Source organism: Mangifera indica, chromosome 10, assembly GCF_011075055.1.
Source record: "Mangifera indica cultivar Alphonso chromosome 10, CATAS_Mindica_2.1, whole genome shotgun sequence".
Classification (NCBI taxonomy): domain Eukaryota; kingdom Viridiplantae; phylum Streptophyta; class Magnoliopsida; order Sapindales; family Anacardiaceae; genus Mangifera; species Mangifera indica.
Genome location: NC_058146.1, coordinates 17,361,774 through 17,650,131, shown reverse-complemented (window position 1 = coordinate 17,650,131; position 288,358 = coordinate 17,361,774). Strand labels below are relative to the sequence as shown.

The 288,358-nt window shown below is 33.2% G+C and overlaps 23 protein-coding genes, 3 long non-coding RNA genes, 1 other non-coding gene and 5 pseudogenes across 67 annotated transcripts in view; 15 read left to right on the top strand and 17 right to left on the bottom strand.

Moving 5' to 3' along the window:
• LOC123227990 overlaps window positions 1–7,435 on the top strand; it is a 9,798-nt gene extending 2,363 nt beyond the window's left edge. The window contains exons 1-12 of one of the 8 annotated variants that reach the window (XR_006504583.1): window positions 1–149; window positions 526–627; window positions 1,639–1,726; window positions 1,871–1,996; window positions 2,553–2,684; window positions 2,814–2,923; window positions 3,424–3,871; window positions 4,105–4,208; window positions 4,365–4,448; window positions 5,472–5,605; window positions 6,373–6,457; window positions 6,977–7,435. The exon at window positions 1–149 is cut by the window's left edge and continues 2,363 nt beyond it. This is a non-coding gene — a long non-coding RNA (uncharacterized LOC123227990). Of the gene's footprint in view, window positions 150–455; window positions 628–1,638; window positions 1,727–1,870; window positions 1,997–2,552; window positions 2,685–2,813; window positions 2,924–3,423; window positions 3,872–4,104; window positions 4,209–4,364; window positions 4,449–5,464; window positions 5,606–6,372; window positions 6,458–6,976 lie in introns of all 8 variants that reach the window. The other 7 variants (XR_006504588.1, XR_006504585.1, XR_006504587.1 and 4 more) reach the window with 7 other exon arrangements.
• Window positions 7,436–21,131: 13,696 nt separating this feature from the next.
• LOC123227312 (anaphase-promoting complex subunit 13) lies at window positions 21,132–22,658 on the top strand. Its single transcript, XM_044652058.1, has 4 exons — window positions 21,132–21,310; window positions 22,018–22,124; window positions 22,203–22,253; window positions 22,468–22,658. Exons 2-4 carry the CDS (start codon window positions 22,049–22,051, stop codon window positions 22,527–22,529), a joined length of 189 nt encoding a protein of 62 aa, XP_044507993.1. The 5' UTR covers window positions 21,132–21,310; window positions 22,018–22,048; the 3' UTR covers window positions 22,530–22,658.
• Window positions 22,659–34,089: 11,431 nt separating this feature from the next.
• On the top strand, window positions 34,090–36,672 carry LOC123227098 (DNA-directed RNA polymerases IV and V subunit 4-like). Its single transcript, XM_044651752.1, has 10 exons — window positions 34,090–34,216; window positions 34,626–34,697; window positions 34,858–34,926; window positions 35,019–35,117; window positions 35,368–35,479; window positions 35,552–35,629; window positions 35,711–35,744; window positions 35,813–35,881; window positions 36,195–36,290; window positions 36,371–36,672. The coding sequence occupies exons 1-9, from the start codon at window positions 34,177–34,179 to the stop codon at window positions 36,267–36,269; spliced, it is 648 nt and encodes a 215-aa protein (XP_044507687.1). The 5' UTR covers window positions 34,090–34,176; the 3' UTR covers window positions 36,270–36,290; window positions 36,371–36,672.
• A 6,335-nt stretch (window positions 36,673–43,007) lies between these two features.
• On the top strand, window positions 43,008–55,339 carry LOC123226882. 6 transcript variants are annotated; one of them, XR_006504404.1, is made up of 4 exons: window positions 43,008–43,124; window positions 43,397–43,664; window positions 51,168–51,469; window positions 51,569–54,621. XR_006504404.1 is itself a non-coding variant. In XM_044651429.1 (3 exons), exons 1-3 carry the CDS (start codon window positions 43,071–43,073, stop codon window positions 55,085–55,087), a joined length of 438 nt encoding a protein of 145 aa, XP_044507364.1. In that variant the 5' UTR covers window positions 43,008–43,070; the 3' UTR covers window positions 55,088–55,339. The 6 variants fall into 6 exon arrangements, 4 of the variants coding, with proteins under 4 accessions (XP_044507364.1, XP_044507365.1, XP_044507366.1 ...); XR_006504405.1 differs by adding an exon at window positions 45,166–45,294 and having other exon boundaries at window positions 51,168–54,621; XM_044651429.1 differs by lacking the exons at window positions 51,168–51,469; window positions 51,569–54,621 and adding an exon at window positions 54,972–55,339.
• A 2,587-nt stretch (window positions 55,340–57,926) lies between these two features.
• LOC123227620 (protein EXORDIUM-like 7) lies at window positions 57,927–59,069 on the top strand. The gene has a single exon (XM_044652688.1). It carries the CDS (start codon window positions 58,026–58,028, stop codon window positions 59,040–59,042), a length of 1,017 nt encoding a protein of 338 aa, XP_044508623.1. The 5' UTR covers window positions 57,927–58,025; the 3' UTR covers window positions 59,043–59,069.
• Window positions 59,070–59,130: 61 nt separating this feature from the next.
• LOC123227619 (uncharacterized protein At4g19900-like) lies at window positions 59,131–62,676 on the bottom strand. Of its 4 annotated transcripts, none has more exons than XM_044652684.1 (6): window positions 61,032–62,676; window positions 60,799–60,948; window positions 60,510–60,644; window positions 59,975–60,169; window positions 59,487–59,669; window positions 59,131–59,416 (listed from the first exon to the last, which is right to left on the bottom strand). In XM_044652684.1, the coding sequence occupies exons 1-6, from the start codon at window positions 62,342–62,344 to the stop codon at window positions 59,350–59,352; spliced, it is 2,043 nt and encodes a 680-aa protein (XP_044508619.1). In that variant the 5' UTR covers window positions 62,345–62,676; the 3' UTR covers window positions 59,131–59,349. The 4 variants fall into 4 exon arrangements, with proteins under 4 accessions (XP_044508619.1, XP_044508622.1, XP_044508620.1 ...); XM_044652687.1 differs by having other exon boundaries at window positions 59,534–59,669; XM_044652685.1 differs by having other exon boundaries at window positions 59,975–60,109.
• On the top strand, window positions 62,460–63,327 carry LOC123227622. Its single transcript, XR_006504551.1, has 3 exons — window positions 62,460–62,597; window positions 63,003–63,119; window positions 63,198–63,327. It is a non-coding gene; the product is annotated as an uncharacterized LOC123227622 (long non-coding RNA).
• LOC123227618 (pentatricopeptide repeat-containing protein At4g02750) lies at window positions 62,828–66,664 on the bottom strand. Its single transcript, XM_044652683.1, has 2 exons — window positions 64,647–66,664; window positions 62,828–64,396 (listed from the first exon to the last, which is right to left on the bottom strand). Exons 1-2 carry the CDS (start codon window positions 66,219–66,221, stop codon window positions 63,590–63,592), a joined length of 2,382 nt encoding a protein of 793 aa, XP_044508618.1. The 5' UTR covers window positions 66,222–66,664; the 3' UTR covers window positions 62,828–63,589.
• Window positions 66,665–66,794: 130 nt separating this feature from the next.
• On the bottom strand, window positions 66,795–67,537 carry LOC123227621 (kunitz type trypsin inhibitor 104-like). The gene has a single exon (XM_044652689.1). The coding sequence runs from the start codon at window positions 67,468–67,470 to the stop codon at window positions 66,880–66,882; it is 591 nt and encodes a 196-aa protein (XP_044508624.1). The 5' UTR covers window positions 67,471–67,537; the 3' UTR covers window positions 66,795–66,879.
• A 7,620-nt stretch (window positions 67,538–75,157) lies between these two features.
• LOC123227063 (glycine cleavage system H protein 2, mitochondrial-like) lies at window positions 75,158–78,309 on the bottom strand. Its single transcript, XM_044651691.1, has 3 exons — window positions 78,152–78,309; window positions 76,640–76,899; window positions 75,158–75,519 (listed from the first exon to the last, which is right to left on the bottom strand). The coding sequence occupies exons 1-3, from the start codon at window positions 78,231–78,233 to the stop codon at window positions 75,391–75,393; spliced, it is 471 nt and encodes a 156-aa protein (XP_044507626.1). The 5' UTR covers window positions 78,234–78,309; the 3' UTR covers window positions 75,158–75,390.
• A 23,058-nt stretch (window positions 78,310–101,367) lies between these two features.
• LOC123226997 (chaperonin 60 subunit alpha 2, chloroplastic) lies at window positions 101,368–106,141 on the top strand. Of its 2 annotated transcripts, XM_044651599.1 has the most exons (9): window positions 101,368–101,520; window positions 101,617–101,809; window positions 102,894–103,015; window positions 103,117–103,324; window positions 103,416–103,561; window positions 104,027–104,333; window positions 104,611–104,861; window positions 105,226–105,426; window positions 105,698–106,141. In XM_044651599.1, exons 1-9 carry the CDS (start codon window positions 101,467–101,469, stop codon window positions 105,983–105,985), a joined length of 1,770 nt encoding a protein of 589 aa, XP_044507534.1. In that variant the 5' UTR covers window positions 101,368–101,466; the 3' UTR covers window positions 105,986–106,141. The 2 variants fall into 2 exon arrangements, with proteins under 2 accessions (XP_044507534.1, XP_044507535.1); XM_044651600.1 differs by lacking the exons at window positions 101,368–101,520; window positions 101,617–101,809 and having other exon boundaries at window positions 102,893–103,025.
• A 321-nt stretch (window positions 106,142–106,462) lies between these two features.
• Window positions 106,463–111,578, top strand: LOC123226828 (annotated as a pseudogene).
• A 351-nt stretch (window positions 111,579–111,929) lies between these two features.
• Window positions 111,930–113,618, bottom strand: LOC123227181 (sulfiredoxin, chloroplastic/mitochondrial). Of its 2 annotated transcripts, XM_044651873.1 has the most exons (5): window positions 113,467–113,618; window positions 113,202–113,374; window positions 112,378–112,411; window positions 112,214–112,307; window positions 111,930–112,134 (listed from the first exon to the last, which is right to left on the bottom strand). In XM_044651873.1, the coding sequence occupies exons 1-5, from the start codon at window positions 113,531–113,533 to the stop codon at window positions 112,119–112,121; spliced, it is 384 nt and encodes a 127-aa protein (XP_044507808.1). In that variant the 5' UTR covers window positions 113,534–113,618; the 3' UTR covers window positions 111,930–112,118. The 2 variants fall into 2 exon arrangements, with proteins under 2 accessions (XP_044507808.1, XP_044507809.1); XM_044651874.1 differs by lacking the exon at window positions 112,378–112,411.
• Window positions 113,619–113,840: 222 nt separating this feature from the next.
• On the top strand, window positions 113,841–116,192 carry LOC123227180 (p21-activated protein kinase-interacting protein 1-like). Of its 3 annotated transcripts, XR_006504453.1 has the most exons (4): window positions 113,851–114,600; window positions 114,915–115,212; window positions 115,763–115,934; window positions 115,966–116,192. XR_006504453.1 is itself a non-coding variant. In XM_044651872.1 (3 exons), the coding sequence occupies exons 1-3, from the start codon at window positions 113,935–113,937 to the stop codon at window positions 115,498–115,500; spliced, it is 999 nt and encodes a 332-aa protein (XP_044507807.1). In that variant the 5' UTR covers window positions 113,841–113,934; the 3' UTR covers window positions 115,501–115,756. The 3 variants fall into 3 exon arrangements, 2 of the variants coding, with proteins under 2 accessions (XP_044507807.1, XP_044507806.1); XM_044651872.1 differs by lacking the exons at window positions 115,763–115,934; window positions 115,966–116,192 and adding an exon at window positions 115,466–115,756 and having other exon boundaries at window positions 113,841–114,600; XM_044651871.1 differs by having other exon boundaries at window positions 115,763–116,192.
• A 1,191-nt stretch (window positions 116,193–117,383) lies between these two features.
• On the bottom strand, window positions 117,384–119,468 carry LOC123227179 (glycine cleavage system H protein 2, mitochondrial-like). 2 transcript variants are annotated; one of them, XM_044651870.1, is made up of 3 exons: window positions 119,216–119,468; window positions 118,596–118,808; window positions 117,384–117,753 (listed from the first exon to the last, which is right to left on the bottom strand). In XM_044651870.1, the coding sequence occupies exons 1-3, from the start codon at window positions 119,259–119,261 to the stop codon at window positions 117,749–117,751; spliced, it is 264 nt and encodes an 87-aa protein (XP_044507805.1). In that variant the 5' UTR covers window positions 119,262–119,468; the 3' UTR covers window positions 117,384–117,748. The 2 variants fall into 2 exon arrangements, with proteins under 2 accessions (XP_044507805.1, XP_044507804.1); XM_044651869.1 differs by lacking the exon at window positions 117,384–117,753 and having other exon boundaries at window positions 118,387–118,808.
• A 1,070-nt stretch (window positions 119,469–120,538) lies between these two features.
• LOC123226827 lies at window positions 120,539–121,070 on the top strand (annotated as a pseudogene).
• A 6,579-nt stretch (window positions 121,071–127,649) lies between these two features.
• On the bottom strand, window positions 127,650–129,257 carry LOC123227178 (sulfiredoxin, chloroplastic/mitochondrial-like). The gene is made up of 5 exons (XM_044651867.1): window positions 129,101–129,257; window positions 128,836–129,008; window positions 128,065–128,098; window positions 127,901–127,994; window positions 127,650–127,821 (listed from the first exon to the last, which is right to left on the bottom strand). The coding sequence occupies exons 1-5, from the start codon at window positions 129,165–129,167 to the stop codon at window positions 127,806–127,808; spliced, it is 384 nt and encodes a 127-aa protein (XP_044507802.1). The 5' UTR covers window positions 129,168–129,257; the 3' UTR covers window positions 127,650–127,805.
• A 95-nt stretch (window positions 129,258–129,352) lies between these two features.
• LOC123227176 (14 kDa zinc-binding protein) lies at window positions 129,353–132,155 on the top strand. Of its 4 annotated transcripts, none has more exons than XM_044651864.1 (7): window positions 129,353–129,489; window positions 129,588–129,710; window positions 130,275–130,361; window positions 130,904–131,051; window positions 131,217–131,334; window positions 131,437–131,517; window positions 131,831–132,155. In XM_044651864.1, exons 1-6 carry the CDS (start codon window positions 129,461–129,463, stop codon window positions 131,502–131,504), a joined length of 573 nt encoding a protein of 190 aa, XP_044507799.1. In that variant the 5' UTR covers window positions 129,353–129,460; the 3' UTR covers window positions 131,505–131,517; window positions 131,831–132,155. The 4 variants fall into 4 exon arrangements, with proteins under 4 accessions (XP_044507799.1, XP_044507801.1, XP_044507800.1 ...); XM_044651866.1 differs by having other exon boundaries at window positions 131,771–132,155; XM_044651865.1 differs by having other exon boundaries at window positions 131,752–132,155.
• A 615-nt stretch (window positions 132,156–132,770) lies between these two features.
• LOC123228340 (probable arabinosyltransferase ARAD1) lies at window positions 132,771–136,009 on the bottom strand. The gene is made up of 3 exons (XM_044653695.1): window positions 135,029–136,009; window positions 133,869–134,234; window positions 132,771–133,303 (listed from the first exon to the last, which is right to left on the bottom strand). Exons 1-3 carry the CDS (start codon window positions 135,944–135,946, stop codon window positions 133,115–133,117), a joined length of 1,473 nt encoding a protein of 490 aa, XP_044509630.1. The 5' UTR covers window positions 135,947–136,009; the 3' UTR covers window positions 132,771–133,114.
• Window positions 136,010–137,204: 1,195 nt separating this feature from the next.
• LOC123227139 lies at window positions 137,205–139,476 on the bottom strand (annotated as a pseudogene).
• A 1,088-nt stretch (window positions 139,477–140,564) lies between these two features.
• LOC123226826 lies at window positions 140,565–150,510 on the bottom strand (annotated as a pseudogene).
• LOC123228483 lies at window positions 148,116–148,222 on the top strand. Its single transcript, XR_006504710.1, has one exon. It is a non-coding gene; the product is annotated as a small nucleolar RNA R71 (small nucleolar RNA).
• A 2,093-nt stretch (window positions 150,511–152,603) lies between the features above and the next one.
• LOC123227182 (ankyrin repeat-containing protein NPR4-like) lies at window positions 152,604–161,970 on the bottom strand. 3 transcript variants are annotated; one of them, XM_044651877.1, is made up of 7 exons: window positions 161,923–161,970; window positions 156,226–156,259; window positions 154,999–155,278; window positions 154,434–154,913; window positions 154,196–154,345; window positions 153,611–154,053; window positions 152,604–153,533 (listed from the first exon to the last, which is right to left on the bottom strand). In XM_044651877.1, exons 3-7 carry the CDS (start codon window positions 155,267–155,269, stop codon window positions 152,919–152,921), a joined length of 1,959 nt encoding a protein of 652 aa, XP_044507812.1. In that variant the 5' UTR covers window positions 155,270–155,278; window positions 156,226–156,259; window positions 161,923–161,970; the 3' UTR covers window positions 152,604–152,918. The 3 variants fall into 3 exon arrangements, with proteins under 3 accessions (XP_044507812.1, XP_044507810.1, XP_044507813.1); XM_044651875.1 differs by lacking the exon at window positions 161,923–161,970 and adding an exon at window positions 156,474–156,654; XM_044651878.1 differs by lacking the exons at window positions 156,226–156,259; window positions 161,923–161,970 and adding an exon at window positions 156,474–156,654.
• Window positions 161,971–163,044: 1,074 nt separating this feature from the next.
• LOC123226865 lies at window positions 163,045–191,611 on the bottom strand. 15 transcript variants are annotated; one of them, XM_044651395.1, is made up of 8 exons: window positions 191,502–191,611; window positions 167,621–167,701; window positions 165,913–165,984; window positions 165,454–165,501; window positions 165,034–165,387; window positions 164,515–164,658; window positions 163,897–164,324; window positions 163,045–163,799 (listed from the first exon to the last, which is right to left on the bottom strand). In XM_044651395.1, the coding sequence occupies exons 1-8, from the start codon at window positions 191,599–191,601 to the stop codon at window positions 163,161–163,163; spliced, it is 1,866 nt and encodes a 621-aa protein (XP_044507330.1). In that variant the 5' UTR covers window positions 191,602–191,611; the 3' UTR covers window positions 163,045–163,160. The 15 variants fall into 15 exon arrangements, with proteins under 15 accessions (XP_044507330.1, XP_044507325.1, XP_044507327.1 ...); XM_044651390.1 differs by lacking the exon at window positions 191,502–191,611 and adding exons at window positions 167,795–167,893; window positions 167,981–168,088 and having other exon boundaries at window positions 165,034–165,501; XM_044651392.1 differs by lacking the exon at window positions 191,502–191,611 and adding exons at window positions 167,795–167,893; window positions 167,981–168,088 and having other exon boundaries at window positions 165,034–165,501; window positions 167,621–167,692.
• Window positions 191,612–195,486: 3,875 nt separating this feature from the next.
• LOC123228377 lies at window positions 195,487–197,122 on the bottom strand. The gene is made up of 2 exons (XR_006504673.1): window positions 196,696–197,122; window positions 195,487–195,855 (listed from the first exon to the last, which is right to left on the bottom strand). It is a non-coding gene; the product is annotated as an uncharacterized LOC123228377 (long non-coding RNA).
• A 28-nt stretch (window positions 197,123–197,150) lies between these two features.
• On the top strand, window positions 197,151–201,628 carry LOC123226825 (annotated as a pseudogene).
• Window positions 201,629–205,844: 4,216 nt separating this feature from the next.
• LOC123227277 lies at window positions 205,845–209,800 on the bottom strand. The gene is made up of 5 exons (XM_044652013.1): window positions 209,748–209,800; window positions 208,232–208,714; window positions 207,681–207,866; window positions 206,733–207,148; window positions 205,845–206,661 (listed from the first exon to the last, which is right to left on the bottom strand). The coding sequence occupies exons 2-5, from the start codon at window positions 208,701–208,703 to the stop codon at window positions 205,957–205,959; spliced, it is 1,779 nt and encodes a 592-aa protein (XP_044507948.1). The 5' UTR covers window positions 208,704–208,714; window positions 209,748–209,800; the 3' UTR covers window positions 205,845–205,956.
• A 24,484-nt stretch (window positions 209,801–234,284) lies between these two features.
• Window positions 234,285–237,695, top strand: LOC123228025 (ankyrin repeat-containing protein NPR4-like). The gene is made up of 6 exons (XM_044653212.1): window positions 234,285–235,194; window positions 235,403–235,882; window positions 235,978–236,127; window positions 236,209–236,651; window positions 236,906–237,500; window positions 237,545–237,695. Exons 1-6 carry the CDS (start codon window positions 234,786–234,788, stop codon window positions 237,574–237,576), a joined length of 2,109 nt encoding a protein of 702 aa, XP_044509147.1. The 5' UTR covers window positions 234,285–234,785; the 3' UTR covers window positions 237,577–237,695.
• A 3,362-nt stretch (window positions 237,696–241,057) lies between these two features.
• LOC123228381 (phospholipase A1-IIgamma-like) lies at window positions 241,058–242,635 on the top strand. Its single transcript, XM_044653759.1, has 2 exons — window positions 241,058–241,569; window positions 241,678–242,635. Exons 1-2 carry the CDS (start codon window positions 241,078–241,080, stop codon window positions 242,368–242,370), a joined length of 1,185 nt encoding a protein of 394 aa, XP_044509694.1. The 5' UTR covers window positions 241,058–241,077; the 3' UTR covers window positions 242,371–242,635.
• A 12,360-nt stretch (window positions 242,636–254,995) lies between these two features.
• On the bottom strand, window positions 254,996–258,919 carry LOC123228355 (sodium transporter HKT1-like). Its single transcript, XM_044653724.1, has 3 exons — window positions 257,838–258,919; window positions 255,550–255,780; window positions 254,996–255,302 (listed from the first exon to the last, which is right to left on the bottom strand). The coding sequence occupies exons 1-3, from the start codon at window positions 258,902–258,904 to the stop codon at window positions 255,104–255,106; spliced, it is 1,497 nt and encodes a 498-aa protein (XP_044509659.1). The 5' UTR covers window positions 258,905–258,919; the 3' UTR covers window positions 254,996–255,103.
• Window positions 258,920–265,974: 7,055 nt separating this feature from the next.
• LOC123226824 (coatomer subunit delta-like) lies at window positions 265,975–269,272 on the bottom strand. Its single transcript, XM_044651339.1, has 7 exons — window positions 269,152–269,272; window positions 267,401–267,603; window positions 266,999–267,197; window positions 266,759–266,912; window positions 266,579–266,641; window positions 266,389–266,485; window positions 265,975–266,205 (listed from the first exon to the last, which is right to left on the bottom strand). Exons 1-7 carry the CDS (start codon window positions 269,270–269,272, stop codon window positions 266,116–266,118), a joined length of 927 nt encoding a protein of 308 aa, XP_044507274.1. The 3' UTR covers window positions 265,975–266,115.
• Window positions 269,273–278,439: 9,167 nt separating this feature from the next.
• Window positions 278,440–282,556, bottom strand: LOC123227371 (sodium transporter HKT1-like). 2 transcript variants are annotated; one of them, XM_044652145.1, is made up of 3 exons: window positions 281,288–282,551; window positions 279,240–279,470; window positions 278,441–278,992 (listed from the first exon to the last, which is right to left on the bottom strand). In XM_044652145.1, exons 1-3 carry the CDS (start codon window positions 282,352–282,354, stop codon window positions 278,794–278,796), a joined length of 1,497 nt encoding a protein of 498 aa, XP_044508080.1. In that variant the 5' UTR covers window positions 282,355–282,551; the 3' UTR covers window positions 278,441–278,793. The 2 variants fall into 2 exon arrangements, with proteins under 2 accessions (XP_044508081.1, XP_044508080.1); XM_044652146.1 differs by lacking the exon at window positions 279,240–279,470 and having other exon boundaries at window positions 278,440–278,992; window positions 281,288–282,556.
• Between the last annotated feature and the right edge of the window lie 5,802 nt (window positions 282,557–288,358).

The window sequence follows — 288,358 nt, the reverse complement described above, 5'->3', positions numbered from 1 at the left end:
TGCATAAGGAGTGTACTTTTCCGGAAACTTCAGCCCTTTCTCTCATTTCATCTTCACCAAAACACTTCATCAACCGTCCTTCTCCACCCCTGTGAGATCACACCATGCTGCCACCACTCTTAGACTTCGTCTTCTTGCACCATGGAAAGGTAAGCATTCCTTTTTGTTTTTTATTTCGATTTTGGTTCTAAAATAGTTTAGGGTTTCCGTATGCTTAATTTTTTTACTTAAATCAATTGATCTCATTCTAACACATATTTGTTAAATCATTTGAAGTCTAAAAATATCAAAACTTAACAATCAGAGAGTATGTTATGTCGCTTCATTTTTTTTTTTTTTGGGTGTGTGTTTTGGAGTACAAAATATCCTTATGCAATGTGCCAATTTTCACCTAATTTGACTTTTTAAATATTTCATTTCTGCCTTTATAATCTTCTGCAACCCCTTCTAATTAGAATTTGGAATTCAATTGCCACACTTCAATGATGGTTCCGAACATGAAGAGCAGTCATTCTTGAATTGCAGCAATCATTTTGTTAGGAACCTGGAGATTTCGCGGACGGCACTAGCAGCCTTCAGCCTCAATGAAGTATGCGGTTGGGGTTCCCAGAGAAACGAGGCTCACTGGTGGGCTGTTGTTTGTTTGCTTCCGATGTAACAGTGAATAAATGCAAAAAACAGAATGTAAATTGATATTCCAATTGTAATAATTTCGTTAAGAACAAGACAATCAGTTTTGCATTCCCCTGGCCTTGGGTTACAAAATCAAACAGCACACTCAAAAGACTCAGACTAATATTCTCCCTACAGACATTATAATTGAAGTTCCCAAACGGTTACAAGCAATCAAAAGAAATGCAACAACAACACAGCTAAAACTCTCACACAGCAACATGGCTAAACCCTCACTGATTACAATGACTCAAGGAATTCAAGAAAGTTCAGTGCCATCCAGCTTTTGAGAGGCTGGAGCTCTCCCTCACTTCCCTTCTACTTCTTCTCTTCCCTCCTCCCCCATTTTCTTCTCCAGGTCCCTATTTCTTAATTCCTCACAACTGCTCTCCCAATCCCTGCATGCCAGCTCAGCTTTCAATATCTTCATAATTTCTTTTTTTTCCAGCATGTCCCAAAACTTTTGCTGCCTGTCGGCTGCTTTTGCTGCTTCTGGAGTGCTGCCATCTGAAGCTCCCATAAAGTGCTTATTAGAGTCACCACCACTGCTGCCATCTGCATTAAAATTACAGCCCTCTGCCACCATGATTTGCTTTCCAGTGTCTTCCTCTGCTCGTGCCTTTCTTCTTGCCTTCCCTCCTCCTTTCTTCTTCTTCACATATACTTGGGCTCTAACACATTTGTAACTAAATTACCTGCTTAACAGCTTCTTAAGTTTATAGTAGTACTAAATTTTTTAAGTAGGGTGCTGGTGTAAGTCTTTTCTGTGGTCCATGAAAAATTAAGAAAAAATACAAAAGCATAAACTTTATACTTGTGCTAGAGTGTTCCAAGGCAGGATGACTTGGTTGCTCTCTTCCTGAATCTATGAATGATTGCTATTGTCTTCTCCAGTGATGAACTCTAGTTCCCTCAAAAGAGGACAAGTTGGAATGGGAATCTTGACTGAATTTTTTCTGCTTTCAGTAATGCTACTTGCTTTGGAGCTTGACTGGAATTTTTAACTTTGATGTTAATAGCTAGCTAGTCTTCATATACTGTGCAACTTGTGACGGTAAGTCTCTGATATTATATATATTTATTTTTTAGAATAAACTTCCTTAAAACAAAAAGATTATCTATTGCAGTTGACTGTTGAGGTCTATTATTTTTAAGGACATACTGTTTAATATGACTGTCCGATTGTTGTTTCTAATAGGCAAGATGCAAGAAGAGCAGAGGTGTTGGGAAATGCAGCTAGAACCATCCACAGGCAGATTCATACTTATATTGGAAGGAAGGAGTTTATTGAGATGCGCAAAGCTATTGTGTTGCAGTCTCATTGGTGGGGGATTCTCTCATCTACAAAACCATTCATGTTTAATTTTTTGTTTGAGTTGTATTGTCAGAAGCAATCGTGAAGTTTTCTGCAAATACACTGCCAAGAAATCTTACTTAACAGTGCGGTTGTTTGCAATCAGATTGCACACAGAATCAAGAGTAATGGGTGCTCACAACGAGTATAGATTCAAAAAGCAAACATAGGCTGCAATTAATGGGCAAAGAATTGTATTTCAATATTCACTGAAAATAGACTCACACTTCGCATTTTAAACCTGGATATATCATTCCTTTCTAAATGTTAAGCAATTACAAATTTCGTTGATTTACTTATTAGCTGCAATTGGTTTTTCTTTAATAGGCAGTTACAATATTTGTTGATTAACTAATATGGAGCCATTGACTCTTTCTTGTTTAGGCAATTACGAGTTTAGTTGATAACTAATATGCGACCTTTGGCATTATTCAATCCAGACTTCTGGAGGTTTTTTGTTTTAAACTTGGTTATGTTTCAAAAACCTTTTTATACTAACATGTGAGATGTGTTTGCGAAACTGCAGCTGCAACTTCTATTCTTGATGGACACCTTGAATTCAACAGAGCCTTACTATAGCAGATGTGTGAAGCCTAACAATGTCCTCAAGCCAGCAATTTTTGAGAATGCCAACATAATTCACCAATTATGATGTGGTGTGAGTACCATGTCTGTCCAGTGTATTGTTTGTTTGTTATCTGCTTTATGAATTGTCAGATTATAAAACTTGCTTCCGTACTTACAGTTCCAGAAGTCTAAGTAAGTTTTACTGTCTTTCTTTATTTAGGGTGTCCTTGAGGTAACTAGGATCAGTTTTGCTGGTTATCCTACGAGACGAACATTTTATGAGTTTCAACACCATTTTGGTGTTCTAGCTCCAGAAGTTCTAGAAGGAAAGTAAGTTGTACCTTATTTTCCTTTCTTGCAGTTTATATGATTATTATTATAATTACTGTTTGTTTCTACTTAATTATATTTCTTTTTTCTTCTTCTCAATAAATATTCATTGCCATGTCCATTATCATCTCCTCCTGTTTGTTGATCCATTTTTTCTTTTGGTGCATTGGGTAGAGACCAAAATCGAGTCAGAATAACAGTCACTATTACTTTTCTTAGATAAATAATGTTGATGGTTGTGCAAGCATTTAGATTGAACCGTTAAACTTGTCTTTTGCTGTTTATTGTGTTGAGGTTCTTATTTAATTTTTTTTTATTTTCTTGGGAGTTCTATATCTGAAACTACAGTTAAATTGTTTAAGTCATCTTTTCTTCTTTCTTTTTTTTCTTACTGTTGTGTTGTCTAATTTTTATCTTTTTTCTTGCTCAATATTTTTGTCATGTTGTATTGTTGCAATATGGGTTTATTACTTATTTTTAAATTTTATTTTGTTTTGTAGTTTGTGATTTATAAGCCTTTGGGTAAATGTTAAGGAGATGTGATGATGTTAGGGCTCGGGTCTATGTGAAAAGGAAGAGAAGAGGAAGAAGAGCGAACGTGAAGGAAGGCACCAGCAATATCAATAACAGAAAGCAGAGCATTGGAGCGGAAGGCAGCAGTCCAAAAGCTGTTGGTGATAGTGTTGGTATCAATATTAGTAAGCAGCCCAGGGGAGCTCCAGATGGCAGCATTTCAGTGGCGGAAAGGACAACAGACATGCAGCAAAAGTTTAGGAGTATGCTGGAGAAGATGGAGATTGTGAAAAGATGGGACACTGAGTTGGCATCTGAGGATTGGTCGGGTGACAGCAAGGAGGACAGAAGTAGGGAGCTGGGAGAGGGAAGTGGTCACTTTTTGGAAGCAAAGAAAGGAAGGGAGTAGGGAGAGTCCCAGCCTCTCGAATGCTAGTGGGTGTGTGGGTTTTATTTTGCTTGAATCATTGCGGTGAATTATCTTTTGATTGTTATGGTGCAGTTGGGAAATTTCTTGTTGATTAGTTATCGGAGAAGTTGATTGTTTGTGTTGATGGGAATAGCAAATATGCAATGTAATCAAACTCAACATTTGATATAATATTTCAGTTAGATTAATTGCTCTCTTGTTCTGTTTACTTGCACTATACACTGTTACATCCAAATAGAAAGCCAAAACAATCTTCAGTCGTCTTACAGCCTTAGCCAGGAATTCCGTTTTCACGACACCAGCAGAGGAGTAAGAACACTTGCGCACCGCTGCACCCTTCAGGTACCTATCAGATGATAACATTTTGTATCTGAGATAGTTGTGGATTGGATTCTCTATTTGTTCATGATTCTAGGACAGATTTATTAACTGAATTTATTCGTAAGTGTTACTTTTCTTAAAAAGATAAATTGGGTTTGTTTTCATTGTTGATTGTAGTGGAATCTTGCACGTGGTGCCAATGTGGACTCCTGCAATGAAAAAGCTAGTAAAGGATTTCATTGATTGGGTGATGTAAAATACGTAAGCCTTGATTTTTTTGTGTTTAAGTGTTTTTTTTTTTTTTTTTTGCCTACTCTTTTTGAAAGTAACTAGCAAGATGGTTGTTTTGGTTTGGTTATTGACCTGTTGTTGTTTTATTCTAGAGTGTTGAGAGCAGGAGGGTTGTTTTTTTTTTTCACCTCGCACTTTTGGTAATGCAAGCAGTAATCTAAGCATCCAGACTCCTAGTTGTTCTGGTGTAATCTTTTATTTGACAGGATATGATTATGTTCGAAAATGGTGGGTCTGAAGTGGGGTTTAAGTGATTGAATATGGGTTTACTTATTTATCCTCAGCAATGGTGGCATCAATTTTTATGGTTTAGGGTTGTTGTAGGCATTCTGATTTTATTTCAGAAATTGCTGTTGCTTATAGCGGCTTGAAATAATTAAAGTTGTCCTGATGTCTGTTCTGTCTTTACAAATTACGTGATTATGTGTGTTCTTATGTTGGTATCTGAATCCATGGTTGAGGGATGTTGCCATGCCATATACCCATTTGTTCTTGCAGATGGAGTAACATGACTTGGGTTTTAAATTTCTCTTAAATTTTAAAGCAAATTGCTATTATTATGACAAAGTTGTTAGATTGTGCATAGGTTTCCAATATAGTTTATGTTTTTTCATTTAAGTTTACTAAGTTTTTCTGGATTTTTGGATTAGATCTGTTTAGAGAACCAAAATATGTAAAAATTTCTCTTTAATCCAAACAAAAGAAAGCTAAGAAAAATTTCTTCCATTATTTGAGCTACATGGTATGATTTTTACACACAACATTGTCATGTTTTGCTTAAGTTTAATGATTTTTGGAGAGATGTCTGAACTGGATTTTTCTCATAGTTACATATTTGGAGAAGTAATTTGAAAGATGAATTTTGGGTTTTTCTTTCTGGATAATGGGGCAAATATGTGAACTGAATTTTTCTTAGGAGTTAATTATCTGATTTTTTTTATTTTAAGATGAATTCAGTTTGTTTTTAATGTTAACTGTAATGGAAGTTTGCAGGTGGTGCCAACACCAATGCCTGTAACAAAAAGGCTAATGAGAGATTTCAAGAGGTTACAAGAAGACCCGCCAGCCGGCATCATACGGGCAGCTCAATCGAACAGTATTAACCTATGGAATGTTGGGATATACAGGTTAGAGTGGAAAGAATGTGTACCAATCCATTTTAGTTTTGCCTATGATGTTTACCTTATTTCTTTCCATTTATCAGCATGTTAAATGGTTATTTCATTGTACTTTACAATGAAATACATGTGCTTATGAAGATTGGAAGAATTGGAAATTTCAAGGGGATTTTTTGTTTTGTTCTTGGTATTCTTTTATATGACTCTGTTTTTTAGGTTCTCAATTGGTGTCGCCATTTAACTATATGATGTTTTAGTTACTTTTTTCATGAAAAAAAACCTATAACTTATGCACAAAGGAACAAATGGTATTGCATTGAATGTTTAAATCGCCTTCACTATAATATTTAGGTTGCTTTTTACTCTATAAATGTCATCATTATTGTAATTTTAAGCATGATGCATGGTCTCACAGTTGCGCTTCTGCACTTGTGTGTCTCATACTTAGAATGAAAGGGTTGTCTCCTTCCTGTTCACTCTATGTAAAATCAGCTTCCTGTTGATTGTGTTCTTCGTTATTAATTGACATGAAATAATGCTGTTGTTTTTATATAGCTCTCTTAAGTATATTTCTCGGTTAATATCACCTAAAGCATTGTTTGTGACTGGATGGTAGTATGCTTCTTGGTGGATTGGCTACGTCAAAAATTTATGTTGCCTCGGTCTACTTTGTATTTCTCTGCATAAATTCTATTCAAATAATGCATAGCGAACACAATTATTGTTACTGATAATTTGCAAGGAAGCTAAGAAGTTTTTCTTTTTTATGTTACAAGGAGCGAAAGAAGGATTTGGAGAGAGCATCAACATGCTACTTCTGCATGCAACAATCTGATTGATCTTACTATTCAAACGCTTCAGGTATCATATTTTTATTTTTTGCCCTGATATAATAAAATAAAACTTAAATAGATGAAAATTCAACTCCAATTCTTGTTCTTGTTCTTATTCTACTTAGTATCTTTTCTCTATTAAGTTTTTCTTATCGTATTCCTGTTTATTCTGTTTTTGTTTAAGTCTATTATGTTCCTATTTTAGTTTCTATTCATGTTCTTCCTATTATTATTTTTTGTTAGCATGTACTGGTGAACTTATTATTGATAATCAAAATTGGCTACATCACCAAATGAGATTCTAAATCAATGAAGTTGTTGTTTCGATTAATGAAGATGTCCTATGTATAATAAAGTCTAATTATTATTCCACTTCCCCAAAATAAGAATAGTATCAAAGTAGGAATAGTAAATGATAATCGGAATTATATAAGGAATAGTTTTGAGAATAAGAATAAGAATAGCATCAAAAGTGTGAATAGTATTCATACCAGAAACTGGACTAGGAATATGATGGAAGCCTTATTTCCAAAGTTCATTTTCGTAGGCCCAAAACAAACATCTAGAAGGGTAGCCCACAATATGATCCAGTTGGAAGTATCATGAGATGCAGGGTTGATGCGGATATTCTAGGAAATTCAAATGAAATGCTAGAAGTGGAGAAGTACAACAAGTGGCTGAAAGTGTCCCTGGTCATTTGGAAGGAAATGGGCTAGTGGGAAAGAGGCCAACGTGTGCAGAAGATTGGGCATGCAATTAGGCAACCATGAGGAAAGAGGAAAGGAAATGTTGCCTATAAATACAGGTATGAAGAAAAGAAACGGAAGAGTTTATTAAATTATTAGGAGCTCTTTGTTAACTTAATTGCTTTAGTGTTCTGTTGTTGTGTCTTTTTATTTGTTGTTCTATTGTTCTGATTAATTGGATTGTTCTTGCATTGGTTGTTTCAATTTCTGTAATCAGATGTTGTGATTGCTAATGGAAGTGGTGCTATTATTTCCCTTCACATTAAGTATTGAATTACAATTGGTTTGTTGAATTTACATTCTAGAAGTCCTGGATCTTATTTTGACACTTTTCTTGTGAGAAATCTACTATCTTGAGTATTTTGGAAATTTATCTGAAGACATTCTTCTACTAGAATTCTCTGTTCTATAGGTTTGAATTTTTTATTCTACAGGTCTACAACTACTTTTCAAGCCCTGATGAATGAAATTTTCTAAGATCAATTAAGACATTTTATCTTTGTCTTTATTGATGATGAGGCAACGGCCTAGATATTCAAGACCAATTAAAATTGGAATGATGAAGCAACGGTCGCATTCGAAGCCCTCAAGAAAGCCATGACCACGATCCCTGTACATGCCATGCCAGATTTCACTTAGGCCTTTGTTGTTGAAATAGATGTCTCAACTAATGGAATTGGAGTTGTTCTTATGCAGGGTAGTCAACCAATATCCTTCATGAGTCATGCACTATCACAGCAGAATAAGGCAAAATCAATTTACGAAAAGGAGTTGATGGTCATTGTCATAGCCCTTCAAAAATGGCAACATTAGTTATTGGGAAGACATTTTATTGTCTGCATCGATCAAAAAAGCCTCAAACCCCTTACGGAATAGACAATTGTTAGTGGCGATCAACAGAGATAGGTTACGAAGTTATTGGGATATGATTTTGAAATTCAATACCACCCTGGGGTAGAAAACAAAGTTGTAGATGTTCTATCTAGGCTACCCTTGTAATTAATGTCACTGAACTCTCTCTCTGCAAGCCATGGGATAGACAATGCCATTATAGATGAAGAGGTTTGCCATGATGCTCACTACAAAGGTATGATACAGGATTTATTAAGGGATCCAACAAGTCACGCCAACTTTGAGTTGAAGCACGACACTTTGTTCTACAAAGAAGGATTGGTTATCACTCCTTAATCCGATATTCTTCCCGCAATCGTGAATAAGTTCCATTCTTCCCCATTCGGAGGTCATTCGAGATTTTTTCGAACTTATAAAAGGATTGTTGTAGTGTTCTATTGGCTCGGCATGAAAAAATTCTATTAAGGACTTTGTTGCAAGTTGTGAAACGTGCTAACGCAACAAATATGAGGCTATGAGTCTTGCAAGATTGTTGCAACCCTTGCCAGTGTCTGATAGAGTTTGGGGGGACATTTCAATAGATTTCATTGGCGGCTTATCTTAATCTAACAAATATGATAGTATTTTAGTGGTGGTGCACCGACTAACAAAGTATAGTCACTTCTTGCCTCTCTCTAACCCTTACATAGCAAAAGAAGTAGCTGTCATATTCGCCAAAGAGATTGTTCGTCTCCATGGTTACCCTCATTCAATTATGTCTGATCAAGACAACTTGATGATAACCGCTCTTCAAATCAATTTTAGAAAATACTCTTAAATCGGATAGTTAATCTAACATATCTTCTAGGCGAGGAATAGGAAGCGATATTTGATTGTAATTTTGTTAATTGCCCGTTTATCCACACACATCCTCCAAAAGCCATCTTTCTTGGGTGCAACTAAGGTCGAACAAGCACATAGGGTTCTGCTCTCTCGCACTAGCCCTTTCCTAAGCAACTCTTTCACTTGCTTTTGTATTTCAGCTCGTTGCATAAGAGGCATTCTATAGGCCGGTTGGTTTGGCGAAGGTGCTCTTGGAACCAAGTCGATAGCATGTTTGTATGCTCCTCATAGGTGGTAAACCATGCGGCAAGTCATGTCTAACCAATTCTACATATTCATTCAATATTAGCTTAACTTTATGAGGAAATTGAAATGACTTTTTACCCTTATCACTATTCACTATCTTGCTAACCAAAGCATACATAACCCTAAGTTCTTGGCTTTCAATTTCAAACTTCTCGGTAGACAAAGTACCTATTAACCTTTTTGTTCATTGGAGGAGCATTTGTTTCTTTAGCTTCTTACTTAAGAGGGTGCAAAGTATACCTTTTGTTGCCCTTATAGAAGGAGTAGGTATTAGGCTTGGTGCGATGTTCCATATCATGGTCACATAACCAAGGTTGACCCAAAAAGATGTGACCAACATCCATAAGAACAACATCACATAAAGCCTCTTCATCCAAACTAGAACCTATGTTAAATTTGGTCAAACACCTCATTATAACTAGAATCTCATTGCCCTTCTTCAACCACCTAACTTGGTATGGGTGCGGATACTTCTCTATAAGTAACTTCAATTATTGTACTGCCTCGATTGAAATAACATTCTCCATATTTCCTCCCTTTATAATTAAGTAACATACCTTACCACCACATAGAACACGAGTTTAGAATATGTTGCACTGCCTCCAATCTTCACCCTCTTCCTTAGTTGTTGCAGTCATCAATCTTCTAACTACTAAGGACTCCTCTTGAACTGGATGAATATCAACCTCACTCTCTTCATCAATATATTCATCATAAACAGGTTCAGCATTCTCAATAGCACTATCAAACTCCGCGAGGTTCATTGTTCGTCATGGACAAGAATAGAAATAATGTCCCTATTCTCCACATGTAAAACATGGAGATTGTGAATTGTTGCCTACCCTAAAAGCATCAGGACTAGAATTATTTTGAACCTTGTATTACACAACACTTTCCTTTTTTGCTTCTATCAACTTTACTCACACCTCTACCTCTTGCTTTAATGGATGTGACAGCCCCTCTGCTACTACGTTGAGTTGTTTGATCTCCCTGAAAAGTCTGATTAGTGTTAGGATTGTTTGTTGTTCTGCCAAACAAAGGTCTTCTTGCACCATACCGCAACACTTTCCTTTCGGCCATTAGAGCATACTGATGAACATCTTCAAGATTAAACAATTGAACCACACCCATCTCATCTCTAATAGATCTATTCAACCCTACAAGATAACGTGAAGTCATCTATTCATTTGTCTCGCTTAAACCAACGCGAATAGACAAATTGATGAACTTGAAAGTATACTCTTTGACTAACATGTTGTTTTGCTTCAAGGAATGGAATTTCTCATATAATTTCATAGCATAATCAGCTAGCAAAAAATTCTACCACAACTTTTTCTTTATGTGTTCCCAAGTGTTAATTTTTGCCTTGCCTTGCACTTTGCTCTTCAACTCATTTCCACCATTGAAGTGTAGTGCCTTTCAATTTGAGCTTAACAAACAACATCTTCCAATTTTCAACCATTGGTTTCCACTCAAAATATGTTTCCAAGCTAGCCTCCCAATCTAAATAGTCTTCGGCATGCATCTTCCCATAAAAATCAGTAACTTCCACCTTGACTCCACCATTCAAATCAAGAGCATGCAGTAACCAATCTTCCAATCCACCTCCCACCACATTATTTACGACTCCAACATCATCAAAGGGGTTTTCATTCTCTACATCAGCAAAATCATCCTCCAAACCACCTTTCAATATGTGAAAAGGGTCACGATAATCTTCAGGAGTCTCCATACAAGCTACCACAAGTTCTTGCCGCTGCAAAGCTTGTACAGCCCACGACAAATCTTCAATCATACTACGCATTCCAGCAAGCTTTGTTTGTTGTACCTGATTGCCTCTCCCATTATCTCTATCACGTCTAACCATTGTGAAGGAAACGAGCAGAAACCCTGAACGGCTAAGGATCTTGTTTGCCTTTGATACCAATTGATGTGGTAACGGGTTTGAATCAAGAAAAGGGATAGAAATCTGTTCTGAGATGGTTAGATTGAGACTAAACCATAAAGAAAATTTAGGGTTTAGAGAAAAAACCATAAACGATAGTTTTTATTGATCAAAAATAAGATAACCCTTGTAAAATGGTCTTAAGAGGCTATTTACACTAAGATTACATCACCCATTAAAATAAACCCTTACTTAAAAAAAAGTCACATGCTAGTCACATGACTGTTTTATTAAACAAATATTAGAATCATATTAAGTAAATAAATTCGGAAAGGAATTCTCTTGCATCACAAATCTTAGGGTTTATGACTTCTTGCAAAAATTTATCAATTTATTGAATTAGTGGTATGATTAATCTTAAGCATATTATTTGACATTTTAACATATTCTTTTTTGTAGTGGCAATTAGAGCATTTAATTTTTTTCCTTTTAGATGTCACTCCTGTACCAATTACACAAAGAACTCATCAATGTTATTTGAAAATTATATACATGTTTTTTTCTTTTGATTGTCAACTTTTTGTAGCCCTTCTAAGTGATTGGTTGGATATTGTAATTGTCTAGTTTTTAGTTGCATTTTAGTTGAAACTTTGTCATAGGAAAAATGGTTATGTTTACTTGAATATTATTGGGTTTTTAAGTAGACATCCATACTAGAGAAATTGCATTGTAGAGTCTTGCATCCAATGTCGTTGGCTTCTTTTGTATGAGATTAACTTGTTTATGATTTCTCAATTTCCTTAAGAATAATAGTCTACCTCTTTCAAATAAGTATCCATTTATTTTGCAATCAAAAGATCTGGGGTTCACTTGTTATCTATTTTTGTAAAATAGTGAATTAGTGCACTTTGAGTTAATAAGATTACAGAAGTTATAAAGTGTTAGGCGGCTTCCCTAAATTTTGATTTGTAAATGTAATTTTTCAAAGGTTTAGGGTTGTTCTCAATATTTTCCTAAATGTCATTATTTTGATGAGAGTCAATTTATTAGAAGCATGAGGGTGTTTTGGCTATTTTATCAAAATGATGTTGGGTTAACAAGAGTTAGTTTCTAGTAAGTGATAAAATGTCAATTTTTAAAGGTTTAAGGTGTATATGCAATTTTTCAAATTTTTGGATATGTTTTATATTTTCTAAAACAACAATAATTTTGATATGACTAAGTTTCTATCAAGGGTGAAAATGTCATTTTATTTTGTTTTGGCAATGTATATGTAATTTATTAAAACGTTTGGAGGTCTCTTAATAATTTCCATAATGAGGTTGGCTTGATAAGTATTAAATGTCATTTTTATAATTTTGGTTATGTCTATGAATTTTCAAAAGTTTGGTTTGTTGAAAATTTTTTTGACCTAATCTAGAATTTGCTTAACCTTTTTAATTGGAACAAAAATGGAGATATCATATAGTCTTAACAAAAGTTTGAAAACCAAAAAAAAAAGAAACTATTTTTCTCACTCAAAACAGCCCCACTAAGAGGGGAATTTGTAACTTTATTGATTAGTTATAGGACATATATCATTCACATCTATTGATACATGTCAAATTGTCATTTGTAGGCATTACAAAGGTCCAAACTCATGATTTGACAAGTATTGGATGACGTGGTAGATATATTTGAATTTTTTTAAATATTAGGGGTCTTTAAATATTCACTAGAAAGATATTATTTTGATATTTTGTCGTACCAAACAAGGGTTTTCCTATTGTAATAATAAAGATTCTCTTTGGTTTTCGATTACCATCAAGCCCTTGCAAAGTTCAAAGTCGGTGCAAACGCTTTTGTCTTTACGTTTGTGGAAAACGAATTGATGAGTTTACTACTTCAAACACATTCATGTCTTCACTTATTGGAAAAGCAAAAAGACGAATTTATCAATTTGTTTTGACAAGTTAATAAATGAGTTTTATTCAAATATTTCTATGAAGTTTATTAAATGTTTTGAACTAAATACATATTCAAAATAATCAATTCAGTGATATCTTCTTTTAAAGGGTAATAGTTCTGAAATGGGGTGTTACAGTAAAGTATGAAACTAAATTGCTTGAGGGAGCAATGGAAGCAACAAATGAGGAAGACTGCTTATTTTTTTTTATATTTGCGATATTTTTTATAATCTACACTAGTAAGAGTCAAGGATGATTAAGTGTGTCCTTCAAATGATTCAAAACAAAGATCTAGGTGATCATCATGAGCAACATTGGTAGCACGAGTAGGTCATCGATGTAATTTGTAGCATTTCTCCTTGGTATGCGCTCACCAATGATAATAATCACACTTGGGTCGACTTCTTTTGCCACCATGGTTTCATTACTCTCCTCTGGTAGTATTATGAGGCTTAAAAACTAGAATGAAACAGTCAACAATTAGAGATTCTATTAGGAAACATGAAGTAATTAAGCAAACACTTGATTGAGAGAAGGCATAGTAACATTAGCCAGAGTTTGATCTTGTACTGGAGTAAGATCAGAGCTAATAATGGTAAGGGTTAAAATCATGAAGAATTTATCTTCTTGTGTCAAATCTTTTACAAGAGACTTACCAACATGTTGTAATAAGTTAAATTATGTCTTAAGAAGGACCATTCTGCTAAAGAATTCTGACATACTCATACCATGTTGCTTTAGATTAAGCAATAAAATATTGTCGCTAAATATCATCAATATAAAGCAATTTAACCTAATTTCATATCTCAACACAAGTTTTATAAGTTTTATAAATAGAATGAAGTTGGGATTCAGTTATATGCCATAACAGACTACATAACAAAATATCAATCTTAACCCATGTAATTTTATCTGTTTTTACATCTTCAGCCTTAACAATCAAGTGATCCTTCATCTGTTGTCCCATACACCAGAATTCAATAGAGGCGATGCATGAGCTATAATTGACACTTCTTACTAATTTATCAATTGTGATTGTAGGAGGAGAAAAAAAAAAAGAAAATAACCTAATTTAGAGTTGGATCCTTCAAAAGACATGGTTAAGTCACGAGATTACACAAACTTTAGAAAATATGAATTGATAGGGACCTGACAAATCTAAAAGATGTTCTAGTTGATTCAGAAAAGACCAAAATCTAAGTAGGAAGGAAAATTTGATAAGATCAACTTTTCTGATGACGGTGAAGGTGCGTTTGACAACAGACAAAATGATGGGGCTCTAGGGTTTTACTCGCTAGCGTAGTCTAAGTTCATTGGTATTGGTGGTGAGGTGTCACGCCTTTAAGAGACAAAGATTGGTGAAGGAAGCTATGAGAAAATCAAGCGGTGCATGGAAGCACATATAATGGCGAATGGTGACGCACTTTTGGGTTTTGTCAGTGAGAGAGAGACAATTAAGTTGGCGTTATTGGATTTTTGATCCGATACTGAGAGGATGGTAGTTTAACCTTCATAAAAAAAGTCATAAGAAAATACACAATTAGGGTTTTTGATTTTCCAGCTTTGATACCATGTGAATATGAAATATAAAATATGAAATAAATTGTAATTCTTGTATATATTGATAGTAAGCAAAATACATTTATATGTACTATTACAATAAACTATAATTGGAAACATAATAAACTAATTTCTTATTTTACTGATCCTATCTTAATATAGTTTTGATTCTTATCTTAATATAATTTTATACAACATACGGTTAATGAGAGCAATACTCAACACATTATAAGCCCATTCCCAATTCCAACCTATTACCATTTCCATTCCTATTCCAATTCCAAGCTTATTCAAATTCCAACCCATTCCTATGCTCATGCTTCCCACCCCAAACCCATTCCAATCGAAGCCCCATTCCCACGCGTATTTCCATTTCCATTCGAAGCCCATTTTATTCCCATTCCCATTCCTATTCCTACTCCAATCCCAATCTATTCCTATCCTAAGTCCATTCTAATCCAAGCCTAAGCCTCATTCCCTATCTAATTCCCAGTTTTATTCTAACCCCATTCCTATTCCCACCCCAATACCACCGCCATTCCAAGTCCAAGTCTATTCCCATGCCCATTCTAACCCCATTATGATTCAAACCCCAAGCCCAAGGCCATTCCCATTTCCACTGTAAGCATGTTCCCATTCTAAGCCCATTCCCTATTCCCCTTTCTATTTCATTCATTTTCCAATCTCATTCTAAGCCCATTCTTATTCCATTCCAAGTCCATCCCCAATTCCATTCCAATCCAAAGCCTATTCCCACTAGGCTTGGGCTGGAATATAATGGCCTGATGTGAAAAGAATGGGCAGTGGGCTAGAATAATAATGAGTAGAAAGCGGTTGAAACACTAAAACCTAAACCCTACCATGCTTAATTTGATTATATATAAATCGTGTCTCAGAGTGTTCTTCTAAACCTTTAGAGATAATCCTCCAAAAATGCTCATATAACATGTTTAATTTGATTATAGCATTATGGCAATTGATGACTTTATTAAAACACAACAGAAGTTTAAATTTAGGAATTTCATTGATAAATACTCCTGTTGGGAATCCCTAAAATTTCCTATTCTCAGCCAATGTAATTAAAATAACCGATAATGAACTATAGGAAATAGTTGAAATTTATATTGATATTGATTTTGTTTATGAAAAACAAAGAGTATCTTGCAATGATATCACTTGTAAACAAAAAAGAGATAACAAAAAACCACTCCTAAGTTTGGTTTGCAAGAGGTTGAATTCTATTTCTAAAATTGTTTAGCTTTTGAGAGGCTAAACTCTCCCCTTCAATCAGTCTAAGCTGCCTAGAAAACTCAATATCAATATTCTCTTTTTCTTCTCCTATGTCTCTAGTAAGTACCTAGGTAACTCTTCTTCTAGCTTGAACTCTCCTCAACTTCCTCTGCAATTCAAGCACTTATCTACTATGCTTCTCTTCTCAACAGCTCAAGCAATTCACAGTTAATAGAACAATTTAGGGAGACAATTTCTGGAAATATATTCTTGTATTGAATTACTGTAATATGTGGCAAATTTACAATAAAACTTCAATACAAGTTTTTCTCTACTTCTTGGAACTACAATTGATCCCTATTAAATAAAATAAACTACTAATGTGTTAAGTAATTCAAGAAGTCTATAACTGTCTCTTAATCTCTCCCAAGTTCTTCTAAAAATGTTTGCCCTCTCTTAGCCCCCTCTCCAGACTTATAAGCTTTCTTTTCCAAATTGTCTATTTAATCTTTGTCTACCACTTTTGATAATAAATCTCCTTGTGGTCCAATACCCTCTTTTGTAAATCTTCATTTTGCAACCTGTTTATCTCCTTTTTTTTTTTTTTTTGGCTGGCTTGACAACTGTCACCTTCATCAATTTGCCACTTATGTCCATCATTCCTTCTCTTTCTTAGTTCTTTCTCAATCTTGTAGGAAATGTAAACATGGGTTCTAACTGTCTCGCTTTTTATTCCTTTTCTTTCATTAGGTATACCCACGTGGCCTTCTCCCTTAAGTAGTCCTACTCCTTTTGTACCCATAGGTCCATTGTGTTTATTACCCTTTTTTTTCTACCACTATAACGAGTAGTAGTCCTAATATTATATGCTCCTTTGAAATCCACCGTGTCTTGAAAGTGGGGGAGTTAGATTTTTTTCTTTTTTTATATCAAATGCAAAAGGATAACAAAAAGACATTAAAATATTAGTTTTATATTTTAAGTACCTCATCATGTGTCTGCCACTTCTAATTCCTTGTCTTCGGTATGTGCAAACTCCTTTTTCTTTTTCCTTGTCCTCTTCACAAGATAACATCACTCATAATTTCCAAAATTTGCAACGATGATTCAACCCAAACTTTTCATCACATCAGAAGCAGAGTCACATCACCCATGTCAAGTGATTTTTGATATCCAACAACCTTAAAAAATTCTCATCCTTCTATGCACTTGAAACCGACACATTGGAACTTGTAGGCTCCTTGTGCAAGTTAGGCGTAATTAGCTACTTTGTTTGTGTTTGAAGATAGGTGGGAAAAATTGGATTGTGTTTAGTTTAGGCTTGTAGCTTGATAAATGTATGGTTTTGAGTGGTGTATGTTTGGGTTCAGGGTTTTGAGTGGGATTAGGTGGGTTGTAACTCCTGGGCCATGTACGTAATAGTTTGGTTGGATTAAGTGAAAGTGTATGGGCTGGAAGCTATGTCTGTATCAAAACTGGAGTATAAGTGGACTAGGGTGGGTTGTTGTATGTTAAGGTTGTAGTGAATTGAAGTGTTTGGGCTAAGGTTGTTAGTATGATAAAAGACTCGCAATGGGTTATAGGCTTGGGTGTTTGGATTAAATGAAGTGTGTATGGATCCAAGTTGGGTGTCCATCACCTAGTTATTTTCTTCGACCTTTCATGTCATCTCCATTAGCTTTAACTTCATCCTTCAAATTCATTCAGAAATACTTTCAAGAAGATATCGTTAAAAACCTCTCTTAATGGTGTTGAGAGACTCAAATCAACAACGATACTCACTCACCAAATCATTCTTCCAGAAATATTAAAGCAAGCTCTGCTTCATATTGTTCCAATTAGCGATTGGTTGTCATGATTTGCACAATTGTAGTCAACTCAAAGCTACTTCTCCCATGCAAACAACAACCATTTTTTATTTTTCTTATGTTGTTAATTGATTAACCAAAAAGTAACAATCAATATAAAAGACCTATCCAATTAGGTTATAATCAATGAAAATTGGTAATTCAAGTTAACAATGGAGTGTATTTTATTGACTCTACCCTAGTTTTTGCCATTTGCCATTTCTCGACCCCTATCACCTTCTCCAATTATTGTCTCTTCATCCATCATTTGTTTGTTTCATCTCATCGATGGAAGTTGTTCCATCAACGCTATTCCTTAATCACCACCAAAGTACTCTTTATTTATCTTTAGTTCTTTTAACTCCCTAAGAATCCTTCATCGACTCTACAATATCCTCTAAATTCTCCATTCTCAAGTTCACATTTTGCAATTTCATATCTACTTCATCCATCCTTCTTCTCACAAATTTCACATCTTTTTATAGCCCAACTACCTTGGTCTTCATTCTTGTCAGGCGCTATTACGAAATTTTTAAGAAATCCCAACAATTTCCAATCCTCAAGCAATATAATTAAAGTAATGGATAGTGAATACAAGAAATAGTTGAAATTTATATTGATTGTTGGTTGTGTTTATGAAAAACAAGTAGTTTCTTGCAATGCTTCCCTTTTTATCCATTTTCTTCACTTAGCTATAGCCATGTGCCTTCCCCCTTAAGGGATTCTTCTCTTTCTTTTGGTGCTAGTAGATCTATTTTTCATCCCCCACTATAACATATAGTGGTCCTAATAACTCACAACCAAACAAGTAGAGGACCTATGGATAAAGAGAGTAAAAAATAATTCGTATTCAAACTAAATCTCCAATTTTAGTTTTCTATAGGGTAGGCATAAGCAATGAACATACTTAACATTGAAAACAAGGGCTTCTCAACCCGTCAAGTCTAGAGGTAGAAATTAAGCTTCATCTTTTTCCCTTATCATCCTATTCATGGTCTAAAATCGACAAAAGTAAGCAAAAGACCAGATAGCAAGAAAACTTATTACATTAATGGTTCACTTGATTCTTGAAATATAGAACTGGAAAATATATCAAAGAAAGTTAACATACACACTGTCTCCCTTGCAAGAGCTTCTAGATTTTCTAGACCCCTAGGTTGCTTATATAAATCAGGATCGTAACAATTTCCAAGAGCAGCACACAAATGCTTTAATCTGTCCAGGCATTGCAGCATGATCTTTTACAGATGTCAAAACACTCCATACCTGTATGCAAGGAAAAACTATTTTTTTAATTTGGGACATTCAGATTAAAAAAGACCATATATACTAGTAATAAATTGGAAAAAACATATAACCTCTTGCTTCACCAACAGACCCTAGCTTAATAGGGGGTGGTAGAGCATAAGGACATTCAAAAACAAATGTAACACTTGGATCAATCAATTCATTATCCGCCAAACTTGCAGCATACGATCCAGATTTTTCATACACAATATATCAACGCCACTTTTCATTGCAAGTCACGTCCAAAGATTCAAGTAAGAAATGTACTTCTCTATTATAGCTAAATTGCAAGATTAAATCAATTATACTTCTGAAAACTGTACAAAAAATCTTGAGGCAAACCTTCACACATGAGTCCATGAGATGTGTGAATATTTCGTTCGGCGATTAACAATGATCAGGCTGCAGTAACAATTGTTTAAATTTAATTAAATAAGCCATTCCTTAAACGGGTAAATGTATTTTGGATCATTTGAAGGGTGAAATTGAAACGACTACATGTGAACAGTTGGTTTGTCATCTCCCATCTAATGTCACCAACATATTCAATGCGCTCAGTCATTGCAAGGTATATCAGAATGAGAAAAGAAAATGAATACTGGAATCTTTTTCAACTTCAATTTTGAACCATGGATAATGCAAGAATCTGGTAACAGTTAGCTTATCCCATTTCCTAGTAACAGACAAACAAATTTATGGTAGTATACTCACGAAACAATTTCCACACACCACCAAATGTGTTAAACCTTGTCACTTGTCCTGACATAAACAAACACTGGTTAGTCCCAAGAATCCCAAATTTTTTTCATATTTCCTTGTTTCCCTAGCATACATATAAACAATTTAACAAATTTTACAGAACCAATATTACCTTAGATACATTCATGAACACACTTACAGCCAGAGTAACAAAAGTCATTAACCTCAAAATCCACATATAACATGTGTAAATTACTTTAATTGGTAAACCATGCTCACCAACTTGTTGATATGCATAATTAAACTCTTACCATTGAATTTACCCCTTCCTCCTCCCAAAACACTTTATGTATAACCTAATGGCTAAACCTTCAGAATCAGCATAACAATCTCCACAGCAAAAGGTTAGAATAATCGAGTAGCTCATGCAAACATTCAAGCGATTTTGCTTAATCATTTATAAAATTTAAAGCAGCATTTCTTTATTTGTTTGGTTTCTGGGTCTATAAATTACAAACCTCTGTCAAGTCATAGCCATACATCAATAACCATTAAAACCCCGGCTGCCTATACTGAATTCAGCAAGCTCGTACTTATAATTTGGCTAAACATGAAAAAAGGATGGGTAATTAAAAAGATTTAGATAACAGACACATAATTGAGCAAAGAGTCATGGTGCAATCACATACTTGGAAGAGGAAATGCAATAAATCTTGTCATACAACAAAAAGAAACGAAAATTAAAGCTATAAACACAAACTGGTAACAGGCATTGTAGGAGCCCATTATTGAAACAAAATTAAACCTAACAAATACATATGCTGACGCCAATGCCAGCAATTAAAACCAAATTGAGACTCTAACCGTGCAAATGAAAACAATAAGAAAGATAGATCTTTAAGCAAATATAGAGTACGTGTAGTAAAATTATGGGATCAGAAAAGGGCTGACCTATTAGAATAACTTGAGAGAAGAAAAAGGTCAGAGGAGGGCAAACAACAAGAAAAAGTCAAGATTTTCGTATATATCATAATATAAATAAAAAATGATATATATTATAGATGTATTGAATTAATATAATATAATAAATATATTTTATAATATAATATATATTATCGATATAAATAGATATATTTTTTAAGAAAAATAATAATATAATAGAAAATAATATGAAAAATTTTAAATTTTTTAAAATGTTTGTGATGTTTTTTAAAATAATAATATTTTTATTAAATTTTTTCATTTTTTATTATTATTTTATTTTTTAAAGTTACATCATACACTATGATATGGTATTTAATATAGGATATAAAAAAATAAATTTTTAATTTATAATATAATACACCATTTATTTATCATGATGTTAATACTCCTTTTTAACTGAAAAAAAATGAAAAGGTTAATTGCTATTATCAAGTTAAAGGGATTCCTTTTTGTCAAGCGAGTGAATTAAGTTTCGGAAATACCCTTAATAGTTTAAATTATTACGAATATGCCCTCTATATAACCAAACCTCCATTACTTATGTTCTATTCTCTTGCCGCCGCTGAAGCTGTCAAGCCCCATGGTTCTCCTCTTGCGACTGAAAGGTTGAAACCCTAGCTGAAAGTAATTTCTTGCTATTACTTCCTCCGACGTTCAGAGTTTCTGTCTTTTCTCTGTCGTCTGCGCCGATCGTTGCTGTCGGAGTGTTTGATCCAGGTTAGTGTCCGACTGTTTCTTGTGTGATTAGCAGATACGCAACAGATCTGTCAAGTATAAAGTAATAAAGTGAGTGTTTTAACCATTTTCTCATCAGTGATTGGTGATGATGGTGTATTCTCTCTGGCTCTTTTGTTCAAGTTAATGCTATAAATTTAAGTTGATATTTTAGAACAAGAACACAACTACCTTACATTAGACTAATGATTGATAATTGATGTTATAAATCCTAGCCAAAAATTGAAGTTAGAATTGCTTGACCTTTCTATTTTATTTTTTCAAAAATTGCAATGTTTATGTCATGCCCAGAAATTTGCTATCCCTACTACCCGTCCTTTAGATGTTTAAATTTGGGCATTGCACTGGCAAGTGTTGACAATTCTAAAATCCTTAACCCTGTCTCTCTTTGTTGTTTGTGATTAAATGAGTCTTAAACACTTCATCATATCTTGTAACTTTATTGTTTTTCATAATTTTCCATCACTAATTAAATTGATCTACATTCTACAATATACGAATTTTGCTATTTGTATTTCTTTCCATCTGTGTCATCTACAGGGATATTATGTGGGTTGCTATTTCCATTTAGGTTTACCCTTATTGTAAGGGTGATAGATTGTGTCAATTAGTTGCTACGAGTGATGCTGATGGTGAGATTGTAAGTGGTTTTAATCTTAGTGAACTAATGAGTCTGCTGTATATTGCAGTCAAGAATCTCTCTACTTGAAGAAGTAATTGATGGCAGAAATAAGTCAGGGTATACTTATTGATATTGTGGACGAGGATTGGATGAGAGACACTCTTCCTGATGATGGTAATATTTTTGGACCAAATGAAAAGATAAGAATCTCTTCATGGCTCATTTGTTCATATTCTATTTTTGTTAATGCAGAGCTGGAATTACCACCAGTGGTTGATCGGCCTGATGATGCTGAAGACTCAAGTATGCCCATCATTTGACTAATTCCAATTTTCATTTAGATAGAAAATTAATTTATATGTAAGGACAAAGGTTATATCTGTTTGTAGTTGATAATACTACAAAATTGAGGAATATGTTTATCAAAATTACTGTACACTAGTCACAATGTCACAATTACTTTATGTTGCTTTACCTGTAAATTTTGTAATGACATCTACTTATTTTCATTTTCCAGACCAGGAGACTCAGCAAAAGAATGAAGAGACATGGCATGATCTTGCTGTGATGTCTCAGTGAGACTATACGATGTTAAGTGTGATCTTGCATAGGACCCTTTTAAGGTTGTTAATGTTTGTTATGTTAGTTTATGTTCTGAGCTGTAACTAAGCACTGCTTTGTTGAAATGCAATTCACTCATTTGAGCCTTGTTTTCATCTTATATAAATGCCAGAGAAGTCCGCAAAATGCACATCCTCGTACAAAAGACAAGTAAACAGTTAACACCAAAAGCATAATGTCTTCCTTTGGCATAATATACACAAACAAAACATCTTATCACCATAAACATGGGCAATGGTAGAAATTCGTTTCTGATTCCACTCAATATTACACAACTTGCTATGTACGGAATGGGGATCGCAATAAATTGAAAGAATCAATATAAGAGTTTTTAGTTTTTACCAAAGTTTCAAAAACTTGGCTGGAATGGTTGATTTAATTGGTTGAACTTAAAACTAGTTCTAAGTTCGGTCTAATTTACATTAAAAATTGGTTTAGATTTTGACTTGGTCAAACTTAATAAATTAGATGAATTAGTTAAAATCAATACAATTATATTTGACTAAAATTTGATTATTTTTTAATAATTTGATTATTTTATATTAGATTAAATCAATTTATAAAAGTTTGTAAAGAAAATATTAGATCAAAAATAAAATTAAAAAAAAAGAAAAAATGACATCTCATATTTATTGAAATAACTGCTTTATAAAATGTGAAAGAACTTTGGTTTTACCTTTTCATAACATAATAGGCAAACTTTTAAAGTTTTAAAGCATCATGTGTAGGGGTGTTCAAAACCGATTAGCAAATTTTTTAAACTGAACTAAAAATACCAATTAAATTAACTAAATTTTTGGTTAACCAATTTTTGAACTGAATTTTAAAGAATTATTATTTTTTCTAATTTTTTTTGAAAATATGTTTAATATTTTATTAATTTTTTATTCAACTTTTTAAAAACCGATTCGGCTTAGTTAACCAGTTTAAAAAATTAATCAAACCAATAATTGAACTAAAAAATCAGTTTTTCTATATTCTTGAACTAATATTCGAACCAATTTTTTAAATAATTTATTTTTTTGTTCAATTTTTTGTTTAAAAATCTATTTAGTTTGATTATCAAATAATTATGAACACCTATAATCATGTGACAGTGGCATTAGATAATCTATAAAAGGGCATCTATGGCTTACAAAATTATTTCTTTTCTATATCCTAATTGATTTTTTTTTTTTTTTTTTGCAAATTTTTAGATAACAACTTTTCATTCTAATTCTTTTATCCAAGTGCAAAATCTATCATTCTGATATTATTTCTTAAAAAATCATTATAATTTAATAATAAGTTGAACCGGTTAAACCATAAACCAGTGAGACAATCAGTTCAATCACCAATCTAATTTTAAAAACATCAGTTTTTACTTTGTGCGATTAACAGTGTGCTTAGACTCGCTAATCAAATAAGTTGGGGTCGATCATTGGCATTGTTGCTGGAACCTGTTGTTTTCCCTGCATTTCTCATGCCTGTTGTTTTCCCTCAGAAACTGGGCCTGTGGTTGGCAACTGTTACTTTTCCTGAGCACCAGGCAATGCTGGGTTTTCCTGGAAAACTGGTACCAGTGACCACCAGTTTTATACTCGACGACTATATGCTTCTTCCCATTCTTTTCCGACGGAACCTCTGCTGGGATATAAATTAAATAAAGTAATGTCAACTTGAAGTAATATAATTAAAGAAAGCAACGAGAATTTTCACTGGTATATACTTTACTGTTTTCAGCTAAGTAGCACGGAAACGGAAACGTGGAAACGGCGAAACGCCGAAACGGAAACGTTGAAACGTCTTTATTAAAAAATATAGGAAACGGAAATATGGGGAAACGTGTAAATACGAAAAATATAAGGATTTTATTATAAATACAAAAAATTTATTAAAAAGGTATAACCTTTAAAAATATACAAATATTTTTATATAATATAAGAACAATTTATTTTTATTATTTTTTTCCTTTTATCTAGTGTGCAAACTTTTCATCTTTTAAATCATTTAAAAGTGTGCATAAAAAAATGTTCAATGAAACTAACTTTTACTGCTGTAAGCCTCTAAATATGAACTAGTTGGACCTATATGAACTAAAGTCTCCATGTAAGGGAACTGATAATTTGAAGGATGAAACAAATAGTTGGAAGGAGGCAACAACTAGTGGAAAGAAGGACAAAATGAAGGAGGAGAGAAGAGTTTCGCCGGAGAGGAGAGGAGGTTCAGATGTTGGAACATTGAGAAGACAAAACCAGTGTGAGAGGTGTGGTTTGAAATGTTTACAGAAGTGGAAATGCAACGAATTTCTACAAAGAAAGGCGTTTCAGGTACTGAAAATGCATTTTGCATCTTTCTAAAATTTACAAAACAGCCCCGAAACGTTTCGTACCAGTTTCGGAGAGTTTCGGAAACGGAAACGTTTCGGAATCGACGAAACGCACGCCTTGGAGCGTTTCCGTGCTTCCTTGGTTTTCAGCTCACCTTCATTGAAGTTATGCTTACTGTTTCACTGACATACAAAACCACACTGACAATCATCAGCTGGAACCTACCGAGAAGTTTTTATCCAAGTATGTTCAAAGATATTTCAGAATGACCGAGTATGTTTAAACTACTTTAATTTTTTTAATACGTGTCAGATGATGACTTAATACATTCTAATCGAGTAATATCAAATTCAACCACCTAACTTAAAGAAAAAGTCAGCTTCATTAAATGAAACTGGAGAATATAATTTTTACATTAGAAAAAGAAAAGATTCACTAGTTTCATCTATTGAATAGTTGCAAAGCTGGAGTAATATCAATGGCAACTCAAAAAGCTTCATTAGATGAAACTTGGCTGACAAGTTAATCGATGGCAACTGGAATATATGTTGCTCTGATTTTCCAATTTTAAATATTACCATACTTGGTATAAAGTTTACAGATTGTGGTTGGATGGTGACGATAAGGCCTTACACAGTCAGTAATAGACTTGCCGAACGGGCAGGTTGCAATAAATTAAAAAAGTGTATGGGCTTTAAAGTATAACGCAAGTACTGTCTTATATCTTCAGGATTGACTCCACTGATGTATTTTCTTGAATATTTTGCGGAAGCTGATACTAAACATGATGGGAAGATTGATAAGGTAGAGTGGCGTAACCTGGGTTTGCGACATCCATCTCTGACTCTTCAATATCTCAAGTGAGTGCTTTTTGAATCAAAGTATGATTAAATGGAATATAGTTACATATCTTTCCTATTTAGCTCAGAAGCATTGAGCTAATGAAGGTGATAATCTATGAAACACAATATATTAGGGACCAAGAATATAATTTCATGTATTAAAAATGCTGTGGGTTTGTTAACTTTTCCCCTCAGGATTACTTTTTTTCTTTTTTTTGCTATAATAATTTCAACCATATGAATAGTGTAATGTAATGTAACTAACATCTCATTCTGAATTGGGATATTCAACATTTTAGCCTCCTTTTAAACCATGTATGTATATATATATATCACATATCTCACATCTAAAATAAAAGTACTATAACAATAATCTTTTTCTCTAAAATGTCCCTATTAAAGCGATTCATGCGAAGAGATTCTCTCTCTTTTTCCATGTAAAGAGATTCTCTTTTTTTTTCCATGCAGAAAAATTTTCTCTTTTTCTCTACAACATTAAAATTTTGAAAGAAATTTTTGCATCTTTGAAGAATGTGGCTTAAAGTTGTTAAGGAGAATATAATCATTATGGAGTTTGTTATGGTCTGTAATGTAATTTGAAGCTAAAGGGTTATTTAGTCTTTATGCTGAAATGTAACCCTAAGTATATAAAGGGCATATTAAGGTTGAGCGCTTGACTGAATATGTGAGTCGGCTCCCTTTGCTCTGCTCTGCTCTTTGCGATTAGGGTTTTGTTCTTGTTCTTGTGATCTTAGTTGAACCAGGGAGAAATCTTCTGGTTTTCTCCGGTTGTGTAAGTGTTTTGAGTCTTGATGAAGATTTGGTAGGAGACATTGTTTCATGGTGTGTTATACTCGTGTGAGGCATAAATCAGAGGGTATTGTGTAAGCTGTAATTGCTTATGTTCTATAGTGGATTCAACTAAGAGACTTGTCTCTGCCTTGGATGTAGGGTTTCAAATCGAAACCTGAACCAAGTATTTCTTGTGTTTTTTCTTTGTTGATTTCTTGTGTTGTTTTATCTTATTTGACTGTTTGCTAATCTCTCAAATCTTGTATAAACATTCTTAACAAACCCAATTCAAATTAACAAGCTTGTATCAATGGAAGATAATTGAAATAGTTAAAAAGTTTGGAAAATAATTGATGAAACACGTGTGATCGAATAACATTCCCATGAAAAATAATTAAAGCAACAAGCCATTATAAGGATTTTGAGAGACTAAAAATTTGAAGCACCAAAGGAAGAGACACCTGTGAGCCATGACCATCGGCAACTTTCACCAATAGTCGGCGATAACAGATAATTACATGGCAAGACGATAGGTGATACTTTCCGATTCTAGTTGTTGGATATTGGATAAAACAAAAAGAAAGTTTTGGAAAAAAACAAATGAAGGCACTACTAGAACTACTTGGCATTAATGCCAAGCAGTTTTTTTATTTTTTTCAAATCATGCATTTGTGTATTTTTCTCAAATTATGTTTATATGTTAATTCAATAACCATTAGGCATTTCCAATAACCTAATCTTTGATCTTATATGGTAATTCCATAACCAATTGTAGTTGTTGGATATTAGATGAAAGGGATAAAGTTGTTAAAAAAAAAAAAGAATTGAAGAGGCATTGTGTAATACCCTCAGGTATGTTCCAGGGGTATTTATGTCTTTTGATTCTATTTAGAGATATTTCCCATTTTAAGTACATATATTTGTTTTACATGTATATGAGTGTTTATATATATATACCTAAAGAAAAAGAAAAAAAAAGAAAAGAAAAGGAAAAAGACAAAGAGAAAAAGATAAAGAGATAAGGCTTTATAGAGAAGACTTTTCATCATTTTCGTCCATATTCCAGCAGCCTCCAGCAGCCACCATTCTTCATGTTTTCCTTTGCTTTCTTGAAGAAAAAGGAAGGATTTGAAGGAGTTAGAAGATAAGAAAAGAAAAAAAAAAAAAAAAGAAGCACCTTGGAAGCTTTGGTAACCAAAGATCTCCTTCCTTTCCCTTTCATCTATGTTTATATGCATGTTATGTGAATGTGTTAGTGTGTTTTGGTATTGATTTAAAGTGATCTTGGTGATAAAGGAAACAAAACAAGGAGAAGGAAGCCAACTTACAAAGATTTGGCTTGAAACAAGGTAAGGGTTATCATCCTTGATATGTGACATGTTTTAAGCTTTTGGTTCCTTAGATCTAGGTTATAAATGTTGATTTTGATGTTGAGGAATATTGTTTTGTCATTTGGGATGTCTATGTATGTGATTTTGTTTATGGCAGAAAGTTGCATAATATTTACAGTTTTTGCCACTGCGTTCGTCCCATGTTTTGGCTGCCTTATCTGATGAATTATGAGTGCTATTATATCTTGTTGGAAAGATCTTTGAATCCTATTTCCAATGATATATAGCTTGTATGAATTAGAGATCATTTGGACTGTTAAAGATTGTATAAACCGAAAGGACTGTTTTACTAAATAAACAGAGGAGGCAGTTTTGTCACTGAGTTTATCTCACGTTTTGACTGCCTTATATATGGAATTATGAGTGCTATTATATCTCGTTGGAAAGCTATTTGAATCCTCTTTCCAATGATATATAGCTTGTATGAATTGGGGATCATGTGAATTGTTAAATATTGCATGAAACATAAGGACTGTTTTATCAAATAAACAGGGGAGGCAGTTTTTGCCACTGAATTTATCTGTTGGTTGGACTGCCTGATTGAATGAATTATGAGTGTTATTATAGCTTGTTAGAAAGCTATTTGAATCCTCTTTTCAACGATATATAGCTTGTATGAATTAGGAACCGTTTGGACTGTGAAATTGTATGAAAAAGAAGGCTGCCCTGTCAAATGAACAGGGCTGTAAACAGTATTTCACAAGTTGGAAAGGAAAAAAAGAAAGAAAAGAAAGAAAGGAAAGGAAAGGAAAGGAAAGGAAAGGAAAAAAAAAAGAAAGAAGAGAAAAAGGAAAGGAAAGGAAAAAAAAAAAGAAAGAAGAGAAAAAGAAAAGAAATAAAAGTAAGAAAAGGTTGGGACTCAAGATTCAAGGGTCGTCCCAAGAGTAATGTTTGGTGAGTTATGAATAAATTTAGATGGAAGCGAAATTAGTAAGATATAAGACTCGCATGCATGCTATAAACTATGAGGGGGCACTTTACACTACACCGCCCGTAGTAGGGCACGTCCGCAGTAGGACACGTCCGTAATAGGACATAGACCCCTAGTAGGGTCTGCTCGCAGTAGAGCATGCTCACAGCAAAGCTCAATTCAGATTCAGAAATAGTGTAGTGAAAGAAAAAAGAGTTTGAGCTTAGAAAAGTGTCAAATCCCTATAGTTAGCTTCCAGAAAGTATTAAATAGACACCAGATGGGACAAAGTATGACCCAAATAGTAAATAGTGAATTAAATTACCCCCTCAATCTCTTATAGAGGTTAGGATGTGAGGTTGAGTCCCAAAAGTGAGTTAGAACAGGAAAAAAAGGATAGTTTACTTAATTTTTCCCCTTACTGAGTGTTATTATCACTCACTCCCTTTTCTTTCCTGATTGCAGGTACAGGTGATCGAGGTAGCTGCGAGGCAGGGTCAGGTCAGAGTAGGTAGATCCGGTTGGAGCAGGTTATCTCTGGTTCCTATTACATGCATACAGTGGCATGTTCTTATCGACTTTTGACGTTGTGATATTATGGTACGGTTACATATGATTACTCCCTGTTTTCAGATACTTTATATGAGTATATACATCTTTTATTCACTTCCAGATTTTCAGTTTTCTTGAAATACTTCCTAAACACTTTTAATGATGCGTTTATTTTAAAGTATTTTTAAAAAGGAAAAAAATAGACGCTATGAATGTTAATTCGTAACATTTCTCCTTCGATGGGTAGTTCTTTTAGGGAGAGATGTTACACATTGCTAGAACTGCTTGGCATTAACACCAAGTAGTTTTTTTTTTTAATTATGCATTTGTATATTTTTTTCAAATTATGTTTATATGTTAATTCAATAACCTTTAATGTATTTTTCAAGCATTTGCAATAACCTAAATCTTTGATCTTATATAGTAATTCAATAACCGAGTTAGTGTTTTTTTTTTTTTTTGGGCATTTGCAGTCAACTACTAGGAAAGAGAATACAAATTCCACGATGTATTCATATACCGAATGCACATGTCACTTAAGATGAAGATGAGCACCATGATTGTCATTAGGAACAAGCTAACGCTAACTTGGAAAGTGTTGTTATGGACAACCTGTTTTGAGCATTTGTTGGATTTAGTGGAGTTAAGGTTTAGTGTTATTTGGATTCATGGGATGTTACTTCATATGATTAATCACAAAGACCTAGTAAGAGATATGTGGTTTAGATTAAATGGTCTTGAGTTTTGATTCAACTCTGTTGAGTTTGTGTTAGTTACTAGTCTGATCTACAATACATTATTTGATTTTCAATTGTTAAATAAAAAAACACATAATATAAAAGCTTGAATTAAAACTAACCTGAATTTACATAATTTTACTGTAAAACTTTGTAAAAAATGTGAATTCTCTAAAGAAATTTAGCAAGTTTTGTCTTTCTCTCCCTTATGTTTATATGAATCCTTCATAATAACTAGCGATTCCTTTTTTCAAATTTCTTTCACAGGTTTTATTGTTATCACAAGTGTTTGATTCAGTTATTTTCTAGGGTCAAAGAATCATCCTACTTCAATTTTTTTTTTTTATATTATAAAGATTTCTTCTCTTGTTGCAAGGCTAATAAAAAAGAGAAAGAATCTCTCTGTATGAATAGTATCAATAGGAGTATTTTGAGAAAATAGATTACTATTGTAATATTTTTGTTTATAATTTGACATAAGCGATATATATGTATATGCTGTTTAAAAGGAGGCTAAAAAGTTAAATATCCTTTCTTTGTTTCTCACATTTGATTACCACATTCTCATGTAATGTAACTAACATCTCATTCATTGTCCCTTTGCAGAGACATCACCACTACGTTTCCCAGTTTTTTGTTTCACCACAAGTTGATGATATATTAGATTCAGACCCATTATCATATGAAGTTGACTTGTTCTCTACTGGGAATGGAGTTGGGAAATATAGGTTTTTGTGTGCAGAGGTTCACGTTAGAGAAAATGATAAGACCTTAAGAGTTACTTGTAATACCCTCAGGTATCTTCCAGGGGTATTTATGTCTTTTGACTCTATTTAGAGATATTTCCCATTTTAAGTACATATATTTGTTTTACATATATATGTGTGTTTATATATATATATATATATATATATATATATATACCTAAAGAAAAAAAAAAAGAAAAGGAAAAAGACAAAGAGAAAAAGAGAAAGAGATAAGACTTTATATATAAAGAGAAAGAGAAGACTTTTCCATCATTTCCATCCATATTCCAGCAGCCACCATTCTTCATGTTTTTTCTTTGCTTTCTTGAAGAAAAAGGAAGGATTTGAAGGAGTTTGGAAGATAAGAAAGAAAAGAAAAGAAAATGAAACACTTGGAAGCTTTGATAACCAAAGATCTCCTTCCTTTCCCTTTCATCTATGTTTATATGCATGTTATGTGAATATGTTAGTTTGTTTTGGTATTGATTTAAAGTGGTTTTGGTGATAAAGGAAGCAAAACAAAGAGAAGGAAGCCAACTTGCAAAGATTTAGCTTGAAACAAGGTAAGGGATATCATCCTTGATATGTGGCATGTTTTAGGCTTTTGGTTCCTTGGATCTATGTTATAAATGATGATTTGATGTTGAGGAATATTGTTTTGCCATTTGGGATGTCGATGTATATGATTTTGTTCATGGTAGAAAGTTGTATAATATTTACAGTTTTTACCATTAAGTTTGTCCCATGTTTTGGCTGCCTTATTTGATGAATTATGAGTGCTATTACATCTTGTTGGAAAGTTCTTTGAATCCTCTTTCCAACGATATATAGCTTGTATGAATTAGAGATCATATGGACTGTTAAATATTGTATAAACCAAAAAGACTACTTTATCAAATAAACAGAGGAGGTAGTTTTGCCACTACTTTCATCTCACGTTTTGACTGTCTTATATAAGGATTTATGAGTACTATTATATCTTGTTGGAAAGCTATTTGAATTATCTTTTCAGTGATATATAGCTTGTATGAATTGAGGATCATTTGGATTGTTAAATATTGCATGAACAACAAGGACTGTTTTATCAAATAAACAGAGGAGACAGTTTTTGCCACTAACTTTATCTGCTGTTTTGACTGTCTGATTGAATGAATTATGAGTGCTATTATAACTTGTTGAAAAGCTCTTTGAATCCTCTTTTCAACGATATATAGCTTGTATGAATTAGGAACCATTTGGATTATGAAATTATATGAAAAAGAAGGCTGTTTTGTCAAATGAACAGGGTTGTAAACAGTATTTCACAGTTTGGAAAGGAAAAGAAAGAAAAGAAAGGAAAGGAAAGGAAAGGAAAGGAAAAAAAGAGAAGAGAAAAAGAAAAGAAAGAAAAGCAAGAAAAGGTTGGGACTCAAGATTCAAGGGTCATCCCAAGAGTAATGTGTGGTGAGTTATGAATAAATTTAGATGGAAGCAAAATTAGTAAGATATAAGACTCACATACATGCTATAAAATATGAGGGGGCATTTTACACTACACCGCTCGCAGTAGGGCACGTCTGCAGTAGGACACGTCCGTAGTAGGACATAGGCCCTCAGTAGGGTCCACTCGCGGTAGAGCTCAATTCAGATTCAGAAATGGTGTAGTGAAAGAAAGAAAGAGAGCTCGAGTTTAGAAAAGTGTCAAATCTCTATAGTTAGCTTCCAGAGAGTATCAAATAGACACCAGATGGGACAAAGTATGACCCAAATAGTAAAGAATGAACTAGATTACCCCCTTAATGTCTTATAGAGGTTAGGATGTGAGGTTGAGTCCCGAAAGTGAGTTAGGACAGGAAAAAAGATAATTTACTTGATTTTTTTCCCCTTACTGAGTGTTTTGATCACTCACTCTCTTTTCTTTCTTGATTGCAGGTACAGGTGATCGAGGTAGCTACGAGGCAGGGTCAGGTCAGCGTAGGTAGATCTGGCTGGAGCAGGTTATCTCTGGTTTATATTACATGCATACAATGACATGTTCTTGTCGACTTTTGACTTTTTGAGATTATGATACAGTTGCATATAAGTACTTCTTATTTTCAGATGCTTTCATATGAGTTTCCATATGAGTATATATATCTTTTGTTCGCTTCTAGAATTTCAGTTTTTTTGTAATACTTCCTAAATACTTTTAATGATGTGTTTATTTTAAAGTATTTTTAAAAAGAAAAAAAATAGACGCTTCGAATATTAATTCGTAACATTTCTTCTTCAGTGGGTAATACTTCTAGGGAGGGATATTACATTACTATAAAATTTGTATTTAATATTGGATAAATGGTTTACTTGTTATTTATTTAGGGTTTAAGGTTTAGGGTTAGTGTTAACTCCAGTTACAGCAAAGGTCGTTGTAAATTCAAAACAAATTTTCTTTGATCAAATTCCACTTGATCATGCCCTGAAATTTATTTTCGTAACACGATTTATGCAACAGAAATCTTGATATGTAAAAATGTAATTGTGCAACACTAAAATTATATTTCCTCGTTTTGAGTATATAAATAAATATATATTTATATGTGTTATTATATAATTAAAAATTTTTGAATTAAAAATAAAATAATATTTAATTATATGATAACACATATAAATGTGTATTCATTTGTGTACTTAATATAGATACATATAGAATTATTCAATTGTGCAATTACAAAATAACAAAACAAAAGTACAACACAATCTTTAAAAAGGGTTTTATTATGTGTACGTATTTTTTATACACAATTTAGGTATACAGATGATTTCTCATTATATGATTAATGTTATTTTATTTTTAATTCAAAATCATTCAATCATATTATGGTATAATATTTATATATCCAAATTATATATAAAAAGTTTGAGTAATACTATATATACTTATTTTGAACATATAATTGTGTATGCATTTATATTTGATATCATATAATTAAATATTATTTTGTCTTTAATTTAAAATTATCTAATTATATAATAATAAATAAATAAATATATATATATATATATATATATATATATATATATATATATATATATATATATATATATATATATATATTTACGTATTCAAACTACTCGAATAGATTTATTGAAAATCCTTTACCCCCAACTTTTATTGCTTCTAGAAATGGTTTACAATTATGGATTGGGTTTGTTTCAAGGTGGCTTTCTTCAGTTTCGGCCCGGTGTCCAAAAGACGGAAATATCCTCAACTCCACTTTTCATCATCTATTAATATAACATGATTAGTCCGGCCGTAAAGGGACGAACTGGCAAGAGCAAGCAAATCTTCTTGTAGCCTAGTATCAGCAATGGAGAAAGGAGGGAAAGGGGGTAAATCCTCTCTCAAATGTAAGAGCTTTTGCATTTTCTTTCTGATTGTTTATCTGTCCCGTCTCCTATTATTTTTAGGTTGAAACTCGGTTAGGGTTTTTCATTTAAAGCAACTTTTGTTTTTTTCCAACCCATATGCTACTGCTATATCATATCATGCGGATAAGCTCAGGCATGGAGTTCTTCTTCTGCTAGTCTTGACATTCGATATAAGTTACCATGGATTATAATTCCTCACTGCCCGTCCAGGAGTATGCGTCAATGTGGTAGCCATCACTTGATATTCTCTAGCTTCTAGGACAACTTTCAATCTCTGTTCTTGAAATTTGAGGAAGACTCTTTCTAAACGCTGCCTCATGCAAGCGTATTTTCTTCCTTCTTTCTGTGTTCTAAGTCATGATTGTTCTATTTTTGTGCTTTTTTGAAGCATCGCTAGGAGGAAAGGATGACGACTCAGCAAAGTCAAAGCGGGGAAGAAAAGTTCAGTTTGATACTGAAGGTTATGTCTTTCTTCATTTGTTTTAAATATTACTCGCAGGATCTGACTGATGGAAGTATTTTAATAATATCATAACATTGGTGAAGTTGATTTTATCATTGTATTGCTATAAATATTTATCACTCTCCACTCTTTATAAGTATTGGTAGTTGTCTTATAGGTTCACCTAATGGGGAATTTAACATCTTTTCAAAATCTGCTGGGAAGTTTGAAACCACTTTTGCTAAAGGTATTCTGGATCTAATTTATAGTTCATTATTTTTCATTTGGCTCATTATTTGTGTTGATTTTCTATGTCTACATGAATGATATTTTTCAAAGGTGGCTTGGAGAAAGGGGGAAAAGGAGTTTTGGCGGCAAATGGTGGGAAGGCTTCTTCAGCTAAGGAAGCACTACCACTTGAACTCAGAATTGAGCACGGTTTGCAATCTCTACTGATTCTTACACTATCCCATTTTATCCTTTTCTATTCGACGACATTTTGAAAATGCAATATGGTTCTGAAATTGGTCTCATTTTTATCTCTATGGTGTTGGGAAATAGCCTGTTATAACTTATGTAGACTGTGCATTGTTTTTTGGTTTTAAATTAAATATCTGAAGGATTATTGTATTTTGGGAAATAGCCTTAGGGCAACACAATGTTGATATCATGATTGCCAATATTTCAGAGCTTTCAAAGAATGCCAAATGCCTGATGGACTGTGAGGCTGCATATATTTTAGAGGGAATCCAGGACCAGATGGTTTTATTATCTGCAGATCCCGCCATTAAAATCCCTGTGTAAGTATCATTTCAAAAGTTATATTATTAATTAGGACTTTTTAAGGTGATTTAGTGTGTTTCTTTTTCCAGATCATTTGACAGGGGGCTGCAGTATGCCAAAAGCAGTAGCCATTACTCAGATCACCAAGCTGTCAGAAAGGTTCTTGAGTATCCTTGATTTTTATTTCTTTTTAGGACCTTCATTTAAATGCTTGTCACATGGTGTTGGACTATTAACTCAGTTATCAGCCCTCTAACGGAATATGGTGTCACTGATGGCGAGGTATTATTCTAAGCTGTTGTGTTATTCAAAGTTTTGGAGCTCTTTTGATTGTGAATGTTTGGCTGCAGATATGTGTGATTGCCAACATTTGTCCTGAAACTATTGAGGAAATATTTGCTCTTGTTCCATCCTTGAAGGTATGAGTTGTCTGAGATTGTAGTATCTTTTGTGTATGAAATTTTTTGCTGCACCTGGTGTCTTTGAAGAAACCAAGAAATAATCTTCTTATGAGTTGTATATTACGTTATCTTGGCAGTAAATTTTTCTTAAGAATTTTCGAGAATTTGGAATTGTAACCCATTGTTCATTTCCTTTCAGTTGGATTTTTGTTTGTGTTTTCCAGTTCTTTTGTCTTCATAAGTGCTTGTCTTCTAGCTACGTGTGGACAGTTTTCTTGATGGTATTGAGTATTGAGAATGGGTGATTTATGTAAGTTATGTATTCTTCTAGGCTAAGAGAAGCATACTCCGTGCCCCCCTCAAAGATGTATTAATTGAGCTATCTAAATTTAAGAAGTCAGAATGAAGGCCGAGGAAGAGATTTTAGGTAATAAATACGTCACTTAATTCACTTTTGGAGTTGGGATCTATGTCTTACTCTTTGGAACTATGGCGGTGCATATGTAGAATGCAGGTTACTCTCTTGTTTGTGAACTCACCTGGACCTGGTTGATGAAGATGCTACCATCGTTGATGAAGCTTTGGCCTGCTAGACAGGCAGCTACATCTGGCCTTAGAGGGTAGTTAAGAGTAAATGAAGTTAGGAGTTGTGTGTTCATATATTTTCTAAACATTCCTGCAAGAGCATGTAATGAGTTTTCTTTTGTTGAGCAAAACATTATATACTACATCTATTGCAGGACCTGGGAGTTTGCATAGAATAATATTGTTTAAGAGTTTTACTCACTAATGAAAAGCCGTTTTTATAAGATGTCAGGTCGGATCGTAATGATAGCAAATTCATCCAATAATGCCAAGCTAAAAGTTCTCCACCAAACATCTGTTTAGTCTCCAACATAACATTGAATTACTTGAGTTAAAATGTCATTGTCGTGTAGCATAGGGGTGTACAATAGAATAAATTAAGGCAATTATGTATTTAGTAATTGAGTTAAAATTACATTTATAATTTTCACTCACTGTTCTTTATGTGTATTAATTATAGGGAAATTAAATTAATTATCCAAATTTAATATGTCAAAAGCGAAAATGTCCAATTTCAAATTACTAAAACGAAAATATCACAAAGTCAAACTAATTAAGGAAAATATTCAACTAGTTAAAAAAAAAAAAAAAATTTCATGCAATCTATATAAACCTTCACCCTTTAGGTATTTTTTACACCATTCAAATTTTTAGTTTCCTTCAATATACAATATTGTGGATTCAATCGAAAGGAAAAAAGTTTGTGTTCCTGAGTTCGATTTGAAGAAAATTAATTAGTAATATCGAAGAATTTATACGAATTTGAACTTAAAACTTAATTTATCCGTTAATTCAAGTTCATGTGTTTAAAATACTTGTATAGAATTGTGCTATAAAATGAATTTTAAAAAAAATAAAATGAGACACTTTGATATTAGACAATATATGAGGGTATTATTCAATATTATACCATGCATGGTGGGGTTAAATGAATTTTCCAATATATATGGTGTTAAATGAAATTTGTCAATATAGGGGTTATTTCGATATTAGACAATGTATAAGGTTAAATGAAATTTATAAATGGTGTACATGGAAATATTTTTAATTTTGAGGGGTTGAACTGATATTTGCCCAAGTTAAGTGTTATGTATGAAATAACGGGTAAACTGATATTGATATTTAAAAATATGAGGGCAACATGATATTTTATGTTTTAAAAGTAAACTAATAATAAAATTCATGTCAAATTAATCATAATATATTACATTATAATTTCAAATAGATATTTTACCATGAAACTCCAAAACGCTTAAATCACGTAAATCATATAGAATTTTTACTCATAAAATAAAGTTGATTATATTGGTATAGATTAATATAAATTTTTTTGATAATTTTTTTAAATAAATATTAATCATTGTAGGATTACTTATTAAAATAACGAGTTATGTTATTGTTCATTACAAAGGAGAATGAATTTAAAGTAATAAGATGATAATAAAATATGTTGGAAATAAGAAAAAAGTGGTTAAAATTCCAGAGAAAACGACATTTGAGAGATTTATCTAATTGTTAAGTGAAAAGTGTCAAATCAATCAAACCTTAGACAATATTTAACTATGCAGGAAACCAAAATGCCTCTACCTAAAATGCCTTGTAAAAATTGAAAATGATGAAAATGTCAAGGGTCTTATTGACATGTCTAAATATTTCAAGGAATGTATTTAAGTTTTTGTTATATCTACCTTTATCGAAGCACAAGGAGAAGAAGAAAGAGTGGCAACGATGATGGTGAACCAAAACAAGAATCTAATAGGAAAGATTTTAAAGATTTTTGTAATAATGCATTGTATACTACTGAAGAAAGGGTTATGGAGACAAAGAGAGGATTCCAGATTAAGGTGACTCTGATGGAAACAAAATGGGTAATTTTCCTCTTGATAAGTCAAACTTCAAAGAGATGTCACTTGTTAACTATGATACAAGTAGTCTTTATCTTACAAATCCTTTTCAAGGTGACGACAATTATGATGGACCATTTATCAATAATGTCCTTATTGATTCATTTAAATGGTTACCCAATTTTCCTTTACAACGTTCAACATCAACATCAAGTGGTCTAAGATCGATGCAAGAAGGGAATTCTATAAAATTGGTAACGTATTTATCAATAAAAAATAGTGGAAAGATGCAATGGCTTAATTTACGTTGAGAATGGATCTTAATACAAAGTGTTCAAGTCAGACACAGGAAGATAAGAGCTTGTGTCTATTAATCTGCAATGCCCATGGCATGTAAAGGCAAAAAGAGTAAACTCAGTGACTTATTCGAAATCTATTATATGAATCTCACACACACATGTTTAAGAGATCAAATAAAGTCACATTACAAGCAAGTTGGGGCTAGAACTTTAGGCCAATTAGTAAAGTCGAAATTTATGTTGGTTGATCATATTTATTGGCCTAAGGAGATCATTATCGTCATCCCCGATATGTATAAAATTGATATATTTTATTCATAGGCTTGATAGATAAGAAATTTGACATTATAGGCATTGAGGGGCACACCTGAAAAGTCATTTATGTTTTTATCAAATTATCACTACAATTTAGAGCACACTAATCTGCGTACCATAATGCATATACAAACAGACAAACAAAAGTGCTTTAAATACATTTTCATGGCATTAGGTTATTGCATTAATGCATTTCAATGAAACATTCAACTAGGTATTTGCATTGATGTTACTTTCTTAAATGGTCAATATTTGGGACATTTATTTCTTATTTTGACATTAGATAGTAAAAATCAAATCTACTCAATAGTTTTCATTGTGGGTTGAAAGGAAGATCATCCAATCTAGTTTTGGTTTTTAACAAAACTAATAGATTGCATCAGTAAAGTACCACAGTCAACAATAATTTTAAATTGATATCACGTTATTTACTCTGCAATGGTTGAGGTCATTTTAGATGTACACAATGGATGTTGCTATCATTACCTCCTTTGTAACATACGATTGATGTACAAACATAACTCAAAAGTCTTGTGTTTGCATTAAAAAACAACGAAGGCCTATAGAAAGACAGATTTTGAGGTTATGATGGGAGCACTTGATGAGATGCACCTTACAACGAGGGATTACCTACGTAAAGTGGGGTATTATTAATGGAGCCAGATATATTTTCAAAGCCACAAGTATAACATAATTATTTAATTGACCATGCTTATTTCAACTTACGATTATTTACTAATGGATGTATTTATATTTTTTAAAATTGTAGATGATTGCACCCACTAAGTTACTCCATGGACAAAGGAAAAGTTTGCCTACCATGTGTTGACGGTTCATCATCATCACCAAGAGAAGGCTATAACAACATATACAATTATAATAGGTTTTACCTGTTTGCATGTTAAATTAATGTGACCAAAAAATTTTCATAACATTTTACTTACACAACTGTATCCCTATGGAGATGGGTCAGTATGTCTTTTAGATAACTTATCTTATCCTCTATACGAGTCATTCTAGTATCTAGATGATCCTCCATATGAGACATTCTATCTTTCAGACGATCTAAGATAAGATTGCCCTATCGACCTAATGCAACATCAAGGTAACACATTGAATATTGTTGTGTGTTAACATAGGGATCAACCAGAGTGGGCTCGATGATAAGGGACATACTGGGGGATATGGTTGATATGTACTTAGTGGTAGGGGGAATAACATAGGGCATCATCTACAATAAGCTCGGTGGTGGAAGGTTGAACATGAGCGTTGACAAGAACGGGATCAAGATCGAGATCAAGGCTTGGAGAAGCAACGTCAAAAGGAGCAAATGTTATTTCTCCTAATGAAAAGGATGTCTATGAAGAAGACTGCGCAGCCAACATTCCTATGAAGTGAATGATGTCGACATGCCAGTCTGTGGCTATCTTGTGTGGAAATTAACATTGTTTTGCTTAATAAATTAAACATCTCATTTAACCTTTGTCAAAGTAACCTTTTGTTACCTTATTAATATTTTTAGTGAATAGAATGCAATTGCTTACTGCATCTTCTATGAAAATAGTTTATCTATCATCTCGACTTGAGATGTCTCTTGTACGCCACTTTAAAATGCCTGGACATAAGCACAGTAGCATTAAATCTACCCATCAATATAGTGATTCCAACATCTCGTATTCAATTGTTTTTATTTTAATCAAACAAATTGTATTTCAAAAGTTAATAAATGATATAATTACCTAGAAAACAAACAAAAATCTCATGATACCATAGTATTTCAAAGACTTTGACTTATTGATTGGGCTGAACTCTAGACACATTTAGGTGATGTTATCACAAATGGAACGATGCACCATTTCCCACACTTATACTCCCTAGGGTACGCATTAAAATCATCAAATCACTCTCTAATAACCCATGGTGAAGATAATACAACAAGGCCACCTTTACTGTATCCTTATTGTCCTCCCATCAAAGCTTTTGCTAGAAAACACAACTCACGTCTGAACACTTAACTTTATCATTCCTTATGGAAATATGTGTATTAGATCCTTTGTTGTCATTCAATAAAATATACATGCCAATGTCCATCAATACATTGAATCAAAGTCTATTATAATGGTAAACTCGAATAGGCTAAACCTGCATTAACATCATTAACCCTAAACCATAACTCATCCCTTGAGTTCACCTTACTGACCTTTCTTAAAATGGAGTGTATTAACAATCCACTGAACTTGTTGTCCTTGAGGTCAAATAAGTCTTTGAAACATGTACTTTTTGAACATTTCTATATCTATCATACTTCTATTGTGACAGAGACTTTGTCAATAGGTCAACCAAATTATCATCGGTATCTACTTTTTCTATATGCACATTTCTATGTTGAATGATTTATCTAATCAAGTGGTATCTTCTAGATATGTGTTTGGATCGTTGGTAAGATCGTGACTTTTATGCTTACACTATTTCTCCATTGTTGTCACAATGGAGTTTCATAGAGTTTTCTATAAATGGAACCACGTCATGTTCGTTGACAAACCTTTTGATCCATATTACTTCTTTTGTCACATATCACAAAACACTGTACTTAAACTCAATTGTAAAATCGGTCACAGTGTTTTCCTTAAAGCTTTTTAAGCTAACTACATTATCATTTAGGCAAAATACAAATTCTGATTAAAATTTGAAGTTATCATGATCCATTTGGAAATTAACATCACTATATCTAGGCACAATGAGATTAGACTCTCCTCCATATACCAAGAACATATCTTTAATTCTTTTAAGATACTTTAGAATGTTCTTGACAACCACTCAATGATACTCTCCTGGATTTGATTGATATTTACTACAAATACTTAAAATGTATGAGATATCAATCCTTGTACATAACATAGTGTACATGATCGATCTTATCCTAAAAACATATAAGATCGGTTTCATCTTATCTCTCTCTTCTTATATTTTAAGACACATTTCACTGAAGAAATATATGTCATAACTCATCGAACGATATCCACTCTTGGATTCTTCCATGCTGAATCTTTTCAGCACTTTGTTAATGTACATGTTTTGACTTAGTCCAAACAACTTGCATGATATATCTTTGTAGAACTTTATTTCAAGGATATAGGCTACTTATCCTAAGTTTTTCATGAAGGAGCACTTGGATAAAGAAGTCTTTACTGATTTCAAGTTCAGTATATCATTCTCAATAATTAATATGTCATCGATATATAATATCATAAATACTATTTTGCTCACACAGATCTTTTTGTATACACGTGATTCATCTTCATTTTTTAGTAATCTAGATTCTCTTACAACTTCATCAAAATGAATGTTCCAACTCATAAAATCTTATTTGAGTCCATTACTAGATTTCTACAACTTGCATACCTTGTTCGCTTCTTCATTACTAACAAAATCATCGGATTGTGTCATATACATATGCTTTACTAAGTTTCTATTCAAAAAAGCAGTTATGACATTCATTTGCCAGATTTCATAATCATAATATGCAGTTATCATGAGTATAATCTGAATTGACTTCAACATTGCAATTGGTGAAAATGTTTTGTTATAGTCTTTGTCATGCTTTTTTGTGAACCCTTTTGCAACTAGTTGTTTCTTATAGATATACACGTTACCCTCTATGTTGGTCTTCATTTTGAAAACTCATTCTTTAATTGGATCTTCTAGAGTCTATACTTGGTTATAGTACATAAAATCTATTTCGAATTTATAACATCCTTCCCCCGAGTTAGATCATTATATAAATAAAATACACTAACTTAATTTAACAAATAAATTTAATTTTAGATTAAGATTTGTACCAATATCTTATTATCATGACCCTTTTTTTTTTATTTGAACTCAAAAGTATGAATTTTTTTTTTGAACCAACAAAGTATGTTAGATATTAAATGAAAAATAAAAATTTGAATGTTGTGAGGAATGTATAAGAGTGAAAATTTATATAAAAATAATGAAGGGTGATATTGACATTTTAAAAAAAAAAATTAGAATTTTTTTGCTTAAATCCTTAAAAAGAGGTCATTTTTACTCAGGATTTTGAAAAGGAGACCCCATGTTGGTGGGGTATTTAATTTAATCTCTCTTTTTTAATTTTCATCAATCCAATTATCTGTGGCAAGGTGAATGCGCATTACAGATGAAGGATATAATGGATTTGAAACGACTTTCGAGCACTATGTATTATGTTTAAAACCCAAAATTTTTTTTTTTTAAAAAATGTATTAACAATTTATTCATTATTTTCACCATGGGTGATAATTTGTGATTATTTGCTAAAAAAATTACCAGATATAATTTTACTTCTGAAGGATTCTTTTTTTTTTTAAATAGAAGTTTATGAAAAACAATGAAGAATCAAATCCGGTTTATATTATAATTTGATTCGAAATTGAATCAAGTTTCTTTATTTGTCAATTGATTGGATCGTTGATTTGAGGCCGTGGATGCAGGGAGAAGGCTGGATGAGCGGCTGCGAGAGGCTGCAGAAGGCGCTATGCGAGTGTCATAAGCGTGTTGGATCATCTTCTCGGACGCGAGAGTCGGCTTGTCGGCATCTGAACCGTGCGCTGGCTCAGTGCTTGGTAGCGGAAGTGTGCCCGGAGGAGTCGGAGGCGGTGCAAAGCTTGTGTGCCAGCGGTGGAACCGCACTCAAACGATCCCAGTGCCAACAAGCTCAGCTTTCTCTCTCTTTCTGCCTCTCTTCTCATACCTCCCCAAGTAATTCACCGTAATCTTAAATTCTAATTGTTTTAGTGTAATATTGATCATTTTTTGTGCTGTATTTTTCATATTCTCAACTGGGTTCACTCAATTTCTGCTATTTTATGCAGATTTCAGTGAAATAAATCTGAATTCATAGCAATAAATAAGGTTCACAAAATCCTTCAATTAGAGTAGTCAATGTTAGGGCCCGACTTCCAAAATATTGCCTCTAAGAATATGTTCCATGTTCACACATCCCTGGGATTTGGAAAATATCTTTGGTGTCATTTTAATATCTATGTGCAGCCACAAAAAGTGTTAACAAGCACATAGGACTAGTGATGTTCAATTGTAGACAGAAGAAACAAGAAACCTTAAATTACACCAGTCCAAATGAATGCAACAAACAGTGTATATTGTGCCCGTTTTTCATATTTCTGTTCGGAGTTTTTTGAGGATGCATAAGAAATAGTGTAAAAATACTGATGTACATAAGCTTTGGATAAAAATAGAACAAATTTCTGGAGTTCTCTACTTACATTCTGTGGAAGGAAATATAATTACAAGTTTACAATAATGAATATCTAGAGAAAATCTACCGTTAGAAATGTAAGCTACCTACACAAATATATGATGCAAACTTAACCGATATAAACTGGTCACAGGTATACATTTACAGATAAATTCTTTACCACTCCAAATATGCTTAATGTCTCAAATTTGGTGGATGTTTCAACAGCCAATTGGAAACAACAGTTAACTACGGCATGAATTTTTTACTAGTCATCACCTACTGTAAATTACCCACTTTGTGTATGGAAAAGGCTACTGCCTGGAGGAATATAAACAATTCGATTGCCTTTTAAGGTTCTATAACCCTCTTTTGGATCCTTTCTTGCGACCTGGAAAAATAATCAGGCTGTAATTACCTATTGTATCTTTCTGAATTCCTTGCCTGCACTCAAAACTTCTAGTTCATGCTTGTCCATTATGTTCAGAAGCTTTTTCCCGGTTTCCTTTGCTCTTCTCACGGATTGACATTGAATAAAGTTTTAAGAACCGGTGTCTTTGAGTAATTCTGTGCTCTCTGGGACTTGTATATGGCTAGAGTTTGTTTATCTCTAGGCCTGTTAAAGATATTGCCAGCTTGAATCATGGCAATGATGCTCACAATCTCATCTTTGCACCCAAGTACCACACTAGGGAGATACTAACAATGATTAAGAAAAATTATAACATCTTGATCTAACCGTCTGATCCACTGTTAAGATTTTATTTGTAAAATTCTATTTCAATAGTTTAGCTATTTTGGATATGCAGTTTATCACTTTAGATTACACAAGTTTTTTAATAAATTTTTTGTTATTATTCCTAAATGATATGAAATGTTTATATATACTCAGTATATTTCTCGTGCTTTGCCGATATGAGATTTGCCTAATATTATAGAAACTTTGCCATTTTTAGCCCAATTTGGTTAGTTGTGCTTTTCATCCAAAGCCTTTTGATTGTATAGATGTTCTATGGCACAAAGAAAAGCTTGGGGCTTGGGTGGATCCATAAAATTCAAAGGATACAAAGTCATTTATTCTGGTAGCTTGCAGTATAAGAGTAGTGGATATACGATTACTTCATTTGATTTCAGGTATGGAGGTTGGAGGCATTTCATTGTGGTATGCTTATTCTGTATAGAGGCAGTATTCTTCCAGATCCTTTACAACTAGCATGCCCAGCTCATTGCTTGTCGATGCTTGAGAAATGGGCATTACAACAAGAGATTTCATTCTTTACTCAGTTTGTACACATTTTGTTTAGCTTATCCTTTATCAGTGGTATATAATATTTCATCTATAGTCAAAGAGGCCTCAGCAATGTTAGTTGCCACAACGACTTTTCTCTTCCTAGGAGGGGTTGGTTCAAAAAATCTAGTTTGAGCTTCACTAAAAAAGCACTGTAAACAGGTTCTTGATCAAGCAGGAAGATCTTCACCAAATCATTTCATTTTTTCTTTAAGTGATTGGCATGTGAAATAAATCTCTTACTGACTAGTTTAGAACAGAAGAATATTACTTCAGGTTCTTTCAAATGTACCTGAAGAACAGTGAAGATAGCTTCATCTAGATAATCAATTAGACGTTGATTAGCATAAAAAAAATAAATAAAAAACAACTTCACAAGATAACATCTTCCAAAACTATAAAGATATTACAGTTGAAGAAATACCTGGAAAACTTTTCTGCATTGTCATCAATGATTATCGCAGAATATTGAGAAAGCTCCTGATCCATCAAGATTTCTCATAACAGCACCCTATCCGTCATTTATCATATCATTGTTTTGGGCCTAGTGAAATCCTGGTAGCATAATCCTGAGGGAGCCGAGTGGTTTTACCAGAACTGTCTCGCCATTCACATCAAGAACAAGATTATCATGGACAGCCTGAACCATCTCCTTTAAACTGAAAATAGAAAGCCTTTACTCTCTCCTGAACCTCACATATTCGAACAAACTGATGCCACCTTGGTAACCCTTTAGTGAGACTCTCATAAAATGTCTCAGCTCTCGTGAAATTCTATTGCAAGACTGTTGATTAGGAAGGTTATATTATTGATTTGATTCTGTTATATTAGGAAGGATATCAGAGCATATTAGGAGATAATATATTTAGGATTTGATTTGATTTGATTTATAGGGATTTGATTTGATTTAGTTAAGGATTTGATTGATTCATTTCCTATTATATCCTCTCTGTAAACTATATATATTGTACTGTTCGGTACTTTGAAATGATAAGAAAACAACATTCTCAATTCATATGGTATCAGAGCCTAGCATTTAAAATTTTTTCCAGCATTCTCAACTTAGTTTTCGACGAATCCAAGTCCTTTCTCCATTGTTTCTCCGATCACTGTGCTTCCGTTATTTTTCCGGTGATCGTGCCTATACCAGTGTGATCAGGATTCTCTCGCCGACACATCTGTCAAAGCAACATCATCGTTCGACGTTCCACGCGCCTACACGCGTCACTCAATCTCTCGGTATCTTCCTGCATCGATCTCCTGTTCCGACGATAGTGCACCGACACCGCCTCTTCTGTTGCACTCAGACGACGTCGACGAGTCCATCTGTGGTGAGTTCGCAGTCATCCGACGTCGGAATCTTCCACACAAGCCGCCGTTTTTTCGCTTGAAACATAAGCTCCGATCTACTGTTCCGGCGCACATGGAACTACACCGCCACCGCCAATCGACTCAGTAGACGCCGGTGGTTAGTTTTGTTGAAGACCCATCTCCACTGGTTGCTCCACGCGCCGCTGGTGACGTCACAGAATAGTTCACGCATTCCGAAGGCTTTGTTTTATGATTCAACAGTCTTCTGATCAGTTTGAGGGACTCGGTTTCTTCGGATCTTCACTTTTCTTGGTTCCAAAAAGCTTCTTCTATTCTTTGATTCGTGATTCACCATATCCATTGAAAACTCTAAACCAGGTGAGCGTAGTGGCCGTGAAAATCGACCAAAGTGCAATTATTGTCGCAAATGGGGTCACATCAGAGACAAGTGTCATAAGCTCTATGGTCGTCCTCTTCAAACTACAAATACTGTTCAGACTTATGATTCTCCTATTGACTCTTCTAGAGTGCAGTCTCCACTATCTTTGACACTCACAGGTGCTAATCGTGAATATTATCTCCGATATCAGAGCGCAAAACAATCTTCATCTTTTATTGCTTCGTATGCTCATCCGGGTAATTCAATTGTATGCCTCACTCACTTTTCTTCTTCTGAGTCATAGATTCTTGATTCTGGTGCCTCTAATCACATCTCTGGTAACCCCCGTCTACTTTCTCACTTTACTAAGACTATTTTTTTACCTACTGTAACATTAGCTAATGGATCTATCGTTACTGTCAAAGTAGTAGGTTGTGCTCATCCTCTTCCACTCATGCCTTTGGAGTCTGTCTTTTACCTCTCTGACTGTCCATTTAATCTTATTTCTGTTAGCAAACTTACTCGTTCCTTAGATTGTACAATTACATTTACTAATAACTCTGTTCTTATACAAGACCGCAGTACGGGTCAGATGATTGGCACAGGACGTGAGTCACAGGGCCTCTACCGACTAGATCCACTTGATTCTGTAGCATGTGCCATCACTGAGTCTCCAATGCTTCTTCACAATCGTTTGGGTCACCCTAGTTTATCAAAACTACAACAGATGGTCTCTGGTTTATCACATTTATCATCCTTTAATTGTGAGTCTTGTCAACTTGGAAAACATACTCGTATATCCTTTCCAAGAAGTGTCAATAATCGAGCTACATCACCTTTTGAATTAGTCCATTCTTATGTATGGGGTCCTAGTAGAGTCGTGTCTACTTTAGGTTTTCAATATTTTGTTACGTTTATTGATGATTATTCACGTTGCACTTGATTATTTTTAATAAAGAATAGATCTGAATTATTTTCTATTTTTCAATCTTTTTGTGCTAAAGTTGAAACACAATTTTCTACTACTATTCGTATACTTCGTAGTGATAATGCCAGCGAATATTTTTCTGCTCCCTTTACTAAATTTCTGACATCTAAAGGCATTTTACATCAATCTACTTGTGCTCATACTCCTCAGCAAAATGGAATTGTCGAACGTAAAAATAGACATCTTATTGAAACTGCCTGTACTTTACTCATACATAGTCATGTACCTTTTTGTTTTTGGGCTGATGATGTTCTTACTGCTTGTTTTTTTATTAATAGAATGTCTTCTTCAGTCTTGCAGGATCAGGTACCTCATTCTATTTTATATCCTGATCGGTCATTATTTCCTCTTCAACCTCGTGTCTTTGGATGTACATGCTTTGTTCACGACTTATCTCCTGGTCGAGATAAATTGTCTGCTTGTTCCATTAAATGTGTTTTCCTTGGATACTCGCGTCTTCAGAAAGGTTATCAATGTTATTCTCTTACTATACGTCGCTACTACCTTTCTGCAGATGTTACATTTTTTGAGTCTTTTCTTTATTTTTCGTCTTCTTCTCAACTAGACAAGTCTCCTATTACAGAAGTTCTTCCTGTGTCCTATATTGTTCCCCTAATAAATTCACAGTCTTCAACTAACCAATCTTCGACTAGTTCAGCTCTTACACCCACTAGTCATTCTACAGGTGATGGTCTTGCTTCTCCTTTAGGTGAGACAGTCTCTCAAGACCCGGTGCACTCGCTTCCTGCTCCAGAATCTTCTGTCTCTGCGGTCTTACCTCCTGATGATCAATTTCCCATCGCTATTCGCAAAGGTATGCACTCAACTCGTAATCCTCATCTCATCTATAATTTTCTAAGTTATCATCATTTATCTTCACCATACTATGTCTTTGTGTCCACTTTATCCTCTGTATCTACACCTGCTACTGTTCATGAGGCATTATCTGATCCTGGATGGCGACAAGCAATGGTGGATGAGATGTCTGCTCTACATTCTAATAATACTTAGGACCTCGTTCCTTTGCCTCCTAGTCACTCAACGGTTGGATGCAGGTGGATCTATACTGTTAAAGTTGGTCTTGGTGGTCAGGTTGATAAATTGAAAGTACGGTTGGTTGCTAAAGGATACACTCAGATATACGGTCTTGATTATTATGAGACTTTCTCTTCGGTTGCTAAAATATCTTTTGTTCGCCTATTTTTCTCTATGGCTGCCATTTGCCATTGGCCGTTGCATCAGTTAGATATCAAGAATGTTTTTCTTCATGGTGAACTGCAAGAAGAAATTTATATGGAGCAACCTCCTAGTTTTGTTGCTCATGGGGAGTCTAGATTGGTTTGTAAACTTCGTCGTTCTCTGTATGGCTTAAAACAATCTCCTCGCACTTGGTTTGGTTGGTTTAGTACTGTTATTCAAGAATTTGGCATGATACGAAGTGAATCTGATCATTCAGTATTCTATAGACATACTCCACACGGACAATGTATCTATCTAGTAGTCTATGTAGATGATATTGTTATTACAGAAAGTGATCAGGAGGGTATTGAGCAATTAAAGAGGCATTTATTTAGTCATTTTCAAACCAAAAATTTGGGCCCACTCAGATACTTTCTTATCATAGAAGTCGCCCAGTCTAAAACTGGAATTGTCATCTCTCAGAGAAAGTATGCATTGGATATTCTGAAGGAAACAGGGATGTTAGATTGCAAACCTTAAACTCTCCTATGGACCCTAATATTAAGCTCTTACCTGGAAAGGGGGAGCCACTTGCAGATCTTGGGAGATATCGAAGACTCGTTGGAAAACTTAATTATCTCACCATCACACGACCAGATATCTCTTTTGCTGTCAGCGTGGTAAGTCAATTCCTTCAGTCTCCATGTGATAGTTATTGGGATGCAGTTATTTGGATCTTGAGGTACATTAAGAGAATACCTGAAAAAGGATTGTTGTATGAGGATAAAGGGCATACTCAGATCGTTGGGTATTCAGATGCTGACTGGGCAGGTTCTCCATCTGACAGACGTTTTACTTCTGGGTATTGCGTATTAGTTGGAGGAAATCTAGTATCATAGAAAAGTAAAAAGCAAGATGTTGTTGTCAGATCTAGCGCAGAAGTAGAATATCGTGCTATGACCTTAGTCACTTGTGAGCTTTTCTGGTTAAAGCAGTTGATCCAAGAATTAAAGTTTACAGAAATATCACAAATGTTATTATTTTGTGATAATCAGGCTGCTTTTCACATTTCTTCGAATCCTATATTTCATGAAAGAACAAAACATATAGAAATCGATTGTCATTTTGTGAGAGAAAAGATTATGTCCGGGTGTATCTCTACAAGCCATGTCAGTTCAAAAGATCAGTTGGCAGATATACTTACTAAATCTCGTCGAGGGCCTCGAATTAATTTCATCTGTAACAAACTTGGTACATATGATTTATATGCTCCAGCTTAAGGGGGAGTGTTGATTAGGAAGGTTATATTATTGATTTGATTCTGTTATATTAGGAAGGATATCAGAGCATATTAGGAGATAATATATTTAGGATTTGATTTGATTTGATTTATAGGGATTTGATTTGATTTAGTTAAGGATTTGATTGATTCATTTTCTGTTATATCCTCTCTGTAAACTGTATATATTGTACTGTTCGATATTCTGAAATGATAAAAAAACAACATTCTCAATTCATAAAGACTTTGTGGAATAAATATCTCCATCTTTTTTCCAAGGCCATTTATATTGGAAATAATTCAAGTGAGGATTTCTTTTTTAACTGTTGCTGTGATTTTTAGTTTTGTGTTTGCTGGATGTTAATTCTATAATTAAGGTAGAATAAGTATACGTGGTGAGTTGTCCACTAAGTATTTTTTATACAAGTTAGGAAATCACAGACTCATGTTGTGTCAAACTCTTCTCAAAATGTTCTTGTCATTACTAGTTTTAACTACCAGTTCTAGCGTATCAAGATGAGGCCTTTGTTTATATCTTATTATTTATGGGAATTGGTTGAAAATGGTTTTGATGATCTTGCAGATGCAGAAAGACTAAGTGCAACTCAATGTACGAAGTTGAGAGAAAAGCGAAAGGGGATGCCAAAACACTATCTCTAATTTAGCAAGCACTAGATGAAGTAATTTTCCCACTAGTTATGATTACCACTACATCAAAGGAAACGAGGAAAGTATCAAGGCACTAGCAAAGTTGTTATAGTGATGCTGCAAACCATGCAAAAAACTGTTAATGAGCAAGGAGAATCAGTTCAAGTATTCTTTTCAGGAGCATACTCAGTTGTGAACCAAATTAGATCCTTTGGTGAAGAATTAATGGACTACAAGGTTGTTGAGAGAGCTTTGCGAAGCCTTCCCTCTAAATTTGATCATGTTGTTGCGACGATCGAAGAATCAAATGATCTAACCAAGTAGTCTCTTCAATAGTTGATGTGGTTACTTCAAATGCATGAACAATTGATGAACAGGACATCAGAAACTACTTTTCAACAAGCATTTCAATCAAAGTTTGAATTGAAAAATTTTTGATGATTCAAATCAAGGGAGCTCTAGTCGAGGATGTGGCTGATCATCTCATGGAAGAGGAAGAGGTACTATAATTCCGTTTCTTGCTCACATTGTGAAAGATCAAATCATGAAGGAAAAATTGTTGGTATATGGAGAAAAATGGTCAAAACAAAAATATTCCACAATGTTATTATTGTAAGAAGTATAACCACTTTGAGAAAAAAAAGTCTTAAAAAAGGTTGTTAAGCATGAAAACTCGCAAGAAGAAAGGGATGTTCATGAAGAAAATTTACTTTTTGCTTGCTTATTTAGTCGTGATGACAAGTTTAATGATGTTTGGTAATCATAAGAGTGGCAACAAATCACTTTTTCTGGAGCTTGATGAGTCGGTGAAAACCCAAGTAAGGATGGGAAACAATACTTGTGCTCTGGTATGTGGAAAGGATACAATTTCTATAATGACAAAATTAGGTGAGAAGTATTTGCATAATGTAATGCATGTTCTAGGTTAGCACAAAATTTGGTTAGTGTCGGTTAATTGATGAAGAAGGGGTATTATGCTGTGTTTGACTATAATGAGTCTATTATTTATGAAAAAAAGAACATAAGTTAATTTACACTATTTAGATGATAGAAGATAACATATTCCCACTTGTATTTTCGAAAGTTTCTATAAATGTCTTTAACGTAGTTAGCAATGTTTCCTTGCTTTGGCATCAAAGATTTGGTCACTTCAATTTTGATGGGCTAAATTTGTTGTGTAAAAGAATATGGTGGATGGGGATTCAATGGTCATAATAGAAAAACAATAATGTGAAGCTTGCATTTTTGGAAAGCATCACCAAGATTCCCTCAAGGTGGATCATGGAAAGCTTCAAAACCTTTGATGTTGGTGCATTATAATGTTTTCGAACCAATGCAAACACTCTTCTTAAGTGGAAGTAAGTACTTCATGATTTTTGTTGATGATTTTTCAAAGACAACTTGGTCTTTTTTTTTTAAGCAGAAATCCAAAGTCCTTGAATGTTTCAAGTAATTCAAGGTTACGGATGAGAAACAGAGTGGCTGCAAAATTTTGACACTTAACATTTTTGCGGTGGTGAATTTTCTTTCACAGAATTTAACAATTTTCACAACAACGATGACATCAAAAGGCAACTTACAACAAACTATACTCTCCAATAAAATGGAGTCACTCAACATAAAAGTAGAACGATGGTTGAAACAACCAAGAGTATGTTATAAGGTAAAGCTCTTCCAACGAAATTTTGGGCTAAAGTTATTAGAGTTATTGTTTATCTTCTCAATAGATTTCCAACTTAAAGTCGTTAAAACGATGACTCCTTGTAAAGCTTGGCATAGTTGTAAACCCAATGTTAGTCATTTAAAAACATTCGGCTGTATTGCCTATGCATCACATTATAGGCAATATATCACATGAATATATAAGAAAATAACCAAACATAGTTCAAAATGGTTATACCAACATTTGAACGCTCCACCAATCTTTACGTTGCAAAGATCACACTCATAATGGAGGGCAGAAAACGTTCACAATGGTCTGCTAGGACGTGTGAACAGGCGGGAATGTAAAAGGCACAAACATTCGTAATGTATTTTCGTTAAAGGGAATGAAGAAAAACTGTGATCATGCATCTCCTTTTATAGAATTTGCGATGATTGGTCATTCACCTGGAACAAACAGTTGTTCCACTTTTTATCTTATCTCATCCAAAATCTGCGAAATTCTAAAAATCATGTTGCACACATGAATAAGATTTCAAGTAAAATATCAAAAATCCGAGTAAGCAATAATCATCGTTCCTCCAAAAGGAATGGTTGTCAGTCCTCTTAATAAAAGGCCAATTGGGCTTTTCAATTCTAATAGACAAGCCTAATTCAATCACAATTTCTCCGCAACCCATAAATGTCAGGATTATTACATTTTGGTCTTTCAGACCTTCTAATACTCAAAACTCTCAATTTATATACAAACTAGATTTGTCTCAGGTAATCATATGCCTCATGAATTCAAAACAACTCCTTATATATGTGTGACCCATAAGTTATCTATTGAGCTGACATTATTCAGACTCAGACCAAATATGGACACAAACTAATATTGGTTTCTAGGAAAACATCATAATCACCTGATCAGTAGAGTGTTTAGAAACAACTCTAAAGCCTTACTAATTTCATGTTTACGTGCAATACGATCTTTTCATCAACTAATATCTCTCGAGGCTAAGACACAGATACATGTCCATCTCAATAAGCCTTCAATATGAACTAATATCCATCAATGATATGAATAATCTATCTCAGTAAGCTTTTGAGTGCCTTCCTCTATGGAAAATCTAATTTTATTTTATGTAAAAGGTCTAGTATACTATATTCATGAATTAAGAGAAAATAAGGTTTAACATAGCAAAACAACATATAAATAACACATAAATGTCAGAATACAATAAGAAAGAAGAGGAGACAAAAACACTGTCTTGGTTTTTTAATGCACGTCTGTGAAAGATTTTTTGTTTTCTCTCTATTTCACTATTGGATCGCTCTGATTTTTAGACTATTGGTAGAAAACTCATTTTTATTTATTCTGAATTATGGCAATTGTGTTTTGTTCCCCAAATAAACAGTTATTTGTGTTAAATTGTGACTAATTGTATGTTGCATTTTAATTTAAACAACTCTTATAAAAACATCTTTTTCTCTTTTGTATACCTTTGGATTGCTGTTAAACTTTGATAGTATTTTAGACACATCCAATGTTATATTTTGGACGGTAGAGATTTGTGTTTGATTTTTGTAACATAAGATATAAGCTTACGAGTTTGTTGTAATATTATTTAATTTTCTGCTATTGTGTTATTATTTTATTTTGTTGCTTTAGAGAGTTGTGTACCGATTTGTAGGATGAATAATGTGTACCATTATTTTGAATATAGTGAATTGGTTTATTTGGATGATGTCCTGTGATTTTACTTTTTATATCGAAAAGGTTTTTGCATTAAATTATGGTTTTTTTTTTTTTTGTTATACTTTTGATTGTTTAGTGTTATATAATCATATTTTGGTTGATTATTTGTTTTTACATATTTAATTAAAAAAGGGCCGAGTTTGATTTTGGTTTTGTTAGTTTTATTACTTTCTCCCCCACTAACTTCATCGCATGTAGCCTCTAATTTCGATGTCATTGTGTAGTTAATGGGTTTGAAGTACAATCAGAAATCACAAATTGGTTTCGATGATAATGGTATCGATATTTCATGAGTGAGCTAAATATTTTTTCTGATATGAGGCAAACACCTTGCAGGCTTTTCCAGCTGCTTGGTGACAATTCTATCGCCTTCTTCCATTACGTGTAGAAATAAGAGGACTGCGATGGCAATTCCCAAACGCGTTGTTGTATTGTCAAACCGCAAAAGATAAACTAAAACAACAGCAAAATCTTCTACTAAATCATTTCCTCCTCCTGATTTATGATTAATTGCTAAATTATTAATGTCTTGGGAACGACTTTTGTTTGTCTGACTTTGTAACCGAACTGTTCAACTGATCATTGACAGTGATGTCAACAATCTGCTAAATCTTGTTCATACGGGCAAAACAAAATAATTGTAATGTTGAATGGGAGAGTTATTGGGTAATTTATGAACATTTTGTATTCCTTTAAGGATTATATTTCTATTTGTCAAAAAGGATTATTTATTGTGAATTTTTATTTGTTTCGACAATGTCTTAAGATAGGGTTAGATTATTGGACCGAATGTTCCAATAATGAGTACACATTAAAACATAATTTTTTTTAAATTTGGCTTTACAATTTAACCATAAGAAGAATGAATTAATTTATGGATTCATTATTTCAAACAAATGAAAATGGAACATGAATGAGCGAGATTGATGATTGTGTCGTACTTATTTCCATATAATCTCTCTAATAATTAGAGAAAAAACATTAATAACCATTGCGACACTGTGGGATCCAGTAATAATTGTTACAGATTCCATAATGTTACCGAATCTCATATTAAACATTAATGTTATTTCTTTCGCCTTTGACTTAGCGCTTTCCCCTCCAATTTGCCCCATAATTAGGGCAACTCTTGGCACTTGAATTAATGTGACTTTTTAAGTTGGAAGATCCTTTCTTCAAAGCCCCTTTTTAAGATGGAAGATGCTTCTAACTCTCATATGTATCTTCTTTATATTACCGGTGTCACAGACTTTTTTTTTTTTTCAAATGAGTTTAAGGCTAGAATTACATGTCATAATCCAACACTATGCTATTCCCTTTTTTCTTTGTCAATGTTTATATACAAAGACAAATATAGGATTAATACTATACTATCAAATATAACTCTTGATAATTTTATAAATAATTGAATATTATAACTTAAAAACATATTGAATTCTTAACATTTTACATGAGAATTGATTATTGAATTCTTTAGAAAACCAACTTTATTAAATCTGTAAGAAGTAAAATAAAGTAAATGTTTTGTTTATTAATGCTGTTGAAAATCACATTGATGAGTACTACATTAAATTGTCGGCGTAATTTAGTGTAAGTAATTAAGAATATAGCATGCTGCTTAGAAGTTTATATCCACCTTTTATGTTACTGATACTTCTAAATAAATTTTAATAGAATTAAAGTATACATGTAAAATTTTTCATTTCTAAGCTTTTGTATCATCATTAATTCATTGGAAAAGAGAATGAGTTATATGTGTAACTATATTATTGAATACTAGAACCCTTCTACTATATATCTAGACGAATTCCATTGTCATGGAAAATGGGTGATCATGTTCTCCCCATTTTGGTAGGAAGTGGTCTTTATTCTATAACGATAGTAGACTAAAAATGTATGTTAAAGAGATTGTGAAAGAACAATTACAATTATTAAGAGTTATTATTTCTGCTCTCTGAACTAAAGGTCTTCTATCCACATTATGTCATATATTTGTCTATTGATAATGTCGTCAGCTATTACAAACAGTTCATATAATTATTTGTTATATAATAGTTGATCACCTCTTAAGTTTGACTAAAAGAGAGTTTGATCTCACAATTATTACCAAGATGAATATCATATTGTAAGATAAAAAATACTTATAGCATTGAATCAAGATACTCTAAAAAAACAATAGTTCCGACTATATACTGTCAAGATTTTAAATTAATAGTTGTTTTTAATTCAACATTAAAACTCATTTGATAAAATTTATAGGAAGAGCTAATATTCAACTGTGGTGCAAGTTACCTAATCTTGCACATGTTGGACCTTGGCTTGTGCCTTTAGCAAATTGCGTTAGACTATAAATGTCCATGGCGAGATTTGTGGGTAAAGAGACATTGATAGCCAAAGATATTGATAAGGATGCTATGTGTAGTGTAAAAGGGGGAAATTTTATAAAAGGTTTCAACCACACCAATCATTCATTTCTAACTTCCTTTGACTCTCTCTTCGTTTACTTTTTAATCTGTCTACTTTCTTCCAATTAATCACACCTTGTTCAATTCAATGCTTTATGGTGTAAATAGCAAATCATGTGGACCTATTATTTATACAAAAGGGAGGTCTGTATACCCAAAAGAAAACCAGAAAAAAAAAAAAAAAGGGTCTGTGTTACCTGTCATAATGATCCTTCACCTTTAATGTTGAATTCTGATCCAAATCAGAAAAAATTTAAAACAAATTTAGACATACAATTAACAATTTTATTAACTTCATGAATTACATGTCTTACAAACCTCACTTGCCAATTATTTATATAAGTATCTAAATAATAGGATGAAAATGATAGGTATATAATTGAACAAGAAATAGAATGGAATCAAGTGAAATATAAAAGGGGTGCAACATATATTGAGAGTGAATTTAAGTCAAATTGGCCCCAAACAATTATTAGTTTGAGCTTGGTTCAAATCTAAAAAATCTATCATTGAAAAGCTATTGAAAAAAATAATACAGGTTATCTAAAATTAAAAAAAAGAAAAAGAATTATCAAATCTATCATTATTGTTATAAAAACTCATTGAAAATTATGCATCTATCAACTATTTAATAAAATTAAGCTCACTTACCTAAAACTCGAGCTAAAGCTACCCAACTTTATTTTTTGGGCGAGTTCAAGATGAACATCTGACTGAAATATATCATTAAAAAGTAGGACAATGATGTGTAAACATATGCATGCTAGTGCCCACCACTTCTAAAATATTGGAATAATACTTTATAACAATTAATAAGAAGAATCTCCAACCTCCTTAAGTTAATTATTCAACCATAACATCTTCTTCTTCCTCACCTTCTCTTTATATATAAGAACTTTCTCTGTCTTTCATCCATCTTAACACAATGTACAAGCTTCAAGCTTTTTACTATTTTCTCTTGCTTCCTCTCTTTTCCGCTTCTTCTTTGGCCTTTTCATGGAGCCAAAACAAGAGATTGTTCAATCAGGCTAAGAATTATGAAGGTTCTTCTGACCTTGTCAATCTTGAATACCACATGGGACCTGTCCTTGCTTCTCCTATAAACCTGTATATAATCTGGTATGGCCATTGGAAACCAACCCACCAAGCCATTATCAGAGACTTTATCTATTCAATCTCTACCTCTTCAGTTTCTTATCCCTCTGTTGCTGATTGGTGGAAAACCGCCAGGCTCTACACTGACCAAACGGGCTCAAACATTACCCGAAATATTTTCCTCTCAGGGGAGTTTTATGATTGGAGATACTCCCATGGCGGTTATCTTAGTCGTTTAGATATGCAAAAGATTATCAAAAACGCTGTCACTTCACCTTCAACAGCATTACCTCTGAATCCCCACAATGGTCTCTACTTAATCCTCACCTCTTATGATGTTCAAGTTCAGGATTTTTGCAGAGCAGTCTGTGGCTTCCACTACTTCACATTTCCAACCATTGTTGGCGTCACCGTGCCCTACGCCTGGGTTGGTTACAGTGGGAGTCAGTGTCCAGGGATGTGTGCGTATCCGTTTGCATGGCCAAGCTACTCAGGGAAGCCACCACCAAGAACAAACGAAGACAGCAGCATGATGCATGCGCCGAATGGGGATGTGGGCACCGATGGGATGATTAGTGTGATTGCTCATGAGCTTGCAGAAGTGTCAAGCAACCCATTGGTGAATGCATGGTATGCAGGAGATGATCCGACAGCTCCAAATGAAATTGCAGATTTGTGTTTGGGTGTGTATGGTTCTGGTGCTGGAGGTGGGTATGTGGGTAAAGTTTACAAGGATTCATGGGGAAATGGTTTCAATGTAAATGGAGTGAACAGAAGGAAGTTCTTGGTTCAATGGATATGGAACCCCTTGAAAAGGAGATGTTATGGGCCTAATGCCATGGATTAGAAAGATAATAGACTTTGTTATTCTGCATAATTCTCCATTGACAATGGCCAGCAGTACGCAGCTTTAAAAAAAATTGCAATTGCCTCTATAAAACACCATGAGTAAATAAATTACAATTGCTTAACAAGAAAAACTGAAGCCAAATTATTCACACAAGCCTTCTCAGCAAGAAAAAAGCAAAATTGTTTGCCCAAATTTGGCACACAATTAATCTTCTGACATCAATGAAGAAACAACACATCTACTTTTTAATACAATCTCGTTTATTAACTATAAAACTGTACAACTGAATGCATGGACCTGCTTCTCATGTTTCCATAGATGATACTGAGACCTCCAATGCAGCTAAACCCAGTCTATCAAGAAGAAATGCTCTGAAAATGACATTGTTCATCCTATCTCAGACAGATTTCAGAAGAGATTGGAGAAATTAAGAAAACTCACATTGCATCTGAGCAATGGATACGGGAGTTATCAATGAGCCTGCTTACAAGGCTCTCTGACTCAGGAGTGATAGCTGAAGTCAAGCTGTTCCAAAAATGAAATGTCAAAGACTCGCTAAGAATCTTCTTTAGCAGATCATCTTGTTCAGCTCTTTCACTCTCTGTTGCCGGAGTGGTGAAGTATCTGTCCAGAGCACAGATGAAATTGTGTCAAAAATGGGGAAGCATGCAAGTGTTACTTGAATCAAAAGAAAGCAGGTATTGATTTGAGACTTAAAGGGATGCAGCAGTGAAGAAAAAATTTGAGTACAACAGAAACCATATACATAAAGTACATGCAGAACCACATTTCACAAAGTTTTTATTTGAAATTTTCAACATCAGTCATAGACAATTTGTCTTATAATTTATTCTCCATGCTCAATAAACTGAATTTTGAATCTGTGTTTATACAGGTTATAAGCAAGAGATAATAAAGAACTACATCACCTTGTGATATTCCATGAATTGACAGGGAAGAAAATGTAAGAGGGTTGTACTTTCAGTTCCAATCTTTTGAAGGATATATTATCTTTACCCCAAAACTTTCTTGCAACTCTAGTCAAAAGATCAGCTCCATTCCACCTTAAATGGTTATCATCGTATGTCATATAAAACTCATTCAAGCACTCCAATAGGAAGGGACTGAATACAAAAACAGAAGCAAATCTAAATATAGGTAGTGCAGCAAATGCAAAGAAAGATAAGGTTTTTATATGTAATTTCTCCTCAAGCAAGTTTAGACAGAACTAATACATTATACATCCCAACCATATGCCCAGGCACACAAGCAAATACGTAAAAGATTTCCAACACAATTTTCTCAGTTCAGAGAATTCCCATAATACTGATTATATAGAAGGCAGCAATAGATCCCATGTTCACAGAAGTCTATGTAAAAAGAATTCGTAACACATAATAAAAGTTCATAATAGCTATATAAAAAGAGACCAAACATTTTTCATTCAAGCAGTGAAATGAGTACCTGTGCTTCCTAAATGCCATCACCGCACCATTCAAAGGACTTTGGGCAAGTTGATCCTCCAGACCAACAGAGTTGTTAAGTTGAGACAATTTGTTCAGAACTATAATATCAGAATCAATGTAGATACCACCATATCTGCAAATTCCCACATACTACTTTGAACTCAGGGCATATTGATATTTAGAAGAAACGAACCAAATATTTCAGTAAATGACCAAAGGTAACATCAAAATTTCAAAACATGAACTAATAATCCATCAAAGATGCATCTGTAATTAAGAAAGCTTACTTGTAAAGAGCAGCAAGTCGAACAAGCTCACTATAGTGAGTACTGTAAAACTTTGTCTTTCTCCATTCAAACCAGACAGAAGCAAATATATGGGCAGGTGTATCCTTAAGTAACTCATCAAGATTTGGCATGACTACAGCAACTTTGTAACTGAAGAAAAAGTTCTTCAATCAACAACATATTACAAAGCAACAAATAAATATAATAATACAATGCACATTTTGAATTCTTACCTGTCCCTCACAAAGCTGTCTTTGAAAAAGTCAAGCTCAATTGTCTCAGAAAACACCACAACACATGCATCTCGATGATGGAAAAGCAAACTCTCAAGCCCTCTTTGGTGCCTGACACCATACATTAAAGGAGGTGAGTTCCACACCATAAAAACCCTCATATCACACTTCCCATTCCTAAAGAATGCATCCATAAAGCCTGAAAAGGACAGCTTAGGATGCAAACCAGGATAGCAACCCCATCTCATTCCATCAGCATATGCATGACTTGAGACCTCATCCTTCCTCTTATAACCTTCAGAACTGCTCCCTATCTTATCATTCTTATTACTCTCAGTTTTCAATTCCTCATAAGACTCATTTACCTTATTGCCATTACTCGCATTCACTAAATTCACATTTGCAATAAAGCTTAAATTCTCCTTTCCATCACCATCCACTCCCCTGCTCTGAGTTTGATAACTTGCATTATCCTCCAAAGTCCTTCGTTTCGCCCTCGTAATCTCACTCTTCCTACCTTGCCCAATGAGCCTCTTCCCCATAAATGGTACGCGCTTAAATTCATATAAAATCGCCTTCATTATAACTTTATCACCTCTAAGTAATCCACTAACACCACCAACCCCATCCGGATCCTGCAACAATGGATTATTCATGGCATTCAAAAACTCCATATGTGACTTAAACATTTTATCCCTCCTTAAAAATTCAATCTTCATATCAAACCACTCCCCCCATTTCTCTCTCAAAGGTGAAACCCTCCTCCCTACCTTCAACATTAAGGCATCTTCAATTCCAGTCACTTCAATCAACTTCCTCCTCACCTCATCATTCACCGGTACATCATCAGACCCAAACACAACCTTAAAACTATCCTCTAAACTCGACTCTACACTAAAGTCAATAAAACTATTAAAACTTACGTGATCAAAATCCCACTCATTAATTGATATTTTATTAAACGCACGCTTGATTGAACCAGTCACGTGATCGAAGTAATAGCCAGACGAAGAAATCTTACGCTGGTCCTGGTCGTGAACTTGACCTTGAATTTCGGCATCTACGACCTCGTTTTCTTGTCCTTCATCGACGTTGTCAAGTTCGTCGATCTTGTCCTCGGTGGAGGAACTAGGGCTGTCGGAACTGGCGACTTCATCGTTTCGCAGAGGCTTGGGACGGTCGAGAAGGTGTTGCGGTTGAGAAAGGCGCGTGTGGAGGAAAGAGACTGAGAGGAGGAGCAGGAGTACGATGATAATGGCGCACAAGTATGCGCTGCAACGGGGCGGCCGACGATATCTGAAAGCTGGAAGCATTTCCGCAGTTAAAGATGATTGATGGTGTGATTTTGCTGAGAGAGAAGATGAGGTGACATTTGGAGCTCGTCCTCTTCAGCTACAAAAATTTAACCAAGTGAAAGGCTTCCATTTCTGGCGGGGAACAACTCATGCTGAATTTTGTGGGCTGGAGATCCGAATCAAAGCCAGCCCAATAAAAGCTTCTTCTTCAACTAGAAAGTTAGAGTTTCTTCTTAAAATTTTCTCGAGAAAATCCTCTCACTGCTTTCAGGTTTAAAGAACCTCACTCACAACTCTCACATTTCATTTAATTCAATTGTATTTTTAGGACTTCATACATGTTTTGGCTTCATACATTTCTTCAATCATTGTTAACTTGAGACCTTTAACGAAAATAAACTTCAATTTGTTTGACAACGTCAAATATTTCAACTGGGAAATTGAACAAAGAAAGCCTAAGTTTTAGGAAACAATTTGTTCTATGCAATTCATGACACAGCCTTTGTTTTCAATGTATTCATTTGCAACGAGCAGAGAAATATCTGTTATTGATGATGAGAGTTACACTTGTTTAGCTGTAAATGAAACGGTAGAAGAGCATTTAAAAGACACTGTATTACAATCCAGCTACCTAATTTGCAATAATTTTAATGTATCTACTGTTCTTGCTTTGCAGTGCTTATTGTCTCTTCATTATGAACCAAATGAGGTATACAGTTTCTTGGTCTTCCTCTTTAGTGCATTCCATGCTTGTAGAATACATCTCATCTCCACCATGAACATTCTCTTTCAGGTAATAATGCTGTTCTCTGTATCTATCATTGAACAGATAAATAATTTGATAAATGAACTACGGTTGTTCTAATTTCAGAAAAGGAGAATATTGGCTGACGCTTTGGGAAATTTCTGCTTGTCCTCAACTACTCTATGTCGGAGAGTTCATCTTCTTTAGGATTCTTCAGTCTGCCAAGATAGATGTTGAACCCTAAACCCTTGCTGGCTTCTTTAATGTTTTTCACTTGGTGAAGACTATTTCTTTATCAGTCAAGAGGAAGCACGTTCCCAGATAATGGAATTTCTTCATCATATCCTTTGCAAGCTGTGGAACCTAAAATGTCTACCTTTTTTTCTGTACTCGTTAAAGTCAATGGAAATGCCAACCCACAAGAACGTATAACTCGTTGATCTGCATGGATTTAGCATATCCAGAGAGTATTCATAACAGAAATTCAGTGTTTTCCAATAATAATAATCTCTCTGCCCTCACCAGTAATCCCCACAAGAACATGAACCACCAGTAAAGTGGTGAAAGCGATTATTGTCCCTTAAGATTATCAACCTTCCCACAATCTTGGATATGTGCTTAATGGCATTGTGACAATCTTCACATACACGCAGATTTTTTATCACGCGTATTGGTCTCCCAGGTGGCACAGACAGAATCCCATATGCTACAGCTAATTTTTCGCTATGATACCTGAGCATATACTCCTTTTCTTCCTCACCAACATCATGTAATACCAATTTTGTGGAGTAAACATACCCATCAAGCTTCATTTTAAGTTCCAACTCTTCCAAGTAAGCGTATATTCTATCCCTATCTGGGTGCAAAGTATCACCAACTGAAAATGTATGAATCCTGTTTTGCACTTCAAGCCAGCTATAGCCAGTGACTTTCTTCACACCTCTATCTCTCATTTTCAATCTCATCTTACTAACATCGCCCCATCTACCTGAAGCAGCATATAGGTTTGATAGAAGAACATACATCCCTGAGTTTTCAGGCTCCATTTCAAAAATCACCTCTGCAGCTTTTTCACCTAATTCAGTGTTGCCATGTACTCTGCATGCACCGAGCAAAGCACCCCATGTTGCTGCATCAGGTTCAAAAGGCATTTTTCTCATTAAGTTCTGTGCCTCATCTAGGCGTCCAGCTCGACCGAGAAGATCAACCATACAAGTATAATGTTTTGAATTAGCTATTATTCCATAATCTCGATTCATGGAATAAAAATATTCTGTGCCCCTATCTACCAAGCCAGTGTGACTGCAAGCGGAAAGTACCCCAACCTGCAACACAAATGAAAAAACCAAATCAAGGGACCATTTCATGTAGAAAAGATCCATGTATAGAAAGATTAATATCATTGGAAGACAGTAAGAAGAATCTTCACTGAGTCAGAGGTACAATCAAGCAGTTAAAATGCTATAGTTACCATTCACATTAGCTGTAATGTTATTATTAGGAAAAAATAACAGGCCCAAAGTTTACAACAGAAGGCGTCAATATTATTATGAAGCATAATACATATATATTTACCATAGTGACGTCGTCTGGTTTGATACCCCTTGTCTTCATTGACTCAAACAGGACTAGAGCATCTTTTCCCTTTCCATGTCTAGCATAACCAGCAATCATTGTATTCCATGAGACAACATCCTTATCTGATATTTCTTCAAATGCATGATATGCTTCTTCTACACTTCCACACTTGCAATACATTACAAGGAGTGCATTCCCAACATAGCAACCAGCCTCAAATCCAACCTTAACCAGCTGACCATGCAACTGCTTTCCCAATTCCAGAGAAGCAATATTGGAACAGGTGCTCAAAGCACTAGTAAATGGAGACCTGTTCAATCTTTCACCATCCCTTTTCATTGCTACAAAAAGGCGCAAAGCCTCTTCACTATAGCCACTCTGAGCATAACCAGCAATCATAGCAGCCCATGAGATGGAATCTCGCCGAGGCATCCTATCAAACAAACTCCTAGCTTGAGTTATCTCACCACTTTGAGCATAACCAGTGATCATTGTATTCCAAGATGTAACATTTTTGTCAGGCATTGCCTCAAACATTTCCCTTGCCATAACCATTCTATTACTTTGCACATATCCAGCAATCATTGCATTCCACGTAACCACATTATTTTCAGGCATAGAATCAAAAACTCTCCTTGCCTCATCAACCATACCATTTTGCACATACCCTGATAGCATAGCCGTCCAAGTAAACACATCCTTCACTGGAGCCTCCTCAAACAATCTTTGTGCTTCTTCCAGCTCATTATTCTGAGCATAACCCGTAATCATAATATTCCATGAAACTTCATCTCTCTCCGGCATCCTATCAAAAAGCAACCTCGCTTCAACCAACTTCTTTTTCTTCATAAAACCTCCCATCAAACAATTCCAAGAAACCGCCTCCCAATCCACCTTCGACTCAAACAACAAACAAGCCTCCTCAATTCTCCCATTTTGTACATATGCAGCAAGCAACGCATTCCACGAAACCTCATTCTTCTCCGGCATCCAATCAAAAATCCGTCTTGCCTCATCAATATACCCATTCTGAGCATACCCCGACAACATAGAATTCCAGGAGACAACATCTCTTTTGGGCATTCTCTCAAACAAATCCCGTGCAGCACAAAGATTCTTATATCTCACACACCCACTAATCATCACATTCCAAGAAACCAAGTCTCTTTCAGGCATTTTCTCAAACAACTCTCTTGCAAGATCAAATCTATCATTTGACATATACCCACATATCATAGCATTATATGAAACTGAACTTCGACGCGGCATGGAGTTAAACACTCCAAGAGCCGATTCGCATCGGCCGGCACGCATGTGGTTAGTTATGGCCATGTTCCATTGCTTAATATCTGTGTCTCCAACAGGTTTTGGTTTGTTCTTGTTCTTGTTCTTTTGAGTCAAAAACTTCTTCGATGGGTATGGGTTTGTATTTATTGATGATTTTCGCTCATTGATGGCTTGAGCTTGGGGTGGGTTTGTATTTGTTGATGATTTTAACTCATTGATGGGTTTTGTTTGGCGTTGGAGTAGGCTATTGCCTCGTAACTGTCTCAAAAGGGTACTCCCAGGCATGGCCTCGCGCGTTTGAATCAGTACTTTAAAATTTATGCACAATGATAAAAATGTATTAGGAAGTGAAATGACTTGCGAGTGTAGAAAGAGAAGGAAGAATTAATCATAATTAGAGCGCGACGAGGCTTCTTAAATTTGTCAAATAGAGGATTCCTTGCTGAAGCATTTCTAGTATCTGCTTCGGTTTCAACATGGAATGTAACTGAAGAGGAGAATGGAGACAACCGACAAGTTATGCAGACAAAATGAACTCAGTCATATAGCCAGTTTTCACAGTTTTATAAATTAATTCTGATGCGATTCCGTCGTTTCTCGTGATCTGATACATGAGAGAAGGTTGTTAAATTTGTTCCACGTCTACTGAGAAAGATATGTTAAGAGTGTATGGGTGGGACGAGAGTGGCTTATAGCACCTAACAAACTTAAAATATAACTACCTTTAATTGCCGCAAAATTTGGAATCGTGCTTACCTTGAGAATTCTTTTCAGGGGTGTTAAATGTTAATATTAAGCGACTCAACCCAATTCCACTGTTCATAAACGACCTTGAACCGGAAAAAGGGATCTTCCATATACTAATAAAGATAAGTACATATTTTATTCAGCTTGGAGGGACACCCACTTATTTACTATTACAATATACCAACAATTGAATGAACTAAGCGGTGCCAGCCCTCCTGAACACAACAGGAACTGTAGGGCCATCCAGGGCCAGCAATCTCTTTTCATTCTCAATCAAAATTCCAGCAATTCCACACCTCGGCCTGCAATTTGGACAAGCCTCAGAAGGGCACCAAGCCAAGTTATATTCAGTTCCATTCCTGTCAATTCTGAAGAATCCCGCTTCTCCTCCGGTAACAATCAGTCTCCTCCCCGTCTCAGGATCTTCCTCGCCTACCCTCCAAGCTGTGGACTGTGCACAAATGGTGGATGCCAGGAACGCCACCGTGAAGTCGTGAGACTCCCTGATGAGAGTCTCTTCAGCCTGGAATGGTGTGAAGACTAAAGGCAAACCTTGTGTCACAGAACTGTCTTCTTGCCCAACGTACAAGGGACAGGAGTTGTTGCGATTGATTAATGTTAAACCGCTGGCGTTGTTTTCAGGAAGTATTAAGTACTCCAAATCTCTCTGGAGGGGCTGTCCATTAACATCAAGCACAGGAGGACTCGTGTCATTGTCAGATGGCTGAGCCATTGTTGATGTTATGGCTAAAACCAAAACCAGGCAAAACAAGCTCAATCTCGACATGGTTGATTTCTAATGTTTCTCTTTGAAAAAAAGAATAGGCTGTAGATGGATTGTTCTGGCCATGTGAGCTGCTATTTATAAGAGATTTCAGAGAATGTGAACATGCAAGATATTGATAAGCAGGCGAAATTGTTGAAGCTAAAAGTCTGAGTATCTGATCCATTAAAGCATTACTTGTACCGTAAGAGTGTAATTAATGGGTTAAAGGTCGTATCTGTACAGCGCTGGAGAGGATAATGTTCTTGAGAGTAACAGCATGAGCTCGTGTACTTTTCATTCATGGATTTGCAGTCAACAATATTGGGAGAGAGAACAATCTGTTCAAAGATTGGCCATATATATCAGCTTAGACATTTTTTTCTGAAATATATTGTCAAAATTTTGAATAGTTTAGCACTTAACCCTGTTGTCAAAACTTGAACCAAATCAGCATGAACGAATTCGCAAGTTCCATTTCCTCCTCCTTCGCCTCTTGTGTCCTTTGGATTTAGCTAGCCTAGCTCCTACCAAACGACTTCTACGAAAGAAGGTAATTACGGCTGGATTTGATATGACTTATTCAATCTGGAATTTAAGTTTAGATAAAATAAGTTGAATTTAAATTAAGCATTGAACATGTTTTTATAAAACAAATCGAATTTGAATTGATTTAAATGTTTGAATTTAAATTAGTTTGAACCAGATTTAAAATAAATTTATTTTTTAACCGAATTCAAATTTCAATTTGTCAAGGTTGAATTATCTCTTTTGAATTTGGCTAAACTCAGAATGAAACTTTATTCAATTTCAGTTCGAAAGGTACCTCTCTAGTTAATAGCCTATGCAAAGTCAATTGGGCCATACCTTGTCAGCCCCAACAATTAATTTTATGGACCTAAGTTGTCTAGGCCTCGACCAAGTTATCAGTTTGCCCAAAAAATGGTTTCAATTTTTGTGTCAAAATGAAATGAGTCTACTCATACTAATTGTCATGCTCCACCAATTTGTGTCCGCTCCTGAGTAAAGATGACAATTTGGGTTTGACTTTAGAGACTCCGACCCTCCCCGACCCTAATGGGGAGGGGATTCTCTGATAAAAACCAGAAAAGGGACGGGGACGAGGATGAAAAAAATCTCCACAATCGGGGATGGGGATACATGTGTCCCCTCCCCACCCCTATCCCCGTCCATTTATATTAATATATTTATTTAAAATACTAATATATTTTTATAGTTTTAAATTATTTATGTTTTTCAAATTTATTTAGGTTTTTGTTGTGCATATTAAAAGAGTTAATATATTATATTTATGATATTTGAAATAGTAGATTAATTTTAATTTTGCTTAATTTTGTTATTTAATATATTTATAGTGTATTTACAAGGTAAAAAGAATATATTTTTTTTACAGATACGGGGAGGAGATTTTTCTCCGCGAGGATGGGGAAGGGATTTTTCTTTGCAAGGAGGGGACGGGCAACCATTTTCATCTCTGTAGTAGGGACAGGTCAGAGACGGGGATTGATATCTCCTACAAGGACGGGGACGAGGACGGGGACGGGGATGGGGATTGAGATCCCCTCCCCGCCCCTCCCCGTTGCCATCCCTACTCCTGAGGGTTATTCTTAACATATAGCACACGCTCTCGAGTCCTTGGACAGAGTCCATTTTGTGGTGGCAATTGTCAACCCACATAGTGTAACAATGTAACAACCCATAAAAAAGTGTAATTTAGTAGCCCAGGATTTCCAGAGCTACAAATTTTCAAGAAACTTTTCAAGATTTTGGAGAAACCTAGAAGATATTTCTATTTTGAAGAATTATTTTAGTGTAATTATATAGACTCTTCTAGAGCCATTTGAACTTATATAATGTTAGTAGGTTATATTTAGTTTGGAGAAATTTTGGAAGAAAAATTTGAGAAGCTATGAATATATATATGATCTAATAATGACTCAACATTGGACATGATCTTACAAAACGTATATGCTTTTGACTCTCAAAAGTTATGTTGTTTCAATTTAAGCTAAAAATTGTGATTATTCAAAATTGGACATACCTAATCGAAAAATTATGTCTTTTTAATACATAACTTTTAAGAATAAAAGTCATGACTTTTGATGTCAATATACATGTTGTTTCATGTTTATAAATTAAGACTTTAATCAGATTTTTTAATTTATTTCAATTTCTTCATACAATCCTACTTTTTCTTTAGTTCAACATCATCACATCAATATTATTCATTTTTGGGTTTTTGGGAGAGTATTTACTAGTGTTGGTTATTACTCTAAAAGTTTTGTTGTATCTTGGAGATGATTTGTCATCTCTCTACAATACAATATAATTAGTAAGGACAAATATCACCTTAAAGAAAGCGATCTACACACCTCAAAGTCTTCCAACATTTCTTTATTCAAGCACCTTTCTCTAACAATTTTAAGGTGATATTTTTCTTCGATGGTCTCTACAAAATCAGATTTTGCTTGTAACAAATTCTTTAATTCAGAAGTCTACAAGTTAGAGCGTTTTGATGGTACAAACTTCACTCACTGGAAAAATAAAATTATCTTTCTCCTCACTGAATTAAGTGTCTATTATATGTTGGACTCGAATTTGACATATTTGCCTCAACCAAGTGATGAAGATAATGATGAGACTTGCAAACAAAGAGACAAAGATGAGGTTCGTTACAAAGTGTACATCTTAAACTCTCTCTTGAATCATTATATGATCTCTATAGGCTAATTCAATTTTCAAAGGAAATTTGAAGTGCACTTGAGGCGAAACATACTTTTGAAAAATAAGGTATAGACAGATTTACTTGCATGAAATATCTTGAATTTCAAATGGTTGACAATAAATCTGTCATGAATCAAGTAGATGAATTACAACTCTTGGTTTCAAAATTAAAAGATTTAAAAATAGAAGTTTTTGAACTATTGCAAGTTGTTGTTGTGATTGCAAAATTATCACCAACTTGAAATAGTTATAGAAAGAAATTATTGCATAGTACTGAGGAATTATCTCTAGATCAATTTCTAAAACATATTAGAATTGAAGAAGAGTCAAGAAACCGTGATAGAAACTTTGCTACAGAGTTTGGTTCTAATGTACATTATATTGATTCTAGAGTAAATGACAACACCAAGAAAAATATTAGTGGAAAAAGTAATCGCAAGAGAAAACTTGACTTTACCAATAATTTTTCCAACAACAAAAAGAAAAGTTGTTATTTCTGTGATAAACCAAGGTAAGGAAATACTACTAATAACAAAACCAATATGGTTGAAAAAGAATCATATGAAATTGTGGCCATGGTTGCTGAATTACACAACTTAACTTTACATCTCATAAGAAATTGATTCTCACAAATGAATTAAATGTACCTGATATTAAAAAGAATATAATTTATGTTAGTTTACTTTGTAAGAAGGGCATAAAAGCAGTTCTTGAGGCAAGAAAAAGTTGTACTATCCAAGAATGGTATATTTGTTGGAAAAGGTTATTTATGTGACAATATGTTTAAACTCAATATTATCAATATAATAATAAAACTTTTTTTTTTTTGCTTATATCATTGATTTTTCTATATCCTTGTGGCATGCTAGATTTGTAAATGTGAATTATAGATACTTAGAAGTTATGTTAAAACATTACCTAATTTCTTGTACATTCAAATATATATGAATTAAATAGTGTGTTAACTAGAAGAGGGAATAGATATTTCATAACTTTTATAGATGATGCATTTAGATATACACAAGTTTACTTAATGAAAACAAAAAATCAAGCCTTTGAGATGTTTCAGAAATATAAAACTTTAGTAGAAAATCAAAAAGAAAATAAAAGTAAAATTTTAAAAAGTGATAGAGAGGGTGAATACTTTCCTAATTAGTTCAATTGGTTTTGTGAATAACATGGCATGATACATCAAAGCAATGCAATATATACCCCACAACAAAACAATTTGGCAGAAAGGAAAAATCGTACATTAGTAGATATGGTTAATGTCATGCTACTTAATGCAAAGCTGCCAATGAATTTATAGGGTGAAGCTTTGCTTACTGCTTGTCATTTGCATTATAGAATACCCTCAAAGAAACCAAAAACTTCTCCATGTGAAGTATGGAAAGGTAGAGCTCATAGTTTAAATTATTTAAAGGTATGGGGATGTGTTGCTTAATATAGAGTACCAGACTCTACGAGAACTAAATTGGGAACAAGAGCTATTAAAAGTGTGTTTGTTGGATATGCTAAAAATTCAAAAACATATAGATTGTTGGATTTAGAATCCAATGTTATTGTAGAATCAAGGGACGTGGAATTCATTGAAAATACTTTTCTTAATGATTTCATAGTATATTTAAAAAATGATTCTACACAACAAGAAATAACACAAAACAACAATTCAATGTTATTGTAGAAGTTGTGTACTTAATAAAATACCTATCCTATTAACTTTAGAAGAATATCTGAAAACTTATAATTAAGCTATAACTTCAAGAGATTCTGCCTTTTGGAAAGAAGCTATATATGATGAAATGGATTCTTTGCTAGCTAATGGTACTTGGGTGTTGGTAGACTTACCTCTTGGTTCTAAACCTATAAATTGTAAATGGTTTTTTAGGATAAAATACAACACGGATGGTTTAATACAAACTTTTAAAGCTAGGTTAGTAGTTAAAGGATTCAAACAAAAAGAAGGCATTGATTATTTTAATACTTATACACCAATGACAAGGTTAATATCTATTACAGTAGTGTTTGCTTTAGTTTCGATTTATAATTTGTACATTTATCAAATGGATGTTAAAACGACCTTTTTAAATAGTGACATAGATGAAAAAGTTTATATAGAACAACTAGAAGGTTTTGTGTTGTCTGCAATAAAACAAAAGTTTGTAAATTAATTAAATCTTTCTATGACTTAAAGCAAACTCTTAAACAATGACATGAGAAATTTGATAATGTGATCTTATCACATGGTTTTTGGCATAATAATGCAAATAAATGCATACACTCGAAACTCACTAAAGAATACGGTGTCATAATATGCTTTTATGTGATAATAGAAACTAATTTACAAAAGATAAATGATACTAGAAAATATCTCAACTCACAATTTAAAATAAAAGATTTCGATGAGGTAGATACAATCTTAGGTATTAAAGTTAAAAAACATAGTGAGGGTTATGTTTTGTGTCAATCTCATTATATTAAAAAAATAATTACAAAGTTCAATCATTTAGGTTTTAAAAAAGTTAACACTCTACTAGATGTATCTTGCAAATTGACTGAAAAATCCTAAAAGGTCTATTAGTTAACTAGAATATGTCAATGTCATTGGAAGTTAAATGTATGTCATGCATTGCACTAGACCAGATATTGCTTTTGTAGTTTGTAAACTTTCAAGATATACATGTAATCCTAGCAAAAACATTGGAAAGTTATTGGTAAGATATTCAGTTATCTTAAACATACTAAAACATATGGTTTGTTTTTAATGGTTTTCCAACAGTGTTAGAAGGGCACATTGATGCAAGTTAGATTACAAGTATAGGTGACAATAAGTCAACGTCTGGTTGGATATTCACCCTAGGTGGGGAAGCTATTTCTTGGGCTTCTAAAAAACAAACGGTTATTACTCATTCTACAATAGAATATGAGTTCATAGCTTTAACAACTACGGGAAAAAAGGCTGAGTGGTTAAGAAATTTATTAATGGATATAGAGTTGTGGCCATAACCAATGCCAACTGTCTTTTTGGGCTATGATAGTCAAACAACTATGTCTAGGGCATTTGGGAAAATTTATAATGGAAAATCTAAACATATTGCTTTGAAACATGAGTACATAAGACAATTGATTTCAGATGGTGTTATTATAGTTGTTCATCTAAAGTCTAGCAATAATTTGGCTACCCATTGTCAAAAGCACTCGCAAGGGACACAGTTAAAAATAAAGCCATACAAATATGTTTAAAATTATTTTAGATAAATTGTTGCCAATAATGGGAACCCAACTTTTCTATGTTAAGAAAAAAAGTTTAATAGGTAATAACAAGTTATTGATTTGCAATTGGTACAAGTACTTGGACCAATAAAGAGCTTCATCTAAGTGAACATAAAAAGTGGTGCCACTCTTAGCAAAAGTGAGAATAACTTTTGTAAATATTCATGAGTACAAGATTGTAGCACAAGGCCATATAACGATGCTAAATTATTGATAACACATTATGAATAAAAAAGAGGTTCATGTGTGTAATATATTTGGTTTTGATACTATAAAATCTTAGTTTAAAGTAAATATTAAGTTGTTATAGATTTTGTCAAAATCTTGAAATATACTAATAGAAAGTTTAACTGTAAAAATAATTTTTTTGTACATAAATCAATGTGTTGATGTTGTTTAACAAATACAACTTAAGTAGGGGATTGTTAGTAGGTTGTATTTAATTTAGAGAAATTTTGGAAGGAAAATTTAAGAAACCATAAATATATATATGATCTAGTAATGACTCTTGATACTAGATATAATCCTACAAAAACAGACATGACTTTTGTTCTCAAAAGTTACGTTGTTTCAACTTAAACTAAAAGTTATGATAATTCAAGATTAGATATGTCTAATCAAAAAGCTATATCTTTGTAAAACATAACTTTTGGGAATAAAAATCATAAGTTTTGGTGTTAATAGACACATTGTTTATAAATTGAGGCTTGAATCAAATTTTTTAATTCATTTCAATTTTTCTATACAATCCTACTTTCTCTTTAGTTCAACATCATCACATCAATATTATTTATTTTTATGTTTTTAAAAAATTAGTTAATAGTATTGACTATTATTCTAAGGACTTTGTTGTATCCTAAAGGTGATTTGTCATAACCCTACAACACCATATAATTAGTGAGTGCAAATATCACTTTAAAATAAATTATCTACACGTCTCAAAGTCTTCTAACGTTTCTTTGTTCAAACACCTTTTTCTAACATATAAAACAGTAATTACAGAACAAAAGATCTCTTATGAAAAAGCTACTTTATTGTCCAACACTCTTTAATTTTGTGTTTTGTGTCCTTTTGATGCACATTTTCCCCTTTTATTTTACAGTCATTCTTTAACATTTTCACTAGCTTTCCTGGGATAAGAGGTTGACTTAGCTTGAATTCCAGTTAAAAGCCGCTCAGGTGCGCTCAGGTGCAAGCAGCCTGTGACGTAATTATGCTTCATTCACCATATCAAGATATCAGTTAAGATTAGCCCCAAATCAGCATCAAAGAATTAGCACACTCATTTAATTTTTACTGTGAATTTGAGCCAAGCCTGAAAAAGAACCAGCTTACACTTAACTCAAATAATTCAAGTTTAAATTGATTCGAATGATAAATGGTAATACCAAAAAAGGAAACAAGTCATTGAACAAGGAGTAGAGAATTAAATCACCAAGGAAGAATAAAGATTGTTGAAGAAAAAACCAAAAAAAAAAAATTACCAACGAAGAACTCTAGTAAAACCAGTGAACCCTTGAACTCGAGGTAAGCTACCTTGTTAAAACTTCAACTCATCAAGTTCAACTTATTCAAACCAAACATCAATTTGAGTTTGAGCTGGTTTAACTCAAATCTTCCACTGGTGTTTTCATTTCTTATTGATGACAGTTACCACAGATGGAACAAGTCCATTTCCCAAACCATTAGAGAATTTTATCAAAAGCTTTATCAATTTCAAATTTGCTGCAAGTGGCCAAATCGTTTGCCAACCTCAATTCATTGTCCATAGTCTAAAGAAAAAACTATTTGAACAAATTCCACCCCATCCAAAAGTAACACAGGCATGGAAATACATAGTTGGATGAAAAACATACAGATAAAAATGTATTTTCAGTTTTCCAGAAGCAAGATATCTCTATGCACGACATAACCAGGATTGTCCAATTAGTGCTTGGAGTCCTCTTCTTCACAGAACTTGGAGTACTGATCCGCATCCATCAAGGTCTTCAATTCACCAGCATCATCCATCTCCACCTTTATAATCCATCCATTTTCATATGGGCTTGAGTTAACCTAAATCGAACACAAGTCCTTAAATATTCAACATCTAAGAAACAATTTATTTCCAGTGCGTGTCATAATCCTGAAGCCCAGCCAAACTAATGTTAATATTACGAGTTAGGGCCAAAATTCAAGTACCATATTTGTTATTGTGCTTAACTAATTCCTAGCATTTATGCAAATAATAAAATTTTGTGCACTAACAATTGATACTTCTTTGTGTAATAACGATGACGTGTTATAATATGATTAAATTATTTTAAATTAAGAATAAAATAAGACTCAATTACATAGTGACACATCACCATTAGCACACAAATTAGTAGTCATTGTTGATATACAAAGTTTTGCTCGCAAACAATAAACATACCTAGATCACAAATTTCTTTTACATCTAATTTCATGTTCTGTCAAACATTGGACAAAAAAAAAAAAAACAATTTACAATAACATAAAATTGGGACGTGTCATATCTGGTAAGATCCACAAGAGAATGATAAGTATATCCCATCCAAAAACAAAAGTAAACAATTTGTATGACTGGTGCCACATCTAGGGTTGGACTTGAATCGAGTCCGTTCGAGCTCGAGCTCGACTGGAACGAGCCCCGAAACGAGCCAACTTTATGCAAGCTAGGTCAAGCTCGAGATGCTCGTCAAATTTTTCAATTAAAAAATTTGATACAAAACAACGTCGTTTTAACCAATATGTATTAAAACGACATCATTTTAATAACGAAAAACGAGCCGAACCGAGTTCGAGCTTAACTTCCACATCCTTGATGAGCTCGAACTCGAGCTCAGCGATATGTAAACTGAACCAAGCTCGGCTCAGCTTGAATCCAGCCCTTGCCATATCAGTAAGTTTATAAGTATCTCAATTTACCATACGAATACTTAATCAACACATACTTTTATCTTTGACAAAGAAAAAAAATGCTACCTTAAGACTCAATAGTCAATATTCCAAAACCTTAAATTAGCGGACAAACACCATGATGAATGACAAAACACAAATAAATCTGTGCAAAAGGCACACAACTCAAATTAATTCTACCAAATCCCAAAAAAAAAGGCTGAAGACTTGCTACTAATTGTGAGAGAGTAATATATCACTTTATAAGTAAACTCACCAGACCAGGGGAGCTGTTCAGCTCTTCATTCACTTCGACTACTTTACCAGAAACAGGAGAGTTAACATCACTAGTAGCCTTGACACTTTCAACCGCACCAAAACTGCCACCTTGTGATACACTGACCCCTACTTCTGGCAATTCAACATACACAACATCGCCTAAATGGTCTTGAGCATGATCTGTTATACCAATTGTGGCAGAATTACCATCAACCTTTAACCATTCATGAGAATCAGCATATTTTAGATCCTTTAAAACTGCAAGAAAATGGGAAAAGTGTCAGCATAGTTAGATCCTTCATAACTGCAGGAAAATTTCAGAAGTATAGGTTGAAGCAAAAGCAAGCCCAAGCTGCAACAAAGCAATACATCCAACAGATTACAGGTCTCCTGAATTGCACTAGAAATTAATATCAATAGAATAGTGTATCTTCTTTACTAAAGCAAACATATTTTATCAGAACAAAAATAGATATGGGCCAAAATAACATCACCCAAGAGAGGGGGGATACACAAAGCATTCTGAAGCAGAGAACAAAGAGAAAATAGCAATAATTTTTCATTAGAAAACATAGCTTTCTCATTTTTGTTTGTTAAGCATGGTAAAGTATTCAAAACTCCACTCCAGCCAAAAATAACTTTTAAAAAATATTTTTGGTTATCTACCAACATGCCATGGCAAGATTACCACCACCAAGCCAAGACATTGCATATCAACATCTCATGCCATTTCAACAGCACCAATACCACAATGCCTTCAAATTCTAGCCACCGCCATCCTCTCCACCAAAAGCAGACTAGTCGACCACCATTACCACCAGTCATTGCAATTTAGGTACCTACCAAACATTTCAACAACCGAAAAAGTAACTCCAAAAAGAAAGACTGTACCACCATACCGCCAATCATTTCCATTTAGCTGGAGACTAAACATTTTAACAACAAAAAACAATAAATCCTAGAAGAAAAACACAACCACCACACCACCAACCAGTGCCATTTAGCTGGCCACCAAACCTGTTAACAAACCAAAAAAAAAGAAAAAAGACTCCTTTCCTTTCATCAGGTACAAAAGATACAAACAGAAAATTGGCAGTAAACAAAAGATGAAATATCATGAATGACTCATACCATATTCCAACACCATCGAGAACCGCCCAAAAGATCAGACGCCATAAACAAACAAACAAACAAAGATTAAAAAACAACAGAATCCTAGCAGAGAAAATAAACAAACGAATGCACTAACTCAACCTCCTCTAAACAAACAGCATTCGACAAATACACAACTTGGAATGAATCACATCACAACGACGAAAACAAACAGAGCCCAGTTGCGAAAATCAAACTTCAGTCAAATAGAATCACAGATTAAATTTTTTAACAAAGAAATAACCAAGATCCAATTTGAACAACCATTTTTTTCACATTCACTCCATCATGATCAATGCATCACAAAATACAAAATAATAACAATAATAATAATAATAAAAGAGGTGTATGTATTTACTAGAGGAGAAGCCTCTGTGGAAGACCGAGATCCTGAGATAAGAAGCAGCCTTTGAAGCCCACAGCAGCCTTGAAGAAGCCATGCGTTTTACGGTGGGTTGTATTGTACTGCTTGTTCTTTCAATTAATTTCAAGACACACTGGAAATTCCTCTCTCTTGCCTTTTTATAATACTATTACTGTGTTCGAGCCAGGGTTGGTGGCATTTTTTTTGTTTCTTTGTTATTAAATTAATTTATTTACATAAATAAAATAAATAAATAATAATCTAACCAATTATATTATAGTTTTCGTTTGCCAAATATATTATAGTTAAGTATACTATAATTGAATTAAAATTATAATATGAAAAAATGAAATTAAATGGTAAATTTTATTTTATGCCAATTACACGTTTTCTTAAAGCTATATAAATCCATTGTTCCAACAACTATTTAAATAGATTTTGCCATATGAAGAAAGAGTTAGAATATTGATTAAACTGGATTTGATTTAAGTTATTCAAACTTAAATTTAAATCTAGATTCAATTATTTAAGTTTGACTAAAATGTTTTACTTATTTTTATAAACAAGTTAAATTTTAACATTTAGTTTTGAGTTGTTTTTATAAACCAAAATTTATCGATCTTAAGCTTAAAAGATGATTTTGATGATAAAAAATATGAAATTTCTCTAAGTGAAAGTTTAAATTCAAGACTCTCTTATGTTATATCAAAATCAGACCATTGGTTTAACTAATATTTATATTTTTGATTTAATTGGTACAATAATTATACATCTGTAAGTGAGGGCATGTAATACCCTCAGGTATATTCCAGGGGTAATTATGTCTTTTGACCATGTTTTGAGATTTTTCTTATTTTAAATATATATATGTAGGGGTGTGCTTTATATATATATATATATATATATATATATATATATATATATATATATATATATATATATATATATATATATATATATATATATATATATATATAAATGCAAAAAAGGGCAAAAAGGGAAAAGAGAAAAAGAGAAAGAGATAAAGCTTTAGATATAAAGAGAAAGAGAAGACTTTTCCATCATTTTACATCTTCTCCCGTAAGAAACTCCAGCAGCCACCATTTTTCATGATTTTCCTTTGCTTTCTTGAAGAAAAAGGAAGGATTTGAGGGAGTTGGAAGATAAGAAAAGAAAAGAAAAGAAAAGGAAGCACTTGGAAGCTTTGGTAACCAAAGATCTCCTTCCTTCTTCTTTTATCTATGTTTATATGCATGTTATGTGAATATGTTAGAATGTTTTGGTATTGATTTAAAGTGATTTTGGTGATAAAGGAAGCAAAACAAAGAGGAGGAAGCCAACTTTCAAAGATTTGGCTTAAAGCAAGGTAAGGGGTTTCCTCCTTGATATGTGATATGTTTTAGGGTTTTGGTTCCTTAGATCTATATTATATATGTTGATTTTGATGTTGAAGAATGTTGTTTTGCCATTTGGGATGTCTATGTATGTGATTTTGTTCATGGCAGAAAGTTACAGAATATTTACAGTTTTTGCCACTGAGTTCGTCCCATGTTTTGGCTGCCTTATTGAATGAATTATGAGTGCTATTATATCTTGTTGGAAAGCTCTTTGAATCCTCTTTCCAATGATATATAGCTTGTATGAATTAGAGATCATTTGGACTGTTAAAGATTGTATAAACCGAAAGGACTGTTTTACTAAAGAAAAACAGGGGAGGCAGTTTTTGCCACTGACTTTATCTGCTGTTTTGACTGCCTGATTGAATGAATTATGAGTGCTATTATAGGTCGTTGGAAAGATCTTTGAATCCTCTTTTCAACGATATATAGCTTGTATGAATTAGAAACCGTTTGGGATGTTAAATTGTATGAAAAAGAAGGTTGCCCTGTTAAATGACTGTTCTGTGAACAGTGTTTCGCAATTCTGGGCAAGAAAGGAAGAAAGAAAGAAAGAAAGAAAGAAAAGGAAGAAGAAAGGAAAGAAAGGAAAGGAAAGGAAAGAAAAGAAGGAAAGAAAAAGAAAGAAAAATAAGAAAAAGAATTTGGGACTTAAGATTTAGGGGTTGTCCCAAGAGTAATGTCTGGTGAGTTATGAATAAAATTAAATGGAAGCAAATTTAGTAAAATATAAGACCCGTATGTATGCTATAAACTATGAGGGGGCACTTTACACTACACCGCCCGCAGTAGGGCACGTCCGTAGTAGGACACGTCCATAGTAGGACATAGACCCCCAGTAGGGTCCGCTCGCAGTAGAGCATGCTCGCAGTAGAGCTTAATTCAGAGTCAGAAATAGTGTAGTGAAAGAAAAAGAGCTTGAGCTTAAAAAAAAAAAGTGCCAAATCCCTATAGTTAGCTTCCAGAAAGTATTAAATAGAAACCAGATGGGACAAAGTATAACCCAAATAGTAAAGAGTGAACTAAATTACCCTCACAATCTCTTATAGAGGTTAGGATGTGGGGTTGAGTCCCAAAAGTGAGTTTGAACAGGAAAAAAGGATAGTTTACTTAATTTTTCCCCTTACTGAGTGTTCTTATCACTCACTCCCTTTTCTTTCCTGACTACAGGTACAGGTGATCGAGGTAGCTGCGAGGCAGGGTCAGGTCAGCGTAGGTAGATCCAGCTGGAGCAAGTTATCTCTGGTTTTTATTACATGCATACAGTAGCATGATCTTATAGACTTTTGACTTTTGAGATTATGGTACAGTTACATATGATTACTCCCTATTTTCAGATACTTTCAGATGAGTCTTCATATGAGTATATACATCTTTTGTTCGCTTCTAGATTTTTAGTTTTCTTGGAATACTTCCTAAACACTTTTAATGATGCGTTTATTTTAAAGTATTTTTAAAAAGAAAAAAAAAATAGACGCTACGAATATTAATTCGTAACATTCCTCCTTCGGTGGGTAGTACTTCTAGGGAGGGATGTTACAGTTGGTATCAGAGCATGATTTTGGAACCCAAAAGATGTTTTCTAAAACAAAATGGAGTAATCAAAGTAACACAGAGATGAAATACCCTTCAGCCACGCTGACCACCCTCGCAGCCGATCACTGTAAGTTAAGTTTTCATTTATACCTGCTGAGTTTTATGAAACTAATATGTTCATTTTCAGGACCTATGAGTCAAACACCGGTAGATCCCTCTCAGAGGGGCCAAAATGAAGGAGCAACCCCTCAGGTACCCCAGGGGGCACTCAGTGCACATGATGTGCGAGAGATTTTCAGAGAAATGATGAGAGAGCACAAAGGTGCTCCTACACAGGGAAGTGAGACGGCTCATACACCGCCAATCCAGGGGCATGATATGAGGGAGGTTACTTCAGCATCTACAGCAGCCCCAGTGAGGACTCAATTACATCCTATTTTCAACCTCCCTAGTATGCACCAACCTCAAAAATTTGATGGTGCAAGGGACCCAATAGCAGCTGAAGAGTGGTTAGAATCAGTAGAGAGTGCCATGGCCTTGTTTGACATGACTGACCAAGAAAGAGTGAGATATGCCACTTATCTTTTCAAGTCAGGGGCAAGAATATGGTGGAACTTAGTCAGGGAGACGGTCAATGTCTCAGAAATGACATGGACAGAGTTTAGGCGTCGATTCGAGGCAGAGTACAGGGGCGCCGATGTTACTTGTATCAGGGCCCAGGAGTTTATCAGTCTAGTGCAAGGGACAGACTCTGTAAAAGAATATTCCACAAAGTTTAATCAATTGTCCCAGTATGCCCCTGAGATAGCTAGCACAGAAATGGGCCGTATGCAGAAGTTTGTGTACGAGCTGGATCCAAAGATAGCTCGAGACGTTATGACCGGGGCACAGCCACCCAGAACTTATACAGAGGCCCTTGATAGAGCTTTGAGGGCAGAGGTTTTTGTTAGGAGGAGGTTTGGTCAGACTACAGGGCAAACGGTTACACCTCCTACTACCATGCCAGCTCCCCTGGTGAGTAGTGATTCAGCTTCAGCACAAAGAGGCCCTCCGCCAGAGCGAGACAGGAAGGGTAAACGACCTCTCCAGTTCAAAGGCATGAAAAAGAACTGGAAGAGTGGAAAGAAACAAAGAGGACCTGAGATACCAGCTTGCCAGAAATGTGGGAAGCACCATAGAGGAGAGTGTTTGACAAATCAGGCAGTTTGTTTCAGATGTCGTCAGCCTGGACATATTGCTCGTTTCTGTACAGCTGCCCCAGTGAGAGTAGAGCAACAGCAGCCTATAGGAGGGGCCACAGCCAGAGTTTATACGATCACCCAAGGCCCAGCAGAGGCTAACCCATCAGCAGTCACGGGTCAGATTCTCTATCTTGATACTCCTATTTATGTTTTAATTGATTGTGGGGCTACTCATTGTTTTATAGCCAAAGGTTTGCTTGAGAGGTTAAAGTTGCAACCTGTTAGAATAGCCCAGAGGATTATGATTGAATTGCCTGATGGAGGGTCAGTCATTAGTGAGATGATGCTACTAGGACAGAGTATTATGATTCAGGGTTGACAGTTACTAGTGGACCTGATTGTGTTTGAAATGCCAGATTTTGACATGATTTTAGGGATGAACTTTTTGGGGAGATACGGAGCTGAAATTGATTGTAAAAAGAAGAAAGTGAGATTTAACCTAGACTCTGAAGATCAATTCGAGTTCGGTGAGGGTCATATCTGGAGTTTAATGATCAGTATGTTAAAAGCTAGTAAAATGTTGAAAAAATGGTGTATAGGATATTTGGCTCATATAGTGAGCAAGGTTGAGTCAAGCCCAACTATTGAGGAAACACCAGTGGTACGTGAGTTTCCAGATGTGTTTCCAAGTGAGCTACCGGGATTAGCTCCTGAGAGAGAGATTGAGTTTAGCATAGAGTTGGCACCTGGCACAGCACCTATTTCAAGAGCACCCTATCGAATGGCCCCTGCCGAGTTACAAGAATTGAAAAAGCAGCTTCAAGAGTTATTAGAACATGGTTTTATCAGACCGAGCCATTCTCCTTGGGGAGCTCCCATCCTATTTGTGAAAAAGAAAGACGGGTCTATGAGAATGTGCATTGATTACAGAGAGCTAAATAAGGCCACAGTTAAGAACAAGTACCCGTTACCCAAGATTGATGATTTATTTGATCAGTTGAAGGGATCCGTGGTCTTCTCCAAGATAGATTTGAGATCTGGTTATCACCAAGTGAGAGTGACAGAGAAGGATATACCCAAGACAACTTTCCGAACGAGGTATGGCCACTTTGAGTTTGTAGTGATGCCATTCGGATTGACAAATGCCCCTGCAGTATTTATGGATTTGATGAATAGGGTATTTTATGACTGCCTGGATAAATTTATTGTGGTATTCATTGATGATATCTTAGTATATTCTTGCAGTCGAGAGGAGCATGAACAACACTTGAGGTTTACCCTCCAGAGATTGAGAGAAAAACAACTGTATGCCAAATTCTCGAAATGTGAATTTTGGCTAGATAGAGTTACCTTTTTAGGGCATGTGATTTCAGCAGAGGGTATATCAGTGGATCCCAGTAAGATTGAGGCAATAGTTGAATGGCAGAGACCAAAGACAGTCAAAGAGGTTCGTAGTTTCCTAGGTTTGGCAGGGTATTATCGAAGGTTTGTGGAAGGATTTGCCAAATTAGCTAGACCTCTTACAACCCTCACGAAGAAAGCAATGCCATTTCAGTGGTCAGATGCCTGTGAGACAAGCTTCCAAGAATTGAAAAGAAGATTGACTACTGCTCCTGTGTTAGCACTTCCAGAGGAGGGAGTTGAGTATGATTTATACACGGATGCCTCACACGGTGGCTTAGGAGCAGTGTTGATGCAGCGAGGCAAGGTGATAGCATATGCCTCAAGACAATTGAAAGAATTTGAAACTCGATACCCCACTCATGATTTGGAGTTAGCAGCGGTGGTTTTTGCTTTAAAAATCTGGAGACACTATTTGTATGGGGTAAAATGTAATATTTATACTGACCATAAGAGTCTCAGATATTTCTTCACTCAGAAGGAGTTAAATATGAGACAGAGGCGATGGCTCGAGTTAGTAAAAGACTATGACTGTGATATTAAGTACCATCCAGGCAAGGCTAATGTAGTTGCAGATGCCCTCAGTAGAAATGTAATGATATCACAATTGACGGTCCAGAGAGAAATTCAGAGAGAGATGGACCGAGAGCAGATTGAGCTTGTGATTGGGGCCCTCGCCAAGTTAGAGATTCAACCCACTCTCCTAGATGAGATTCGAGAGGCTCAGACACAAGATGAATGGTGTCAACAGAAACTTCAAAAGGTTCAAGAGGGTCTTGAGACAGATTTTCAAGTATCGAATAAAATTCTCAAATTCAGAGATCGAGTATATATTCCCCAGATAACTGATTTGAGACAGAAAATTCTTACAGAGGCTCATAGTTCTCTTTACACTGCCCACCCTGGGGGTGTAAAGATGTATCAAGATTTAAAAAGACATTTTTGGTGGTCAGGCATGAAAAAGGATATAGGTGAGTTTGTTACTAGATGTCTCACCTATCAGCAAATTAAGGCCGAACACCAGAGACCTGCAGGGTTACTTCAGCCTCTACCTATTCCAGAATGGAAATGGGAGCATATCTCCATGGACTTCATTAGTGGACTCCCTAGAGCTCAGAATGGATGTAATGCTATTTGGGTGATTGTTGATAGATTAACCAAGTCAGCTCATTTCCTGTCCATCAAAGATACTACTACCACAGATCAGTTGGGGAGATTATATGTTAGGGAGATTATTAGATTACATGGTGTACCCAGGACCATAGTATCTGATCGTGATACAAGATTTGTATCAGCTTTCTGGAAGAGTCTCCAAAGATCCTTGGGTACTAATTTGGCATTTAGTACAGCCTATCATCCTCAGACAGATGGTCAGACGGAGAGGGTTAATCAGATTTTGGAAGACATGTTGAGAGCTTGTTGCCTAGATCATAAAGCCACGTGGGTAGAAATGTTGCCCTTGGTGGAGTTTGCTTACAATAATAGCTACCAGACAACTATTCAGATGGCACCTTATGAGGCATTATATGGTAGGAGGTGTCGTTCTCCTCTTCACTGGGATGAGATAGGAGAGAGAGATGTGTTATCCCGATCCCTTGGGCCCGAATTGACCCAGAAAATGATTGATGATGTCCAACTGATCAGGCAGAGAATAAAACAGGCTCAAGATCGACAGAAAAGCTATGCAGATCATCGACGCCGAGACTTGGAATTCAATGTAGGTGAATTTGTATTTGTAAAGGTTGTTCCATTCAAGCATTTGATGAGATTTGGAAAGAAGGGAAAGCTAGCTCCCAGATTTATTGGTCCATATGAGATACTTGATAGAGTTGGTAAAGTGGCTTACAGATTAGCCTTACCAGCGAGTATGGACCGGATTCATGATGTATTTCATGTCTCATCGTTAAGAAAATGTCTTGGTGATCATTCCCAGGTTGTGAATACAGAAGATATTAAGTTATCAGAAGACCTTAGTTATGAAGAAAAACCGATTCAGATACTTGACAGAAGAATTAAACAACTAAGGAACTGACAGATTCCTTTAGTAAAAGTCTTATGGACAAACCAGAAGACAGAGGAGGCTACCTGGGAAATGGAGCAAACCATGAAGGAGAAGTATCCAGAGTTGTTTTTGTGAATTCCGAGGACGGAATTTTTGTGAGGAGGGAAGAGTTGTAATACCCTCAGGTATATTCCAGGGGTAATTATGTCTTTTGACCATGTTTTGAGATTTTTCTTATTTTAAATATATATATGTAGGGGTGTGCTTTATATATATATATATATATATATATATATATAAATGCAAAAAAGGGCAAAAAGGGAAAAGAGAAAAAGAGAAAGAGATAAAGCTTTAGATATAAAGAGAAAGAGAAGACTTTTCCATCATTTTACATCTTCTCCCGTAAGAAACTCCAGCAGCCACCATTTTTCATGATTTTCCTTTGCTTTCTTGAAGAAAAAGGAAGGATTTGAGGGAGTTGGAAGATAAGAAAAGAAAAGAAAAGAAAAGGAAGCACTTGGAAGCTTTGGTAACCAAAGATCTCCTTCCTTCTTCTTTTATCTATGTTTATATGCATGTTATGTGAATATGTTAGAATGTTTTGGTATTGATTTAAAGTGATTTTGGTGATAAAGGAAGCAAAACAAAGAGGAGGAAGCCAACTTTCAAAGATTTGGCTTAAAGCAAGGTAAGGGGTTTCCTCCTTGATATGTGATATGTTTTAGGGTTTTGGTTCCTTAGATCTATATTATATATGTTGATTTTGATGTTGAAGAATGTTGTTTTGCCATTTGGGATGTCTATGTATGTGATTTTGTTCATGGCAGAAAGTTACAGAATATTTACAGTTTTTGCCACTGAGTTCGTCCCATGTTTTGGCTGCCTTATTGAATGAATTATGAGTGCTATTATATCTTGTTGGAAAGCTCTTTGAATCCTCTTTCCAATGATATATAGCTTGTATGAATTAGAGATCATTTGGACTGTTAAAGATTGTATAAACCGAAAGGACTGTTTTACTAAAGAAAAACAGGGGAGGCAGTTTTTGCCACTGACTTTATCTGCTGTTTTGACTGCCTGATTGAATGAATTATGAGTGCTATTATAGGTCGTTGGAAAGATCTTTGAATCCTCTTTTCAACGATATATAGCTTGTATGAATTAGAAACCGTTTGGGATGTTAAATTGTATGAAAAAGAAGGTTGCCCTGTTAAATGACTGTTCTGTGAACAGTGTTTCGCAATTCTGGGCAAGAAAGGAAGAAAGAAAGAAAGAAAGAAAGAAAAGGAAGAAGAAAGGAAAGAAAGGAAAGGAAAGGAAAGAAAAGAAGGAAAGAAAAAGAAAGAAAAATAAGAAAAAGAATTTGGGACTTAAGATTTAGGGGTTGTCCCAAGAGTAATGTCTGGTGAGTTATGAATAAAATTAAATGGAAGCAAATTTAGTAAAATATAAGACCCGTATGTATGCTATAAACTATGAGGGGGCACTTTACACTACACCGCCCGCAGTAGGGCACGTCCGTAGTAGGACACGTCCATAGTAGGACATAGACCCCCAGTAGGGTCCGCTCGCAGTAGAGCATGCTCGCAGTAGAGCTTAATTCAGAGTCAGAAATAGTGTAGTGAAAGAAAAAGAGCTTGAGCTTAAAAAAAAAAAAGTGCCAAATCCCTATAGTTAGCTTCCAGAAAGTATTAAATAGAAACCAGATGGGACAAAATATAACCCAAATAGTAAAGAGTGAACTAAATTACCCTCACAATCTCTTATAGAGGTTAGGATGTGGGGTTGAGTCCCAAAAGTGAGTTTGAACAGGAAAAAAGGATAGTTTACTTAATTTTTCCCCTTACTGAGTGTTCTTATCACTCACTCCCTTTTCTTTCCTGACTACAGGTACAGGTGATCGAGGTAGCTGCGAGGCAGGGTCAGGTCAGCGTAGGTAGATCCAGCTGGAGCAAGTTATCTCTGGTTTTTATTACATGCATACAGTAGCATGATCTTATAGACTTTTGACTTTTGAGATTATGGTACAGTTACATATGATTACTCCCTATTTTCAGATACTTTCAGATGAGTCTTCATATGAGTATATACATCTTTTGTTCGCTTCTAGATTTTTAGTTTTCTTGGAATACTTCCTAAACACTTTTAATGATGCGTTTATTTTAAAGTATTTTTAAAAAGAAAAAAAAAATAGACGCTACGAATATTAATTCGTAACATTCCTCCTTCGGTGGGTAGTACTTCTAGGGAGGGATGTTACAGGGCACTGCTAGAGGGACAATTTCTTATGGCACGCGAAGCTACATAAATACAAAATCTTTATATTTGTAACATAACATGAAATTTAAGTTGAAAATTATGTCACATATTAGGAAAACTAATAATAATATTTAAATTTTATTGGGAATAATTATAATTTAATATTAAAATGGTAGTGAGTCAACGTGTCACCAAATCCACTCAACACAAAAGTTGGTGAGTGCTGACTCATGTTGGCCAACTTCATGTTCTTCACAAGGTGAACCATGGTTGTACACAATCTCTGTTATACCTCTCTCTTCGTTCGACACGTGGTAGATGATAATTTATCCAAGTGCCCCCTTATTTAATTTCGTAAGAAATGAAAATTTGTCTTTGTGTTCAAAACGAGATTATTTTTGGGGAAATTAAATTAAATACCCATTATACCCTTTTATTAAGGAAAAATATTTATTTTCTTTATTCTTAAGTAAAAATGTCTATTTTCCTATTTTTACGTAAAAATGTCTTAAATAATTTTTAAAATACTAAAACTACCCTTCATTATATTTATATAAATTCTCTCACTCTTATTCTCATTATATACACTTCTTATATCACTCAAATACTTACTTCTACTCTTATTTTTACTTAATGTTAATTATTATAGATTCGTTTGAAAAGAAAAAATTCGTATTTCTAAATTTAAATCAAGAAAAATTAATTCATGAAAAAAATGTATTTATACGAATTGTAACTCAAAATTTAATTTTATTTATTAAATTTAGTTCATATGTCATGCAAAAGGAGCATTTAAATATTTGATAATAATTTAGGAGTTAAATAAAATATTAGAAAAATATGGGTTATTTTGATATTATACAATATACGAAGGATTTAAATAACGTGTTAATAATAAATAGATGCATTTTGAAACAAGAAAACATACAAGGGTGTTAAATGTAATATTATATAATTATAGAGGGTAAATGAAATGTTAGAAAAATATGAGAGATATTTTGATATTAAACATTGTAACAACGTTTTAAATGAAATGTTATGAATAGATAGATACATTTTGATACAAAAAATGTTAGATAGCAATAGGAGGTTAACTAAATTTTTAAAAAAATATGAGAGGTTTTTTTATATTAAATATTGTAAAACAGTTTTAAATGATATGTTATGAGTATATAGATGTATTTTCATATAAGACAATATGTGAGAGTGTTATATGATATATTAAATAATTATAGGGGGTTAAATAAAATATTGAAAAAATATGGAAGGTATTTTGATATTAAATATTGTAAGACGATTTTAAATGAAATGTTAAGAGTTGATAGATGTATTTTCATATAAAACAACATGTGAAGGAGTTATATGAAATGTCACATGATTATGGAGGTAAATGAAATGTTAAAAAAATATGGGGGTGTTTTGATATTAAACATTGTAAAAATGTTTTAAATTAAATGTGAAGAGTAGATAAATGTGTTTTGATATAAGAAAACATATAAAGATGTTAAATGAAATGTTAGATAATTATAGAGGGTTAAAGAAATGTTAAGAAAATATGAGGGTTTTTTTATATTAAACATTGTAAACTGGTTTTAAATGATATGTTATGAGTAGATAGATGCATTTTCATACAAGATAATATGTAAGGGTATTATATGAAATGTTAGATAATTATATAGGGTTAATTGGAATGCTGAAAAAATTTGAAGGTATTTTGATATTAAACATTCTAAGACGGTTTTAAATGATATGTTATGAGTAGGTTGAGACATTTTGGTAAATTACAGGTGGCACATATATCAATTGAATGGTTATTGTGGAATTTTTTCTTCTAAATATTTAATTTTTTCCAAAAATTTGTCATTATAGGATTCATAATTAAAATAACTGATTATGCGTTAGTTCATTTCTAAGGAGAATGGATTCAACGTAATGACAACACAATGAAATATATTGGAGGATATAAATAATTGATTAAAATTCCATTTGGAAAAATATTTGAGGGATTTATTCAACTTTTAGAGGAGCATTGTGGTTTTGATCTAATCAAAAACTACTTTCAACTATCTATGAAACTAAGAAAAATTGAGCTTGATTGCCCTGTACAGATCCAAAATGATGAAGATGTCCAAGCTCTTATTGATATGTCTTAATATTTCTAGGAATGTATTTCTGTTTTTGTTACATATACCCCGATTGAAGGACAAGAAAAAGAAAAAAAAATTAATGGAGTGAAAAAAGAATATGATTTGGAAGATAAGGTTCCCTATTGGGGTGACTTTGAAGGAAACAATATAACTGGTATTCTTCCTGATGAGGTAAAGCTCGAACATATGTCACCTGTTATTGAAGGTATAAATAGTTTGCAGTTTAAAGATCTTATTTCAGGTAGTGAAAATTATTTTGTGCCATTTTTTGACAATAACTATTCTAATCCGTTTAATTGGCTTTCTGATTTTTTTCCACAGCCATCAACATCATCAGGTGGTATAGGATCAATCTGAGAGGGAATGTTGTAAAGCTTGGTAATATTTTTTATAACAAACAACACTTGAATCATTTATGCATGATGGGCAAGAAATTGAGCTTTAAATTCACTGAGGGGCTCATCGGAAAGAATCATTTATGCTTTTACCAGAGTATTGCTATAATTTACAGCGTACTAATTTGAGAACCGTGACTGCTATTGAAACGGATGATAATCATTGATTTAAGTTTTTTTTTCATGACATTAAGATGTTTCGTCCGTGTATTTAGACAATATCTTTGATTTGTTATTTGCATTAATGCTGCTTTCCTTAAAGGCCGATATTTAGTTCATTTATTCCTTGTGGTGGGTCTCGATGGTAATAACCGGATATACCTCATTGGTTTTGGTGTTGGTAAAAGAGAAGATCACGACATATGGTGTTGGTTTCTCAGGAAGGTTAAAGAATGCATTCATGATGTCACTGAGTTGGCGATAATCTCGGATCGATATCATGTTATATACTTTGCAATGACTGAAGTCTTTCCAAATGTCCACTATGAGTGTTGTTGCCATTACCTTCTGTGCAACATGCAAACAAAGTACAAACTCAACTCAAAGGTAATGTGTTTAAACATGTATAAAAGTTTTTTTCTGTTTAACATTTAATAAATTTTGATCATAAAGTTCTCATATTATTTATTACATTATAGGTTGCGAGTGCATATTGAAAAGCTGAAAAATCATATACAGAAGCATATTTTGAGGATATGATGCGATCTCTTAATGCAATGATCCTCAAGCTGAAGCTTATTTACGTGAGGTCGAATTTCAACGATGGAGTAAGGCACATTTTCTAACGTATCGGTACAACATAATGACAACAGATATTGCAGAGTCATTTAATGTCTTTGCCAGACATGCACAGGGTTCGCCTATCACGATGCTTGCCGAGTTCATTTAGGACACATTACAACGATGGTTTTACAAGAAGAGAAACCATACAAGTATGTACCTAGTTATTAATAATTATCTATTTGAGCATGTATTTCTTCTTTTATGTTGGTTATTAACATATACGTTGTTGTTTTTTCTAAATTGCAGATGAATGCCCCAACTATGTTACCCTATGGATGGAGGAGAAGATCAACCATCATGTGTCAAAGTTTGCACATTTGAAAGTTTGACCATTTACACCTTTTCGGTTTCAAGTTGTTGGTTTTGGTAGATATATGGGCATTGTGAACTTCAATGAAATGTTTTGTATATACAGAAAGTTTCAGTTTTCACATATTCCGTGCAAAAATGTTGTTGTTGTTACAGGACACATGAAGGTGACAAATGTCAATGCATAGGTTCATTCATTCCTCTGCACTGAGTTCTACCATGCAATATATGTAGAACTTATCAACCCTTTCAGAAACCAATCAGAATGGTTGTATGCACCAGAAGGAAAAGTTATCCTGGCCCTTGTTCTCGATCGTCATCGATCAAGTCACCCTTTCAACAGAAATTGACATATTTCACAAGGAGAAAATGTTACACCTAAGTTTTGTAATCGTTGTAAGCAACCAAGGCATGTTCGAACCCAATGTAAAAGTCGATCACTAGTTCGAAGTTCCATCCCACAGGGTCATTTAAAAAAGGTAAAAGATTGCTATCTTGACAAGCTTTAATTTAGTTTTATTAATTATGTGATTTATGACTATTGTTCAAATGATATGTAATTAATGTATTTTGATTAATGTTTCAAATAAGTAATTGTGTTCATATGTGATGTAATAAATTTATTGTGAATATTTTCTTCATTTCATATTTGTTAGAATGAACATTATTATTATAATTATTAGAATTAACTTTTTTTAATTTGATTAATGTATGTTTTACTTGTGTATGAAGCTTAACTTGTACAAATGAATAAATTATGTCATTGAACCTGAACTATATTCAAAAGATGACTTATAGCATCATACATTAACTTATTAAATTCTATATGTTCAAATACTCTATAATGTCAACAATAGAGAAATCACTCGAAAATCTGAAAAATATTAGTCTACATATCCTAAAATGGAAAAAGTCAAAAAAATAAAATAGAAATTTGAATTCTATATGTTGAAATACCTTAAAATGTCAACAATAAAAAATTTACTCGAATATCTTAAAAGTATGAATTGATACTTTTCAAAAATGACAAAAATCTGTAAAATAGAACTGAAATTCGAATTCTATACGTTGAAATACTCTAGAATATGAACAATAAAAAAATCACTCGAAAATTTAAAAAATAAGAATCAATATATTATAAAATGGTAAGAATCGAAAAAAAAAAGGACCAAAAATTCAAATTTTATATGTTAAAATATCTTATAATATCAATAATAAAAAAATCACTCAAAAATTTGAAAAGTAGGAGTAGATACTTTTCAGAAATGACAAAAATCCGAAAAACAAAACTGAAATTCGAATTCTATACATTGAAATACCCTAGAATGTTAACCATAGAAAAATCATTTGGAAATCTAGAAAATACGAGTCGATATATCCTAAAATAACAAAAAAAAAAATAGAAATTCGAATTTTATATGTTGAAATACTCTACAATATCAATAACAAAAAGTCGCTCAAAAATCTGAAAAAACATATTTAAATTTTGAAAACTACATCGTGATTACATCGTAAAGTTGGCCTAAAAAGCACAAAAAATCAAAAAACGGATATCAAATTCGAAAACTACATATTGAAAAACCGTAAAAATGGAAAAACATATAAGAAATTAGAAAACTACATATTGAAAAATCCTAGGTGTGAAAAATATCAATATACCCCCTTACAAAATTTCAATTCTCAAATAGGTCCAATATTTTTTCTTTGCCCCCTTATCAATTTTCTAATCTCTTACTGACCCTACAGTTTTAAAAAAGTCAAGTTCCCTTTAACCCACGATTTTCACGAACCAACATATAGTATTCTATAAAATATCACACAAACCCCTGTGGATTTTCCCTTCATCTCTCGGGTCCTAATATTTTGAAAAAGCTAAATTTCCCCCCATCCCACAGGCAGTTATTCTTGCCGGTGGGAGATATCATTCGGTCTGCGGGATCCACTATTCCCAAGGATCCTATCGTCAACATTTCTATCCAATTTTCTGACCAAAAACCATTATTTCAGTCTCAAATTTCAACACAAATCAAATTTATACATTCTATTACACAAAAGCTCTCGAGAATTTTAACCAAACAACCAAGAATCAAAATATTTTATGCATGGTTCAAAATCGAAACCCTAATAATTCAAACTTCAAAATCTCTCTCAAATCTAAATAATCTTAACAATAAATTGATTCAAACAAGAGTAGAGATGACATACTAACCTTATTTACTATTTTCATTCGTCAAAAAACACAAAAAGTCGACAAAAATTCTTCGTCTGTGGAAAATCCATAGAAGATGTGTTTTTTTTTTTTTTATTTCAACAGTGAATCCATGGGAAATTTGGGGGAATTGTGTAAAATTCCTGATTTATATATACGGGGAGGTTCGTCATTTCACAAAAATAGGGTATTTCTGCTTAATCATAATATTTTTGGGAAATTCCATTTAAACCCCCTTAGTGTTAGGGGTTTAATTTAATTTCCCTTTTTTTTTGGAAATTATATTAAATGACCAAAATTAAGAGGGTTTAAGCGAAATTACCAAAACAATCAGGGTTAAGCAAAAATGGCCTATTTTTGTAAAATAACCAAACTATCCGTATATATAAACAATGAAAATTTTCTTATTTCTCATGCTATTCTTCCACGGTTCCACTGTGTAAATAAAAAGAAAATTTTCGCTCCACAGTCATCCCATGGGCAAAGAGATTTCAGACAATTTTCGTGTTTTTCGACTACCGAAAATGGCAAAAAAGGTTAGTATATCCTCCCTAATCTTGTTTGAATCATGTTATTGTTCATATTATTGAGATTTTGTAGTTTGAAATTTTAGAGTTTTGATTTTAAACAATGCTTAAAATGTTTTGATTCTTGGTTGTTTTCGTTAAATTTCTTGAGGGATTTTGTATTATAGCCTATGTAGATTTGATTTGCATTCAAAGAGATCGACAGTCCAACTATGGAAACAGTGTATCCCACGGTCAAGATGAATTCTCCTACGGTCAGGAGCGATTGACTGTGGGTTAGGGGGTTAAATTGCGTTTTCAAAATATTAGGGAGTCGACGAGAGCGGTTAGTCCACGGGGGGTGTTTCTAAAATTTGCCAAGTGATAGTAGGCTAACACCGTGAATATCATGGGTTAGGGGAAAAATGTACTTTTTTGAAACTGCAGGGGGGCTAAAAGATTAGAAAATTGCTGAGGGGGCAAGAGATAAATATTGGACCTGTTTGTAGTAGAAATTTTCTCAGAGGGTAAATTGATATTTTTCATATACTAGGGTTTCAATTTCGTTTTTTCGAATTTCGCCATTTTATGATATATTGACTCGTATTTTTCAGATTTCTGAATGATTTTTTGATTGATGACATTTTTACATATCTTAACCATTAGAGTTCAAATTTTAATTCCGTTTTTTCGATTTTCGCCGTTTTAGGATACATCAACTCTTTTTTTCAGATTTTTTAACTATTTTTCGATTGTTCACATTCTATGACATTTCAACGTATATAATTCTAATTTCATTTTCTTTTTTTCGAATTTTACCATTTTATGATATATCAACTCGTATTCCCCAGATTTTCAAATAATTTTTTTATTGTTGACATTCTAGGGTATTTTAATATTTAGAATTCGAATTTCAGTTTTGTTTTTTCGAATTCACAGTTTTAAGATTTATTGACTCATATTTTGAAGATTTTCAAATGATTTTTTGATTATTGACATTTTAGGGTATTTCAAAGTATAGAATTTGAATTTGAATTCTGTTTTTTTGATTTTCACCCTTTCAAGATATATCGACCGTATTTTCAGATTTTGGATTGATTTTTCGATTGATAACATTCCAGGGTATTTTAATGTATAGAATTCGAATTTTATTTTTGTTTTTTCGAATTTTACCATTTTACGATATATCGACTCATATTTTTTAGATTTTCGAACGATTTTTTAATTGTTAACATTATAGGGTATTTCAACATGTAGAATTCGAATTTCAGTTTTGTTTTTTTGATTTATGCTCTTTTAGGATATATCGACTCGTATTTTCTAGATTTTTGATCAATTTTTTAATTATTGACCTTGTAGGGTATTTCAATATTTAGAATTCGAATTTCAGTTTTGTTTTTTTGAATTTCATCGTTTTATGATATATCGACTCGTATTTTGAGGATTTTAGAACGATTTTTTTATTATTGACTTTCTAGGAAATTTTAACATATAGAATTCAAATTTCAATTCTGTTTTTTTTATTTTCACAGTTTTAGAATATATCAACTTATATTTTTTTTAGATTTCTGAATAATTTTTTGATTGTTAATATTCTAGGGTATTTCAACATAGAGATTCGAATTTCAGTTCCATTTTAAGATAATGAAATCTTATTTTTTAAATTTTGTCATTTCTTTTTTGATTGTTTTCTTTTTTTCATCTTTAAATGTTTTTTTCATTACTATATTTGTTTACATATTTGTTTTTTATGAATGTCTTACGAATTTTTAAAATTTTTGGAGGATATTTCTCGTAAAAAAAAATATGTTGAAGGCAAGCTGCGAATCGCTGATGAGTCTAGACACTTCCAGGCAGAAGTTATATATCGTGCACAGTGCACTGTGTTATCCAAGATTACATCTACACTGACCCCATAATAGCTCCGACTGTTTGAGAGGACATGTTTCGGGCATCTCCTTTGTCTATCTGAAACCAAATTTTTTGGGATATTGTCTCATGCATTTCTCTTACGACAACTACATCGGTCCTCCATTAGAGACAAGTTATGGTTTGGGGTTAGCAGATTTGATGTGAGATTCAGCTCGTTTGAGTTTGTTTTGGTAACAGGGCTTTCATTTAGTCGATGATCTTCTATTTCATTATATATTCCCCACTCTTCCAAACATAGGATCAGAAATACATATTTTCGGAGTTATCCGAAGGTGTAGTATCATGACATTGAGTGTGTTTTTTTGGCTAGGCCATGGGGGGATAACGATATTGACATCATCAAGATGACCTTGTTGTACTGTCTCTATATGGTGCTGTTAGGGAATGATCAACAAAAGAAAGTATTTGCGGAGTACTTACAGTTGGTTGATCATCTGGATGGGTTTAATTCCTACCCTTAGGGCGTTACCGTGTGGCAGATAACGTACGAGTCTATGTCATAATCGAGTGATAGAGTTTGCTCTGGACGGATGCCTAAAATGTGTAAATATGATCTCTACGGATTTCCTTTCGCATTTAAGGTAAGTTTTAGTTTATTGATTATATAAATTAATTGGCAAAAATATGAATTAATTTATTTTAATCGTTAATGGTTATATTGCAGTATTGGATATATGAGACACTGAGCACCTTATATGATTGATATCCATGCGTCTCCATGAATGTTTAGGTGGCGTACACAGGACGTCCTTAGGTAGAGTCATATGAGAACTATTTTTACTGGTGATTCGGTATGTAATCGTTAATTAATTAGTCAATTGATTTATTGAATATTATAATTATTTTGAGTTATATATCTTCATGATTAGGATGATGTCACATTCCCGCTTCGTCTGTCACTGATTGAGGAGGGTCAAGCTTGGCATGCGGACATCTGCGAGTAGACTGGTTTGTCAGATGTTGACTCGTCCTCATCATCTTCGATGTTTCTTGCGACAAGAGACGAGACTTTTCAAACTCACAACATTCAGATATACCTATCGAGACTCTTAAGACATTTGAGGAGCCTTTTCAGCCTTCTGTTGTGGAGCGGCCTTTATGTCCCCCTGTAGTCCAAAGCCCACTAACCACATACCTCTCTAGAGTTAAGGACCATACTACCCATCTTGTCACTGAGGAGTGTCCCTCGTCAGTATCACTTAGTATTTCCACATTAGATGATGCATTGGTGCATTAGGGTGTTACGATTTTATGTGAGATTTTCTGTTTTCGCAACGATATGTCTTCACAGATGACTCGATTACGTGATAATGTGTGCTCTCAGATGGCTCAATTAGAGGATCGTCTGACTCGTTTGAAGAACATCATCATACATACATGTCCAGCCCTAATAGATCAGGTTGTAAAACCACATCTCATTGATTACTTATAAAAATTGTATTTCATTATTATTCTGACAACTATATTATCTTCGTACAGGATAAGCACGACGATATCGGGACAACCTTTTCCATTGACAGGGCAATACCATCTCATCAGTCACATGAGGCCTGTATTTAATTTCAAAAATATATTTAATATTAAATGTTGTTACTATATTATGATTTTGTTATATATGAAATGTCACTAATCAAGTTATTATTACTATTACTTTAGGATAATCACCACAAGGGGACACCAAGCGACCCTTCTGTTACATCACCTATCTGATCTGAGGTATGTCACTTATCGATGGAACTATATTTTTATGAGTGTTTTGTTATCGATTAATTTATTTTATATATTCATATAGAGTCTTCCTCATAAAGACCTTTCAGTCGGACCTCCGGTTGCTTTAGATCCTTCACTTGAGGTATAAAAAGTATTGTAAATATTATATTTTATATGAAATATCATTTATCATTTTGTTTTTTTAATAAATATAGGGGACCCGTATTGAGATATTTTGATCGAAGGTTCTCTCCGAACATCTTCTTCGGAAGTTAATGTTATCTTTTTTTAAGAAATGTCATTAATTGATTTGAGATGTTATACAAAAGATGACGACAACAACATCCATGGTAGACATCTGGAAACACTTTAGCCATTGTAGAGTATATAACATGATGTCGATCTGAGATTATCGCCAGCTCGGAGAGGCCATGGATGCATTATTTAATCCTCCTGAGAAACCAACATCGCGTGTCGTGATCTTCTTTTTTACTGACATTGAAACCAATGGGATATATTTGGTTATTACCGTAAAGAGCCACCACAATGAATAAATGCCCTAGATATCAACCTTTAAGGAAAACAACGTTGATGCAAATAACAGGTCAGAGATATTTTCTGAATGCACGAACGGAACATCCTAATACCATGAAAAAAATTCTTAAATCGATGGTTATCGTCTGTTTCAATAGTAGTAACAGTGCCCTAATTAATACGCTATAGATTGTAGAAATAATCTGGTAAGAGCATAAATGATTCCTCTAGTGAGCCCCTTAATGAATTATAGCCCAGTTTCTTGCACACTACGCCTGTGAATATGAAATGTCAATTTTATATCGGTTGACGATGTCTACAATTATTTCTTTCGGCCGATAAATTCGATCAATCAATACAAACTTTGATCTCATTAATTGACCTAAAGTTGGGGCCCCAGCTTGTCTGTGATGTGATATGATTTGATTAACTGAGCATGTATGGATAGGATTCATTTGGTTGATTTGAAATACTTCATCGACTTTAGACTTGTTTGCGCATATATACCACTCACAATTTTCAGCCTTGCACTTAATTTCCCATTACGCCTTGTCAGACTTCTTGACCATGAATTGAAATCCTTTAAGTAAGACAAATTGTTCATAACATCTTTCAATTATACTTTATTATGGAAAATATTACCAACCTTTACATCATTCTCCTCTCAAATTGATCTGGAACCACCTGATAATGTTGATGGCTATGGAGGAAAATAGGGAAGCCACCTAAATGAATCAATAGGGACATTATCAAAAAATAGGTTAGAATAATTTTCACCACCTGAAATAAGATCTTCAAGCTGCAAACTATCCATACCTTCGGTAACTGATAACATATACTATGGCTCTACCTCTTTAGAAGGAATATCGGAGATATCATTTCCATCAAAGTCACCCTAGTGGGGAACCCTATCTTTTCTCTATGAGCCTATGAGTTTGTAATGTACAATGGGTCATTATTGAAATCAATCAAGTTTTCCAAATCATATTCTTTTTTTACCCCACTAATTTTTTCTTCATCTTCATCTTCATCTTCATCTTCATCTTCATCTTCTTCCTCATGTCCTTCAATTGAGGTACATATAACAAAAACAAGAATACATTCATATAAGTACTGAGACATATCAATAAGACTTTAGACATCTTCATCATTTTGGTTCTGTATGGGGTAGTCAAGTTCAATTTTTCTTGGTTTCATTGATAGTTGAAGGTACTGAGACAAATGTTGTTCCATAAAAAATTTTAATCAATTGTTTGGATCCTTCAACATATTTTATTGTATTATTGCCACCTTGAATTCATTCTCCTTAGTAACGAACCGATGCAAAACCATACGTTTTAATTATTAATCCTGCAATGACAAGTTTTTGGAAATACTTATTCATTTATAACAAAAAATCTGTAATAACTATGTAAAATAGTCTTACAATTATTAATATAAAAAACCCTTCATATTTTTTTAATATTTCATTTAACCTCTTATAATTATTTAACAATTCATGTAATACCCTCGTATGTTATCTTGTATCAAAATACATCTATTTGTTCTTAACATTCCATTTAAAACGTTTTTATAATGTTTAATATTAAAATACTCCCTATATTTTTTGTATATTTTTTAACCTCCTATAATTATTTAACATTTTATTTAATACCCTTGTATAATATCTTATATCAAAATGTATCTATTTATTCTTAATATTTCATTAAAAACGTTCTTACAATATTTAATATCAAAATACCTCATATATTTTTCTAATATTTTATTTAACCCCTTATAATTATCTAACAATTTGTTTAACAATCTTTTCTGTTACTTTGTATCAAAATGTATCTATCTATTCTTAACATTTCATTTAAAGTTTTCTTATAATGTTTAATATCAAAATACCCCCTATATTTTTTAACATTTCATTTAGCCTCTATACTTATCTAATATTTTATTTAATACTCTCGTATATTTTCTATTATCAAAATACATTTATTTATTCTAACATGTTTTTAAATCCTTCATATATTATGAAATATCAAAATACCCTTATGTTTTTCTTAACATTTCATTTAACCCCCTATAATTATCTAACCTTTCATTTAACATCATTTTATGTTCTCTTATATCAATAAAATATCTATCTATTCTTAACCTGTTATTTAAATCTTTCATGTATTATGTAATTTCAAAATATCCCCTATATTTTTTTAATATTTTTTTATCCCTTATAATTATCTAACATTGCATTTCCCATCCTTGTATGTTGTCTCATATCAAAATACATCTATCTATTCTTAAAATTTCATTTATAATGCTCTTACAATGTTTAATATCAAAATGCCCCTCATATTTTTTTAATATTTCATTTAACCCTTCATAATTATCTAACACTTTATTTAACACCTTTGTTTGTTGTCTTGTATCAAAATATATCTATCTATTCTTAACATGTTATTTAAATCCTTTATATATTGTATAATATCAAAATACTCTCATATTTCTCTAACATTGCATTTAACCTTTATATTATTATCTAATATTCAGTACCCTCTTTACATAACATATAAACTAGATTTAACAAATAAAATTAAGTTTTTATATTAAGATTCGTATAAATACCTTTTTTTCTATAAATAGCCTTTTTTCGATTCAAGTTTAGAAATACAAATTTTTTTCATCCGAATGAACCCGTGCTAATTGATATTGAGTAAAAATGAGAGTGAGAGTGAGTGTTTGAGTGAGATGAGAAGTGTGTGTAATAAGAGTAAGAAAGAGGGTTTATATAAATGTGATGAAGGGTAATTTTAGTAATTTCAAAAAAGTTTAGGGCATTTTCGGTAGGAATAGAAAAATTGGGTATTTTGCTTAATGGATGGATAATTTGGCCAAAATCAATAATTTCCCTTTTTTTTTTTTTGTAAGAAAGCTCCAATTTTTATTAATTAAAGGCCGTTGTTTTCTCTGCCCTGCTAAAACCCCACAAAAACCTCTTCAGAAATTACATTGCCCAAACCCAAATGGCTCTCTCCTTGTACTCGCCAGCAGTCTCTCCGTCAATAGCTTTCTTCGGGGTAAGCATCTCTGTTTATCTTCGTTTGTATTAATATTATTATTATAATAATAATATTTTCTTTATGGTAATTAGTGTTATGTGTATGTTGTTGCAGAGGAATTTTGAGGGGAGACAGAGGGTCAGTGGTGAATTGTTATGGAGGAACCAATCTCAGAAGATTACGAGGACAATGATGGTGGTGAGAGCTGGGGCAAAGAAGATATCATATGGGAAAGAATGTAGGGAGGCTTTACAAGCTGGGATTGATAAGCTTGCCGATGCTGTTTCACTCACTTTAGGTCCTAAAGGTATCTGGGTTTTCTTTCTTTTTCATTTTCCTCTTGTACCTTCTTATTTTATTGTACTTTGAGGGTGGAAGTTATAAAGCTGGTACTAATCTGTTCAGCTGGTTGGATTTCTGCGGGTTGTATAAGAGGACTTGAAATAATTTAAAGAGTGAAAAAATGGATTTAGTTGTGCATGAAGCTATGAGATAAGTATTGAATCTTTTTAATGGATGGTTGCTTATGTTATGTATACGCATGAGGTGAACTGTCCTTGTTATGTGAAGGGATGAATTAATTGTAAGAAAATAATCTTATTTCGCTGTAATTCACATGACCATCCCAAGATTGATCCCTTTTTTACTTTTGTTTTTGGTTTTTGGCAAAATCGTTAAACTAGTTTGGAGAGTATCATTTGTGTTGAAATCTTTTGGAGCTTTTGACTATTCCTGTCATCTTGCTTTTCCCTTAGAGAAATAAGCTTCTATAATATTTAGAGGGTTTTCATTAAGTGTCAGCAGTCTTCATTGATCTAGAGAAAGTAGTTTTCTTATAGATGCTTTCATTTATTTTCCTCTTAATTTTTAGTATAAAAGTGCACAGATTTTTTGTTGTTTGTGTAAATGTTATGAATACTCCTCGGTTAATGGTAGGCCATAAGATATGTGCATGTATCATTGTATCTTTTGGAAGCATAACTCCACAAGGTTTCTTTAAGGCTATGCATCTTTGCCCTTTGTTACATTGCAATATGGCATATGCTGTTGCTGTACAATAACTGGTGATAGTCAATTGAGATAGCTTCTTTTTTTGGATTGAAGTTAAATATTGGCTGTGCATCTTATATCTTATCCAGAGGAAGCTCCACTATCACCGGTATGATTTACGGGTACTTCTGGAAGCAGAACTCCACAAGGTTTCCTTAAGGCTATGCATTTTTGCCCTTTGTTACATTGCAATATGGCATATGCTGTTGCCGTACAATAATTGGTGATAGTGAATTGAGATAGCTTTTTTTTTTGGATTGAAGTTAGATATTGGCATTACCAAACATAGAAGTTACTTATATGATGCAAATTGTTAATTTGTTTTAAGATTAAACATGCAGGAAGAAATGTTATACTCTCTGAGTCTGGGGCGCTGAAAATAATTAATGATGGTGTTACAATTGCCCGAGCCATAGAGCTTTCAGACACAATTGAGAATGTGGGAGCAATGCTAATGCAAGAGGTTATTCATGGTTGCTAAATAATTCTATCCCCTAAGCTTTCACTGAATTGTATAGGGCATGACTATATGTAAGGTGTGAATGTTGAGTACGCTACCTGCAGGTTGCAAGTAAAATGAATGATTTGGCTGGTGATGGTACCACAACTGCAGTAATAGTGGCTCGAGAAATGATCAAATCTGGGTTGTTGGCAGTTTCTTTCGGAGCTAACCCCATTTCTATAAAGAAGGGAATGGATAAGACCGTTAAAGAATTGGTCAAGATTTTAAAGAATAAAAGTTTTCCCATAAAGGGACAGGATGACATAAAAGGTTCTTTCTTAGCCTTATCCAGATCTTGTGAACAAATTTGTTTCTGATTAAGGATGGAAAAATTGAATATTGAAAGTCTTTATTTTTGCAGCTGTTGCTTCAATCTCTGCTGGAAATAATGAGTTTGTTGGTAACTTGATTGCTGAAGCTATAGAGAAGATTGGCCCAGATGGAGTAATTTCTATAGAATCATCCTCGTCATTTGAGACCTCAGTGACGGTTGAAGAAGGAATGAAGGTGAAACAGATTCTTCTGGTCTGGATACTTATTTGATATCAATTATTATAAATGACTGCTTGCAGGGAATGGAGGCATGCTTTGCTGATCTATCAACTTCTGTCACAGTCCATGCATGAAAAATTTCTGCAACTTTTAGAAAAAGTTTCATATCATTTCTTTCTCTATAATTTTATCAATAAAGATTTTTAGGATGATCTGTATAACTATGGCTTAACTAATGTGGACAATCTTTTATTTTTCTTCAACTATTTTTGTTTTTAAACATCTAACAAAAACAGGTGAAAGTGTTACCAGTACTTAAAGGGTTAGGATCTTTCAGCTCCACTGAGATGCTTGAACTGTTGTTTTGCTTATTTGCTGGAAACTAATTCGTCAGATGATACCTTATTACTATGCTTGTCTAAACTTTTATTTTTGTCTTATACGTTCTATAAATTGAACAAAGGTGTTCCTTGTCTACAGATTGATAAGGGTTATATGTCACCCCATTTCATCACAAACCAGGATAAATCTCTTGTGGAGTTTGACAATGCTAAAGTCCTGATAACTGATCAAAAAATTTCAACCGTTAAAGAAATAGTTCCTTTACTAGAAAAGACAACCCAATTGAGTGTCCCACTGCTAGTCATTGCTGAAGATATCTCAAGGCAAGTTCTGGAAACACTGGTGGTGAACAAAATGCGAGGTTTACTTAATGTTGCTGTTGTCAAATGTCCAGGATTTGGAGAGGGAAAAAAAGCTCTGTTGCAAGATATTGCCCTTATGACAGGTGAATTTACATATGGCATTCTAAGTTTCCAACCTAAAATCGGTTTTCTTTTGCGTTTGGAATGTGAAAAAATGGCATAACAGAAGCAGTTCCATCACACTTATTTGCAGTGGTATGATTTAAGCTTTCTTGTTTTCGTCTATCTACAAGTTGAACATTACTGCCTTGTATGCTCAAGAAGAGTGTATGATATTTTAATGCATTTTCATACAAATTGTACCTTTCATAAGAGTTTCAATACTTCTATTTTCTCTGATAGGAGTCTTTATTTGATCAGGTGCTGATTTCCTTTCTGGAGATTTGGGTCTGGCCCTCGAAGGTGCAACCTCTGATCAGCTTGGCATTGCAAGAAAAGTAACTATAACAAGTAATTCAACAACCATAGTAGCTGACCCTTCTACAAGAGCTGAAATTCAGGCAAGAATCTTGCAGATAAAGAAGGACCTAGCTGAAACAGATAGTTCATATTTGTCAAGAAAGCTCTCAGAAAGAATCGCTAAGCTCTCTGGAGGTGTGGCTGTAATTAAGGTCTGAAATATAATTAAAATAATTGAATTGACATCTTTCTTTTTTTTAATCAAATCTATGTGTCATTTTCATGCCTCGAATTCAGAACTTTTGTGCCAAAAAAGCTCGATGCAATGTTATTTTTGGAGCAATCGGGAGTTTTACTTAACACATTGACTCACCATCTTTAAAGGGCCTGTTAACAACTCTGAATGAGGCTCTAATGTATTCACGTTTTAAATCATGACAGCATTATCCAAATTGTGTTAGGTTTTCTTTTAGATGTCTTGATTGTTGGAATTCTTAAACAGTTCAAAAGCAAACCTTCCATGTCTGTTGGCTCTTTGTCTATCTTATATACTGAGCAATGTGCAATTTAATCCAGGTAGGAGCACACACTGAGGTGGAACTTGAAGATCAAAAACTCAGAATAGAGGATGCAAAGAATGCGACATTTGCTGCCATGGATGAAGGAATAGTGCCTGGTGGTGGTGCTACTTATGTACATCTATTGGAGCAGATTCCTACAATAAAAACTTCTATGAAAGATCCAGATGAACAAATTGGTGCTGATATTGTAGCAAAGGTATGCAGTTAATTGGTTTTCACATATCTGAGTAGAAACTTTCTTCACTATTTTATACAAACAAACATCAAACAGTTGGGCCCCATACAAGGTCTTTCCTTTATCGAATCATGGTCCTTAATGTTGTTTTATTTGTCATATTTGGTTATTGTAGTAGTTTTTTGATGTATCTAAAATGGTTTCTATTACTAAAATCTTGTCTTTTTACCTCTAGACCTGGCTGTTGAAGGCTATTCTTTTATCACAAAAGTTTGTCAATGATGATTTGCAGGCACTCATTGTACCTGCATTGTCAATTGCAACTAATGCAGGAGTTGATGGAACAATTGTTGTGGAGAAGACTCGTAGTTGTGATTGGCGAGTTGGATACAATGCAATGACAGGAAGATATGAAGATCTTCTGAATGCTGGAGTAGTAGATCCTTGTCGGGTTTCAAGATGTGCACTTGAGAATGCTGTTTCCATTGCTTCAGTGGTCCTTACAACTCAAGCTGTGTTGGTAGAGAAAACAAAGAAGCCAAAGCCGCCTGTACCTCATGTTCCAGGTATAAGTCCTTGAGGACACAAAGGCAGTTGGATGGAGGAATTGAAAATTCATATATTTTTTTGGGTTAATGTAATGTAGTTGACACAAGTGATTGTGGGGGTTTTTGTTTATTGAAACTCATGAATAATAAGTTATCTATAATTCTTATTTCCAAGAGAAATTCTAGAATGACTGTTTATGAGAAAAACCCAGACTGCACACAAGCAAGGGGAAGAAGAGTGTGCAACCTATATAGAAATTGAAAGTGAAAGAGAAATAAAAGAAATGAAGATATTGAAATTGCTTTTAAACTGAGAATGAAAAGGAAAGGGAGGAGTAGGAGAGTTGGTTACATCAATTAATCCAAAGAAGTATTAATATGAATTGAAGTGTGTTGATTTTTTTTTTTTTGTATATAAAAAATAAAGCTAAAACATGGTAACCCAGAAAAATATAATAATACCATAATTGGGAATTATAATTATGTAGATTTAGAGGGTTGTGATTTGATTTTCATTGTTTGAAATTGCAACACTCAACTCGGCTTCATTTCTAAGACACGTTTGTAACTCAAGCCACAAAAATATCCCTTCTACCATACTCGCCAGTCTACATCCCGCTAATAATGAACAACTTAGCTTTATTATAAAATATATTCTTATTACTGTTAATTGTTGTTTCTATTGCCTGCCTGACTGCCAATAGTAGATCCACCTGCCCTACACTAGTCTACGCTCACCAGCCACTTCCAATTTTCTTAAGGCCTACGAAGATCTGAGCTTCATGCTTCCACACAAACTCAAGCTCGCTTTTCTCTTCAACTTCGACTTCTGAATTCTCAGCTATCTTTCCTTTTCAACTGTTTCTTGCCTGTTTGGCTACTGAGAAAATGAGGCTCAATTTTCTACTTTTTTGTTTTAATGTGTTAGTCTATTTCTGCTCTGAATTTTAAGTCATTTTGTGTTGTTTCTTTTTTAGTGTGTCTCTTTGATGAGAAAATGACGCAAAGTTTTGTTCATTTTTTTTACTGTCTGTCTTTTGTAATTTGCTCTCAATTTTTCTCCTTTTTTTTATTGTTTAATTAAGGTGCTTATTGTGTGTTACATTAATAAGAAAATGAGGCTAAGTTTTGTTTCTTTGTCTGACTTTTTTGTGTTTAGTAATATTGCTCTGAATTCTATATTTTTTTCTTACTTAAATTGTTTGTACTTTGTTTGGTTGACGAGGAAATGAGGGAAAATTTTGTTTAATTTTTTGTTGTATAGGTGTTTTGTGATTTTCTGTGCATTCTATTGTTTGTTTCATGGTCTGTTTGGTTGAAGAGGAATGAGGGTAAGTTAGAAACCTTTATTTTTTTTCTATTTTTTGAATGTGCAAGTTATTAGTGATTTGCTCTGATTTTAAAGGTATTTTCAGTTCAACTGGTTGTGCTCTGGTTGGCTGATGAGAAATGTGGCATAATTTTGTTGAATTTTTGAGTTTCTTCATGCTTAAGTAGGATTATTACTAACTTTGGATGCTTGTAGTGCTGATATTTTCTTGTTTTGATGGTAGTATTTTATAGTATTTGCTTTTATTTATAGCTGAGGGTTGTGATATATTATGTAAAATGAGAATTCAGCAAATGAATGATAACATGTCTTAGAAGCTGAAAAGCTGGAGAGAAAATAGTCTGAGGTTTTTTCTTGTTCCCTGTTTCCTTCAAGTAGCTAACAGCTGAAAATTTGGTGTGCTTATTTGGTAAAGAATAAATCTGGAAATGTAATACAAAGGGCTTCTATAAGGTAATATTTGTAAGCTTTACAGGAATTTTGACCATAACTCCAGCTTGTGATTGTAGAAATTAAAAGAGGATTGATTTCATTTGTTTATGGCAAAATCGCAGCAACAATTTTCTGCTCAAGATGCATCGTTGTCGCCTACTGCTGTAAGGTCAAGGGAATGGGAGGGTCTGTTGAGATGGACGGAGTACTTAGGTCCTGACACAACATCTCCAATGTCATGGAGAACCTCTAGGAATGGGACTCTTTGATGGACAGGCCCAGGGTACTTCAGGTGGATCCCACAAGGGTTTGAAAATGCAGTGGGTGGTCCAACTAATTGAAGTGGCTGATGGATTGATGGCCAAGATGTATCGATTTAATCAATTATTGGACTACTCAAATCCAGTAGGCCGTGTGTATTCTGAAGCATTGTGGAAATTAGGCATGTTCCCGAACCATCCCAGGATATGTTTATTGCTATCAAAAAAGTTTCCAGAGCACTTCAGCAAATTGCAACTTGAACACGTAAGAATGGACTTCGTCTGTATTGAATTTGTGGCTGTTTATTCTTTTTCGCTTGAGGAATATGGGTTTAGGTGATTGCCTTATTTTTTCAACCATTAATACAGGTTGATAAAGCTGCCTTGGATGCTATGCATGACAGTGCAGAAGTTTATTTACAAAGCTTGGCACCATGGATTCAGGTAGTTAATAAATTATTCTTCAAAAAGCTTTCCCTGCTTGTTTTAAGTAAACACAAAGACAATCAAAAGTAAAAAATAAAATATTGAGGACATTGATAATATGTCATCCAGTTTGCTTGGTTCCAATTTGATTTCCATATTTCATGCCAAAATCAGAAAGATCTTGGGAAGCTGTTAGTCAAGCAGTCATTTTTAATTACTACCACTACTTCTCATATTGTTATTCATCTTGGATAGTGAAATCCAAATTTCATACATGCTTTTTTGTTCTTATATGTCACAAATCAATTATTTTTACATTTAACTGGTAACAGCTTTCTTTGTGTGAATTAGTTGCTTCTTGACTTGCTGGCATTTTGGCAACAGGCTCTGTGACTGTTATGGCAGGAATTGGATGTGGTTCAAATGCGTAAATAATTAACAGAAAGAGAAGGGAAACAAGCGAGAAGAGCAAAGCAGGAAAACAAAAGAGAAGAAAAGAAAAGAAAAGTAGAGGAGAAAGAAGTAATAATGTGGAAGATGGTGAGCAAGAGGAAAACACCAGTCGCATGGAACTTTCAATGAATACTATTGGAGGTAGTGTGAGTGATAATACTATCAAGTTAAAGGGGCAGATGAAGGGAAAACCAATTCTAGCATTGATTGATAGTGGGAATACCCCTAGCTTTGTCGATGGTAAAACAGTAGGGGACCTTAAACTAGAATTGACTCGGGTGGCTCCTATGACAGTTGCAATAGCCAATGGCTGCAACTAAGTAGTCAAAGTTAAATGTACAGGATGTGTTTGAACTATGCAAGGTAACGCGTTTCAATTCAATGTTAAGATGTTGAAGTTAGGAGATCATGACATAATCCTGGGTGTTAACCGGATGAAATCAAGCACACCTGTTACTTTTGATTTTGAAGGTAATTGACTGGTAGTTGAAAAGAATAGACAATTTGTGAAGAATGAAAGACAAGAAGACTAATTGGAGGCGTGTTAATAGTGAAGATCGAGATGACAAGTGGAAGGCCAAATCTATTTCTCTTTTATATTTAGTTGCATTTTCATTTCTTTGTAATGAAATAGTTAATCTGTTATAACCAATGTCACCTGTTGTGTGATAGTGCTAACAACACATCATTATATAAATATACATGTAAAAAGAATCAATCAATATATACAATTAAAAATTTCTTTACAAATATCTCTCTTTCTTTCCTCTCTTTCCTCCTCTACTATTCTTTTCTTTTCTTCTCTTGTGTTGTCCTGCTCTGCACTTCTTGCTTGTGTCCCTTCTCTTTCTGTCTGATAAACCAGCAGAGCAACACACTGGATCAGCAACTGAGGTTGTATGCAACTGGTACATAGACAATTTTGTCAAGGACATATCTGGTGCTGGAATCCTGTTTACACCGATTCACAAATGCTTCAAAAGTACAAGGCCGGTTGGGGGATATTTTGCCGAATAAGCTACTGATATCAGAGATTTGCAAGCATGCATCCATCTCTTTGGTGGTTATGGGGTGGATAGTCTGGACATAATGATAAAAGATCATACAGCTGCTCTTTTGCACTGCATTGACACAACATTGCCTTCAGACCATGAATTTTTGGAGGCGGTTGCTGTCAGCAAGCAAAATGGCAACAGAAAAGTAAGAGAGGCCTCTTTGAAGCATATAGTCAATTTGGACACGCTTATTGGATTTTGCATTGAGGCAGGGCAAGCACTAGCTTTTGATAACCTTCTAGCTAAAGCTGCTGGAACTGTTCTTGAAGAAGGTGCACTGTTGTTATACTCTTCACTTGCTGGTGTAGTTAAGCATATGCCTGAAGAACTGCCTGAAAAGAAGGAAATCAGAAGGCTGAAAGGGGTGGCAAACAGTGTTGGTGTGCTTGCCTATCATGATTCTGAGTAGGTAAGATCAATTTTAGAGAAGGTTGGAGGTGCACATGATGATTCTTGGGGTTTGCAAGCTTCATGACCTCCAATATTTGGAACACCACCGGCTTCAATGTTGACACTGGAGATTTCAACAACAATATCAATTGTCTGGCAAGGTAAGTTTTCACTTTTTCCCACAATATTCATTGCCATTTCCAATTTAAAGCAGTGTTCTAATCATTTTGAAGATATTACTTGTCAAATTTAACTCCACTGAATTACTATCTCGTGCTGTTAATCATTATGACTCTTGCATCAATCTGGAATTTTTCTGGCAGGTGCACCCATGCTTTGATTGCAGGACGTGACTATGTTAGATTGGAATGGGAATATCACCAGAGACAGACTATCTCAAATGACCATGCTGGTGAGGCTTTGGATCCTGAAAAACAAAGCTGTGTTTCTGCAGAAGCTAGCATCAAGTCCACAATGCAGGTTTTTGTGAAACTCTCTGCAGGATTAGTGCTAGATTCGAGGGTGAAGCTAACAGGTAATAGGATAAATGTCTGGTAATTTTCTTATAAGATTAGTAGCTCCTACTAAAATTATGGACGTTGATTATAAACAGATCTCCTAGGATAGGGAAACTTATATTTTTGGACTAACTTTGGGAGATATAACGTTTCCTTCCCAGAAGTTCTCTTGAACCTCATGTTCCTTAATGCTCTCCTCCGATCGATATATAGTCAATACTATTTGAATTCCCCACCCCGTCACACTGGCATTACTAAGCGTATCACCCCGCATGCCCCTGCTCTATCATATGCCTCTCCTACAACAAAGCAGCCTCGAGGCTATTCAACACTGAAATATAGTGCTAATGATTCCGGCTACTTCCCAGGATCATTATCCCATAGCTAGGAACACCTCTATGATCCCAAAAGTGGAAGCATATGCGAAGGTAGACACTGGAATGTTTGCCGCTCTGGGTCACTTGATTACAGTTCAAGCCGCAGTAAAGATGAGTTCATTGAAGGCTCAACTTCTGGGAGTACAAGTCCCAGCCCTCTGCCAACGTTTGTAGTATCAAGATCTGGTCCGATATTATACAAGTAGAAAGATTTGACAGGCACCAAAGAGAAACAAGGGGTAAATTATCTACTCATATCAGTGATCGTTATTCAAATTGTATATGTAATTACACAAAGCTTGTTCATTCAAATTTTGCAAAAATAACTTCCCCTTGAAACAGTCTACGTAATGTAAGTTAATGTCATAAATCACCTTGTGTTTACCAGTTTTTCAGATGGACTAAACCTTAACCTAGTCAAAGGGTTGATCTATCGGTTGATCGGCCTCACCAATCAAATAGAACAACAATATTAGTATGATATAATTAGAATTTTAAAATAGATTGTAATTATATTGATACTATTTAGTGTGACTCAACAGTTGCACTGTGATCTAACACAATTTGTCTAATCTAACCCTAAATCAATTTGGTCTAATAATTAAAATGAGTTTGAGTCATGAATTGGATTCAAGTTTTAAAACACTAGCGTTTAGGTTATTTTTAAATTTGTGATCCGTGGTTTGTTTGTCCAATATATAAATGAGTGCTTACTTTTGAAAACTCAATAGAGTGTGCAGATAATATGTTATTACTTTTATATTCAATTTTAAATCACCAAATCATGAGTTATGGTACAAGTCAATGAACAACAAGCTCAATGAATATGTAATAGGCGACATTAAATTTAGGGTACATTATTAAAATACATTGGGAACCAGGGAACCGATGATTACCGATCCTGGCTAAGAAACTTGCAGAAACTTAACGAAGGTGGTGCCTGCAAGATGCATATAACAACTGAGACGATTGAGGAATATTTGAGGAATATATTATAGACAATCCTGAGGAATTCAAACCTCAAAGTTTCTTTGGTTCCACGGCGAACTTTGCAGCGGATAGTGGGGAGGCCAAGGCGCTGATGAGCTTCAAACCGGTGACATCCAGAGAAACCTATGCAATTAAAAATATATTTAAGCAAGGCTCGTGAAGAAGCTTCTATCTGAGATAGACATGCACATACCATAGTAATTTCCTTCCACCTCGATCACGTCAATCTGCATGAGTTTTTGTATATACAATCAACTAATTATACTCGAGTGAAAAGAGTAAAAAAAACAAAAAAAAGGGTAGAAAATATAAAATTCTAAAAGAACACCTTCTGCCAAATGATTTAAAAGATAAAAACTTGTGGATTATGAAGAGAAAGCATCTGAATTTGTTCAAGATTTCCCTCATTTAACGTTGATCTTAATGTTTTAGTGAGGTAGGATTCGATGTAAATTGTGTGAGCTCCAATTATAATTTGGATCAAACAAGTTATAGTTGAATTGAAACTATGTATTAGACTTATTTTAATAAATAAATTGAGTTTTAATTAAGAATTGAATTTATTTTTATAAATGACTCACTTTGAACTAAAGACTAGACTTGTTTTCATAAATGAGTTATGTTGAAATTGATTCAAACATTCAAATTCAATTCAAATTAAATCATGTTCAAAATTAAATTTTTTTTAACCAAAATTAAGATTTTAACTCTGTACATCTCAAACTGATTCAAACTACACTTGTTCAGGCTCATCCATAAATCAAACCCAGTTTCATGTACATTTAAACAGATGATAGCTTCGTATTTCATCCTCTGCAGTTGTCATCCATTTCTTAACCCAGGATGCTGCAATGGATTCAGGATATGCCTTTATCTTCTTCATACTAAACTACAATAATCACCATTTTTTCTACTTTACATTCATTTCCTTCACTTTCTTTCTCACCAAACAAAACATAAGACAACTTATTTGAACACCAAATCAAAGAGATGACAAAAAATAATGAGAGAGCTTACAGGTACTTGGAGGCCAATTTCTTTAATACTATCCATCAATTCTTTAACTTTGTTAGGATCATTAGCTCTTGTACGCATAAGGGGTCTCTTTATCTTATCCAGAGGAAGCTCCACTACCACCGGCCCTCCATTTTCACCACCATCACCATTACTGCTACTACTGGGAGCCCTCCCTGAATTATTCAACCAATATAAACCAACCCATCAAATCATACAAATAAAATCAAAATGATAACTTTATAATGAGAAATAATAAAAGGAGTACCATTTGAAGAAGCAAAAACAGTAAAGCTCCTCAAGTTGTTTGGAAGTTGCAGAACAAAGTTTGCCATCTTCTATGCTGCCGTTCTTTCTACCCCATCTCCTGCTTTTAAACATAAAGAGGGTCTTAATTTGCCTGCTCTCGAATCCATCAAACATGAAATCTCTTGTGCCATCACAGCCGTTCGATGTGGTGTAAAATTTGAAGGCTTACCAGTGACAGTAAGTAATTTGATTATGACTTACAAAGCTGAAGTAATATATTGGGGCCAGGGGAATGACTTCCTCTGGACAGTGGGCTGCTATCCTCATTGTACAAACTATTTTTTAAATTAATATGGACCGTTGATCTGATCCTACGATTCAATTTACTTCCCCAACCCTGATCATATTCCTTAAACCCTAACAAAATCTTATTCTTCTTCAATTTTTTTTACACTGAGAAGAGAAGGGAAGGGGAGAAACAATAAACATGAGTTTAATTGCAGGTTCTTACGAAAAATTCATCTGGGGTTATAGGCTTAAACCCTTAAAAGACTCTTCTTCGTCTTCTTCTTCAACCCTAACCCTAACCCAGCTTTTTTCCTATCCCTCCCATCTCGCCCCCATCACAACCGTCGCCGTTTCCGGCACCGCCGCGGCTTCAGGCTCCACTGACGATACCATCCACCTCTACGACCTCTCGTCTTCTGCCTCTCTCGGCGCCCTTCACCTCCAAGACTCTACCTCTGTAACCTCTCTTGCCTTTTACACTCCACCCAATCTCTCTGTACCTCGCAACCTCTTAGCGGCGTCCGCTGATGGATTCGTTTCGATTTTTGACGCCGACCCTTTTGTTCTTTTGAAGTCCATTAAGGCCCATAAGAAGGGAGTCAATGATTTGACCGTTCATCCTTCTGGGAAGCTGGCGTTGAGTGTTGGGAGAGACGAGTGCTTGGCTATGGTTAATTTGGTGAGAGGAAGGAGGAGTTTTTATCATAAGTTGGGCAAAGAAGCAAGCTTGATTAAGTTTGATTTGAGTGGGGATAAGTTTTTTATGGTTACAGAAGAGAAGATAGGGGTGCATCAAGCTGAAGATGCAAAGTTACTGTGTGAATTGGAGGGAAATAAGAGGGTTCTTTGTGCTGCACCTGGAGCGGTTAGTATATGTTTTGTTGTTATAAATTGGCTAATAATTGTTTTGATTGATTGAAGTTGTTTACGCTTGAAGCAAATGCATATTCGATCTATGCTTCTTTTTGGTGGTTGGAATCAAAGAATAGGAAATTCTCTATGTTAAAATAGATTTAGAAATTCACTGGTGAAGCCTGAACTGATAAAGTTTAAGGTGGGAACTCTGTGGTGGAACACAGTGTTGCATTTGGCTTAAAATTAAATAACTCAATGTCTATTCATCTTTTGCCTGTTCATTTTCTGGTTTTTAGTTCCTGAATCTTATTTGTATGTTAACAGAATGGAGTTCTACTTTCTGGTGGTGAGGACCGTAGTATCACAGCCTGGGACACAAACAGTGGCAAGGTAGCATATTGCATTGGAGATGCCCATTCTGCCCGTGTGAAAGGTGTTGTGGTACTCACTAAGAATGACAGTGGCGATGCTGTTGATGATCCATATCTAGTGGCATCGGCATCCTCAGATGGGGCTATACGTGTGTGGGATGTCCGCATGGCCGTTAAGGAGAAGTCAATTCCGTTGGCTGAGGCTAAAACAAATTCAAGGCTGACTTGTCTTGCTGGATCATCTATCAAATGTGAGTATTCTTATTTTCTCATCTCTGATTTCCTTCTTGTGAACCTAATGGCACAAGCTGTTCTTGTGTTAAAATCCTTTGTTTTGTGTTTATTTATATGTTAGTCTTTTAGGAAGCTGCTTCAAATTTTTAACATTTGTGAAGTGTTTCCTTGTTTATGGTGAAAGTAATTCTTAGCTGCAAATTGGTTAGCTTTCCCTTTGCCTTTAATGGTTATCCACTTACTGTATGCTTTCAATGGATCCCTTTCCAGTATGTGTTCTCTCCAATCAATTAATTGGTGGGTAATTTTCGTGGGAGCTCTTTGTGACGCAAAGCTTAATAACTTATTGTTGAGGATACTGCTTTCTTATAGTAATTTTTTGGTATCATCGGGAGTATGGTCAAGTCGTAAAGGTGGCTAACCTTAGATTTCCTTTGTCTATTCCTCGCTTCATTCTTCTTTTTACCAATTTGCCAATTAAAAGATACTGCTTTCTTTATCCTGTAAATTGCAACTGATTCTCAATACTATCCTACTTTACTTGTTTTTCAACTTTCAAACGACCAGATATTGGAAAAAAGGCTCCACAAGAGAAGCAGAACAAGAATGGAGCTACAGAAGATTCATGACTTAAAAGAAAGGATGATTTAGGAAATTGACTTGAGCAATTCAAAAGGGATTCTGGGATTGTGAAGTGCATCATGTTCCTCAAATTTCCTGCCTGGCAACGACTACAATTCAATTTTGACAGCTTCGAAACTTGTCTGCACCAATTTTGACATATGTATCATTGGTTTCAAAGGTAAAAAATTATTTGATCAATTCTGCTATACGGTTGTGATGAAAACAATGAAAGGTTAATTTGAGTATTAGTATAATGCTTCTGTAAGTGGACTTTAGTAACCAAAAAAATAGTTCTCTGAGAAAATCTAAATTTTGTTGTTGGCAACCATTTTACTCATGCCTATCTATTAGTAGAAGTGCAAATTTTATGTGACTTTTGAGAGTTGAGTTCTGGTATAGCAGCGCATAAATGGTATAATTAGTACAAGGAAAATCAGGTCTTATAATTGAAAATTGTGTTCATGTTCTTAAATGGCTATGAATCAATTTTAAATCAGCCAATAGCTGAGAATGTAATTGATTTGAATGAGCCATTACAATGAAAGTATATCTTGTACTGTAGTGGTGTCACTAATCGCTAGATAACAATTCTACAGGGTAATAATTATTAAACATATTATTAATTTATAGTTATTAATATTTAAAATAATGTATGTATTAGTGATAATCTTTCAGTTTTGATAATAAATAATTTCTCACATCAAGCACAACCTAACTTTTTTTTCACTTTCGACAACCCTGATTTCCTATTATATCACTTTAATGACTTCGAAAAATCATAAAATTCCGGCACACCTCAAAGCCTTCTAACGTTTTTTTGTTCAAACACCTTTCTCTAACATATTAAACAGTAATTACGGAGCCAAAAGATCTCTTATGAAAAAGCTACTTTATTGTTCAACACTCTTGTATTTTGTGTTTTGTGTCCTTTTGATGCACATTTTCCCCTTTTATTTTACAGTCATTCTTTAACATTTTCACTAGCTTTCCTGGGATAAGAGGTTGACTTAGCTTGAATTCCAGTTAAATGCCGCTCAGGTGCGCTAATGAGCAAGCAGCCTATGACGTAATTATGCTTCATTCACCATAGCAAGATATCAGTTGATATAAGCCCCAAAACAGCATCAAAGAATTAGCACACCCGTTTAATTTTTACTGTGAATTTGAGCCAAGTCTGAAGAAGAACCAGCTTACACTTAAATAATTCAAGTTTAAATTGATTCGAATGATGAATAGTAATACCAAAAAAAGGAACGAGTCATTGAACAAGTAGAAAATAAATCACCAAAGAAGAGTAGAGATTATTGAAGTAAAAACCAAAAAAAAATTACCAAAGGAGAACTCTAGTGAAACCAGTTAACCCTTGAACTCAAGGTAGGCTACCATGCTAAAACTTCAACTCTCAAGTTCAACTCACTCAAACCGAACATGAATTTGAGTTTGAGCATGAATTTGAGTTTGAGCTAGCTTAACTTGAATCTTCCACTGGTGTTTTCATTTCTTATTGATGACAGTCACCACAGATGGAACAAGCTCCATTTCCCAAACCATCAGAGAATTTTATCAAAAGCTTTATCAATTTCAAATTTGCTGCAAATGGCTAAATCGTTTGCCAACCTCAATTGATTGTCCGTAATCTAAAGAAAAAACTATTTGAACAAATTCCACCCCATCAAAAAGTAAAAGAGGCATGGAAATACATAGTTCGATGAAACACATACAGATAAAAATGTATTTTCGGTTTTCCAGAAGCAACATTGCTCTATGCACGACATAACCTGTTCCAACGTGACCAGGTTGGTCCAATTAGTGCAAGGAGTCCTCTTCTTCACAGAACTTGGAGTACTGATCCGCATCCATCAAGGTCTTCAATTCACCAGCATCATTCATCTCACCTTTATAATCCATCCATTTTCATATGGGCTTGAGTTAACCTAAATCAAATAGAAGTCCTTAAATAATCTACATCTAAGAAACAATTTACTTCCAGCGTGTGATATAATCCTGAAGCCTAGGCAAACTAATGTTCAATATCACGATTTAGGGCCAAAATTCAGGTACCATATTTGTTATTGTGCTTAACTAATTCCTAGCATTTGTGCTAATAAAATTCTGCACACTAACAATTGCTACTTCTTTGTGTAATAACGATGACATGTCATAATATGGTTAAGTTATTTTAAATTAAGAATAACATAAAACTCAATTACATGATAACACATCATCATTAGCACTCAAATTAGTATTTATTGTTGATATACATTGTTTTACTGGCAAGCAATAAACATACCCAGATCACAAATTTCTTTTACATCTAATTCCATGTGCGGTCAAACATTGGACAGAAAAAAAAAAAAAATTACAATAACATAAAATTGGGTCGTGTCATATATGGTAAGATCCACAAGAGAGTGATAAATATATCCCATCTGAAAACAAAAGTATACAGTTTGTATGACTGATACCATATTAGTAAGTTTATAAGTATCTCAGTTTACTATACGAATGCTTAATTGACACATACTTTGATCATTAATAAAAAAAAAAAAAAAATGCTACCTTAAGACTCAATAGTCAATATTCCAAAACCTTAAATTAGCGGACAAACACCATGATGAATGACAAAACACAAACAAATCTGTGCAAAAGGAACACAACTCAAATTAATTCTACCAAATCGAAGAAAAAAGGCTGAAGATTTGCTACTAATTGTGACAGAGTAATATAGCACTTCATAAGCAAACTCACAGCTCTTCATTCACTTCGACTACTTTACCAGAAACAGGAGAGTCAACATCACTAGTAGCCTTGACACTTTCAACCGCACCAAAACTGCCACCTTGTGATACACTGACCCCTACTTCTGGCAATTCAACATACACAACATCGCCTAAATGGTCTTGAGCATGATCTGTTATACCAATTGTGGCAGAATTGCCATCAACCTTTGCCCATTCATCAGAATCGGCATATTTTAGATCCTTTACAACTGCAAGAAAATTGGAAAAGTGTCAGCATATTTAGATCCTTCATAACCGCAGGAAAATTTCAGAAGTATAAGTTGAAGCAAAAGCAAGCCCAAGTTGCAACAAAGCAATACATCCAACGGATTACAGGTCTCCTGAATTGCACTGGAAATTAGTATCAATAGGATAGTGTATCTTCTTTACTAAAGCAGGCATATTTTATCAGAACAAAAATAGATATAGTCCAAAATAATGTCACCAGAGAGGGGAGATACACAAAGCATTCTGAAGCAGAGAACAAAGGAGAAAATAGCGATAGTTTTTCATTAGAAAACATAGCTTTCTCATTTTGGTTTGTTAAGCATGATAAAGTATTCAAAACTCCACTTCAGCCACAAATAACTTCTAAAAAATATTTTTGGTTATCTACCAACATGCCACCACAAGATTACCACCACCAAGCCAAGACATTGCATATCAACATCTCATGCCATTTCAACAGCACCAATACCACAATGCCTTCACATTCTAGCCACCGCCATCCTCTCCACCAAAAGCAGACTAGTTGACCACCATTACCACCAGTTATTGAAATTTAGGTACCTACCAAACATTTCAACAACCAAAAAAGTAACTCCAAAAAGAAAGACAGTACCACCATACCGCCAAACATTTCCATTTAACTGGAGACTAAACATTTTAACAAAAAAAACAACCACCAACCAGTGCCATTTAGCTTGCCACCAAAAATGTTGACAAACCAAAAAAAAGAAAAAAGACTTCTTTCCTTTCATCAAGTACAAAAGATACAAACAGAAAATTGACAGTAAACAAAAGATGAAATATCATGAATGACTCATACCATATTCCAACACGATCGAGAACCGCCCAAAAGATCAGAAGCCATAAACAAACAAACAAACAAACAAAGATTTAAAAAACAACAGAATCCTAGCAGAGAAAATAAACAAACGAATGCACTAACTCAACCTCCTCTAAACCAACAGCATTCGACAAATACACAACTTGAATGAATCCCATCACAACGACGAAAACAAACAGAGCCCAGTTGCGAAAATCGAATCTTCAGTCAAATAGAATCACAGGTTAATCCAAAGAAGTATTAATATAAATTGAAGTGTGTCGAATTTTTTTGCATATAAAAAATTATGTGAAAAATTAAGCTAAAACATGGTAACCCAGAAAAATATGATAATACCATAATTGGGATTATAATTATGCACATTCAGAGGGTGGTGATTTGATTTTCATTGTTTGAAATTGCAACACTCAACTCGGCTTCATTTCTAAGTCACGTTTGTAACTCGAGCCACAAAAATATCCCTTCTAATCTACCATACTCGCCAGTCAACATCCCACTAATAATGTTAATTATTGCCTGTCTGTAGTTTTAAAACACTAGTATTTAGGTTATTTTTAAATCTTTGGTTTGTAGTTTGCCTGTTCAATCTAAAATGAGTAATTTTATATGTACATATATTTGAATACTTGATAAAATGTCTAGATAATATGTTATTATTTTTTATATTCAATTTAAAATCATCAAATTATATGAGTTGTATAGATAGTTTTATTGGATGCAAATTGTATATATTGAATACAATATATACAATTAAAAATTTCTTTACAAATATCTCTCTCTTTCCTCTCTTCCTCCTCTACTTTTCTTTTTTTTTTTTCTCGTGCTTTCCTGCTCTGCACTTCTTGCTTGTGTCCTGCACTCCTTTTCTTTCTGTCTGATAAACCAGCAGAGCAACACACTGGATCAGCAACTGAGGTTGTAGCAACTGGTACATAGACAATTTTGTCAAGGACATATCTGGTGCTGGAATCCTGTTTACACCGATTCACAAATGCTTCAAAAGTACAAGGCCGGTTGGGGGATATTTTGCAGAATAAGTTACTGATCTCAGAGAATTACAGGCATTCATCCGTCTCTTTGGTGGTTATGGGGTGGATAGGCTGGACAGAATGATAAAAGATCATACAGCTGCTCTTTTGAACTGCATTAACACAACATTGCCTTCAGTTCAGACCATGAATTGTTGGAGGTGGTTGCTGTCAGCATGCAAAATGGTGACAGAAAAGAAAGAGAGGCCTCTTTGAAGCAGATAGTGAATTTGGACACGCTTATTGGATTTTGCACTGAGTCAGGGCAAGCACTAGCTTTTGATAACCTTCTAGCTGAAGTTGCTGGAACTGTTCTTGAAGAACGTGCACCGTTGTTATACTCTTCACTTGCTGGTGTAGTTAAGCATATGTAAGTGGAAATAAAGACAAATTTGCAGACAATGATAAAAACTGAACAAAGTTGTATTATTTCTGAATGATTTTTACATGGATGCAGAAGACCATTATATAGAACAGAAATTTAACATCCCTTATTTTAAGCAACTACTTCCTAAATAAATGCCACTAGTAAAGCTGATAAACATTATATGTGATCTTCCAATATACTCTTCAACTAACAGAGTAACTGAAGTCTTATTGAACGGAACTACTAACCAGTCTAAGCAATGTTCCAGTAACATCCCCCCTCATTGCTTAGTTGGTGCCAACATCCTTCATTCCTAACCTAGCTTTGAATTTGATAAGTTTCTCCACACTTAATGATTTAGTGAAGATATCAGCAATTTCATCATTTGTTGATACATAAACCATCTCTATTTCTTTGTTAAGGACTTTTTCCGTATGAAATGATAATGAACCTCTATATGCTTTGTACGAGCATGGAATGTTGGATTGGCTGCCAACATTATGGAGCTGATATTGTCACTCTTGATTTGAACACAGTAGTCAACTTTTTCACCAATATCTTTAAGTAGTTGAGTCAACCATACACTATCACAAGCAGCTAGCATTGTCGCTCTGTATTCGGCTTCGGTGGAAGATAACGCTACTGTAGGTTGTTTCTTACTTGCCCAAGATACAACTCCTATACCTAAGTTGAAACAAAAACCAGAAGTTGAGCGGCGTGTGGACAGATCTCCGGCCCAATCTGCATCACAATAACCTGAAAGTTTGATAGGAACTCTGCATTTATAGAAAACTCCCTCGTTGATTGTTGCCTTTACATACCTTAAGATACGTTTAACAGCCTCCATATGTGTTTTCCTTGGACTGTGCATGAATTGACTCACGACTCCTACTGCATAAGCCAAATCTGGACAGGAGATTGTTAAATAGATGAGACTACCAACAATCTCTCGATACACATGTGGTTCATCTATGAGTGCACCTTCATCCTTTGACAACTTGTGATTCACTTCTAGTGGTGTTGATATTGGATTGGAGTCCAACATTCCAAACTTCATTAGTAAATCCAGTGCAAATTTCTTCTGCATGATCAAAATGCCATTATCATCTCGTACCACTTCAATTCCAATGAAGAATTGAAGTTCTCCCAAGTCTTTCATTTCGAACCGTTGAAACAGATCATTCTTTACCCTTCTAACATCTTCATAATTACTCCCCAAAATGATGAGGTCATCAACATATATTACGCATGTTGTTAATGACTGTGGACAATTTTTTATAAACAGACAAGGATCAGCATGTGAAGCAATAAACCTGTGAGAACAGAAAAATTCTTTAACCTTAGCGAACCAAGCTCTCGGAACTCGAATGCTTGTGATCTTAGCCACAGGGCTAAATGTCTCATCATAGTCATCACCATAGGTTTGAGAAAATCCTCTCGCCACCAACCGAGCTTTATAGCGCTCAATTTCGCCATTGGATTTACGTTTAATCTTGTAAATCCATTTGCAACTGATAGTTTTCTTTCCCTCAGGCAGTGGAACAAGATCCCACGTAGCATTCTTAGTTAATGCTTTCATTTCTTCTTCCATAGCATGTTGCCATCTTGGATCGGTTGATGCCTCTGCATAATTTTTTGGCTCATATGAGTTTATTACTTGCACCATATACATATAGTGCAGGTTTGTGACATAATAATCAGCCAACCTTTTTGAAGGATATCTTTCACGTGTTGGGTAGCGACGTGCTTCAGTAGAGTCATCGATTAGAGTGGAAGAGCTGGGATTTTGCGGAGAATTTTCTTGGTCTGAATTAACTGCAGGATTTTGTGAGTCTAGTTCAGATTCTTCTTCCTTATGATGCGGCATGAAAGGCAATACAGTTTCTTGATTTTCTTGAGATGGCTAGTACCATTGTGACTTCTCATCAAACTTGACATCCCTACTTTCGTATATACGTTTGTTGATGGGATCAAAGCATCGATATGCTTTTCTTTCCAACGAGTAGCCAACAAAAATGCATTTTATTGCTTTCTTGTCAAGTTTGTCTCTTCCTTCATCAGTGTTTTTCACATAAGAAATACAACCAAATATACGTAGATGTGTGAGGTTTGCTGTCCTTTGAAATAGAAGCTGATAAGGAACTTTCATTTCAGCTCGCAGCGGCATTCGATTGATCAAATACACTGCAGTATTCATAGCTTCAGCCCAATATATCTTCGGTAATTGTTTCTCATTAAGCATTGCTCTAGCAGATTCAACTATATGACGATTTTTCCTTTCAGCTATGCCATTTTGCTGAGGAGTTCTAACACATGTTAGTTGTCTCTTTATGCCATGCTCTTTGAGAAAATCACAAAACTCATGCGATGCGAATTCTCCACCATTATCTGTCCGAAGGTGCTTTATCTTCCTATTAAGTTGATTCTCAACAAGAACCTTAAAATTTTTGAAGTGTTTGAATACCTCGGATTTATGATGAAGAAAGTATAGCCATGTATAGTGTGAATATTCGTCAATGAATGAAACAAAGTACTTCTTCCGACTATGGGACTCAACTGGGCTTGGTCCCTAGACATCACTGTGAATAACTTGAAGAGGATAGTGTGTTGAAACCTTAGAGACAAGAAAGGGCTGCCTTGTTGCCTTGGCGGATGCACATGTTTCACAAGTATATTTCTTGCAGTGTTGAATTAAGGGAATTCCAGTAATTGACTGCTTCTTTGACATATCTATGACACGTTGAAGATTGTAATGTCCCAACCTCTTATGCCAAAAATGAGCAAGAGCAAAATTCTTCTTTGATGTGGATGACTCTTCCATTGTTAGAGCAAATAGCCTTCCCACCTTTTTTCCTCGAGCTATCAAATTACCAGTTTCTTGTTCCAAAATTTCACACCCTGTGCTACTGAAATGTACATTATAGCCCTGGTCTATGAGTTGCCCTACTGACATGAGATTCTTGCAGAGTTTAGGAACATGCAGGACATTAAATAACCTTCTCATATCTCCATTTGGCTTTGGCAGTTCGACATGGCCTCGTGCTTCGATTGCAAGAGTTATGTTGTCACCTGTTATGACTCTAGGAGTATTTGTCCATGGTTCTTTGGTAACAAAGAGATCAGCTCTTGGAGTCATGTGATTTGAGCATGCCGAATCAATATACCATTGATCTTTTGAAAGATCTAATTTTTCCATAACACATAGAGCTTCTTCATTCTTGTTGTCATCAAAGTTCTCCGTTAATTGATCTGCATTATCTTCTATTGCACTATAGTTCCCTTCCTTATACCAACAGTCCCTCGCAAAATGACCTTTGTTGCCACAATTGTAGCAATTGAAGTTTCTTGAACGATTGCTTGACGATCGAGGTTGACGCATTCTTGAGCTGAAATTTCCTTGATCATTATTGGTTGGTAATGACTTATCACTGGAATTTGTTCGAAATTGTCGACGATTCTGCTGCGGCCCAGTTGATTTTTGAACAAATCTTTTTCCTCGAAATCTTCCACTAGCATTGCTAAATAAAGCTTCATTAAAAGTTTCATAACTTGTGGTTTTGCTCTCCAACTTGCGTCTTTCAAGTAAAGCTTCTTCTTGTAGGAAAAGACTAATTGCCTCGTTCATTGGTGGTTTCTCTTTTTGAACTAAGACTCTCATTGCATCAAATTCAGTTCTTAAGTTTTCTGATATGATGGTAACTCGAGCGTCATTTTCCATCTTAATACCTATTCCCTCTAACTGATCACACAGATCTTTAACCTTGCGAGAAAATACAGCAATAGAATCATTGCCTTGTTTGCAAGCTCGCAATTCAGCCACCAAGAACGCCTTCCTAGCTCCGCTTGTTTGCTCTTGTACAGTGGCCAGACTGTCCCAGGCTTCTTTCGCATAATTTAGCTCTCTCACATAGGAGAGCATGTCAGACCCACAAGATATTTGAATTGCATGCAACGCCTTGCCGTTGTTCTTTTTCCATGCATTCAATCCTGCCTGATTTCCTGTGGGCGTAGCTTCAGATCCATCAACAATGTCCTATAACCCTTGTCCTCTCAAATAGCTCTTCATCCACACTTTCCAGTTAGCATAGTTCTTTTCTGTAAGAACTTCAGGAACAATTGCACTAGATGTCGACATTGTGAAACTACAGTTTTGCACTGTAAGAACACCTAAAAAAAAAATTATTGTCTCCTCTCTCTTCAGCAACCAAGCACTGATACCATGTAAGTGGAAGTAAAGACAAATTTGCAGACAATGATAAAAACTGAACAAAGTTGTATTATTTCTGAATGATTTTTACATGGATGCAGAAGACCATTATATAGAACAGAAATTTAACAACATCCCTTATTTTAAGCAACTACTTCCTAAATAAATGCCACTAGTAAAGTTGATAAACATTATATGTGATCTTCCAATATACTCTTCAACTAACAGAGTAACTGAAACCTTATTGAACGAAACTACCAACCAGTCTAAGCAATGTTCCAATAACAGCTTATGCCTGAAGAACAACCTGAAAAGAAGGAAATCAGAAGGCTGAAAGGGGTGGCAAACAGTGTTGGTGTGCTTGCCTATCATGATTCTGAGTGGGTAAGATCAATTTTAGATAAAGGTTGAAGGTGCACATGATGATTCTTGGGGTTTGCAAGCTTCATTACCTCCAATACGTGGAACACCACTGGCTTCAATGTTGACACTGGAGATTTCAACAACAATATCCATTGTCTGGCAAGGTAAGTTTTCACTTTTTCCCACAATATTCATTGCCATTTCAATTTTAAAACAGTGTTCTAATCATTTTGAAGATATTACGTGTCAAATATAACCCCAGTGAATTACTATCTCGTGCTGTTAATCATTATGACTCTTGCATCAATCTGGAAATTTTCGGGCAGGTGCATCCATGCTGCAAGTGCAGGACGTGACTATGTTAGATTGGAATGGGAATATCACCAGAGACAGGCTCTCTCAAGTGGCCATGCTGGTGAGGCTTTGGATCCTGAAATACAAAGCTGTGTTTCTGCAGAAGCTAGCATCAAGTCCGCAATGCAGGTTTTTGTGAAACGCTCTGCAAGATTAATACTAGATTCGAGGAGTGAAGCTAACAGGTAATAGGATAATGTCTGATAATTTTCTGATAAGATTTAGTAGCTCCTACTATAATTATGGACGTTGATTATAAACAGATCTCCTATGATAGCAAAACTTACATTGTTGGACCAACTTTGCGAGATATCACCTTTCCTTCCCATAAGTTCTCTTGAATTTCATGTTCATTATGCCATCCTCCGACCGATGTATAGTCAATACTATATGAATTCCCCACCCATCCCACTGGCATTACTAAACGTATCACCCCGCCATTCCCCTGCGCCATCATATGCCTCTCCTACAACAAAGCAGCCCCGAGGCAATTCAACACTGAAATATAGTGCTAATGATTCCGGCTACTTCAGAGGATCATCATCCCATAACTAGGAACACTTCTATGATCCCAAGAGTGGAAGCATATGCGAAGGTAGACACTAGTGTGGGTGGATTAATCATTGGCTCTATGTTAAATTAGACTCAAATATAGTACAATGTTTATTTGCTGATGTGGCTGCAGTCTTTTGTTGTGTGGGTGCTCTTGCTCTTGTTGGGGCTCTGCATCATGTCGACAAGGACCTTCTTGGGTGGTGGTTATGTGAACGACAAGTCAAATCTGGTGGTCTAAATGGGCGCCCTGAGAAACTTCCCGATGTGGGTATTTTCTCCCAAACTCCCAAACCAACTTTCATGCGGGAATATACTCACCATCATCTTATTGAATTGGTTAGGTTTGCTACTCATGGTGGGTACTTTCTAGCTCTATCATGATCAACAGAGCCCAATGGATCAACAAGGAGAAGCTTGTTAAGTACATCTTAGATTGTCAGGTTAGTTTTAGCTTGATCGATTGCTGCGTTATTCTTCAAAATAATCTCCAGGGCATTCTGCACTACCAATTATATCACCTTCTGCCTCTGGATTTCAGTTCCCAAAATTGTGTCCAAAATTTCAAGACTTTCTCTGATGTACTATGAAATTTTTAAATTTGCAGGACACCGAAAATGGAGGTATTTCTGATAGACCTGATGATGCCGTCGATGTCTTCCACACCTATTTTGGAGTGGCAGGTATCCGATTGCTTTGATTCTGTTTATTTGACTAAAGCATATGACTTTGTTATTTTTCAACTGGCATCATGTTCAATCAAATCCTCTTTTAGTTTTTTTTTTTTTAATCTGGTAAAACTCTTGCTGATTCCTTAACTAGTCTGTGATTTCGTTGTCCATCCATTCCTTTAGCATCTTACCTTTTACTTAGCCCAACTTCTTTCATTTGTTGAATTTTCTCTCCAGCAATTGCGTCTTCAGCACTTCTAACTAGATTCTTCCGCAAATACATCTTCCGTAATTTTTAGTCTGTACTATTGCCACCTAACCCCTGATCCATAGTTTGACTATCCAACATGCAAATGAGTATCTACTTTTGAATACTCGATAGAATGTGTAGACGATATGTTATTATTTTTTATCTTTAATTCTAAATTACTAAATCATATGAGTTGTGTAAATAGCTTTATTGAATGCAAATTGACCAAATATATATTGATTGTCATACAAGTCGGCGAACAACAAGCTCAATGTATGCATATATAATGGGTGACATGACATTTAGGATACTTTATTAAATCCTGGCTAAGAAACTTGCAAAAACTTAACGAAGCTGGTGCCTGCAAGATGAATATAACAACTGAGAAGATTGAGGAATATTTGAGGAATATATTATAGACAATCCTGAGGAATTCAAACCTCAAAGTTTCTTTGGTTCCACGGCGAACTTTGCAGCGGATAGCGGGGAGGCCAAGGCGCTCATGAGCTTCAAAGCGGTGAAATCCAGAGAAACCTATGCAATTCAAAATATATTTAAGCAAGGCTCGTGAAGAAGCTTCTATCTGAGATAGACATGCACATACCATAGTAATTTCCTTCCACCTCGATCACGTCAATCTGCATGAGTTTTTGTATATACAATCAACTAATTATACTCAAGTGAAAAGAGTAAAAAAACGAAAAAAGGGTAGAACACATAAAATTCTAAGAGAACACCTTCTGCCAAAAGATTTAAAAGATAAAACTTGTCGATTATGAAGAGAAAGCATCTGAATCTGTTCAAGATTTGCCTCATTTCACATTGTTTTTAATGTTTTAATGAGACTAGATTCCAGCTAAATTGTGTAAGCTCCCATCACAATTTGGATCAGACAAGTTATAGCTCAAACTACGTATTAAACTTATTTTAATAAATGAGTTGAGTTTCTATTAAGAATTAAATATATTTTCATAAATGACCCAATTCGAACTAAAGATTAAACTTAATTTTATAAATGAGTTAAATTCAAATTAATTCAAACATTCAAATTCAAAATTAAATTATTTTTAATTGAAATTAAGATTTTAACTCCGTACATCCCAAACTGATTTCAAGCTACACTTGTTCAGGCTCATCATTAAATCAAAGCCAGTTTCATGTACATTTAAACAGATGATAGCTTCGTATTTCATCCTCTGTAGCTGTCATCCATTTACTAACGAATAAACCAGGATGCTGCAATGGATTCCGGATATGCCTTTGTCTCCTTCATACTAAACTACAATAATCACTTTCTTTCTCACCAAACAAAACATAAGACAATTTATTTTAACACCAATTCAAAGAGATGACAAAAAATAATGAGAGAGCTTACAGGTACTTGGAGGCCAATTTCTTTAATACTATCCATCAATTCTTTAACTTTGTTAGGATCATTAGCTCTTCTACGTATAAGGGGTCTCTTTATCTTATCCAGAGGAAGCTCCACTATCACCGGCCCTCCATTTTCACCACCACCACCATTACTGCTACTACTGGGAGCCCTCCCTGAATTATTCAACCAATATAAACCAACCCATCAAATCATACAAATAAAATCAAAATGATAACTTTATAATGAGAAATAATAAAAGGAGTACCATTTGAAGAAGCAAAAACAGTAAAGCTCCTCAAGTTGTTTGGAAGCTGCAGAACAAAGTTTGCCATCTTCTATGCTGCCTGCCTTTCTACCCTATCTCTTGCTTTTAAAGATAGGGTCTTAATTTGCCTGCTGTCGAGCCCATCAAACATGAAATCTCTTGCGCCATCACAGCCGTTCAATGTGATGTAAAATTTGGAGGTTTATCAGTCATAGTAAGTAATATGATTACGACTCACAGAGGGTATGTCGGATTAATTAAAAGTCAGGGGAGGTTACTGAAATTAGCCACCAAAAAAACTAAAGAGACATTATCATTAAAATGAGATGTTCACCTTGAGAAAATTGTCAGCCGGTTCCAATGGCTGCAATAACCTCCTCTCTACTTCGGTACTCTATCTGCGAAAAATTTATGGTTTTCATTGTGTTATATTGAATTAAATTGAACTGGGTGTTTCTTATTTTAATTTTTTCTTTTGGTTGAAAAGAAATTTTGCAGGAAGTTCTTGTGCTAGAGCTTTTGCTTTTACAAATTTCAGACTTCCAGCTACAGCACGACCCTTTTTTAGTTACAAACCTGTTTGCATTATTATTCCACTTCAGTCTCGCAGGTACTGTTTACCTTATTATTTTGATGTAAAAAGTATAATGTTTGTAACAAAGTTTCATTTTTTTATTTTTTTTCTTTCGAAAATATTATATTTTTAAGATTTCACTTATTGAAGTTGAATTGATCTTTCTCAGTCCTTGAATTGTTCAATTTTTTTTAATTTTATTGTAATGAATTTTTAGACTACTGAATTATGATGCTTAAGAAAGCATAACCAAAAGGAGAACCTTGCTTTGTTGATAGTTATTAAAATGGAAGGGGAAACTATGGAGATAAATGATTGAAACAAAATGGAGTTAAGATGAACTTCTTCTAGTTGAGAGTTAAAATTTCTTGGTATTTGTGTGCGTATTTTGGAGATCCCTTAAAGTTTCCAGTTCTGTAATTTGTTGATTGTATTATTGTTGGTGGAATGGATAAAACTGTCTTGTGTTGAAATTTAAAATTGAGTGAAATCACTGGGTATTGGTTATAATATTAGCTTTTGCCTGCTGCTAGAATGATCTTTAATTTATGTCAAATGTCCATCGATGTCTTTCTTCATGTTAACTCGAAATTTGTGCAGATCATTTTCTCGTATTGGTGTTACAAATGATGAAGAGGCCCTTGCCAAAGCTGCTGCAGTGAATGCTGATAATGATGCTCCGACCATGTATTATAATAACCCTGGTTCCATCTCAAATTTTAGTTACAGTTTATGCATAGTTATCTTTTCTTTCTAGTTGAACTTTATGGATATGTATGTATCCATGTATATATGTATGAACGGGTCAGTGGAACTTTTGAAATGCCAGAAGTTCTGGAGATTTTCTGCAGATAGAGAATCTATGGAACTTTTGAGTGAGAAACTTAAATGTCAATCATGAATTTGATGTCATTAAATAAGTGGAAAATTGAGTGCTTGTAGGCAAATGGTATGCATGATGCACAATCAAGAAAAAAAAGGTGGGTGTATGTGTGGGGTGGGGGGGCGGTTGCAGGGCAGTGATATTACCTTCTTCCTCTAATATGTAGGCTGAAGATTTGTTTTCTACTGAATGTGATGGGAGAGCTTTTTCTTGTGATTGAAGAGTATTGTTTATCTAAATTAAAATCACAAATTGATTATATGTTTGACTACTGCTTAAGTGGGACATAGTCAGTTTGCTGATGGAAAGATTTATCTCTCTCTCTATTTCCTTTGGTCCCTTTCAGATTTGACAAGATCATAGCAAAAGAAATCACTTCATCCATTGTATATGAGGATGAGAAGGTCTTAGCATTTCGTGACATTGACCCACAGGCTCCTGTTCATGTTTTAGTCATTCCAAAGTTCAGGGATGGTTTAACAATGCTTGGGAAGGTTTGTTCCGATCAGTTTTATGTTATTCTTATTGTTTTTCCTGACTAAGGAATGCCTATTACAATAATCAGGTTACTCAACTCACAAAAGCATGCACTTTTGGGTGTTTTCTATGCACTTCAATTGAGATGAATTTTATTTGTTGTGTGTTCTTGTCCTTGTCAGGCGGAACCTAGGCATACAGAAATATTGGGCTATCTGCTCTATGCTGCAAAAATAGTGGCTGAGAAAGAAGGTATCTTGGATGGTTTTCGTGTTGTAATCAACAATGGTCCTGCTGGCTGTAAGCTTTCATTCCACACTATATAATTTCTTCAAAATGTTTTTTTTATCTCATTGACCCCTCACACATATTCGTCTTGATATTGCCTCGGTTGCTCTCCAGGTCAATCTGTTTATCATCTCCACTTGCATGTCTTGGGTGGCCGACAAATGACATGGCCGGCTGGCTGAAAGATTGAACTTTGTAACATATTCCCCTTTGCAATCTCTAATTTCTTTTGCTTTTCTTTCATTCAGATCTCGAACTCATTATCATCTATTAGTTAGGATCTATTGGAGATTATCTGCATGAGCTAGGAATATTTTGAAAATATTTTTTAGGACTAAAATAAGATACACTTTTACTTTATGCATAATAAATTAGCCTCGTGGAATAATTCATTAAAGTAAGAATTCTTTTCATTTCTCTGATGCTTTGGTTGTTTTTTGTTTACAAGCTTGTATATTACTTTTCAAATCCAAGCTTAAAATCCAGCTTATGCTGCCCATGGTGTCAGGTACATACATTGGAATTAGGGGTTGATACAGCGAGATGGGGCTCAACTCGGTGTTCGACTCAAATAAATTGAACTCAAGTTGGGCCAAACTCAAGTTTAAGTCGTCAACAGATTCATCTTTTTTGATGATTTTTTATCTTTCCTGGCAACATTTCACTTCTCTGTCAACTTTTCTTCTTAGACTTGTTTTTCCAACAATCTTTCTTTCCAAAGCTTTCCCATTATTCTTGGGTGAACCTATTGCCAATTTGAGCTTTATTTTTTGGATTTGAGTCAAGCTCTAGATAGCAGATCAGTTCAAATCCACCATTAATTGGAATTGCACTATGTTGGTGATAGAATAGAGTAGGGTTGGCAAGCTCGAACTCAAACGAGTCAGCCCTATACAAGCTTGGTCGAGGTCGAGCTCAAACTCGAACGAGTCAGCCCTATACAAGCTTGGTCGAGCTCGAGCTACTTGCTAAATTTTTTAATTAAAAATTTTGATACAAAACGACATCGTTTTAATAACGAAATAATTAAAAATTCGAGTTCAAAATAAGCCAAATCGAATTTGAGTCAAGTTCGAGTTTGGCTTCTACAAGCTCAAGCTCTATTATATACAAATCAAGCTCGTCTCGGTTCGAATCCAACCCTAGAAGGGAGTATGACTATATTTCATCTACTGTATTAAGACTTCTCCAAATATGACAGCCACCAAGTCAATGTTTCATCTTATTAAATTGAACTTTCCCACATGTTTACGATGATTTCAATTATTTATTGTAACGAGTTTCTCAGCTATCGACAGCAACTTGCATCCCAGTATTATAGAAAACTAGCCAATCTTTGATTCTTCTCAGACTGGCCTACTTAGTGCCAGCCGAAGGCCGATTCACCAACTTAACAAAGTTTCCTCTACCAAACAAACTATGGCAATACAAAAGGATATGGATAAAAGTTAAGAAACAAAGGCAATAATGATCTTTGATATTCCTTTTATTTCTAAATGTACAAAAATTACAATTGCACCTAAAAAATTGTATTTCCTGCAGCAAAATTTGTGAAGACAAATAAATTAACATCATAAATTTACATCCAGCATGCAAGAAAACTCTCCCCCTTCCACATCCAAACTAAAATAACAAAAGAAAAGTAATTTTAACCTTGAACCTTAAATGGTCAGTAGGTTTTTGCATTTGTAATTCCTTGGCGTTGACTAACTCAGATACTTTTGTATCCAGACAATTTCAGAGAAAACTATGGCAGATTGCGTGTGTATTGAACTTGCAGATAAAGGAGGCATCACAAGGAACTTATAATCCCAGTCTTGTTAGTACAAAGACAAGAGCAATCTGGCTCACTCAACTCCCTCTTGATAAGCCGTCTGTCACGATTAATCATAAGTTTAATAAGAGGCAGCTTCTGTGAGACTTGACGCCACACTTCCTTCACTGTTCCCTCTGGATGGTCATACATAAAATATCTCTGCACCTGAATGACAATTTACATAAAAGAAAATTAAACTTTAAGCACTCTAGGTAGATGGTATATTGTAAAAATCTGAACAAAATTGTGTTAAGAGACGATAAGTCTAACAAGCTCGTGTTAAAGTTGGCCCTGACAAATATTGTCATTGCCAGGCCATGCCCGCTTCCAATTGAGTCTAACCATGACAAAGAAGTTTATGATCTTAAGGTCAAACCCCGACAACAGCTTAGCTTCTAAACCATTGCACCAATAAAAATAAAACATCCATGTCTCTGTAGTTCATTTTTAGTAAAGCAATGCAACGAAGATGCTTTTGAAAAGGTGAGCAGAGTTGAATATTGGAAAGAGAGAAGTGATAGACTGTGAACATCCAAAACTATTTAGTTCGATGATGTTAATGCCTTAGTAGGAAACAAAAACCTAATTGCATTTCAACCAACTTTTAAGCTGATGAATGAGTATGAGTACACAACACACAAACTAAATTTCAAATTTTCATTCTAAACAAAAAGTGCAGAGGTGAAAGCAACTGCAGCTTTAAAAATAAACAAATGCAGATGCTACTTACCTCTTTCAGTTCTTTCTGATATTCCAGAATCTTTTCTGTGGTCACCTCTTTCAGAATTGAAACTAAATATCCAGGCTTCAGAGCAGTGTTGGTCTCTACAAATATTGCAATCTTTCTATAGTCTATCGCATCTTCAAAAGGCAACTCAATGCTATCACTAACTATTACTGGTATACACAAGCTAACTATAGAATCAAATAGACGGCAAGCTGAAGGGGTATCGCCAGCAGGATTCAAACAGAACTTTGATGTATGCATCCCTCTGGTGGCTGCACGTCTATTCTCTCTAGATTGTGTCCCATGTTTTATTATGAAACCTTCTTCAGTTTCAAGTAAGTTGAAAAGCAAATCCCGAATTTTGCCTCCCTGCAAAGACAACGGGAGAGTAGGAGATCATTAAAAAAATGTAAAGAGATCATAAAGTCAAGAAAAAAAACCAAATTATAAATCGAAGTCAGGACAGCATATCAACTGCACCAAAGCAGAGATCTAGGCAACTCTGTTGAAAATGCATTTTTTATATCTATTACATCATGAATGAAATTCTACACAATAGTTTCATTTAGCACAAAAACTAACTGGTTCCAAGGAAGGTGGTACATCTGAAAATGAGTACTCTGAGAAACCTTTGTTGACACAGATAGAGACTTTTAGGCAATTCTCCTATTCAGTTCAAAATTCACAAAAGATGAAGCATCCTGATTAAGCATGCTTAAACAGTAGGCAACATTCCACCTTACATCCATTCGCATGTTTAGATAAATAATATGTGAACACCATACCATAATATAAATGCACTAAACAATCAAATTAAACAAATCACATAATTTTCTGTTTGAACTTGGTCAATTAGCCAGACGTTACAATTTTCACAACAGTACAGATCATAAATTTGTTAAAACTTCTTCGCACCCCAATGCTACCCAAACAATTGAACCCTACAACCTAAATTCCATTGACACTACGCCTCTTAATAAATCTAAACCTTTTAACTAATAATTTTCTTCCTAAACCTTCCCATAATCTATAATTTCCATGAATGTATAACCCAAAAAACATCTAAAACACTAACACAATAAATAACTCTTTTGCAAATCAACACACACAATTCAATAATTGATTAAATAAGCATAAAAAAATAAAAATTGATATCAATATACCTCCTTTCGAAACCGATTGCCCATGAAGAACAACAAAGTATTCCGATTTTCGACTCCAATTTCACCCTTATACAAATTAATGCGATGCGAATACGGAATAATCACATCCTTCACAAGGGAACCCTGGTCACCCCTCAGCCGCCCGAAATCAGAAACCAACAACACAGCATTCTTCAATCGATCCACGACTCGCAACATGGCATTCGGGTCACCCGCCACAATCACGTGGTCCCACCCTTTGTTCCTCCTCCAATATTCCTGCTTCTCCAGCCATTCTACCAGCTCCTCCTGCATCTCATCGTCGCTGTACCGACGAGCCCCATCTTCGGGCGCCGGCCCGCCACCATTGTTCACGATCAAACTCAACGAAGAAAACACCGGGACGAAGAAAAGATCCGCCTCCTCGGGATCCGTTACCTTCACAATCGGAGACCCCACCCTCTCCACCTCAGGTCGATTCAGATCCGAAAACAAATACCACTCCCCCATGTGCTGGTGACCCGGGTATTTCAACGACGACACGTCAGCATCCGAGTGGACTAAACCCCCGCGCGCCAAAGCGTGCTGCTCGATGATGCCGTAAGTGAACTTTTTGGGAAGATCGTACATGTAAATTTTGACTTTCGAGTTTTGACCTCGAAAATTTTCAAGTTTTTGTTTGACATCGGAAGGGAGCTTGACATCGTCGGTGGGGAGGCCCGGCGGCGGCGGCGTAGGGTTGAAGAAGGTGTTGACAATGGCCAAAACGGCGAAAATCAAGAGGATGGCAAGTATAACGAGGCGTTTGAGGAGGGAAGATTTTCGCGCCATAGGAGAAAAGAAGGAAAGCGATTGGGCTTTGCCAGATAGAGCTGAGTTGAGCGAGGAGCGAGGAGAGCGAGAGGGAAATGGCGAAGTGGGTTTTGTTTTTCTGTTCATGAGTTGAGAGCATAGTGGAATTGGCTGGACGTTGGCTTTTGTTTTTGTTCGTTTGGGCTTGAAATATCTATAAATTTGGGGGTTTTTAAAATTTTTATATTTATCTCTCCTATTTTATAATTTGAGGGGAATTTGGGTTATAAAATTGGTATGGATTAGGGCTTTTATGGGTTTTGATTTTAAGTTTTGGGTGATTTTGGGGGAAAATTAGGTGTTGAGGTTGATGGTGTAAAGGGGATTGAAAATGATGTCTAGTTTTAAGTAAGGTTTATTGATTCATTGTAGTTTAATGAATTTGAAAATGAAATAAAGTATGTTTATGTTTATGTTTAATGATCAATGTTTGCATTTTAGTACAAAAATTTAAATTAAAATCTAAACTTGAATTAGGGATTTTTGGGGAAATTAGGTGGTGAGGTGAGGGTGATGGAGGTATATATGGTGTAGTAAAGTTGGTGTGATTTATAGCAATTTAATGATTTTAGGAAGACATTAAAGTGATATAGTAGGAAATTAGGATTGTAGAAAGTGAAAAAACATTAGGTTGTATTTGACGTGAGAAATTATTTATTATCAAAATTGAAAGATTATTACTAATATATATATTATTTTAAATATTAATAACTATAAATTAATAATATGTTTAATAATTATTATGTTTGATTAATAACATAATTAAAAAAATAAATACATATTTATAATATAATAGATTAAATATATTATCTTGGTAAATTATCTCATATATTATATGTTAATTATAAAAGATTATCCAACAATTTTTTATTAGGGAAATTTCTAACACCTCCAATAATTAAAATTGAGAGATTTTGACCTTTTGAATAGATAGCTTATTGCTGTAAATCCCCTTCAATTAATAAAATCATATCTATTTTGTTAGTGTATTGATTGTTTTCCTTTAATGAATGGGTGGTTCCAACATTTTTCAAGTTGATGAATTTTTGGTGAAAGTGTGGGAGAGATGATTAAAATATTAACTTGGAGAATTGTTATTTTGTGATTAGTCACACCACTACACTACAAGATATCCTTTTACTGTAATAGAAATCAATCACATTCTCAGCTTTTGGCTCATTTAAAATTGATTCAATAGCCATTTAAGAACATGAACACAATTTTCAATTATAAGACCTGATTTTCCTTGTACTAATTATACCATTTATGCGCTGCTACACCATAACTAAACTCTCAAAAGTCACATAAAATTTGCCCTTCTACTAATAGACAGGCATGAGTAACATGGTTGCCAACAACAAACTTTAGATTTTCTCAGAGAACTATTTTTTTGGTTACTAAAGTCCACTTACAGAAACATTATACTAATACTCAAATTAACCTTTCATTGTTTTCATCACAACTGTATAGCAGAATTGATCAAATAATTTTTTACCTTTGAAACCAATGATACATATGTCAAAATTGGTGCGCACAAGCTTCTCAGCTGTCAAAATTGAATTGTAGTCGTTGGTGGGCAGGAAATTTGAGGAACATGATGCACTTCACAATCTCAGAACCCCTTTTGAATAGCTCAAGTCAATTTCCTAAATCATCCTTTCTTTTAAGTTATGAATCTTCCGCAGCTCCATTCTTGTTCTGCTTCTCTTGTGGAGCCTTTTTTCCAATATCTGGTTGTTTGAAAGCTGAAAAACAAGTAAGGTAGTATTGAGAATCAATTGCAATTTACAGGATAAAGAAAGCAGTATCTTTTAATTGGCAAATTGGCAATAGAAGAATGAAGCGAGGAAGAGACAAAGGAAATGTAAGGTTAGCCACCATTATGCCTTGACCATACTTCCAATGATGCCAAAAACATTACTATAAGAAAGCAGTATCCTCAACAATAAGTTATTAAGCTTCGATAATCCATTGAAATTACCCACCAATTAATTGATCGGAGAGAACACATACTATATAGTCAAGGTGTAAGATGATCCATTGAAAGCATACAGTAAGTGGATAACCATTAAAGGCAAAGGGAAAGCTAACCAATTTGCAGCTAAGAATTACTTTCACCATAAACAAGGAAACACTCCAAAAATTTGAAGCAGCTTCCTAAAAGACTAACATATAACTAAACACAAAACAAAGGATTTTAACACAAGAACAGCTTGTGCCGATAGGTTCACAAGAAGGAAATCAGAGATAAGAAAATAAGAATGCTCACATTTGATAGATGATCCAGCAAGACAAGTCAGCCTTGAATTTGTTTTAGCCTCAGCCAACGGAATTGGCTTCTCCTTAATGGCCATGCAGACATCCCCCACACACACACACATATAGCCCCATCTGAGGACGCCAATGCCACTAGATATGGATCATCAACAGCATCGCCACTGTCATTCTTAGTGAGCACCACAACACCTTTCACACGGGCAGAATGGGCATCTCCAACGCAATATGCTACCTTGCCACTGTTTGTGTCCCAGGCTGTGATACTACGGTCCTCACCACAAGAAAGTAGAACTCCATTCTGTTAACATACAAATAAAATTCAGGAACTAAAAACCAGAAAATGAACAGGCACAAAATGAATAGACATTGAGTTATTTAATTTTAAGCCAAATGCAACACTGTGTTCCACCACAGAGTTCCCACCTTAAACTTTATCAGTTCAGGCTTAACCAGTGAATTTCTAAATCTATTTCAACATAAAGAATTTCCTGTTCTTCGATTCCAACCACCAAAAAGAAGCATAGATCGAATATGCATTTGCTTCAACCGTAAAGAAACAACTTCAATCAATCAAAACAATTATTAGCCAATTTATAACAACAAAACATATACTAACCGCTCCAGGTGCAGCACAAAGAACCCTCTTATTTCCCTCCAATTGACACAGTAACTTTGCATCTTCAGCTTGATGCACCCCTATCTTCTCTTCTGTAACCATAAAAAACTTATCCCCACTCAAATCAAACTCAATCAAGCTTCCTTCTTTGCCCAACTTATGATAGAAAGTCCTCCTTCCTCTCACCAAATTAACCATAGCCAAGCACTCGTCTCTCCCAACAGTCAACGCTAGCTTCCCAGAAGGATGAACAGCCAAATCATTGACTCCTTTCTTATGGGCCTTAACGGACTTCAAAAAAACAAAAGGGTCGGCATCAAAATCGAAACGAATCCATCAGCGGACGCCGCTAAGAGGTTGCGAGGGACAGAGAGATTGGGTGGAGCGTAAAATGCAAGAGAGGTTACAGAGGAAGGGTCTTGGAGGTGAAGGGCACCGAGAGAGGCAGAGGACGAGAGATCGTAGAGGTGGATGGCATCATCAGTGGAGCCTGAGGCCGTGGCGATGCCGGAAACGGCGATGGTCGTGATGGGGGCGAGATGCGAGCGGTAGGAAAAAAGCTGGGTTAGGGTTAGGGTTGAAGAAGAAAACAAAGAAGAGTCTTTTAAGGGTTTAAGCCTATAAACCCAGATGAATTTTTCGTAAGAACCTGCAATTAAACTCATGTTTTTTGTTTCTCCCCTTCCCTTCTCTTCTTGTCTGTGCAAAAAGAGTTGAAGAAGAATAAGATTTTGTTAGGATTTAAGGAATATGATCAAGTTTGGGGAAGGTAAATGAACCGTAGGATCAGATCAACGGTCCATATTAATTTTAAAATTAGTTATTAGAATAAGGAGAGCAGCCCACTGTTCAGGGGAAGTCATTTTCCCCGCCCTGATATGCATTTTGAGTTTGTGTTGCTAGACCAACCAATATTTACCCAAGGACAAACTCAAACCAAAATAGCCTAGGTGCTTCAAATCTATGTAAAACTTGAATGAGTCAAATTTGAATTAAATTTTCAATTCAACAACTTGACTCTAAATATGAGGATTTGTTGACGTGGCTACACAAAACTCTTATTTTTCTAATATTAGTTATTAAAAAATACAATAAAACCTTAATTTAGATTATGTTATGTAAGAATAACTCTTTAAATAGCTGGTCTAATTATGCACAAAAGCAAATCATGGTTAAAAGTGGATTTAATTTGAGTTATTTTTATTTGAATTTATTACTCGATTTGAATGAGTCAATTTTAAATTAAAACTCTAATTCGATAGTTGACTGAAGATCAGTCTGTTTATACATCTGACATTACTATTTATCCAATGATATTGTACACTAATTCAAATGAGTTTTAGTTTGAATTAGATATTATAAATTCAATCCAAATTTAGACCGATGCAGACTTGACTCAATTCGGATCAAATCCATCCCTAATCAATACAAATGATGAAAATTTTGTAACTACATCTATTATGGAACCTTTAGAACCTGGATATTTATGTGTTTTTAACACTTGCTTCTCCCTTGGACAAAAATGATAGAGCTAAAGAAAATGGTACTTCAACTGTAAATTTCGACTGAATAATTCCATCTTGAGTGTGGAAAGAAAGGTAATCCAGTGTAGATTCCAATTGCTTTTGACAGCATATATAGAAAGGCAATCCAATTTCAAAATGCAGAACATGCAAATCTATATTATATTCCCGATAAAACCAGTCACAACATAGTGTCACTACAGATACACAAGAACAGACAGTATTGCTTCATGTGATTAGACATGACTGATTACAATAGTACTATTCACAAAAGATTATCAGGTTGAAACTAGTAAAAGAAGTGATGGTTGGGACCAGAGAAACTACTGAACTTATATAAATGACTGATTGTATCAGAAAAAAGAGGGAACTGAAGCAAGGCAAACAAGGTGACAGGAACAAAAGTTACTGAAGCAGATGAAATGGCAATGGGTGAGAAGTCATTGCTAAGAACAAGGAAAAGAGTGGCTCCAAATGCTGCCGTCATGGTGGCTGTCGACATGAAGAGGGCTGCAAGGCCTAGTATCAATCTGTTTGGTAAGGAATGCAGGAAATTTTCTTCTGCATAGCGCGAGGTGAGAATGGAAAGGACCATTGATATTGCAATTAAGTGTTGCAACAACCATACATAAAGATGCAGTGTCTGTCATCCACTTCTCCCCTCTCGCAAAAGTTTCTCATGCTCCTCCGAAAACAAAATATAAGGTGTTTTCCCCTCCGAATTTTTGGACTCTCTAGAAGATGGTTGGACAACCTTTTCAACTTCCTGAAATTCAAAGGAAATTATGTTAAGATTCTACCTGGAAATCAAAGTGCAAGCTTTGCAGTTGAACATCAATTAACCTTGAACCAGGGCAACTCACGTCGAAGTTGCAGAGCTGCACCAGAATCAATTTTGAGTTGATCAGGAGGTGCCAGCTTTCCAGCCGGATGTACCATATTATTATTGTTTTCATCTTTATAAGCTGCTATCAGATCTTTATGGGCACCAATTGCATGAATGAGATTAAAAATACTTTCTTCTTGATGCAAGACTGCGATATGAAATATGCTTTGACTATGATTATCAACCTTCCAAATGAGGTCAGGACACATTCTAATCAACACTTTAATGAACTCAACATTCCCCAGCTCTGCAGTGGTAAACAATAATCGAGAAGGTTTCCTTAGTAGTTCTCCAAATTCTGAGTTATCTAGTCAATCAACACCAATTTCCAAAGTCGTTTCACCAATTCAAGAGCTTGGAGATGTGTTAACTTTGTGATAAGGACTGCCCTTGTACCTGGCACTGAACCCAACAGAAAATCATCGCTTGGAGACCTTTTTACAAAATTCTAATAATCTACTGTGTAATAATCATGTAAAGAAAACTCTGCTACTAAAAGAAAATTGTTAAAGCCATGAGAATAGCCAATAAAGGAGTTAGTAACATGAGTAAATGCACCTCCGCCAAATTCCCAGCCGACTACCACTTACAAATAGCAAAGGTTTTCTTGCCAATACATGAAGAGCTGTCTCTCCATTTCCATCCCGAGCTATAGCTAATTCAGGATGATGCCGAATTAAGTCCAACGCCACATCTAGCAAATTAACATTATCTTTTGATCAAACAGTGAATCAGATGTTACAAAACTAAAGAAAGACACTGGAAGAAGAAGGGCAAGTTACCAGAAAGATCAGTGTTGATGAGAGCAACAAGAAGTTTGATTCGATCTTTTTCTTTTAGATCAGTGTCCCTGGTAACAGAATAAAGACACCAGACCATTTCTCTATGGCCTAATAGAGCAGCCATACACAATGGTGTTGCTCCCTCACTACCTAGGATTGATGGCAACTTTTGGTTCTTATTAACCATCACCTCTGCAATCTTTTTGATTCCAGATGCAGCAGCAAAACACAGAGCTGTGTTCCCAACCTTATTCAGCAATTCCAGGTCATCAGGTGTCATAATATTCACAAGCTCCTGAACAAATACAGTATGTCTAGCTCCGGCAGCAATGTGAAGAGCAGTTTCCTGATTCCTAGTGGTACGTGCTGTCGTTGACACCCAAATTAAATCATAAATTCCTGCAACAAAAATGTAGTAAAGGAAAGTAGGGATCGTTCCCTCGAAGAGCCTTGATTAGTATGTCGTCACAAATAATCGAAACAAAGAAATAAAGGGGGGTTTTGAACTGAATGCAAATTATAATAGAAAACAATAAATAAAAATTCAGAAAAATAATCTAAAAGGAATAAATCGATTTAACAAACCTTGGTCTTCGATCACATCCACCATTGGAACTACGATCGATCATCGAAACAAAATATCAATTTAATTATTCAAATATTCGTTGTGGTATTAAATTAACCTGTCCTTCCTTACGATTAATTAACCAAAAACATGTATTTCAATTAACCCTTATTGATTAACAATTCGGATACGATCTCGAATTTAATTAAACAATAGCATTACGAATTAGAAAGACCAACGAAGCAAGACAACACAAACGTACGACGTTGCATTTAATCTAGTTGATTATTTTCCTAGGATTATAGCTTCTGACACAGCAAACGATAAACCTAGTTGCCATTTCGATTAGATGGATTGAACAATTACGGATTTAGCATCTAAACTAGCCGTAGATTATATTAATTGATAAACTAATCGCGCGCCTTAGAAATCAACCAACACAATCAATAACAAATAATTCAGAAAGATAATCAATACTCAAATAATCAAAAAGATGCATTAAAGAACAAAATAAATCTCACAATCATTGTAGTTCCATGGTTTCAGATCCCTTCAACCAAGATAAATTACTCAGCCACTGTAGAACATGTTTTGCTCTCTAATTCTCTCAATACAATGGTTGATAATTCTCAAATAAAAATAAGAGTATATATATTTTCTTCCTACTAAAAATCTGGAAATTGAAACTAATCCTAATCTCCTAATCCAATCAAGCAAAGTGATACATATCTTCCCAAAAAGAAAGGAAAAGATATGTATCTTTAATATATATCCTTCTTCCTAAAATATCCTTCCTTATCTAGCTCAATTAATCCTCTTTTCCAGCTGGTGATTATCCCTTTCCTTGGAAGCAAATCTTAATATTTTATGGACTCTTGCAACAGATCTGGACGTTCAGATCTGCTTTCCGAATTCTGCTCTCATCTTTCACGTGCCCACGCCTAGTCTGCATTACGAAATTTCTAGTTTAATATATCTGCTCCAGTTTTTCCTCTTTTTGGCCCAACTTATTCCAAAATTGCTCAAAGCTTCCTAAATGCAAAAAGATAAGTAATTTCATTAAATTAAATCAAATTTCCACACAACACAAGGGAATTATAAATCAAAATAGTAGCAATTAATGGTTTTATCAAATTCCCCCACACTTATCTTTTGCTCGTCCTCGAGTAAAACAAAAACAAAAACAAAACAAACACAAAAATGTTCCATCAATCTCTTTTCTCACGATACCAAAAAGTGTGCATACCTTAAGATTCAAACCAACCAAGATTCAAGCATCAACACACATCATTATCAAACTTTACAAGGAAGTATGCACAAAGACAAATCAAGATAATCACATTCTAAAGCATGTATGCAGCTTTGGTGAATCATCCTCACGGTTATCACTCATATCACTCATGTTTTTAATGGTTCGGTGTTTCGCTCAAATTCTTCCAAAGCAAACGTTCTACCATAAGCTTGCTTATACGCCAAATCTCCACCACTTAGATTATATACATGCATAAATCAAAAGGACTTTATTTTAGGTTGTAATGGGGCTTTGGGTAAAGGTAAGGATTAATGGATACAAAAGGTTAAAACCATGAATATTATCAAAACATTTAAACACTTAAGGGGAACAAAAATGTAAAGCTAAAGCCACCACATTCACCACATTTCTTTGCTACTTGCCACTGCCCTTTTTCTTCTCTCTTTTTCAACGTCTTTTTTTTTTCTTTTCTTTTCCTTTTTTTTTTCTTTTCTATTTTCTTTTCCAACATTTGTTTTTCTCTTTTTTTTTTTTGTTTTTTTTTTGTTTTCTTGCATAACTAAGAGAATTGACAATAAAGCTAGCAACATAGGGCAGTAACAATAACAACATAAGGCAATAACTAAGAGAATTTAAGTCCCCTTTTCCCCCACACTTAAAATTCTTCAAGATAGCAAATTTACCCAGCAACAAATTTTTAGTTTAAATGCCCTGCTAATTTTCATGGTTTGGTGAGGATTTTTACTTGAAGGCTTGGGTTTGTAAGATGGTTTTAGCACAAAGAATCAAGGGTTTTGTAAGGCTCAAGGGGCTAACTAGGGAAATTAAAATAGGTTGGTTTTTTAAGCTAAAGGTTTTAAACAAGAATGCCTTTATCATTTTCATGCATGCACATACCAATGTGGTCTCAAAACGGTTCAAAGCAAGTTCTAGAGATATATTCACATGGAAGAATATCACTCATCAAAGAAAACATAGATTGATATGAATGTTTCAATTTTTTTCGGCTCAAAACTCACGGGTTAATTAAATTCACCTCAACTTCAAACAAACTCTAGGACTCAATTATCAAAATTTGTTTAAGTGCATACCCCTAATTAATCTAACAAATCAGTGCACAATGCTCTCCTATTGAATCGGCTAAATTCCAAGGCATGCATACAAATTAATTCATTCAAAGTGAAATTAATGGACTGTTTAGCTAACTAAAAATAGGGAAGGATACACTAGCTGCCATAAAAATCAAACTTCATCCAGCAAGGAGCAGCAACATAGACAAAACAAAGCAAAAATTTTAGGCATAACAGAATACGCCTAACACAAGGAAGACAGAACAACAAAAAAAAACTGACAGAGAAACAGAGCAGAACAGAGAAGACTAGAGCAGAGAAGAACAGAACAAGTAAACAAAACAGAGCAGAAAAAAAAAAAATAAAACTGAAGGACAGAATAGTACACAACAGAAAAATAAACAGCAGAAAAATAAAACACAAATAAACTGTCCCCCACACTTAAACCAAACGTTGTCCTCAATGTTTAAATAAACAGAATAATAATAAAAACTGAAATTTAAAAGAAAAAGGAAGGGGAAACTTCTCTGGTTTTGTGGAAAAGGATGAACAGTAGTTCGAATTTTTGGAGAGTTGCAATTGATGAAGGATTCTTCAGATTTTGATAACAGCTCTGGTGTAGGAGGCCTCCGATAGGTGGGTTTTTGCTGCTCTTTGATGCTTGTGAACGGGTTCTGACCATGGCGTTGCAGAATGAGGAAAAGGGGCTGCTAGGTTTTTATTTTAGTTGGAGAGAAATTGTGAGGCGTAGGTTTGGCAAATATGGTCTCTGGAAGCATATAAACCCAGCCTTATAATTACACTAAATCATATGACCCCCTTGAATTTAAGAAAATAGTAAAGCAGAAGCTAGACTTTTGACGGAAGCACATGACCCAGTTCCAGAATACCAAAATGCAGATTTCTCCCCCATGAACATTTACAGACAGCTCACTGGAACCTGCAGGAGGAAGAAGACGATTGAACAGTAACATGAAAATAAATTAAAATAAACCTAAGCGAAAATCATAAAATAATTGTTAATTAAATATCTAAAAATTATAAACTGAAATTTAAAACTAAAATTGGAAAACATAAACCAAAATTAAAAGCAAATGTCTAGAAAATTAAAATTGCAGCATTAATCAAAATAAGATTGAAAGCTTGGGTTGCCTCCCAAGTAACGCCTTTGTTTACAGTCATTGGCTCGACGTAACGCCTTCATCTATTTATCCGGGATCTTTCAGCTCCACTTCTCTGATGTTTTCAGCTGGCACTCCTTTGTAAAACAGTTTGAGTCTATGGCCATTAACTTGAAATACTTTTGATGTCGCTAAGCTCTGAATCTCTAGCTTCTTCGGAATTTGCACCAGTTTCTCTTCTTGCTGCTCATTTAACTTGCTGGAAATGATCACTGGTAAGGTTTCCTCATCTCCAAGGTACACATTTTTTAGGTGATTTGGAAGAGATTTCAGCTCCAACTCTGGTGCCTGCAAAATAGAAGGTAACAATTTTTCATTAGGCACTGGCAGCTCAATATAAAATAAATTACCTGTATTTTTCAGCTCTCTGAACCTATTCATCTTTTTCCCTGCATTCTGCACATCTGAAATTAATTTAAATTCATCTCTTTCTTTCAAAATATTTTTATGGTTAGCCACCTTTAATTCATCATCACCATCAAGTATATCCTTCGCTAGAGAATCAATTAAATCAACTGAATACACAGGAAAATCCACATCAGAATATTTCACAGCATCATAAATATTAAATTGGACAGCTTCACCATCAAACTCCATGGTCAATGTGCCTTTGTGAACATCAATTTTCGTTTTAGCTGTTTTCAGAAAGGGTCTTCCTAGTAAAATAGGTGCAGATTGGTCATTATTTTCCATGTCAAGAACATAAAAATCAGCTGGAAAAATTAATTTATCATTAACTTGAATAAGAACATCTTCAATTAACCCCTTGGGATATACATTTGATTTATCGGCCAACTGAATAATTATGCCAGTTTTTTCTAAAGGTCCAAGATTAAGAGCAGAATAAATAGAATATGACATTACATTAATAGATGCTCCTAAATCTAACATGGCTTTTTCAATTTTTGTGCCTCCTATTATGCAAGGGATGCAAAACATACCTAGATCTTTGTATTTTTCAGGAAGAGTTTTACGAATTATGGCTGAAACATTTTCTCCTATCCTTATTTTTTCATACCTTTTGAGTTTTTGCTTTCTTTTCAATGTACACAGCTCTTTCAAAAATTTAGCATAGCGAGGCGCTTGTTTTATTGCATCAAACAGTGGAATATTGACTTCACACTCTCGAAAGGTCTCATATAAATCCGCATTGCTTTCGCATTTCAGTTTTAAAGCTTTAGGAAAAGGAGGAACAGGTTTGTATTCGCTGAAAGAAGGATATTTACCTGTCGCTACCTTTTTGAAAAAATTATTTTCTGCTACCAATTTTTCTCTGTTTTCTGTTGGCTGTGCTGGTGCAGGTTGTGCTTTAATTGGCATCTCCAGCTCCTTTCCACTCCTCAACATTATGGCACTAACATTCTCCTTTGGGTTCATCACAGTTTGTGACGACAGTTTGCTTGAATTTTGTGCTTCTAGCCTATTGATTGCAGTAGCCATCTGGCTCATTTGATTTTATAGATTTTGAATGTTGATTCTGGTTTCCTGCTGAAATTTCACAGTGTTAGTAGCCAAAGTTTTAACAATATCTTCAAGAGATGTACCTGAATCAAAATTTTGAGTTGGTTGCTGTTGTCTAGGAATATAGGGCTGCTGATACGGCTGAAAATTATTCGAAGGCTGATTCGCATTTGCATTCCCATAACGAAAATTAGGATGATCTCTCCAACCGGGGTTGTAGGTATTCGAATAAGGATTATAATTATGATTTCGCTGCTGTTGTCCTAAAAATCCGTCCACTGCATTAGCATGTTCGGAGCAGTCCTCTTGAAGTGTTGGGCACATATCAGTTGGATGTCCTCCTACCGAACAGATTCTGCAAACTTTCGCTACCTCTGTTTTTCCTACAGCCATTTGACGTACAAGAGTAGTTAGATCATCAAGTCGTCTTTCAAGAGAAGATGCATTTACCTCATTGACGTGTCGAGACGGATGGTCTAATCTATTTCCAAATTGTTGTGAATTCGATGCCATATTTGCAATTAAATTCCGGGCTGCTTCAGGTGTTTTGTCAGCCAATGCTCCACCACTTGCTGCATCAATCATATTTCTCTCATTCGATAGAAGTCCTTCATAGAAATATTGAATAAGCAGCTGGTCACTAATTTGGTGATGTGGACAGCTTGCACAAAGTTTTTTAAAGTGCTCCCAATATTCGTATAAAGACTCTCCACTCTGCTGCCGAATGCCACAGATTTCTTTCCTTATGCTGGCTGCTCTTGATGCTGGAAAAAATTTATGCAGAAATAATCTTTTCATCTCATGCCAAGTAGTGATACTTCCAGCAGGTAGATAATACAACCAATCTTGCGCATCATCTTTTAAAGAAAACGGAAAAGCCCTCATCTTGATTTGTTCTTCGGTTACTCCATTCGGCTTCATTCCGGTGCACACCACATGAAATTCTTTCAAATGTTTATGAGGATCTTCACCTGCAGAGCCACGAAAAATAGGTAAAAGATGAATTAGTCCATATTTTAATTCGAAGGTAGTATTAACATCTAAATTTGGAAAAGTAATGCAGTGTGGTTGTTGATTTAAATTTGGAGCAGCAAGCTCTCTTAAAGTCTGATTTTCAGCCATGTTTTCCTCTGTTTCGTAAGCAGATTTGTGTGCTTGCAGCCTCTTTTTCGCTTCTTTTCTCAGCCTCTTTTTCGCTTCTTTTCTCAGCCCTTTTGCAGTCTTTTCAATTTCTGGATCAAACTGTAAACTAGCTTGTTTCAAAGATCGCGTAACGAACATACAAATTAAAAACTCCCCGGCAACGGCGCCAAAATTTGGTACGTGCTGTCGTTGACACCCAAATTAAATCCTAAATTCCTGCAATAAAAATGTAGTGAAGGAAAGTAGGGATCGTTCCCTCGAAGAGCCTTGATTAGTATGTCGTCACAAATAATCGAAACAAAAAAATAAAGGGGGGTTTTGAACTGAATGCAAATTATAATAGAAAACAATAAATAAAAATTCAGAAAAATAATCTAAAAGGAATAAATCGATTTAACAAACCTTGGTCTTCAGTCACATCCACCATTGGAACTACGATCGATCATCGAAACAAAATATCAATTTAATTATTCAAATATTCGTTGTGGTATTAAATTAACCTGTCCTTCCTTACGATTAATTAACCAAAAACATGTATTTCAATTAACCCTTATTGATTAACAATTCGGATACAATCTCGAATTTAATTAAACAATAGCATTACGAATTAGAAAGACCAACGAATCAAGACAACACAAACGTACGACGTTGCATTTAATCTAGTTGATTATTTTCCTAGGATTATAGCTTCTGACACAGCAAACGATAAACCTAGTTGCCATTTCGATTAGATGGATTGAACAATTACGGATTTAACATCTAAACTAGCTGTAGATTATATTAATTGATAAACTAATCGCGCGCCTTAGAAATCAACCAACACAATCAATAACAAATAATTCAGAAAGATAATCAATACTCAAATAATCAAAAAGATGCATTAAAGAACAAAATAAATCTCACAATCATTGTAGTTCCATGGTTTCAGATCCCTTCAACCAAGATAAATTACTCAGCCACTGTAGAACATGTTTTGCTCTCTAATTCTCTCAATACAATGGTTGATAATTCTCAAATAAAAATAAGAGTATATATATTTTCTTCCTACTAAAAATCTGGAAATTGAAACTAATCCTAATCTCCTAATCCAATCAAGCAAAGTGATACATATCTTCCCAAAAAGAAAGGAAAAGATATGTATCTTTAATATATATCCTTCTTCCTAAAATATCCTTCCTTATCTAGCTCAATTAATCCTCTTTTCCAGCTGGTGATTATCCCTTTCCTTGGAAGCAAATCTTAATATTTTATGGACTCTTGCAACAGATCTGGACGTTCAGATCTGCTTTCCGAATTCTGCTCTCATCTTTCACGTGCCCACGCCTAGTCTGCATTACGAAATTTCTAGTTTAATATATCTGCTCCAGTTTTTCCTCTTTTTGGCCCAACTTATTCCAAAATTGCTCAAAGCTTCCTAAATGCAAAAAGATAAGTAATTCCATTAGATTAAATCAAATTTCCACACAACACAAGGGAATTATAAATCAAAATAGTAGCAATTAATGGTTTTATCACCTAGTTATCCTAGCAGACACTGATTGTGGATTCAACATCAAAAATGCTTTTGCATATTCCCAGTCACCTTTAAGTGCCGAGAGATGCAATGAAACATGAGCAGTAAAAAAATGGCCGCTTGTCAAGTGAAAATTTGGTTGGAATTATAGTTATTAACATCATATGATATAATACAATACAGATAAAATGATATGTATCTTAAAGTATATTGAAATTTAATACGATACAGTATAAGTATCGTACAATACAATACATATTGGGAGAATTAGCAATATAAACCGTTATACTTTTTTAACTAAATTAAATATGTAATTAAGGATGGATACAAACCGGACCAAGCTCAAACATCCCTTGGTTGGAGTTTGACTCAAATATAACATGATTCATTTTAAATCAAACTGATAGTTCAGATTCGATTCTATTTGACTCGAATTGATAGTTCAAATGGATGGTTCAACTTCAATTTGATTTGACTTGCATGGATGGTTCAAATTTGATTCGATTCGATTTGAATTGATGGTTTAGACTAGAATTTGTGATTTGATTTGATTTCATTCAATTCAATTTAAATTGATGATTCATAACTCAATTTAGTTTGAATTTATAGTTTGAATTAATGATTTGAATTTGTGATTCGGATTTATAGCTCGAGTTAATGGGTTATTGATAAAATAATATTATTTTACTTAAATAATAGGCAACAAAATTACCGATTTGAGCCAAACTCGAGCCCAATCAACACTTGTAGCTTGAGTTTAGTTTAGTTCAAAAAACAAACCGAATTTTTTGATACAAATTCAAATTAAACAAATTAAAACTTAACCAAACTAAATTGAGCTCACTTTTGATAGTCATCTTAATTTAAATATAGCTCAAAACCGATTCACCCAACCAAAATTTTTCTTTTGTAAAACAAAAATGATTTTCTTATTTTAATTGAATATTTAATACATGATTATATATTATTTATTTTGTTATTGTATTACTTATTTTAGATGATAAAATTTAATTATAATTTTTAATTTATATGTTTTTTTGACTATGTTAGTAATAATTTGATAAGGTCATTTTAGTTTTTTATTTATATTTTAAAAATATTAGTGATATTAGATTAAATAAAATATAAAATATAAAAAATTAATTTAACTTTTTATTATTTTATTTTAAAAAAATATAGCATACCAAACAGTATAATAGATTTTTTGAAAAATAACATAATTCATGAATGACTACTATGCCTATGGAGGAACGAATACTTGTTGAAGTTGAAGAAAGTGAAATGTTGCGCTAATCGAGAAAGAGAGTAAAAGTTTGCATTAATTTAAAAGAGAATGGGAGGTTGCAAAGAGAGTGAAATGTTGCATGGATTACTTGACCCAGGAGTGAAGACTTCAATGAATGATTCAATAGAATTACGAATATAAATATTATATATTATTTGTAGTATGAATAATAATATATTATTATTTATTAATTTATTTTTAATTTAAAATTATTTAATTATATAATATTTAATTTATTATTTATATATATAATATAACTCATATTTATTATTTATTTATTGATTATTAATATCCATATGAGCTACGTTAAACTCACGAGCTAAATGTAAATAGTATTGGTTTCGAGTTTGAGTTTAGATGTGTTAATATTTGTCAACTTAGGTTCGTATATATTATACTTATTTTAAGTTCGTTCAAATTAAACTCGTTTTAAACTTGAATAAGTTTGTTTTGAACCCACCCCTAATTGTAAGTGACTATAGAAATGAATGTTATTTAAATCATTGTTGTGGGTGGCTCTGTTTGTTGAATGCTATTTAATTTAGTGTTGTGGCTTTAGAAATGGATATGGCCTAATTTAGTGTTGTGGGTGCTTGTATTTACTGAATGTTGTTTAACAGGGATGAGCAAAAAACTATATCGAAATTAGAATTGGTTCCAATTCCTACTTAGAATTGACTTATCCCGGTAGGTTCCAATTCCAACATTTTTTCCTTCTATGAGTTACTAAAAGATATAATAATTCCTTAATTAAGAGTATATGTTTGATTATGAACGTGGAAGGGTGGATTTGATTCCAACTAGCTTAGCTTGAACCCACCATTCGATTTGAATGAGTCGATCTCAAATTGAAGCTCCAGTTTAATAGTTCGATTTGAGATCAATCTGTTTATCTATATAATATTATTATTTATCCTTTCAAAGATAAATGTTTCAACGATACTATTTACTCTATCAACAATTCTACAAAGATATTATACATTAACTCAAAAGAGTTTGAAATTGAACTGGATATTATAAGTTTAATCTAAGCTCAAACTGACCACGACTTAGCTCAACTACGATCAAATTCATCCCTAATATATCTTATAATAGAAAAATTTATAATTACATCCAGTTTGGAGCCTTTAGAACCTGGATATTTAAGTGTTTGTAACACTCGCTTCTTCCTTGGACAAAAATGATAAGCTAAAGAAAATGGTACTTCATCTGTGAATTTCGACTAAATTATTCCTTCGAGCGTGGAAAGAGAAAGAAAGGTAATCCAATCGAGATTCCAATTGCCTTTGACAGCATATAAAGGAAGGCAATCCAATTTCGAAATACAAAGCATGCAAATCTATATTATATATTCTGATAAAACTAGTTACAATTGAGTAATGCCACAACTACTAATAAATGGAATACAAACACATAGTATTACTAATGTTTCATCATGTGATTGGACATGACTGGTTATAACATGGAATCCACTGTATTGTTCACAGAAGATTATCAGGATTAAGCTAATAAAAGAGATGATGGTTGGGACCTGAGAAAATACTGAACCCATATAAATGGTTGATCGTATCAGAAAAAAGAGGGAACTGAAGCATGGCAAACAAAGTGACAGGAACAAAAGCCACTGAAGCAATTGGAATGGCAATGGATGAGAATTCTTTGCCAAGAACAAGGAAAAGAGTGGTTCCAAATGCTACCATCATGGTGGCTATTGAGATGAAGAGGGCTGCAAGGCCTATTATCAATTTGTTTGGTAAGGAATGCAGGAAATCTTCTTCTGCATAGCGCGAGGTAAGAATGGAAAGGAACATTAATATTGCAGTGGTAGAGCTGAATAGCGCCAAAGCATTTGACACTACAAAAACCAGAAACGATACTTTGCGTAGACAAATTGGCCTGCCTGTGTGATTGTCATTGCCACCAGGCATGGTAAAGGCTGCTGCAAACATCACAGTGGCAATAAGCGTTGCCACAAGCATGCATGAAGATGCAGTGTCTTTCATCCACTTTTCGCCCTCTCGTAAAAGTTTCTCATGCTCCTCGGAAAACAAAATATGAGGTGTTTTCCCCTCCGAATTTTCGGACTCTCTATAAGATGGTTGGACAACCTTTTCAACTTCCTGAAATTCAAAGGAAATTATGTTAACATTCTACCTGGAAATCAAAGTGCAGGCTTTGCAGTTGAACATCAATTAACCTTGAACCAGTGCAACTCGCGTCGAAGTTGCAGAGCTGCACCAGAATCAATTTTAAGACGGTCAGGAGGCGCCAGCTTTCCAGTAAGATGTAACATATTATTATTGTTTTCATCTTTATAAGCTGCTATCAGGTCTTTATGAGCACCAATTGCATGTATGAGATTAAAAATACTTTCTTGTCGATGCAAGACTGCAATATGAAATATGCTTTGGCTGTGATCATCAACCTTCCAAATGAGGTCAGGACACATTCTAATCAGCACTGTAATGAACTCGACGTTCCCCAACTTCGCAGCAGTAAACAACAATCGAGACGGCTTCCTCAGTAGTTCTCCAATTTTTGAGTCATCCAGCATCAACACCCGTTTCCAAAGTCGTTTCACCAATTTAAGAGCTTGGAGTTGTGTTTGCTTTGTGTTAAGGACTGCCCTTATACCTGGCACTGAACCCAACAGAGAACCCTCACTTGGAGATCTTTTTTTCAAAATTCAGAAAATCTAGCGTGTAGTAATCTTGTAAAGAAAACTCTGCTACTATAAGAAAATGTTAAAACCATGAGAATGGCTAATAATGGAGTTACTAACATGAGTAAATGCACCTCTGCCGTATCCCAAGCTGACTTCCACTTACAAATGCCAAAGGTTTTCTTGCCAATACATGAAGAGCTGTCTCTCCGTTTCCATCCCGAGCTATAGCTAGTTCAGGATGATGCCGAATTAAGTCCAACGCCACATCTAACAAATTATCATTATCTTTCGATCAAACAGTGAATCAGATTTTACAAAACTAGTAAAAGATACTGAAAGAAAAGGGGTAAGTTACCAAAAAGGCCAGTGTTGATGACAGCAATGAGAAGTTCGATTCGATCTTCTTCTTTTAGATCAGTGTCCTTGGTAACAGAATAAAGATACCAGACCATATCTCTATGGCCTAATAGAGCAGCCATACACAATGGTGTTGCTCCCTCACTACCTCGGATTGACGGCAAATTTTGGTTCTTATTAACCATCACCTCTGCAATCTTTTTTATTCCAGATGCAGCAGCAAAACACAGAGCTGTGTTCCCAACCTTATTCTGCAATTCCAAGTTATCAGGTGTCATAATATTCACAAGTTCCTGAACAAATACAGTATGTCTAGCTCCGGCAGCAATGTGAAGAGCAGTTTCCTGATTCCTAGTTATACTGGCAGACACTGCTCGTGGATTCAACATCAAAAATGATTTTGCATATTCCCAGTCACCCTTGAGTGCCGCGAGATGCAACGAGACATAAGCAGTAAAATGATTCCTTTCTACCTCTCCTTTCAAATATTAGGAGCACCATGAGTAACAAGTTACCAAAAATATGATTTTTACTGTATGATGTATAAGAATATTTAAACATACCAGAAGCTGCACATGACTGAGACATTGCTCCTTGTTGAAAACTTACATCGTAATCTATGGCTTCTGAATTTATCTGAGCGACAGCATTGGAAGCGATTTGGCCAAAACCACACTTCATGGTTATACCAATATCAGAACATGTAGCCACGCTTGTTTTATAGTCCCCCAGAGAACTGGCAGAATTTACAACGGATTTGATTTCTGGAAAACATGTTTGAATGGAAAGGCCCTTTTCGGATCGTGATGAAGGAAGGTTGTTCATCATCATCATCCCCTTCAACTACAAGAGGAAGTGCCAAAACCAAAGTAAGAGAATGAAGAGTATACAGTATATAGGAAATCTGTGAAATTAATGACATATTCAACAATATTTTGTTGTACCAATTGTAAGAATCATACTTGACAATTTAAGAAATAAAGTCTTTGAAGTTTGTAGTACTAAAAAATTAAGATATTTGATCAATAGTAACAGAAACCCAATTCTTCTGATATAGGATGATTCAAAAGTGAGATCATTTGATGAAAAATGCATCAACACTTTAAGGCAAAGGGATTCTGCAATAAACTAAATACATGTTTTTACTTTTTAACAATGTATTTTAAATTATATATCTATGGGGTTAATTTCAATAGTTTGATGTATTTTAAATTTTATAAATATATATGGGGCTAATTTCAATAGTTTGAGATATCAACTTGAACTCGGCTTGATATAAGAGAAGTCAAGTTTGAATCTAAGGTAGAACTTGACAATTTATGAAAACTATTAGATTGAGTTTGAGTTCAACAAGATATGTGATACGTGAGTTGGTATATAAGCAAAACGATGTAGTAAACTTAAAGCAAAACAATATTATTTTGACTATAAGTTATATGCTAAAACCACATCGTTTGATATGACAACACTAATTACCCAAAATAACATTATTTTATTTACTTTTGCAGCATATTTGTGAGACTATTGAGTCAAACATGTGTATGACTTAAAGCTCTAGCTCAAGCTCAATAACTAAAAACTCTAGCTCAAGCTCGATAACATTGAATACCGATGTCTAGAGCTTGAGCTTGACTCATGGCCACTCGTTTAAAGCTCAAACAAGCCAAGTTGGCAATCTAGCTTAAGCTAATTGGACACGAATCCACCACTAGCTAAACAACAGCACGTACAAAAGAAACCAACAGAGAAAATAGACTCTGTCATTGATTGGTTCTGGGTAAGCTAATTACCTTTAGTTGTTATTTCTCAGCTCAGAAGCAAAGCCTGAAACCCCAACCATGAATATAGTTCAATCAACAAAATTTAAAGTTAAAACTTATAGCTGGAAATGAATTTGGCACAAACATACAAAAATATTATAGTTTTCAACAATAATAATGTTAAAGAAATTGCATATGCAAAAAATATGTAAAATGATGATGAAATATTGTATCACTAAGCTAAGGTTCAATGGAGCAAGAAAAGAAAAAACAACTACCTTGGTGAGAGCAAAAGATGATGAAACGTATGCAAAGCTATTCTCTGCTGATTTTTCTGATAAGCGTGGACATGCTGTGAGACTTATAGAATTGTGAAAGTCAGTCAAGCAGAAAGGAAAAAAAATGAGAATGAGGCAGAGATTAGAGAACCTGGCATGCACGCCACTCAACAGTCAAGACTTGAACGCGTAATGAATCTTCTTTAGAATTGATAATTTTATTTTTGTTTATATTTAATGCATTTAGACTGAGCTGGTGTTTGTGTAAAATGAAGCTTCTACACGCTTAATTGGAAAGGACAACGAAGGTGATGGCATGGTTCCATTTCCGTACAAAGTTTTAACGTATACGGGTAATTCAAATTTCCAAAAGAATACTATTATACTTATAAATAATAAATATAAAATTAAATATAAATAATAATATATTATTTTGTGGAGTGAAATGACAATTAGAAGGTAAAGTAAAAATCAATAGAAGTATGAAATTTAAGGGGTAATTTGCCAAGAAAACTCACTTAAAACCAAATTAAAGCCTTTTTTTTTTAATAACAAAAAACCCTCTAAGTTAGCCGGTCTATATAGAGTTTGATTGATTAAGTCGGCAAGGAAAACTCTGAATATAATAGCTAGCTATTTTGAGTTTCCGTTTTTAATCTTCAAGGAAAACACAACAAAATAACGAGGAGAGAATAGAGGGAAAAAGAATAGAGTAGAAAGAAATCAAGAGTGAGAGAGATTTAAAAAAAAAAAAGAAGAAAATTCATAGGAAAAAAGAAAGATATCCCAATTTTCATTCATTTTTAGTATTTAAGATTTAATAATTATTGCTCAAATTACGGGTTGGAAATTCTAATTGAATTTGCTTTGAATTTGGTTAAATAGGTGAAGGAGGAGGAGAAAGACTTTTAAGAGATTTTAGCTCATGCTTGGGGTTTTTTTCATTTGTGAGTGGAAATAAAATTTTTATTTATAAATTCATTCTATTTTTTATTTACAAATTCATTCTGTTTGGTTATGTAGTCTTTAATTTTTTGACAAAATGGTGTTGTTGGTCTCACACAAATTATTTTACAAAAATCAATTAAAACTTCCTGCATGTTGTTTGATTGAGTGTTATGAGTGATTATAGAGTTGAATGTTGTTCAATTCAATTTTTATATATGACTGTGTTGTTAAATGTTGCATAATTTAAGGTAATGGATAGAGTTATATTCAAATTGAATCGATCCTAAAAATAGTTTAACTCAATTTCAACTTAATTTTTACCTAATAAGTCTGAGCTTCGACTTAAGCTTGTTTAGCTTGACAAAGTGATTGTCATGATCGGCTTAGTCGGTTGAACTAGAGTTTGGGATCAGTTCAGAAATGAGTCGCTATTGCTGGATGAAAAACTCTAATCCCAAAAGTATAGTTCAATTGAATTACAAACACTAATTCAAAATTAAGGTTTATCTAATTAGGGTGAAATATAGAAATTTACAGTCTTACACTACCGAAGAAATGACTCATTGTCAAATTATAAAATAACCTGATTTTTACATCATTGAGTCGTCATCAAATACGAACAAGCTCCTTGATAGGGCAACTTGAGCAATCAAATGGGAAAGGTTGCTTTACTGGTGACAAAAAAATGGGCACTTGTCGAGTGAATATCTGGTTAGAATCATAGTAATTAACATCATACAATGTGATATAATATAATACAGATAAAAATGATACATATTTAAGGGTATATCAAAATTTAATATGATATGACGTGCGTATCGTACGATATAGTACATATCAGTAAAATTAAGTATATTGACTAATATATTTTTTTAGCTAAATTATACATGTAATTAAGGGTGAATATAAACTGAACTAAGCTCAAACACCTTTTGGCTAGAGTTTGACTCAAATATAACATGATTCGATTTAAATTAAATTGTTGGTTTAGATTTGATTTGATTCAATTCAAATTGATGGTTTAGCTTCGACTCTACTTGAATTGATGGTTTGAATGGATGGTTCAAATTTGATTCGATTTGAATTGAATTGATGGTTCAAACTAGAATTGGTGATTTGATTTGATTTGATTCAATTTGAATTAATGGTTCATAACTCGGTTTGACTCAAATTTATGATTTGAATCAATAATTTGAATTTGTGATTTAGATTTGTAGCTCAAGTTCATGGGGCATTGATAAAATAATGTTATTTTACTCAAATAATATACAACAAAATCACTAATTTGAGCCAAACTTGAGCCCAACTGACACCTCATAACTTGAGTTTGGTTTGGTTTAAAAAATGAATAAAATCTTCTAATTCAAATTTTAATTAAATAAATTTAAATTGAACCAAACCGAATCAAACTCACTTCTAATAACTAATTTAATTTGAATATAGCTCAAAATCAGTTCACCCAATTGAATGTATTTTCTTTTATAAAACAAAAATGATTTTCTTATTGTAATTGAATATTTAATATATAATTCACATTATTTATTTTGTTGTTGTATTACTTATTTTTTATAATAAAATTTAGTTATAATTCTTAATTTATATTCTTTCTAGATTAAGTTAATAATAATTTGATAAAATCATTTTTGTCTTTTATTTATATTTTAAAAATATTGATGATATTAAACTAAGTGAAAAATAAAATAAAAATTGTAACAACCCTAGTCCAATAACTCGGTCCACTGTTAAGATATTGTCCACTTTGGACACACAGTCTATCATGGGTTTGCTAATAGGCTTTACAACCCAAAACGTACCTTGACAGTTAAGGAGCTCACAAACTATTTAACCACTCAAATTCTCCCACCACTAACCAATGTGGGATACATAGACAGACCCAACATCTCTCCCGTGCTTTGTCGATGTGGGATTCACCTAAGGATATCACATACACCCTCTCTTACGAGACTCAACGTTCTCGCTGAGGTTTGCCCCACCATCGTTCAAGAAAATACGCGGAGTTGTTCTGATACTATTTGTAACAACCCTGGTCCAATAACCTGACCCACTGTTAAGATATTGTCCACTTTGGACACACAGTCCATCATGAGTTTACTTCTAGGCTTTACAACCCAAAACGTGTTTTGACAATTAAGGAGCTTATAAGATATTTAACCACTCAAATTCTCCCACCACTAACCAATATGAAATACATAGACAAACTCAGCATTTTTTTTGTGTTTTATCGATGTGAGATTCACCTAAGGGTATCACAAAAATATAACAAAAAAAATTTCAATTTAATTTTTAAATATTTTATTATTTAATTTTAAAAAATATATTATATAATGTGATGTAGTACCACGCATAAAAAAATTTAGTTTATGATATATAATGTAATTACCGATTCGACTACGATGCCTGTGGAGGAATGCATCCTTGTTGAAGTTGAAGAAAGTGAAAAGTTGCGATAATCGAGGAGAGTAAAAGTTGCACTCATTAATTGACCGAGGAGTGAAGACTCATGCCCTATCATTTTCACCTAGGGGAAAAGAATTATTTTCCATCCCAACTTTTAAGGGCGTTCTAAAACCTATCCCCACAAAGATAAAAAATCTTTATTTTTATTTGTAGATAAATTTTTATTAATTTTATCTGTTAAAGAAAAAGGTAAAATAATTATTTTATTATTTATATTAAAAAGTTATAAAATTTATTATTCTTCATCCCTCAGATTTTAGAAACTGACATTTCATCTTAAATTAAAGTTTTTAAATTTTGAAAAGTAATATTTTAACTTCCAAATCTAAGGTTTTTATATTTTTTAAAACTCAGTTACCCTCTATATTTTTCAAAAATAACAATTTTATCTTCATTTTTCAACTACATCTTTCGACGTCATCTTCGACCTCCTCCTTCTCTTGGTGTGACGACGGTAGTGTGATGAAGAGATTAATTTTTCTGAGTTATTGTTAAATTCTTTAATATAAATATGTGTGTCCTACTAATTTTTTTGAGTAATTTATTTTCTTACATACTTATTCAAAATTAATAAACAATCAAAGATTTCATCCGTGAACGTAACTCATATCAACGGAACCACGTAAATCAATCTTGTTCTTTGAGTTTTTATTTTTAATGTTTATTTTGTGCTTTGTTTTTTTCATATTAGTTATTCTTTAAATGAAAACACCTTGCTATAATTCAGTAAAGGTTAACCAAGATGAATGATTTGTAGCATTTTTAAATTTGGATTGGATTAATCAGTTCAATTAGTTAAATTGTAAACCAATTTATAATTTGATCTAATTTTATAATCTTATTTAATATATATATAAATATTAATTTATTTGAAATTTGATCAAACTTAATAAATCTGTTAAATCAGAAAAATTATTCAAAATTAACAAAATGAGATATATAATTTTTTGTCTTATTAAAATTTAAAAGAATTATAATTTATAAGGTTTTAATTGAATTAATAATAAAATTTGTAAATAATTTTTAAATCTAATTATAAAATATCAATGGTTTAAATATGTTTTATACTTCAATAACATAATAAGTGATTGGTATTATTTATTAAAAAAATATATAATAATTTAATAATAAATTAAATTAATGGATTTTCTGATTAAATCAATGGGATCACAAATAAATGGGAAAAATATTGATGATTTGTGACATGTTCATGAATGTGTAGAAATTAGCCAGACAGATCCACCATTACTTCTAGGATCAAAACACGACTCCAACTTTGTTTTACCACGATGCAGGAATGGATACCACGTGTCCCTCAGCAATTTCTTAGAACAAGACTGAAAGAAAAGCCACATGTTTATTTTTTCTGGTGGCTCTCCCGATGACCTTCTTTTTGTAGAAATTCTATTAAATTATGAATTTTCAACGAGTGAGTATATTTATTTTATAAAATTATGAATATAAATACTATATATAATTTTATATATAAATAATAATATATTATTATATGATTAGATATTGATTTATTTTTAATTTAAAATTATTTAATTATATAATAATTTATATTATTTTAAATAAAATTATATATATTATTTATGTATATAATATTATTTATATTTATTATTCACTCACTGATTATTAATGTCCATGTGAACCGCATTAACTCACGAGCTGAATGTAACTAGTATTAGTTTTGAATTTGAGTTCGGATGTATCAATAATTGTCAACTCAGATCCGTGTATATTATGCTTATTTTAAGCTCGTTGAAATTACTGTTAGCTGTTATTTCTCAGTTCAGAAGCAAAGTGTGAAACCCCAACCATGAATATAGTTCAATCAACAAAATTTAAAGTTAAAACTTAGAGCTGGAAATGAATTTGGCACAAACATATAAAAATATTATAGTATTCAACAATAATAATGTTAAAGAAATTGCATAAGCAAAAAGAATGTAAAATGATGATGAAATATTGTATCACTAAGCTAAGTTTCGATGGAGCAAGAGAAGAAAAAACAATTTACCTTGGTGAGAGCAAAAGTTGATGAACCGTATGCAAAGCTACTCTCCGCTGATTTTTCTGATGAGCATGGACGTGCTGTGAGAGTTATAGAATAGTGAAAGTCAGTCAAGCAGAAAGTACAAAAATGAGAAAGAGGCACAGATTAGAGAACTTGGCATGCACGCACTCAACAGTCAAGACTCGAACGCGTAATGAATCTTCTTTAGACTTGACAAGTACATAATTTTATTATAATTGGTTTACAGGTTGTAAATATTTAATGCATTTAGACTGAGTTGGTGTTTGTGTAAAATGAAGCTTCTATACACTTGCTTGGAAAGGACAACGAAGTAGATGGTATACTTCCATTTCCACATCAAGTTCTGATGCATAGCGGTAATTCAAGTTTGCATCTATATTTTGTGTGCATAGTTTTATCATTCTGAAAAAGGGTTATGTGATATGCAAGAATACATATCAAGTATTTACCCATTAAAGTTTTAATGTACAAACATAAACAAAAATAAATAAGTGAAAAATCCAATATGTGAAAAATTATAGGCAAATAATGGAGAAAATTACAAGTTGAGGAAGCAAATTTTTTTTTCTCCCTATTCCAACTCTTAATCTTATACATTTATTACCCTATTTTACGGCACACAATTTATCTATTTTCACACACTTTAATACTGCACTTTAACAGATCAGTCCAATCCACATGATATATATATTTGTTCTGTTTACAGTAGCAAGTGAACAAGATTTTACCTGCTATATTTACTTGAGAGTATTAAAAAGGTCAGTAATAACTGTAACAAAGTGAAGGCAAAATGCATATAACTGAGTTCAAATGTTGTACCAGCGATCTCATCATCATCTAAGTCAACATTACCTGAAGAAATGCAGAAGAAAGTTTGAAAACCAAATGATGTTATGCTCCTTTTTACTAACAGAGGAAACTTAAGTTGATGAGAAAATCATACGAACACCCATATATTCAGAAGCCTCAAAAATTAAGAGGATGGCTTCTTCATTCATGTAATCATGTTTGTATTTTATTGAATGTATTGGCTTTCAAATCACCAACATTTTTCAATGCAATGATCATCACCAAGAACAACAAAAATCAAATATTTAGGAAATCTTTGATATAGCGAAATACAAATAAACAACAATCAGATAATTTTATATAGATATTCAACAGAAAATCATCAAATATTCAAATTAATATTATAAACTTCAATGTTTACTATTGATCAGCTAATTCTTCTTCTTCCCATTCGTACTCTCCCTGGCACCTTCTTTGTTGAAGAGAATGGGTTTTCTTGAATGGAAGAGAGTACTACTCATATAGGTCGACCGAATTACTTTCAAGAGGAGACCCAATTGTAGCTTCAAGAACCAGGTGAGTGGTACAGCAGCAATCAAGGAAACAATGATAGCAAACGCAAGCATTCCATGGTCGAAGATAATGAAAAAGGTTGAACAAGATATGACCATCATAGCTGCTATTGACATAGAAAGTGCTAAAGTTCCGAAGGCCAACTTTGCGGGTAACCAGAAAAGGAAATCTTCGTCTTCATAGCTGGAAGTATAAAGGGATAGGAAGATCATAATTGAGGTTAAGGAGGATATCAAGGATATGGCAAACGATACTTTTTGAATAAGAATAGGAACCCTTGAATCTCTTTTGTTGTCTATTGGCACTTGAAAAACTGCTGTATAAACCACAGATGTTATAAGTGTTGCCACAATCATGCATGAATTTGCAGTTTCCTTTATCCATTTCTCCCCAGCGTCCGCTAACTTCCTGTGCTCCTCGGCAAATACGTCAGCAGGCGTCTTGCCATAGTCATTTTTTGCTTCAGCATACGACGGTTGCACAACCTTGCTCACTTCCTACAATATATGTTATGAAATAATATCATTTAATTGAAGAAAACAAAAACATAGTTTGATTATGGCTATACCAATAAGAGCGGGACAAGGATTTTACCTTAAACCACAACAACTCACGTTGCATTTGAAGAGCTTCTCCTGATACAACGCTTAGCCGATCTGGTGGTGCAAGCATTGCAGCCAAATGCAACATGTTATTGCCGTCACGATCTATAAGTGCAGCTAAGACAGTCTTAAATGAACCTAGCTCATATATGAGTCTCAAGATGTCTTCATGACGATTCCTAACAGCATGATGAAATATGCTCCAGCCCATGGCATCCCGGTTTAGAAATAAGCGAGGATATTTGTTAGTAAGTACTACTAGAAATTCATCGTTCCCTTTCTCCGCTGCAGTGAATAATAGTTTATCAGATTCTCGAAGTAGTTCTGATATCTCCGCGTCACCCAACTTGATAATTTGTTGCCAAATGCGTTCGGCTAGTTCAACAGCTTTTGGGTGCATCTTTTTTTTGCTACCTGAAACTGTGACTTTAATGTGTTAACCAAAATTTTAGCTGAATTGCTGAGATTTTCTTCCCAGCACCATAACTCAAATATTAATGTTTATGAGAGACAATAATTAATATTAAGAGTGAATGATAAATTTATGTCCATATAAATCATAACCAGCAAAAATATCCTAAAATTTTTGAAGATTAGAGAGATGGCTAACTTAAATTTATGAATCTCTTCCAAAATCCCTGCTGATCTTCAACAATGAAGCGTTTTCGGGCTAAAGCATGCAATGCCGTCTCTTCTCCGCTACCACGAGCATAGGCTAACCCTGGGAAATGTTCTATCAAGTCCAGCGCAAGCTCTGAGAATTCAATAATCAAACATAAATACAACCGCAACACCCAAATCCACAAATGTAAATCTAAAAGACGAGAATTACAAACAATCCAAAGTAATCTACAGATTAAGAAAAATCAAGAAAATTAATTTTAACTATTAAATCTCCAATTATGCTTTTTAATTGCTTCTTGCTATTCTGTCTGAGTTCCCATCATTTGAGATTATTCTATCTAAAAACAAAAAAACTAATTTATAAGAAAAAACCTCTTACAAGTCTTTTAATCCAACATTGTGGGGCAAAAGACCCTTACGAATTTTCTTAAGTAAACAATGTAAAATAAGATACTACCTCTTATGTCAGTGTAATTAGGTAGCGAAATCATCCTACTGGCATTACCGTAAAAATTGGTGTTAATGAAAGTGATGAGCAAACTGATGCGATCCACATTCCGTAGTCGACCTGTATCAGTGACCTTATAAAGGGAATTTACCACATCCTTATGCCCTAATGAAGCTGCTCTTTGAAGTGGTATAATCTTTTCACGATTTCGGATCATTGCTAAGTCTTTGTTCTTTGCCAACAATAGTTGGACAAGATGAGCATTTCCAATTTCAGCAGCAAGAAAAAGAGCCGTCTGTCCATTTTCATTCACTTTACGTAAATCTTTAGGGACCAAAAAATTTAAAAGTTCTTTCACAAAATCGGTTCGGTTTGCTGAAGCTGCAACGTGAAGAACAGTTTCTCCTTTGCCTGTGATCACAGCACGAAAGTCATCTGGATAATTTTCATAAATTAATTTAGCAGCGTCCCAATCACCTTGAAATGCAGAAAGGTACAAGTTTGAATGTCTATTTCTCCTTTCCTCTGTCAAGATAAAAGAATAAAAAATGTTTATTACGAAGTTCCAATCAAAGTTACTTTTCATGTAATATTATCAACATCAATTATATCTCCTTTGTGTTATTTTTGCGAAATCTACTATCACGTAAGTCGAGACACAACATGGCATTACTCAGATTGAAAAATGAAGAAAATTAATGGGGAAAACTAATCAAGGTGAAGATTTATTAAAGATTGTGGCTCCTTTTCTCTTTTGATTTCCTTTCGAAGATTGAGTTTATATTTTTTAGGAAAATTCGTTGCAATAAAATTACAATTTTATGAGTAGAATTGTATTTCCTAATAGGATTACGACGTTGACATTATGTATATAATGCTCAAACAATGGAAGTATCAAATAATGCAATAATTTGTCACGTATATATGGAATCAGACCAGGCTCTTGCTGCGGGCGAGATGCCTTAATCTCTGGTCCGACGTTAATCTGCACTTCAGGATTCGACATCCCTTAGAAGAGATACGAAAGTTAATTATGTGAAATTAAATAAAACCCCGTCAGCTTAAAAAAGGAGAGAAACAGGTTGAAAGACTTACCTGGGTTGGGAAAATTTTGAAAGAAAGTTGTAATTGCGAGTGTGAAGCGCAGTGTCTAAGACGAGAGTGCTATGATATTTATACATGAAGAATGACCAAGTCAAGAAACAGTGAAGCAACTCCAAATATGTGTACACTTAGTCCTAAGCTAGTTGAATTCGAACAAGCTAATATTAAATTAGAGCTTTAATTTAGTGGTTTGATTTGAGATTAATTTTTTTGTTTGTCGGGTAACATTATTCATATTGTAAGCAAGCAACATTGTCCTAATTTGACCCTATAGTTCAGAGCTTTAATTGTGGGTCATGTTTGTATCATACCAATTTAGATTTTAGGTGAAAGACTTTAAGCCCTAATCTGACCTTATGTTTGAAATAAACAAATCATTTCAATTAGAATTTAGCTTGAATTTAAATTAAACAATAATTCGAATCAAATCAAATTGGTATTTACATTGAATTACTAAATTGATAATTTACATTAAATTACTTAATCGAATTCAAATTGATTAATCAAATTCAAATTGAATTAAATTTGACACGATACAATATATATATTGTATAATACGATACATAGTTGTTTATATCTAGACTTGATAGTTCGTGTAATCAAGTCATGTTAGTATCGTGTCAATTCGAGTTTCGAATCAAAGACTCTAAACCCTAGTTGATTCGAAATATTTCTCAACCCTAAACCAAATTGAAATATTTTTGGGTTGACCTGACTTGCCCAAATTAACTTGGATAATTTACATCGAATTACTTAATTGGTAATTTAAATTGAATTACTTAATTAAATTCGAATCGAATTAAATTTAGTATAATACAATAGTATATTATATATTGCAATACGTAGTGTTTCGTATCTTGACTTGGTAGTTCGTGTAATCAGATCGTGTTTGTATCATATCAATTTGGGTTTTGGATCGAAAACTCTAAACCTTAACTCAATCTGAAATATAATTGTGTCAAAATTTCTCAACCTTAAGCAAAACCGAAATATTTTCTAATTGACCTGACTGACCTAAATTAACCTAAAATATGTCACAAATAAAGACATCAGGACCGGGCCGATTGGAAAGACAGACCAAGAAGGAATGACTGTTGGCCTACAGTCTTTTTGAAATTTCTAGAATATTGAGCATACTTAGGGATATTACATTTCTCCCCTCTAAACAATTGAGCCAGCAACAAGTCTTCATCACACAAGAATCAATGACAGTGACAATAAAAGTAATATTAACGATAATAAGGCATACATCGAGTCAAACGTTAGACTGGTTGAGCATACTAACTGACAGAGTTTGAGTTATTTATTTTTCATGATCTGAAGAGTGGTTTGGGTTTGGCGTTTTCATTACTGTCGATCTCAAAAAGTGAAATATAATTAAGTTACTATCCTGGTTAAACAGGATGAAACTCAATAATAATCTCCCCTCGTCAGGGGATCTGAGCATGAAACTCACTGCAAACCCACCTCCCTGGTTAAACAGTGACAGATTTGGATTGTATGTTTGAAGACAAGTACATCTTTAAATATAAAAACTTACTATCCTGGTCTTGAGGAGGAGGTGATTTCCTATTCTTATCTTTTTCTTCATTCGAACCATTTCCTGCAGCAGCTGTATTATCTGAGAAGTTTCATTATGATATGAATTATATATATAATGCTCAATCACTGGAAGCATAAAATTAATAATATAACGTGCAATAATTTGTCAGACCAGGCTGTTGTTGCGGCGGAGATGTCACAAGCTCATCTTTCTTCTCATGTAACTCAATCTCTTGTTCGACATTAATCTTTACTTCAAGATTCGACATCCCTTAGAAGTGACACGAAAGTTAATTATGTGAAATTAAATAAAATCCCATCAACTGAAAAAAAGAGAGAAACAGGTTGAAAGACTTACCTGGGTTGGGAAAATTTTGAAAAAAAGTTGTACTTGCGAAGAGTGTGGACAGTACTCTCTAAGAAAAAAGCGCTATGATATTTATACATGAAGAATGACCAAGTCTAAGAAACAGTGAAACACCTCCAATTATGTGTGGAATTATTCTTGCTATTTGGATGCAGATAAGTTAATCTCAAGTTAGATTTCTAATTTAGTAGTTTAATTCAGGATCAGTTTATTTGCCTAATTAATAATATTATTCATACCATGGACGATAACATTGTCCATTTCACTCATCAACAATCTTCAAATAATATTATACACAATTTAGATAAACTTAAGCTAAACATTTTAAATTTTATCCAAACTTACATGAACCCAATTTTAACTACGGCCAAATAGATCCATACCTCTAAAATCCAAAATGGAAGCCATTAACCGAAGTAATATGTAGGGCCATTAACCAAAGCAAGATAAACAATGTGTGAACCATAATCTTTTGCACAAGATTTCGAGATCTGACGGGACTCTCCTACCCCTATTTATGATGAGGACCGCACTTTGGATTCTTCACTCAGCCATCATCTCTTACTTTTTAAACTTTTTTTTTTTGGTTTTAAAAGCAAATATTTTCTTGACAATACAAATTTACCTATATCAACAAAAAGTAAATAATGCTACACCAAAGCCACAATTTTGTATCTATTATGCATGATGATTAGAGATAATTATGATGAGTGTATGAGATAGTGTCTTAAAAATAAATGTGAGGAAAATTTTAATGTGATTCTACTCATAATTCAATAATTTATATCCACAATTATATTATTTATGACCATGAGATGAATTTCATCAGAGTTTTGATATTGTTTATAAAAAAAGTATTTTGAGATAGACTTGGTGTTATCATTTATATTTATAAAACAAAAAAATGTTTGAGTTTTCCTATACACACAAGAATAGGATAATAATCTTTTAGATATTGAAGAGTTAAACTATAAGTTCTTTTCACCGTTTTTGAGTGAGAAATTTTTACTTACAATCTAGATAAATATATAAATATATAAATAATATGTTTGATTGATCACTTTTTGAGTGTTGTTTTTGTTAATTAGGTTAAATAGTCCCAATTATTAGATGGTGAACCAATAATATAGATTAAAAATTTTCCCAATTATTTGAAAATGCAACTATATAATGCTTGAAATTTTATATTATATATAAATTAGAAATAAGTAATCGTAATTAAAAAAAAGACATGATATAAGATCACTCTTTTCGCTATCTAAACTATGATTAACTTAAAAGAAAGATGTAGGATGTTAGTGCCTCTGTTGCATTTCTTACACTAAAAGGAGTGTATGATTTTAAATTTTTAAGATTTTATTAATATTTTAACTCGCACTAGGCTAGGCTATGAGCTTGCAAGCTCACTAAACCAACCAACAAATTCTTTAAGCTCAGCTCAATTGTTAAGTCAAGTCTAACTTGATACAAGCTTGTGCAAGTAGCACATTGTGGCTCAACTCGTTACAACATCTTATAAGAATAATCTCTTTCTATATGCACATTACTTTTAATTAGAAAAGGGCAAATTTATTATGAGAAAGGCAAAACTGAACTGAAAAGAGCAAGTTACACTTGAAATAGGACAAGTGAAATATGTAGGTGGGTTAAATTCACTTCCTCCATATACATTAAACACAATTTATATGATCAATCTCTCATTAAAGTGCCCACAAACTATTCAACAAATCAAAAATTAAAAAAAAAAAAACTAACACAACTTTCTAGTGAGATTTAGCAGGGAGTTGTAGTTCTCAATGGAGGATCGCCACTATAACAAATAATATATAAAGCATGCACGTATGCATGCACCGATTTAAGTTAATTCTGGCTCTCCCTTTTGAAATATTATTTTTTCTTTTAATTTATTTGAATTAATGTTGTGCTTTGGAAGCTATATATTTAGCAGAAAAAAAAAATATAAATCTGTGTTTTGCAGGCACGAGAGTGACTTGTCTGAAGTATGTTTTCTAAAGCTTTTAATTTGGCTGGTCCCACGGCAGCGATAGCCGTACAAGCTTGAAGTTGCGCTAATCGAGAAAGAGCGTACACGTCCGCATTAATTGAAAACAGAGGGGTCGGTTGCATTAATTATGAAAGAAAGTCAGAAAGAGAGTGATATATGTTGCTTTAATTGGGAAAGAAAGCGAAATGTTGCATTGATTACTTGACCGAGGAGTGAAGACTTCAATAAATGATTTAATAAAATTGTGAATATAAATATTATATATAATTTTTAGTATAAATAATAATATATAATTATATTATTAAATATTAATTGTATTTTTAATTTAAAATTATTTAATTATATAATAATATTTAATTATTTATATATAAAATTATTTATATATATTTGATATAATATTACTTGTATTTATTATTCATTCACTTATTATTAATATTTATGTGAGTCGCGTTTAACTTATGAGTTGAATATAACTAATATTGATTTTGAGTTTAAGTTTAGATGTATCAATATTTGTCAAGACAAGTTTGTGTACATTAGACATATTTTAAACTTGTTCAAATTAAATTCATTTTAACTTTGAACAAATTTATTTTGAATTCGACCTAATTGTGAACTGTAGAAATGAATATTGTTTAATAGGTGGCTCTATTTGTTGAATATTATTTAATTTAGTATTGTGGGTGTGGCTTTAGAAAGGAAAATTATATTAAATACCTTTTTACCCTTTCATTAAGCAAAAATGTTTAATTTTTCAATTTCTAAGCAAAAATACCCTATTTTTCTATTCCCAAGTAAAAATGTCTTAATTTTTTTAAAATACCAAAATTATCCTTCACCAAATTTATATAAACTCTTTCACTCACTCTTATTATACACATTTTTTATATCACTCAAACACTTACTTTTACTCTCATTTTTACTCAATATCAATTAGAACGGGTTTGTTCGAACAGAAGAAGTTCATATTTTTGAATTCGAATCGAAAAAAGTCAGTTTGTGAGAAAAAAATATTATACGAATCTTAACTCAAAATTTAATTTTATTTGTTAAATCTAGTTTATATATCATGTAAAGGGGGTATTTGAATATTAGATAACAATATAGCGGTTAAATGTAATGTTAAAAAAATATGGGGGGCATTTTAAAATTATACAATATATAAAGAATTTAAATAATATGTTAAGAATAAATAGACATATTTTGATACAAGACAACATACAAGAGTGTTAAATAAAATGTTAGATAATTATGAGGGGTCAAATGAAATGTTATGAAAATATGAGGGGTATTTTGATATTAAACATTATAAGAGCATTATAAATGAAATTTTAGGAATAGATAGATATATTTTGATATGAGACAACATACAAAAGTGTTAAATGCAATATTAGGTAATTATAAGGGGTAAAACAATGTTAAAAAAATATGAGAGTATTTTGATATTACATAATACATGAAAGATTTAAATAATAGGTTAAGAATAGATAGATGTATTTTAATACAAGATAACATAAAAAAGTGTTAAATAAAAAGTTAGATAATTATAGAGAGTTAAATGAAATGTCAAGAAAAATATGGGGGTATTTTAATATTACATAATATATGAAGGATTCAAAAACATGTTAAGAATAAATATATGTGTTTTGATAATAGGGAACATATGAAGGTATTAAATAAAATGTTAAATAATTATAGGGGATAAATAAAATATTAGAAAAAATATATGGGTATTTTGATAGTAAACATTGTAAAAACGTTTTTGATGAAATATTAAGAATAGATAGATGCATTTCGATACAAGATATCATATAAGGATGTTAAATAAAATATTGATAATTATAAGAGGTTAAATGAAATATTAAAAAAATATAGGGGGTATTTTGATATTAAACATTGTAAAAACTTTTTAAATGGAATATTAAGAATAGATAGATGCATTTTGATACAGGATAACATACAGGGGTGTTATATAAAATGTTAAATAATTATAGAAGTTAAATAAAATATTAAAAAAATATGAGAGGTATTTTGATATAATAACTGTTTTAAATAGTTATTACAGATTTTTTTATTATAAATAAATAATTTTTTTCAAAAATTTGTCATTGCAGGATTGATAATTAAAATGGATGGTTATGCATTAGTTCGTTACTATAGAGAATGGATTCAAGATGATGACAATACAATAAAATACGTTGGAGCATCTAAACAATTGATTAAAATTCCTTATGGAACAACATTTAAAGGATTCATTCAACCTTTGAAGGAGTTTTGCGATATTGATCCAATGAAAAACTATCTTCAACTATTAATAAAGCCAAGAAAAGTTGAGCTCGATTGCCCTGTATAGATCCAAAACGATGAAGATGTTCAAGGTCTTATTGATATGTCTTAATACTTACAGGAATGTATTCCTATTTCTGTTACATGTACCCCAATTGGAGGACAGGAGGAAGAAGAAGAAGAAGAAGATGAAGATGAAGATGAAATTAGTAGGGTGAAAAAAGAATATAATTTGGAAAACTTGATTGATTTCAATAATGACCCATTGTACATTGCAAACTCATGGGCTTATAGAGAGAAAGATAGAGTTCCCGACTAAGGTGACTTTGATGGAAATGATATGTCTGATATTCCTTTTGAAGAGGCAAAGCTCGAGTATATGTTACCAAGGGTATGAATAGTTTACAGTTTGAATATCTTATTTCAGGTGGTGAAAATTATTCTAGGCCATTTTTTGATAATGTCCCCACTGATCCGTTTAGGTGGCTTCTTGATTTTTCTCCACAACCATCAACATTATCAGGTGGTGCAAGATCAATCTGAGAGGAGAATAGTGTAAAGTTTGGTGATATTTTTCATAATAAAGTACAACTAAAAGATGTTGTGAAGTAATTTGCCATACTGAAAGGATTTCAATTTATGGTCAAAAAGTTTGATAGGGGGCGATGAGATATTAAGTGCAATGCTAAAAATTGTGAGTGGTATATACATGTAAACAAATCTAAAGTCGGTGAAGTGTTTCAAGTTAACCAAATGAATCTAACCCACAAATGTTCAGTTGATTAAATAATGCCACATCACAGACAAGCTAGGGCCCGAGCTTTAGATCAATTAATGAGGTTAAAGTTTGTGTTGATTGATCGAATTTATCGGCCTAAGGAAATAATTGTGGATATCGTCGATCGGTATAAAATTAACATTTCATATTCAGAGGCTTGGCGGGCAAGAAATTGGGCTTTAAATTCATTGAAGGGTTTTTTGGAAGAATCATTTATGCTCTTACCAGATTATTACTATAATATATCGCATACTAATCCAGACACTGTTATTGTTGTTGAAACAGATAATGACCATCGATTTAAATATTTTTTCATGGCATTAGGATGTTTTGTTCGTACATTTAGAGAATATCTCTGATCTGTTATTTACATTAATGCTGCTTTCCATAAAGGTTGATATCTAGGTCATTTATTTCTTACGGTGGCCCTTGATGGTAATGACTAGATATACCACATTGGTTTTGGTGTTGGTAAAAAATAAGATTACGACACGTGGTGTTGGTTTCTTAAGAAGATTAAAAAATACATCCATGATCTTTCCAAGCTGGTGATAATCTCATATCGATATCATGCTATATACTCTGTAATGCCTGAAGTCTTTCCAAATGTCCACCATGGATGTTATTGTCATTCCCTTCATTGTAACATGTGGGAAAAGTATAAACGAGACTCAAAGATAATATATTTAAACAAGTATTAAAATTTTGAAATGTTTAACTTTTTCATACATTTTGATCATAAAGTTTTTATATTATTACCACCTTGCAGGTTATGGATGCATATTGGAAAACCACAAAATCATACACAGAAGCAAAATTTGAGGCTATGATGTGATCTCTTGATTCGATAAACCCTCAAGCTGGGGCTTATCTACGTGAGGTTGGATTTGAGCATTGGAGTAGAACACACTTTCCGAGGTATCAATACAACATCATGACAACTACTATTGTAGAGTCTTTTAATGCCTTTGTTAGACATGCACGGGGCCTTCCTATCGCAATGCTCGTTGAGTTTATTCATAGTATCATATAGCGATGGTTTTACGAGAGGAGAAATCATGTAAGTATGTATCCATTTGTTAATAATTATGTATTTGATCATTTACTTCTTCCCTTATGTTTGTTATTAACAAATGTGTTATTAATATTTTTTTAAATTACAGATAAATGCCCTAACTTTATCACCCCTTAGACGGAGGAGAAGATTAGTTGTCATCTATTAAAGTCTGCACACTTGGAGTTTCGGCCAATTACACTTACTCGATATCATGTTGTTGGTTTTGGTAGAAACATGAGTATTATGGACTTCAGTGAAATGTCTTGTACGTGCAGAAAGTTTCAGCTTTCATGTACTTCGTGCAAGCATGTTATTGTTGTTGCATGACACATGAGGCTTACAAATGTCAATGCATGGGTTTATCCATTCTTTGCACCGAATTCTACTGTGCAATATATCAGGAACCTGTCAATCCTCTTGGAAACCAATTATAATGGTTGCATTCACCAGAAGAAAGAGTTATTCTACCCCTCGTCCTCAATAGTCGTCGTTCGGGTCACCTTTCCAACAAAAATCGATGTCCTTCGTAAGAAGAAAATGTTACACCCAAGATTTACAGTCGTTGTCATGAACAAGACATGTACGAACCCAATGTGAAAGCCCAACACTAGTCCCGACCTCCACCCCACAATGTTCATCCAGAAAAGGTAAAAGGTTGAGGTTTTGAGAAGCTTATATTTAGTTTTGTTAGTTATATGATTCATCATTGTTGTACTTCAGTGATATGTAACCGATGTATTTTTATTTTTGTTTCAAATGTGTAATTGTATTAACATGTGATGTAATAACTTTAGTGTGAATAATTTCTTTATTTCATATTTGTTAGAATGAGCTGTTTGAGTATTTCTTTATTTCATCTCATATTTGCTAATAACATCACTCAAATCCATATAATTATTTTTGTGACAAGATTATTTAAAAAATAAAATCAAATATATATCCCTATATAATGATAGATAATCAACATGATACATATACGCACATACAATAAATATATACATAAGAACATCTGAAGAATAATAAATAAATAATGAACGAACTAAATATACACCCATGATCTATTTGATACAGTGAAAATACAGCTGCGACGCTAAACGTCAATGCATAGCGGTAGATGACTCTTGGGGAAAATTGACACTCCGTGACAATGCCAAACACTAAAAAAAATGTAACATAAACACACCACAGTCATTGGAACCCTCTCCCTTTTGAGAGACATCTGCGGCTTGATGTAACATGAAGGGATCATATTGTGTAGTTTGCCTAGAAGCTGTTTAAAAACTCGTTACCTCTAATAATATGGGTATGAATGTTATGTATAGTCGTATTCACCGTTCGAGAGACCCCATATTCCCTGAGTATGATACCGTAATTGACCACTCATGGAAATCTATAACTTCGACCACCTAATGTGCGTAATCAAAGTTTATAGGAATGTAAACTTATAAATAGTGACAATTCATACCTTTCAATTGGTGAAAGTTCCGATTTGGCCAAAAGTGGACTATTGTTTTTCGATAACTTCGATGATCACATTTGCCGCACCTGGAAGCTCCGGTGGACGCGCATCGAGCGTGATGATGACCAAATCAAAGCACTCGAGCTCTCGCAGTTTGTAATTAATAATACTGGCCGCCTGGCTTATCTCTTGCATTGAAGTGGCATTCTTGAGCGCGTCGAGCTCCGATTCGATAAAATACTCCTTCGTCTTGGTGTTCGCGTTCACAATCACGTCGTTCACGCGTAGTAAAACTGTGTCTCTTTGCATCCGGCTTAACAATTTTACCATCAGCTCCCTCGGCAGGGCCGATTCGGAATTCTCGTACGGGGTCACCATTCATATAGAGAGGCGCAAATGACAAGTGAAGTGCCTATCGACTGAATTTACTTCCTAATCCTAAAATATTACTCTGAGTATGTTTACTTTAATGAAATCAGGATTCTTAGCTCTCTTATTAAGCTTTGTTGGACGAATTTTAAATTGAATACTAAACTTTGGTGGATGACATTAAAATTTTGTCTTAAAAAATAATCATTTTAGGATAAAAATAAAATCGTCAATAAATATTTTATCCTTAAAAATGAATATTAATTTTCTTAAAATTATCATTTTTGAGACAAAAATAAAATTATATGTTTTTAGGGGACAAAATTAAATTTTTGTTCCTTGAAAATATCATTTTGGAACAAAAATAAAATCGTCTTAAATTTATCATTTTAAGAGAAAACTAAAAATATCTCTAAAAATGAATTCCAAGTTTTGCAAGACAAAAGTAAAATTTTGTCTTCTAAAATTATTATTTTGGGACAAAAATAAAATCCTACATAAAATTATCATTATGAGACAAAACAAAAAATATCACTAAAAATAAATCATAAGTTTTTTGGGACAAAATTAAGATTTTGTCTTGTAAAATTATCATTCTAAGACAAATAAAATCGTCCTTAAAATTATTATTTTGGGCCGACATTGAAAATGTCCTTAAAAATAAATTTTAATTTATTTGGGATGAAATTAAGATTTCATCCATTAAAGTAACATTCTTAAACAAAATTAAAATCATCTCTAAAAATAAATTCTATGTTTTTTATGAAGAAATCTTAAGATTTCATCCTCTAAAATTATCAGTCTAGGACAAAAATAAAATTATCTTTAAAATTATCATTTTTGGACAACTTTGAAAATTTTCTTAAAAAATATCATTCTAGGACAAAAATAAGATTGTCCCTAAAAATGATATTCTGGAATGAAATTAAAATCATTTCTAAAAATAAATCTTGCCTTTTTTAAAGCAAAATTAAGATTACGTCCCCTAAAATTGTCATTTTGGGACGATATTGAAAATGTTCTTAAAAATAAATTTTAACTTATTAGGGACACAATTAAGATTTCACTCCAAAAGTAACATTATGGGATAATACTAAAATTATCCCTAAAAATAAATCTTACATTTTTTGTAACAAAATTAAAATTTTGTTCCATAAAATTATCATATGAGACAAAAATAAAATTGTCTCTAAAAGTGACATTCTTTTAAACATGCCTTTTCAATAGCTTCTTGCCATTCTATCTAAGTTCCCATTATTTTAGATTATTATATATAAAAACAAAGTAACCTATTTATAAGAAAAAATCTCTTGCAAGTCTTTTAAACAAACATTGTGGGGGCAAAAGACCTTATGTATCTTCTTAAGTAAACAATGTAAAGCAAGATACTACCTCTTATATCAGTGCAATTAGGTAGTCAAATCATCTTACTGACATGACATAGATAATACCTCATACAGCGAAAATTGGTGTTAATAAAAGTGATGAGCAAATTGATGTGATCCTCATTTTGTAGTTGACTTTGATCAGTGAAAATGTAAGGAACCTTACAACATCTGTATGCCCTAATGAAGCTACTCTTTGAAGTGGTATCATCCCTCCACAATTTCGGATCATTGCTAAGTACTTGTTCTTATCCAACAATAGTAGGACAAGAAGGAACAAGCTGACTAGTGCACATCATAAGACGGACTGATCGACTCAACCTAAGGTCCAACTACAAACTTTTTAACTATAACAACTTAAATAGTGGAGCTGGAATTATTGTTGCTATTGACACTAGACTTGCCCTCCAATGGATCCTTGTTAAGGGATTTAGATTGTACTCATTCCAATTACCAAGGTCAAAGAGTCTGGTATGGTTATTTATTGTCACTATCTCCTCGTGTCAAGATTGGGTAATTTGTGCACTTGTTGTCTTCCTTAGATGTGGTAACTATTTCTCAGGCTCCCTCTCAGGAATCGAACTCTAGTTCTCCATCATTCATCACCACTATGGTAGGCCTTTATCCGACCATCAAAAGTTGATAGGGCAGGAATTTGAATAATACGTCGCCAACATAGTGCTCATGCGATCTGTAGAGTTACCATGAATCATTAGAGCAACGAGCAAAGCCCACGTCGACCTTTTATCTAATAAATGCATCCCTTCTTGAAGTCAGGTATGTTGTTGCAACTGTCTTTCCAATTTTGTAATATCTTGGTTTAATCATTTGACTCACTCTCAAAATATTGTTAGCTTAGGATACTCATATGCTATGTAGCCAGTGTTGTCTTATCATCTCAAGTGATTTGGGATGTCCATATATATCCAACATCTCTCTTATTTATATAATGAAAAGCAAAAAACAGTCCAGCTAACCCTTTTTGTGCAGAAGATGTACAAAAGGAATTGTTTTACTGCTTTTGTTCCTTTGCATAATGCGGCTCCTAAAGGTGATTGGAAATTTGCAAGAGAGTTTTTGATTTTGAATCCATAAGCAGTATTTGCCAGGATCATAAGAAACTTGGAGACTGCTCTGCATATAGCTGTTGGAGCTAGACATACAATATTTGTGTAGGAGCTTGTAAACATCATGACACCTGAAGACCTGGCACTGCAGAACAAGGTTGGCAATACAGCTCTCTGCTTTGCTGCCATCTCTAGAATCAAAAAGATTGCGGAGGTAATGGCTGATAAGAACAAAAGGTTGCCATCGATTTGAGGCAGCAAGGGAGCTACACCTTTGTGTTTGGCTGCTTTGTTAAACCACAGAGAAATGCCCTGGTATCTTTGTTCTGTGACCCAGCAAGAGTATCTAAATGAAGAAGATCGCATTGAGCTTCTTGTTGCAGTCATCAATGCCCTGGTATCTTTACTCACCTCTTACCTTACTTTCTTATAGTTTTCATCAAATCTCATTCTTTGTCACAATTCTGAATTAGCTTGAGTTAATTTTTGACAGATTTGGCTTTGGACTTGATTAAAAACATCCTGAATTGGTTGCAGCTTGAGATGAGAAAAGAGAGACGGCTCTTCATGTATTGGCTTGGAAGCTTTCAACATTTTTATGAGGAAGTCAGCTTGGAATATGGCAAAGGTACATATACTCTTGTTAGTAACTCCATCCCTGGCCATTAAGTTCTCACTGCCATTGCTATATTTTTCTCCTTGACTCACATATGCATCATTGAGTTCCACATTTCAGGGCAATCCTTGAAAAAATTGGAGAATTGACTCGGAAACCTTCACGATTGTTGTTTACAGCCACAGAGATGGGAAATATTGAATTCATAAAAGTATTGATTCCAATGTATCCAGACCTTATTTGGAAAATCAATGATCATAATCGAAACATATTTCTTAATGCAGTGATGCATCGTAAGAAAAACATTTTTAATCTGATTCATGAGATTAGTGCTCATAAAGATCTAACAACCACTTACAAAGATGAAAATAAGAATAATATGTTGCATTTGGCTGGAAAGCTTGCCCTTCCAGATAGACTCAAAATTTATTCGGGTGCAGCTCTGCTACTTAGGCGAGAGTTGCATTGGTTCAAGGTCAGTTACCTTTCAACTACGAAACTTGCACAAACGGTTGGATACTAACAGATACAAACAAACTAAAATGCCATCATATAAACACGATTCATTTAAACCAATTATAATCATAACAGACCAATTTTTTTTTTTTTATCCATTAGTACACTGATTAACCATGTATGAATCCTAATGACCTATTCTTTTGGCATTAATTGTAGAAAGTTAAGAAGGTTTGCAACTGTCTTACAGAGAAACGTAAAATTCGGAGGGTCGGATCCCTCAGATACTGTTTTCAGAGGAGCATAGAAAACTTGTACGAGAAGAGGAAAAATGGATGAAAGACACAGCATCTTCATGTATGGTTGTTGCAACTCTTATTGCCACAGTGACGTTTGCTCTAGCCTTCACTGTACCAGGTGGCAATGACAATGTCTTTAAAATATGACCTCACAGAACATCTAAAAATCTAGGTATTGGATTTGGGGAAGTGAGGTACTAAATTCAAAGAATTAAAAACGTAAAATTTTTGGGTCCACTATGAATCTACTTGATAATTGTTGTTTATTTTTTTACCTTTGTTTCCTGTATTTGTGATTCTACGATGGATGCAGTTTGGACTGATATCACATAGCGACAACTTTCTTCATTTGGCCAGGTAACCATCATTTGTGTTACCTTTCTTTTGGTGGTAGTAACATTTTTGTTTGTTCTGCTTTTGTTATCTGCTTTGCTGGCATGAAATGCAGCACTGCTCTAGTGCCTCACTTATACAAGTTAGATGTTTTTGCATATCATTCGCCAGGCAACTTTACATTCTTCTTGATCCAAAGCCCAACTTGTGAATATAATGTTTTGAAGTGTTGTCTTTATCTTGAATTATTAAATTTCAAATGATTAAAATTCTATACTTGACTTGACTAAAAAGTGTTATTGTCTTCAAATTTAACGATGAAATTTAAAAAGACAGAGGTAGACTAATTCATTTTTGTTGCTTATGTAGTTTTCTAGACGTAAATTTTGTGTAACTTGCCCTTTGATCGTGTGGACAGTATACTTTTTGCAACTTCAAAAATATCAACTAACAGATAAAAGACTATAAGTTAATTTATACACTCAAAAAATATATACATATATATATAATTTTATTGTTAAAATAATGATTATTATAATCTAAATTTAAGATAAAAATTTTTATTTATTTATATTATAATCTAAAAATATTTAAATCAATGGGAAATTTCAAAAATAAATTGTCATTTATTTCAATCAAAGATGATAAAATGGAGTCAGGGGCTGAAGCATCAAAGAAACCAGTATTTTTCAATCAACGTCATTGATGTGACTTGACTGTTGACGTTTAGTATCCAATTTTGTTGCCGATGTGGTTTTCCAACATAAAATTTTTGCAACTTGCCACTTGATCATGTGAACAATTAATTTTGTGCCACTCTAATTGGCAAATTAGTTTATCTTAAAGTTGTAGAGTAAGACATTTATTTAAAGGTTGATAATGTAGTCGACAATCTACTCAAAGTGTTAACAAGATAGTTATCAGTATTCTACAATATGATATGATATAGGAGTAAAATAATATGTATTATGAAGTGTATTGAATTAATATGATACAGATTATCGATATAAATCAATCTATTTTTTAGAGAAAATGATGAAGTTCTATTATTCAATACATATGAGAGAATTTAAATTTTCAAGAGTATCTATGATATTATTCAAAATGATAACGCATTAATTAGAATTATTTTATTATTTTATTAATATTCTATTTATTTTTTAAAGTTATATTATACGATACAAACCGATATTCAATACATGATACACAAAATTAAATTTTTGATACACAATATGATACATAATTTAACTATCATAGATAACAAAAAATTATGTTTTAATCATATTTATATTATATATAAATAATTTAATTAAAATCCAACTGTGATTCTGATTAATGAACATTATAATTTTATTTTTTTATTTATCCTCTAAGAAATGAGAAAGTTAGCATCCTACAAAATTATTTTGCATTTCAATTAATTATTTTACTTGATAAATATAACATCGCTATGTTGGTAGGTCTTATAAGAAAATTCACAATCCCACTTTAAACATTACTTAGGACCCAAAAAAAAAAGGCTAAAGGACTATTTCCCACCCAAGGTATACTGTTTTCCTAAGTTTTCTCCCGTTAACTTTGAAAATCCTATTTACCCACCCGTGAGAGGTTAAAATTAAAGGTTTCAGGGGTAAAATTGTCATTTTACCTGTATTATTAAAAATAAACTTAAATTTGATTTTCTCCCCCTAAACCCTAAAAACTAATAATTTTTCCCAACCCAATTTTTAAAAAATAGCGTTTTCCCCCTTAGGGTTTTCAATTTTTTGACATTGTTTCTTCCTCTCCGATTACCTCCAGACAACGTCTCTTCCTTTCTGGTGTGGCCTCCTTTTGACAGTTGTCCTAGGCACGGTCTTTGACAAAAACCTTGTCTTCATCTCTAGACTAACTCGATGAAGACCACTCGTCTTCGTCGATGAACATGCCCAAGACAATCGTTGAAAGGAGATCATGCTGGAGAGGAAGAGGTGTCACCTGGAGGTCGATGGAGAGAAAGAAACAATGCTAGAAATTTGAATATGAAATTGGAAACCCTATGGGGGAAAATGCTGTTTTTTAAAACTTAAGTTAAGGGAAAAATTATTAGTTTTTAGGGTTTAGGGGGAAAATGATATAACTAACAGACTTAGTTAATTTTAATAGCTCATAGGTGAGTAAATGAGATTTTTAAAGTTAATAGGGGAAAACTTGGAAAACCGCATAATTTGGGTGAGAAATAGTCCTTTGGCCAAAAAAAAAAAATTAAAACAACTATTTTGAAAGTCTCCCTCACTATTGTTAAGCTTAGAAATTTGGATGCTAATGTTGCTTCTCCTCTTTAATTTTTAGTTTGTATTGTTGAATCATGGAAAACTGGTAACCATTAATTAATGCATGCATCAATAATTTGCGCAACTAGGATAGTGTTATTGTCGTTCAATTTCTTCTTAATTTTTGCAATAATTTCTTCATTAAAATCCAACTTGGAATACTAAATTTATTAAAATTATATAGAATTTACTAAAATTATATATTGCTTACCATCATGAAACAATCCATGCTAAGGTCTTTCGTAACAATAATTAACTGTACGATTTAAGAGGATAGATTAGGTTAAAGGCTTTATTATAATTTTTATCCTATTTTCTTTAAGATTAATAGTTTATACAAAAATAGACCAAATTGTATAAACTATTTCATCTTTCCTTGGATCTTCCTTCTAACTATCTTTCTAGTTCACCGGGAAAGAATTCAACTTCGATTACACACCCTTGTGTTGCTGTCATCGGTGCACCATCTTTCATCTTTAGCAGTATTTTTATGTCTTTCTTTGTTATATATATTTGGTTAATTTCATCTTTAGCAATATTATTTTTATTCAAACATGTATGGAGTTCTGAAGTCATAGCGTGAAATATATCTCTCAACAGTACTATTTTTATTCAAAACCTGTATAGAGATCTGAATTGATGGTGTGAAATATTTCTAGCAAAAACTAAATCAAGCCATGAACTTGAACATTAAATTCGAGTTACAAATTCGAATCAAGCTACCAACTCGAGTCATATTCGAACCGAACTGAGTTGAATCATTTTTCATTCCAATTAGACTTAATTTTGACTCAACGAATTCAAATTAAACTCTAATTAAAATATGTTTGAGATCAATCCGGTTTGTATCCACCTCTAGTGGTTTTGGGTTTAGCAAAGAAACAGATGGGTTTTGGTTAGGAGGAAGATCAGTTATTTGACAGTGGGTTTGTGACAACAATGAAGGGATGGTGGGAGATAATCCATTAATTGTCCTTGAGAATGAGTTTTCTACCAACCACAATAAGGGTTTCAACGATCAGGAGTGAAGTTATAACAATCTATTCTTAATTTCTCATAGATTCAAACATTTTTTTGATAATCTTTTGAAGAGACATTCATGGATTAATGATGGAAAAATTGGACAGATTAAAAGAGCATTTTGGGAATGTAAAACTAGGGTTGGAGCGACTGAGAAGAGAAGTATAACAACAATTAACCAAACGATTTAATGAGTCTAGTTTCATTATAATTTTCGTTTCATTTTCTTTAAGATTAATAGTTTATACAAAAATAGGCCAAATTAATGTTTTTAGAGCTAGATTTGATGTTGACCTTGTGAAAAGGACAATCTAGTTAATATTCAAACTAGATCAGTATTCAAATCAGTTAATTGTTTAAAAATAATATTCAAAATATTTTTATATAATTAATTATTGAATATATAATATGAATCATTTAAATATATAAATAAATTTAATTTGATGTTATACATACTCAAAATTACTAGATTAGGTATTGGGTTAAAATCCCAATAATAAACTTAAAAAAAAAACAATTAATTTTTTTTTCTACTGATCGGGTTAAACCTGAGTTTTTACTTTGATGAATAAATCGGACTAGTCAATCCAATCCAATTTTTAAAATCATGAGTCAAATGACTAAGATGATAGGGCCATCAATCCAATGATTGATTGCAGACAAATAAGAGAATGTGTTTATGGGGGTGGCGGCCAAGAAAAATAAATAAATGAAATTAACTAATGAGAAATTAAACTTTTCATATTTAAAAACATGAAAAATTATCTTTGATTTTAGTTTGGGTGTGAAAAACATTTGGAAATAATTTGATGAAGAAACATGAAAGCCTTTTTATGCCCTAATTACTAAGGGACAGAGTTTGATTTGTTTTTTTCTATTTCATATTTTGAATAAGTGGTTGGGTCGTTTTCATTACTGTCAATCACAAAAAGTAAAATAAGATTAAGTTATATCTCATCAACACGCCATGATCAGATGTTGTACGAGGTCACATGCAATGCAATTAACAAAGAAAGGCGAGAAAAAATGATCTCATTTGTTAATTGAAAAAGCTTCCCTAATGGGAGCAAGAGCAACTGTATGCTGCCGAAAACGACAAGAAAAAGGAAAATTATATATAAAAGGAAAAACCACATGAGAGAAAAGAGCGACGGATTTCAGTTATTTTGATCAATATAGTGCAAGTTTGTTCTTCTGTTATTTTGTCATCTCCTCGAGATTTCTGTACACAAATTCAGTGTTTGCTTCTATAGTAATTTGGTTTGCATTGATTATGGTATCACAATCACTTTGCATGTTTTCTTGACTGAAGGTAAAACAAACTCTCACAAAAAATGAATATAATACATTTAGACAAATCTCATATCACCTATAAGTAAATTTGATATTGATAAAACCCAAAAGTACGCAAATCCCACATCTCCTTTTGGCAAAAAATGCATTGGTAAAACCCAAAAGTAAAACAAAAAAGACCCAAAATACGATTGTGTATCTAAAATAAACAATATATGGATTGAGTAAAATAATATGTTATACTTGACTCATTTAGAAGAAACATATTGTTTGTGCACACATTTTGATTTTATTTTTCAAAAAAATATATGCACAAAGCACGATTGAGTACACAAATTATATGTAAATAAAATAATACTTAATTATATAAAGACACATCATCTGTATACTTAATTGTACATTAAAAAATGTTTACAAATTATATTGCTTTTTTATTTTTTTTTTAAAGACAACCAAGTACATACATAAGAAAAAAAATCCTTAATTAAAAGCAATTCTCTGAAAAAAAATAAAATAAATTCGTAAAAGAAATAGAAATGAAAAGTTATATTTTCATTGATAAATATAATCGTCTTAAGGAACATGCATGCATTCCCCTCCAGGTTACATGATTTACGTTTCCAGCACTCAGTATGCCCCCTTCATTCTTTTCCCTTCCTTCAAAATAGACTTCATTTCAGAGGTTTTATGCACTACATCGAACAAGAGTCGCCTCTTCATCTTGGCGAAGTGCAAGACTGGTAAAGAAGCGCTCACACTAAGCAGAATACGAACCCAAATATTTTCAACATTGAGAACAATGAAAATACTTGTACAAAACACCACCATCATTGCTGCTATTGATAGAAAAAGGGTCAACAGTCCAACCGCCAACTTCTTAGGTAACTCCAGAAGAAAATCTTTTTCTGCATATGGGGAAGTGTGAATAGCTAAGAAGTTTAAAAGGGAGTAAACGGATAACACCAGAGATATTGCGTCTGCAAATACGAAAATTCTGAAGGAAAGTTGATTGGAAAAACGAGGCATTCCCGATTCTTCATTGGTGCCACCAGGTACTGTGAAAGCTGCAGCAAAAACCACAGTGGCAATAAGTGTTGCCACAATCATGAATGAATTTGCAGTGTCCTTCATCCATTGCTCGCCTTTTTCCTTCAATTGTTTGTGCTCCTCATCAAATAAGGCTTTTGGGGTTTTTCCATCTTTATTTTTCTCATAAGCTTTCGATGCATCCACCATGTTACTCACTTCCTATATTTAACATATCATTTAGTACACAGAAATGAAATTATATATATAATAACTGCTATAAACATTTACCTTAAACCACATCAACTCTTGCTGTAGCTGTAGAGCTACTCCAGAAATAGGATCGAGTTGTTCAGGTGGGCTCAACTTTCCAGCCAAATGCAAGATGTTGTTTTCGTGATCATCTTTGTAGTCAAGTATTTGTCTCGTAAATGATGGTCGTAAAAGCTTTCGCAGTTGGAAGATATCCTTTTGACGTTTTGAAATAGCATTGGAAAATATTAAGCCAGCTGTTTCTCGATCTCCTTTCATCAACTCAAAATAGTCACAAATAATCAAGCTTAAAAATTCAACGTTCTCGTGTCTGACAGAAACTTTGATCACTTCATGCATCCAATCGTCACGAAAATTTACTTTGTCCAAAAGTTGTTTGAGTAGATCAAGCGCTTGTTTGGGCAGTTTTGTATGGGGGCCCTTGTTTTTGTGAGGAATTGTGAATTTGTGATCGAAAATTGATTTAATCGCTAATTCAAACTCAGCCAACCCTAACGAAGCAATGGGCTGTCAATCAGATCACTTAGTAAAGAAGCAATGAATTACTAATTTGATTTTTATGTCAATTAGTCACTTCCATAGATTCTGGGTGAAATTGTTACGATTGGGTTTTAGTACCACTTCTTAAAGGGTCTCTCTTTCTTTAGGGGTTAGGTTGAGGAATGGACTTTTTCTAGTATTTACACACTAAAATCTAACCCCATCCTCAGCCGGAAACATACGCAAAGTTATAATAAAACCCAAGAGAACAATATATATGAATAAAAAGAAAAAATATTAAAGAATTAAAGCCACTAACATTTGTTGAAGAATCTCTTGATTAAACTTTTTTTATTTAAGAATCTGACATACAAAGATGTTTTGTCTCCCCTCCTCCCATTTGCTGTATTAACCATGACTATATTCAGGTGTTCTTTCAGTAATTTCCACGTAACATCTAAGAAATAACAATCAATATCAAAAAAGTTATAATAAAACCCAAGAGAACAATATATATATAAATAAAAAGAAAAAGTGTTAAAGGATTAAAGCCACTAACATTTGTTGAAGAATCTTTGAATTAGTCTTTTCTTATTTAAGAGTCCTTGAATTAGTCTTTTCTTATTTAAGAATCTTCGGATTAGTCCTTTCTTATTTTGATTGGACAACTCAGGAGACATCAAATGTGTTTGAGCCAAGACATGCAAAAATGTTTCCTCTCCCCTCCTCCCATTTGCTATATTAATAGTGACTATATTCGGGTATTCCTTCAACAATTTCCATGCAATACCTAAGAAATAACAATCAATGTCAAAAAAGTCACATGTTATACATATTTGATATCAACGAAATGGATCTTATTCAAGCTCATTTAATTGAATATACAATTCAACTCAAACAAACCGATTTTAAGTTAGAGTTCCAGTTTAATTGTTTGCATCAAAACAGCTTATTTAATCATTCGATAATACTATTTATTTCATTAGTGATATTGTTAATCTTTCTAATAATACTATTCAAACTATTAATAAAGTTTACATTTAAATTTGAACTTAATATTATATTTTTTTATCCAAGCTCAAACTAGCCACTAGTTTAGTTTGGATAAAATCCTTACAAGTGACAAAAGGTTAACATTCTAATATGTGTAAAGGATACTTACCAATCAAATCAGCTCTACAAATTAGATTGGGAAGCAATTTCTCGCAATCCTCTTGACTTAATCTTCTCAAATCAGTGGCATCATAATGTACATTATAAAGGAATTTCACCATCGTTATGCGGCCTTGCTGAGCTGCTATCTGAATTGGTAGTACGTTAGCTTTTCCACGGAAAACTAGCAACTCTTTGTTTATATCTAACATCAGCTCAGCGCATTTAAACCTTCCATATTTAGCGGCAAGATAAAAAGCAGTATTGCCGTCGGCATTTAGCCTTTCCAAATCAGTCTCGCTCATATATTTTCGCAGAAAATAAATGAAAATAGAAGAACCTGCTGCAGCTGCGATGTGGAGAGCGTTGTCGTTGTTATCTGTTAAACTAGCAGTTGCATATTTCGAAATTTTTATCCTATCTCCCCCAAAAATCTCCGAATAAGCTGTGAACCAGTCATTCCTCGATGCCGCTTTGTGCAGTTGTTCGTGTATGGTCTCATCATCTGTAAAGATGACATTTAAAAAAAAATGGTTTATATATAAAACCAAATTCATTGTAACTGAGTAACACTGAACATATGTGAACTATCTATCAGCCATTGCTAACATTTATCTACGGCTGGCTCCATGAGGTGCTATTAGCCTTCTTCCTGTTTTCCCTTGTATTTATATACTCAAATCCAATCAACGCCGGATATTTAACAATCATCCCCTTATCTGGCGATCCATAAATCAAACTCATAACAAATCCAACACTAATATCCCTGGTTCACTTAACAATCCTCCCTCTTATCTACGGATACGGAGATAAAACGCACAACAAATCCAACTGTAACTTCCCTTGATCGCTTAACAATCCTCCGCTTATCCGGGGTTTGGGAGATGGATCTCACAACAAACCCAACGCATCTAAGGATGAAAGCCACAACAAACTCAACAGTAATCTCCCCTCGTCAGCGGTTCTGCGGATGGAACACACAATAAACCCACCTCCCTTCAACCAAGTCAACCAAGGATGTCTCAGACTCAGCTTTTTCTTTAGATAGACCATTTCTTTTAACAGTTGTAATATGCACATCCATTTAGCCAAACTTTATAATAAATTTAATGCACATATAATATTGGATATACAAGTTAATTCTGTTTTTGTTGTAGAAAAATAAAAGCAATTAATTTCATGACGTTGACAAGATAATATGGAATAATACCAACGGGAGGCTCTGTCATATCCTCGTCCATGTTTCGATGTAACTCGTTTTCTGTTGCACTATCCCTCTCTTCTGCAGATAATTTTTTGGGAAATCCATTAAGAAGTATTACAACTTAATTAATGAAATAAATATATAAGATTAAGGTATTGTAACAGAATTTTTGTACGTTTGATAAAAAAATATGAAATAAATATATGTAACGCAATTTAATAAGTTTGATAAAAAATAAATTATATTGTACATTAAATTGGCGAAGTTTATCAATTTCTAAGTGCATCAATTACTATTTATCTAATCAATACATTATTGTCATACATACCTAAAATCAGTGTTTTTATTTTTTATGTAGTTTATGGGTGGTCTCATTTGTAATATCCAATTCATCCGTTTTAGATATATAATCTATCATTTGAGTTTTGCAATTTAGGAGTTCATGAGTTACTTAATCAATCTTTTTTCATTATTTTTAAGCAATATAGTATATTTATGTATACTCAACATCTCAGCTGTATTTGGTCAATGTGAGATTATTGCCTAGGATGTTACAATTTGCATTCTCACAAGTGTTACGTAAACCTATTTACTAAGTTCACAAACCATTAAAAAAATAATTTTTTTGATAATCAATAAATTATTTTATCAAAATAAACATGAGAAGAAGTGAACAAGCAATCAGAATAGGAGGAATAATTGATGCTTACCAAACAAATCTTTTCCAAGATATTCCTTTAATTTTTCTTTGTCCTGTTTTGTCATGTCTTTCGTTACTCCATGAAGAAACTCTATCATCTTTTCTTGGCCATACAGAGCTGCGATATGAATCGGTAACATCTTCTGGACTCTACGGCCCCGGATACCTGGTAGATCATTATTCTTCCTAAACATCGCCTTGGCAACTTCCACTATTCCGTGTGCAGCAACAAGAAAAAATGCAGTATCGCCGTCACTATTTTTAAGAGCCAAATCGTCTTTCTCCATGTATCTTACAAGCTTTTGGGCGAAACTAAAGGACTCTGCTGCAACTGCAACGTGAAGTGCGGTGCCCTCTTTTTCTGATATCCTAGCTTTTAAATATCCTGAATAGTTCAACGGATCTCTTTTGAAAACTTCCACATAAGCTGTTTTCCAGTCATCTTTCAATGCCGCTTTGTACAATGTTTCGATTAAGTCTTCATGTATGCTTTGATCATCTGTACAATTTGAAACACAAGAACAAGTTTTATTGGTGAAGTACCGAAGTACGGATGCTAAAACAAGTCCATCTTTAAATATAAAATCTTATTAGCCAGGTCTTGAGGAGGAGGTGATTTCCTATTCTTATCTTTTTCTTCACTATAATCATTTCCTGCAGCTGCTGTATTATCTGAGAAGTTTCATAATGATATGAATCAAGGTTTTTAAAACCGGACCAGGATAAAAACCGTTTTAAATACTGGTTTTGGTCAGATCAGTTGAACCGTTTGGACCGGTCGATTGAACCGTTTAGACTGGTTTTATGTAAAAACCTAAAAAAATTATGTTTAATTAGTAATTACATATGTTTTATACAGTAAATTTTATATTGTGCATACTTTTCAATTTTTACAATTAACAAAATATATGTATTATTGAACATAAATATAATAAGTAATAACAATTAACTTTACATCAAAACAAAACATATATATAAAACAAATCCAATTATACAAACACATGTACTATTAATTATTGAACACTAAAACAAATCAAAAATCTAATATATGTATTAAATAAAATATAAAATCAACCAATCAACATAACCATTATTAAACAAATAATATTCAATTCAACATTTAACAAAACATATCAAAAATATAATTTGTTTAACATAAAATTTAATAAATAAATAATTAGTCATTCTTCATTATCACTAATGATAAAAGATCCTGTTATCATTTCTGTTGCACCCTCTATCAATTATTCATCTTCTACACCATCTTTTTCAACAGTATTATCTGCAAAATTTATAATTGAACATTTTATTTTCTTTCAACCTAAAAAAAAATTTATATTTTTAAACTATTTTTTTGAATTTCAAATTGAATCAAACTATTCTTCAACTTAATCTTAACTAAATCATAATTTTTAAATAATTTGGTTCGCTTTTTGGTTTGAACCCCTTTTTTTCACATCTCTGATCCACCGATCGAATTAAAATTTAAGATTAAATTCGGTTCAAATCACTAATATTATGTTATTAAAATTGAAATAAATACCTCTTAATCCAAAAACACTAATTAATGATGGATTGATTATTAATATATATAAAAAAAAACCAAATTTAACATTGGATCACTGACTATCTGTAACAACACTCCAAACTAACTGAATTTCATTAGGTTTCTAAACGACATGTCGTCTACAATCTTGGTAAGAAGAATAATTTAATGGCCTTCAAAATTAACAAGCAGACACCTTATAGTTTTCATTATGTATAAATTAATGTTATTAAATAGAAAGACTAACAATGTCAAGCTGTTGATCATATAAAAATAATAATTAGATCTGGAAACAAAATAAGAGAAAATGTCCCGCCAACCTCTGTAATGCTCAAACAATGGAAGTATAAAATAATACAACATGCAATAATTTGTGACGTAATATGGAAATCAGACCAGGCTGTTGTTGCGGGGGAGATGTCACAAGCTCATCTTTCTTCTCATGTAACTCAATCTCTGATCCGACGTTAATCTTCACTTCATCAAAATTCGACATCCCTGAGAAGAAATAGCAAAGTTAATTGTGTGAAAATAAAACCCCATCACCTTAAAAAAAAAAAAAAAGGGCAGAGAAACAGGTTGAAAGACTTACCTGGGTTGGGAAAATTTTGAAAGAAAGTTGTAATTGCGGGTGTCTATTATAGTAAAATAAAAATCTTCTATTACAGTGTTATGACTGATAATATAAGTAGTATTCTGATTACTAGTTTTACCTTAACTATTAAAAATTATCAAAGTAATCTTAATTTTATTATAATTATATTTTTATTTATTAATTTTTTAGGACAAAAATAATATTATTTTTAATTAATATAATAAATTATATAAATTATATTTTGGAATAACTATATCTAAAGATATTTAAGTAAAATAATATATTAGTATTTTTTTATTATCTATAATCAAACATAATAGTAATCAATTATGCTCAGTAATATTATAAATAATATATCTTTAAAATAATAATAAAACATTATCCAAACCAAACATCTCTTTAAAGATCTCTACATCTCTTTCTCCAAATGTTGATAGTTGACTTGGCAAGTACAAATGAAAAGTTTTCTAGGATTTGCGAGTAAAAGTATTAACAAAGAATAGCTTTGAAAGAGCAATTGTTGATAAGACATTATTAGGATTAGTTATGGTTTAGATGAGTCAGTCAAAAGGATTAAATTAAAAAGGGAAAGTTTGATGATTTTGTTTTTTTATAGAATTTTTGCTTTGTTGTTTTGTGTTGTTGAAATTGCTAAGGGATTGATGGCTTGAAGATTCAATAGCAAGTTCAGATGGTTTTGGTTGCAATGAAGCTGTTACATTTTGATGATAGAAAATATTTTTTCAAATGTTAGTGAAAACGAAACTACAAGAATTTTAAATTTTAGATTATGTAAATTTCCCATTTTCAGTGTGGTTGATCAAAACCACCGCTATGATATTTATACATGAAGATCATGACCTAGTCAACAAACAGTGAAACACCTCCAAATAAAAATGTGAAAGAATTACAGTAGCATAGAGTATGCAAAATGATGGTGAAATATTGTATCACTAAGCTAAGGTTCCATGGAGCAAGAAAAGAAAAAACAATTTACCTTGGTGAGAGAAGAGATGATGAAACGTATGCAAACCTGTTCTCTGCTGATTTTTCTGATGAGCATGAACTATGCAAAGCTGTGATAGTTTATATAGAGTACTGAAAGTCAGTCAAGTAGAAAAGTCAAAAAATAGAAAGAGGTACAGATTAGAGACTTAGACTAAAACTTAGCAAGCATATAATTGGTTTACTGGTTGTGGTGGATATTTAATGCTTCTTGATCTTTCAGTAAGAAGAGGCTTCGATACACTGACTTGGAAAGGGTCATCCATGGGGAAAATTACAAGTTGAAGTATCAGATTCTTTCTTCTCTCTATCCGAACTCTTAATCTTAACTTACAATATTTTATGAGACACACACTTTTATATAACTTTTATATATAAACACCAATGTTTTTAAAATCAAATCAGTGATCGAATCAGTTATTTCATTGTTTCATGGTTCGACTGATTCAATCGAGGAATCAACCGGTTCACCTTATTATTAAATTATAACGAATAAATTTTACTTAAAAATTTATAAAAAATAAAATTAATCAAGATATTCATACCTATGAAGATTAGAACATATATTTTTTAAGCAGTAACAATTATACTTTGGATTTTAATGAAACAGTTAAAATAAAAAAAATCTCAATCTCATAACACAGAAAAAAACAGAATTATATAAATTATTGCTTATAAAAGATGTTTCAATGGATATGAGACACTTTTTTTTTTAATTTTTGAATTTATTTTTCATTACAAACCTTTAAAAATTCATCTAATCTAGTAATAAATTATTAAATTACTTAGAAATAATTAAAATTTCTAAAAATATTCAAAATTGGTCAAACCTAATCAAACCCAATTTTGATCGGGTCAATAGAAAAACCTTTTTTTTCATATTAATCGATTAGACTTGGAGTCGATCTTCGATTTAAACGGTTGAACCGGTTGATCCGGTCTGATTTTAAAATCATTGATAAACACTTATTAACAAATATTTGACACATATTTCTATAACAATAATTTTCCATCATCTACTGACATATATCATAATGTCTTATCTAAAATCAAATTCCACTAACATAAATGAATTATAGCATAGTATCAAAAAGATAAATTATCATATTATTCTTAATTATTTCACTTTTCAAAATTATCGTATCTCTGAAAAAAAAAGCCCGCTAAATATCAAATTTACAACCCTCTTCTTCTCACCAAACCCTTGCCACAATTTCCGCTTTCAAAAACCCCATCTTGGGTGCTAATTTGACTTCCACACCAACTCCTCACATTGATTTCACCATCTTTGGCTCATTCCCACCTTGATATTGTCATTTTGACTAATTTTGCATTGAACAAAACCTTATATGGTCCATCTTATATTGATCTTCCCTTTTCCAACGTCATGTAATACATTTTGCAAATTTTGATAACTCATCCCATTTATATCAACCTTACCTGCTCCATTCGACATCGACCTTAACTGACAGTTACTTGCAAATATTCAAACCCATATGCAATGGCCGTTAATGAATCTTTCTCAGACTTAGACGTGTAATGAATCCTTTTCAGAATTGGCCTGCATATAATTGATTATAATTGGTTTACTGGTTGTGGTGGATATTTAATAATGCGGCTTGACCTTTCTGTAAAAAGAAGCTTCGATACACTGACTTTGAAAGGGTCATCTGCAAATTCAGGAAGTTTAAATAATTCTCATCACAAGAATATGCTCCTGCAAGCACATGTATGACGTATTTTATAATTAAGGTTTTAATGTACAAACATACGTGGAAAATTCACAGGTAAACCATTGGGAAAATTACAGGTTGAAGAAGCAAATTCTTTCTTCTTTCTATCCCAACTCTTAATCTGAACTTATAATATTTTACTACACACGCTATCTATTTTTACACACTTATATACAACTTTTATATATAAACACTAATATTTAACACACATATTTATAATAAATGATATAACAATATATATTTTAGATAATATAATCTTTTAAAGACAAATGATGAAATGTCCTTTTTACCTTGATTATTAGAAGGTTTCTTTTTTCCTTTATCTAGTATTATACTTATAGAACATTGCTTTTTATTTTCATTATTCAGATTATAACAATATTGTTGACTAAACTCTTGGCATTTTTGAACAAATTAAGTAAAAAACCGACTCTCCACTTTTGCTTGATTGTTTATTCATATTTTTACACCAAATCCCACCAAAGTTTAGTGTACTGAATAAAAAGTTAACAAAAACTTAACCCATATCAAATTAAGTTCTATATATAAATTTCAAATCTCAATCAATTAATAGGCCAACAGTTTTTGTTTGTTTAGTTTGCTTCAAATTTAACAAGTCAAATGATCAACTTTTTCAAATATGTAATACTTTTATTTATTTTTTAAATTAAATTATATAGAAGAACAAAATTGACATCTCAACAAAATTTATTGTTTTCAATCATTAAAAAAATTATCAAGTGGAATAAATAAAACAATCAATAATTTTTAATTAAGTTATTACTATGTCAAAATGTCAAAATGATATATTAACCAGTAATTATTAATTTAAGTGAATTCATTACAAAAATATTTATATTGATTGACTTACACACATATATATACTTTTAATTTTTTAATTAATCTGCCAATATTTTAGCAAAATTTATTATATATTAATTATTTTAACTTAAAACATATCATATTATAAGAGGATTCTAATAATCTTTTAAATTGATGGTAACTCAATTTACAAATCTGTACATGTATTATAATAGATCACTCCAAATTAAACACAGCAACCATAATGTTATCCATGTGGAGATGAAAATAAAAAATATCAAACAAAATAAATATCACTTAAGCACATCAGCTAAAAGAAGTCAAAAAGCAAAGGTTACAAGTTGAGGTGCATACAAAGTTCCACCTATACTGATGGGCTTTGCACTGGTATGGAAATTTATTTACCCAAAAAAAAAATTGCAAATAGAAGACAACTGACCTGTTTCTCAAGCTCCCTGGCACTACCTTCTTCCAATGTATTTCAAAGGTCATATCTGTCCTCAACAATACATAAATTAATCGGCGGAGTGTGACATACTTCATCACTAAGAGCAGAGGCTTCACGCTGATCTCCTGAATCTTTCGTATTGAGAACCTAGAGCAATTAACATAAATGAATTTCAAGAAATCAGAAAGCATAATCTCAGTTGTGCCAAAAAACATTATATAATGAAGCTTCTAAACATTAATCCCTAAAAATATGCAAATCACAGTTACATCCACAAGCACCTACATGCATATTATAATCATAGGCATCAGAAAAATGACACAGAGTCCACACAAACAAATGCTTGAAAGAATAGTACCAGTTAGTCTGATATGTTTCACTACATGATAGGTGACCAGTCCGAATATGAAAGGAATGGTTGAAAACTTAAAAGAATGATCCACGTATCATGTAAAAAGGCATAAAAGAAATAAGGATCATGATACAGTATTGATACCAAACATCGTACGGGCAAGCATATCCACTGTCACTTAGATACAATACAAGCGTGAACTATAATAGTTCACCATAGAATAGCCAAGGCAATTGAACTAAAAACACCTAAATGGGACAAATATATCTCATCATGAGTATCTACAAAAAACACATAAATTATTTAAAAAAAAAAAACTGTATAAGGCTTTCTCCAATTACGCAAATATAATGTTTATACTTTCAGTAACACAATTTTCGATCTCATTTCTGAAAATTCCTATAAAAATAAACATTTACATGCCATCAATCAACAAATATTTATGCACCAATGCCACATCAATGCTTGAGCTACACAGTCAATTCACAACAAATATTTATGCACTTCTTCTCCAAATTTCACCCAATTTTACTTCAGCTTGTCCAAAAGTTTCTACTTAACCAAATACGCCATTACCTTAAAAACAAAGTCAGAATTAACTAACAGGCACAATTCATGCATAAATAATTACATACATTTCAATTGGTGAAAGTTCCGATTTGGCCAAAAGTGGACTATTGTTTTTCGATAACTTCGATGATCACATTTGCCGCACCTGGAAGCTCCGGTGGACGCGCATCGAGCGTGATAATGACCAAATCAAAGCACTCGAGCTCTCGCAGTTTGTAATTAATAATACTGACCGCCTGGATTATCTGTTGCATTGAAGTGGCATTCTTGAGCTCGTCCAGCTCCGATTCGATAAAATACTCCTTCGTCTTGGTGTTCGCTTTCACAATCACGTCGTTCACGAGTAGTGTCTTTTTGCATCCGGCTTAACAATTTTACCATCAGCTCCCTCGGCAGGGCCGGTTCGGATTTCTCGTACCGGGTCACCATTCATATAGAGAGGCGCAAACGACAAGTGAAGTGCCTATTGACTGAATTTACTTCCTTATCCTAAAATATAACTCTGAGTATGTTTACTTTAATGAAATCAGGATTCTTAACTCCCTTATTAAGCTTTGTTGCAAGAAATTAAAGTTTTATTCCATAAAATGATCAGACAAAATGAAACTAAAATCAAAATTGCGTCCTTTAAATGTATGATTCTGGACGAAACTAAAATCATTTTAAATTGAACACTAAACTTTGGTGGATGACATTAAAATTTTGTCTTAAAAAATAATTATTTTAAGACAAAAATAAAATTATTAATAAATATTTTATCCCAAAAAATGAATATTAATTTCCTTAAAATTATCATTTTGAAACGAAAATAAAACCATCTCAAAAAACAAATCTTACATTTTTAGGGGATGAAATTAAAATTTTGTTCCCTAAAAATATCATTTTGGAACAAAATTAAAATCGTCTTAAATTTATTATTCTAAGACAAAACTAAAAATATCCCTAAAAATGGATTCTAAGTTTTGCAAGATAAAAGTAAAATTTTGTCTTCTAAAATTATTATTTTGAGACAAAAATAAAATCCTATATAAAATTATCATTATGAGACAAAACTAAAAATATCACTAAAAATAAATCATAAGGTTTTTGGGACAAAATTAAGATTTTCTCTTGTAAAATTATCATTTTGAGACAAAAATAAATTGCCCTTAAAATTATTATTTTGGATCGACATTGAAAATATATTTAAAAATAAATCTTAATTTTTTTGGGACTGAATTAAGATTTCATCTCTTAAAGTAACATTCTTGGACCAAATTAAAATTATCCCTAAAAATAAATCCTGCATTTTTTAAGATGAAATCTTAAGATTTTATTTTCTAAAATTATCAGTCTGTAACAAAAATAAATTATCTTTAAAATTATCATTTTTGGATGACTTTGAAAATTTCCTTAAAAAATATCATTCTGGGACAAAAATAAAATCGTCCCTAAAAGTTACATTCTGGAATGAAATTAAAATCATTTCTAAAAATAAACCTTGCATTTTTTAAAGCAAAATTAAGATTGCGTCCTCTAAAATTATCACTTTGGAACAATATTGAAAATGTTTTTAAAAATAAATCTTAACTTATTAGGGACAAAATTAATATTTCACCCCAAAGGTAACATTATGGGACAATATTAAAATTATCTCTAAAAATAAATTCTATATTTTTTGGAACAAAATTTTAATTTTGTCCCATAAAATTATCATTCCGGGACAATAATAAAATTGTCTCTTAAAGTGACATTCTTTTAAACATTCCTTTTTCATAGCTTTTTGCCATTCTATCTAAGTTCCCATTATTTGAGATTATTATATATAAAAACAAAGTAACCTATTTATAAGAAAAAAACCTCTTACAAGTCTTTTGAGCAAACATTGTGGGGGCAAAAGACCTTATGAATCTTCCCAAGTAAACAATGTAAAGCAAGATACTACCTTTTATATCAGTGTAATTAGGTAGCCAAATCATCTTACTGACATGACATAGATAATACCTCTTAGGGGGCGTTTGGTTGGCGTCTTTTAAGATTACCTTGGTAATCTATCTTTTATTTTTTTTGTTTGGTTTATCAGTAATAAAATATTACAATAATATTCTATTACCAATGCTGACGTGACAGGTAATACAGGTGGTAATCTGATTACCATCTTCACCTTAGGTATTTAAAGATTACTGAGATAATCTTGAGTTTATTATAATTATATTATTATTTATTAATTTTTTGAGATAAAATATATTTATTTTTAATTAATATGACAAATAATATAAAAAATATTTAAAAATAATTATATTTAAAAGCATTTAAGTAAAATAATTTACTAGTAATCTTTTATTACCTTTAACCAAACACAATAATTATTTATACTTATCAAATTTTATCAAACATAGTAATCATTTATACCTATTAATCTTCTAAGTAATCTATCTTCAAAGTAATCTTTCTATTTTGGTAATAAAACATTACCCAAACCAAACGCCCCCTTACAGTGAAAATTGGTGTTAATAAAAGTGATGAGCAAATTGATGTGATCCTCATTCCGTAGTTGACTTTGATCAGTGAAAATGTAAGGAACCTTACAACATTCGTATGCCCTAATGAAGCTGCTCTTTTAAGTGGTATCATTCCTCCACAATTTTCGGATCATTGCTAAGTATTTGTTCTTATCCAACAATAGTAGGACAAGAAGGGACGAGCCGGCCAGTACACATCGCGAGGCGGACCAGTTGACCCAACCCAAAGTTCAACTACGAACTTTTTAACTATAACAACTTAAATAGTGGAGTTGGAATTATTGTGGCTATTGGCACCAGACATGCCCTCCAATGGATCCTTGTTAAGGGATTTAGATTGTACTCATTCCAATTACCAAGCTTAAAGAGCCCGATATGGTTTTTTATTGTCACTATCTCTCCGTGTCAAGATTGGGTAATTTGTGCACTTGTTGTCTTCCTTAGATGTGGTAACTATTTTTCAAGCTCCCTTTTAGGAATCGAACTCTAGTTCTCCATCACTCGTCACCACCATGGTAGGCCTTTATCCGACCATCGAAAGTTGATAGGGCAGAAATTTGAATGATGCGTCGCCAACATAGTGGTCGTGTGATCTGTAGAGTTACCATGAATCATCAGAGCAACGAGCAAAGCCCACATCGACCTTTTATCTAATAAATGCATCCCTTCTTGAAGTCAGGTATGCTATTGCAACTTTCTTTCCAATTTTGTAATATCTTGGTTTAATCGTTTGACTCGTTCTCAAAATATTGTTAGTTTGGGATACTCATATGCTATGTAACCAGTGTTGTCTTATCATCCCAAGTGATTTGGGATATCCATATATATCCAACATCTTTCTTATTTATATAATGAAAGCAAAAAACAGTCCAGCTAACCTTTTTTTTGCAGAAGATGTACAAAAGGAATTGCTTTACTGCTTTTGTTCCTTTGCATAATGCGGCTTCTAAAGGTGATTGGAAATATGCAAGAGAGTTTTTTATTTTGAATCCACAAGCAGTATGTGCTAGGATCATAAGAAACTTGGAGACTGCTCTGCACATAGCTGTTGGAGCTAGACATACAATATTTGTGTAGGAGCTTGTAAACATCATGACACCTGAAGACCTGGCACTGCAGAACAAGGTTTGCAATACAGCTCTCTGCTTTGCTGCCATCTCTAGAATCAAAAAGATTGCGGAGGTAATGGCTGATAAGAACAAAAGGTTGCCATCGATTTGAGGCAGCAAGGGAGCTACACCTTTGTGTTTGGCTGCTTTGTTAGACCACAGAGAAATGCCCTGGTATCTTTCTTCTGTGACCCAGCAAGAGTATCTAAATGAAGAAGATCGTATTGAGCTTCTTGTTGCAGTCATCAATGCAGAGTCTATGGTTTCTCACCTCTTCCCTTCACAACTTTCTTATAGTTTTCATCAAATCTCATTCTTTGTCACAACTCTGAATTAGCTTGAGTTAATTTTTGACAGATTTGGCTTTGGACTTGATTAAAAACATCCTGAATTGGCTGCAGCTCGAGATGAGAAAAGAGAGACGGCTCTTCATGTATTGGCTTGGAAGCCTTCAGCATTTTTATGAGGAAGTCAACTTGGAATGTGGCAAAGGTGCATGTACTCTTGTTAGTAACTCCATCACTGGCCATTAATTTCTCACTGCCATTGCTATATTTTTCTCCTTGACTCACATATGTATCATTGAGTTCCACATTTCAGGGCAATCCTTGAAAAAATTGGAGAATTGATTCGGAAACCTTCATGATTGTTGTTTACAGCCGCAGAGATGGGAAATATTGAATTCATAAAAGTATTGATTCCAATGTATCCAGCCCTTATTTGGAAAATCGATGATCATAGTCGAAACATATTTCCTAACACAGTGATGCATCGTAGAAAAACATTTTTAATCTGATTCATGAGATTAGTGCTCATAAAGATCTGACAGCCACTTACAAAGATGAAAATAAGAATAATATGTTGCATTTGGCTGGAAAGCTTGCCCCTCCAGATAGACTCAAAATTTATTCGGGTGCAACTCTGCTACTTAGGCCAGAGTTGCATTGGTTCAAGGTCAGTTACTTTTCAACTACAAAACTTGCACAAACGGTTAGATACTAACAAATACAAACAAACTAAAGTGTTATCATATAGATACGATTCATTTAAACCAATTATAATCATGACAGACCAATTGTTTTTTTTTTTTTTTTATCCATTAGTACACCGAATAACTATGTATGAATCCTAATGACCTATTCTTTTGGCATTAATTGTAGAAAGTTAAGAAGGTTGTTCAACTGTCTTACAGAGAAACGTAAAATTCGGAGGGTCAGATGCCTCAGATACTGTTTTCAGTGGAGCATAGAAAGCTTGTACGAGAAGAGGAAAAATGGATGAAAGACACAGCATCTTCATGTATGGTTGTTGTAACTCTTATTGCCACAGCGATGTTTGCTCCAGCCTTCACTGTACCAGGTGGCAATGACAATATCTTTAAAATATGACCTCACAGAACATCTAAAAATCTAGTTTTTGGATTTGGGGAAGTGAGGTACTAAATTCAAAGAATTAGAAACGTGAAATTTTTGGGTCCACTATGAATCTACTTGATAATTTTTGTTGATTTTTTTACTTTTATTTCCTGTATTTGTGCTCCTACGATGGATGCAGTTTGGACTGATGACATGATTTTTTTTTTTATCTAAACTTTGTTTCAAATGACCAATGCCCCCAAGTTTTCATATACTACTAAATTAAGGAATGCCACTTGCAATCTCTATAGCCACAACTTTCTTCATTTGGCCAGGTAACCATCATTTGCGTTACTTTTCTTTTGGCGGTGGTAACATTTTTGTTTGTTCTGCTTTTGTCATCAGCTTTGCTGGCATGAAATGTAGCACTGCTCTAGTGCCTCACTAATACAAGTTAGATGTCTTTGCATATCATTCGTCGGGCAACTGTACATTCTTCTTGATCCAAAGCCCAACTTGTGAATATAATGTCTTTATCTTGAATTATTAAAATTCAAATTATTAAAATTATATACTCGACTAAAAAGTGTCTTTGTCTTCAAATTTAAAAATGAAATTCAATTTTGTTGCCTATGTGGCTTTCTAACATAAATTTTTTGCAACTTTGCCTCTTGATCATGTGAACAATTAATTTTCTGCAGCTCTAATTGGCAAATTAGTTTATCTCATAGTTGTAGAATAGGACATTTATTTAAAGGTTGATAATGTAGTCAATAACCTACTCAAAGTGTTAACAACATAGTTATCGATATTCTATGATACGATATGATATATGAATAAAACAATATATAATATAAAGTGTATCGAATTAATACAATATCATATGATATGATATATATTATAGATACAGACCAATACACTTTTTAGAGAAAATGATGATGTTAGTGAGATTTATATAAGAAATTTTAAATTTTCAATAGTATTTGTGATATTTTTTAAAATGATAATGTATCAATTTGATTTTTTTATTATTTTATTAATATTCTATTTATTTTTTAAAGTTATATTATACAATACAAATCGATATTCAATATATGATATACAAAACTAAGTTTTTGATACATGATATAATACGCAATTTGAGTACCATAGATAACAAAAAATTATGTTCTAATCGTATTTATATTATATATAAATAATATAATTAAAATCCAACTGTGATTCCGGTTAATGAACAGTATAATTTTATTTTTTTTATTTTTCCTGCATGAAATGAGAAAGTTAGCATATTATAAAATTATTTTGCATTTCAATTAAGAAATGAGAAAACAATCCTAAAGCTTAAATCAATTGCCATCTCTTTCCTCTGGATCTTCCTTCTAACTATCTCTCTAGTTCATCGAGAAAGAGTTCAACTCTGATTACACACCATTGTGTTGCTATCAGCGGTGCACCATATTTCATCTTTAGCAGTATTTTTAAGACTTTGTTTGTTATATATATTTGGTTAATTTCATCTTCAGCAATATTATTTTTAAAACTAATATTTTTGGTAAAAACTAAATAAAGCCACGAACTTGATCGTTAAATTCAAGTTATGAATTCAAATCAAGCTATGAACTCAAGTCAGATTCAAACTGAATCGAGTTAAACCATTTTTCATTCCAATTGAACTTAATATTGGCTCAACAAATTCAAATCAAACTCTTGTTAAATAGTATTTGAGATCAGTCTAGTTCGTATCCATCCCTAGTGGTTGTGGGTTTAGCGAAAAAATGGATAGGTTTTTGTTAGGAGGAAGATCAGTTATTCGACAATGGGTTTGCCGCAATGACGAAGGGATGGTGGAAGATAATCCATTAGATGGCCTTGAGAATGAGCTTTCTATCAACCACAACGAGGGCTTCAATGAATAGAGGTGAAGTTACTACAATCTATTTTTAATTCCTCGTAGATTCTGACATTTCATTGATAATCTTTTGAAGAGACATCCATGGATTAAGGATGGAAAAATTGGAGAGATTAAAATGGTATTTTGGGAATGTAAAACTAGGGTTGGAGTGATTGAGAAGAGAAATATAACAACAATTAACTGAATGATTTAAGAAGATAGATTAGCTTAAAGTCTAGCTTCACTATAACTTTCATTCCATTTTCTTGAAGATTAATATTTATACAAAAATAGGCCAAATCAGTGTTCTTATAACTAGATCAAACGTCGACGCCATGAAATAGACATTATAATCAATCAGTGATTAGATAATTTGATTGGTGCTCGAATCAGTTAATTATTTAAAAATAATATTCAAAATATTTTTATATAATTAATTATTTAATATATAATATGAACCATTTAAATATATAAATAAATTTAATTTGATATTATACATGCCCAAAATTAATAGATTAGGTCTTGGGTTAAAATCCCAATAATAAAGTTTAGAAAAAAATTAATTTTTTTTCCACTAATTGGGTTAAACCTGAGTTTCTACCTTGTTGAATAAATTGGACTAGTAAATCCAATCCAATTTTTAAAACCATGGGTCAAATGACTAAGATGATGGAGACATCAATCTAATGACTAGTGCCGGACAAATACAAGAATGTGTTTATGGTGGTGGCGGTGAAGAAAAATAAATAAACAGTCTAAATAAATGCAGTTAACTAATGAGAAATTAAACTTTTCATATTTAAGAACATGAAAAATTATCTTTGATTATAGTTTGGGTGTGAAAAACATTTGGAAATAATTTGGTGAAGAAACATGAAAGTCTTTTTATGCCCCAATTAGTAAGGGACAGAGTTTGAGTTTTTTTCTATTTCATATTCTGAATAAGTGGTTGGGTTTGGCGTTTTCATTACTGTCAATCACAAAAAGTAAAATAAGATTAAGTTATATCTCATCAACACGCCATGATCAGATGCTGTACGAGGTCACATGCAATGCAATTAACAAAGAAAGGCAAGAAAAAAGTGATCTCATTTGTTAATTAAAAAGGCTTCCCTAATGGGAGCAAGAGCAACCGTATGCTGCCGAAAACAACAAGAACAAGGAAAATTATATATAAAAGAGAAACCACATGAGAGAAAAGAGCGAGGGTTTTCCGCTAGAAGAAAAGAGAAAAGAAAATGAGAGTTTGACCAACAGAGATTCTTTTGACTAAGACAACATTTGTATGCTTTGGGGCACTCACTTTTGTCTTCCGTGGAAGAGATTATAAATAAGACTCTAATTTGTTAGAAAAAAGTTTCTAGTTGTAAACTTTGATCAATATAGTGCAAGTTTCTTCTTCCGTTATTTTTTCATCTCCTCGAGATTTCTATACATAAATTCGGTGTTTGCTTTTATAGTAATTTGGTTTGCATTGATTGTGGTATCACAATCACTTTGCCATGTTTTCTTAACTGATGGTAAGACAAACTCTTGGAAAGAATGAATATGATACTCTTAAATAAATCTCACATCATCTACAAACAAATCTGATATTGATAAAACCTAAAAGTAAAACACACAAGACCCAATAGTAAGATTATATATCTAAAATAAATAATATATAGGTTGGTAAAACAACATGTTATACCTGACTCATCTAGAATAAGCGTATTGTTTATGCACAAATTTTGATTTTATTTTTCAATAAAATATGTGTATAAATTTTAAAGTATACAAATGATATATCATTATACGATTGAATAATTTTAAATCAAAGATAAAATAATACTTAATATATGATGATACACAAGATGACATAAATGAGAAATACATAAGATTAGGGATATGATCTTACTAGTTTGCAAAGAAAACAAAAACATTTTAAAAGTGGTTTGCTTATTGCTCAGGAGCCGACATCAATAGTTATGATATTTTATATTTTGTCTAGAATTTGGAAGAGTGACTGTAAGAAATAAAAGCAAGTTGTTTCTTTTAGCTATGTATAATTCTTCATTTATAAGATCAAAGGAATGGTTAGTTGATTAAATTGCGTTAAATATATGTCAAAATTCTAATACATTGAATCTACTCAACTAAAATGAAAGTTACAAAGATCATATTATCATTAAAAAAATGAGAGATGATTGTGTAATGATCCTTACCCATATGAGCATGTGATAGTAATTAAGTGAATCACAAAATTGTTAAGACTTGTTGTTTGTATAGGTTTTGCGAATAGATAACATGGCTAACCGTTACATCTAATTTGTATAACCAGTCAACTCTCTAATGTCACTTCCATGAGTTCGATCAAAATGTAGAATGTTCATAATATTTGGCTTGGACCATAATTTCATTATCTTTTGGAGGCATGAATGATACACAAATACAACAATGGCTACAGATTACATGAGTTCCATGAGTTCGATCAACGTGTAGAATGATGATGACATGTATTCCGTCCCCTTTTACATGTGATCCATGAGATCAACCAACGTCTAGAATGTTCAAGACATGTATACACTCCCCTTTCATTCTCTTCCTTCAAAATAGAATTTACTTCAATGGTTTTACGCACTACATCGTACAAGAGTCGCCTATTCATCTTGACGAAGTGCAAGACTGGTGAAGAAGCGCTCACACTAAGCAGAATTTGAACCCAAATAATATCAACTTTGAAGACAACGAAAATACTTGTACAAAACACCACCATCATTGCTGCTATTGATAGCCAAAGGGTCAACAGTCCAAACACCAACTTCCTAGGTAACTCCAGAAGAAAATCTTCTTCTGCATATCGGGAAGTCTGAACAGCTAAGAAGATTAAAAGGGAGTACACGGATAATACCACAGATATTGTGTCTGCAAATAAGATAATTCTGAAGGAAAGTTGACTGGAAAAACGAGGCATTCCCGACTCTTCATTGGTCCCACCACGTACTGTGAAAGGTGCACCAAAACCCACAGTGGCAATAAGTGTTGCCACAATCATGCATGACTTTGCAGTGCCCTTTATCCATTGCTCGGCCCTTCCCTTCAATTGTTTGTGCTCCTCATCAAATAAGGCTTTTGGGGTTTTTCCAGCTTTATTTTTCTCACAAGCTTTAGATACAGCCACCATTTCACTCACTTCCTATATTTAACATTATCATTTAGTGCACAGAAATGAAATATATATATATAGTAACTGTTGTAAAATTTTACCTTAAACCACTTCAACTCTTCCTGTAGCTGTTGAGCTACTCCACATATAGCATCGAGCCGTTCAGGTGGGCTCAACTTTCCAGCCAAATGCAAGATGTTGTTTTTTTCAGAATCTCTGTAGTCAACTATGTGTTCCCAAAATGATGGATGTAAATCATCTAGCAGTCGGAAGATATCCTTCTGACGCTTTGAAATAGCATTGGAAAATATTAAGCCAGCTGTTCTTGTGCAATCCATCAACCCAGAATAGTCACAAATAATCAAGCTTAAAAATTCAACGTTTTCGTGTTGGACAGCGTCAACTATTACTTTTTCCATCCACTCGTCAGAACGATTTATTTTGTCCAAAAAGTGTTTGAGTAGATCCAGCGCTTCCTTGGGCAGTTTTTCATGGGGACACTTGTTTATGTGCGATGCTGCGAATTTGATACGGTCGACAGATGTTAGCTAGAATTTGTTTACATTACTGCCATCTATGCTGCAAAAGATCCTTATTATAAGACCTAAAATTAAAGAATGATTAAGTGTTATTGAGTATGATAACCTTCTCTAGTATGGCGGACCTTTGATACTCCTTCCTTACAACCAACAAAAGGAAAGTAATGGGCTTTTAATTGGACTTTCACGTCAAGGACTCACTCGGTAAAGGAGAAATGGATTATTGGTTTGATATTTACGTCAACTAGTCACTCTACCAAACTTTTTGGGTGAAATAAAGAGCAACGAACTACTAGTTTGATTTTATATTAACTGGCCATTCTTGTAAACTTTTGAGTAAACTGGGTTTTAATACCACTTGTTGGAGGGTTTCTCCCACTTTTTCTCGCATTTATGCACTAACCCCTCTCCCAGTCGGAAACATACAAAAACTCTAATTTATATAATAAAACCCAAGAAAACAATATATATGAATAAATAAAAAAGTGTTAAAGGATTAGAGATACTAACATTTGTTGAAGAATATCTGGAAGAATATCTGGACTAGTGTTTCCTCATTTTGATTGGACAACTCAAGAGAGATCAAATGTGTTCGAGCTAAGACATGCAAAAATGTTTCATCTCTCGTCGTCCTTCCAATTTCTATATTAGTATCGACTATATTCGGGTGTTCCTGTAGCAATTTCCACGCAATATCTAGAAAATAACAATCAATATCAAAACAGTTACATGTTATATATATTTGATACCAATGAAATGGATCTCATTCAAACTCATTTAATTGAATCTACAACTCAACTGAAATAAGCCGATTTTAAGTTAGAACTTCAACTTAGTAGCTTCAAATCAGCTCATTTGATTATTTGATAATATTATTCATCTTATCAATGATATTGTTCATCTTACTAATAATATTATTCAAACCATTAATAGAGTTTGCATTCAAACTCGAATGGAATGTTATACTTTTTATCCAAACTCAAACTAGCTACTAATTCAATCAAATCCACCCTTACAAGTGACAAAAGGTTAACATTCTGACATGTGTAAAGGATACTTACCGATCAAATCAGCTATACAAACTAGATTGGGAAGCAATTTCTTGCAATCCTCTTCACTTAAATTTTCAGAATTAGGGCCCTGATAACCTACATCATAAATGCTTTCCACCATCCTTATGTGGCCTTTCTCAGCTGCTATCTGAATTGGTAGCATTTCAGCTTCTCCACGGATAGATAGCAACTTTCTGTTCATACTTAACATCCGCGCAGCAGCACTTCTAACCCTTCCATATTTAGCGGCAAGAAAAAAGGCAGTATTGCCGTCGCCATTTAGCCTTTCCAAATCTTTCGGGTCCATATATTCTAGCAGATTAGTAATGAAATTAGAAGAACCTGCTAAAACTGCGATGTGGAGAGCGTTGTCATCCTTTTCTGTTAAACTATCAGTTGCATGTTTTGCAATTTCTTGGCCGCGTCTGCTAAAAATCCCCCCATCATTCCTCAATGCAGCGTTACGCAGTATTTCTTGCATGTTCTTATCATCTGTAAAGGTGAAAAAAAAAGAAAGTTTTATATATAAAAACAAATTCATTAGCTGGTTTTGACGTAATTTGATATATGGAGTAATATTGAACATATATGAACTATTTTTCAGCCATTGATAACATTTATCTAGAGCTCCATGAAGTGCTATTAGCAGTCTTACAGTTTTCCCTCCTATTTGTATACTCACACCCAATCAATGTGAGATAGTTAACTATCATCCCCTTATCTAGGGATCCGGGAATCACACTCATTACAAATCCAACACGAACCTCCCTAGATCACTTAACAATCCTCCACTTATCTGGGGATCTAGAGACTGAACTCACAATAAACTCAATACTAATCTCCCCTCGTCAGTGGATCTGAGGATGAAACTCACGACAAACCCACCTCCCTGGTTAAACAGTGACAGATTTGGATTGTATGTTCGAAGACAAGTACATCTTTAAATATAAAAACTTGAGGAGGAGGTGATTTCCTATTCTTCTCTTTTTCTTCGTTCAAACCATTTCCTGCAGGTGCTGTATTATCTCATAATGATATAAATCATACATGTAATTAATGCTCAAACAATGGGAGAATAAAATAATATAATATGCAAGAATTCATTGTCACGTAATATGGACTCAGACCAGTGTTGGAGATATGATTCAAAATCTGTTGCGGGAAAATACTCTAAAAATCTCTCAAATTAGTTAAGTTGTTAGCTGATAAATAAAAGTCAAAATAAATAACAGCTAGTTGTTTAATTTTAGCCTATAAATAGGCATTGTTATTTGTCTTTAAGTGTGTGTTTAAAATAACAGCTCCCTACTTCTACAAATTTCCATAATCTTTTTTGTGTTTTTTCCTCAATTATAATTACAGCAGTTTTCCTCTTAAAACTAACAACCAGCCTGTTGTTGCAGAAGAGATACGACGGGAATCCTCACTTCATTAAGATTAGACATCCCTTTGAAGAGATACGAAAGTTAATTAAATAAAACTCCATCAGATAAAAGAACAAAGAGAAACAGGTTGAAACACTTACCTGGGTTGGGAAATTTGGAAAGAAAGTTGTAATTGCGAGTGTGAACTGTACTCTCAAAGACGAGCGCTATGATATTTATACATGAAAAATGACCAAGTCATGAAACAGTAAATCACCTCCAAATATGTGTGAATAAATTAGGTAAAAAAATTATATATTCAAGAGTTAATGTTATTAAAAATTAAAAATAAAATATTTTCAATTTATATTAAAAATAAATTATAAATTATAAATTTGTTAAAAATAATAAATTTTTAAATTTTATTGATTAATCAATCCAATAATTAATAAAAAAATACCTAATGGAGAGAAAAATATGACACAGATTTTAATATTTAATTATTAAATATTAAATAAAAGAATATTTTAGTAAGTCAAAGTCATATTATATTGTTTTCAAGTGTGTTTTTACAGCTCATGCCTTTTAAAAGTATCACTCATTCTTCGTTGCTTCTTCCTTTTTCCCAACCATTTTCTCACTTCCTCTTCTTTTTTGCCCCGCCATTTTCTCTCTCCTTCTTTGTTTCTTTTTCATTTTTGCAGAATCATTTCTCTTAGAAGTTTTCAAGTGTTGTTTAATTAAAGCTCATGCCTTTAAAAAAGAAAAATGAATCGTGTCACATTCTTTGTATTGAGGGTCCCACCCACCTATTCTCTCTACACAACTCTTATCCACTAATATATTTATGTTTTTTATTTTAATTATTAAATCATTTACTATTTTCCCTTCTCGCCTCCCCTTCCTCCGTACTGTATGTTGTTTAAATTTTTTATATTTAATAATTTTTTTAAATGAAAGTTTGAATTTTTTTTACTATTTAATTAGTTAAAAAGTTTCTCTGATTCCAATAATCATTCTCGATAAAAATAAATTAAATGAATCATATACACTTTAAAAATAAAAAATAAATAAAAGCTTTTACATCAATAAATATCATTTTATTAAAAAAAATTTTAAATTAAAAAATATAATAAAAAAGTTAAGAGAATTGATATTATCTTTTATAATCTATCGAATCATGATATATTTAAAATATAGAAATCGCAACATTAACTAGATTAGGTCGATAACTCTTAAATATATAATTTATTCCCCTAATTTACTTTTATTGTTAGAGTTAATTTAACTTATCTAAATTATAAAATCAATTTTTTTCATTGAAACAATAAAAACTATATGTACTTATCACTAATCTACATATAAATAATAATATATTATTATATGATCAAATTATTTTAAATTAGAAATTAAATAATATAAAATCATATAATAACAAATTATTATTAGTGCTTCTTATAAATGTATATTTAATATCACTTTAATTTAATCAAACTAAATTGATATTGTTATTTTGATAGTATGAAACCATTAAATCAATTGAATCTACAACAATTATATAAGAGATTTTGGATATGATTGGATTCGATTTAAACAATTTGAACTCAAATTTAAACTCAAATCAAATGAGTCAAATTCAAATAAAATGATTAAACCCGTTTTCATAAACAATTTAAATTTAAATTGACTTAAACAGAATCCAAAGTTAAATTAATTTTATATCCCTAATAAGATGTTAGAGTCCCTCTAACTATATCCAAATATCATTTATATTTATGAAACAAAAAATGTTTGGTTTTTCGCTATAGACGCAAGAAAAGAATAATAATCTTTTAGATATTGAAGAGTTAAATCATAAGTTATTTCACGGTCTTCAAAAAGTCAATAACTGGAGCCTTTGGCCAATTTGTGGGGCTCTCAGCATGAATCACGTGTGAACTTAATTTTATACCTTTCTTATGATAACTTATTATCTTTTGATTGCATATTTTAAATATTTATTGTATCAAGATATTATTTATTTTAGAAACATGATTTATTAGATTTTTATAATCTAAAATGCATTATAATTGTTTGGGAGCTTACAAGTTATTAAACTAGTGAATACACTTATTTTTTATTGATAATAAATTGAATAATCACTCAAACATATTATAATAATCAAAATTGAATATACATAATTTTATTGATAATAAATTATGTTGTATATGATTTTCCACACATAAGAGATAAAGTGATATTTGATCTATAGACAGCCATAGAAATCAAATGATTTGGCTTTGTTTCAAGATAACGTGTGATCACAGACCACTCATAAATGGTTTTTTCTTTAATTTATGTGTTGTGATAGAACTGAGTTTGATATTCTCTAGTTATAAGACAAAGTGATTTATGTCATCTGAATGTGGAAAATTATTTACAGGCAAAATCATAGATAGAGCTTAGCATGACATTGATTTCCATCAATCATCTAATTATTTCAATATTCTAATCAAATCTAATTTATTTTCTAGCAATTCTAATTTCAGCAAGGCTGTAATTATCCAATACTCATGAGTTGTTGAAATCATTCACCAATAATTTTAAAAACAACAAAGTGTTGCAGAAGGTGGATTTTCCACCACGTGAGAAGACTTTGGCCAAAAAGCAATGGGAATGCATTAAATTAGCTTGGAAAATTGGCTTGGAAAATTGGCTATGTTTACAGCCATATTTGTTGACTAATGGGGCAGCCAAATGTCTATAAATACTGCCCCTTTACTCTTCATGAAAAACGCCATTCTTCTTCTTCTTCTCTTCATCCGGATATGAAATAAAATTCTCTCAGTTGTTTTCTCTCCTTCTCAATTCTTCTTTAATCATTTATTTTTGTATATTTGTGTATTAAATTTATAACACGTTATCAGCACGATCAGCTCAGGTATATTATATCTTTATATTATGCTGTTATGCTGCTTAAATATTATAAATATGGATATCCCAGTTGTGATATCTCAGTTGACTTTTAATTTCTGTTATATTTCTGCTTAATTTCTTTATAATTATACAATATTTGCAACCCGAAGTTTGCAAAATTGTAAATTTGGACCTGAAGTTCTGAAACTCTTGAATCTAGACCTGAAGTCTGGAATATCATAAATCTGAACCTGAAGTTCTGAATCCTATTTGTAACTTGAAGTTTACAAAATTATGAATCTAGACCTGCAGTCCTGAATATCATGAATCTGGATCTAAAATCCTGATTATCGTTTGTAACCCGAAGTTTACGAAATTATAAATTTGTGACCTGAAGTCATAAATATTACTTGTAACCTGAAGTTTACAAAACCAAGAATCTGGACCAGAAGTCTTGATATTATTTAAATGTTTATTTTTATTGTATTCTATTTATTTGAATATTTATTTATTCGCATATTTATTTATTTGAATATTTATTTATTCGCATATTTATTTATTTGAATATTTATTTTTATTTATATCCGATTTACAACCTGAAGCTTGTAAAATCGTGAGAAAATCATATATATGGGCCCGAAGTCCCGAGTTTTACGATTTACAACTTGAAGTTTGTAAAATCATGAGAATACATGTTTATGGGCCGGAAGTCCCCAATTTCATAAATATGGGCCAGAAGTCCCCAGTTTCATCAATATGGGCCGGAAGTCCCCAGTTTCATCAAAGTCTTTATTTTAATAATGATATCACCTTTGCAACCTGAAGTTTGCATAAAGTGTGAAAAATATGGACGTGAAGTCCAAAACATAATCAAAATATATATTATAATATTGTAAATATTAATTACAAAACCAAAATTTTTGTAGATATGGGATAATATATGGACCTGAAGCTTCCAAAATTAATCCCAATGTTTCTCCTACAAAATCAGTTATTTTGTACATATGAGATAATATTTGAACCTGAAGTTTCAAAGATTAACTCATATATATTATATACAAAACCAGAAGTTTTGTAAATATGACAATAATTGAACCTGAAGTTCCTAAATTTAGATGGATAATATTAAATGGACTTTTTACATGAGTCTCCACCTAAAATTTGTGAGCCTTGAAAAACTAACTAAATAAAATATCCCAGAAGGATAAATACAAGACTATTATTTTTCGGCATCATATCCCTGAAGGATTGCAAGCCGAAATATGGATATAATAATAAATCCATTAAATTTGTGGAGCAATTTAGTACTATTCAGAATCTTTTCTTGAATGTGGAAAATAAAATATTCCCCACATTTTATTTTTGCTCCTGTAGTAGCAATATCAGAAAAGAAATTTTGAATTAATATTTTTCTCGTTATATATCGTTCCCTGAAGTGAACGCAACTACCAGAAGTAGTTATTATGAGTATGAAATGTCCAAAATTTTTATAATTAAATCCATCATATATATTTATTTTTGAGTCATGCATATTATTTTGTATTTTATTGTCATGTTCTCTTCCTTTCAATATTTTGTATACGTTATAACTAACGTAATTTTTAAATGAAAGGAAATGGACTCCAAAATTGAAGCGTTGACTTCAAAAGCTGATGTGGGAGACATATGTTTGGTGGATAGTGCAACAACGCACACAATTCTTAAGGAAAAGAAATTTTTCTTATCTTTAGCATTAATTGAAGCTAAAGTAACCACCATATCAGGATCAATTGATCTGATAGAAGGCTCCGGAAGAGCCACAATTATGTTAAATAATGGGACCAAATTAAGCATCAATGATGCATTATATTCAAGTAGATCCAGAAGAAATCTACTAAGTTTTAAAGATATAAGAAAAAATGGTTATCATCTTGAAACCATGAATGAAAATAGTGCAGAATTCATCTGTATAACTAGTAATGCCTCCGAAAGAAGGCTTATACTAGAAAAATTGCCTGCTTTATCATCTGGATTGTATTATACAACCATAAAGGCAATTGAGACCTACGCAGTATCGAACCAGAAGTTCGTTGATCCAAAAGCATTTATGCTTTGACATGATCGTTTAGGCCACCCAGGATCTACAATGATGCGTAGGATTGTTGAAAATTCACATGGACATACATTACAGAATCATAAAATTTTATTGTCTAGTGAACAATTCTGCACCGCCTGTACTCAAGGCAAATTAGTAATAAGACCATCTCCCTCCAAAATTGGAGGTGAATCCCCATCATTCCTACAAAGGATTCAAGGGGATATATGTGGACCCATTCATCCACCAAGTGGGCCATTTCGTTATTTTATGGTCTTAATTGATGCATCTGCACGATGGTCTCATGTTTGTTTATTGCCTACTCGAAATGTTGCATTTGCTAAACTGTTAGCACAAATTATCAAATTAAAGGCACATTTCGCAGATCATTCGATCAAGTCAATACGGCTAGATAATGCTGGTGAATTTACATCCAAAACATTTGATGATTATTGCATGTCTATGGGGATTGAGGTTGAACATCCAGTCCCGCATGTCCACACACAGAATGGATTAGCTGAGTCTCTTATCAAACGACTCCAGGTAATTGCACGTACTTTATTATTAAAAAGTGAATTACCTACTTCTATGTGGGGACATGCTATATTACATGCTGCAACATTAATTCGCTTGCGACCTTCTTCTTATCATCAATATTCTCCCCTACAATTGGTTCTTGGTCACCAACCTGATGTATCTCATTTGAGAATTTTTGGTTGTGCTGTATATGTCCCTATTGCGTCCCCTCAACGCACAAAAATGGGACCCCAACGTCGTTTGGGAATATATGTTGGATATAATTCACCATCCATTATCAGGTACCTGGAACCATTAACAGGTGATCTTTTTACTGCACGGTTTGCAGATTGTCACTTTGATGAGACAACTTTCCCATCTTTAGGGGAAAAGAAAATGCCTCCTGAAGTTAGGCATGAACTTAATTGGTATGTACCTACCATGTCTCATTTAGATCCTCGCACATCCCAAAGTGAAACTGAAGTGCAAAGGATAGTGCGATTACAAATTATTGCCAACCAAATACCTGATGCATTTGTTGATACAGCAAAAGTGACAAGATCACATGTTCCAGCTGCTAATACACCAGCAAGAATCAATGTGACTGCTGAACAGTCCATTCGAGCCGTGACTGATCCATCTACCTCACGCCAGAAGCATGGTAGACCTGTTGGATCGAAGGACACTGTCCCTCGAAAAAGAAAGGCAAATAATCAAATAGATATTCCTCCAGAAGAGGTTATGGTCCCTAAAGAGACTCAAGCCCCTGAAGTGGCACGAGCCCCTGAAGAGGCACAAACCCCTGAAGTGGTACAAAATCCTGAAGAACAGGAAAATGAGAATATTGAAATATCTTTAAATTATGTTCATACACAAAAAATGTGGAATCGTGAAACAATTATAGTTGATGATATATTCTCATTTGCAGTAGCTACTGAAATTCTGAATGATGATGATTTTGAGCCACGTACTGTGGCTGAGTGCAAACAAAGACATGATTGGCCTAAATGGGAAGAAGCAATTCAAACAGAATTAGCTTCTCTAGCAAAACGTCAAGTGTTTGGGCTTGTAGTTCCAACACCTCAAGACGTACAACCCGTTGGATATAAATGGGTATTTGTGAGAAAAAGAAATGAGAAAAATGAAATTGCTAGATATAAAGCTAGGCTTGTAGCCCAAGGCTTTTCCCAAAGGCCCGGTATAGACTTTGATGAAACATATACACCTGTAATGGATATAATCACATTCAGATATTTAATCAGTTTAACAGTCTCTGAAGGACTGGATATGCGTCTAATGGACGTAGTTACTGCTTATTTGTATGGAAATTTAGACGCTGAAATTTATATGAAACTCCCTGAAGGATACAAATTGCTTGAAGCAAAAGGGGTCAATTCAAGAGGCTTGTACTCAATTAAATTACAACGATCATTGTACGGATTAAAACAATCCGGACGTATGTGGTACAATCGCCTCAGTGAATATTTGAAAAAAGAGGGATATGTGAATGACCCTATATGCCCATGTGTCTTTATTAAAAGGTCAGAATCGGGATTTGCTATTATAGCAGTTTATGTTGATGACATGAATTTAATTGGAACTCCTGAAGAGCTCTCAAAAACTGCTGAATATCTGGAAAAAGAATTTGAAATGAAGGATTTGGGGAAAACAAAATATTGTCTCGGCCTGCAGATCGAGCACAATTCAAATGGAATACTTATCCATCAAGCAACGTATATTGAAAAATTATTAAAACGTTTTAATATGGATAAGGCTTATCCTTTGAGCACCCCAATGGTTGTTCGGTCTCTTGATCCAAAAAGGGACTCATTTCGTCCTAAAGATGAAGATGAAAAGATACTTGGTCCTGAAGTACCATATCTTAATGTCATTGGAGCCTTATTATATTTGGCCCAATGCACGAGACCGGATATATCCTTCGCAGTTAATTTATTGGCCCGATTTAGCTCTGCACCAACCCGTCGTCACTGGAACGGAATCAAACATATACTCCGTTACTTATGTGGAACTAGAGATTTGGGATTATTCTATTCTGTCAAATCCCCTAAAAATTCTAGTTTGGTTGGATATGCAGATGCTGGTTATCTTTCTGACCCCCATAAGGCCCGTTCACAAACGGGATATGTTTTTACTTATAATGACACAGCTATATCATGGCGTTCCACCAAGCAGACCTTGGTTGCAACTTCTTCAAATCATTCAGAAATTTTAGCTCTTCATGAAGCCAGCCGAGAATGTATATGGTTACGGTCTGTCATCCATCATATTCAGAATGCATGCAGTCTTCCTTCTACAATAGACACTCCTTCCATATTATATGAAGACAATGCAGCATGTATAACCCAAATTAGAGGTGGGTACATCAAAGGAGACAGAACCAAACATATCTCACCGAAGTTCTTTTATACTCATGAGCTCCAGCAGAGCAAAAAGATTGATGTCAAACAAATCAGATCCAGTGAGAATCTTGCAGATTTGTTCACTAAGACACTACCGACATCAACATTTGAGAAGTTAGTGTATAACATCGGTATGCGGCGGCTCAACACGCGACCAAGTTAATCCTACTATAAAGAGGGGGAGCGTTTATCAGGGGGAGCGTTCATCAGGGGGAGCGTTCATCAGGCAAAATTTTGAAGCTTATCCAATATTGGACAAAAGGTGCACTGTACTCTTTTTTCCTTCACTAGGTTTTGTCCCACTGGGTTTTCCTAGTAAGGTTTTTAATGAGGCAGTTTAAGCACGTCCAACGCCAACTTACAGGACATTTTATAATTATGTTCCTTTGCTTTGGTTTTTATCCCACTGGGTTTTTTCTTAGCAAAGTTAATATAATTATCTGTAAGTGGTGAAAATCCAAGGGGGAGTGTTGCAGAAGGTGGATTTTCCACCACGTGAGAAGACTTTGGCCAAAAAGCAATGGGAATGCATTAAATTAGCTTGGAAAATTGGCTATGTTTACAGCCATATTTGTTGACTAATGGGGCAGCCAAATGTCTATAAATGCTGCCCCTTTACTCTTCATGAAAAACGCCATTCTTCTTCTTCTTCTCTTCATCCGGATATGAAATAAAATTCTCTCAGTTGCTTTCTCTCCTTCTCAATTCTTCTTTAATCATTTATTTTTGTATATTTGTGTATTAAATTTATAACACAAAGGATATTTCTTTCCTTTTATCTTATTATATACTATACACAAACTTGAAATCACCTTATTCATGTTGCACTTTATTCTTACCTCACAAAAACATTTTATATCGTTAGAGATTCTTAAAGGATAATTTGACGTTACTTCTATAAGAGGTAAAATAAAAAGAAAAAAGACATCATTAAGATTCTAAAAGAGAATGACAAAACAAAAGTGATATTGGTTAAGTGTGCATATGAGGAGTACTATCAAACCTTACATCAATTGACTTAGCTTGATCAGTTGTTTCTGAGTTCTAATAAAATTTTTCCCTTCAATGGTGAAACCAATTTATAATGTGGATTTTACTTGTCATTTTAAACTTTTTGTTATAAAGTTTTTTTTGTGAATACAATGGAGGTGGATTTGAGCCGAACAAACTTGAGTATAAGAATTTTGAACTATCGAGTTCGAGCTTAGCCTATTTGATTTATCAAGCTTACGAACCTAAAAAAGTTTAATTCAAGATTTACAAAACCAGATCAGACACCCGATCGGATCAATTGGGCCATAAACCAGTACTGCAAGTACGTTTTGTTGGCCAAAAACTGTTTTTATAAGTTTTTAGATTGGACCGCGGCTGGATCGACAGTTCGGCTTCCAGTTTGCGGCCCAATCCAGTTCAGTTTGGTCTGGTCTTTAAAAATTTTAAAATATATAAATTCAAAAATGATAAAAAGCAACAGCGGCAGACCCCAAAAATAGGCATCTTCTCTCTTGCAGCCCTTTATTCTGCATTGCCGCCGCTGCCGCAGCGTCGACGTCGACGACATTTGGCTGACTTCTGACAACGTTTGGCCGTTCTTGTCACACACGTTGCCGGCGGTGGACTGTTCTTCTCGCTTGCGTTGCCAACGTTTGAAGCTTCGTCCATGGTGTACTTCTCTAAGTCGTCTTCTTCAACTTTAGCTCTTCCTGCTGGTTTGCTTCCCTGTGACGTTGATACCGGCAACGACTTCTGCTGGTTTGATAGATCGTGAAACTACTGCCATCCTATCACCACTCCGGTGATCATCAACATCATATTCAATCTGTCCAAGGATGACGTTGGCTGCAGACGGAAAAAAAGGCCCTTGCCACGCAAAGGATGAGTTGGCCAAAGACGAATAAAAAAAGTGTGTATTTTGACAGTGCATTTAATATTTGTAGTTCCGTATATGCAATGACAATTTTTTTAGCTTCGAATAAAAGTATTTGGTACATTGATTAAAAGAGGCATATGACGAGTTCTATAGGTTAGGGATTTTGATTGGAAAATGTCAATTGAAAAAGATAAAATGCATTAAACTGTCAAAATGGACAACTTTTTTATTTATTTCTAGACTAGCAAAATGGGTGAATCACTCGTATTATTATATGTTTTTGAACTTGTACCCACATAACTTTGTTTTTTGCGGGTGGACAATTTTCTTCTTTTTTATTCAAGAGCTGAAAATTTTCTCAATAAAAATATCTTTCCATCACCTTTTATACTCATTCTAATCCGGCTGGCCAAACTAACAAATTAAATCTACACCATCAATTGTCGACTCACGAGAAACACACCATGATCAAATTGGAACTTAGAAGCTACTGATGCACAATTGCTTGAGCTGCTCTCAGTTAGAACTTTAAACTGAGTTAACCGAACACAGCTCCTTGTCTCCTATTCACCTTCTTGTTTTAGTGATATTGTCTGTCATCATTTATTTGCCTTTAACTCAATAACAGTCAGCTCTCTTTCTTCTCTGCTGAACACCTAATGCTTCACTCTTTTCACAACTGCACACCAGTCTTCTTTGTTAAACTCTGTTTTAAGTGACTGGTCACTTAAACTCTGTTTTTATAACTCTTATTCTCTGTTATTACTTATTATTCTACACCCCCAAGACTTCAATTTCCAATTCGCACAGGTACGGTGTCGTTGTTGACGGAGGGAGAACGGACTCCAGAATCCATGGTTTCCATTACAGACAAGAGAGTGGGGAATTTGATTTGAGTTGGGAAGCATGAGGGTTAATCCAGGATTGTCTTAGTATGCGGAGAATCCAGAGTTTGCGGAGGAGCCATTTACAGAGTTGATAGATTTGAGGAAGGGGAAAGCACCTGCCTGACTTTGGGATGAAACTACGCTCGGGTTGCGTTTACTGGATTTGAAGGTTCAAGAAAAGTTTTTAAGGGCCCGTAGGAACGTGCTTAGAGCATCTGGGTTTATGTTTAGAGATGAATGGGCCCAAATGTAATACAATTTATCTTATTTGTCTTAATTTAATACGTAATTGTTTAATTATTCAAATACTATATTTGTAGAATTTATTTTGAATTGCAACAAATTTGATACGATACTTTGGAATTTAATTTTTTATTTTTATTTTTTCTTTTTTTACATAAAAATTTAGTTTTCAATATTTATCATTTATATGATACTCGGTTGGACATTAAAAATGTAATAAAATGAATTTATTATGTCATAGCAATGACAAGAACAATAATAGCTAACTATAAATTATGATAAACATTTCAATATATTATTATATCAAATTATTTGTCATAATGTTTAAATAATGACAAAACATAGTGACATTTGTTTGTAGATTATTTGGCATAATATATTAAAGTTAATGACATACAAGAATTTTGTCTCGATAACTTTAATAAGATGATCAAAGCAGATGATACAGGTATTTTAAAAACTGTAACAAATATAAATGTTGTCATAATAAATTTATAAATATGAACTTATTCCGATAATAATAATTTATTTGTCTCTATATATGTATGTATTATATTAATAATAATTTATATTTTTTTTTCTGGAAAAAATAAAAGTTGTCATAATAAACTTAAAATAATGGATTTATTCTGATAATAATGATGACAAAAAATTGCGTTATTATGTATATAACAACAATAATTTATAATAATTGTGATAAAATTTATCCTGATATATTGAAAATATTATAATAAAAATAAAAGCGAAATACATTTTACCCCTATGTACCTATGTATTATTATGGTTATGATAAGAATAATTTATAGTAAATAGGAGAAAATTTCTTGCAATAATTCAATGCTGCTTTCAAAAAGTTGATATAATAATTTATATTTTCAGCATCATTTACGGGATTCCAAAGGGGAAAATTTATGTTTGTTTTCAAACGTAAGGTTTTGCCTCATTTTCAATTCTAAGGTACGAATGAAATTGAGACAGCTTAATCATGAAGGCATGTTTTCATCTGCAACCCAGAGAAAACAATTTCTCGAAATTTTAAAAATGGTCAAGGACCGTAAATTCAGGAGCGCAACATTTGGAAATCTAAAGCCCAATCCAACGTGACACGTTCCCACCCAACATTTCCTTACAAGTTTCAAAAAAGTGACATTTGTTATGAAGGGATGTCTTTCTACTTGTCAAAATGAAAGAAAATCAGATATATTATTTATTAGTTAAGCATCTTTTTATGACTTTGAGTTATGTTCACCCCCCCAATATACATCATTTCAGAAAGGAAAATAGAAAAAATTAATGGAAACAAAATAAAAAGAATATTAGAAGAAAATAAAAAAAATGAAGAAAAAACAAATCTATGCAAATGTGATTCACTATTGGAAATGAATGGTGAGTGAGAAATTGGTTTTTTTCAAAATTTAAAAGGTGGGAAGGGATCATTTTAACAAACCTAGAACGGGAAATAATCTTGGGCCTCATTAAAATAACTAACATTTTGGGGTTTATAAAAAATAATCAACTTGTTGGTCTGCTTGTATTTGGATTGAAATTATAATGTCTAATTTATAAATCAAATTTATTTGAATTGGTGTATAACAACATCAGAGATTATTGATGAAATGAATAGTATAAAAAACAATAAATAAGATCATTAGAATAAACAATATTATTGGATAAATAAACAATTTAATTTTGAATCAAATTATTGAATTGTGGATCAAATGCTCGTTTGGTGCCAAACAAACTAGGTAATAACATTTGTTTGAACCAAGCGAGCTAGTATTGGATCCTCCCAAACAAAGTGTGGCAGTTAATAACATTGATTAATTATGGTGACCACTTAAATTCCCTATTAAATGTATTGGTCAAAATTGAGTCAGTCAACAATTTGCACTTCCTGCCCACATGCCCCCCATTCACAGAAACTGTTTTCACACCATCTAGCTTAATTAATGCATTTGAAATAATGTTGGTTTGGACTTTCTATAAGTACACTAGAAACCAAAGGCTTAGAGGCAAGGAAGAGAATCCTAAGTTAGAGCGAGAAGAACATCGGGAAATGTTCAGGAAGAAAGCAAAAGCTTCTCAGCATGAAGGGTCGAGCAAGACTGAGAGTGGTGAAGGTGAAGTAAAATCAGGCAATTCACTACGAGCTAAGCTTCTCATGGGTCGTAAAAAGCCTCTGCCACAAGATCAAGAGACTTCTCAAAGAGGTGACTCTTCTTCCTCTAACCCTAAAACTGATGCAAGTTACGCCACTCGCTTCATGTTTCGTGCCAGTGGATCAAATTCTGATCAGAATACCACCTGATCAGAATTTGTCACCCTCACAACTTCTCCAAGTTTAGTTACTATGTTGTGTTCATCTGTATGCTTTTATTATTGAATGAAAAATGGTTTTTGCAAGTCTAAATCAAAACCCTAAATGTAGATTTTGTCATAAAATCTCGAGATCTCTCTTTTCTTTTTAGGCCAAAGGACTATTTCCCATCCAAGGATTGCTGTTTTCGCAAGTATCCCCCTTTAACTTTGAAAATCTCAATACCCCCCTTAAAATTTTATCTTTTTTTCCCCTCCTAAACTTTAAAAACTAAAAGTTTTCCCCCAACCGAAGTTTTAAAAAATGACAATTTCCCCCTAGGGTTAGTTTCCAGATCTCCGATGCTAAATCAGGCGCCGTTGTCGGCCGTTTATCCCTCTCGAAGCTTCCTCTCTCTCTGGCGGTCTCTCTCCACCCATTTGGACACCCATTCAGTGTCGATCTTCTTCTAAAAGACGAAGAGCTTCATCGGGGAAGATGAAGCTCTTCGTCTTCATTCATCTTCCTAGGTGAAGACGAAGTTGTCGTCTTTGTCTAGAAAGACGTCTAGGAAGACGACTGTCTTCCCAGACAAAGACAACAGCTTCATCTTTGTCTGGGACGATGAATGAAGATAAAGAGCTTCGACGAAGCTATTCGTTTTCCCCGACGAAGCTATTCGTTTTTCCCGACGAAGCTATTCGTTTTTCAGAAGAAGATTGACACCGAATGGGCATCCACATGGGTGGAGAGAAACCGTTGATGGGAAAGGAAGCTTCAAGAGGGATAGACGACCGGTAATAGAGTCAGATTTGGAGCCGGAGATCTAAAAACCAAACCTTAGGGGGAAACTGTCATTTTTTAAAACTTAGGTTTGGGGAAAACTTTTAGTTTTTAAAGTTTAGGAGGGAAAAAAGAGATAAAATTTTAAGGGGGGGTATTGAGATTTTCAAAGTTAAATGGGGGATACTTGCGAAAACAGCAATCCTTGGATGGGAAATAGTCCTTTGACCTTCTTTTTATTGAGTTCTATACATGAAATTTGTTGATATTAAAACGTTTTTTTTAGCAGATTAAAATTTTATATGAAGGTAAAGGAATGTTTACCACCCAAGATAATTAAATTTTAACCACAAAATATAAATCTAAGCCTCAATTAATTATTGTGGCTTGGTTTTAAATAATTACTTCATCATGTTCTTGACTAACACAGTTTTGGTTTATTCTAATAGATTGTTTTTGGAATTTCATCCCATTTTAACATAAACAACTATAATCATAAAATCGATAAATAATAAAGAAAAATATAATTAATATGTAGCTAATGAGTCTATAATAGTTACACGTGTTGCAGTGCTAGACTCTCAATCCAAGCGATTGACCCAAAAAAAATTAAGAGAAAAAAATGGGATATAAACTCTGAAAATAGGATGGGATAGCATAATTAAACAATGCTTGGGGGCGAAGGGAAGAATAATATCATTCCCGCAAACAAATTTTATTAATTTATTTATTAAAAAAATGTGATAATTTTTGTTGGGATATATATTTTTTTATTTTCAAATTATTTAATTGTATTTTATTATATTAAATTATATAATAATAAAATTATGTGTTTATATTATATAATAAAAAAATAAACTCATAAATGTGGGAAAAACCAGCTGTAGGATTTCTATGTCATACATTGTACTGTAACAGGTTTTGAAGAGAAGCGAACAATTGTTAAAATCCTTATTTTGATGTATAACTGATTAAACCAGATAGAAAAATTGATGAAAATTAATGTGTCAACAAGCATGAATCGGTGAAGAGAAAATTAAAATACCTACGTATTATTATGGTTATGATAAGAATAATTTATAGTAAATAGGAGAAAATTTCTTGTAATAATTCTATGCTGCTTTCAAAAAGTTGAATAATCAGATATAATAATTTATATTTTCAGCGTCATTTACGGGATTCGAAAGGGGAAAATTTATGTTTGTTTTCAAAGGTAAGGTTTTGCCTCATTTTCAATTCTAAGGTATGAATGAAATTGAGACAGCTTAATCATCAAGGCATGTTTTCATCTGCAACCCAAAGAAAACAATTTCTCGATATTCCAAAAATTGTCAAGGGCCGTAAAACAAGGAGCGCAACATTTGGAAATCTAAAGCCCAATCCAACATGGCTCGTTCCCACCCAACATTTCCTTACGAGTTTCAAAAAAGTGACATTTGTTATGAAGGGATGTCTTTCCACTTGTTAAAATGAAAGAAAATCAGATATATTATTTATTAGTTAAGCATCTTTTTCTGACTTTGAGTTATGTTCACCCCCAATATACATCATTTTAGAAGAGAATAAAAAAAAATGAAGAAAAAACAAATCTATGCAAATGTGATTCACTAATGGAAATGAATGGTGAGTGAGAAATTGGTTTTTTCAAAATTTAAAAGGTGGGAAGGGATCATTTTAACAAACCTAAAATGGGAAATCATCTTTGGGCCTTATTAAAATAACTAACATTTTGGGGTTTATAAAAAATAATCAACTTATTGGTCTGCTCGTATTTGGATTGAAATTATAATGTTTAATTTATAAATCAAATTTATTTGAATTGGTGTATGACAATATCAAAGGTTATTGATTAAATAAATAATATAAAAAACAATAAATAATATCAATAGAATAAACAATATCATTGAATAAATAAACAAATCAATTTTGAATCAAATTACTGAATTGTGGATCAAATACTCTCTTAGTGCCAAACAAACTAGGTAATAACAATTGTTTGAACCAAGTGAGCTAGGATTGGATTCTCCCAAACAAAGTGTAGCAGTTAATAACATTGATTAATTATGGTGACCGCTTAAATTCCCTATTAAATATATCGGTCAAAATTCAGTTAGTCAACAATTTGCACTTCCTGCCCACATGTCCCCCATTCATAGAAACTGTTTTCATACCATCTAGCTCAATTAGTGCATTTGAAAGAATGTTGGTTTGGACTTTCTATAAGTACACTAAAAACCAAAGGCTTAGAGCCAAGGAAGAGAATCCTAAGTTAGAGCAAGAAGAACATCGGGAAATGTTCAGGAAGAAAGCAAAAGCTTCTTAGCATGAAGGGTTTGGCAAGACTGAGAGCGGTGAAGGTGAAGTAAAATCAGGCAATTCACTACGAGCTAAGCTTCTCATGGGTCGTGAAAAGCCTCTGCCACGAGATCAAGAGGCTTCTCAAGGAGCTGACTCTTCTTCCTCTAACACTAAAACTGGTGCAAGTTATGCCACTCGCTTCATGTTTCGTGCCAATGGATCAAATTCTGATCAGAATACCACCTGATCAGAATTTGTCACCCTCACAACTTCTCCAAGTTTAGTTACTATGTTGTGTTCATCTGTATGTTTTTATTATTGAATGAAAAATGGTTTTTGCAAGTCTAAATCAAAACCCTAAGTGTAGATTTTGTCATAAAATCTCAAAATCTCTTTTTTCTTTTTAGGCCAAAGGACTATTTCCCACCCAAGGATTGTTGTTTTCACAAGTATCCCCTTTTTAACTTTGAAAATCGCAAATACCCCTCTTCCCCATGAGTAGTTAAAATTAATGATAGTAAGGGTAAATTCGTCTTTTTATCTATGATATTAAAAATAAACTAAAATAAAATCTCTTTTTTTCTCCCATAAACTTTGAAAACTAAAAGTTTTTCAAATGACTTTTTTAAAACTTAGGTTAGGGGAAAACTTTTAGTTTTTAAAGTTTAGGGGGGGGAAGAGATAAAATTTTAAGATGTTAGAGTTTTGTTAATTTTAACTGCTCATGGGAGAGGAAGGGTATTTGGGATTTTCAAAGTTGAAAGGGGAATACTTGCGAAAACAACAATCCTTGGGTGGGAAATAGTCCTTTGGCCTTCGTTTTATTGAGTTCTATACATGAAATATGTTGATATTAAAATGTTTTTTTAGCAGATTAAAATTTTATATGAAGGTAAAGGAATGTTTACCACCCAAGATAATTAAATTTTAACCTCAAAATATAAATCTAAGCCTCAATTAATTATTGTGGCTCGGTTTTAAACAATTACTTCATCATGTTCTTGACTAACACAGTTTTGGTTTATTCTAATAGATTGTTTTTGGAATTTCATCCCATTTTAACATAAACAACTATAATCATAAAATCGATAAACAATAAAGAAAAATATAATTAATATGTAGCTAATGAGTCTATATTAGTTACACGTGTTGCAGTGCTAGACTCTCGATCCAAGCGTTTGACCCAAAAAACATTACCAGAGAATGAGATATAAACTCTGAAATTAGGTTGGGATAGCATAATTAAACATTGCTTGGAGGTGAAGGGAAGAATAATATCATTCTCGCAAACAAATTTTATTAATTTATTTATTAAAAAAACGTGGTAATTTTTGTTGGGATATATATATTTTTTATTTTTAAATTATTTAATAATATTTTATTATATTAAATTATGTAAATAAGTTTATATAATTTATGTGTTTATATTATATAATAAAAAATAAACTCATAAATGTGGGAAAAACCAGCTGTTGGATTTCTGTGTCATACATTGTACTGTAACAGGTTTCGAAAAGATGCAAACAATTGTTAAAATCCTTATTTTGATGTATAACTGATTAAACCAGATAGAAAAATTGATGAAATTAATGTGTCAACAAGCATGAACCGGTGGAGAGAAAATTAAAATTGTCCAATTCATTTAAAGTTATACACCCAAGCAAAGTTTTTATACATAATTTAAATATATAGATAATATATTATTTATATATTCAAATTATATAAATAAATATATATATTTTTTATTATTTTTATAAGTTTATTTCATTCTCTCTTACTCCTTTTTCGCCCAAAAGCCGGGATGAGCATGGCCCGCTCCATGTGTGTGAACCTGAAATTAACTAACATAGCCTCACTGGGTACATATTAATTGTATTTTTCTTTATACTATTATTCTTCATCATTTATCGGTTGCATCAATGTATTTGTTTATGTTAACCAAACCCTAGTTCATTATGAAGAAGAGTTCGCCATCCTTGGTGATAAAGAAAAAAAAACTTAAATAGAAATAATGATTTTTTAAATTTTAGATGAAAAAAATTGTTAAGTTTTTTATTAAAGGAAGAAATATGATAAACTTTTATTTTTTAATATTTTTACTTTTAATTTTAACAATAAATTTTAACAAAATTGTAGATATTTAAGTTTTTAAAAATTAACAAATGTAAATTTGAAATTTCATCAAACCTGGGGTAAAAATGAGTCTTTCGGCCTATATATGTACAATGCCAATGTGGATAGACATTTAAAATATAAACGGCCGAAAAGACTTATTACTATCAAGGATTAGTTTATTGATAAAGTTTTTCTTATTAATATTAGAAAATTCAAATACTTATATATCATCTAATTATGTTAGTTTAATTATAAATTATAAATTTATTCTTTTTATAATATAATGACAAAAATACTCTGGTAAATTAGTGTTTCGTTCCTCATTTTTAAATAAAAAATACAATTAATTCAAAATCTTACCTATTTCTTCACTTTCTACCACAACTAAAAAACTACTTTCTCAGTATCCAAACACGGTTGAATTTACAAGAACATCTACATGTGTTTTCTTCTTAAAAAAATGCAGAGCACGATGCACGGTAAAAGTTTTGGTCTTTTGTTGCTTTATCAACTTGCATAAAAAATTGAATAAAGTAAACAGGTTTCCATTTCCAGAAACCCACCTGGCTTTTCTTTATTTCAAACTTTTTTATTATATTCTGTATTAATTGTATCCTTTTTCTTGATCTTATAATCGTGATTATTGCATGGTGATGCTTTATCAACTTGCACACTATTTTTACCCTACGAATGAATACACAACTCTCCAAACCATCAGAGCAAAGAAATAACACAACTGCAAAAAGGGAACAGAAGCCCAACACATCTCTTGCATATAAGGTATCATCTTGACATTGTTCCTAGAGTTCTACCTACTGGTAATTTTTCAAATATGGGAACTATGTTAAATATCACGTATACCACTTTCAAGATAAAGGATTTTCTACACTCTATTCTGTTCTCCGTCTCTGAAATTCTAGTAAGGTTTCATAATTTGAAGAATTTATGCATGACAATTGAAAAACAACAGAAGAATAAATATTACCTTGCGATGCTACTGCCTGTACAGCAGTTAACACTGATCCCCTTAAATCTCCTTCTGCGGCAAATTTGTCCACAATACTTCATACTGCTCCTATTAGAGCCCATCCTGGAGAAATTTTTGCCGCAACGTGCCACGGTGCTCCCCATGGCGGACATTTTGCTGCTGGTGGTACTTGCATTCTTAATAATGAGGTTGATGAATTATAAAATGTACTAGTCAAGCACTTGGAAATGACAATGAAAGTGGTATGTTCGAGCACTTGTAAATGCTAAGGTTTGTGTCACTAGTTTGCAAAATCACCGATAATATGTATTTGAAAATAAGTTCCTCCTCTCATGGAGGAGTCAGCTTAAGGCTTCATCTGTGCTTTGGCCTCAGTATATTGCCAATGGTTGTATGTGTCTCCCTATGTATCATTAAAATTCCTACTATCAAAAGTAAAACACATGTGTACCCTTTCTTTTAAATCCAGCTTTCGAATTCAGGCTAGCTCGAATGATATGTAAAGTTAAATTATTTTTAAGTTGAATTTGAATATCAATTTATTGATTTTGAGTCAATCTCAGTCTGAATTCGAAACTGAATCTTTTTCAAAGTCAATGCGGAACAAATCTAACCGTTGCAAGTGGTTGATCATTATTTGTTTTATCTTTCCATATGGCTTCATATGGCCCAACCTTATTGTTTGGGTAAAGTTATTTTTCCTTTCTATCTGGCAAGCCCGCCAGGATCAATCTTTTTGGGCATATCCAATTTAGACAGTCTTGTCCCAAAAGATAGTTTGAATAATAATGAATAAGTTTCATACATAAGAATATATGAGTTAAAATCCCTTTTTGTAATATTTTAATATGAGACTTTTTTTTGGACTCGAGGTTTAATATGTTCATTATTGTGATGTGATTGATTCAATTTAAAAAAAATGACCCAGCTCAAACAAAAAAAAATTAAGGTAGATTCTTTTCAGTGTATTTGACAATAACAATTAGTTAATTTCCAGTTGAGTTTTTATATAATTATCTGAGAATGTTCATGTACATATAGCAGCTGTAAGATAAACACCATGGGAAACATTTTTCTTCCTCATCAAACACAAACGAGAAAATTACATAGTATATTGATCTTCTCTCCAAACGTTCTGATCATGCTTCCATTTTCAACCGATTCAGCTCAATTTTTCAAGCCTTTTTACGGTGAAAAGAATCACTTCTTTTGGAGAAGTTCTTCTTCCTAACATCAATAGGCAAATTTCATGCATTGGTTAGGGGATAATAAAATATTTGTTAAATAGTCTTTCACTTCCTAAACTATTAAAACGTGTATTGAGAACAATAAACAATGGTGGAGCAAACAGGGAGAGATGCATAACATTTGGGCTGATTAAACAATATGATGACAGTAGACTAGACTATATATAAGACTAGAATATTTGAAGATTTAACTTTGACTTATTTTTCTTATTTTGAAAAGTTTATCTCAATCTCACCAACGCCTTTCTTGGCCAAAAGTTGACTACACATTCTTGATTTATATATCTTTCTTACTTGATCTTATGTTTTCATTGAGAGATTTTATTATGTAAATTTTTTCCTTCTATATTAGAAATTGTAAAAGGGTAAATGAAAACATCAAAACCTTGTCCATTTAGAACAATCCAAGTTTCAAAACTTGTTCAAAACCTTGAGCTGGCTGGTTCATGTATCATCAAAAGTCAGAGTTAGCTGTACCAATAAATCTGACAAGTTACCATTTATACCGCGAAAGCAAAAGCATCAGACAAGCCAAGCATCAAAGAGTAGCCACGGCGTTGAATATTAAAATAATTTGGTTGAAAAATGGGAGGACAAGGATACAGATTAGGTGAAGATCAGGTGGGATGAGATCGAGATAGGAAGTCAAAAGCTTCCTTAATAAGTAAATAAAAAATCTAATATAATAATATTATAGTCCAAGGCTTTCATTTCATATGTAAACATATAATAAAAATCTTTTAAATTACTATCGAAATGGCTTGACATTAATTATTAAATTATATAGTTAGACTAACTACTCCGAATTAGGGTTTAATTTGATTTGAGTTATTGGAATTCAAATTCAAGGTTTAATCAAATGAATCAAGTTTCATGTCAGAATAAACCAAAACTGTGTTCAATGAAGAAGATTGAAAAAATTAATTATTTAAAAACGATGCCACATTTATTTACACTTGTGGTTCATTTGTCACTATCTTAACTAAACATTCCTTTACCGTCTTATAATATCTTACTCAGCTCAATAATAGGTTTTATTTATTTAAATCAAGTCTTCCATGGCTGGTCAATATGGGAAAAACCAGCTGTACAACTTCTGTCATACATTGTAATGTAACCGGTTTGAACTTTGTAGAGATGCTTTACATTTCCAATATTATTATTCATCTTATTGATAACTATTCGATAATACTATATAATAGTTTGAATAAGTCTGAATTTGAATTGAATCTAAATATTATATCTTCAATCCAGGTTTGAGTCGGTCTCGTGGTTAGCATGATCCAAGTTGAATCCACTCCAATTTGAGACATTGCCTAATTATTGGTGATGATGATGGTATTTCACAATAATTTTAAAATCGGACTATACCAATCGATTCAATCAGTTGAATCAAGAACTGACTCCAAGTTCGGTTTAGTTAACACAAAAAGCCAATTTCTTCATTGACTCAATCAAACTCGATCAAAATCAGATTGACCGGATGACTAATTGGTATGTCAGGTTCCATACTTTGAAGAATTTACTCAAGGCAATTGAAATGCAACAACGAAAGAGAAACCTCCTTTTTGCTGGTGCTGTTTCAGACTTGGAAGATCGAATTCAAGCTCCTGCCATTGAAGGAATTGCTCAGACTAATTTGGAATTTAAGGGTAAAACCATTAAATGTCTTGATGAGCTTGATGAGTCAAATTTAGTAGTTGAAGAACTTGAAAATGAAATTTTCAGGTTGTGCTTGGAAGTTCCTCCAGCTCAATAAACTCCATAGCCAAACCTTGTTGAGGATATCAAGATTTTCATATTCGGATCAAATATTAACCCAATGAAAGGGTCATTTTAAATCTATCAACAATTTAACTAATTGATCTCAATCAAATTAATGTATTATTTTAATATATTAAAATATTATTTAAAAAATTCTGTATTTTTTACTCCCTCAAAATCTTTTAATTCTTTAAGGTGACATCAGTATATGAATTTGAAAAACCCAATGGTCACTGTTAATTCAATAAATCTCTATTCCCACTTAAAAATATATATAGAAGTCAGCGAGTTTTAGTCATGCATACAAGAATCATTATTAATTTTCCACTATTACTTCGTGTTAGAAATATATAAGTCCTATATTGGAAAGAAATCTACAAATGTAATGCGTTTTTAAGTTATATTAACTTAATTTATTTTAACGATTGAAATAAAAACAAAATATATTAAAGCCTATAATAAAAATTAAAAAACTCCTGTGAGTCACATAGGTGGACCGACCTATGGGTTAGGCAAGAAGGACTTGTTTGAATAGGATGGGTTAAGCCAAACCCAACTTTAGATGGTTTAGATGGTCAATTGGTGTCCAAATTGCCCAGGGAGAATATCGGAATATATATATATTCCACCAGTTAAAAAAAAAAAAAAAATTGTATGGTATATAACTTTCCACAACATAAGAGATAAGTTGATATTCAATCCATTGATAGCCATAGAATTCAAATGACTTTTTTAGGATAAGATGTGACTACTCATAAATGGTTTTTTCCTTACCAATTTTATGTGTTTTGACAAAGCTTAACGTGGAATCCTCTAGTTATAAATGTATAGTTTACTTATAAATACATCTTATAAGATTTTAAAGAGTAATTAAAATCACTTTTTCAACCATCAATGACATAAATCATCTTTTTTACTCAAAATTAAAAATCCATTTAAAAAAGTAATAGTGAAAGGACAAAATAATAATTTTATTATCCATAAATTATGAAAAAAATAAAAAGATAACTCTTTTACATATCTTATCTTCATGTTTTAGACATTACAATTTGTTTTTTATATATTTGAAAACTTATGTTTAAGTACTAAAACTTTAGTTGCAATTGATTAAAATCTCACCATTATCATTGATTGAGCCACAACACGGAGGTTGTCGAGAATAGAAAAGGTCATGTAACAAAGAGGTGTAATAAATACTAAAGAGAGATTGAACCATGTCATAGAAAGAGATTGCAAGAAAAAGTGGCACTATCGAGTTAGAGTGTTTATGAATAATTGATGGTTAAGATTGACATCGAATGAAGCAGGCTAGGTAAGGGTGATATCAATGGGATAAGTTGTCAAAAGTTGCAATTAGCACTAAATGAAGTTGGAAAATGGGAGATTAACGTATGAGCTAGATTGTCCGAGGTTTTGTTTAATGCAAAATTAGATGTAATAGTGTTATTAGGGTGAGAATGAGCTGAAGATGGTGAAATCGATGTCAAGAGTGGGTGTGGAAGTCGAATTAGCACAAGAGATGGGTTTTCATAAGTGAAAATTACAGCTAGTGTTTGGTGAGAAGAAAAGGGTTGTGAATTTAATATTTAGTATGTTTTTATTTGTTATTTTTGGGAGAAATGTGGTAATTTTGAAAAGTAAAATAATTAAGAAAAATGTGATAATTTACCTTTCCAATAGTATGTTAGGATTCATTTATGTTAATAGAATTTGATTTTGATGGAAACATGAGATTTATGCCATCAAAGGTGGTAAATTGTCTTTGGGGCCATGTTAAAAAAAATGTAATTTACTAGATGAGAAATGATTTGGAATAAAAAATATGAAATATTATTGAATATATTATGTGTTGTGACAAAACTAAGCATGGTTAACTAGTAATTTACAAATTATTTTTCAATGACGATGGATTTTTCTTTCTTTTATTTTAATAAATATCTTACATTAATCACTGACTATCAAACAAAATAAAGGTGACAAAATCACTTTTAAACAATTTATCGATCAAATTGATTTGATCGTACCTTTTCATTGGTTCCATTTTTATTTGAATCTAAAACCACGCTCAACATTTTAATCATTAAATAAAATAGAATGAAGTATGCAATAGAGACAAGTAATGATATTTTTACTGATAGAAAAGTCAAGTGCTTAAAAAGTAAACTTCATGCTACTACTTCGGATTAGACCAGACCATTGAATTAGTTTACTTTCATTTGATTTTGATACTCTCAGAGTTGAAAGTTGAGATTTGACAAGGTAAAATTTTCTAAGAAATTGTAAATGGTTACAATCCAACATTTGTTGTTTTAAAATAAAGATCGAATTGGTGTTTGGACATGGAAAGCCGGCAAGAGACTTTTTCCAGTCAATGCAAACAACAGAACAAGAACAAGCGGTCCCATCTCTCAATATCACTCTCTGAAATTTCTCAAAAAGCATCGGTGTCAGTTTTTTCAATTATATGAACAAGGGTCAGTGCGAAATCGTTAATCAATCTATTTTCATACGCGGGTCAAATCATCTCCTTAAGATTTTTAAATATTGTTTGCAAGAAAACGAGTCTGCAGCAACATCGGTGCAGATGGTGGAAGAAGACCACAACCATTAGATTTCACACTCAAGAAAAAAACCCTACCCTTTTTTTAAACTTTGTCTTTGACATCTTTTGGTTAAGCCGCAGCTGCTGGTAGTCGTAGATTGGAAATCTTTTATCTGATTGAGCTGTTCAGAACCAGACGGAATTGTTCTAATAGAGCACGACCCAATTGAGTTTTCTACTTTTCAAGCTGCTTAATCGATAATGATTTTGAACAACTTTCCTTCATCACAATATGGGCGGGGACTTTCAATTCAGTCTTGTTTTCCTGAGATCAAATCTGTAGCCAATTCATCTTGCAAATCTTCTGGGGAAGATGATGCAAGCTTAGGCATATTTTCTGACGACAACTTGAGCCTCAGAGATGCCTTTGGCCTAGCAACATTTGATCATGGCCATTATGAAACTACCGTCAATTTTGCTTCTGACATTCAACTCTCTCAACTGCAACCACATCATGAAGATGAACCTGTAACAACTCCAGTAGACTTCCTGGAAGTTCAAGGATTTGACGCCCATGCCGTTTTGGATCCTTCAATTTGGCCCTTTAATGAATCAAGCGATCGAATTCCTTCTATTTCGGCAGAACCAAACACTCAAGCTGCAGACGCTGGTATGTTGTTTCAACTTTCTTTCCAATTTTGTAATATCCTAGTTTAATAGTTTGTCCTGTTAACTTTGGATACTCATATGCTATGTAACTAGTCTTGTCTTATCATCTCCAAGTGATTTGGGATATCCATATATATCCAGCACCTCTCTGATTTATATAATGAAAAAAAAAATTTAATCAGTCAAGCTAACTTTTTTAATTTTTGCAGAAGATGTACAAAGGAATTGCTTTACTGCTTTTGTTCCTCTGCATAATGCAGCGCTTAAAGGTGATTGGAAAGTTGCAAGAGAGTTTTTGATTTTGAATCCACAAGCAGTATGTGCCAGGATCACAAGAAACATGGAGACTGCTCTGCACATAGCTGCAGGAGCTAGACATACAACATTTGTGCAGGAGCTTGTAAACATCATGACACCTGAAGACCTGGCACTGCAGAACAAGGTTGGCAATACAGCTCTCTGCTTTGCTGCCATCTCTGGAATCAAAAAGATTGCGGAGGTAATGGTTGATAAGAACAAAAGGTTGTCATTGATTCGTGGCAGCAAGGGAGCTACACCTTTGTGTATGGCTGCTTTGTTAGGCCACAGAGAAATGGTCTGGTATCTTTATTCTGTGACCCAGCAAGAGTATCTAAATGAAGAAGATCGCATTGAGCTTCTTGTTGCAGTCATCAATGCAGGCATCTATGGTTACTCACCCCTTACCTTCACAACTTTCTTATAGTTTTCTTCAAATCTCATTCTTTGTCACAATTCTGAATTAGCTCGAGTTAATTTTTGACAGATTTGGCTTTGGACTTGATTAAAAAACATCCTGAATTGGCTGTAGCTCGAGATGGGAAAAGAGAGACGGCTCTTCATGTATTGGCTCGGAAGCCTTCAGCATTTGTAAGAGGAAGTCAGCTTGGACTTTGGCGGAGGTGCATATACGCTTGTTAGTAACTCCATTACTGGCCATAAATTTCTCACTGCCATTGCAATATTTTTCTCCTTGGCTCACATATGCATCATTCAGTTCCACGTTTCAGGGCAATCCTTGAAAATAAACTGATGCATCTTCAAGCACTTGAATTGGTGAAGCAACTTTGGGAGCAGGTGTTATTGCTAGATGACTATAAGATTGGAGAATTGATTCGAAAACCTTCTCGATTGTTGTTTACAGCTGCAGAGATGGGAAATGTTGAATTCATAAAAATATTAATTCGAATGTATCCGGACCTTATTTGGAAAGTCGATGATCATAGTCGAAGCATATTTCATATTGCAGTGATGCATCGTCAGGAAAACATTTTTAATCTGATTCATGAGATTGGTGCTCATAAAGATCTGATAGCCGCTTATGAAGATGAATATAAGGATAACATGTTGCATTTGGCCGGAAAACTTGCCCCGCCAGATAGACTCAAAATTGATTCGGGTGCAGCTCTGCAACTTAGACGAGAGTTGCATTGGTTCAAGGTCAGTTACTTTTCAATCACAAAACTTGCACAAATGGTTGAATACTAATAAATACAAACAAACTAAAGTATCATCGTATAGACACGATTCATTTAAGCCAATCATATCATAGCCAACCAGTTTTGTTTATACCATTTAGTATTCACTGTTTGTATATATAGTATTACTGAAGAAAATTTGAAATTACAAATGGATAAACTCCAATTAACCATGCATGAATCCTAATGAGCTATTCTTTTGGAAAATTATTGTAGAAAGTCGAGCAGGTTGTTCAACCGTCTTACAGAGAAACAAAAAATTCAGAGGGTCGGACACCTCAAATGTTGTTTTCAGAGGAGCATAGAAGACTTGTACGAGAAGGGGAAAAATGGATGAAAGACACCGCATCTTCATGTATGGTTGTTTCAACTCTTATTGCCACAGTGATGTTTGCTGCAGCCTTCACTGTTCCAGGTGGCAATGACAATGTTACAGGCAGGCCTATTTTTCTACATCAGAGATCATTTTTGGTTTTTGCCATATCAGATGCATTGGCACTATTTTGCTCTGCAACTTCAATATTAATGTTCCTCTCCATTCTGACCTCGCGCTATGCTGAAGAAGATTTCCTGCATTCATTACCAAACAGGCTGATCACAGGACTTGCAGCTCTGTTCATCTCAATAGCCACCATGATGGCGGCATTTGGAGCCACTCTTTTCATTGTTCTCAGTGATGAATTAGCTTGGATAGCAATTCCAATAGCTACCGCTGCTTGTATTCCTGCGACCCTGTTTGCTCTGCTCCAATTCCCTCTTCTTTCTGATATGATTAATCATCTGTACAATTCTAGTATTTTTTCTAGTCCAGGCCATCACTTGTACTAGCTCACTTCACAATAATCTTCTGTTCAGATCAGAAAAGAACACACTCAACAAGCCATTAGCATCTTTTGTTTTTCTAGCTTGTGCTGTTTGTATGGACTAAGATTTCAACCTATTTATACTTATATATAATATTTTATATTGGCTGATCATAAATAATATAATATAATTCGTTGGTTTCTATGCTTTACGATATGTCTAAAACCCATTAACTTCATCTCAACAAAACGGTTTCTAAGTTAAATATTAAACATTAATTAACTTTATTATTATTTGGCTGATCATTGAACTTTTAATTTCGAAGAGACTAGTCCAACAACTCATTTCCAAGACTTTCTATTTCAATATGGGCATATTAAAAAGCATTAGTGTGTAGACTTAAGTTCATTTGCAAAAGTGTATCCTGGATCCTCTCGCTCTTAGCTTGAGATGTTGTGGTGAACAAACTTGGTCAGGTCTCTGGAGATCTTTCAGGAAAAGCCTCGACCAAAGTTCCATTCATTATAGTAAAAGAATTGATGCTATCTATGACACCATCAACGACAATATAAAGTATGTGAGGTACAGGCAACCCTAATATGAAGAAAAAGAGTTGTTTTCTAAGGTTGGCCTGGATCATTACACTATGAACAACAATGTTCATGGTGAGTCGAAAATTGATTTCTTTGATAAAGGCTCAGGTCACGTTCAAAGCCACGGTCACAGTTTTTGCCTCTGTAAGTCCCAAGCTTGGAAACTCAGGCTTTGCAAATGTGTTCAATAAATTCAGCAATCTTCATCTCTTGCATACTAGGCATTATCTTGACATTGCTCCTGGACTTCAACCTACTCTTTTCCTTATCACCTATGCCAATTTCCCAATAGAAGTTCTTCTAAGCCCTATAAGTTTCTGTTGCTGAAATGCTAACCAGGATTCATGGGTTGAAGGGCTTACTCATGGAAATTGAAAAACAAGAAAGGCCTCCTTTTTGCCGCTGTTGCCCCTCCAGTAGCAGTCCACGGTGCAGCTCGTTGGGTGTTGGTTTTTAAGTGTGAAGGAAAGTTTCACTCTTGAACTAGCTTTTGGGTAGGAGAAACCGAATACTACTTTGGAGACCCAACAAATGGTATTAGAACCTAAAGTTTAGAACAATTCCTTCTAAATCCATTGTAGTACAGTTACAATTGAGGGCCGGTTGGCCTCTTTTATGAGGCTCAAATGAAGGGAAGGTTTTGTCAGCCTTACTTCTCAATTCGCCTCCCTGGTTGAAGGGTTAGTGAGGAGTTTCTAACTATCTTACAACAGTTGAGAAACAAATTGGGGTGTCTTGATTTAGAAGGCTCAAATGAAGAGAAGGTTTTGTCAGTCTTACTCCTCGGTCGGCCTCCCTGGTTGAGTGAGGAACAAACTGGGTGTGGAAATATAAATCTGAGCGAACTTTTGAGATGCGAGAGACCTCCCAACACGTAATGGATGCCAACAAGTCATTTACAAGTAGATATATATTTTGTTCTCCAATTCTGTAAAAGACTCTTTCTATGAGGTAGCCGCTGGCTGTTGAATGAAATTCTATTAATTAAAATTCTTCAATATACACCTGTATTTCAGTCTTATGTGATCAAAGGTGTCAATGGTTCGGCCAAGCCTGAAATCCAAATAGTAATGAGTTTTTGGATTGGGTTGACTTATTAATACATAAAGCCCAAGGCTCGGCCCATATTTATATGGGTTTTAATTAGGCCAGGCCATTTAATTAATATTTAAAAAAAAATTATTTAAAATTTTTAAACATAAATTATTTTTCAATTATTAAAACCGAGAATAATACCCGAATATTTTATTTATAATATCTCATTTATAGCAAAGAAATACCGTAATTACATGATGAAAAATATTATAAATTATAATACAGTATAAATTAATTAATTTACATACTATATACTATATATATTATAAAATATAAATAAATATATATTATGATAATATTCAAGTGGATTGAATTTATTTCATATTTGATCCATTTGTAATATTTTGTATTGATAAATAAAATTAAAATTAAAATTATAAACATAAAGAATTATTATTTGTGAATTCAGATATTTTCTGAAAGAGAGTTAATGAGAGAAAATAAGATTAAAAATATAATAAAATAATTGAGATTGAGAGATTTGTAAATAAAAATAAAAATGAATAAAAATTGAATGAGTTTATATAGACAAAAAACAAAATAATTAAAAAAATTTTAAAAAAATTAACGAAGCCAAGGCTTCTGCCATAAGGAATAGGAAAGCAAGACTTCTACCTTATAGTAAAAGTCTTCTACCTTGAGCGCACAAGGCAGAAGGCTTCTACCGACAAAAACAAGAAAAAAAAATATTTTTATTTTTAAACAGTATCGAGTCAGAGTGAGCCAACTCATAGACTTAATATTAAAGCTCGAGACCTGGCTCAATAGACCCATGAGTTTAGCGCGACATGTTATAATATCGGATCAGGTCTTCTCGTGCCATATTTTTTTTTTTATACTTTATATCAAACTTTTATTCGATCTAACCTAGTTGACATATCTACGTATGATGTTGCAGCAAGAGACAATAATATGTTCGTTAGGCTTGCATTATTAAAAGTTTTAACCTGAGGATTCTGTTTCTTGTCAACAAATTAAAATTATGACAACTTTCCTGGAACCAATAAAAAGACTAAAACAAATTGGATAATACCTAAACCCCCTTTGTCGTTCTTGAAAGAATAAGCACCATTTTTTTTTTTATAAATAAAGATTCTGCTTTACTGAAGCTGAATTATGAATGTATAAAGGTTCAAATTGGAATTCAATTTAAATTTATCAAATCAAAATTAAAAGTGGTTCAAATTTGACTCAAATAAAAATAATTTAACTCAAGTTCAGTTTAAGGTTAATTTAAACTTATGTTTCAAATTTATAACTAAAATTTATAGTTTAAATTTGTAATTGATTAATAGAATGATATCATTTTATCTATTAATAGAAAAATAATATTATTTTAATAATTGTTTAATATAATTTGAATCAAATCACAAGTTAAATTCAAATTAAATCAAATTATCTACATATCTAACGTGCAAGTTAAATCAAATCAAACTCTCTTTAACTCAAATTTAGTTTAGTTTAATTCTAAAAATGGATGGAATCTCTTAATTTGAACTTAATTGAAATTTAAATTAAATTAAACTAAAATGGGCTAGCTTTTTAACCCAAGCCAACTTGATTACTGCCCTAACACTTAACACTTAATCCCTTTCACATTACATGTGGACAACTCAATAACCAAACACTAAAATTCTTCCATCTGTATATTTTCTTCTGTGATGCTTCAGGAAGAGACAGAAATAGGTTCGTTAGGCTTGTATTATTCAACATTGACCTGATTGTGTTTCCTGTCAACCTGGAACCAGTAAAAGACAAATACAAATCGGATGATAGCTAAACCCCCTTTGTCGTTTTTGAAATAGGCAGTATAATTTTTTCTTCTTATAAATGGCAGGCAGTCTGAGAAACATGCCTTCACAACGAAGTTGAGGAGCAATAAGGAAAAAACAAGCCATGTCTAACTGGAAGAAGCTTTGCGGGGAGAATAACTGGGAAGGCCTGTTGAAACCTTTCGACAAAAGTCTCTGCGAAACTTTAGTTCATTATTGCAAAAGAGTTGAGGTTGTTTATGACACTCTCCAGCACAGCATAACAGATCCTTCCAATTACGGGAAACCCAAATATGAAGAACAAGAGCTCTTCTCTAAGGTTGGCCTGGAGCATTACACCATAAACAACTATGTTTATGGTGACTCGAAATTAGATTTAATTGCTAAAGGCTTACGTACATGGGTCGGCTTCGTGGCCGTGGCCTCAGATGAAGGGACAAAGCACTTAGGAAGGCGAGACATTCTGATTTCCTGGAGAGGAACAGTGACAATGGCAGAATGGGTAAAAGATATCGAATTTGCTCAAACCTCAGCTGAACCAATTTTAGGGAAGCTCTGTGGAGATGCTCGTGTACATTCAGGCTTTCTCTCCATCTACATGTCAGCTAGATATAAAGTAAATAATTTATCTTTTATAATAACACACAAGGTTTTTTTCTTTTTCTTTTTTTTTTTTCTGTTCAGAATCCAGCAGTTCTTATTTTTACTGTTGTTACATGTCTAGGTTCTTGAAGCAGTTCAGAAACTGGTGAAAGAATACCAGCACGAGGAAATCAGTATAACAGTGACAGGTCATTCTCTGGGAAGTGGGTTTGCTATATTGACTGCAGCTGACATAGTTGCCAATGGCTATAATACTTGCTCTGATCCTTCTTCCATGGCCACTGCAATGGTAACCGTATTTGCCTTTTCAAGTCCTAAGGTTGGAAACTCAGACTTTGTGAATGTGTTCAACAGCTTCAGCAATCTTCATCTCTTGCATATAAAGCATCATCTTGATATCGTTCCCAGGCTTCCACCTACTGGCAATTATTCAACTATGGGAACTGTGTTAAACATCACCTATACTATTTTCCAGATGAAGGATTTTCTTCGCCCTGTTATGTTCTCAGCCTCTGAAATTCTAGTAAGGTTTCATATTCTGAAGACTTTACACATGACAATCGAAAGACAACAAGTGAATAAATATCGCCTTGCAATGCTGCTGCCCCTCCAGCAGTTCACGCTGTTCTACTTAAAGCTTCTCCTCAGGCAATTTTGTCAAAGATGTCCACAGTACTTCTGGCTGCTCCAATTAGAGTCCATCCTGGAGAAATATTTGCCGGAGCAAGTCACGGTGCTCCCCATGGCGCACATTTTGCTGATGGCGGTGCTTGCATTCACAATGATGTGGTTGATAAATTATAAAATGTGGTAATCGAGCACTTCGAAATGGCAATTAAAAGTTGGATCTTCGAGCTGTTCAACTTCAGGCTTCCTAGTAATCCTGGGAAAATAATTATTTTAATTACTCAATAACGTTTGTGTCACCAGTTTGCAGAGATTCCGATAATATGTATTTGAAAATAAGTTCCTCTCTCGTGGAGGAGGCAGCTTGTTTTGGCGTCATTACTGATTGACAATGATTGTATTTTTCTCATTATGTATCAAAAAAAATGTCCGCTATTAAGAGTTAAATGTATGTGTATGACCTTCATCAATTTGAATATTCGAGTTTGAGTTTTCGAATCCAATTTAAAATTTTTTGGATTTTATTAAATTTCAAATTGGGCTTCTTTCGAACTAGGCCCGGAGTTTTTGGTCATTATTTGCTTTCTCTTCCAATATGGCTTCACACTGGATGATAATCGAAATTACATCAAAAAGTTACAATTTGATGAGATCAAACAAGACCACATATTTTTAAATTAAAATTCAACCGTTTAAGTGTGATTCAACAAAATCATGCTTTAGATTAGATTTTGGTTGTTAGATCATACCAAACCAATGTTTTTATAATCAAATTGGATATCGATCCAATAAAAAAGACAATTTGACATAATCAATTGATCGATAGTTAAACTAGTTAATTGATCAAAAATAATATTAAAAAAATTGTTGTATAATTTATAGTTAAATACATAATTTGATTTATTTGACATTAAAATAAAAATAAGTTTAGTTTAATGGTATAGATATTCAAATATGATAAATAAGGTCTTAGTTCAAATTTTCACAATGAGTTTTTGAAAAAAAAATCAAATTTTTTATTGGTCGAGTCAAACTTGGTTTTACACATAATCTTATCGGTTTGATTAATAATTGACAATTCAATCAATCAGACTGGTTGATTTGATTCAATTTTTAAACCCATGTACCAAACCACAATTAGGGTACATTTGGTTTGGAGAACCGTTTATTACCAAGACTAAAAAATGTTAGATTACGTTAAAGATTAATGGATAAATTAATATTTATAAATAATCATTGTGTTTGGTTTCTTATAATAAAAGAGCTTTAAAATATTATTTTACTTAAATATCATTAAAATGTTAAACTAAATTTATAAAGTTGCAGTAAAATTGTAAAAAAGTAAGATTAGATCGGTTCTTTATATTATCTATCACATTAGCTTGAAAATAAATTTAATAATTAATGTCAATAATTAAAAAAAATTATCAATCAAATCAAACACATCTTTAAAGTCAGATAAAAAACGTGCAATATGATCAAATTCGATAAAATTATATATTTTCATTGTAAATCAATGATATTATCTAACTAGATGATTAGTTACCCTTTTTAATAGTAATATTTTAATTTTAAAAATAAAATATTTAGATATAATATAATAATTTATATTTCCAACACTTATAGCATCATTTTTGGAACATAATAATTTACTCAAAACGAAAAAGCTAAATTTAAGAAATTGATGCATTCATACTAAATTAAAATCTGAATGTAAGGGATTGCCTCATTTGCAATTCTGATAGCTTAATTATTAAGTGCAATGCTATGTGTACCCATTTTTGGTACACAATTCATGTACACAGTGATGTGTCATCATGTAATTAGGTGATTTTAAAACATGTGTCATCATGTAATTAGGTGATTTTAAAACATGTATCATCATATGATAAAGAAACATCCAATCACATGATAACACCTCATCTGTGTACATAAATTATGTATAAAAAATAGTTGTACATAGTTTTATTGAATTATTAAAGCATGTTTACATTGCCAACCCAAGAATTTCTTTTAAGTTTGAAAAATTAATTTCTCACATGTCATTCAAATTCATTTGTAGATTCTTTTTTTTTTTTTTTAAGAAATTATAAAACTGCATTATTAACATTTAGTATTAACTTTAAATTATTAATTTATTTTTATTTATATAAAAATTTATCACTTAAACTTTTAAAAATATCAAAAGTCTAAGTAAATTTAAAATATTGTATTTTGTTCAAATTTTTTAAGGTTTATCTGTTATTTTGAAAGCACGAAAAGATATATAGAAATTTTGCAAATTTTAAAAACATCATTAAACTTTCTTAAATTTCTCAGAAAAAATGATATTTTTATTAATATTGCTAATATTTTCAAAATTATGTTTGCCCTCGATATAGGTCATTTCAAAAAGGGGAAATTAGAAAAAATAAAAAAAATAAAAGAAAAAATAAAATAAAAAAAAAAATCTATGTAAAATAAAATTATCATTCTTTCACTTAACGTAATTTAATAATAGAAATGGATGATGGTTGGAAATTCAACAAATCTTGAACTTGAATGGGAAATAATCTTTTGGCCTAATTAAAATATCAACTGGTTGGCCAGCTCAAATTCAAATTGAAGGCATCATATATAATTTATGTTCAAATTCAAACTTATTCTAAGTGGTGTAGAGTAACATTGAAGGGTTATTAATGAATAAATGGTATTGCCAAAAATGATAAATAATGTCAAGGGCAGAGTGAACAATTTTATTAAACAAATAAATGAGTCCAGTTTTGACCGAACAGCTGAGGGAGGGACCAGATCCTTCCCTAGTCTCGAACAAAGCAATAACACTGTTCAAACCGTGTCCGCTTGGATCTGGAACAAAGTTTAGCAAATGATAACATTGATTATTACGATGACCCCTTAAATTACTCCTTGAATGTATCAATTAATGCAGTCAACAATTTCCACTGCCAGCCCACATGTTCTCCACTTCTTAGATGTTTTCACACCAGGTTGCAATCTATCTATCAATTTCTGCATTTGAAAGAATGTCGGTTTAGAGCTTCTATAAGTACGCTGGAGACTAAAGGCAAAGAGAGAAGGAAAACCCTAGAGTTAGACTGAGAAGAATATTGGAGATGTTCAGGAAAAAACCAAAAGCTTCTCAGCATGAAGGGTCTGGCAAGATTGAGAGCGGCCAAGGTGAAGAAAAATCTGGCAATTCACTACGAGCTACGCTTCTCATGGGTCGTAAAAAGGCTCCACCACCAGATCAAGAGGGTTCTCAAGGAAGTGATTCATCTTCTTTTAACTCTAAAACTGGTGCAAGTTACACCACTCGCTTCATGTTTCGTGGCGGTGAGTCAAGAATTTCATCACTTGAAAAAGATAATGAGGATACCACCTGATCAGAATCTGTCACCATCAGTAACTTCTGCAAGTTTTACTTATTAATTTGCACCATATATATTATGTTGTGTACTTGTGTTCATTTGTATCTGTTTATTATTGAATTAAAATGGTTTGTTCAAGGCTAAATCAAAACCCTAGATGTAGATTTTGTCATATAATCTCGAGATCTCTCTTTTTTTTATTGATTTCTATGTAGTCTTTTATATTAAATCTTTCTTTTAGCAAATTAAGATATTATATCAAGTTAAAGGAATGTTGAGCTAAGATGACGACACATGAATACGAAGTATAAATCTAAGCCTCAATTAATTAATATGGCATGGTTTTAAATAATTGTTCTTGACAGAACACGGTTTTGATCTACTCTAATAGATTGTTTTTGAGTTTAAAATGAAGAAATCACTTTAAACATTAAACAAATACATTGATACTCTAACCGATTGTTTTTTAGCTTTGGTAAATACCCTGACTATCAATGGTAAGAACAAATTGATAGTCACAAAACAAAAGTGAAGATGAATTGAGAAAACTGTCAAACTCCCATGAAAGATAACAAAATCACCAAACATACCCAACCACACGTGCCGAGGATCGAATTCTCAAATATAATCCTTTGTTAAACATTAAACAAATACATTGATGCAATCAATAAGCAATAAGGAACAGTGTTAAAGAAAAATATAATCAAGATGTACCCAATAAGCCTATGATAGTTTCAAGCTCACGCGTGGAGTAGGCCTAGACTCGATCCGGGCATTTGCCCTAAAGAAAAGTGAGAGAGATAAACTTTTGAAAATAGGGAAAAATAAATAAATAAACTTTGCTTGGGCCGTAGAAAAAGCCGCTGATCATTATGGGAAGAAAACCAGCTTTTGAATGTTCACAAGTTTACTCCTGTTACGGCCGAAAACCCGGATGAGTATGGCCCCGCTCCACGTGTGCACTTGTGATTAACAATCATAGGCTCACTAGGTACATATAAATTAATTAATATTTGTTCATCTTAAAAAGATGGGAATAGGATCCTGATCTCTTCGTTTATAGAGCCAAGTGTTTCAGTGCTTCTGATTTCTTCATTTTAAAATTCAAAAACAATCTATTAGAGTATATCAAAATTGTGTTCTGTGAAGAACATTAAAAATAGGTAGTTTTCTGAAAACGATGCCACATTAATCAATTGAGGCTTAGATTTATACTTTGTGGTTCACAGGTCATTATCTTGGCTAACATACCTTACCTTCATGTAATATCTTAATTCGCTAAGAGAAAGATTTAATATCAAATCACTTCATAGAAATCCGATACGAACCTTAAGAGAACCATACCTTAAAAGTTAGTTATTGAAATGGGAGAGTCTAAGGTCATATAAACCCCATACTAGTTGCCCATATTTTCTAATGTGGGATCCAAGTCTCATATCTTACACTTAGGATCCTAACATACCACCACGCTCCGCAGCCCCGACGCCCATGCGGGCTGGTTGTGCGCTAGCTTCCTGCTAGCCCTGGGTGAACACTGCAATGCCGGCGTCACCACCTGCGCCGCACGATTGCAACTGGGAAACATGGTGACAACTCTGATACCAAATGATACGAACCTTAAGAGAACCACACCTCAAAAGCTAACTATTAAGATGGGAGAGCCCAAGGTCATATAAACCCCACACTAGTTGCCCATACTTTCCAATGTGGGATCCAAATCTCATACCTTACACTTGGGATCCTAACAAAATCAATAAAAAGAAAAGAGAGATCTCAAGCCATAGAAATGTGTAGGATCCATGCCAAAACTTGGATTCACCGCAATATTTCTCCATAAATTACATGTACGTGGTGAAGTCAGTGTCCTCACAAGAGAGTTGAGATGGAATCCTGGAAGCAGCTTATTGGTGACAAATCCTAGTTCGTTATGGAGAAAGAGTTCAAACTATATATGCACAATGCCAAAGTGGACGGCCATCCCAAATATGAAGAAGAATAGTTTTTTTCTTTTTTCCCCCAAGGTTGGTTTGGGCCTGTACAGTATGAACAAACATGTTTATGCAACTCCAGAGTTTTATTTACTTGTGAGCGAATGTGCATGGAATAAAGTTTGTGCTACCAGTTTGCACGAACACCACTAATATGTAATGAGAACAAGTTCCTCCAGACATGGAGGAGTCAGCTAGCTTGATGTTAATCCTGCTTTCCACTTTTGCACAAAATTAAACATATCAAAATTGAGTTTCAAATTGGCAGCAGTTCAGCAGATTTAGTGCTTTTATACATACATACATATATATATATATATATATATATATATATATATATATATATATATATATATATATATATATATATATATATATATATATATTGGAAACTCAAATAAAAAAAAAAAAAGTCTCACATCTGATAAAATTGAATAAAGTGAGTGGTATATGGGTTTGTATAATATAAGTTTTAATCTCCACACTGGTAGACTTAATATATATTTCCGAAATAATATCAAAGCACGAGTCAAACAGCAGGTTTAACAGTGAAAAGTATTCCTGAATACAAGTAACAAGTCTATAGTGATTGCGCTTGAGATTTAAATTGGACCTTAATACAAGCCAATTTGTTTTGTGTAATATAAGTTTTAATCTCTATATTTATAAATCCAATATATATTTCTGACATATTGGGACAAATCTGGGTCTATGTGAGGATAGGCTAACACTTGCAAGTATATGTTTAAGCCCATCTAAAAAATTTGAGAATGTATAAAAAGACCCACTCTCACGTACACTTGGAATTAGAATACACATGGACCTAAAATAGGAATAAAAAACTTATTTAAAAATACCATGGGCCTAGAATAGGAATAAGAATACATGGGCTTGGAATAAGAATACACAAGGGTCTCAACGGCGGCAAGAAGGAGAAGAAAATTTGCATTTGGAGGTGGTTGTGAAGGAGCAAACTCATTGACGACCGGTACTTAGCTTGACGACGACTCAGCCTTTGGCAGATTAGTAGCCAAAGACAGAAGGGATGAAGTCGGAAACGCAACAACAATCGACATAAGAAATCAAGGTGTGCATTGGCAATATTTCAAAATCTTGGGGTGGCAGTAGGCAGAGAGAAAAATATGTGGGGGGTTTTGAGATTTTGCCAAGGAAACCCTAAGACCTGGAGGGAAATAATAGGTCTTGAAACCTCAAGAAAAAAGGTAATTTAGAGGGCAAAAAATAGTTTTTTTTCAAAACTTAAGGGATAATCCTAAATATGAGTTTAAATAAATTTTTTAAATAACTATTTTACCCTTAGCAGTAACAGTAAAATTTAATAAACAGATGGATATTTAGATTTTTGATAATTAACAGATAAGAAATTAGGTTTGCTTCAAACCTTGTGTGTAAAATAGTTATTTGGCCTAACAATAAAACACTTCATCTTGCAAGTAAAAGAAGATTAAAGTATGTTGACTCACCAAAAAAAATTAAAGTGCGTTGAGAACCATGTGTGCAATTAAACCCCAATAGCAAGCAAGCCAACATCTCTTTAGAACAACTTCTCCATTAACGAGTGAACTCAAAGTGTGTTTTCTAGCACTTAGGAACTAAAGTATAATAATTTTAATGTATTTAGGTGTATATGTGAGATTGAATTGGTTTGGATTTATCCAATCAAAAAGCCCGACCCATTTTTCCAAAATACATACGCCCGTATATGTGACAACGTACTATTGTACATGGGACAACACACAATCGTACATAGTCACACATACGCTTGCATATTGTGTGATAAGGCTTGCGTGTTTGTTCTTATCCATGCTTGAGAATCTGTTACAATCATGAAGTACACAATTGGGAATCAAGGATGTACACTTATACATCCAAAAGGTACAGGCATATGTGATTCCTATACATATAGGCATCTTTTTCACAATTTTGTTCATTCGAAACCCTATCCACATATACTCACATACGCTTGTGCTTCTCCCAAACACCCTGCCTATACTCAAGGTTCTTGCATATTGTAGAATACGAATCCAACCTCTATTTTATTCATGCTTTGTATGGATACCAAGATGTAGGTCTACATTTAGTCTGAAAGTGACTTCAACACTTCTCGCTATCAATAAAAGATGAATGAGTCACTAATGTAAGTATAAATCCTATAAACACCCTATGAGTGTTTATTGGCATGTTTGTGATTTAATTTATCTAAGAGGGCGATCGAACATGGGATTTATGGTATTATATAGTTAATTGAAAATTTTTAATTGCCAATTCAACTACCTGAAAGCCATAAATCCCAACACTTGATCTCTTAAATTTATAGTTCATGATTCAATAATGTCTATACATACATTAAGGGGCAAACTCGAACTCAACCAGCTTGGTTTGAATGATGTCCAACTTAATCATTCTAACTAAATTCATTTAGACGTTATATTTGGTAGCTTAGCTTAAGCTTTAGGTGATATTGTTTATCTCGTTAGTAATATTATTCATCCTGTCAATAACACTATTTGTCTCGTTGATGACCTTTCAAGAATATCTCTAATTAACTCAAATTCATCTCCAATTTGTGTTGAATTTTGCATAATAGATGTGGGTTAAATCTGAGTCAGCTCGTATTTGGACTTGACTCAACTAGAATCCAACCTTATATACATACCAATGTTATATCTTGACATTTTACAATATATTTATAATATTTAATAAATTTCACCATTAGAAAAGAGAAATTGAAGATAAGAAATTTGTTACAAAACCCAAAGTGTAAGTTATTTTTTGAGGCAAAAATAATAAAAAATATCAAATTTGAGTGGTAACTTTTAGTAGACAAAATTTAAATATTCATTCCCTAATAAAATAATCATTCTAATACAAAATGGGAACCATCCCAAAATATTTTGTGTCTAAATCTGACTTCTATATTTTGGTAGATGAAATTGGTTAGACATGACAGGAGGGTCGAGGCAACCGGCGAGCCAATTTAGGCCTCCCATTTTCAACCTAGCTCATGGGAGCGCGGTTTGCCACTATAGTAGGTTTATACCAGACCTCTGGCCATCTACAGATCAGCCTAGCATGATAAGTTACTATAGTGGGCCATTTAAAAAATTAAAAAAATAATGTAGAAGCCAAGCCAAGCCAGTGCTATTAAACAAAGTTGAAGGCTAATCAAACGTGCACTACCATAATTTCGTCCTCTAAATTTATCATTTTGGGATAAAACTAAAAATATCTCTGAAGTTAAATGTTAAGTTTTAGTGAACGAAATAAAACTTTTGTTCTCTAAAATTATTATTCTGAGACAAAAATGAAATTATCCCTAAATATTTTTTTCATAAAATTAAGTGCCTTAAAATTATCAATTAAGACGAAACTAAAAATATTCTTAAAATTGAAAGCAAAAGTTTTGGTGGACGAAATGAAAATTTTATTCTCTAAAATAATAATTTTGTGATGGAACTAAAATCATCCTTAAATATTTCGTCCCTATAATTGAGTGTGAAGCTTTACAAGATAAAATTAAAATTTTGTTTCTTAAGGGGGTATTTGGTTTAGGTAATATTTTATTATCAAAATAAAAAGATTATCTTGAAGATAGATTATTTAGAAGATTACTTGGTATAAATGATTACTATATTTGATAAAATTTGATAGATATAAATAATTATTACATTTGGTTAAAGGTAATAAAAGATTACTAGTAAATTATTTTACTTAAATGTCTTTAAATATAATTATTTTTAAATATTTTTTATATTATTTTTCATATTAATTAAAAATAAATTTATTTTTGTCTAAAAAAATTAATAAATAATAATATAATTATAATAAAATCAAGATTACTTTAGTAATCTTTAAATACTTAAGATGAAGGTGGTAATCAGATTATCACCTATATTACATGTCACGTTAACATCGGTGATAGAAAATTATTGTAATCTTTTATTACTAGCAAACCAAATAAAAGAATAAAAGATAGATTACCAAGGTAATCTTAAAAAATTAGAACCAAACGCTCTCTTAAAATTGGACATGTTAGATAAGGATAGGGCCTAAAACAATAAACAGGATAAAGTCTGGTCAAATATTAAAATAAAATGTGATTCAATACGAGTTCAGTTTTATCATTTTCAGTGGGATTTTTTTTTTCTGGGAAATTTGGATTTTCTATGATGTTCAAGCCAGGAGACGACAGTCTCCCCACTGTAAACATCAAAATGATCATAAAAGCAAGTTGAAACCTCCATTTCGACGGTTGACATACTAGAATTTGTCCTTTACAAGAAGACGACCTCACAGGAGAATTTTTTATTTTGTTGTTTTCTTGTTAGTGTCTTTATGATGTAGTCAGTGGAAAGAAGAGAGTAAAAAATTTGCAAGTGGTGGAACGTCAGCAGGATGTTGGACTCATGTTTCTGTGTCCGTTAAGTTTTCACCGAACCATTATAACGGAACAGTTCTGTCGTTCATATATAAGGCAGCTTATTCTATTTGTTTTCGTATAATGAAAAAATCTTACACTCTTTCTTTCATGATGTTTCTCTTACCTAACTTTTTCCCTCTCAATTTTTTATTTTTTGATTTCAATTCTTTATGGAATCTTTGATCTAAATCCAATCCCTTGCCTTCAATTTACTGTCAATCCTTCTCCCTCTCATGCATTGTATCACTGTATTTATTTATGTTAAAAAGAGATGATATATGAGAATAGGATCTTGGTATCTTTGTTATTGGAATCAAGTGATTAAGTTTCTTTTGATTTCTTCATCTTAAACTCGACAGTTCAGTTTAAGATTGAGTCGTTTTTTCATCTAATTCATTGTTCATCCTATTGATGATTATTTAGCTTTCCAACTATATTGTTTATATTGTACATTAACTTGCATAAGTTTCGATTAGTGTCAAGTTTGGTTCGGTTCAAACTGAATCTACTCTAATTCCAAACATCGGCTAGTTATTGGTGAGCATTATGAAATTTCTTTTTGGTTAAAAAAAGGTTTATCATTGACGATATGTAAAAGTGTTCGGTCAAGCCTGAAGCACGAAATTTTAGTCTGGCACGAATAGGCACAGCCCACTATTGTAGCAGGGCATGCCATGGGCTAGCCCGCCTGGCTTGACACAGTACTGTATATAATATTATTAAAAATTAATAATTATAATATACAAATTGTTTTTTAAATTAACGGGCTGGTTTGTTAAAGGTTTGATCCGGCCCGGTATACATAAAGTCATGTCATGGGCCTTGTGTATTTTTCAAATTGGTCCAGCCTGAAGACCCGCAACTGTACAGGCCCAACCCAGCCCACTAACACCTTTAAAAATGTGTCTCGCTTCATTAGAAAAATGATATTCTATTTCAAAATTTGACTCTTTTATTATTACCAAAATAAATTTATTTGATTTTGACCATTTTTTATTATATTGGGTCAATTACTTGACCCACCCATGTTTTAAGGAGAAGCAATATTATGTGTATTTATTTTTCGGTATTTAAATGACAATACATATAATATGTCATCATGTGATTGAGTGTTACTTCATTTTTAATTCAAAATCATTCAATCACTTGATCATACACATCAAATATGTGTCTATTTATATAATCAAAGTAGATATAGATAGTTTTACTATATAAAGATATGTCATCGTATAAATAAACAAAAATTATATAAATAAAATAACTTTCAGAAAACAAATTGCTCATCACCAAAGTTGGTTTGGGAATCTGCTGGACCAGTATCTCCCCTGACCTTGGCCTTTGAGGATGAGATTTTACCCTCAACTAGGCTGGACCAGTACTTCCTTCAAACTTACATACCCACACCAACTAAATTCGCACGTAAATAATACAAACAAAAATATTTTAGTTCAACTCCTTTTATGGGCCTTGGAAAATATTTGTTGTGTACATAATTCAATTGTCATTGTTGTTTCTATCTTTGTCATAGGTTCTTGAAGCAGTCAAGGAATCTCTCAATCGATACCAAGGCGAGGAAATCAGTATAGCAGTAGCAGGTCACTCTGTAGGAGCTTCACTTGCTACATAAAATGCAACAAACATGGGTGCAAATGGATACGACAAAATCAAATACAAGGTCACAGTCTTTGCCTTGTCGAGCACCAAAGTTTAGAACTCAGATTTCGTCTCACCATTGTAAGGATTGTATTATCTGTTATCTGTTAAGTGCTTTCCGGGTCTCTCAATACTCTGACTACTTGGTATTTCAGGTTTCAAGCTTCGAAGAATTTACTGAAGGCAATTGAAATGCAACACGGAAAGAGTGGCCTACTTTTTTGCTGCTGCTGTTTCAGACTTGGGAGATTGAATTCGAGCTCCTGCCATTGAAGAAATTGCTCAGACTTATTTGAAATTTGAGGGTAAAACCATTACATATGTCTTGAAGAACTTGCAAGTGACAATTTGAAGTAGTCCTTGCAATTCCCCAAGCTCAATAACCTGCCCAGTCGGGCCATGTTGGGGAAATCAAGGTTTCTAGACTCGGACAATATATTAATAATCTGACCGATTAATCATGATCACATCAATGTTACTATTTAAATAAATATAAAATACTATTAAATTTTAAATTACAATAGAGCTTGACCAAAATTGACATTGGCTCGGTGGTCAAGTGTCCATTTTCAGACGCCAAAATGTTGGATTCAACCACCGGCTCCTTCAAAATCTTTTAGTTTTTTACGTGGATGTCAACGGATAGGTTTTTGACTAGGGTAATCCAGCAATCAATCCGCGAACCAGGTAGTTTCAGCCCCAATCCAATTGCCTATATAGGTTTCGGGGCAAGCCAGGACTGAACTGGCCCCGAGTCCCGATCGAACGACTAGTTGAATACAGTTTTTTAAACCACAAAGGTAAGACAAGGGAAAATTGATTCAAGTTTTCAAATAATTTTTTAATTGTCAAATGGTTAAAATTAAGAAATCTATTAAGCACTAATTTATAAACTAATTATGAGTACTAATTTGTATAGTCACGATGATGTATTTTCATTTAATTGGACCATATTTTATCACAAATTTAAAATTTTCTAATCATAAAATCACATATTATCATAAATACATAATTTAATATTCATCTTTAATACACATACGTTTATTAATATATTTTACATTATCATTACATTAAAATAGTTATTTGTTCTCAAGTATTACAACACAACCCAAACCCAGATCTAATATATATTACAATAAAACTATATATATTTATAATAAGTATCAATTTGGGTATCAACAATAATGTATTATCACATGATTAAATAATTTTAAGTGTAAGATAAATAAAATTCAAACACATAACAACAAATTATCGTTGTTGTGTAAATTGATACTCATTATACGTGCAAATAACGCTCCCCCATATATATATATATATATATATATATATATATATATATATATATATACACACACACACACACGTACGTACGTATGTATTTATGTATGATAACTCTAAAAGTCACTAAATTATAGTTGTTATGCTATGTTGCTTCCCCAGTAACAATACCCCAATAAGAAGATTTACCTAGGAGAGTTTCCAAGATTTACCACCGTTCATGTTGAATCTCTTTAGCCTTCCAAAGAACATGACTATAATCAGCATTAGTTTTCCTCCAGCACTCCATCTTCCAACAAATCCATAAGAAGTATCCTTGCAAAAGCTCTCAGGTTTCAATTGCCGTTTACAACTGTACCCAGTTGAGAACCCAACATTCCCATACGCACTGCACATTAATAAATTAATTTTTCATCAAAAAATTTTCCCTATATCCAAAATTAGGAATGGATTCGAGTAAGTTAGCTTAAGTTCAAACTTAAAAGTGTTTGATTTGCCAAGTTTGCGACCTCAGAGAACTCGATTTGGCATCGTTAAAACGATATTATTTTGACTCATATACATTAAAAACAATGTCTTAGTTCACATCTTACCCTGTCCATAACCAATAAAGAGAGATTAATAATTTGTCTCACCTTATAACTTCAAATGTGATGTTTAAGACATTGAAATTGAGGGGGTCTTTCTTAATTCTATCCCTCTCAGTAATGCAGATTATGATGATTGAGATAACAAGGTAAGAGAGTTGTGACAATATCAAACTCTCCCTGAAACTCTTCTTTTTATCATTTTTCCTGAGTTGGCATTTTCTTGAATCTTCTTCTTGATATCTTCTTGGTAAAAATGATATACCAGGTGAGAGATACCTGCATAAGTTGAGTTTAACATATGAATAATATTATATGTATCTAATTTTAAGTATTTAATTAATATTTAAACAATATATCATCATGTGATTAGATTCTTAATTCAAAATCACTCAATCATATGATGACTTATCATTTGAAAACTCAGTTTTATATACGACGATTTAATATAAATTCATGCAAGTTTTGTTTTGCTAATTTTCAAGTTTCTTAGTATATGTTGGGTTAGGCTTCCGTCTATATTAAGATGATCCGAGCAAAACTTATATGGTATTTCAAACCCGGCGAAGTAATATTTGGTTATAAGGAGATGACTTTTTCACATATAACCTATATATATAAGTTGGGTGTCAATTAGAAAGTGTAAGAGGTGTGAAAAGATTGAAAAACAAATGAAAAGTACGAAGAATTTTACATTATTTTTAATGTCCAACCACTACGGATCAAAGTGAAATTTTATATAAAGGTTTGTGACTCATTGTTTTCATACCAAACTGAAAAATTATTATTTTGTTTGGTTTAAATTACGGTTTGAATTAATTAAAAATTATTTATTTTCAAATATTTTCTTCTAAATATATGATAATAAATTATAATTATCTTGAATACGAAATAAACATATAAAATAAATATAATATATATACTAAGTCAAAATTTGGATTGGCCATCTACAACTTCAGCCAGGAACTTCAAGTTCCAAGCTTAACATGGTTGCAAATTTATTAGTCCTGCTCAGGCCTATTAGTGAAACGGAGTCGTATCTAAATCTCACGGGAAGGTTTACAAATCGGTATGACACAACTGACCAAAAAAAGAATTATAATTAAACATTAAAATAATGACCAAAAAAACCCACAGAAACACCGCTCACACTATATTATAGATTGTGCCCCCCCAGGCCTTAAAATTTTGTGGGCTGGCTGGCCCCCTTGGCACAGCCCATTACCTGAATGGGATGCAAAGTATTGTTTTGGATAGGGAATAAAAGAAATGGCAAGATTCTTAAACATGATTCGGTAGGCCATAGACCGTACAAGAAAGTGGGAAGACTTAATTTATCACCAAAATATCTTTTCAAATGGACAGTATATATATCTATATATATATATATATATATAAATGTTATAAAATAAAAAAATATTGAAAGCATTGGTGGGCTCTGCAAATGGACCTATTATGTCTACTCGCACTCAATATATATTTTTTAAGAGTAATATAATATGTATCTATTTTTTATACATAATTTATATATATAGTGATATATCATAATATAATTATGTGATTTTAAAATATATGTCATCATATAATAAAGAAATATCTAATCACATGATAACACCTCATCTATATACATAAATTGTATACAAAAAATAAATGTACATAATTTTATTGTTTTTTTAATGATAATGGATAATCCTCTCTTTACGTGTTATATCATCAGTTTAACACTTCTTACAACCTCACTAATTCAACACCTCTAAATCTTAAACTCAGTAATTTACCTTATAACTTGGATCAACATGATACTCTTATTTCATTTGGATCTCTAAGGATGGATCTCACACCCAACCCTCCGAGGATAGACTTTACGCCCAACTGCCTCCTCTTCAACCAGGCGGATAGGAAACCTCACCCTCATCTAGCCCTCTTGGATGGAATTATATTTTAAGTTGTGCACTTATAGTTAAACCAATTGTTGGTACGCTAAATGCAATAGAATATGGTATATCCATAAGGTTTAATTTGACAAAAATCCAACTAAAGATGATACTTTCTCTCACACTTAGATAATTACACTCAATTATGATTAGAAAAACAATAAAATTATGTGTATATCTTTTTGTTTGTATAATTGATTATACAAATGATATATTATTGTATAATTAAATTATTTTAAATTAAAGATAAAATTAATATTTAATCATAATATAATATATATATATATATATATATATATATATCATTTGTGTAATTAATTATATAATCAAAATTATATGCGTGTATAACTTAAAAAAAAAAAAGAGGGAGAGAGAGAGGAAGAAAAGAGTGAAGAATCTTACATCATAACAATAAAGAGCACCAGCACAGCCGAAGAAAGTATGGAGAGATCGAACACAGATTCGCCTGTGTACCTCGAATTAACCACTTCAAATAAAGAACCAACCACTTTCTGGTAGATACTTAGACCATCCATGGCTGCCGAATTCCATTCCAGGGAACAAAACAAGACAAACTGCACAAACAACAACCCAAAAACAGTAGCTCCAAGATAACAAGAATGAACACCAGACAACAGATAAAAATATCCCATCTCTTTGTGATTTCTCAACATGTTTTCAAACTCCACTCGCCTTGTGATTTTACTCAAAACCCTGATGACAAGCCACAGGCAAGATGGAAACAATGTGTTTCCAAGGAGAACCTGCGGCATTAGAACCCAAAGAAGACCTGAATTCTTCCTGAAAACAATCATATTTTCATTTGTGGGGACGAAACCAGAGTTTGAGAAAGTAGAAACGATTGTGAACACAGAAAATGTTAGTGGGTGAAGACCTTTGCGTTTTAGAATTTCTTTTGCACTTTCAACGAGGCTAACGTAAAGTAAGAATACACTGGTTCCGGCTACAAGAACTACTACAAGATAACCTAATATAACATAGCCCAAAATCTTGATGGAATTATCGAGTGAAGGCTTGAAAGTATTTTTTGTGGAATTCTCGTTTTGTGGACTTGATAAGGAGGCTAAACCAAGTTCAGTTATGTCGTTTTCAATGGGTTTTTTTCTGGGAAGTTTAGATTTTAGATGAAGTTCAAGCCAGGAGACGAAAACCTCCGCACCTATGAACATCAGGATGATCATAAAAACGAGTTGAAGATTGGAGAAAACCTCCATTTCGACGGTTGACATGCTAGAATTTGTCATTGCGGACACAGAAGTGAAGAATAAGTCCAAGTTTTCAGGCTGAAAAGAGGGCGCAGTTCTTGGCTTGGTGACCCTTAACGCTAAGTATCCTACAGAAGAGATAGTTAGGTAGTAATAGAGATGAATCCAGAAGAAATTCACTCTGGAAACAATACGCGACTGCATGAACAAAATTAAACCCCGGAAAGAATGCTTATTGTTCATGTTTAGAGACAGAAAGTTTTGTGGAAGATTAATGTGGGAAGAAGTGAAGAGATCAAGTTGAAAAGTCACGCATTTAGGGTAGAGCCAAGTGCAATTTGAACGTTTAATTGCCTCACTTATGAGACATATTCTATCACAGTACCAAATTGAAGGAAAGAGATTTGTGGGGATAATTAATATTGTGTTGTCTTTTCACTCAAATTATCAAAAATTTAAAGTTAAATTCACACCGAACACAAGTAGAGATTAACCTAAGTTCAATTCGAACAAAAATTTAGTAGCATAAAAAAAAAAAAAGAGTCATCAAAAATAAAGAAAATTCATGAGAACAGATAAAAAATGGAAAATTTAAAATTTTGCCACTGAGTCAATGCCTATACAAAAATGTTGCATTTTTAAAATGTTAGCATGTATACCACAAAACCTGTTGAGGCCCAAAAAAACCACTGTTCACACATGAACCGACATAAGCAACCATGAACCATTGAAGCCGACGACATGAAAAATCAAGTGAAGTAACATTTTCTCAAATCAAACGCTCCATACTTGTGAAAATCACCGAGAATGGCTAACCACAACACACTCAAATAATCAACAGTGTTGACACACCCAAACAATTGACAACGCAATGGTACGCTAGGTGAGTTATTCTTTTCGATTGATGGCATGATTAATCAATTATGATAATAGTGGATTCATTTTTTTGTTAGATTTAGGGTTTGGGTATGAAAATCATGACTAATTCTTTTTGAGTTTGATATGTTTAAGGTGGAGCTACTCCAACTTGAATTTGATTTATTCAAATCAAACACCAACTCAAGACCAAGCAAGCTTAGCACACATCCAACTAGGCTTGGATTCAAGTTGAGCTGAGCTTGATATTGTAACAAATAAAAAAGGACTCAAATAACATCATTAATGTGTATTGGTCAAATCAATATCGGTTTAGTCAAGTAGTATCAAATTTTTTCTAGCTCACGAGTTTGACAGTCCAAACAACTCTCAAACTTGAGTTTGAAAATATTTAACTTTTAAGTTTAAGCTTGAACTCAAGTTTACAAGCACCAAACTTGTTTCAGATTCATTTGAATCAAGCTCGTTTAAGCAAAACTTGTTTTCAACCCTATATCCAACCCTACAAAAAACTTTGTAAGTAACTAATGCAGAGACCATAGTTATGATAATGATATGACAAATTAAAAAAAGTAGGGGTGTTCAAAATAATGTGAAAACTAAACTGAATCATAAAACTATAAAATTGGTTTGGTTATCAGGTTGAAATATTACAAAAACTAGGATTTCGATTTAGTTTTCAATTTATTAAAATTTGAAAACCGGTTTTCAAATTAAAAAATTTTATATTAATTATCTATTAAATTATAATAAAAAGTCAAATATTAATATTTCAATAAAACTATATGAGATTAGAGTCCAAACTCATTTGGCTTAGTATTATCAATAAATTACTAGTAAAATGAATAATATTATTATAAAGATCATTAGTGTTATAGATAAAATAAATAATATTATTAAATAAACTTATAAATCGATTTTAATTAAAACAGTTAAATTAAAATTCTACCTTAAAATTGATTTATTTAAGTCAAATAACTGATTCAAATTAAGCTAATATAGATCAAATCACTTCTATTTGAAAGTCACAATCTTAACCCTATAATCATTATCCAAATAATATATTTAAAACAAAAATAATATTATATAGTAACTATTTAAATAATAACAATAATATTATTTTGTGATATGGTTGAATACTGACGTTTGTGCATATCTTGATTTCAAAAACCGAAAGATTTGGGATGCCAATAACTTTTCATATGATTGGGAGACTGCACGCACCCATAGGCTATAGCTATAAAATTATAAAATACATGTCAATTCAATTATTTATTTATTACTGGATATGCGAAGTCTAAAATATTGGAATGGTACGGATGACATCGAGAAAGAAACACTTTATAATTGGGAATACTAATAAAGAGAAGTCTGATTATTATAAAGGCCAAATACTTATATCCTCCCCAAGGTTTGATAATAAGAATTCCTACTTTATAAGTTAAAAAAAAAAACCAATTTTCTACCCTTTTGTTAAAATCAGCAATTAGTTTTAATAGTCACAAGATATTTATTAGGGAGTAAATGAATAATTTCTCACCATTAAACTTTTAAAATTACAATGTACCCAAAGATACGAATACGAATATATATTATTGACACATTTATTTATATTTGTACTAGTAAACTTTTTATTTTAATTGAAATTAATATAAATTAGGGGTATTAAAATTATTTGATAAACTTTTGGGGCTCAATGTTATTTAGCTAGAGCATTTTTTTTTTTTTTGTATTTTTAATATATTTATAAAACATGGAACAAATTTAATCGGATGTTTGAGAAATTAGCTTTTTGAAACTTGAATGATTACGAATATTTTGTCACACCTAATTATTCTAGTTTCCATAGACAACTATCAGCTTCCTTACTTTGGAAACCTAATTATTGATGCAAGAGGGGATCTAATTTAAAAAGTGCAACCCATGGATTTAATTTACATCAAAGTAGGCATCTAATTCAGGGTTAAATTTGAATTAAATCAAATCAAATTCAAATGTAAACTAACTTAAGTTTGACTTGAATCCTAAATGATAGTTTGAATTAAAGCTCAACCCCATTTAAACTAATAAAAAATATCATTAAATGTCATCGACATAATAATTAGTACAATTAAGGAAATAAATAATATCAGTGACAAAATAAATAATATCATTAAAAAGATAAAAAATATTTTTAGAGAGGATTTCAAATAATCAAATTGAATTATCAAACTAAAACTTTAATTTAAATTCGATTTAAGTTAAGTAGATATCTATTCAAACCAAACTTATTAAATTCGAATCCAACCATTAAAGATGATTGATATGAGAAGGCAAAAAAGTAGAAATGATCAGTGGAGGAATCATGGAGGAGATATGATTAATTAAGTAGTGCACTACCGTGACATCAAATTTCAGTTACCCTTAATTTACACTTTAGATAAGATCAGGCCATTAATTAAAATATTCTGATCACTTGGCCTAAAGCTTGTGCAGATCAAGCATTATAATCAAACCGACCGTATTCACTTTTTTTAGATTTGGTGCGCTTGCACGATTTAAATATAATATTAAAAATTTTAAATATATAAATAATTGATAAATATATAAATTATAGAGTTCAATTATAATTTTTTTAAATCAAAATCAAACTAAGTAATCTCGACTTTACTCGTTTGCACCTTTACATGCCATCAACAAATTATAATTTGACTATAATACCCCAATGTGATCTCCACTATTTTCAAAATTTTTTTTTATACTTAACGGCTTTATACCGTCTTTGACCATACCTCTTTTCACAATTTCTTCCCAAACATGTATATTTGGTTTTTAGGCTTGTATACGATGGATTTTAGAGCAGTGAAAAAAGTTAGGGTTTTATAGTAATACATGTGTTTGATGAGTTTATAGTGTGTTTAATTTAAATAATATTTTATTATTATATATAAAAAATTATTATAAAAATAAATTATCTTAAAAATTATTAAATATAAATTATTATTATATTTGATAAAAATAAATAATTATTATATTTGATTAAAATTTAAAATATTAAATTAATTTTTATTCATTGTAGTTGTGAAAGTGAAACCAAACCAATCATTGAAGTGAAACCAAACCCATCATTGAAATACTACTTATTGAAAAAAAAGCGGTTATGTTTTTCAAAAAAAATTGTTTTGAAAATTATATTAAATTAAATTAAACAGTTTAAATAATCAAATCAAATAAAAAATTATTTTATATATTATTTTTAAATAATTAACCAATAAAAAAATAGGGAGGATCAACTGCCCCTTTTACCTTGGAAGGCCCCATCCTGAAAGCGTTGATCTGCGCTTCCAACAAGGGAATAAGTATAATTTTTTATACTCAATAATTAAAGTCGGTATTGCTCATCATTAATTCATAACTATATGTGTGTATTCTCTGAGTGGCCATTGCCGACCACTCACCAGATATGGGAAATCTTTATTCCCACTTAAATAGCATCACTGGAACTCACCAAGTTTTATGACACTTCCAATTAGGCATCTTCTAGTGCTCGGATCAGTGTGCAACACGACTTGACCTTTTAGCAAAGGGCATGACTTGTGGGGGGTACTGTTATTAATTTTGTGGCCAAAGGACTATTTCCCACCCAAGGTATGCGTTTTTTTCAAATATACACTCGTTAATTTTAAAAATTTCATTTATTCATCTATGAGATGTTAAAATTAACTGAGTTTGTTAGTCATATCATTTTCCTTTCAAATTCTAAAAGTTAATAATTTTCTTTCATCCCAGGTTTTCAAAAATTATATTTTCCCCTAGAGTTTCAAAACCTTTAGATCTCATTTTTTCGATGGTGACCGGCAATCTTCAAGCATCTACTCTCCCTCTCCGATGCCCCTTCTTTCAATCATACATCTCTCGACGTCGTACATCTCTAAGTACCTACGCTTCTTCGTCGAGACGAAAACGACTTATTTTTGTCGACAATGAAGACTCTTTGGTAGACTGCATTGAATATATTTGGCATTTGAATGTAACATGACAATAATGAATGTCAATTTCCCACCATTACTCTATGTTGGAATGTATTAGTCCTGCAAACCAAAGGATTGTTTTGCAAATGGTAGGCTAAGTCAAAGCCAAGTTTAGATGGTCAACTGGTCCTCAACTGCCGTGGGAGAATGTTGCATTATATGTTTTCCACGATAAAAAATAACTCTTTTTTTTTTTTTGGGTAAATTCTTGAATCTTTTTTACAATACATTATTGGTAAAAATGTTGCTATAATTCCGCTAAAGAAACATTGGTTTAAGTTCTATATAATTACCTTAATCGAGAATTTGTTGAATTAGTGAAAACTCAACTTAATCTACCCCCACTAAATAAGGGTAGGTAAATATCTCATCACATGTGAGAAAATTCACCTCATATATAATACTATTTAATTGGCCAAAAAACTATTTTTCACTTAAGTTTTAGTTTAATCCCAAAAACGTATTCACAATAATTCAAAAACTCAAATATTTATCTATAAACTAATTTTTGTTAGAATTTTCTGTTAGAAACAAAGATAAACTCATCATTTTAATAATATTATTAAAATATATATAATTTTATCTCATTCTTCCCCCCTCCCAAGTTTTAAAAATTGACTTTCACTCCATACATAAACTTTGAAGAGTTACCATTTCCCCCCTAGCATTTGAAGTTTTTACGGTTTTTTTTCTCCAACAATCGAAGTCAACTTTCCTCACCCATTTTTCATCAACCATTGAAGAAGAAGGAAGGGCAACCACCAATCTTTCGTTTGATGCTTAGACAACCACCCATTTATCACATTCGAATGACACTCAAGATATGTCACATGATTTATCGATCTCAGCCACGATGCTCAATTCTACAACAACAACGATGGGATGATGCTGGATGACTACAAGAGACATTGGGACAACGATGACAGACGCTAGGACGATGCCAGGGAGACGAATTGCATGAAATATGGGGAGACTTTGGTCAAGATTCGTGCCTCCGAGCATCAGACAAAAGGTGGTGGTCCAAAAGAAGGAAGAGGGATAGTAAAACAATGTCGGTTGCTAGAGAGGGAGAGGTTTTGTTGAAAAATCATATTCGTCAAAGTGTCTTTGTCTCAGATGGTCATGTCATCTTTGTTTGAGACCTCTAATGATCGTCTTTATCCCAGAGAAAGACACTCTAAGAAAGATTTCATCTTTATCAAAGGAAATAGGTTTCGTCGATAATTGGGATATAATCGATAGGGAGAGTAAGTCGAATGAGAGAGCCAACGTGACCAGAGGCAACCGTCTCTGACAATGGTTTGCAAAACCTAGGTAAAAATATTAATTTTTCAAATTTTGGATTAAAAAAATTATGAGATTTTTAATCTGAATGGGGTAAATATAAAAAAAATTTAGTTTTTTTAATTTTTTTTATTAAATAACAATTTTATCTCTAATTTTAATTAAATTTTTAAATAGATAAATAAAATTTTTAACTTTTTAAATCTTACCAATATAATTTTAAAAAGGTATTTAAACTTGTGTGGGAAATTGTTCTTTGGCCTAAACCAAACCAAACCAAACCAAACAATGCATTAGTGGAGGCTGAGCCGTTTCCACCCTCAGGCCCCAGTTGTGCAGTGGTACAGGGTGGAAATTACTTTGGACAAATTCCAGTTAAATTCAATTATTGATGAATCACCCACGTGACACGTAGAAATTAACTTGGCAGTGGAGATTCGGATAACCACATCCACGTAACGTCACGTGCTTTTGGCATCAGCACTTTATTTTTTGTCGCCTTCTTCACCGATTTGTTTTTGTTTTATTTTATTGAAGCAACCATCTATAACTTTTCACTTAAATTTTAATATTGGCCAAATTATTTATCAAAGCCTAGAGCTCGCACCAGACCTATGCTTCCACAAACAAAATAATGCTCCGGGTTGTAACCAAATCGGCTAACACGGTCCTCAAAACCAGTTTAACTTTATTCAATTTAACCAAGATTTATTTAATTTAAATTTACAATTCAACTTGAATTAAGAGAATCAATTTATTTTTTAAATAAAATCAAACTAAATCATACCATTTACCATTCAAATTAAACTAAGGCTAATCTTAATTTTAATTTCATAAATTTAAATTAAATTCAAATTAAACCATTTTTTAATCGACTCAAACTCTAACTAAGAGGTGTTCAAACTTGACTCATTTTATATCCACTTCGAACAATGCAACCACCAATGTGAAGACACCCAAACAAAAGGAAAAAGGTTTAGAACTCATTATTGACTTATTTTGTGTAATAATCTTAAGACCAGTCGTTTAACTCAAAGTTTTCCCTTATTTAATATGGTTAGTTCATACCCGATTCAAGATTTGTTTGGCTCAAATAAGGGTTTCTTGTTATGATTAAAAAAAAGCACCCATAAACTATTTATATAATGAAAATTTTAGGCCTATAAGATAAAACAAGCAGCATCAAAAATCTCAAAATTTTTACAATGGGTTACACAATATAGGGGAAAAAACTAATTGTCAAAGTCCTAATTCAGTGCTTCAAATTTAGAAACAAGCCAGACATCACACAACCTGGTAATTTTCTGTGGTCAAAACAGTTCTCTGTGAAAACTTGGGAGAAACTCCTCCTCCTAGGGGGAGGATATTTACAACCTGCACCAACAACATTTTCAGTTAAAATACCCATTTATTAACGTCGTTTCTATAGCTTCTAAATGAACATATTTGATGAGTAGAAAACACATCGAGCGCAAATTAAAACCCCATGGTTACAAATCTGGTTTAAACCTAATAGAATACCACCATAAATAAAACTAATTGTAATTGCAAGCAAACCTTTAGGTCACTGTATGTACTGGTAGCTGAAAACCGCACAGAGATGGGGAAAAAAGCGGATGAATCAGCCGGAGGCACAACAAATTCCATTGACCCACTGCATATTCAGTAAAGTATAAAGTGAATTTTATTCACTGGGACTGAACAAGAGTGTGTATCTCATGAAGATGAAAGTATAGTATTCACTTGCCTGCGGTTAGAATTATCGATAAGAAGTATCGACCACTCCAGGACAGAATTTCTAGAGTCATACCTGAAAGTCAAAAGGAATGCTAGTGTTTATATGAACATAGCTTTTGTCATGACAGATAGAAGCCATTATAACTTTAAAATCCAATACTCAGAAACTATATAAAATCAAGTTTCTTACCTCCACTCCCCATCAATCTGTCTAACACTTGGTGCCTCCCGAAGAGCAGGGAGAGGTACTGAGATCACAACATTTCGCAGATCAAATATTGATGAAGCTTCATATTCAATGCTCACATAAGTTTCATTTCCAGAAACAGAGGGCCAGCAGTTGACTGAAATATATAAAAATCCACATAAACACTTTTAGCATAGAAAAGGGATGATACACAGAAAAATTCAGCGGATCAATTGAACCCACTTGACAATGGCACCATTGACTCATCAGCACTGTGCATTCTCCACTTCAAAAGACCAACACCTCCTGCATCACCAGCTTGCCCTGTTGGGAAAGGCCTATTAGGGTCCTTCAAGCCCAGTATATTTTCATTGGTGAAGAGTTCTTTGTTCATATTAGGGTGGGTTTTGAGAAGAATGGCTGGATTCCCCCCAGTCTCAATCTGTAAAAACACAAGATATATTGTCATGAAACAACATAACAAATGATACCAGCATAAACTGAAAATCTAGAAATCAATGTCAAACCTGTGGCAATTACATTCCGGTCAAGCATCTATAATTCAAAGAAGAAATGATACAGCAGTAAAATGAAATGGCAGCATCACTTGGACACATATCATCATAATAGAGCAAAGGAAAGTACCTGAACTTGGATTAGACCATCTTCTTGATTAAGAATTTGAAGAGACAAAGTTCCTTGGACATCAAAATTACTCATTCCACCATCTCGTTTCAATGTCACATTGAGTTTCTCCTCAACTGTCAGAGTGACAGGTTCAGTTGATGGTGGAGCAGCTGATCTTGACTTGCCTGCTTTTGGCTTCACATCTTCAAGAATCACTTCACCTTAAGGGGCAAACTCGAACTCAACCAGCTCAGTTTGAATGATGTCCAACTACATCATTCAAACTAAATTCATTTGGAAGTTATATTTGGTAGCTTTGCTTAAGCTTTAGGTGATACTGTTTATCTCACTAGTAATATTATTCATCCCGTTAATAACACAATTTGTCTTGTTGGTAACCTTTCGAGAATATCCCTAGTTAATTCAAATTCATCTCCAATTTGTATTGAATTTGACATAATAGATCTGGGTTAAATCTGAATCAGCTTGTGTTTAGACTTGACTCAGCTAGAATCCAACCTCACATATATCCCAATATTATATCTTGACATTTTACAATATATTATAATATTTAATAAATTTCACCATTAGAAAAGAGAAATTGAAGATAAGAAATTTGTTACAAAACCCAACATGTAAGTTATTTTTTGCAGCAAAAATAATAAAAAATATCAAATTTGAGTGGTAACTTTTAGTAGACAAAATTTAAATATTCATTCCCTAAAATAATCATTCTAATACAAAATGGGAATCATCCCAAAATATTTTGTGTCTAAATTTGACTTCTATATTTTGGTGGATGAAATTGGTTAGACATGACAGGACAGGAGGGTCGAGCCAGCCTGCGAGCCAATTTAGGCCTCCCATTTTCAGCCTAGCTCATGGGAGCACGGTTTGCCACTATAGCAGGGTTTTACCAGACCTATGGGCCATCTACAGATCAGCCCGGCATGATATGTTACTATAGTGGGCCATTTAAAAAATTTTAAAAATTAAAAAAATAATGTAGAAGCCAAGCCAGTGCTATTAAACAAAGTTGAAGGCTAATCAAACATATGCTACTACAATTTCATCCTCTAAAGTTATTATTTTGGAATAAAACTAAAAATATCTCTAAAGTTAAATGTTAAGCTTTAGTGAACAAAATAAAACTTTTGTTCTTATCATTTTGAGACAGGAATGAAATTGTCCCTAAATTTTTTTTTTCGTAAAATTAAGTGCCTTAAAATTATCAATTGGGACGAAACTAAAAATATTCTTAAAATTGAAAGCAAAAGTTTTGGTGGACAAAATGAAAATTTTATCCTCTAAAATAATAATTTTATGATGAAACTAAAATCATCGTCAAATATTTTGTCTTTACGATCGAGTGTGAAGCCTTACAAGATAAAATTAAAATTTTGTACTTTAAAGATATGATTCTAAGACCATATTGAATGCTAAGATTTTCATTCATTCATTCCAAAGCTCATCCGATTTAAAACTGTCTCAGTATTTCCAAATCCCATAGCTGTTCTAGTGTGACCAAGTCAATTTCAACACCCGGTTTGAAAAAAAGAACCATATTTTGAAGAAGAGCCTGAAAATATAGTGTTGAGAAATCGGGCCTTTTCTTTAAAAACAACCTTTAATGTTGGACATGTTGGATAAGGATAGCGTTGAAAATAATAAACAGGACAAAGTCTGGTCAAATATTAAAATAAGAAGTGATTCAGATCGAGTTAAATTAGATAATTTTTTATTTAAATCCAATTTAGATTCAGTTTTACCGTTTTCAATGGGATTTTTTTTTTCTGGAAAATTTGGATTGTATATGATGTTCAAGCCAGGAGACGACAGTCTCCCACTGTAAACGTCAAAATGATCACAAAAACGAGTTGAAACCTCCATTTCGACGGTTGACATACTATTTGTCCTTTACAAGAAGACGACCTCACTGGAGAATTTTTCATTTTGTTGTTTTCTTGTTAGTGTCTTTATGATGTAGTCAGTGCAAAGAAGAGAGTAAAAAATTTGCAAGTGGTGCAACGTCAGCAGGATGTTGGACTTATGTTTCTGTGTCCGTTAAGTTTTCACCGTACCATTATAACGGAACGGTTCTGTCGTTCATATATAAGGCAGCTTATTCTATTTGTTTTCGTATAATGAAAAAATCTTACACTCTTTCTTTCATGATGTTTCTCTCACCTAACTTTTTCCGTCTCAATTTTTTATTTTTTGATTTCAATTCTTTATGGAATCTTTGATCTAAATCCAATCCCTTGCCTTCAATATATTGTCAATCCTTCTTCATCCCATGATACACGTTACTCTAATTTGAATTCAAATTTTAATTGAACGAGTTTAATTTGAGTTAAAAACTATACTTATTTATATAAAATGAATTAAATTCAAATTGATTCATATTCAAACTTCAACTAATCGATCTATAATCATTTTCAAACTGGTCTTGTTTATACTAACTCTAGATCAAATTTGACCTTACTCCTCTTGTGAACTTGTAACTATAAGAAGCTTGTTAGATACATATATGTTTTCTTTATAATATTGCTCCTTTTTAGCCATCCATTGCATCAGTCCATTTATTTATGTTAAAAAGAGATGATATATGAGAATAGGATCCTGGTATCTTCATTATTGAAATCAAGTGATTAAGTTTCTTTTGATTTCTTCATTTTAAACTTAACAGTTCAATTTAAGATTGAGTCGTTTTTTCATTTAATTCATTGTTCATTCTATTGATGATTGTTTAGCTTTCCAACTATATTGTTTATATTGTACATTAACTTGTATAAGTTTCAGTTAGTGTCAAGTTTGGTTCTGTTCAAATTAAATCTACTCCAATTCCAAACATTGGCTAGTTATTGGTGAGCATTATGAAATTTCTTTTTGGTCAAGAAAATGTTCACCATTGACGATGTGTAGAGGTGTTCGACCAAACCTGAAACACGAAATTTTAGTCTAGCACGAACAGGCACAACTCACTATTATAGTGGGGCATGCCATAGGCTTGTGTATTTTTGAGATCAGTCCAGCCTAAAGACCTGTAACTGTACAGGCCCAACCCAGCCACTAACACCTAGGGATAGCAATTTAGATCCGACTTTAAGAGCCCCGACCCTCTCCGACCCTAACGGAGAGGGGATTTCCCGATAAAAATGAGGAAAGGGGCGGAGATAGGGAAGAAAAAAATCTCCGTAATCAGGGACGGGGATCCATGTGTCACCACCCCGCCCCGCCCCGTCCCTCCCTTCCCCTCCCCTCCCCACCCCACCCCATCCCCTCCCCACCCCACCCCCACCCCACCCCCTAAACCTAATATATTGATATAATAATTTCTAAACTATTAAGTTTTAGAAATTTTTACATTATGATTTATTAAAACTATAACTTTAATTTTACTAATTTTTGAATTATCAATTATTAGCTTTTACTAATTTCTAAACTATTAATCTAATATATTAAAAAAACCCGAGAATCTCATTATCATAAAATGTAAATGCACCAAATTAATTTTATTTTAACTTCAAAACTTAGTTAGTCAATTCACCAGGTTTTACACACAAAAAATAATAAATTATAAACTTGATAAAATCAATTGAAATGAATGAAAAATGTTCAATTTAATGTTATTATAAAATTACCCTAAATCACATACATGAAGAGCTATTAATGAAGAGATTGATTATTGTATATTGTTAGATTTTATGAAAACTTTATATTTGAACTAAAATAACAAAGAATATTTTGTAGCTCTTGTAACAAGTAATATTTTGGGAGAATATGATTTATTTTATTTATTGAAATACATAAAAGAATTAAAATTTATATTTATGAGTATGGGGAGGGGATTTTTCCCCGCGGGGACGAGGCGGGGAGAGGATGGGGAGAGGATTTTTTTCCGCGGGGACAGGGAGGGGACGGGGAGAAGATTTTCCTTCGCAGAGAGAGGGCGGGGATTATTTTTTATCCCCGCAATGGGGATGGGGCGGGGACGGGGATTGATATCCCCTCCCCATTGCCATCCCTACTAACACCTTTAACCATGTGTCTTGCTTCATTAGAAAAATGAGATTCCATTTCAAAATTTGACTCTTTTATTATTACCAAAATAAATTTATTTGATTTTGACCATTTTTTATTATATTGGGTCAATTACTTGACCCACCCATGTTTTAAGGAGAAACAATATTATGTGTATTTATTTTCCGGTATTCAAATGACAATACAAATGACATGTCATCATGTAATTTAATGTTACTTCATTTTTAATTCAAAATCATTCAATCATCTGATCACACACATCAAATACGTGTCTATTTATATAACCAAAATAGATATAGATAGTTTTATTATTTAAAGAGATGTCATCATATAAATAAACAAAAATTATATAAATAAAATAAAATTCAGAAAAGGAATTGCTCATCACCAAAGTTGGTTTGGGAATCTGCTGGACCAGTATCTCCCCTAACCTTGGCCTTTGAGGATGAGATTTTACCCTCAACTAGGCTGGACCAGTACTTCCTTCAAACTGACATACCCACACCAACTAAATTCGCACGTAAATAATACAAACAAAAATATTTTAGTTCAACTCCTTTTATGGGCCTTGGAAAATATTTGTTGTGTACATAATTCAATTGTCATTGTTGTTTCTATCTTTGTCATAGGTTCTTGAAGCAGTCAAGGAATCTCTCAATCGATACCAAGGCGAGGAAATCAGTATAGCAGTAGCAGGTCACTCTGTAGGAGCTTCACTTGCTACATAAAATGCAACAAAGATGGGTGCAAATGGATACAACAAAATTAAATACAAGGTCACAGTCTTTGCCTTGTTGAGCACTAAAGTTTAGAACTCAGATTTCATCTCACCATTGTAATGATTGTGTTATCTCTTATCTATTAAGTGCTTTCCGGGTCTCTCAATACCCTGACTAATCGGTATTTCAGGTTTCAAGCTTTGAAGAATTTACTCAAGGCAAATGCAACAAGGAAAGAGCGGCCTACTTATTGCTGCTCCTGTTTCAGACTTGGGAGATTGAATTCAAGCTCCTGCCATTTAAAAAATTGCTCAGACTTATTTGGAATTTGAGAGTAAAACCATTACCTGTGTCTTGAAGAGCTTGATGAGTTAAATTTAGTCGGTGAAGAACTTGAAAGTGACAATTTCAAGTTGTCCTTGCAAATTCCTCACGCTCAGTAACCTGCACCGTCGGGCCATGTGATAAACCAAGAAGGTCAACTCGAATGCCTATCAAGAACTCAAGGTATGAGGATTGAGGCAGAGTAGGACGTGGACTGTGCTGTATGCAGATTATGGCTTAAGAATAGGTCAATAGAAGAATATTTGGCAGCGTACGTGGACGGTGTTGTATGAAGATTATGGCTTAAGAATAGGTCAATAGGAGAATAGTTTTATTCAATAATAGTTGGCTATTTTATTGTCAACTAGTCGTTCCTTTTGTTTAGAGAAGTAGTTGAGTTCTGGGATGTATTTAAACTCTATTGAATAGCAATAAAGGAGAACAGAAATTTCAATAACATTACAAGGTTCATTCTCACCTTAAGTAGAGTACTTTCTTTCAAAATTCTAAATAGCTTTGACTGGGACCAATCATTTGGTATCAGAGCTATACAATATGGCTACCAACAAGGAAAGAATTGAGAATTTAGAAGTGGGTCTTGGGGGACTTCAGGATAAATTGAGTAGAATGGAGTTCGGCGTTACTGACAAACTGCATCAGCTAGAAACTGCCATTAGCAAAATCTCTGAAGTTTTGCTTACAAGGCAAGACCCTCTCCCTAGCAATATTAACGAAGGCAGCGGGCAGACCTCCAATGGGTGTTCTCGTGAAAACACAGAAGGCAGACGACCAATGTTTTCCTCCAAGTTGGCTAAGCTGGAATTTCCCACGTACTCTGGCGATGACCCAACGGAATGGTTCAACCGTGTCAACCAATTCTTTGAATACCAGGGCACTTTGGAAACACAAAAGGTGGCCTTGGCTTCTTTTCATCTAGAAGGAGAAGCAAATCAATGGTGGCAATGGATCCGTCGGGCTTATCAGGAGGAAGCGAAAGAGGTCTCGTGGGGCAATTTTGTAGAAGAATTATGGTCTCGTTTTGGTCCTACGGATTGTGAGGATTTTGACGAGTGCTTATCAAAAATAAGACAAACAGGATCCTTACGCGACTATCAGAAGGAATTTGAGAGATTAGGAAATAGAGTGCAAGGGTGGACTCCAAAAGCATTGGTAGGTACCTTTATGGGAGGTCTTAAAACTGAAATAGCAGATGGAATTCGGATGTTTAAGCCAAAATCCTTGAAGGAAGCTATCAGTTTAGCCAGAATGAGAGATGAGCAGTTGAACCAGCAAAAGAAGGCTACACGTCCAGTTAATAGGACTATTTTTGACTCTTCGCCGACGAAATTGAAATCTGCTTCACCAATGAAACGACTCACTTGGGATGAGATGCAAAAGAGGCGAGCTCAAAACCTTTGTTATAATTGTGATGAGAAATTTGTGCGTGGGCACAAATGCAAAGGACCGCAATTGTTATTGATTGAAGGAAATTTTGACGACAACGAAACAGATGATGAAGAAGGAGATCACACCAACCTCCGAGGTGAACCTGAAATTTCACTTCATGCTCTCACCGGGTGGTCAACAGCTCGAACCATGCGAGTCTCAGCTAAAGTGGGTTCTTCTGAATTGATTGCTCTTATTGATAGCGGGTCAACACATAATTTCATCAATGAGAGGGTAGCCGAATTGTTACGATTACCAGTAGTGCCAACTGAACCCTTTAATGTGAAAGTGGCTAATGGCGATCCTCTAAAGTGCCAAGGCAGATTCGAGAATGTTCAAGTCTTACTGCAAGGTATTCCATTTACTGTAATCCTTTATTCATTACCGCTGATTGGATTGGATATGGTGCTCGGGGTTCATTGGCTCGAACAATTGGGCACGGTGGTTTGTGATTGGAAAAGGATGACAATGGAATTTTCATGGAGGGACCAGCGTCATAAATTGCAAGGAATTGACAATCAACCAATTCAGCCTACGACGATCAAAACAATTGCAAAAGAGATGAAGCAGGAAAATTCCATATTTGCTGTTTGTTTGCAACCAACCAGTGAAGAAACGCCTCAAAGAAGCCATCCGGAGATCCAACAATTATTAGAAGAATTTGCGGACATCTATCAGGAACCACAACAACTTCCACCAGAAAGGAAAATAAATCACTGCATCAATCTCAAAGAGGGGACCGAGCCAATTAATGTCCGACCATACAGGTATGCCTATTTTCAAAAGGCCGAAATAGAAAAACAAGTGCATGACATGTTAAAATTGGGGCTTATAAGGTCTAGTACAAGTCCATTCTCTTCTCCTGTTTTGTTAGTCAAAAAAAAAAGATGGCACTTGGCGTTTTTGCACGGACTATAGGGCTCTTAATGCTGTAACCATCAAAGATAGATTTCCTATTCCAACCATTGATGATATGCTTGATGAGCTTTATGGGGCAACCTTCTTTACTAAACTTGACTTACGATCAGGTTACCACCAGGTACGAGTACACCCTTTAGACATTCACAAAACTGCCTTTCGCACACACAATGGTCATTATGAATATTTGGTTATGCCTTTTGGCTTATGTAATGCTCCTTCAACTTTTCAAGCTATTATGAATTCTATATTTCATCCATATCTTCGGAAATTTGTGTTAGTCTTTTTCGATGATATTTTAATTTATAGCCCCAATTGGACCATGCATCTTGAACATGTTAGAAAGGCTTTTGAAATATTAAGGCATCACAAATTTTTTATTAAGCTCAGCAAGTGTGCATTTGCCCAGCAAGAAATTGAGTACTTGGGTCACATTGTAACCTCACAAGGTGTTAAGGTGGACCAAGGTAAAATCGAAGCTATGCTCAAATGGCCTAGACCCACTAATATTTCTGAGTTGCGTGGATTTTTAGGCCTTACAGGTTATTACAGAAAGTTTGTTCGCAATTATGGAATTATAGCTCGACCACTTACCAATCTATTAAAAAAGGGGCAATTTGGTTGGACGGAAGAAGCTGAGGATTCATTCAAAGCCTTGAAGCAAGCTATGACATCTACTCCAACACTTGCTATGCCTAACTTTACTGAACCATTTATCATTGAATCTGATGCTTCAGGTGACGGGATTGGGGCGGTGTTAACTCAACAAGGGCAACCCATAGCATTCATGAGTCGAGCCTTGGGAGTCACAAAGCAATCATGGTCTACTTATGCTAAAGAAATGCTTGCCATTGTTCAAGCTATTCGAACTTGGCGTCCGTACTTGTTGGGTCGAAAATTCTATATCCAAACTGACCACCGTAGCCTCAAGTATTTGATGGAGCAGCGCATAGTGACACCAGAACAACAGAAGTGGGTATCTAAATTATTGGGGTATGATTATGAGATCACTTATAAGCCAGGAAAGGAAAATTCTGCTGCTGATGCTTTGTCCAGAGTAATAGGCAGCCCTAGTCTTAATACTTTTTTTGTCCCTCAAACATCTTTGTGGAATGCAATCAAGGACGAAGCCAACAAGCATCCTTATATGGTCCGTATTGGCAAGCTTGCAACTGAAAATCCTGGAGCTCCGTATAAATGGCAGAGTGGATTGGTATGTTACAAAAATCGTGTAGTTATTCCTCCTAATTCCCATATTGTCAATCAGCTATTGCAGGAATTCCATGATTCTCCATCTGAAGGACATTCTGGAGTGTTGAGAACATACAAGAGGTTGGCACAACAATTCTATTGGCCATCAATGCATAAGGTGATTCAACAATATGTAACCTCTTGCATTGTTTGCCAAAAGAATAAATATGAAACTTTATCTCCAGCGGGTCTCCTTCAACCACTAGCCATTCCTTGTCAAGTATGGGACGACATCACCTTGGATTTTATTGATGGGTTACCACCATCCCAAGGCAAGAGCACTATTTTTGTGGTAGTTGACCGCCTAAGTAAATCAGCTCATTTCCTGGCTTTGTCACATCCTTATACAGTGAAAATGGTGGCTGAAAAATTTATAGAAGGAATTGTCAAGCTTCATGGCATGCCAAAATCAATTATCAGTGACCGTGATCCCATTTTTATAAGTCACTTTTGGCGAGAATTCTTCAAAATGTCAGGAACGAAACTGCATATGAGCTCGGCCTACCATCCCCAAACCGACGGTCAATCTGAGGTGGTTAATAGGTGTGTCGAGCAGTATCTGCGCTGTTTTGTGTCTCAACAACCTCGAAAGTGGAATTCTTTTCTTCCATGGGCTGAATTCTGGTACAACACTACATATCATAGCTCTATTGGGATGACGCCATTCCAAGCTCTCTATGGGAGACCTCCACCGAGTATTCCACATTATCAAGCTGGGGCATCTTCCGTCGATGAAGTGGACCAAACAATGGTATCACGAAATACCATTTTACAACAGCTCAAAGCCAATTTACATGCAGCGGCTAATCGAATGAAACAAGTGGCAGATTCAAAAAGGAGGGACGTGGAGTTTCAAGTGGGGGACTTAGTATTCCTTAAACTTCATCCTTATCGCCAGCAAACTGTTTATAGAAGAGCATATCAAAAGCTGGCTAGTCGTTTTTATGGTCCGTACCAAATTGAAGCAAAGGTTGGCAAGGTAGCTTACAAACTCAGATTGCCAGAAGGGTCTCGAATTCACCCTGTTTTTCATGTCTCAATGCTCAAACGGCAAGTGGGGGAGACTAATGCCACTAGTACTGAACTACCGCCCATAGCTGATGATGGTGAGATTATTATGGAACCGGAAGCTATTTTGGATGTCAGGTGGGTTAAGAAAGGGTCAAGTTTTGTTGAGGAAAGCCTTGTCAAGTGGAAAAACCTTCCAAAAGAAGAGGCTACGTGGGAAAATACACAAGAGCTGCGAAACAAGTTTATCAACTTAAACCTTGAGGACAAGGTTCCACTGAAAGAATGAGGCAATGATAAACCAAGAAGGTCAACTCGAATGCCTATCAAGAACTCAAGGTATGAGGATTGAGGCAGAGTAGGACGTGGACTGTGCTGTATGCAGATTATGGCTTAAGAATAGGTCAATAGAAGAATATTTGGCGGCGTACGTGGACGGTGTTGTATGAAGATTATGGCTTAAGAATAGGTCAATAGGAGAATAGTTTTATTCAATAATAGTTGGCTATTTTATTGTCAACTAGTCGTTCCTTTTGTTTAGAGAAGTAGTTGAGTTCTGGGATGTATTTAAACTCTATTGAATAGCAATAAAGGAGAACAGAAATTTCAATAACATTACAAGGTTCATTCTCACCTTAAGTAGAGTACTTTCTTTCAAAATTCTAAATAGCTTTGACTGGGACCAATCACCATGTTGGGGAAATCAAGGTTTTAGACTCAGGACAAGACATTGATAATCTGACCGATTAATCATGATCGCATCATTGTAGTATTTAAATAAATATAAAATACTATTAAATTTTAAATTACAATGAAACCTTACCAAAATTGACTAGGGCTTGGTGGTCAATTGTCCATTTTCAGTCGCCAAAATGTTGGATTCAATTCAACCACCGGCTCCTTCAAAATCTTTTAATTTTTTACGTTGATGTCAACGGATAGGGTAATCCAGCAATCAATCCGCGAACCAGGTAGTTTCAACCCCAACCCAATTGCCTATGTAGGTTTTGGGGCAAGGCAGGACTGAACTTGCCCAAGTCCCAATCGAAGGACTAGTTGAATCCAGTTTTTTAAACCACAAGGGCAACATCAGGGAAAATTGATTTAAGTTTTCAAATAATTTTTTAATTGTCAAATGGTTAAAATTAAGAAATCTATTAAGCACTAATTTGTAAACTAAACATAAGTACTAATTTGTACCATCACGATGATCTATTTTCATTTAATTGGACGATATTTTATCACAAATTTAAAATTTTTTAATCATATAATAACATATTATCATAAATACATAATTTAATATTCATTGTTAGTATACATAATTTTATTAATATATTTTACATTATAATTACATTAAAATAGTTATTTGTTCTCAAGTATTACAACACAACCCAAACCCAAATCCAATATATATTACAATAAAACTATATGTATTTATAATGAGTATCAATTTGGGTATCAACGATAATGTATCATCATATGATTAAGTGATTTTAAATTCAAGATAAATAAGATTCAAACACATAACAACAAATTATCGTTGGTGTATAAATTGATACTCATTATACGTGCACATAACAACCCCCAAATATATATATATACACGTGTATATATATATACACATAACTCTGAAAGTCACTAAATTATAGTTGTTATGTTATGTTGCTTCCCCAGTAACAATACCCCAATAAGAAGATTTACTTAGGAGAGTTTCCAAGATTTACCACCATTCATGTTGAATCTCTTTAGCCTTCCAAAGAACATGACTATAATCAGCATTAGTTTTCCTCCAGCACTCCATCTTCCAACAAATCCATAAGAAGTATCCTTGCAAAAGCTCTCACGTTTCAATTGCCGTTTACAACTGTACCCAGTTGAGAACCCAACATTCCCATATGCACTGCACATTAATAAATTAATTTTTCATCAAAAAATTTTCCCTATATCCAAAATTAGGGATAGATTCGAGTAAACTAGCTTGAGTTCAAACTTAAGAGTATTTAATTTGTCAAGTTTGAGATCTCAGAAAACTCGATTTGAAATTTTTAAAACGATATTATTTTGACTCACATACATTAAAAACAATATCTTAGTTCATATCCTATCCCATCTATAACCAATAAAGAAAGATTAATAATTTGTCTCACCTTATAACTTCAAACGTGATGTTTAAGACATTGAAATTGAGGGGGTCGTTCTTAATTCTATCCCTCTCAGTAATGCAGATTATGATGATTGAGATAGCAAGGTAAGAGAGTTGTGACAATATCAGACTCTCCATAAAACTCTTCTTTTTATCATTTTCCCTGAGTTGGCATTTTCTTGAATCTTCTTCTTGATATCTTCTTGGTAAAAAAGATATACTAGGTGGGAGATACCTGCGTAAATTGAGTTTAACATATGAATAATATTATATATATCTAATTTTAAGTATTTAATTATATATTCAGACAATATATCATCACGTGATTAAATTTTTAATTCAAAATCACTCAATCATATGATGATTCATCATTTGAAAACTCAATTTTATATACGATTATTTAGTATAAATTCATGCAAGTTTTGTTTTGCTAATTTTCAAGTTTCTCAGTATACGTTGGGTTAGGCTTCCGTCTATATTAAGATGATCCTAGCAAAGCTTTTATGGTATTTCAAACCCGGCAAAGATTTATTTGGTTATAAGGAGATGACTTTTTCACATATAACCTATATATGTGAGTTGGGTGTCAATTAGAAGGTGTAAGACGTGTGAAAAGATTGAAAAACAAATGAAAAGTAGAAAGAATTTTACATGATTTTTAATATCCAACAACTACGGAGCAAGTGAAATTTTATGTAGAGGTTCATGACTCATTGTTTTCATATCAAACTAAAAAATTATTATTTTATTTGATTTAAATTACGGTTTAAATCAATTAGAAATCATTTATTTTTAAATATTTTTTATTAAATATATGAGAATAAATTATAATTATCTTGAATATGAAATAAACATATAAAATAAATATAATATATGCACTAAGTCAAAATTTGGATTGGCCATCTACAACTTCGGCCAGAAACTTCAAGTTCCAAGCTTAACATGGTAGCAAATTTATTAGTCCTGCTCAGGCCTATTAGTGAAACGGAGTCGTATCGAAATCTCACGTAAAGGTTTACAAATCGGTATGACGCAATCACCAAAAAAACCCACAGAAACACCGCTCACACCACACTATAGATTGTGCCCCCCCCAGGCCTTAAAATTTTGTGGGCTGGCTGGCCCCCTTGGCACAGCCCATTACCTGTGTGGGATGCAAAGTATTGTTGTGGATAGGGAATAAAAGAAATGGCAAGATTCTTAAACATGATTCGGTAGGCCATAGACCGTACAAGAAAGTGGGAAGACTTAATTTATCACCAAAATATCTTTTCAAATGGACTCTGTGTGTGTGTGTATATATATATATATATATATATATATATATATATATATAAATGTTATAAAATAAAAAAATATTGAAAGCGATGGTGGGCTCCTGCAACTGGACCTATTATATCTACTCGCACTCAATATATTTTTTTAATGATAATTGACAATCCTCTCTTTACGTATTACATCATCAGTCTAACACTTTTTACAACCAAACTCGTGGAGTCACTAATTCAACACCTCTAAAATCTTAAACTCAGTAATTTACCTTATAACTTGGGTCAACATGATACTCTTTTTTAATTTGGATCTCTAAGGATGGATCTCACACCCAACCCTCCGACGATAGACTTTATGCCCAACTGCCTCCTCTTCAATTAGGCGGATAGGAAACCTCACCCTCATCTAGCCCTCTTAGGGTAGGCTCATGGACTTAAACCAATTGTTGGTGCGCTAAATGCAATAGAATATCCATAAGGTTTAGTTTGACAAAAATGCAACTAAAGATGACACTTTCTTTCACACTTACATATTTACCTTCAATTATGATGAAAAACAATAAAATTATGTATATATATTTTTGTTTGTATAATTAGTTACACAAATGATATATTATTATATAATTAAATGATTTTAAATTAAAAATAAAATTAATATTTAATTATAATATAATATATATATATATATTATTTATGTAATTAATTATCTGATAAAAATTATATACGTGTATAACTTAAAAAAAAAAAGAGAGAAAGAGAAAGAAAAGAGTGAAGAACTTACATCATAACAATAAAGAGCACCAGCACAGCCGAAGAAAGTATGGAGAGATCGAACACATATTCGCCTGTGTACCTCGAATTAACCACTTCAAATAAAGAACCAACCACTTTCTGGTAGATACTTAGACCATCCATGGCTGCCGAATTCCATTCCAGGGAACAAAACAAGACAAACTGCACAAACAACAACCCAAAAACAGTTGCTCCAAGATAACAAGAATGAACACCAGACAACAGATAAAAATATCCCATCTCTTTGTGATTTCTCAACATGTTTTCAAACTCCACTCGTCTTGTGATTTTACTCAAAACCCTGATGACAAGCCACAGGCAAGATGGAAACAATGTGTTTCCAAGGAGAACCTGCGGCATTAGAACCCAAAGAAGACCTGAATTCTTCCTGAAAACGATCATATTTTCATTTGTGGGGACGAAACCACAGTTTGAGAAAGTAGAAACGATTGTGAACACAGAAAATGTTACTGGGTGAAGACCTTTGCGTTTTAGAATTTCTGTTGCACTTTCAACGAGGCTAACGTAAAGTAAAAATACACTGGTTCCGCCTACAAGAACTACTACAAGATAACCTAATATAACATAGCCCAAAATCTTGATGGAATTATCGAGTGAACGCTTGAAATTATTTTTTGTGGAATTCTCGTTTTGTGGACTTGATAAGGTGGCTAAACCAAGTTCAGTTATGTCGTTTTCAATGGGTCTTTTTCTGGGAAGTTTAGATTTTAGATGAAGTTCAAGCCAGGAGACGAAAACCTCCGCACCTATGAACATCAGGATGGTCATAAAAACGAGTTGAAGATTGGAGAAAACCTCCATTTCGACGGTTGACATGCTAGAATTTGTCATTGCGGACACAGAAGTGAAGAATAAGTCCAAGTTTTCAGGCTGAAAAGAGGGCGCAGTTCTTGGCTTGGTGACCCTTAACGCTAAGTAACCTACAGAAGAGATAGTTAGGTAGTAAAAGAGATGAATCCAGAAGAAATTCACTCTGGAAACAATACGCGACTGCATGAACAAAATAAAACCCGGGAAAGAATGCTTATTGTTCATCTTTAGAGACAGAAAGTTTTGTGGAAGATTAATGTGGGAAGAAGTGAAGAGATCAAGTTGAAGAGTCGTGCATGTAGGGTAGAGCCAAGTGCAATTTGAACCTTTAATTGCCTCACTTATGAGACATATTCTATCACCGTACCAAAATTGAAAAAAAGAGATTTGCGGGGATAATTAATATTGTGGTGTCTTTTCTCTCAAATTATCGTGGAGGTATCAATACAAAAATTTAAAATTGAATTCAAACTAAGCGTAAATAAAGATTAACTTAAATTCAATTCAAATAAAAATTTAGCAACATCAAAAAAGAAGAAGAAGAGTCATCAAACATAAAAAAAATTCATGAGAACAGATAAAAAAAATGGAAAATTTAAAATTTTGCCGCTGAGTCAATGTCTATACAAAAATATCGCACGTTTAAAATGTTAGCATTTATACCACAAAACCTGTTGAGGCCCAAAAAAACCACTGTGCACACTGTTCACACAAGAACCAACATAAGCAATCATGAACCATTGAAGCCGACGACATGAAAAATCAAGTGAAGTAACATTTTCTCAAATCAAACGCTCCATACTTGTGAAAATCACCGAGAATAGCTAACAACAACACACTCAAATAGTCAACAGTGTCGACACACCCAAACAGCTGACAACGCAATGGTAAGACAGGTGAGCTATTCTTCGATTGATGGCATGATTAATCAAATATGATAATAGTGGATTCATTTTATTGTTAGATTTAGGGTTTGGGTATGAAAATCATGACCAATTCTTTTCGAGTTTGATATGTTTAAGGTGGAGCCACTCCAACTTGAATTTGATTTATTCAAATCAAACACCAACTCAAGACCAAACTAGCTTAACACACATCGAACTAGGCTTAGATTCAAGTTGAGCTGAGCTTTAAGCTCAACTCGATATTGTAACAAATAAAAAAAAATTAAAATAACGTCATTAATATGTGTTGGTCAAATCAATATCGGTCTAGTCAAGTAGTATCAAATTTTTTCTAGCTCACGAGTTTGACAGTCCAAACAACTCTTAAACTTGAGTTTGAAAATATTTAACTTTTAAGTTTAAGCTCGAACTCAAGTTTACAAGCACCAAACTTGTTTCAGATTCATTTAAATCAAGCTCGTTTAAGCAAAACTTGTTTTCAACCCTATATCCAACCCTACAAAAAACCTTTGTAAGTAACTAATGCAAAAGACCATAGTTATGATAATGATATGACAAATTAAAAAAAGTAGGGGTGTTCAAAATAATCCGAAAACTAACTGAATCATAAATCGAACTGAAAAATAAGATAACTATAAAATTGGTTCAGTTATTAGGTTGGAATATTACAAAAACTAGGATTTCGATTCAATTTTTGATTTATTAAAATCTGAAAACCGGTTTTCAAATTAAAAACAATTTAAAAAATTTTATATTAATTATCTATTAAATTATAATAAAAAGTCAAATATTAATATTTCAATAAATCTATATGAGATTAGAGTTCAAACCCGTTTGGCTTAATATTATCAATAAATTATTGACAAAATGAATAATATTATTATAAAGATTATTAGTGTTATAGATAAAATAAATAATATTATTAAATAAATATATAAATCGATTTTGATTAGAAATAGTTAAATTAAAATTCTATCTTAAAATTGAATTATTTAAATCAAATGACGGATTCTAACTAAGTCAATTTAAATCAAATTACTCCTATTGAAAATCACAATCTTAACTATATAACCATTACTCAAATAATATATTTAAAACAAAAATAATATTATATAGTATCTATTTAAATAATATATGGTTGAATGCTGAAGCTTGTGCATATCTTGACTTCAAAAACCGAATGATTTGGGATGCCAATAACTTTTCACATGATTGGGAGACTGGACGCACTCATAGGCTATAGCTACAAAATTATAAAATACATGTCAATTGAATTATTTATTTATTACTGGATATGCGAATTCTAAAATATCATAACGGTACGGTAGCAAGGTGATGACATCGAAAAAGAAAAACTTTATAATTGGGAATACTAATAAAGAGAATTCTGATTATTTATAATAATATTATTATAAAGGCCAAACCCTTATATTCCCCCCCTAAGGTTTGATTATAAGAATTCGTACTTTATAAGTTTTAAAAAAAAACCAATTTTCTACCTTTTTGTTAAAATTAACTATTAGTTTTAATAGTCACAAGATATTTATTAGGGAGTAAATGAACATTTTCTCACTGTTAAACTTTTAAAATTACAATGTATCTAAACATACGAATGAGAATTTATATTATTGGCACCTCTATTTGTATTTGTACTAATAAATTTTTTATTTTAATTGAAATTAATATAAATTAGGGGTATTAAAATTATTTTATAAACTTTGGGGGTTCAAAATATTTAGCTAGAGCATTTTTTTTGTATTTTTAATATATTTATACAACACGGAACAAATTTAACGGATGTTCGAGAAATTAGCTTTTTGAAACTTGAATGATTACGAATATTTTGTCACACCTAATTATTCTAGTTTCCATAAATAACTATCAGCTTCCTTACTTTAGAAACCTAATTATTAATGCAAGAGGGGATCTAATTAAAAAAGTGCAACCCATGGATTTAATTTACAGTAAAGTAGGCATCTAATTCAGAGTTAGATTCGAGTTAAACCGAATCGAGTTCAAATGTAAACTAACTCAAGTTTGACTTGAATCATAAATAATAGTTCGAATTAAAGTTTAACCCCATTTAAACTAATCAAAGATGTCATTAAAGGTCATCAACACAATAATTAGTATAATGAACGAAATAAATAATGTTATTAACAGAATAAATAATATCATTAAAAAGATTTCAAGTACTAAAATTGAATTACCAAACTAAAACTTTAATTTAAATTCGATTTAAGTTAAGCAGATATCTATTCAAACCGAACTTATTAAATTTGAATCCATCCATTAAAGATCATTGATATGAGAGGGCGAAAAAAGAGAAATGATTAGTGGAGGAATCATGGAGGAGATATGATTAATTAAGTAGTGCACTACCAGGACATCAAATTTCAGTTACCCTTAATTAACACTTTAGATAAGATCAGGTCATTAATTAAAATATTCTGATCACTTGGCCTAATGCTTATGCAGATCAAGCATTATAATCAAACCGACCCGTTTTCGCTTTTTAAAGATTTGGTGCGCTTGCACGATTTAAATATAATATTAAAAATTTTAAATATAAAAATAATTAATAAATATATAAATTATAGAATTTAATTATAATTTTTTAAATCAAGATCAAACTAAGTGATCTCGATTTTACTCATTTACACCTTTATAATCCGGCAACAAATTATAATTTGACTATAATACCCCAATGTCATCTCCACTATTTTCAAAATTTCTTTTTTTACTCAACGGCTTTATACCGTCCTTGACCAAACCTCTTTTCACAATTTCTTCCCAAACGTATGTATTTGGTTTTTACGCTTGTATAGGTGGATTTTAGAGACGTGAAAAAAGTTAGGGTTTTGTAGTAATGCACGTATTTAATGAATTTATGATGTATTTAATTTAGATAATATTTTATTATTATATATAAAAAATTATTATAAAAATAAATTATCTTAAAAATTATAAAATATAAATTATTATTATATTTGATAAAAATAAATAATTATTATATTTATTAGAATTTAAAATATTAAATTAATTGAAAGTCAAACCAAACCAATCATTGAAATATTATCTGTTGAAAAAAAGGGTCATGTTTCCCAAAAAAGCTGCTTTCAAAATTATATTGAATTAAATTAAACAGTTTAAAAAATTAAATCAAATAAAAAATTATTTTATATATTATTTTTAAAGAATTAATCAATAAAAAAACAGGGAGGATCAACTGCCCCTTTTACCTGGGTAAGGCGCCATCCTGAAACCGTTGGTTGGTCTGCACTTCCAACAAAGGAATAAGTGTAATTTTTTATACCCAATAATTAAAGTAGGTATTGCTCATCATTAATTCATAACTATATATATATATATATATATATATATATATATATATATGTATATTTTCTGGCTGAGTGGTCGTGGTATAATAAATCTTTATTCCCACTTAAATAGCATCACCACGTTTTATGACACTTCCAATTAGGTATCTTCTAGTGCTCGGATCAGTGTGCAACACGACTTGACCTTTATATTAAAGAGCACGACTTGTGGGGGAGGGGGGCGGCGGGGTACTGTAATTAATTTTGTGGGTTATGTAGACCCTGTCTAGAGATTTAGAGTTCGATTTGGTACCACTCAAAAAAATAAATATATAATGTGAATGATCGACTCATTAAAAATCTATGGAGGTAGGCTTAGAGGCTTTGGTTAATGTCTTGTCATATTGCGGATTAACATGGCCCATAAGGCCCACCCCTTTGGAGAGTCTTGCACGACACAATTCATGGAATATGGCAGACTGCATTGAATTTGTTTGGCATTTGAATGTAACATGACAAGGATGAATGTCAATTTCCCACCATTACTCTATGTTGGAATGTATTAGTCCTGCAAACGAAAGGATTGTTTTGCAAATGGTAGGCTAAGTCAAAGCCAAGTTTAGATGGTCAACTGGTCCCCATCTGCACTGGGAGAATGTTGAATTATATGTTTTCCACAATAAAAAATAATTCCTTTTTATTATTTTTTTTTTTTTGGGTCAATTCTTGAATCTTTTTTACAATATATTATTGGTTAAAATGTTGCTATAATTCCGCTAAAGATACAATGGTTTGAGTCCTATATAATTACCTTAATGGAGAATTTGTTGAATTAGTGAAAACTCAACTCAATCTACCCGCACCAAATAAGGGTAGGTAAATATCTCATCACAGGTGAGAAAATTCATCTTGTATATGAGAATATTTAATTGGCCAAAAAACTATTTTTCACCCAAATTTTAGTTTAATACCAAAAACATACTCATAATAATTCAAAAACTCAAATACTTATCCATAAACTAACTTTTCTTATAATTTTCTGTTAGAAACAAAAGTAAAACCATCATTTTAATAATAATATTAAAATATATATAATTTTATCTCATTTTTCCCCTCTTTCAAGTTTTAAAAATAAACTTTCACTCCATACATCAACTTTGAAGAGTCACCATTTCCCCCTAAAGTTTTAGGGTTTTTTTTCTCCAACAATTGGAGTCCGCTTTCCTTACCCATTTTTCGTCAACCACTGAAGAAGAAGGAAGGGCGACCACCCATCTTTCGTTTGATGCTCAGACAACCACCCATTTATCACATTCGAATGACACTCGGGTGATGTCACGTGATTTATCAATCTTAACCACGATGCATGATTCTGCAACAACAATGACGGGATGATGCTGGACGACTACAAGAGACATTGGGACAACGATGACAGACGCTAGGACAATGCCAGGTAGACGAATTGCATGAAAGATGGGGAGACTCTAGTCAAGATTCGTGCCTTTGAGCATCGGACAAAAGATGGTGGTCCGAAAGAAGGGAGAGGGACAGTCAGACAGTGTCGATTGCCAAAGAGGGAGAGGTTTTGCTGAAAAATCATTTTCGTCAGAGTGTCTTTGTCAGACAAAGACGAGTGTTGGAGGTCTCAAATGGTCATGTCATCTTTGTTTGAGACCTTTGACGATCGTTTTTATCCTAGAGGAAGACACTCCAACGAAGATTTTGTCTTTATTGAAGGAAATAGATTTCGTCGATGGTTGAGATGTGATCGATAAGAAGAGTTAAGTCGGGAGGGAGAGTCAACGTGACTAGAAACAACCATCTCCAATGATGGTTTGTGAAACCTAGGGAAAAATATTGATTTTTCAAATTTTGGATTAAAAAAATTATAAGATTTTCAATTTGAAAGGGACAAATGCAATACAATTTTAGTTTTTTAAATTTTTTAATAAATAACAATTTTATTTCTAACTCCAACTAAAATTTTAAATAGATAGATAAAAT

Coding starts and splice junctions, on each gene's coding strand:
- LOC123227312 (XM_044652058.1), top strand. CDS start 22,049: ATGGCAGAAATAAGTCAGGGTATACTTATTGATATTGTGGACGAGGAT. Junction 22,125..22,202: donor AGACACTCTTCCTGATGATG/GTAATATTTTTG, acceptor TTGTTAATGCAG/AGCTGGAATTACCACCAGTG. Junction 22,254..22,467: donor TGATGATGCTGAAGACTCAA/GTATGCCCATCA, acceptor TTCATTTTCCAG/ACCAGGAGACTCAGCAAAAG.
- LOC123227098 (XM_044651752.1), top strand. CDS start 34,177: ATGGAGAAAGGAGGGAAAGGGGGTAAATCCTCTCTCAAAT. Junction 35,630..35,710: donor GCTGTCAGAAAGGTTCTTGA/GTATCCTTGATT, acceptor CTCAGTTATCAG/CCCTCTAACGGAATATGGTG. Junction 35,745..35,812: donor ATGGTGTCACTGATGGCGAG/GTATTATTCTAA, acceptor GTTTGGCTGCAG/ATATGTGTGATTGCCAACAT.
- LOC123226882 (XM_044651429.1), top strand. CDS start 43,071: ATGCGCATTACAGATGAAGGATATAATGGATTTGAAACGACTTTCGAG. Junction 43,125..43,396: donor AAACGACTTTCGAGCACTAT/GTATTATGTTTA, acceptor CCGTGGATGCAG/GGAGAAGGCTGGATGAGCGG. Junction 43,665..54,971: donor CTCTTCTCATACCTCCCCAA/GTAATTCACCGT, acceptor AACACCTTGCAG/GCTTTTCCAGCTGCTTGGTG.
- LOC123227620 (XM_044652688.1), top strand. CDS start 58,026: ATGTACAAGCTTCAAGCTTTTTACTATTTTCTCTTGCTTCCTCTCTTT.
- LOC123227619 (XM_044652684.1), bottom strand. CDS start 62,344: ATGCTTCCAGCTTTCAGATATCGTCGGCCGCCCCGTTGCAGCGCATAC. Junction 60,949..61,031: donor GACAGCTTTGTGAGGGACAG/GTAAGAATTCAA, acceptor CTTTTTCTTCAG/TTACAAAGTTGCTGTAGTCA. Junction 59,417..59,486: donor ATCCATTGCTCAGATGCAAT/GTGAGTTTTCTT, acceptor TGTCATTTTCAG/AGCATTTCTTCTTGATAGAC.
- LOC123227618 (XM_044652683.1), bottom strand. CDS start 66,221: ATGCCTGGGAGTACCCTTTTGAGACAGTTACGAGGCAATAGCCTACTC. Junction 64,397..64,646: donor AACCAGACGACGTCACTATG/GTAAATATATAT, acceptor TTTGTGTTGCAG/GTTGGGGTACTTTCCGCTTG.
- LOC123227621 (XM_044652689.1), bottom strand. CDS start 67,470: ATGTCGAGATTGAGCTTGTTTTGCCTGGTTTTGGTTTTAGCCATAACA.
- LOC123227063 (XM_044651691.1), bottom strand. CDS start 78,233: ATGGCTTCTTCAAGGCTGCTGTGGGCTTCAAAGGCTGCTTCTTATCTC. Junction 76,900..78,151: donor CCACAGAGGCTTCTCCTCTA/GTAAATACATAC, acceptor ATTTTCTTGCAG/TTTTAAAGGATCTAAAATAT. Junction 75,520..76,639: donor TGAACAGCTCCCCTGGTCTG/GTGAGTTTACTT, acceptor TGTTCGATTTAG/GTTAACTCAAGCCCATATGA.
- LOC123226997 (XM_044651599.1), top strand. CDS start 101,467: ATGGCTCTCTCCTTGTACTCGCCAGCAGTCTCTCCGTCAATAGCTTTC. Junction 101,521..101,616: donor CGTCAATAGCTTTCTTCGGG/GTAAGCATCTCT, acceptor ATGTTGTTGCAG/AGGAATTTTGAGGGGAGACA. Junction 101,810..102,893: donor ACTCACTTTAGGTCCTAAAG/GTATCTGGGTTT, acceptor TTAAACATGCAG/GAAGAAATGTTATACTCTCT.
- LOC123227181 (XM_044651873.1), bottom strand. CDS start 113,533: ATGGCAAACTTTGTTCTGCAACTTCCAAACAACTTGAGGAGCTTTACT. Junction 112,412..113,201: donor AAATTGGCCTCCAAGTACCT/GTAAGCTCTCTC, acceptor AAACTCATGCAG/ATTGACGTGATCGAGGTGGA. Junction 112,308..112,377: donor GGTGGAAGGAAATTACTATG/GTATGTGCATGT, acceptor TTAATTGCATAG/GTTTCTCTGGATGTCACCGG.
- LOC123227180 (XM_044651871.1), top strand. CDS start 113,935: ATGAGTTTAATTGCAGGTTCTTACGAAAAATTCATCTGGGGTTATAGG. Junction 114,601..114,914: donor TTTGTGCTGCACCTGGAGCG/GTTAGTATATGT, acceptor GTATGTTAACAG/AATGGAGTTCTACTTTCTGG. Junction 115,213..115,762: donor TGCTGGATCATCTATCAAAT/GTGAGTATTCTT, acceptor TCAAACGACCAG/ATATTGGAAAAAAGGCTCCA.
- LOC123227179 (XM_044651869.1), bottom strand. CDS start 119,261: ATGCAATGTCTTGGCTTGGTGGTGGTAATCTTGTGGTGGCATGTTG. Junction 118,809..119,215: donor AATCTTGTGGTGGCATGTTG/GTAGATAACCAA, acceptor ATTTTCTTGCAG/TTGTAAAGGATCTAAAATAT.
- LOC123227178 (XM_044651867.1), bottom strand. CDS start 129,167: ATGGCAAACTTTGTTCTGCAGCTTCCAAACAACTTGAGGAGCTTTACT. Junction 129,009..129,100: donor TGTTTTTGCTTCTTCAAATG/GTACTCCTTTTA, acceptor TGAATAATTCAG/GGAGGGCTCCCAGTAGTAGC. Junction 127,995..128,064: donor GGTGGAAGGAAATTACTATG/GTATGTGCATGT, acceptor TGAATTGCATAG/GTTTCTCTGGATTTCACCGC.
- LOC123227176 (XM_044651864.1), top strand. CDS start 129,461: ATGGCTGCAATAACCTCCTCTCTACTTCG. Junction 130,362..130,903: donor GATAATGATGCTCCGACCAT/GTATTATAATAA, acceptor GGTCCCTTTCAG/ATTTGACAAGATCATAGCAA. Junction 131,052..131,216: donor GTTTAACAATGCTTGGGAAG/GTTTGTTCCGAT, acceptor TGTCCTTGTCAG/GCGGAACCTAGGCATACAGA.
- LOC123228340 (XM_044653695.1), bottom strand. CDS start 135,946: ATGAACAGAAAAACAAAACCCACTTCGCCATTTCCCTCTCGCTCTCCT. Junction 134,235..135,028: donor GCAATCGGTTTCGAAAGGAG/GTATATTGATAT, acceptor TTGTCTTTGCAG/GGAGGCAAAATTCGGGATTT. Junction 133,304..133,868: donor ATCAGAAAGAACTGAAAGAG/GTAAGTAGCATC, acceptor ATTGTCATTCAG/GTGCAGAGATATTTTATGTA.
- LOC123227182 (XM_044651877.1), bottom strand. CDS start 155,269: ATGATGATGATGAACAACCTTCCTTCATCACGATCCGAAAAGGGCCTT. Junction 154,346..154,433: donor CATCAACACTGGCCTTTTTG/GTAACTTACCCC, acceptor ATAATTTGTTAG/ATGTGGCGTTGGACTTAATT. Junction 154,054..154,195: donor GCAGAGGTGCATTTACTCAT/GTTAGTAACTCC, acceptor TGTTGGGTTCAG/TGCCAGGTATAAGGGCAGTC.
- LOC123226865 (XM_044651389.1), bottom strand. CDS start 191,601: ATGTCGAATTTTGATGAAGTGAAGATTAACGTCGGATCAGAGATTGAG. Junction 167,702..191,501: donor TCCCCCGCAACAACAGCCTG/GTCTGATTTCCA, acceptor GAAACTTCTCAG/ATAATACAGCTGCTGCAGGA. Junction 163,800..163,896: donor GTGAGTTGTTGTGGTTTAAG/GTAAAATCCTTG, acceptor CATATATTGTAG/GAAGTGAGCAAGGTTGTGCA.
- LOC123227277 (XM_044652013.1), bottom strand. CDS start 208,703: ATGCAAGAAATACTGCGTAACGCTGCATTGAGGAATGATGGGGGGATT. Junction 207,867..208,231: donor TTGTATAGCTGATTTGATCG/GTAAGTATCCTT, acceptor GTTATTTTCTAG/ATATTGCGTGGAAATTGCTA. Junction 207,149..207,680: donor CCAGATATTCTTCAACAAAT/GTTAGTATCTCT, acceptor TCAAATTCGCAG/CATCGCACATAAACAAGTGT.
- LOC123228025 (XM_044653212.1), top strand. CDS start 234,786: ATGATTTTGAACAACTTTCCTTCATCACAATATGGGCGGGGACTTTCA. Junction 235,883..235,977: donor CATCAATGCAGGCATCTATG/GTTACTCACCCC, acceptor AATTTTTGACAG/ATTTGGCTTTGGACTTGATT. Junction 236,652..236,905: donor GAGAGTTGCATTGGTTCAAG/GTCAGTTACTTT, acceptor AAATTATTGTAG/AAAGTCGAGCAGGTTGTTCA.
- LOC123228381 (XM_044653759.1), top strand. CDS start 241,078: ATGTCTAACTGGAAGAAGCTTTGCGGGGAGAATAACTGGGAAGGCCTG. Junction 241,570..241,677: donor ACATGTCAGCTAGATATAAA/GTAAATAATTTA, acceptor TTACATGTCTAG/GTTCTTGAAGCAGTTCAGAA.
- LOC123228355 (XM_044653724.1), bottom strand. CDS start 258,904: ATGAACAATAAGCATTCTTTCCGGGGTTTAATTTTGTTCATGCAGTCG. Junction 255,781..257,837: donor GTGCTCTTTATTGTTATGAT/GTAAGATTCTTC, acceptor CAACTTATGCAG/GTATCTCTCACCTGGTATAT. Junction 255,303..255,549: donor ATCACATTTGAAGTTATAAG/GTGAGACAAATT, acceptor ATTAATGTGCAG/TGCGTATGGGAATGTTGGGT.
- LOC123226824 (XM_044651339.1), bottom strand. CDS start 269,272: ATGGAGGTTTCAACTCGTTTTTGTGATCATTTTGACGTTTACAGTGGG. Junction 267,604..269,151: donor AAAAAATCCCATTGAAAACG/GTAAAACTGAAT, acceptor TTGCCCCTTAAG/GTGAAGTGATTCTTGAAGAT. Junction 266,206..266,388: donor GTACATACAGTGACCTAAAG/GTTTGCTTGCAA, acceptor TTGTTGGTGCAG/GTTGTAAATATCCTCCCCCT.
- LOC123227371 (XM_044652145.1), bottom strand. CDS start 282,354: ATGAACAATAAGCATTCTTTCCCGGGTTTTATTTTGTTCATGCAGTCG. Junction 279,471..281,287: donor GTGCTCTTTATTGTTATGAT/GTAAGTTCTTCA, acceptor CAATTTACGCAG/GTATCTCCCACCTAGTATAT. Junction 278,993..279,239: donor ATCACGTTTGAAGTTATAAG/GTGAGACAAATT, acceptor ATTAATGTGCAG/TGCATATGGGAATGTTGGGT.